The sequence below is a fragment of the Lithobates pipiens genome, unplaced genomic scaffold (genome assembly GCF_037356315.1).
Source record: "Lithobates pipiens isolate NorthernLeopardFrog02 unplaced genomic scaffold, aLitPip1_a1.2 Scaffold_28, whole genome shotgun sequence".
NCBI classification, from domain to species: domain Eukaryota; kingdom Metazoa; phylum Chordata; class Amphibia; order Anura; family Ranidae; genus Lithobates; species Lithobates pipiens.
The window spans coordinates 211,119,870-211,380,750 of NW_027507789.1; the positions used below are offsets into that span (position 1 = coordinate 211,119,870).

The window sequence follows — 260,881 nt, forward strand, 5'->3', positions numbered from 1 at the left end:
CACCCTAAAGAAACAGATGAGAATTCCCCCCATCAGAGGGACATCGCTCCATTGAACCTCAATAAATGAGCATTGCTCCCAGCAATCTGCAGCACTTTAAGCTGCCCATACATTATACAATTTTCTTATTCGATTTCCTTCAGATTTACCTTCAACTATGTAATGCAAAGGCCTGCCTGATTGCATTCAAATTGAAAGTGTTTAGGTGTGAGCTCATATTATATGGTTTTGGTAAACCTAAAAGGAAAATTGTATAATGTATGGCCAGCCTAACAATCAATCATGGAGACTTGTCCGGGTCTGGGCCATAATACATCATTGTAACATTACTGCTAAACAGATATATGTACTATGAGAAGTATTTATGAACATTTATATTATTGAAGAATAATAATAATAAGATCCTTGCAGGAATACCCCAAGTGACATAATCAAGTCTGGTCACGTGACCCCCAACAGCCAGCTCAGGGTCATGTGACTCGCTCGTACTCTATCTACAGCAGTAATGGCCGTCCCTGCACTCACACCCTATCTGATAAAGGTACAGAAGGTCCGCTCACCTTACCCTTGGACATGTCTCTGCTCCCGTGCTCCCCGCTTATAGAAACACAAGCCCGTACTCTAGCGTGGCTACCCGGCTGCCATGGAAACACAAGCCCAGCCCACCGCTCCTACGCGCCTCATGATTGGAGTTATGCCGGAAGTGCGTCTCTGCTGCGGAATTGTCGCCGGAAAAGTGCGCCATTTTGTTGGTTTGCCTACAGGCCGAGAAGGCTGGGCTGTTTTTTTTTTTTGTTTTTTTTTGGCAGCATTGTATTTTGATGAAATCGGTATGTAATCTATGGAATAGAACGTAATAATAACGGATATTATTACTATCATTATTATTGTTACAGTAATAACATTACTTATAATCATGGTATAAATTCATAATTAAACATGTAATTATAATAAAAGACTAATTATTTTCATATGGTAAAATAAATATTCATAGAATTAAACATGTTAATTTATTTATTTTAAGGAAATTATATTCAGATTTCCTTTTTGAAAAGGGGATACACACTCACAGCATCTCACAAACGTAAATACACCCCTCACATTTTTGTAAATCTTTTCTTCTATCTTTTCATGTGACAACACTGAAGAAATGACACTTGTCTACAATGTAAAGTAGTGAGTGTACAGCTTGTATAACAGTGTACATTTGCTGTCCCCTCAAAATAACTCAACACACAGCCATTAATGTCTAAACCGCTGGCAACAAAAGTGAGTACACTCCTAAGTGAAAAATGTCCAAATTGGGCCCAATTAGCCATTTTCCCTCCCCGGGGTCATGTGACTCGTTAGTGTTACAAGGTCTCAGGTGTGAATGGAGATCAGGTGTGTTAAATTTGGTATTATCGCTCTCACTCTCTCATACTGGTCACAGGAAGTTCAACATCTCATGGCAAAGAACTCTCTGAGATCTGAAAAAAAAGAATTGTTGCTCTACATAAAGATGACCTAGGCTATAAGATTTCCAAGACCCTGAAACTGAGCTGCAGCACGGTGGCCAAGACCATACAGCGGTTTAACAGGACAGGTTCTACTCAGAACAGGCCTCGCCATGGTTGACCAAAGAAGTTGAGTGCACGTGCTCAGCATCATATCCAGAGGTTGTCTTTAGGAAATAGAGGTGTGAGTGCTGCCAGCATCGCTGCAGAGGGTGAAGGGGTGGGGGGGGGGGTCAGCCTGTCAGTGCTCAGACCATACGCTGCACACGGCATCAATCTGGTCTGCATGGCTGTTGTCCCAGAAGGAAGCCTCTTCTAAAGATGATGCACAAGAAAGCCCGCAAACAGTTTGCTGAAGACAAGCAGACTAAGGACATGGATTACTGGAACCATGTCCTGTGGTCTGATGAGACCAAGATAAACCTATTTGGTTCAGATGGTGTGAAGCGTGTGTGGCGGCAACCAGGTGAGGAGTACAAAGAGTGTGTCTTGCCTACAGTCAGGCACGGTGGTGGGAGTGTCATGGTCTGGGGCTGCATGAGTGCTGCCGGCACTGGGGGGCTACAGTTCATTGAGGGAACCATGAATGTCAACATGTACTGTGACATACTGAGGCAGAGCATGATCCCCTCCCCTTGGAGACTGGGCCGCAGGGCAGTATTCCAACATGATAACGACCCCAAACACACCTCTAAGACGACCACTGCCTTGCTAAAGAAGCTGAGGGTAAAGGTGATGGACTGGCCAAGCATGTCTCCAGACCTAAACTCTATTGAGCATCTGTGGGACATCCTCAAATGGAAGGTGGAGGAGCGCAAGGTCTCTAACATCCATCAGCTCTGTGATGTCGTCATGGAGGTGTGGAAGAGGATTCCAGTGGCAACCTGTGAAGCTCTGGTGACCTCCATGCCCAAGAGGGTTAAGTCAGTGCTGGAAAATAATGGTGGCCACACAAAATATTGATACTTTGGGCCCAATTTGGACATTTTCACTTAGGGGTGTACTCACTTTTGTTTCCAACGGTTTAGACATTAATGGCTGTGTGTTGAGTTATTTTGAGGAGACAGCAAATTTACACTGTTATAAAAGCTGTACACTCACTACTTTACATTGTAGACAAGTGTAATTTCTTCAGTGTTGTCACATGAAAAGATAGAAGAAAATATTTACAAAAATATGAGAGGTGTTCTCACTTTTGTGAGATACTGTGTGTGTGTTTATATATATATATATATATATATTGTGAGGGGTTAGCTCGGCAGCGGGTGTGTGTGACCCCCTGGATGGGTTCACAACACAAAATCAGGCACAGCAGACAGCGTTGTAGGTGCAAAAAAACAAAAGATGCGGTTTATTTATGCTACATGCAGTGATACATATAACAGCCAAACAAAAATAAAACATAAAAATAAATCCTGGTCAGCTTGACCTCTAACTACACACTTAGATTCCCTGTCTAACAACTGAGTGCAGCCTTGTGCTGCACCAGTCCCTGTCTCTGTTGTAGAGGTTTGCCACACAGGCGTTAACTCACCGCACAGAACAAGTGTCACACTCCCCAGTCTATACAACACAAAACTGGTTCCAGGATGGAGCATCTCCCTAAGCATGCTGTTTTTTTTTTGTAGAGGTCTTAATGAGCCCACTTACTTCAGCTGGGCTCATTAACTCTTCCCCTCTAATTGTACAAGTCTGCATAAAGCCTGAATCTAGGGCACACATATTTCCCATCCTGGATACAACCAGGTGATTTTACCTGCGTGTTGCCACATACCCCCCCCCCCCTTGTTTCAACCTTGGGGTTGTAACACAAGCAGTCAGACATGCATGTATCCGAGACAAAGCATCCACATTCCCCATTTTAACACCAGGGCGATGCTTAACTGTAAAGTTAAATTCCTGTAGGGCCAGGAACCACCTATTTACCCTCCTATTGGTCTCCTTGTTCTGAGCCATCCACTTTAAAGGAGCGTGATCAGTCACCAGGTCAAAGTGCCTACCTAGCAGATAGTACCGAAGGGAATCTAGAGCCCACTTCACTGCTAAACATTCCTTCTCAATCGTGGAGTAATTTACCTCATGGGACTTCAACTTCCTGCTGAGGTAAATGACTGGGTGCTCTTCCCCGTTCCAGACCTGGGATAACACTGCTCCTAACCCAACGTCTGATGCATCAGTTTGTACAACAAAGTCCTTAGAGAAGTCTGGTGAGTACAACACTGGCTGGCTACATAAGGCTGTTTTTAAGGACTGAAATGCTTCTTCAGCCTCTGGGGACCATTTAACCATAACAGACTCTTTCCCTTTTGTCAGGTTGGTGAGGGGCACAGCCTGAGAAGCAAAATGGGGAATGAATCGTCGATAATAGCCAGCAATTCCCAGAAAGGCTCGTACCTGTTTCTTGCTGTTGGGACGTGGCCAACTCTGTATGGCCTCGACTTTATTGACTTGGGGTTTTATCACCCCCCTCCCAATAGTGTACCCAAGATATTTGGCCTCCTCCTGTCCAATGGTACACTTCTTTGGATTGGCCGTAAACCCAGCTTCCCGGATAGAGTCTAGGACTGCTTGTACTTTCGGCAAATGTGAGACCCAGTCTGTGCTATGGATAATCACATCATCCAGGTAAGCTGCAGCATATTTCTGATGGGGCCTCAGAATCTTATCCATTTTCCGCTGGAATGTTGCCGGTGCATTCTGTAACCCAAACGGCATTCTCTTATATTGGAATGCCCCATCTGGGGTTACAAACGCAGTTTTCTCCTTGGCCGACTCGGCCAGGGGAATTTGCCAATACCCTTTGGTGAGATCAAGAGTTGTCATATATCGGGCTGTTCCCAGCCAGTCAATCAACTCATCTATACGCGGCATGGGGTAGGTGTCAAATTTTGTAACTTTATTTAATTGTCGAAAATCGTTACAAAACCGCCAGCTCCCATCAGGTTTGGGCACTAGTACGATAGGACTGGACCAGTCACTCTGGGACTCCTCTATCACACCCAATTCCAACATCCTTTGAACCTCCCCACGTATTGCCTCCCGTCGGGCCTCTGGTATTCTATAAGGTTTTAGTTTTACCCTTTCTCCTGGCGGGGTGATAATGTCATGCTCTACGCCAGATGTTTGTCCCGGAAGCTCAGTGAAAATCTCTTTGTTACGAAGTACAAACTCTTTAACCTCCTGTTGTTGGGGTTTCGATAAGGTGTCTGCTATTCCAACCTCAGGAACTAAGCAATCAGGCTGTACTTGTGACAAAGTCTCTGCGACTAGGGATTCCCTATCCCTCCAGGCTTTCAGCAGATTGACGTGATAGATCTGCTCCGGCTTTCGCCTTCCTGGCTGTCTAACCCTGTAGTTCACCTCACTAATTTTTTCAATTACTTCATATGGACCTTGCCATTTGGCCAGAAATTTGCTTTCAACCGTTGGGACTAGCACCAAGACCCTATCCCCGGGGAAAAAGTACGGGTCTTGGCCCCACGGTTGTACACTCTCTGCTGTGCTAACTGCGCTTGGGTCAAATGTTCCTTTACGATTGGCATTACCTGTGCAATTCTATCTTGCATCAGGGCGACATGCTCAATCACGCTCCTGTGAGGAGAACTCTAATTTTCCCAAGTTTCCTTGGCGATATCCAGCAGCCCTCTTGGGTGTCTCCCATAGAGCAACTCGAAGGGTGAGAAACCCGTAGAGGATTGGGGTACCTCCCTAATGGCAAACATTAGATAGGGTATTAGACAGTCCCAATTCTTTCCATCTCTATCCACCACCTTCTTTAACATTTGTTTAAGGGTTTTGTTGAATCTTTCAACCAACCCATCTGTTTGGGGGTGATACACAGATGTACGCAATTGCGTCGCTTTGTACAACTTGCATAATTCTTTCATAACCCGGGACATAAAGGGTGTACCTTGGTCCGTAAGCAGTTCCTTACAAATACCCACGCGGCTAAAAACAAGAGATAGCTCTTTGGCTATGGTTTTGGCCGAGGTATTTCGGAGAGGAATTGCTTCTGGATAACGGGTGGCATAGTCCAATATAACCAAAATGTACTGATGCCCCCTGGCGGACTTCATTATCGGACCTACCAAATCCATTGCGATCCTTTCAAAGGGGACCTCAATGATAGGAAGAGGTACCAGCGGGCTACGGAAATGTGGCATAGGTGCCGACTTCTGACACACAGGGCAGGAGGAACAATAATTTTCTATTTCCTTCATGACCCCAGGCCAATAGAATCTCTGCAATACCCTCTCTCTGGTTTTCTCTGTCCCCAGATGACCTCCCAGAATGTGCCCATGGGCCAATTCTAACACCAACTTCCTGTAAGGTTTGGGCACTACAAGTTGCTCAATGGTTTCTTCTGCCCTTTGAGCCACTCGATACAGCAGGTCCCTTTCCATAGTGAAGTAAGGATAAGGGCAAGTCTTATCTGGGTTCACTAACTCGCCATCTATTTTCACCACATTTTCCCGTGCCTTTATTAGGGTGGGGTCTTTTAACTGTTCTGTGGCAAAATTTTCCCTGTGAACCTCAAGATCCGAAAACTCCACAGACGGCATGTTTTCATCTGAGGATGTTGGCTCCTCCCCAGTTTCTCGAGTTTCCCCCGCCAATACCGACAAGGGAAATTCAGGAGAGTCCTCACCACTCCCAGAGGAATTCTGGTCATCTTCCTGGTTTATAGGGGCACCAGTGGGGGGCTCAGGACAATCCCAGAGTTCCCAGAATTTTGGAAAATCCCTTCCCACAATAGCATCATGTGGTAAGTGAGACACTAACCCCACCTGATGAGAGAGGTTACCTTTGGGGGTCTCAAAAAACACTGAAGTTACAGGATACTCTCGGGTGTCCCCATGCACACAAATAACAGCCACCCTGTTCTTCCCAGAGACCTCTGTAGTAACTAATTCAGCTTTTATCAATGTTACCAGGCTACCTGAATCCAGCAACACATCAACATTTCTACTAGGGATGAGCCGAACACCCCCCTGTTCGGTTCGCACCAGAACCTGCGAACAGACCTAAACTTCGTGTGAACTTTAGAACCCTATTAAAGTCTATGGGACTCGAACGTTCACAATCTAAAGTGCTAATTTTAAAGGGTAATATGCAAGTTACTGTCCTAAAAAGTGTTTGGGGACCCGGGTCCTGCCCCAGGGGACATGGATCAATGCAAAAAAAAGTTTTAAAAACGGCCGTTTTTTCAGGAGCAGTGATTTTAATAATGATTAAAGTGAAACAATAAAAGTGTAATATTCCTTTAAATTTCGTAGCTGGGGGGTATCTATAGTATGCCTGTGAAGGGGCGCATGTTTCTGGTGCTTAGAACTGTCGCTGCACAAAGTGTCATTTGTGCAGGAAAAAAAGTATTTTAAAATCACTTGCGGCTAAATTGTCGGGTCTCCGTAATACAGAGAACACTCAATGAGTGTTCTCTGTATTAGCCGACAATTCATTCATTCATTGATTAAAAAAAAAAGCGGGGGGGTTCCCCTAAATTCAATTACCAGGCCCTTCAGGTCTGACATGGATATTAAGGGGAACCCCGTGTCAAATTAAAAAAAAAAATTGACGTGGGGGTCCCCCTAAAAATCCATATCAGACCCTTTATCCGAGCACGCAACCTGGCAGGCCGCAGGAAAAGAGAGGGGGACGAGAGAGCGGCCCCCCCTCCCTCCTGAACCGTACCAGGCCACATACCCTCAACATTGGGAGGATGCTTTGGGGGTCTGTGACCCCTCAAAGCACCTTGTCCCCATGTTGATAAGGACAAGGGCCTCATCCTCACAACCCTGGCCGTTGGTTGTGAGGATCTGCGGGCGGGGGGCTTATCAGAATCTGGAAGCCCCCTTTAACAAGGGGACCCCCAGATCCCGGCCCCCCCCCTGTTTGAAATGGTAAGGGGGTACAAAAGTACCCCTACCATTTCACAAAGAAAGTGTCAAAATGGTTAAATAAGACAAACACACTTTTGAAAAATTCCTTTATTAAAAATGAAAAAAAAAAAAAAAAGATTCCAGCGGTGCTAATCCACTCTTGCTATCCAGCGACGGATCTCCGGGGTCCAGCGATGGATGATCATATCCAGCGACGGGGGAATCTCTCAGTCCAGCGCTGTCCATACATCCTTCTTCTGTCTCCTCTCCGGAGACACTGCAGAGAGCACAGCGCTGACGTTTCTTATATTGGGAGGGCGGGGCCACCCGTCACCTGACCCCGCCCCTCTGACGCTGCAGAGGGAAGCCAGGGGTTCCCCAGTGACGTGTGGGTGACCCCACCCCCTCTGATGTAACGCAGGTTTCCGTTACATCAGAGGGGGCGGGGTCACCCACACGTCACTGGGGAACCCCTGGCTTCCCTCTGCAGCGTCAGAGGGGCGGGGTCAGGTGACGGGTGGCCTCGCCCTCCCAATATAAGAAACGTCAGCGCTGTGCTCTCTGCAGTGTCTCCGGAGAGGAGACAGAAGAAGCATGTATGGACAGCGCTGGACTGAGAGATTTCCCCGTCGCTGGATATGATCATCCATTGCTGGACCCCGGAGATCCGTCGCTGGATAGCAAGAGTGGATTAGCACCGCTGGAATCTTTTTTTTTTTTTTTTTTCATTTTTAATAAAGGAATTTTTCAAAAGTGTGTTTGTCTTATTTAACCATTTTGACACTTTCTTTGTGAAATGGTAGGGGTACTTTTGTACCCCCTTACCATTTCAAACAGGGGGGGGGCCGGGATCTGGGGGTCCCCTTGTTAAAGGGGGCTTCCAGATTCTGATAAGCCCCCCGCCCGCAGACCCTCACAACCAACGGCCAGGGTTGTGAGGATGAGGCCCTTGTCCTTATCAACATGGGGACAAGGTGCTTTGAGGGGTCACAGACCCCCAAAGCATCCTCCCAATGTTGAGGGTATGTGGCCTGGTACGGTTCAGGAGGGAGGGGGGCCGCTCTCTCGTCCCCCCCTCTTTTCCTGCGGCCTGCCAGGTTGCGTGCTCGGATAAAGGGTCTGATATGGATTTTTAGGGGGACCCCCCACGTCAATTTTTTTTTTTAAATTTGATGCGGGGTTCCCCTTAATATCCATATCAGACCTGAAGGGTCTGGTATGGATATTTGGGGGGACCCCCACGTCAATTTTTTTTTTTAATTTGACACGGGGTTCCCCTTTAATATCCATGTCAGACCTGAAGGGCCTGGTAATTGAATTTAGGGGAACCCCCACGCTTTTTTTTTTTTTTTTTTTTTTTAATCAATGAATGAATGAATTGTCGGCTAATACAGAGAACACTCATTGAGTGTTCTCTGTTCTGTATTACAGAGACCCAACAATTTAGCCGCAAGTGATTTTAAAGGACTTTTTTTCCTGCACAAATGACACTTTGTGCAGCGACAGTTCTAAGCACGGGAAACATGCGCCCCTTCACAGGCATACTATAGATACCCCCCAGCTACGAAATTTAAAGGAATATTACACTTTTATTGTTTCACTTTAATCATTATTAAAATCACTGCTCCTGAAAAAACGGCCGTTTTTAAAACTTTTTTTTGCATTGATCCATGTCCCCTGGGGCAGGACCCAGGTCCCCAAACACTTTTTAGGACAGTAACCTGCATATTACCCTTTAAAATGAGCACTTTAGATTTCTCCCATAGACTTGTATAGGGTGTTCCGGCTTTTCGAATTTGCTGCGAACAGCCCAAATTGTTCACTGTTCGCTGAACAGGCGAACAGGCAATGTTCGAGTCGAACATGAGTTCGACTCGAACTCGAAGCTCATCCCTAATTTCTACCATTAATACACATTTTACATAAATGTTTCTCAGGTCCCCGAATGGCAGTGCATGCAGCTGTCGCAAACAGCGACTGACGTCTCTCCCTTATAAAGTCACATTGCATAGGCTCATCCACAACGGGGCAATTGGCTGCAATATGTCCCTCTTGCCGGCAGCGGTAGCAAATAATCTTTTTCGCTGTCTCTTGCAGCATGGGCTTCCTGGGCGGCTCCCGCCAGACCTTAGGTAGAACTCCCACCCTCTCACTCTATCCACCCTCACCCCTTGGAGTCATCTTACCTGCCACTGGGGATGATCTGGTCTTAGGGTGGAAAGTCCGTGAGTCCCTGGAAGAGGTGGTCAGGTTCTCTGTAGCCAAGTACCTCTCAACCAGATCCACAAGTTTATCTGCATTTTCTGGGTCTCCATGGCTTACCCATTTTTGGATGGCAGTAGGAAGAGCTCTCAGGAAACGATCCATAACAACACGTTCCACAATGTTTGGTGCGGTCAAAGTCTCTGGCTGCAGCCACTTCCTGCTCAGGTGAATGAGATCATACATTTGAGACCTGGGGGGTTTTCCAACCTGAAAAGTCCAATTATGCACACGCTGAGCCCGGACGGCCAGGGTGACACCCAGCCGTGCCAATATTTCTGTTTTTAGCACCACATAGTCTTTTGCTTGGTCAGGCTCTAGGTCATAATAAGCTTTCTGCGATTCCCCAGTTAACAGAGGGGCCACCAGTCCAGCCCATTGCTCCTTAGGCCACTTTTCCCTTTCAGCAGTCCTTTCAAATGTGGTCAAAAACACCTCCGGATCATCCTCTCCAGTCATTTTTGTCAATAAACGGCTCACACCAAAGGATGCGGTATTATTGTAACCCCTTGCTTCATTGGTCTGCGGACGTTGCTGTATTAATGTCTCTATTTTCTGTTGAAAATTCTGCTCTTGCTTCTGCAACAGGTCTATAAAGCGGGCTTCAGATTGCTGCTGGGCTTGTTGCTGAGCTTCCAGACTCTGCAGGTGAGCTTTCTGCTGAGCTGCAAGGCTCTTTTGTAAAGCCGCATTTGTTTGCTGCTGATTTGCATTTGCTAGAGCCAGCTGTCTCAGTATCTCCTCCATGCTGGCCTTTAAAAAAATTGAAAAAAACCTGCCAAAATTCTCCACCAACTGTGAGGGGTTAGCTCGGCAGCGGGTGTGTGTGACCCCCTGGATGGGTTCACAACACAAAATCAGGCACAGCAGACAGCGTTGTAGGTGCAAAAAAAACAAAAGATGTGGTTTATTTATGCTACATGCAGTGATACATATAACAGCCAAACAAAAATAAAACATGAAAATAAATCCTGGTCAGCTTGACCTCTAACTACACACTTAGATTCCCTGTCTAACAACTGAGTGCAGCCTTGTGCTGCACCAGTCCCTGTCTTTGTTGTAGAGGTTTGCCACATAGGCGTTAACTCACCGCACAGAACAAGTGTCACACTCCCCAGTCTATACAACACAAAACTGGTTCCAGGATGGAGCATCTCCCTAAGCATGCTGTTTTTTTTTTGTAGAGGTCTTAATGAGCCCACTTACTTCAGCTGGGCTCATTAACTCTTCCCCTCTAATTGTACAAGTCTGCATAAAGCCTGAATCTAGGGCACACATATTTCCCATCCTGGATACAACCAGGTGATTTTACCTGCGTGTTGCCACAATATATATACAGTTGTATGGATATTTAATGGGATAATGTATACTAATATAATTAAAATGTGTTTTTTTTAAGGAAATTATATATATATACACACACATATATATATATATATATATATATATATATATATATATATATTATATATATTATAAATAAAAAAAATATATTTTTTATTTAAGGTAACTATATTCTGATCTCCTTTTAAAAAAAAGTGCAAAGTGATTTTGTATTTTCAATTAATAGTATTGGGGAAAACAGAAAATTATATAAAACACTTAGGCCGCGTACACACGCACGGACTGTTTGCCCAACCTTGTTCGTCAAACAGTTTCGGCAAACAGTCCGCTCAAAATTTGCATGAGCGGACTTGCCCACACACGAGCGGACTGTTTCTATGAACTGTTTGCCAAACAGTCCGCTCAACTTTTGAAATGAACGGACTCGCCCACGTAAGGCGGAGGCAAATCCGCCCATTTCGAGCGCGTGTACAGGTAGGCGGGCCCGCGAAGGAGACGTCGCGGGCTCCGCCGCCTGGAATGGGCTTAAAGGGGAACCCCAACGCCGAAAAAAATCGGCGTGGGGGTTCCCCCAAAGTCCACACCAGACCCTTGTCCGAGCACGCTACCCGGCCGGCCAGGAAAGGGGGGCGAGCGAGCGCGCCCCCCCTCCTGAGCCGTACCAGGCCGCGTGCCCTCAACATGGGGGGGTGCCTTGGGGAAGGGGGGGCCGCGCGGCCCCCCCACCCAAAGCACCTTGTCCCCATGTTGATGAGGACAAGGGCCTCTTCCCGACAACCCTGGCCGTTGGTTGTCGGGGTCTGCGGGCGGGGGGCTTATCGGAATCCGGGAGCCCCCTTTAAGAAGGGGGCCCCCGGATACCGGCCCCCCACCCTATGTGAATGAGTATGGGGTACAATGTACCCCTACCCATTCACCTGTGAAATAAAGTACAAAAAAAAACACAACACAGGGGAAAAAATATTTTATTGCACAGCTCCGGGGGTCTTCCGTCTTCGGGGGTCTTCTCGCCGGACTCCTCCGCTATGTGTGTGTAGCTCTTTTACTAGCGGAGGAGTCCGGCTTTCTTCCTCCCCGCCGCCGGCCTCTTCTCCCGACTTCGGGGGTCTTGTCCCCCTCTTCGGTTCTTCTGCCGGGCCACCGCGCCTTCTTGTAGCTCTTTTACAGGCGGTGGCCCGGTCTTCTGTCGCCGCTGCCTTCCGTTCTTCTGTCGCCGCCTTCGGTTCTTCTGCCGGGCCACCGCGCCTTCTTGTAGCTCTTTTACAGGCGGTGGCCCGGTCTTCTGTCGCCGCTGTCGCCGCCTTCCGTTCTTGTTCTTCTTCTTGTTCTTCTTCTTCTTCTCCAGGCGATGTTGACACGTCGCTCCCTCCGGCCGGAATGCCAGGGACAAGCTCCGCTGCCACTTATATAGTGACAATGGGGCGGTGTCACATGGTATATGTCACATGGGTTGGTCACATGGTGACCCCGCCCCCTTACGATGTCATAGTCCCCATGTGACATCAACCCATGTGACCAACCCATGTGACATATACCATGTGACCCCGCCCCATTGTCACTATATAAGTGGCAGCGGAGCTTGTCCCTGGCATTCCGGCCGGAGGGAGCGACGTGTCAACATCGCCTGGAGAAGAAGAAGAAGAACAAGAAGAAGAACAAGAACGGAAGGCGGCGACAGCGACAGCGGCGACAGAAGACCGGGCCACCGCCTGTAAAAGAGCTACAAGAAGGCGCGGTGGCCCGGCAGAAGAACCGAAGGTGGCGACAGAAGAACGGAAGGCAGCGGCGACAGAAGACCGGGCCACCGCCTGTAAAAGAGCTACAAGAAGGCGCGGTGGCCCGGCAGAAGAACCGAAGAGGGGGACAAGACCCCCGAAGTCGGGAGAAGAGGCCGGCGGCGGGGAGGAAGAAAGCCGGACTCCTCCGCTAGTAAAAGAGCTACACACACATAGCGGAGGAGTCCGGCGAGAAGACCCCCGAAGACGGAAGACCCCCGGAGCTGTGCAATAAAATATTTTTTCCCCTGTGTTGTGTTTTTTTTTGTACTTTATTTCACAGGTGAATGGGTAGGGGTACATTGTACCCCATACTCATTCACATAGGGTGGGGGGCCGGTATCCGGGGGCCCCCTTCTTAAAGGGGGCTCCCGGATTCCGATAAGCCCCCCGCCCGCAGACCCCGACAACCAACGGCCAGGGTTGTCGGGAAGAGGCCCTTGTCCTCATCAACATGGGGACAAGGTGCTTTGGGGTGGGGGGGCCGCGCGGCCCCCCTTCCCCAAGGCACCCCCCCATGTTGAGGGCACGCGGCCTGGTACGGCTCAGGAGGGGGGGCGCGCTCGCTCGCCCCCCTTTCCTGGCCGGCCGGGTAGCGTGCTCGGACAAGGGTCTGGTGTGGACTTTGGGGGAACCCCCACGCCGATTTTTTTCGGCGTTGGGGTTCCCCTTTAAGCCCATTCCAGGCGGCGGAGCCCGCGACGTCTCCTTCGCGGGCCCCGCCTACCTGTACACGTGCTCGAAATGGGCGGACTTTCCGAGCGGGAACAGTCCGCTCATTTCGAAAGTACAGCGGACAGGCCCACACACGGGCGGACTGTTCGCTCAAACACAGTTTCAGCGGACAGTTTTTCGGAATTTCCGAAAGACTTTGTCCGTCCAACTGTCCGCTGAAACTGTCCGCTGAAAGCCCACACACGAGCGGACCGTCCGCCCAAACACTGTTCAGCGGACAAGGTTGGGCGAACAGTCCGCCCGTGTGTACGCGGCCTTACCTTCATTTTTCATTCCTGGCGCCTATCCATGGCAGCATACTACCACATGTGATGTGTGCTGCCTTGTTGGCACCAGGAAAAGCATTTCTGACTTGAATAGAAGCCAATGAACATAGGCGTGCATACAATTAATATTAATATTATTGATATGTTACTATTATTAATATATTTTAGGTTAACTGGCCTTTAAACATAGATGTAGGGTGGCTTGCAATGAGTTGCCGTGTTTAATTTCTCCCTCTATGAGATGCGTTGGTGTGGATTTTCGGCCTGGTTCCGTTTCTGAATTCTCATATTCTGAAAGAGGACGTTGGCACACATGTTCTTCCACCAGATGTTGGAAAGTACCGGTACATATATTTTTGCTTATCTGACATCTGTGTGAAGCAGTGCCAGCAGCTGTTGTTTGCATGAAGACATGACAGAGATCTGTAGATAAAACACTCAAGGTAAGAAAAAAAAAAAAACTATACAGCTTTTTTTTTTTTTTTTTTACTGTATGGTCTACTACTGTAAAAAAAAACAAAACAAACAAAAAAAAAAGCAAAGAAACAGAATAAGAGCTTGAACAGATTTATTCTTTAGCACAGTGGCTAACACATCTAACTTGCAGTACTGTGGTCCTCCGATCAAGTCCTGGTCAGGATGCTGGAGATCTGCATGGAGTTTGCATGTTCCCCCCATGCCTGCGTGGGTTTCCTCCCACACTCCAAACACCTGCTTGGCAGGTTAACTGGCCCCTGTCCAAACCTGTCCCTATCATACTCAAACCTGTCATACTACTGAGCACACCCAAGAGGGCCGCCTCACCATCTGCTCCAACAGTAGGTAATTGTTGTAATCCTCAGACATGAGAAATGAACAAAGTATATCCCTCTGTAGTATGTACTTGTCTCAATTGACTCCAGACATTTTGCCTTGTCATGCACTGGAAAAACGGCACAGCGAAGTCCCACCACATCTGGCGTGAATTGAGCCTTATGCCCTGCACACACGGTCGGAAATTCTGATGGAAAAAGTTCGGATTGTGTTGTCGGAAAATCCGATCGTGTGTGGGCTCTATCGGACATTTTCTGTCGGATTGTTTTTTTATATATTTTTGGGGGATATTTATTGTAGCAAAAAGTAAAAAATATTGAATTTTTTTCAAAATTGACGCTTTTTTTTTTTGTTTACAGCGTAAAAAATAAAAACCGCAGAGGTGATCAAATACCACCAAAAGAAATCTCTATTTGTGGGGAAGAAAGGACAATAATTTTGTTTTGGTGCAACGTTCCACAAGCGCGCAATTGTCAGTTAAAGCGGCGCAGTGCCGTACCGCAAAAAAGTGCTCTGGTCAGGAGGGGGGTAAAATTTTCCGGGGCTGAAGAGGTTAATCTGCAGCTCTGTAAAATGCAATATGGCAACCTGGAGGCATTTTGTATACAGAACACCCCCCCAGAAATGTAATTTCCCGCTTGTGTGATTGGCTCACTGATTTTCCCAGAAGTCTGCACGAAGATACAAGTCCAATTTTTGGCATCCCCTGCAAAAAATATATAATTTTCTGTGAGATACTCCCAAAGAGGAATCACTTTTGAGGGATGCAGACCCTGCCACTCTCCCCATTAGAGCCCTGCAGGTGCAGCAGCTGTTTGATAACTATAAAATAACCCCCATACAGATTCACTCATGCGCATGGACACAGACCTATTCCAGGCTATTCCTTCAGAATAACAAAAGAGGTAGGAATATGCAACAAAGTTTTTTTTAAATCCTTGTACATAGATCACCCAGAGGGGAATGTTTTTTTTTCTCAACAAAAGTGGAGTTACTCTTTAACAACATTTTAAAAAGCAATGTTTTTTTTTTTTTTTGCTTAAATCTTTAATCTAACATTCTGATTTCCAGGTTCAGCTGACCGTTTAAGCCCTTCTACCAGCCCTTCTACCAGCTACTTGCATAGAGGCTACTGAGACTTCCCTGGCACTAAATTACCCGGTGATCCATTATATGATGAAAAACTAAAGCCTTTCCAACTTTATTTAACTTCTTAAGGACCGCCTCCTGCACATATACGTCGGCGGAATGGCACGGCTGGGCACAAGCACGTACCTGTACGTTGCTCTTTAAGTGCCCAGCCGTGGGTCGGGAGCGCGCCGCCGGCAGCGCACTCCCGACCCGGTCCTGAGCTCCGTGGCCGCGGGACCAGCGGACCCAATCGCCCCTGGTGTCCCACGATCGGGTCACAGAGCTGAAGAATGAGGAGAGATCTGTGTAAACAAACCTATCCCCGTGCTTCCTACTGTGGCTGTCACCGATCGTCTCTTCCCTTTTATAAGGAAAGACGATCAGTGACGTCACATGCCAGGCCACGCCCCCCTACAATAAAAAAAAAACACATAACGTCACACATAACCCCTCCTTGCCCCCTAGTGGTTAACTCCTTCACTTCCAGTCTCATTTACACAGGAATCAGTACATTTAAATAGCACTGATTGCTGTATAAATGACAATGGTCCCAAAAATGTGTCAAAAATGTCCGATGTGTCCGCCATAATGTCGCAGTCACAATAAAAATCGCTGATCGCATTACTAGTAAAAAAATATATATTAATAAAAATGCTATAAACTATCCCCTATTTTGTAAATGCTATAACTTTTGCGCAAACCAATCAATAATCGCTAATTGCGATTTTCTTTTTACCAAAAATATGTAGAAGAAAACGTATCGGCCTAAACTGAGGAAAAATTTTTTTTTTTTATATTTTTTTGAGGATATTTATTATAGCAAAAAGTAAAAAATATAAAAAAAAATTCAAAATTGACGCTCAATTTTTGTTTATAGCGCAAAAAAATAAAAACCGCAGAGGTGATCAAATACCACCAATACCTCTATTTGTGGAAAAAAAAAGGATGCCAATTTTGTTTGGGAGCCACGTCACACGACTGCACAATTGTCAGATAAAACAACGCAGTGCCGAATCGCAAAAAGGGGCCTGGTCCTTTGGCTGCAAATTGGTCCGGGGCTTAAGTGGTTAAATTGGTGAATTAGGTGGTGGATTAGGTTGACACAATGACTGACTTTTTACCTGGTAGTGCTGGGCGTAGGTATGTTTGCATTGGCATTATTTATAACGGCAAGAGTCCTCATAAGAAAATATTTTCCCGGGACTCCGCTAGTGTAAACTTCCTGGATGTTATCTACAACCCGCTATATAAAGCCACACCCCTGGATTAAAGAAGGGAGGGGCCATGATAGATTATTTGCACAGCAGTTCTCAATCAGATCATTGATACAATTTATTGATCATTGAAGCACATATTTACAACTTTCTGAGATAGGAATGAGGGACACTTATTAGCAAAAGAATGTAGACATAGAATGCACCCCCCTGTCATGTCCCCTTAAAGGAGAATTGTACGAAATAAAAATGGTTAACCACTTCCAGTCCAGGACTATTCTGACACTTCTCTCCTACATGTAAAAATCATCATTTTTTTGCTAGAAAATTAATCAGAACCCCCAAACATTATTATATATATCTCTATCTATCTATCTATCTATCTATATATATATATATATATATATATATATATATATATATATATATATTTATTTTTTAGCAGAGACCCTAGGGGAAAAAATTAATTTTTTTATGTCACACTGTATTTGTGCAGCGATTTTATAAATGCAATTTTTTTTAAATGAATTAGAGAAAAAAAACAAAACCCATAAGTTAGCCCAATTTTCTTGTATAATGTGATGATACACCGAGTAAATAGATACCTAACATGTCATGCTTTAAAATTGCGTAAACACATATGGAATGGCGCCAAACTTCGGTACTTAAAATTCTCCATAGGCGACATTTAAAAAAAAAAAATTACAGGTTACCAGTTTTGAGATACAGAAGAGGTCTTGGGCTAGCACTATTGCTCTTGCTCTGGCGATCGTGGTAATACCTCACATGTGTGACTTGAATTCCGTACATATGTGGGCATATGCGTTCGCTTCTGCAATGCAAGCACGAAGTGATGGGGGCGCTTTAACATTTTTATTGTTTTTTTTATTATTTATTTTATTTTATTTTTACACTTTTCCTTTAAATGTTTTTTATTTTTTACATTTTTATTCTAAGGAATGCGGATTATACATAAATGCAATGGATCAGACATGTCAATCAGCTTTGTCCATAAGTAGGCTTAATCAATCAGTTAAGTCTGTATTTTATTTTTTAAACACTTTTATTCCTATTACAAGGAAGGTAAGCATCCCTTGTAATAGGAATTGGGCATGACAGGTCTTCTTTATGGAGAGATCTGGGGTCTATAAGCACACCTCCCAACTTTTTGAGATGGGAATAAGGGACACCTACTAGCAAAAGTATGCAGGCATAGGACACAACCCCTGACACACCCCCTTAAAGGAGAATTAGCAAAAAAAAATAGATTAGTTAAACCCACAAGTGCTTTTTTTACCACTACTAGTCCATGGCATTGTCAGAAACCATGAAATCAGGCCGAGACAGAAGTACAGTGAAATCACACTTTTTTAATGATAAAAGTAAAAAGAATAAATGTAGTCAAAACATAGCCAAAGTTCAGTGACCAGAATGGATAGTCAGCTAAGCCAGAAGTCAGGGATCAATATAGTGGAACAGCAAGCAGGATCTGGAGCCAGAAGGGATGTCAGCAAAGCAAGTCTTGAACAGGATCACAGGAGAGTGTCTCAGTTTCTGTGATGTTGACCAAGGCGAAGGCAGAGATCCACTGGGCTGAACGGCTTAAGTAGGCAGGACTTGCAAGCAGGATATCATCAACAGCTGAGTAACTGTGGAGAGATAGGAGCTGGCAATTAGCCGACAGCTGATTGGCCAGCTCTGAGCCCCAGCCCTGACAGCCATTCCTTTAAAATTGGCTTTTGGAATTTACGAATGCAGACCGTTAGAATTAGGATGAAGGGTTTAGCACTGGGAAACACTTTCTGAAAGATAAATAGTGCAATATATATATAAATATATATATATATATATTATAGATCAGACCAAATTTAGGGACAAATAAGGAGGAAAGAGGGACAGAGGGACATTGTTCCAAATCAGGGACCATCATTCAAAATCAGGGACAGTTGGGAGGTATGCTGTGATTGGACAGTGAAGAAGCGCGCTGATGATGTAATTTCTCTGCTTTCACCTCTTGTCAGCTCCAGGGTTGCCAACCTCCCGCAGCATTTTTTACTGACAAAACATGGGAAATTTACTGGCGGAGAACATTTTTTACTGGCAACCTGGGAAATGACAGAACTCCTATTGAAAACGAACACAGTGAATATTTGAACAGTATAAATATGATGTGGAAACACTGTGACAATACCTACAGCAAAGTAATTTGCTTGATTTACGCTTAAAAAGTCAACACAGCATGAAATTATCGGCCCCCGATATTTACTGGCAGTTGTAAAAAAAAATCACAGATTTTTACAAATTGTCAGTAAATTTACTGGAAGTTGGCAACCCTGGCCAGCTCGTTCTTTGTCAGTCCATGTGCATGCAAGAGCCCCTCATTGGCCCCAATTACTGCCTCGCCCTCTCCTATTTTCTGCTGTAAGAGGCAGGAGGCAAGTCAATTTCGGGTAGTTTATGTTCGTTTATTTTAAGTTTAGGGTAAAAGTCAAATAGCAGAGGAGCCCGGAACTCAAAAAAGTTAAATATTTACCTACCTATATTTTTTTTTCTTTTCTTTTTTTTCACATTTATTTTATTTAGCGCGACACTTTAAAAAAAAGAGAGAGAGATCTCCGTCACCATGCTGCATACTGTATTTCTCTGACTGCTTTTTTTTTTTTCTGTGCAGAGAACTTGCCAATGCAAAGATGGAAACTGAAAGCAAATTGCAGACATAAGTATCAGTTTCACTCTTCGTCATAAGTGGGGGAGAAGACAGAAACTGATCGAGTACGTTAAAAAGGTAAGTAGCAAATTTTACAAGACTACAGAAATGAATATAGTGAGTAGTCAGTGAGGGGGGCTGAACACAAGGCGTTCGATTCAAGGTGGAGTATAAGGGGTGTGAATGGAGAGAAGTTGTGAGGTTCAAAAGAAGAGGAGGAGGAGGTCCTGTGCAAATATCACTCCTGATGAGACATGTGGAGACGAATTATTACATACAGGTAAGTCATGGGAGAATATTCGTAACCCTGATCTGAATTTAGTTATTTCCTCTAGAAATAAAAAAAACGTAGTTACGATATCTGTATAGGATACACTGATCCCCCCCCCCCCCATAAACCACACAGCATGGGGAGAGCAGAGTCACCCACGTGTCCTACATGCAAAGTTGAAGTTGGTGATGTCATAGCTTACAAATGTCCCTGATTTCAGGGAGCGCACAGGTATAGCTCCCAACTGTCCCTGATTTCGAGGGACTGTCCCTGATTTGGAGCAATGTCCCTCTGTCCCTCATTGCTCCTCATTTGTCCCTCACTTTGGTCTGATCCTCATAGTTGTATATAAAATGCACTTTTTAAGTGTTTCCCAGTGCTAAACCTTTCATCCAATTTCTAAATTGCTGCATTTGTAATTTTTTAAAGCCAGTATAAAAGGAATAGTAGTGGTTAAAAAAAAAAGATCTTGTGGATTTAATTAACCATTTTTTTTTGGTTATTTCTCCTTTAAAGGGGGTGTGGTAGGGGGCATGTCCTATGCCTACATACATCCCCTTTTTTTAATTATTTATTTATTTTATTTTTTATTTTTTTTAAAGGTACTGTTAACCTTTAAAATCTATATTTCTGATTTAATAATCAGAAGATATGATATGGGTTTAAAAGAGAATTCTAATGACCAGGATAAGAAAGGTTTACCATAACACCATTTATTAAAAGTAGTTGAAAGTCTAGCTAACACACAAATCTATCTATGATCTTACCTCAAGGAAGAAAATACTAGGTTGTAATATAATATTTACATGCAGGAATACAAAGTATATTCTCTAAGACAGTGTATTTAGTCACAAGCATACAAGCATATTTAGTTACAAGCATCACCTTAACCATAATTACCCATCCTTACAGAGTTCCACCCTTGACCACTGGTTTCCGAAAAAGCGCTGTCCCTCACCTTGGCTTTGGGTAATATGCCTTCATGCTGATTCCCCATTGGCTGCCTTAGCTTGGATCATGATTGGAGGGCTCACTACATAAGTCGGCCCCCTTTCATGCAAATCCTTGTGACTAGTCTTAAAGAGAAGACTTAATTGGATTTCCCCAGGAACTTAAGCAAGGTTTATGGTTGGACTCTCCTCATTGTCTACCCCAGCATGGGGTCCTTTGAAGTGAGTAGGTGTAGAACAATGGGAGTGGCTCTCCATGTGGTGTATACAAATCTCGGCCCCGCATTGTCTGCTCTTATCAAGCCCCTGGGGGGGGAGGCATGTTACCTGACATTCCTAGATGCCGGCCAAATGAGATCTATTTCTAATTACAATATTTTACAGATATTAATGAAGATTTCACATAAACTCATAAGGCAACAGATGGCCCCTTGTGGCCAGTTGAGAATATGAGACTCGGCCACACATAGAATAATGATTTAGGTGCAATCTTCTTTAATATTTGGAAAGTTTGGCTTTGCCCTCTGAAATGAAATAAAACTCTTTGAGAAGAAAAAAAAAAAAAAAACGTTTAAACTCTCCATCTCTACAGTTCACATTTCTGGATCCTAGTATCGGTAGTCCTCCCTTGTTCTGAATGTAATAAGTCCATAATAAAAATCATAGGATACAAAATACAATAAAAAAAAACAAGAGGGATAATAATAAAAAAAAAACATGAGGATCCTTGTTCTCAACCGTCCAATGATGATAGTGCGAAAGTCAATAATGTCAATCTGGTCATGTTGCCCTTGCTTCTGGGACAGCCTCCCATGGTGATTTCCGTTGGATGCTGCATACAGTAATGGCCTTTGGATCAGCTTTCCCGGCTAAGATTATACTTTGTTAATGTGGACAGAGGTAGAGAAAGAAAACCACAAGTACATTTGAGACACATGCATTCAAATTAATGCTTGTCTGGTAAGTCTGAGCAGTTAGGACCTTTTATTAGAATTACCATAGATATACTGCGACATACTGATGAGACCCCTCTCTCAGTGACATGTGTAACAATTTAAGTACGCCCTTCAGCCAGGTGTCTGATTTCCATCCCCCATCTTTCTTCCTCCATGGTCATATGCCTGCAAGTAACTCTGTTCTGCCTTCTGCGGTATGCCACTGTGTGTCTGTGTATGACCCTTCAAGTGTGCAGGGGGTTCTTGTTGCCATCGCAACTCACCACTAACTCCTGTTACTGAAGCTATGTTCAGTGCTGGTCCCAAACCTTGGGCACCGTCCTTGGCTACCATGTGTAGCTACTGCACGAGCCCTGCCTTTAGCAGGCTACGGAAGAGGTCATCACTTTAAGAGTTCTCATTGCAGATTAGGCAGTGTCGCCTACGCAGACAAACATGACTGGATTTCAGAATACAGATAGGTGTGATGTCACCAGTCACTAGTGGCTTCTGGAAAAATCTAAATAAAATACTCTTAAGTACAAATGTACTATACTCCCTGCTATTTGCCAATCACTATGAGTCTCACCAGTCCCAGTATATCTATATGATATTGACGCAATGCTCTTTGAACTTATTATGGCACAAAAAGAAAGAAATGAAAAAGAAAAATATATATCAATGACCACATCTGATGACTGCCCAACATTAGAACTGTAGAGAGGATTGTATGTCACATATACACAGAAAATAGTCACATGGCTGTTGCTAAAGCCTTATGTTACTATTGTCATGATAATAGCTACAATGACCTAAAATTATATAAAACAATTATCCAATGTCATAAGAGAAAAACAAAAACTGTTGGATACTCGCCCCATCCCCAAAATGCTAAAGGGAAACTTTTAATATTCTATATCAACATTTGTAATTGCTTTAAATGTTCTCCATATAATGTTCCCCATACTCCCCTCTTTTTTTTTTTTTTTTTATTTCACCCTAGGCAAGCCAAACTGAAGAATCACCAAAAAAATTAAAATAAGGTGATATAGGAAGTAAAGAAAAAAAAAAAATAGTTTTCTTTAAGAGAAAAAGTTGAAGGAGAAAAAAACAATAAAGAAAAAAAACTATTCAGATTGAATGCTGCCTCAACCTTTAATTTGTTAAAGAGCCTTGAATCTGTAATTGTGTTAAACAAAATGATTTGAATCTGCTTTCAAACATTGCGCAACACCCTCTCTCGGTGGTGATTAATATATTAATTGACTCTTAGTGCAAAACAATTTGCAAGTCAAGCAGGCCACAAAAATTTGTATTAGAGAGAGCAGGACCTCTGTTTATTGAAACAGACCGCCCTAAAGAAGTTAGAATTTAGTAAGGCCTGACTGTAATTAATTCCATTCAAGGCTTCTCCTTAAAACCAACATAAAATTGTTTTAAGGTCCTCATCTGTGTTTCACAATACTTTGCCGTCTGCGTCCGATCATCCATCCTTGTTTGGGCAATTACCCTAAAATACAAAACTTAAAAATCATTAATAACACCTCACTGTACCTCTCTGAGAGGTTCATAATGGTCTACAATAGTAGTGGATGCTTGGAACAGACTTCCAGCCAAGGTAATGGGTCCATTAACCGTAAGTACAGTCAATAATGTCCAGGACCCACCCCCATATCTATACTCGGACAGACCAAAATTATGGAAAAACTGGGAGGGTTTGTAAATACTTAAATTCTAAACGACAACATGTAGATCTATAACCTTCACACATATTAGCATCACATGAGTTAATTTGGAAGGCAGAACAAAACAAAACACAAGACCTACTGAATCCATAAGATGCCACAAGGTGCAAAGTAATGTATCGTGGTAGTTTCCGAGTGTCAGAGTGAAAGAACCTTCACTCTAAACCACAGGAAAGGAGAGTTCCTCATAGTTATAAGGATTGAGATTTAATATTTGTGCATAGGTTATTTATTCGCAAGTACATTTGAACTTGTAAAAAAAAAAATTATAACTTTAAACTGGTACCAGTATTGAGCTCATTTCCAATGAAAAAAAAAATTATAAAATAATCATAAACAGTACAACGCATGCGCATTAGTGTGATGTCACTTATTTATGGCCATAAAGCAATGTTGAGTACACCCCCTAAGAAAAAAAATAAATAAAATAAAATCTTTGTTTACACATGGACAGTTCATACCCATGCCTTCCATCACTCACACATACACATTCATTTCGATTGCATCCCATACATCCTGGATAGCACTTTGGTTTTTGCAAATGAATTGTTAGGCGTTTCTGGCCTCTGGGAGAATACAAAGGAAAGTGAGAGGAAGAGAGAAAAAACAAGAACAAAAACAATGGACTGTTATACCATACCTTTGTTAGGCGTGTATTTACGCATATGTACAGCCAATTTGTATGGACATATACTTTCCTGAATTCACTTAAGCCTGAAAACAGATTACTTTGTAGAAGACAGTTATTAATCTTTCCCCCTTTTTTATTTATTTAACCTATTTAAAGCAAAACAAAAAATTAAAAATACATCATTCTTATGTGTACATTGGTAAATGGACAATGCCATTCCCACTTTGATCTAATGAAACTAAAATGCCATAGACCTCTAAAACGAATTTATATGTTGTATTTCATCTCCGCTTTTAGTGTACTGTTTTGGTTTGCGGTGGACGAGTTACTCCCTCCATTTCTCAAATTCAGGGAGTCAATGACGTTTCTTTTAAAAGATTGGAATTCTTTCACAAATTCATCCCTTTCCTGTTTAATTTGCCTAATCTCCTGCTGTAAGGTCTCATTCTCAGCCTTAATAGTTGAGGAAGGGATGTATGATTTTGTATTTTCATATTTATTACTCCTGGTCCCTTCCCCCCAGCGTGGTGAGTACACTTCTATGTCCCGCCTCCTTGTTGTATATTGCTTCTGTTTAAATATCATTTCACCAGAAGACACACAAAATTGAGAAATGTGGCCTAATAACCCACAGGTATAGCACTTTATCTTTTGTAAAGTATTAAAGCGTCTCTTAACAACTGGTGTGGTTTTGGGCTGAGAATTTTCAATGGCTAAAACCTGATGAACTGCTTTTCCTGTCTTCCTAATAGATCTAGGGGTACTTACAAAAGAACTCTCACCTTTCAATGAGTTGTTGAAATTAACGCCTACTCTAGGCGGAGCTAGTTTTCTGTTGTCTGTAGGAATACTAAAAATGGTTGCATTACAATCTATGTTATGTGTAGATTGCCCCCACTGCCCTGGGCTGGGAGATGCCTTAACCTGATCACTATGCCATCTCACATCTGAGAGCTCCCCCCTCTGTTGCACATTGGTTGCGTGTGAAATAATGAGTTCATTATTTTTAATTTTGCCAATGTTGGGGAACTTATCTTGCTTCTCATTTGTGGATATCTGGTCCCCATTGTCTGGTGGGTATGTGACCATGGTGCATTCTCGATTTTCTTGTGGCTCTGCGATTTCTCCCATCGCCACAGGAAAAGTAGAATTAGGATTGATATCCTCCTTTCCCTTATACTTTTCATATTCTTTAATGTCCCCAATTTCATAGGCACAAGTAGGTGCCATAGTATTACCATGTTCGCATCTGCTGGCCATAACTGCCTGTCCTTTAAGGATAGAAATTGTTTGTAGCAACTGTGACATTGTAATATTGTTATTGTAGATTGTAGCTTCAAATTGCTGTATTTTAGCATTCATAGCCATGCCAGCTGCATACATGCCTGCCAAGGCTAGACCTTTGAGCTTTTTCTTGTTGTTTGTTTTAGCTTGTTCCTCAAATAACTCCTGGACATAAGTCCAAGGAGATGCTTTTAACTTAGCATCACAGGCAAATTTATTGCTCTTGTGTTTAAAAGTATAAGTTGCTACAAAATTTCCTAGACAAGACATGGCAGACATTATCAAGCTATACAATGCACAATTTGTAAGCTAAATTAAGTTAACTGTTGCCCTGTACTATACAATCACTTTGATATTACCGTAAAGAAGTAGGGAAAACAAACAGAAACTCCCATTGAATAAAATTCAGAAAATGCAGTAAAGTGGAGAGGATAGATAAAAAAAAAAAAAAAAAAAATATATATATATATATATTTTCAGCTCTCACTACAACAATCCTGTTAGATTACTGGAGACACCCCAAATCTACTCACAATAGTTTGTAGTTTTTTCCTTATCTGAGCCTACGCCCGCAGAACAATAGACCCGGGGAACAATAGGAACAATACTAAGCCCACAGGTATCAACTAGGGTGAATAACGCTTTCAGTTTACAATAGAAAGGTACACACAGCCGTGTTTACACCAAAGTTAAACCCAATTCAGTTTAAAATAAGAGAAAAAAAAATAAAAAAAAATGAATCTACCACAAACTCGGATTACCCAATTTGTGGTAAGGTTTCATCCTTAAAACAAAATTTCAAGGTATAATACAGTATGCTAGATGCATCTTATTTTACCCTATACTAATAATCTTTCTCAGATATTAGCTTCAGCATTCAGCAACAAGACTTCCACAGTTCTGTACTGTAACTGAAAAGCATTAGAATATTACTGCTTGTAAAATTCCACAGCTAAAATAAACAAACTACTCACTTGTAGCTAGTTTCACTGTCCTTATACACAAATATTATGCCTTTAGTGGACAGACCATTTAAAAAAAAAAAAAATAAATAAATAAAAATCTGTTGAACCTTTTCAACAAAACCAAGACCGCACTCCAATTGGCGTCTTTCCAATGAAACCCATGTGCTCCCCATGCAGCACACTCAAACAATTGTTAGAGAGCAATGAACCTCGATGAGCACCAAGGAATACAATAAATAAAAATAAAAAAAAAATAATAACAAAACTTTTCCCGCTAAGTTACTTCCTCCCCCTCACATGGACCGGTATGTAAAGGTACATCCAAAGAACTTTTTCAATTATAATTACGGGATATTAAGCAACACAAAATATGTGGTGTATCCTCCCTCCTTTTTAGAGTTAATCCAATACCCACTGATACAACAAAACATTTACCTGTATTTTTCCCTAGATAGATTTGCTGTGGCCTTCAAACTATAGGACAAACTGACTCAGTTTAAATTCCCCCAATAACTTTAATCTGCATTACACAAATCTTGGTATTATATTAAATACTTTCAGTCCTGTAATCAACTTCGTGGTCGCCACTGTTAACCTTTAAAATCTATATTTCTGATTTAATAATCAGAAGATATGATATGGGTTTAAAAGAGAATTCTAATGACCAGGATAAGAAAGGTTTACCATAACACCATTTATTAAAAGTAGTTGAAAGTCTAGCTAACACACAAATCTATCTATGATCTTACCTCAAGGAAGAAAATACTAGGTTGTAATATAATATTTACATGCAGGAATACAAAGTATATTCTCTAAGACAGTGTATTTAGTCACAAGCATACAAGCATATTTAGTTACAAGCATCACCTTAACCATAATTACCCATCCTTACAGAGTTCCACCCTTGACCACTGGTTTCCGAAAAAGCGCTGTCCCTCACCTTGGCTTTGGGTAATATGCCTTCATGCTGATTCCCCATTGGCTGCCTTAGCTTGGATCATGATTGGAGGGCTCACTACATAAGTCGGCCCCCTTTCATGCAAATCCTTGTGACTAGTCTTAAAGAGAAGACTTAATTGGATTTCCCCAGGAACTTAAGCAAGGTTTATGGTTGGACTCTCCTCATTGTCTACCCCAGCATGGGGTCCTTTGAAGTGAGTAGGTGTAGAACAATGGGAGTGGCTCTCCATGTGGTGTATACAAATCTCGGCCCCGCATTGTCTGCTCTTATCAAGCCCCTGGGGGGGGAGGCATGTTACCTGACATTCCTAGATGCCGGCCAAATGAGATCTATTTCTAATTACAATATTTTACAGATATTAATGAAGATTTCACATAAACTCATAAGGCAACAGTACATTTTTATTTATTTTCATTACAAAACAAACAATTATACATACACGTATATGGAGCGAACACCGCTCAATCCAATATAAAATATAGCAAACTGGTATACATTTAATGGATATATATCAACTCTGCAGTTGCATCTTTGCTCTGTTCGACTAAAATCCTTCAGTGATCAACAGTTTCTTATAGTCTTCACGTGGCAAGTGGGATGGTTCTCTCGATGTTAATCCACGAGTTCCCATATCTTTAAGAATTTTTTTTTGGGCATCCTCTGGCTTCATATGTCAGCTTGTATAACGGAATAGCATGATTAACGGTTGTAAGCCAGAAGGCTATGGTGGGTGAGGATTGCGATTTCCAATGGATGGTTATCGATTTTTTAGCATAGAAAAATACTATCCGCATAAAAGTTTGTACATTTTTAAATATGCCCTCGTCGTCAATATACCCTAGTAAACGCCTCAGGGGATTACAGATATTGGGTATTTGGGTCAGGGAGCTAAGAAAGGCTGTGACCTCTGACCAGAACTTCCTGGGACTGCACTCCCAAATCAAATGGAAGAACGTGCCATCAGCCATGCTGCCTCTGGAGCATAATACCGAGGGCAATCTATTGAGTTTAAACAATAAGGATGGCGTGAAGTAAGATCTATATAGCAGTTTGGTTTGTATGACCTTGTCTCGGGAAGAAATGACAGGGGGGACCTGGAAGGTAAGTACTTCCTGCCAGATGTCCTCCATCAATTCAGGGATGTCAGGTCTCCATTTGTTGGCCGTATTGCTAAGCCTATGAGTTGTAGTGTGTAATGGAGACCTATAATAGGTTGAGAATAGTTTAGTATGGGAAGGATCCGTCAATAGCGGAGAGAGTTGAACAGTTATGTTACGCAGGCCAAACTGCGTAGCTACTGTGTGGCGTATCGGTAAATAAAGGAAATGGGGTGTGCGTGATAGCTGATATATGTGATATTGTCACTGGACTGTGTTCACTTAGTTAAATGATACGCATATTTTAGTTTTGTGTCTACTGTATGCACTCAGCACTTTGTTCGTTTATTTTGTGTGCTTTAAAATATTTTTATGCGTTTTGTTGCACTTAGCACTTTTTGTCATAACACGGAATTATAAGGTGCACTTGGCACTTTAATAGTCAATGATTATGTATACACAATTCAATGTATATGAACACTTTTATTAGGTGATAGACTAACCCGTATACCCTTATACCGTGTATAGAGGCTTTCTATTAACTCTTATATTTTTTGTTTATGTGTTTGGGGTGATTATACACTATTAGATTACACTCCTTTTTGAAGGAATCAGCCCCCTGGGGTTCCTTTTTTTAAAGGCTCTTGGAAGCGCAACACCAATCTAATTTTAATTTTGTTCGAATACATGAGTGGGTGTCTCGTGAAAGTGTTTGCGGCATCCAGTGAATAAGAACAGTCCACTGTAATCCCATATAAAGCGCGGGAGCCCATTCAATATTTAACAAGTGATATTGGTCTATACGATTTGCAAAGTAGGTGGTCTTTATGGGGTTTGGGAATGAGGACAATCAGCGCCTCTGAGATAGAGGGCAGCAACTGTCCTGTTTTCATAGCAAAGGTGTATACTTTAAGTAGGTGAGGTATTAGTATGTCTCTGAATTGCATATACCATTCTATAGGGAATCCATCCAATCCTGGTGTTTTGTTCCTGGCAAAGGATTGTATGGCTTCCCCAATCTCCTTATCTGTCAGGGGATCGTCTAAGAGTGAGGCCTGTTCGTCCTGAAGCTTTGGTAATGAAATTTCAGCTAAATAGTCATCCAGTTCCACAATGGTATAATGAATTCTAGTAGCATATAATGAGGAATAAAAGGTGACAAATGCATCCATTATCTCCTTGTTTTGTTCCACCACTACTCCCTCTAAATTTGTAATTCTTGGGATGCTGCATGACCGATAATCAGGTCTAGATAGATAAGCCAGTGACCGACTATTTTTGCCACCAAACTCGAGGACCAGGTCCAGTTCTCTGGACTTATGTTTCCAGGTAGCATGTGTCACAGGGGTGGGGGCCACGGAATAGGCAGCCTCTGCCTTCCTAAGATCCCCTTCCGCGCCCATAAATTTGGACTGGGATGCCTTGCGAGCCTGCCCAATTGCGGCAGCAAAAGTGCTGCGTGTGGTGGCCTTAAAGGCATCCCAGGTCATCGGGACAGAGGCGCTTTGGCGATTGATTATCCAGTAAGACTTAATTTCGGCTACACTTTGGTCCACAACTGCCTGATCAGCCAGCCACAACAGGCTTAGTCGCCACATGCGATAGGAGGTGGGGGGGCCCAAGGCGAGGTCCACCATTAAAGGGGAATGATCAGACACCGCCCTAGGGAGGTATTTAGCCTCAGTCACCCTGTTTAGCAGGTCAGATGAGACCAGATACAGATCAATCCAGGACAAAGTACTGTGTGTTTCAGACTGACACAAGTACTCTCTCCCGTCCGCATGCTTCCACCTCCAGGCCTCCACCAGTTCAAATTGGGTCAGAAAGGAACACAGGGGCGTGGGGGATATCGCAGAACATTTGAACCTATCAGTGGAATTATCGAGTACCGTGTTAAAGTCACCCGCTATCAATAAAGGGCCCTCCGCTATCACCAGTATGGAGCTCATCCCCCGTTCAAAGAATAGTTTAGTGAAGGGTGGTGGGGCATATAAGCTAGTTACCGTGTATGGCTTGCCCAAGAGTTCAAGTACAACAATGACAAAGCAACCATTAGGGTCAAGTTTGATATGTTTAATGTTGATAGGTGCTGATTTAGCTATAAGGATTGATGTGCCCCTGGCATATGTGGAATATGTGGAGTGTATAGCGTAGGCAATTTTTGCTCTCTTTAGAGCCATGACTCTTTATCCCTGGAGGTGGGTTTCCTGGAGGAGGATAGCATGTGTGTGTTATGTCTTGCCAGATATTCAAACATCAGTGATCATTTCCCTTCGAGGTTAAGCCCCTGAACATTCCATGAGACTAAACGTAATCTAGATCATGTGTATGGATAAATTATAACTGGTGGAGCCCATTTCTCAGGGCCCGCTGGAAGCCTCCTCATCTTGGGGTCCAGCGCGCCATGAGAAATGCACCAGAATGTGATTACCATAGACATTTGAAACAGCAGCACATTAATCAGAGCTAGCGGTTGTGTGTCATTTAGGTCTGGGAGACCATTAGTCAAATGTATATATAATTGTGAATACCAGTATTGCATATGGAAAGCAGCAACAGTAAAAAAAAAAACATAACAAAAGGTCCCCCAACATTCCCACCCTCCCAGCTCCCACACCCCAACATATGAGACCTTTGTTCCCATAACCAAAATTGCGAGGCAGGAGGACCATGGCACAGACCCTCAACCAACAAACCCTAAGGAACGTGTAAATGTCTACAGCCCTGGGCCTCCATCCGCACATGTCTGCACAATATGAGTATGTGTGGTAACCCTGAGCCTGAAAAAATCACAACGCCAAAAGTAATAGGAGGCAGGAGAAGAAAAATTGATCAACAAGGAAAATAGCATGGTGATAACTGTCATCCAAGAACAGTAATGAGTGTACATTCTGCGACAAAGGATTTGAGGCTTAATATCCCATAGCAACTGTGAAGAGATGGAGGGGGGGGGGGAATGAAGGGATCAAAATAGCTAAAACATCTTTGTTTTCCTTCACCCCCGTTTGCCTTTTGTCAGGAGAGGTTTGGCACATAGCAGAGGTGTCCCAATTAGCCATAAAGAAATGGGAACATTAACGGGGAGGAGATCTCTCGTTTTGGTTCCTGTGATTTTTAATGCCCCAGGGTGTCCACCCAGTAAGATGCCTCCTTGGCATCCGCAAAAAATAGGCCTTGCCCTGGTAAATGATTCGTAAGCGTGCAGGATACAGCATGCCGTATGGTAGATGGAGCTTTCGCAGCCTGCGTCTGATGGCTAGAAAAGTGGCTCTTTGCTTTTGTGTTGCTACTGAGAAATCCAGGAAAATTAAAGGAGACTTTGCCCTTCTCCCGAACCGCTCTGAGAACAGCTTCCCTGTCCCTGAAATGGAGCAGTTTTATGATCATGGCACGTGGTGGGGCCCCAGGTGGTAGGGGTCACATGGGGATTCTATGAGCCCGTTCAATGGTGAATACTGGTGAGAAGGTAGCAGCACCAAACACATTGGTCAGCCATTTTTCCATGAATGCCTCCGGAGTTTTGCCCTCAGCCCCCTCTGGGAACCCCAGAAAACATAAATTATTTCTCCTTAAACGATCCTCCATGTCAGTAAGCTTATCAGTGGTATAATCATGGGCATGCCGCAGATCCCTGCAAGGGACGTGTCTCATCCTGTACCAATGCGTTGTTCAGCATTCATCACTGTGGCGGAGGTTATGGACATCATGCTTCAAGAAAGATAGCTCTGTCTTAATAGTGTCCATTTGTGAAGTGAGGGATGCATGGTTATGCTGGATGGCTTCCATGATCTGAGCCAGGGATGGCTTTGCAGGGCCTGCGTCAGCCCTGCTTGTTTCTGGGGGTGTCAGGACCAGTGTCCTTAGCAGCTCGCCTCTGCCTGATCCGCCGCCCGTCCCACAGGTCGCCTCTGCCTGACCCGCCGTCCGTCCCACAGCTCGCCTCTGTCTGACCCGGGGCCTGTCCCACAGCTCGCCTCTGCCTGGCCTACTACCCGTCCCACAGCTCGCCACTACCTGACCCACCACCCGTCCCCACTGCTCACCGCTGCCTGACCCGCCGCCTGTCCCACAGCTCGCCGCTGCTTGACCCGCCGCCTGTCCCACAGCTTGCCTCTGCCTGGCCTACCACCTGTCCCACAGCTCGCCACTGCCTGACCCACCACCCGTTCCACTGCTCGCTGCTCCCTGATCCGTCGCCCGTCCCACAGCTCGCCACTGCCTGTCCTACCACCTGTCCCACAGCTCGCCACTGCCTGACCCACCACCTGTCCCGCAGCTCGCCACTGCCTGACCCGCCGCATGTCCCACAGCTCGCCGCTGCCTGTCCCACAGCTTGCCGCTGTCTGACCCGCCTCCCATCCCACTGTTTGCCGCTGCCTGACCCGCCGACCATCCCACAGCTCGCCGCTGCCTGACCCGCTATCTGCCCCACAGCTCGCCACTGCCTGACCCGCTGCCTGTCCTGCAGCTCGCCGCTGTCACTCGCTCCCTGACCCGCTGCCTATCTCACAGCTCGCCGCTCCCTGACCCGTTGCCTGCTGCACAGCTCACCGCTGTCACTCGCCGCAGACAACGAGCAGGCAGGTGAGGGTGTTTAGGGTTGTGCTGGTTAAGTGCCGTGGGGGGGGGGGCTTGTGCTCGTTAGGTGACAGTTGAGTGCCACCGGGGGGTCATTGTGGCTGCAATTGATGGACACAATGTGGTTGCAATTGATGTGCATAGTGGCTGAAATTGATGGGCACAGTGAGGCTGCAATTGATGTTTTTTTTTCAGTATTTTTCGGAAATTTTTCAGTTTGTTTGCAACCCCCAAAAATTTTAAACAGCAGCTGCCACTTGCCATCTGCATCATTACAGAATGCTGAAAGGAACACAGAGTGCTATAGAAACGTTAGTTTTTCACAAATCACTGCGGTTTCTTTACTAAAGGCAAATAGACTGTGCACTTTGCACATACACTTGCACTCTGCAAGGGCATTTACTCCAGAGCTTAGTAAATGAGATAAAGATCTGCCGACTTTTGTCATCCAATCATGTGCAAGCAAAAATGCTGTTTTTTTTTCTTTGCTTGTGTATTCTTTGCAAAGTGAAGCTTAAAGCTTGTTTTTTTTTGCAACCTGCAAGGCAATGTCATAATGTGAAACTTACTTATTTTTCTGGATGGAGAAAATAATTTTTTTGTTTTTCTCCAGGTTTTGCGATTTCCAGATTAGGGTCTGGAGAGTAGAGGCTTCAAAGAGATTTGGGTGGGAGAACTCTCTACCCCTGTGCCCAGGTTATGACCAAGGCCCTAAAGCCTTGTACACTCGATCATATTTTACGATGGGAAATGTGTGATGACAGGCTGTTGGTGGAAAATCTGACTGTTTGTACGCTCCATTGCACAATTGTTGTCAGATTTTCCGTGGACGAATGTCGGATATAGCAGGTTTTAAAATTTTCTGCGGACAAATATTTGTTGTCGGATTTTCCGAGTGTATGTACACAAGTCCATCAAGCAAAAGTCCAAAGTACAAACACGCTTGCTCGGAAGCATTGACAAGCCAGAAGCAGTCGGTCTTGTAAATTAGCGTTCGTAATGGAGAATTACATTCGTGATGCGGCAAATTATGAAATCTGGAAATGCAGCGCACATTCTCTTCTTCTTTAATGGGATAATAATGAAGCTGTTTTACTGGTGATACTGAAGGAGTTATTGCACATTAATTTTCAAAGACTTTTTTTTGGGGGGTAAGTTACCACACCATTATCCCATAGTTTTTAAGATCAAAGATACAACTATGTTGGTGTCCCTTGTTAATTTTACATTGTATTTTTTTAAATGTTACTGCCTACTCCAAAACTGTCATTTGAAGTAAAACACATAGCCAAGTATTATTCTACACATTTTTTTATTGTGCATTAATTTAAAAAAAGAAAACAAATAAAATTAGACATGCTATCTGCCAATAGAACGTAACCAAAAAGTGCATTCTATGCATCCAAAAATACAGAAAATATAACAAATCAAATCATTATTATTCAACCAAAGAATAAAATAAAAGCCTCATGCATGTGTCCTGCTTCTTAATATAGGGGGTCAACAATGCCAAGAGTTGGTGAAAGCAGGGGTCCGTCATCCAGAGATAATTCAGAAAATCATCCATATTATTCTCCTGGAGGTCCCGCAGCAAAGGCATATGACATAATTGGTCACGATTAATAAAGCAACCAATTTTTTGGTCCAAAAACTCCTCCTCCTCCTGTTCCTAGACTGGACTTGGGTCAAAGCAATAACTCCAAGGCCAATAATAAATAACACGTTATCTCCTCCGATTGCGCAACATGTCTGGTTGACGAACGGCCGTTCAGAAACTAACTGAAAAGCACGAAATGAAAAGTGCAAATCAACACTCACCAAACTTCTAACACGAAATTAGCAGAAGGAGCCCCAAGGCTCCTTCTGCTAATTTTCTTCTGCTATGAAAAAAGTCCCACACATGTGATATCGCCATGCTCAGGAGAAGTAGCAGAATGTGTAGTTGCAGTAAGCATATGACATTTTGTGAGAAAAAAAATCTTAATCTTGCAAAGAATTGTGGGAAAAACTTCAAAAAACTCACCATGCCTCTTACAAAATACATTGGATAGTCGACTTTCCAAAAAAGGATAATTTGGAGGTTTTTGTACTTTCCCGACTTGTTAGTGTCTCAAGAAATGAGATAGGACATCAGTACACCAGTTGTGATTCATTTTCAATGATTGGCGCCATAGCTTGTAGACTCCATAACCTTCACAAAGACCAAATAATATACACCGATTTGGGTAATTTTTACCAAAAATATGTAGCAGTATACATTTTGGGCAAAATTTATGAAGAAAAATTAATAAATTTGCTAAATTTTATAACAGTATAAAATTTTTATTTATGGCGCACAAAATAAAGGTGGTGAAGAAATACCACCAAAAGAAAGCTCAATTTGTGTGGAAACAAAAGGACAACAATATCATATGGGTACGGTGTTACATGACTGAGTATTTGTCATTCAAATGCTGAAAATTGGTCTGGGCAGGAAGGGGGTAGTGGTTAAAAAAAACAATCTTAGAAAACAGTAATGACATCATTGGTAAGGAAGAATTGTCACCGTTGCTATGAAGATAGAATCCTGTAGTTTGGGAAGGGCTGTCCTGCAATCTAGTTGGGTAATGCAGGGCATGGGTAAGGTGCATATGTTGTTTGGGTCAGTTTCTTGGGCAAGAGCCAGGGAACATATATGGAAGATTCTCCTCCTAGGTGGACTATGCTGGGTGTCTGTGCATTGGGCTGTGAGTGAGCAGCTGTCCAGTTTCCAAATGTCATCGGTAACAGATAATTGCGTTATTAGGAAATCCCCTGTCATTTAAACATGTCTCTGTGTATGGGCACCTCCTATATGCTAGACCAGACTTCCTCTACCTTGTGAATACAGAGGAACCCTTGAAATAACTTTCTGATCTTAGGGAATGGAACCCCTGCTAAAAATGACTATATCTAAAATACATTATACACTAGTGTGATGGTCATTCGGAAGAATGCTCCTAACACCTGAGCACATTGGAATGAATTAGCACCTTACAGATAGCTGAAAAGATCAATGGTGTCAAAGGGAACTTATCTGAGAGTCAGAAGTCACTCAATGCTCAAAGAACCCCTAAAAACCTCTGGAGGAACCCAAGGGTTCCATGGAACCCTGGTTGAGGAACCCTGTTCTAGACAGTTAATAGTATTATTCCTAACAGGAGTTCTCTGACGTGAGAGAAGGAGCAATGAACAGCTTACAGCAACCTCTCTGTAAAAAGGAACTGTTAAATGGGGAAGTAAAAAGAGTCACTTTTGAGCACTCTCAAAATAACCATAGTAAGAAAAAAACCTACTCATACGAAAATAAAAAAAACTTCTTCTCCAGAGCTGGCCAGCTGACCACTGGTCCTCTTCTGGGTACCCAAAAGAGTATCCTCTCTTCATACTAAAAAAAAAAATCTCCATAGCTGGCCATCAAACCACATTTGGTTAAAGTGGTTGTAAACCCTTACAAACCACTTTGACCTACAGGTAAGCCTAGATTAAGGCTTACCTGTAGGTCCAAGAAATATCTCCTAAACCTATACGGTTTAGGATATATTTACCTGAAGACAGCCACCGCCGTAGACAGAGGCGCGCAGGTGCACTGGGCAAGCCGCAGATCGCGGCGATATGCCGCAAGCGTCGGCTCCCGTGCGCACACCGCTGCACACATCACCGCTGCTCCAGCGAATCATAGCGCCGGAGCAGCGAGACCCACCAAGAAGATGGACGCTCGGAACTACAGGGGACAGCGGTACATTCGCTGGCTCCTGTGTCAGGTAAGTGACACATAATGGACTACTATGCGATGCATAGTAGTCCATTATGCTTTACCTTTGCAGGGAATCAAAGAGGAAGTAAACTCATTAGGGTTTACTTCCTCTTTAAAATGATAGCCAACACCATTCAGACAATTTCCTGTGAGCCCAAGCTGTCAAGCTGTCATCAATGCAGCATTAACTCACAATACTCCTGTTCTGGTCGTAATGGTGTGTGACTGACACTCAATCTAGGAAGTTGGACCCACAATGTCATTGGACCAGCCAGTAGACTGCAAGAATAAATGTAGGGACACCCATGAACAGCTCCAGCAGGTTTGTCCTGCCCTTTTATTCAGCTAGGCAAGAAACACACACAGTTTTAAGTGTATTGCATACAACAAACAGAAAACATCTAAGCCACCAACTAAAATGATGTTGGTTCCTGACTAACGTGGTGCTTTCTAATAGATCCCCCCCCCCCCAAAAAAAAAGTATGTTTACATTTGCAGTGTTCTTCTGTCAGTATTCAGCCTTTTGCTCAGCAGCAGGCTATCAAAACGCAAAGAGAGAGCCGTAGAGCCTCCTGTCGCTAAAGACTTGTGCACAGCTAATTATTGAGTTCCAGCTGCCAGGTACGACAGAATAAAAATTTGGAAGTGATGTCATGTATTTTATTGTATTTGTATTGTATTGTCCAATGACAACTGTACTGATTAAACGAAAATTGGACGATCTGGTATCGTACAAATTTTTTTTCCCGTGCTTGTCTCATTGGATAATATCGAATAAATTTGCATGATCGGCTCTCGGAAGCTGTGTGCTAATGATCAGACTATCCCACGATCGCGTTGAAAGCGGTATTTTTTTTTGTACAATTTTCTGATCGTGTGTACGAGCCATTACATCTGGGACCGAAGGCTTTATCACAACCAAAGCTCTACAAAGCCTCCAGGATCCAACCCAAAACTTTTTAAAATATGAGATAAACAAAGTTTGTTTTCTTCATAAGAGATTATTATTATTATACAGGATTTATATAGCCCCAGCAATTTACGCAGCGCTTTACAATATAAAAAGGAGACAATACAGTTACAATACAATAAAATACAAAAGGCTTAAGAGGTTCCTGCTCAGAAGAGCTTACAATCTAATAGGGTGGGGCAGGTGGTACAAAAGGTTATAACTGTGGGGAATGAGCTGATGGAAGTGGTAGATGATTAGTTGGAGACGTGATAGGCTTCCCTGAAGAGATGAGTTTTCAGGGATCACCTGAAGGTAGAAAGAGTAGGGGATAGCCGGACAGGTGGAGGTAGCGAGTTCCAGAGGACGGGAGAGGCTCTGGAGAAATCCTGGAGACGAGCATGGGAGGAGGAGACGAGAGATCTTTGTATGTTGTGGTTAGTATTTTGAATTGAATTCGCTGGGTGATTGGGAGTCAGTGTAGGGACTGGAGGAGAGGGTTGGCAGACACTGAGCGGTTGGTAAGGTGGATAAGTTTGGCAGCAGCATTCATGATAGACTGAAGAGGAGATAGCCTATGGAGAGGCAGGCCAATGAGAAGAGAGTTGCAATAGTCAAGGCGAGAGATAACAAGGGAGTGAATGAGGAGCTTGGTGGTTTCATTTGTTAAAAAGGGGCAAATTTTATAGATGTTACGGAGGTGAAATCTACAAACTTTTGACAACGATTGGACTTTGGGCTGAAATGACAAGTCAGAGTCTAGGGTTACACCTAGTAGCCTGGTGTGAGGGGAGGGCCTGATGGTTGCATTGTTGATTTTGATGGAAAAGTCATGGAGGGGGCCATGTGCAGGGGGGAATATTAATAGCTCAGTTTTAGAGAGGTTTAGTTTAAGGAAATGGTGTGACATCCATGCTGAGATGTCAGTTAGCAGGTTAGTAATGCGAGAGGATACTGAAGGAGTGAGGTGAGGAGTAGACAGACAGATTTGGGTGTCATCAGCGTATAAGTGGTATTGGAAGCCGTGGGCGATTATCAAGTGACCAAGGGAGGAGGTGTAAATAGAGAAGAGAAGGGGTCCAAGAACAGAGCCTTGGGGGACCCCCACAGAAAGAGGCAATGGAGAGGAGGAGACAGAGTTGTAGGTGACACTGAAGGAGCGCTGTGATAGATATGCAGAGAACCAGGATAGAGCAGAATCTCGGAGGCCAAGGGAATGTAATTTATTGAGGAGGAGCGGGTGGTCAACAGTATCAAAGGCAGCAGAGAGGTCAAGTAGTAGGAGTATAGAGTACTGGCTGTTGGTTTTAGCAGTTAGTAGATCGTTAGTGAGTTTTAGTAAGGCAGTTTCCGTGGAGTGCTGAGAGCGAAAGCCAGACTGTAATGGGTCAGGAAGGTTATTTTCACTGAGGTAGGAGCCAAGACGGCTGTAGACTAAGCGTTCTAGAAGTATAGAGGTGAATGGGAGCAATGAGATAGGTCTTAAGTTGTTCAGGTTGGTGGGGTCCAGTGAGGGGTTTTAAGTATGGGGGTGATCTGCGCATGTTTTAGAGGGAAGGGGAAGGTGCCACTTGAGAGGGAGAGATTGAAGATGTGAGTGAGGGAGCATAGGATAGAATTAGAGGGTGACCTTAATAGTTGTGAGGGAACAGGGTCCAAGGGACAATCGGTTAGGTGAGCATCTGAGAAAAGTTTTGCAACCTCTTCAGTAGTAGCCAATTCAAAAGAGGAGAGTGTTGAATGTGCTATTAGGCCAAGTATGTTGGGTGCGGAAGATGTACGCACAGCGGAGGTGTCCTCACGAATTGCATCAATCTTGTCTTTGAAGTGATTGCCAATCTCTTGGGCAGTGAGTGAGTTAGTGGGTAGAGGGGGTGGGGGACGAAGCAGAGAATTAAAGGTTGAGAAGAGCCGATGGGGACTGGATGACAAAGTATTAATAAGAGAAACAAAGTAGGCTTGTTTGGCAGCATGGAAAACAAAATATAATACGACGCACTCTGAATATGACTAGTAAACAAACTCATATAGTGTTGAATGGGAATGAACATCGAGTATAAATAGTATATAAATAGTATTAAGGACCACAATGGGCTGTTACAGTCAGTAACGTCCATGAAGTGTAAGGAAAAATAATAAAAATAGTTAAAAGAATTAAAAAGAATTAAAAAGAAACTGTCCATAGGGGGCTGCCAGTTCTGAGTAGAAATGTAAAAAATGCTCTGAAAAAGACAAATGGAAGAGGAATGGAGCCTTCTAAGTGCAGTAAAATGGTAAATTTTAATAAAACTTTTTTTTAAATCAATACTCACAAAAGTGGTTCATAGATGGGCATTGTAATTATTTCAACATCCACTAGTCGCCGTCAGAGAGGAGAGGCCATCAGTAGTGATGGACGAACTTCCGACGGGACGTTTCGCGAACGCGAAATGCGAACGGACCCAAACGTTCGCGAAACCGAACGTTCGCCGCGGGCCCCATTGACTTCAATGGGAGGCGAACTTTGCAAACCTTCATGTCGAATTTGCGGCCACGTGGTAATTATTAGGGGGTAAAACGTAGTCCCACCATCTGGACAATGACATAATACATGTATGAGGTGAATTTGGGATCGATAACTACAAGCATTTTTATTTTATTTGGGAAATTGTTCTAACAATTCAGGACTATGGAGCTAATGAAGGCAATGGAGGAGAGGGAAGGTCAGGGACCAGGGTAGGCAAAGAAGAGGGTGCAGGAGATGATCACCAGCAGCGTGACATACCGGAATGACACATGCACCGTGATAGAGGCATCTGACAGCAGCACCGTAATACAGAGCGCTGACAGCAGCACCGTGACATACAGCGCTGACAGCAGCACCGTGACATACAGCGCTGACAGCAGCACCGTGACATACAGCGCTGACAGCAGCACCGTGACATACAGCGCTGACAGCAGCACCGTGACATACAGCGCTGACAGCAGCACCGTGACATACAGCGCTGACAGCAGCACCGTGACATACAGCGCTGACAGCAGCACCGTGACATACAGCGCTGACAGCAGCACCGTGACATACAGCGCTGACAGCAGCACCGTGACATACAGCGCTGACAGCAGCACCGTGACATACAGCGCTGACAGCAGCACCGTGACATACAGCGCTGACAGCAGCACCGTGACATACAGCGCTGACAGCAGCACCGTGACATACAGCACTGACAGCAGCACCGTAAGCAGCCCCAGGAGGAAGTCAGCACAGCACAGGGATGGTGTGATCCCCTCATAATAAGAACCCCCAGGAGGAAGTCAGCACAGCACAGGGATAGTGTGATCCCTTCATAATAAGAACCCCCAGGAGGAAGTCAGCACAGCACAGGGATATCATAAGCAGCCCCAGTAGAAATATGACACCGCTCAACCTCTTCAAAGAGGAGGGTAGGGGCATATAGTACGGTGTGCTTTTTTGGGTCAAGGAAGTGAGCCAAATGAATTAAGAAGGTCTGTGTGCTTGATTAAAAAAATAGTTTATAGACATATACATGGTCTACTGGTCACATGTGTTGAATTCCTCCGAGATCCATGCCTCATTCATTTTTAGAAATGTGAGGTAGTTAACACTGTGGTGAGCTAGGCGAGTACGCTTATCGGTCACAATCCCCCCTGCTGCGCTGAACGTCCTTTCGGACAGGACACTGGATGAGGGGCAAGCCAACAGTTCGATTGCAAATTGGGCAAGCTCTGGCCAGAGGTCAAGCCTGCCCACCCAGTAGTCTAGGGGTTCATCACTCCTCAGAGCGTCCACATCGGCCGTTAACCCAATGTAGTCGGACACCTGACGGTCTAGGCGTTCCCTGATGCTGGATCCGGATGACACCTGTCGATGGGTCGGCTGAAAGAATGACCTCATATCCGAAGTCACCAACACATCTTCAAACCGGCCTCTTCTTGCAGGCGCTGTTGGATTGGTACCCGCAAATCCTTCTCTGGGAGTGGGAATTGCTCCTCTGCCAGCGCACGCAAAAGCAGAATGCAGCATTTCTCGAAGCAAGGCCTGGAAGTGCTGCATTCTGACAGCCCTCTGCGACGGCGGTAACATTTCCGCCATTTTGTGTTTGTACCGGGGGTCTAAGTACGTTGCCACCCAGTACTGGTCCTTGACCCTCATGCTTTTTATACGGGGGTCCCTATTAAAACACTGGAGCATGAAGGCCCCCATTTGCACTAAAGTGGAAGCGGTGTGGTGGCCTGGCTCCTGCTCATCATCCAGGATAATGTCGTCCTCTTCATTCTCCTCTCCCCATCCTCGCACAACAGGGATCCCAGAAAGGTTTAAAGCATGCTCTTCTTGCTCCTGCTCATCCGCCCCGGCACCATCCTCCTCTGACTCCTCATCAGACTCCTGTTGTTGACTTGTCTCAGATAGAGTAGCCCCCCCTGGGAATTCATCCAGCATTGCGACTTCCTCATCTTCCCGCTCCTGCTCCTCCACAGCCTGATCAATGACACGACGCAATGCACGCTCCAGAAAGAAGGCATAAGGTACCATGTCACTGATGGCGCCATGGCTGCGACTGACCAGTTTGGTGATCTCCTCAAATGGCCGCAGAAGTCTGCATGTGTCGCGCATGAGCAGCCACTGGCGCGGTGAAAAAAAACCCAGCTCCCCAGAACCGTTTCTTTCGCAGAGTTCATACAGGTAGACGTTAACTGCACGTTTCTGCTGGAGCAGCCTATCAAGCATATAGAAGGTTGAGTTCCATCGCGTCGGGCAATCGCAAATAAGACGTCTGACCGGCAGATGGTGTCGCCGCTGAATGTCAGCAAGGCGAGCCATGGCCGTGTAAGATCTTCTGAAATGGGCCGAGATTTTCCTTGCCTGCCGCAAGATGTCCTGGACCCCAGGGTATTTGACAAGGAATCGCTGCACGACCAAGTTTAAGACGTGTGCCATGCACGGCACGTGCGTGATTTTGCCCTGTTTCAATGCGCTAAGCAGATTGGCACCGTTGTCACACACCACTTTACCAACTGTCAAATTGAGCGGTGTTAGCCACTCATCTGCCTGTGAACGCAAAGCTGAAAGGAGTGCCGGGCCAGTGTGGCTCTTTGCTTCCAGGCACAACAGACGCAGCACGGCATGGCAACGTCTCACCTGGCATGTGGAATAGGTTCTGGGGAGCTTGGGCGGTGCAGTGGAAGAGACGCTAGCAGCGGAAAAGGAGGAGGCAGCTGAGGAGGAGAGGGAGGAGGATGGAGTAGGAGGAGGAGAAGAAGAGTCAGGCCTGCATGCAATCCGTGGCGGTAAAACCAAATCTACACGGGTGCCACGGGTTACATGCTTGACGGCCGTCAGAAGGTTCACCCAGTGGGCAGTAAAACTGATATACCTTCCCTGCCCGTGTTTGCTAGACCACGTGTCTGTGGTCAGATGTATCTTGGCACCGACACTGTGTGCCAGAGATACATTCACTTGCCGCTGAACATGGCCATATAGCTCTGGGATGCCCTTCTCTGAGAAATACTTCCTTCCTGGGACCTTCCATTGTGGTGTTCCAATGGCCACAAATTTGCGAAAGGCCTCCGAGTCCACCAGTTTATATGGCAGTAGTTGGCGGGCTATGAGTTCTGACAAGCCAGCCGCCAACCGTTGGGCAAGAGGGTTATCCGGCGTCATCATTTTTTTACGCTCAAACATTAGGCCCACGGAAGCCTGCCTTTTTGCAGAAAAATGTGAGCTTGGCGTGATGGAAGGTGGAGTGGAGGACAATTGTGAGGAGAGAGGAGAAGGAGAAGTAGAAGACGAGGCTGGACGGTGAGAGCCTGCAGTGTGGCTTTGTGTGTTCCGTTGCTCCCACTGGGCTCGGTGATGGCTGCTCATGTGCCTTCTTAAGGCGGTCGTCCCTAGGTGAGTATTGGGCTTACCGCGACTAACGCGTTGACTGCAAAGATTGCAGATGGCAACGCTATTGTCAGCAGCGGACACGTTAAAAAAAGCCCACACTGCGGAGCCATGTGCCGGTGTCCTGGGAGCGCCAGATGTGACCGTACATGGTCGATGACTCGCTCCTGATACATTTGCAGTCTGCTTTGTCCCTGCTGTGCAATGTAAGTCATTGCTGCTTCTCCTCCCTATCTGCTGGTCCATATCTCCCTCTGAACTCCCCTCCTCTTCCTCTCTTGTGGGCACCCACGTGACATCACTAGACACGTCATCATCAACGTCACCTTCCCCACCGCTATAAGTAGAGATCTCGGAGTAGGCAGCAACACCGGGGACCAACCTCCTCCTTGGGCTGATCTGGGTACTGGCGTCAGACTGCTGAGTAGCGCTTGTTGCTACCTCCTCTTCCTGATCCAATACCAAGAGTGGCTGCGCATCAGAAATGTCCTCTTGATATGGATCGGAAAATAATTCCAGTGACTCAAGCGGAAGGTATGTGGTGGTGGTGGTGGTGGTCGTGTTGTTGGTGGTAGTGTCTTTGGGGGTGCACATAGCAGAGAGTGAAGAAGAGGGTGCAGATCGAGAGGATGAGGAGGGTGCAGAAGAGTAAGGCTGAGCGAGCCACTCAACCAAGTCTGGTGCATCCTTTAAAGTAATTGAACGCACCTTCTGCAACTTCCCACTTTGGCTCAAGCCTGTTGCTCCTGCCCTACCCCTACCACCCCTGCGGAAGGGCCTGCCTCTTCCTCTGCCTGTCATTTTTTAAATGACCCTGTGACAAAACTCTTAGTCCCTATACCGATGAAGGACTGCTGCAGTATAGGGCAGCGGTCAGCAGTGGTGCACGTCAACCCTATCTATTGTGGACCGATAGCGGTCCTTACAGAACAGCAGACTGTACCGCACTCAAGCCTATGTACCGTAGCACCCTATACCAAGTTACCAGTCCTTATAAGAACTTTTGTGGACCAAGCAGGTTGTGTATTAGTGTTTAGCAGACTGTACGTCAGTCCCTATACCGCTGAAGGACTGCTGCAGTATAGGGCAGCGGTCAGCAGTGGTGCACGTCAACCCTATCTATTGTGGACCGATAGCGGTCCTTACAGAACAGCAGACTGTACCGCACTCAAGCCTATGTACCGTAGCACCCTATACCAAGTTACCAGTCCTTATAAGAACTTTTGTGGAACAAGCAGGTTGTGTGTTAGTGATTAGCAGACTGTACGTCAGTCCCTATACCGCTGAAGGACTGCTGCAGTATAGGGCAGCGGTCAGCAGTGGTGCACGTCAACCCTATCTATTGTGGACCGATAGCGGTCCTTACAGAACAGCAGACTGTACCGCACTCAAGCCTATGTACCGTAGCACCCTATACCAAGTTACCAGTCCTTATAAGAACTTTTGTGGAACAAGCAGGTTGTGTGTTAGTGATTAGCAGACTGTACGTCAGTCCCTATACCGCTGAAGGACTGCTGCAGTATAGGGCAGCGGTCAGCAGTGGTGCACGTCAACCCTATCTATTGTGGACCGATAGCGGTCCTTACAGAACAGCAGACTGTACCGCACTCAAGCCTATGTACCGTAGCACCCTATACCAAGTTACCAGTCCTTATAAGAACTTTTGTGGAACAAGCAGGTTGTGTGTTAGTGATTAGCAGACTGTACGTCAGTCCCTATACCGCTGAAGGACTGCTGCAGTATAGGTGAGCGGTCAGCAGTGGTGCACGTCAACCCTATCTATTGTGGACCGATAGCGGTCCTTACAGAACAGCAGACTGTACCGCACTCAAGCCTATGTACCGTAGCACCCTATACCAAGTTACCAGTCCTTATAAGAACTTTTGTGGACCAAGCAGGTTGTGTATTAGTGTTTAGCAGACTGTACGTCAGTCCCTATACCGCTGAAGGACTGCTGCAGTATAGGGCAGCGGTCAGCAGTGGTGCACGTCAACCCTATCTATTGTGGACCGATAGCGGTCCTTACAGAACAGCAGACTGTACCGCACTCAAGCCTATGTACCGTAGCACCCTATACCAAGTTACCAGTCCTTATAAGAACTTTTGTGGAACAAGCAGGTTGTGTGTTAGTGATTAGCAGACTGTACGTCAGTCCCTATACCGCTGAAGGACTGCTGCAGTATAGGTGAGCGGTCAGCAGTGGTGCACGTCAACCCTATCTATTGTGGACCGATAGCGGTCCTTACAGAACAGCAGACTGTACCGCACTCAAGCCTATGTACCGTAGCACCCTATACCAAGTTACCAGTCCTTATAAGAACTTTTGTGGACCAAGCAGGTTGTGTATTAGTGTTTAGCAGACTGTACGTCAGTCCCTATACCGCTGAAGGACTGCTGCAGTATAGGGCAGCGGTCAGCAGTGGTGCACGTCAACCCTATCTATTGTGGACCGATAGCGGTCCTTACAGAACAGCAGACTGTACCGCACTCAAGCCTATGTACCGTAGCACCCTATACCAAGTTACCAGTCCTTATAAGAACTTTTGTGGAACAAGCAGGTTGTGTGTTAGTGATTAGCAGACTGTACGTCAGTCCCTATACCGCTGAAGGACTGCTGCAGTATAGGTGAGCGGTCAGCAGTGGTGCACGTCAACCCTATCTATTGTGGACCGATAGCGGTCCTTACAGAACAGCAGACTGTACCGCACTCAAGCCTATGTACCGTAGCACCCTATACCAAGTTACCAGTCCTTATAAGAACTTTTGTGGAACAAGTGAGTTGTGAATGTTTAGCAGACTGCAGCAGAAGGGCAGCAGTCAAGTATAATATCCTTTCTATATTTGGAAGAAAGAATATTATACATGTACAAGCCTATTACTGTACCACTGATACCAGTCCTGAAAAGAACCTTTGTGGAACTAATAATAACAGCAAGTCTTTAAAATTACCCTCACTGCCTGACAACACTGCTTCCTTCCTGTCCCTATACAAATTGGCAAAAAAAGAGAACGATTAGTGGTTACTGGAACAGCTCTTTTGTGGACCTTGATAGTAACAGCTAATGATGATGATGATGATGATGATGATGAAAGACTAATCTGGCTGTCCCTGTAGCATACACCGTCCTTTCCCTTTCTCTAAACTAACAAAAGACACTCAGGCTGCTGCAAGAATCAGCAGCACAGCAAACCTATCAACACCTAACACCTATACCAGTCCTGAAAAGAACTTTTGTGTACCAAATAGCTAGTGGTTTATCTCTCCCTACTCCACACAGGAACCTGTCCCTATCGTAACAGAAGAAAGAATGTAAAATGGCCACCGGATCGGGTGTATTTATAGGTTAGGGGGAATGTACAAGTGTCCATGTGCTGTCATGTCTCAATTGGCTGTCCTGTATCACATGATAAACGTGTCACCAAAGGTTAAAGTTCTTGTATACATTAAACACGTAAGTCCGCCGCGGCGAACGACGGAAAAAGGCGTTCGAACGTGCGGACCGCGAATGTCGAAAATTCGCCGCGAAACGACCGCCGGGCGAAACGTTCGTCCATCACTAGCCATCAGCTGTAAATCCGGCAGAGGGATAGATGATGTGGATGGTCCCAGGCCCTGAAACACCGCTGGATACGATGTTTCCGGTGGTTGTGGAGCCCAAACACTAGGCACCAGCACTGGCGGGGATCGGCATCACTTCTGGGTTAGCGGGGAGGAGCTTGCATTCGGGACATGCATGTCCCTTCTTTAGGCTTTATGGCGGCCATCTTAGATAAGGTCCCTTTATACCCCCTAGGTCACGTGATTGTTACCATAGCAGCATGAGAAACAGGAAGTAGCAGCATAAGAAACAGGAAGTAGATAAGGTCCTTTAATACCCCCTAGGTCACGTGATTGTTACCATAGCAGCATAAGAAACAGGAAGTAACAAGAAGGGCTCTATATATAAAACATGACAACGCTAATGGTAAATGATGAGTATAGAGCGATGGGGGGAAAAGTATACATACATGAGAATAAACATAGCTAAGATATGGATTGTTGGAATGGTAAAACAGAGAGGAATAGCGAGTGAGATAAAAATAATCATAATAATGTTTGGCAGCATGGAGGCAGGAATTGTATTTTAGAAGGGCAGATTTATATATGGTGAAGTCTTGCAGGCATTTGCTTTTATGCCACAGCTGTTCAAGAGCACGGCAATGTCTCTTGAGATTTCTAGTGTTGTCAGTTTGCCAGGGTTGTGACGGTCTGGGCCTGATTCTGCGTGTGGTTAGAGGAGCGAGTGTATCTAGTGATGATGAGAGTGAACTGTTGTAGACAGAGGTGGCAAGGTCAGGACAGGACAGGGGAGAGATTATGTCATAGAGGTGGTCAGTAGCAGAATAGAGAAGAGAAAGCTTAAGGTGGCGAAGGTTCCTACAAGTGATTGTTTGCTGCTTGGAAGGATGGGTGGTTGGAGGCAAGGATACAGTGAAACTAATGAGGTTGTGATCAGAGAGAGGAAAGGGGGTGTTTGTGAGGTTGCCAGGGTTGCAGAGATGGGAGAATACATGGAAAGAGATACAAATCCTGGAGCCCTTTACCATGTGTAGGTGAGAAACCTAGGTAACACTTACAGTGGGGGAAATAATTATTTGATCCCCTCAAATTTTGCAAGTTTGCCCACTGAAAGGTCTATCATTTTTATTTTAGGAGTATTTTAAATGATAGAGACAGAATATCATCTAAAAATCCAGAAAAACACATGATACAAATGTTATAAACCGAGTTGCAGTTCAAGGAGTAAAATAAGTATTTGATCCCCAAGCAAAACATGACTTAGTACTTGGTGGGGAAACCCTTGTTGGCAAGCACAGAGGTCAGACGTTTCTTGTAGTTGGTGATCAGGTCTGCACACATCTCAGGAGGGATTTTGATTCCCCTCTTCTTTACAGATCTTCTCTAAATCCTTAAGATTTCTTGTCTGTTGCTTAGCAACTCAAAGTTTCAGCTCCCTCCATAAATTTTCTATAGAAGTAAGGTCTGGAGACTGGATAGTCCACTCCATGACCTTAATGTGCCTTTTCTTGAGCCACTCCTTTGTTGCCTTGGCGGTATGTTTTGGGTCGTTGTCATGCTGGAAGACCCATCCACGTCTCATCTTCAGTGTTGTGGCTGAGGGAAGAAGGTTCTCATCCAAGATCTTACAATACATGGCCCCGTCCATTGGCCCATCAATGCGGCAAAGTCGGCCTGTACCTTTAGCAGCACAACAACCCCAAAGCATAATGTTTCCACCTCCATGATTGACTGTAGGGATGGTGTGCTTAAGGTCATAGTCAACATTTTTCTTCCTCCAAACACGGCGAGTCGAGTTAATGCCAAAGAGCTCAATTTTGGTCTCATCTGAACACAGCACGTTCTCCCAATCCTTCTCTGAATCTTATAGATGTTCATTGACTTTAGACGGGCCCTTACACGTGCCTTCTTGAGGAGGGGGACCTTGCGGGCACTGCAGGATTTCAGTCCATGGCGGCATATTGTGTTACCAATGGTTTGTTTGGTGACTGTGATCCCAACTACCTTGAGATCATTCACAAGCTCCTCCCGTGTCGTTCTGGGCTGATCCCTCACTTTTCTCATGATCCTCCTTACCACATGAGGCAAAATCTTGCATGGAGCTCCATACTGAGGGCGATTCATTGATGGTTATTTTGTATTTCTTCCATTTGTGAATAATCGCACCTACAGTTGTCTCCTCACCAAGCTTCTTGCCGATGGTCTTGTAGCCCATTCCAGCATCGTGCCGGAATACAATCGTGCCCCTGACGTCCTTTGGGAGCTCTTTGGTCTTACCCATGATGGTGAGGTTTGAATGGAGGAAAGAGATTCTGTGGACAGGTGTCTTTTATACACATAACGAGTTATCGTTAGGAGCGTCTTCTTACATTGACAGGACTAATCTGTGTACTACATGAGCACCTACTGTAGCCAGTCTGTGGAAGCCAGAATTATGGTTGGTAGGTAGGGGATCAAATACTTATTTTACTCACAGAACTGCAACTCAATTTATAACATTTATATTGTGTTTTTTTCTGGATTTTTGGTTAATATTCTGTCTCTATCATTTAAAATACACCTATGATAAAAGTTATAGACCCTTCATTTCTTTGTACGTGGGCAAACCTACAAAACCTGCAGGGGGTCAAATAATTATTTCCCCCATTGTATACACCAGCTACAACCTTGCCAGACAGTGCCTCACATTATATCTAAAGCAGTTTAGAAAAAAAGTGGTGGGGGCTTAGGGGAGGGCAGGTGGTGGTGGTAGTGGTGGTAGTGGTGGTGGTGGTGGGGGGGGGGGGGAGTTAAGCTGGAGTTCCACTGTAAATGGCTTGACTAACTCTGGTCATTGGTATACATAACAGCACTCTCGCCCAGCAGTAAAAAGGGTCGCTGGTTCAAATCCCTACCACGACACTACCTGCCTGGAGTTTGCATGTTCTCCCTGTGCCTGCGTGGGTTTCCTCCGGGTACTCTGGTTTCCTCCCACACTCCAAAGACATGCAGGTAGGTTAATTGTCTTCTGTCTAAATTGGCCCTAGTATGTGTATGTATGAATGGGAGTTAGGGACCTTAGATTGTAAGCTCCTTGAGGGTAGAGACTGATGTGAATGTACAATGTATATGTAAAGCGCTGCGTAAATTGACACACTATATAAAGTACCTTAAATAATAATAACAACAAAATTGCAATTGCATATGTGTTATACATTATTACTCACGATGGAAAGTTAATGGGTAGAGGAACTGTGTTAAAACAGAAATTAAGCAGGAAATGTTGAAGCATTTAGGGAAAGGAGAATCAGTAACGACAAAAGGTCCAACAACCGTTGGAATAATTGCTCAACACTTCCTTGAGAACGGTAAATAGTGCGTTTGTTTGAAATGTGCCTGTATGAGAGTGTTTGTGGATGAATGAAAACAAGTGTCCCTCAGTGCAGCTTAATGGAAGCCTCTCGTTCCATTAAAAATTGATAACGTACAAACTGCTATACAAAGCACTTAGTCGTTTAAAGCTCGCTTCCAGCCAAAAAAAAATGTATTTTTATTTTTTTATTGTTAGCAAAGTGATATCAAGAGTTATAAGCCCTGCCAGGTTTTTAATGCTGTCTGGGTCTCTGGTGGAAAGATTTTCCCTACCACTTCCTTCCCCGGTTATTAAAGTAGAACTATAGGCAGATTTTATTTTTTTCTATTTTGGATAGAGTAAGGGAGGATTATAACCTCCTGTCAGATTTTTTTTATTTTATTTTTTTTACCATCTGTGTCCCATTGCAAAGATTTCCCTTCACTTCCTGTCCCATAGCCAAACAGGAAGTGAGAGGAAATCCCTGCAAATTAAAGGAATTCCTTGGGGACCCCCCAGGTCACCAGAACTAGTGTCTCCATTGGAAGATTTCCCCTCTATTACTTTTCTGGGGACAACCCAAAATGTGGGATTTTCTTTTACTTTCACTGATAATGGTAAACAGAACAAATAGAGAGGGAAGGGTTGCCACTTTTTCTTCAAGCCAAACCAGAACACTTTAGCGCACAGTAAATTTGCTTTTGTTTTAGTATACACTATAGCAGTGACAGTGGCACCCCAGATGTTTTAGAGTTACATTTCCCATGATGCTCCACTACACTGCAGAGTGCATGAGCATCATGGGAAATGTAGTTCCAAAACATCTGTATATAGGAGTATAAAGAGGACCTGTCTTTTAAATGCACTGATTTCCCATTCCTCGCCACACCTCATATTGCACCAACCCCTCCTCCACATGCCTCTCCCGCCATTTTACCTTCACTGACACGGTTTCCGCAGGTACACACCTCCGGATCTCAGCGTGCAATATACACAGTTGCAGAGTGGTATTGCAGCAATCGGGGTGCAGGAGGAATTTGGTGGAGGGGGGATTATGGTGTGGGGGTTGTTTTTCAGGGGTTGGGAGTGGCCCCTTAGTTCTGGTGAAGGGAACTCTTAAGGCCTCAGCATACCAAGACATTTTGGAAAATTTCATGCTTCCAACTTCGTGGGAACTTGCAGAGCTGCCCGATTCACTTGAATGGGTCGCGCTCAGCGGGCGATATGTCAGGAAAAAGCAACAAGTGTGCAATCCCTCCTGTGCCGTGATCGCCGCACTACCACTCCACAACCGTGTACATTGCACGCAGCTGTAGAGGCACTTGCAGAGCGGGACCATTCACCTGAATGGGTCGCATCAGTGGGCGATATGCCTGCCAAAAGCGACAGGGTGTGCAATTCCTCCTGCCCCCTGATTGCTGCAATACCACTCTGCAACCATGTACATTGCACGCTGAGATCCGGAAGTGTGTACCCACCCAAAATCAGTGCATTTAAAAGACAGGTCCCCTTTATACTCCTATACACATATAGAGCCATAGCAGGTCCTTTTTATACTCCTATATAAATGTATACATGTATAGAGCCATGACAGGTCCTCTTTATACTCCTATATACATGTATACATGTATAGAGCCATGACAGGTCCTCTTTATACTCCTATATACATGTATAGAGCCATAACAGGTCCTCTTTATACTCCTATATACATGTATAGAGCCATGACAGGTCCTCTTTATACTCCTATATACATGTATAGAGCTATAACAGGTCCTCTTTATACTCCTATACACATATAGAGCCATAGCAGGTCCTCTTTATACTCCTATATAAATGTATACATGTATAGAGCCATGACAGGTCCTCTTTATACTCCTATATACATGTATAGAGCCATAACAGGTCCTCTTTATACTCCTATATACAAGTATAGAGCCATGACAGGTCCTCTTTATACTCCTATATACATGTATAGAGCCATGACAGGTCCTCTTTATTGCAGTTGTAGGGGCACTTGCAGAACGGCTCAATTCACTCGAATGGGTCGCACTCAGCGGGTGCTATGCCTGGCAAAAGCAACCGGTGTGTGATCCCTCCTGCATCCAGATCACTGCACTACCACTCTACTTTGCACGCAGTTGTATTGGCTCCTCTCTATATCATCCTAAAGGTGTTCTTTCAGGTTCAGGCCAATCAAGTTCCTCCACCCCAAACTCGCTCATCCATGTCTTTATGGACCTTGCTTTGTGCAGTGGTCCAAATCATTTAGTGGAGGGGGGATTATGGTGTGGGGTTGTTTTTCAGAGGTTGGGCTTGGCCCCTTAGTTCAAGTGAAGAGAACTCTTAAGGCGTCAGCATACCAAGACATTTTGGACAATTTCATGCTCCCAACTTTGTGGGAACAATTTGGGGATGGCCCCTTCCTGTTCCAACATGACTGCACACCGGTGCATAAAGCAAGGTGCATAAACACATGGATGAGCGAGTTTTGAGTGGAGGAACTTGACTTGTCCCTTCCTGTTCCAACATGACTGTGCACCAGTTCACAAAGCGCAGTCCATAAAGACATGGATGAGCGAGTCTTTATGTAGACACACTCCTAAACCTTGTGGGCGGCCTTCTCAGACGATTTGAAGCTCTTATAGCTGCAAAGGGTGAGCCAACTCAATATTGAACTCTATGGACTAAGACTGGAATGCTTTTAAAGTTCATGTGCGTGTATAGGCAGGCGCCCCAATACTTTTGACAATATAGTTTAGTTGTCATAGAGGTTATATATGCAGTAGAGAAGTACAGAGATCAGATCCAATCTGACTGTGCTCTATTCAAGAGAGTGACTGTACAGGTTTAGCGTGTTCATTACACGCGTTGTGGTGGAGTGTAGCCAACGGTCACAAACCTTATTATATTATATGTTGATTTCACAAATCCATTTGGGAAGTGTGGCCCTCATCCATTGTCTAGCTATCAATTTTCTAGCTATAAACAGTGTTTCATGTAAGAATATCTTGGTGAGTTTGTCTAGGTCTGGATTAGGAAATAATCCAAACAAGCATTGTTTAGAGTGCAAAGTTAATGGGGAACCCATAATGTCATGAAGGAATTTGGCAAACTGTGCCCAGAAACCCTGCATAGTCGGACAGGCCCATAACATGTGATTAAAGGTACCAGAGGTAAGGTTGCCCATGGTACAAGTAGTACTTTAGCATTCTTATAACGGACTAATGTAATTGGGGTGAGGTAGGAGCGGAGCATAATATATGACTGGGTAAGGAGATCGGACAACCTAGGGAAAGCCATCAACCCACTGCCGGGCTGTGGCCGGTTTGCAGCCGGGCCGCGAAGGCTGCACTGTCTGACGTGTGGCGGCAGAGTGTTCTGCCTTACTACCCCCTACTCTAAGCTTGCCTCAAATCGAATCCGCACACCTGTGCTGCCACCACTGCAGTGACAATCATCATGTGGTGGCAAGTGACAATCCACATTTGGTGGCAGGCGACGTGGAAAATAACAAGCTGCATCTGGTGGCAGGCGAAATGGCAAGTGACAATCCGAATCTGGTGGCAGGCGACATGGCAAGTGACAATCCGAATCTGGTGGTAGGCGACATGGCAAGTGACAATCCGAATCTGGTGGCAGATGACATGGCAAGGGACAAAATGCATCTGGTGGCAGGCGACATGGCAAGTGACAATCCACATCTGTTAGTGGGCGCACTGGCAAGGGACAAAACGCATCTGGTGGCAGGCGACATGGTAAGTGACAATCCGCATCTGGTGGTAGGCGACGTGGCAAGGGACAAAATGCATCTGGTGGCAGGCGATGTGGCAAGTGACAAGCCGCATTTGGTGGCAGGCGATGTGGCAAGGGACAAAATGCATCTGGTGACAAGCGACGTGGTAAGTGACAATCCGCATCTGGTGGCAGGTAACATGGCACATGGCAATCCGCATCTGGTGGCAGGGGACATGGCACATGACAATCTGCATCTGCTGGCAGGTGAAGTGCCAAGTGAAAATCCGCATCTGGTGGCAAGTGAAGTGGCAAGTAACACTCTGCATCTGGTGGCACATTCTGCATTATGGTGAGTTGAGCTATTTCATTGTATATTACAAATTGTAATAATAGAAGTAATGCGCTTCAATCATCCTGACACCATTTCAAGCATGATACCCGGGATGATTGAAGTGCCAACACCAGCCATTGCCCGATAAATTGCCCGCAAAAAGCTGCATATAAACGACCCCCCGGCCTTGGCACAATTTTCTTCCACAACGCCAGTCCCTGGTGCCAAAAAGGTTGGGGAGCACTGACCTAGGGGACACCACCTTGCAAGTGTCCAGGACTTCATCCCAGTCCTTGTCATCCATGTCTCCTACATCTGCCTCCCATGTGTTTTTTTAGTTTTAATACATTTTTATTACACTTTCATACAAACAAGAAAAAGAAAATATTTCCCACATTGGCTCAGCAACACACAGGGTGAATACAGTGGTGTGAAAAAGTGTTTGCCCCCTTCCTCATTTCCTGTTCCTTTGCATGTTTGTCACACTTAAGTGTTTCGGAACATCAAACCAATTTAATCACTTAACAACTGCCCATTGCCGATTAACGGCATCAGGGCGGTTGTTTAACTCTGAGAGGCCGTTAATTAACGGCCTCCCAGAATTCTGCTCTCGCGTGCCCCCTGGGGCGCGCACACGAGAGCATCCGTGACCGCTGGGTCCAGTGGACCCGGCGCATCACGAATCACGGTAAACGGCCGCTCATCGCGGCCGTTTACCACGTGATCGCTCCGTCAAATGACAGGGTGATCACTTGTAAACAAGCCGGCGTCATGTTATGACGCCGGTTCCTCCCTCCCCCTCTCTGTACCGATCGGTACAGCGGAGGGGGAGGAGATCGGTGTCAGAAGCGATGTGGGCTGCATCTGCAGTGCCCACATCGCTGCTCACCGAAAATTAACCCCTCGATTCCCTGCATTACTCTGCAATACCCTGCCATTACTCTGCATTACTCTGCAATACCCTGCCATTACTCTGAATTACTCTGCAATGCCCTGCCATTACCCTGCAACACTCTGCAATGCCCTGCAACACTCTGCAATGCCCTGCAACACTCTGCAATGCCCTGCAACACTCCGCAACGCCCTGCAACACTCCGCAACGCCCTGCAACACTCCTCAACGCCCTGCAACACTCTGCAACACCCTGCAACACTCTGCAACACCTTGCAACACTCTGCAACACCTTGCAACACTCTGCAACACCCTGCAACACTCTGCAACACCCTGCAACACTCCGCAACACTCCGCCAATACCCTGCAACACTCTGCAATGCTCTGCAACACCCGCCAATACCCTGCAACACTCCGCAACGCCCTGCAACACTCCGCAACGCCCTGCAACACTCCGCAACGCCCTGCAACACTCCGCAACGCCCTGCAACACTCTGCAACACCCTGCAACACTCTGCAACACCTTGCAACACTCTGCAACACCTTGCAACACACTGCAACACCCTGCAACACCCTGCAACACCCTGCAACACTCCGCAACACTCCGCCAATACCCTGCAACACTCTGCAATGCTCTGCAACACCCGCCAATACCCCGCAACACTCTGCAACACCCGCCAATACCCTGCAATGCTCTGCAACGCAGTACTCTGCAACGCCATACTCTGAGATACCCAGCCATACTCTGAGATACCCAGCCATAGTCGGTGATACCCTGCAATACCCAGCCATAGACATCCCCCCCCTCCCGCCGCCCTCCGCCCTCCGGTGCTTCTACCGAATCGCTAATACGATCAAAGCCAGAATCTTTTTTTTTTTTTCAGGCTTCCCAGCTTAGAGGTGAGATGTGGGTCTTATTGACCCCACATCTCACTGTAAAGAGGACCTGTCATGCCATATTCCTATTACAAGGGATGTTTACATTCCTTGTAATAGGAATAAAAGTGATCAAAAAAATTATTTTTGGGGAAAAAAAATGTCAAACTAAAATAAATAAAGTAAAATGAACAATAAAAAAAATGTTTTTTTTTAAAGCGCCCCTGTCCCCATGTGCTCGCATGCAGAAGCGAACGCATACGTAAGTCCCGCCCACATATGAAAACGGTGTTCAAACCACACATGTGAGGTATCGCTGCGAACGTTAGAGCGAGAGCAATAATTCTAGCCCTAGACCTCCTCTGTAACTCAAAACATGTAACCAGTAAAAAAAATTTAAATCGTCACCTATGGGGATTTTTAAGTAGCGACGTTTGGCGCCATTCCACGAGCGTGTGCAATTTTGAAGAGTGACATATTAGGTATCTATTTACTCAGCGTAACTTCATCTTTCACATTATGCAAAAATTGGGCTAACTTTACTGTGTTTTTTTTTTTTTTTTAAGCACAAAACTGTTTTTTTTCCAAAAAAAAGCATTCGAAAAATTACTGCGCAAATACCGTGCGAGATAAAAAGTTGCAACGACCACCATTGTATTCTCCAGGGTGTTTGCTAAAAAACATATATAATGTTTTGGGGTTCTGTGTAATTTTCTAGCAAATAAATGATGATTTTTACATGTAGGAGAGAAATGTCAGAATTGTCCTGGGTGCTCCAGAACGCCTGATGGCGCTCCCTGCATGTTGGGCCTCTGTATGTGGCCACACTGTGTAAAAGTCTCACACATGTGGTTTCGCCATACTCGGGAGTAATAGCAGAATGTGTTTTGAGGTGTAATTTGTGGTATGCATATGCTGTGTGTGAGAAATAACCTGATAATATGACAATTTTGTGAAAAAAAAAAAAAAGTAAAAAGAATCTTGATTTTGCAAAGAATTGTGGGAAAAAATTACAACTTCAAAAAACTCATCATGCCTCTTACTAAATACCTTGGAATGTCTTCTTTCCAAAAAGGGGTCATTTGGGGGGTATTTGTACTTTTCTGGCATGTTAGGGTCTCAAGAATTGAAATAGGCCGTCAGTACTTCAGGTGTGATCAATTTTCAGATATTGGCACCATAGCTTGTGGACTCTATAACTTTCACAAAGACCAAATAATATCCACCAATTTGTACTTATTTTTACCAAAGATATGTAGTGGTATAAATTTTGGCCAAAATTTATGAAGAAAAAATTACTAATCTGCTAAATTTTCTAACAGAAACAAAGAAAAATTCATTTTTTTACAGAATTTTCTGTATTTTTTCTTTTATAGCACAAAAAATAAAAAACCCAGTGGTGATTAAATACCACCAAAAGAAAGCTCAATTTGTGTGAAAAAAAGGACAAAAATTTCATATAGGTCCAGTGTTGCATGACTGAGTAATTGTCATTCAAAATGCGAGAGCACCGAAAGCTGAAAATTGGTCTGGTTATTAAGGGTGTTTAAGTGCCCAGTGGTCAAGTGGTTAAACAATAGTCAAGGACAACACAAGTAAACACAAAATGCAATTTGTAAATGAAGGTGTTTATTATTAAAGGTGAAAAAAAATCCAAACCATCATGGCCCTGTGTGAAAAAGTGATTGCCCCCCTTGTTAAAACATACTATAACTGTGGTTGTCCACACCTGAGTTCAATTTCTCTAGCCACACCCAGGCCTGATTATTGCCACACCTGTTCACAGGCATCACTTAAATAGGAGCTGCTTGACACAGTAAGGTCCACCAGAAGATCCTTAAAAGCTACACATCATGCCGAGACCCAAAGAAATTCAGGAACAATTGAGAAAGAAAGTAATTGAGATCTATCAGTCTGGAAAGGGTTATAAAGCCATTTCCAAAGCTTTGGGAATCCAGCGAACCACAGTGAGAGCCATTATCCACAAATGGCGAAGACATGGAACAGTGGTGAACCTTCCCAGGAGTGGCCGGCCGCCCAAAATTACCCCAAGAGCTCAGCGACGACTCATCCAAGAGGTCACAAAAGACCCCACACCAACGTCCAAGGAACTGCAGGCCTCACTTGCCTCAGTTAAGGTCAGCGTTCATGCCTCCACCATCAGGAAAAGACTGGCCAAAAATGGCCTGCATGGCAAAGTTCCAAGGAGAAAACCACTGCTGAGCAAAAAGAACATCAAAGCTCATCTCAATTTCTCCACAACACATCTTGATGATCCCCAAGACTTTTGGGACAACATTCTGTGGACCGATGAGACAAAAGTGGAACTCTTTGGAAGGTGTGTGTCCAAGTATATCTGGCGTAGAAGGAACACTGCATTTCATAAAAAGAACATTATACCAACAGTAAAATATGGTGGTGGTAGTGTGATGGTCTGGGGCTGTTTTGCTGCTTCAGGACCTGGAAGACTTGCCGTGATAAAAGGAACTATGAATTCTGCTGTCTACCAAGAGATCCTGAAGGAGAATGTCCGACCATCTGTTCGTGTACTCAAGCTGAAACGAACTTGGGTTCTGCAGCAGGACAATCATCCTAAACACACCAGCAAGTCCACCACCGAATGGCTGAAGAAAAACAAAATGAAGACTTTGGAGTGGCCTAGCCAAAGTCCTGACCTGAATCCTATTGAGATGTTGTGGTATGACCTTAAAAAGGCCGTTCATGCTCGAAAACCCTCTAATGTAACTGAATTAGGACAATTCTGCAAAGATGAGTGGGCCAAAATTCCTCCAGGACGCTGTAAAAGCCTCATTGCACGTTATCGCAAACGCTTGGTTGCAGTTGTTGCTGCTAAGGGTGGCCCAACCAGTTATTAGGTTTAGGGGGCAATCACTTTTTCACACAGGGCCATGATGGTTTGGATTTTTTTTCACCTTTAATAATAAACACCTTCATTTACAAATTGCATTTTGTGTTTACTTGTGTTGTCCCTGACTATTGTTTAAATCGGTTTGATGTTCCGAAACGCTTAAATGTGACAAACATGCAAAGGAACAGGAAATGAGGAAGGGGGCAAACACTTTTTCACACCACTGTATGTGCAATATTTAAGTTTCGTATCCAATTAATAGGTTTCATTGATCATAAATAACCAGGTCTATGGGAAAGAAAAACAAAAATAAATAAACAAATAGACTACAAAAAACGAACAGCTCTAAAGCAAATAACTAGGGAACAGGTGAGAGTCAGAAACCAGAAAGATGTCGTAGAAGTTAATAATTTTCTTTAGAGTTACCAAAATCATATAATATGAAGTCGAACCGAAAAACACGTTCAATGTGTATGCAACCAGGCAGGTCCTTGCACTACATAGTTGAAGTTTCTAAAGGAAATTGAATAAGAAAAGTGTATAATATATACGGCCAGCTTTTTACTGATCTTGATAAATAACATCATCTCTGTAAACAATCCTTATCGCTGGGTCATCGGCAGAGAATGTCAGGAGAATACCAACTCATCCATGGATGCCATTGTTTGGCTGTCACTCCATAGGCCCCCTTTGCTGGAAGTCCACATAAGCTTATAGGAACAATATGTGTGTGTACCAGCTCAAGGGTATGGAGAAAGCTAGGTGACATATTTGTTTCCCTATTCCTCAAAACCATCAGTCTTGTTGCCAAAAGAATGTGTATTACCATTGGATATTGGATGAAACTAATATGGAATTGCATCAATACTAAAATTTAACAATGCCATTCCAGGCCATGGTGGAATCTTGCATGTCACTTTTCGCTAAATACCCCCTTGCATGCCCCCCCCCCCCCAAAAAAAAAAAAATGGGTATTGAGACCCGTTTTCTGATTGGCCAAAAAGAGAAGAATCCCAATTGGCCGCCGAGGAGGGAGGAAACGGAAGCTGTCCGCCATGCCCGTGGAGAGCAGGAGAAGGGGAAGCCGCCCCCCTAAAAAAAAAAAAAGACCACCGGCCGCCACTGGTATTAAAGACACTGGCTGGGAAGGGGTTGACATCTAGGGCCAATTAAAGTGTTAACTAACTAACTAACAAGTGTAATATGTGCGGTTTTTACTGAACGATGTGGTTGTTGATGTGGTTGAGAAAAAAGACTGCCACATTGCTATTGTTTGTATAAAGCCCTGTGTTGTTAGTAAACACAGGGCTCTGTACTGTGATTGGCTAAGCCACTGATTTATGGCCGGGGCCCGCTGACCAACTTGTGCTGTACCGAATCACAGCACAGATGGGCCAGTGGGCACACACACACGAATCAGGTACATGTGCGTGATCCAGCGCAGAGCGGCTGCCCTGGTGCACTATTTTTGCAATGGGGCAGTCTGCATGTGGTTAAAGCCCTGGTGCTCAACCTGCAACCTTTTGGTATATGATATGCGGTCCTCGGACCTCAGCAGTCTGTAGTGGGAACAATGATAGCACTGCCCTCTACTAGCCTCATGTAACATGTTCCCTATTTCGTATTGTCTTCTGCAGCATGTCCCCCAGCCAACATTGTATCCTGTCCTCACTCTCTGACCCTCATCTCCTCTATTAGGTCTCCAGTCTCTGACAGTCCTCTCGGGCATTACATACAGTGCCTTTGCGAAAGTATTCGGCCCCCTTGAACTTTTCAACCTTTTGCCACATTTCAGGCTTCAAACATAAAGATATAAAATTTTTATTTTTTGTGAAGAATCACCAACAAGTGGGACACAATTGTGAAGTGGAACGAAATCTATTGGATTTTTGAAACTTTTTTAACTAATAAAAAAATGAAAAGTGGGGCGTGCAAAATTATTCGGCCCCCTTGCGTTAATACTTTGTAGAGCCACCTTTTGCTGCGATTACAGCTGCAAGTCGCTTGGGGTATGTCTCTATCAGTTTTGCACATCGAGAGACTGAAATTCTTGCCCATTCTTCCTTGCAAAACAGCTGGAGCTCAGTGAGGTTGGATGGAGAGCGTTTGAACAGCAGTTTTCAGCTCTTTCCACAGATTCTCGATTGGATTCAGGTCTGGACTTTGACTTGGCCATTCTAACACCTGGATACGTTTATTCGTGAACCATTCCTTTGTAGATTTTGCTGTATGTTTGGGATCATTGTCTTGTTGGAAGATAAATCTCCGTCCCAGTTTCAGGTCTTTTGCAGACTCCAACAGGTTTTCATCCAGAATGGTCCTCTATTTGGCTGCATCCATCTTCCCCTCAATTTTAACCATCTTCCTTGTCCCTGCTGAAGAAAAGCAGGCCCAAACCATGATGCTGCCACCACCATGTTTGACAATGGGGATGGTGTGTTGAGGGTGATGAGCTGTGTTGCTTTTACGCCAAACATATCATTTTGCATTGTGGGCAAAAAGTTGGATTTTGGTTTCATCTGACCAGAGCACCTTCTTCCACACGTTTGGTGTGTCTCCCAGGTGGCTTGTGGCAAACTTTAGACAAGACTTTTTATGGATATCTTTGAGAAATGGCTTTCTTCTTGCCACTCTTCCATAAAGGCCAGATTTGTGCAGTGTACAACTGATTGTTGTCCTATGGACAGACTCTCCCACCTCAGCTGTAGTTCTGTGCAGTTCATCCAGAGTGATCATGGGCCTCTTGGCTGCATCTCTGATCAGTCTTCTCCTTGTCTGAACTGAAAGTTTAGAGGGACGGCCAGGTCTTGGTAGATTTGCAGTGGTCTGATACTCCTTCCATTTCAAAATGATCGCTTGCACAGTGCTCCTTGGGATGTTTAAAGCTTGGGAAACATTTTTGTATCCAAATCCGGCTTTAAACTTCTCCACAACAGTACTACGGACCTGCCTGGTGTGTTCCTCGGTCTTCATGATGCTCTCTGCGCTTTCAACAGAATCCTGAGACTATCACAGAGCAGGTGCATTTATACAGAGACTTGATTACACACAGGTGGATTCTATTTATCACAATCAGTCATTTAGGACAACATTGGATCATTCAGAGATCATTCAGAGATCCTCGCTGAACTTCTGGAGTGAGTTTGCTGCACTGAAAGTAAAGGGGCTGAATAATTTTGCACGCACCACTTTTCAGTTTTTTATTTGCTAAAAAAGTTTAAATTATCCAATAGATTTCGTTCCACTTCACAATTGTGTCCCACTTGTTGGTGATTCTTCACAAAAAATTAAATTTTTATATCTTTATGTTTGAAGCCTGAAATGTGGCAAAAGGTTGAAAAGTTCAAGGGGGCCGAATACTTTTGCAAGGCACTGTATATTATGATTTATCTGCTTAAGAGGAAGGAACTTTGTTTGTTCCTTCCTCTTAAGCAGATAAATCACAATTTTTGTTATTTTTTTCATTGAATCTGTATGGAATGTGATATTTATTTATAACATTTCATAATTTTTTCAATTTTTTTGGGTAGTTAGTATATATGGTCTTTTTGGCGCAGCTTTTGAAATTTTACTATTGTTTTTGAGTGTGCGTATCTCACTTAGAGCTGCGGCCTTTATATTAGATTATTTTGTACTCAAATGCGGTTTATTTTCTTATATTACATATATTATACATTAGGTGTGGCCCTCTGGTGATGTCAGGGGTCGCATTTGAGGTCCCCTTTAGCTCATAAGTTGACAACCCCTGATTTAAAGGGTTGAAGCCAGAGGTTTGGCACAATGGCCAGGCAACTAGAGTTTTCAGGATCAGTTATTCAAGTCACCCATGTGTTTTTACTTGTCCATCAACATTTTTTATACTGAGGTTTACGATTTTACGTGCTAGGATGAAGGACTGCTGGGCAAAGGCCTCTAGAAACCTAGATTACCTCCTTGTTCTTTTTGTCATTTCAGTGTCCTAAATGAGTATAGCTGAAGAATTCAGACACTTTGTCCAGATGTATACGAAGCCTGCCCATCCTCTAAGACTAAAAGAGTGGCTGATACTTCAGATCGACAGCGGAAAGTACCCCGGCCTTCACTGGGAGGACGAGCAGAAGACAAGGTTCAGGATCCCATGGAAGCACGCTTCCAAACAGAACTATAGTGAGGAAGAAGATGCAGCTTTATTTAAGGTAGGCCAACCCCAGCACTTTAGAAGTACCAGATTTACACGGTCACCACAAAAATGAAAAGGTGAACCACATGATGTATGCCAATGACAGGATCAGAGAAAGATCATGTGATCAGTGCTCCAGCATTTTATCTTGAGTGTGAATATCAAAACTATTAATGATGGAACTGAGAGCTAAAATATTGCAGCCTTTTCAGCATATGGTATTTATTTTTATGTAGCTCTCAAAACATAAAAAAAAAGTCCTCAGACCACTGTAGTCATGTCTTTATTGCTTCTACAGGCCTGGGCGATGTATAAGGGGAAGTTCAGAGAAGGGTCTTCAAAGGCAGATCCTTCTGTATGGAAGACCAGACTCAGATGCGCACTCAACAAGAGCCCTGATTTCCAGGAGGTCCCGGAGAGCTGTCAGGATGCAGGAGAACCCTACAAAATCTACAGGATTGTGTCCGAGCCACAAGACAGTAGCAGTAAGCAATTTACTGTATATGGACAAGAGGAAGGTCCTGTGATCTCCTGTGACCAGCCTGGAGTATAGAGTCAGGCTGTAACATGCAGATAATGCTCAGATAATGCTGAACTACAACCAAATAGCTGCATACACAATATTGGCAATTCTGTTCAGCCAGTCCTGTGATTCCCTCAGCCCTGACACAGCAGATAACCATGAGAGTATCACCACTTGACTACTGTAATGCCACATACACAAGGTCTGATTCTCTGATGGAAAATGTGCGATCGGATTGTGTTGTCGGAAAATCCGACCGTGCGTGGGCTCCATCTGACTTTTTCCGTTGGATTTTCCGACGCACAAAGTTTGAGAGCAGGATCTAAAATTTTCCGACAACAAAATCCGATCGCATAAATTCCGATCGTGTGTAGACAATTCTGATGGACAAAGTGCCACGCATGCTCAGAATAAACTAAGAGACGAAAGCTATTGGCTACTGGCCCGTTTATAGTCCCGACGTACGTGTTTGACGTCACCTCGTGACCATGTGTATGCAACACAAGTTTTCGGCCATGTCCGACCGTGTGTATGGGGCATTAGTGTTAAATTCCAGTCTTTACTTTCGATATATAGTGGGTAAGAGTTACTACTGTCAGGATTTTCAGTATTGTTCATGACCTGGTTGGATAGATTACCTCTCACATTTTGTCTGACATCCATCACCTGGACAGGAAGTGAGGGGATATCTTGGTGGCAGGGGAGGGATTATCAGTGTGCTACACCTTCATTTTCCAAGTACAGGCTGCACCTAGAGCGCTAGAGAAGTCTACAAGGAGATCTACCTACCTCTATTGTCTTAGCAATGGTGTCTAGATCACAAGACTGGCTGAACAAAATTGCTAGTGCTTTGTCCCTAAAGCCCCATACACACTATCAGATTTTCTGCTGAGTTTTTCCTTCAGATTTACCAAAACCATGTAGTAGAAGGGCCTGCCTGATTGCATACACATTGAAACTCCTAAGGTTTGACCTCATATTATATGGTTTTGGTAAATCTGAAGGAAAAACTCAGCAGAAAAACTGATAGTGTGTATGGGGCTTAAAATTCAGCTTAGATATATTTTTTAAATGTTCTCTATTAACAAACCCATTAGAGTAGAGCGGTGTTGTGACGGCTCCTTGGTATTACAGATGATCCATACAAAGAAAGGTCTATGAGCCCGGCCAACGAATGCCCTCCAAGCTCTCCAGAAGACAAACTTCAGGTGATTTTCCTCTACAATTACATTCGTAATCTTCTGTACAATTTGGCATTTTCTTTAAGTTTCTTTCATTTTAATTTTCTTTTTACTTATCTTATAGATTGTGGAACCGAAGAGAGAAGGATTTTCAGACAGCGATACTCCACCAAAAATACTGAGGTTGGAAAGCCACCAGATCTCAACAGATACAGGTGTGTAGGGATTTGTAATCTTTTTTGGAGGGGGGGGGGCTAGCTCTCTCTAAGCTTTTTACGCAGTTGAGAACAGAGGGGATGTGATCACTTCTTAAAGGAGTTGTAAACCCTCACGTCATAGAATGGATTGAGGTGAAAAACCTCTTGTAGTTCACCAGCCACCCCCCAGAGCCCCCCTCCATGCTGCTGGAGAACGGAGCACAGAGCGGGACTGCAACAGCTGCTGGAGGGAGCATTCTACTCTTACCTCCCTCCAACAACAACCTGATGTGGGTGGGAGAAATTGGGCAGAACAGGCGCTGGCAGAGACAAAAAATGTACTCCCGCCAAGTAGAAGAGGTGAGGGTGAGCAGAACCAACTGGCGACCTCATCTGTGATCTCAGCAGTGGCGGCCCCTCCATAGAGGACGCACAGGCGCTGCCTCCCCTATCCGTGCGTCCGTCCGCCTGATCTACATATCAGTGGCGCCGGACCATGGATTCCAATGCAGGGGGTTGTTTTTTTTTTTTTTTAAGCACCCGATTAGAGCCCCAGGCTCTAATAGGCTTCAAAAAAGTGTGCGCCCCGAGCCCACCCAGTTGTCTGACCATAGCAAATGTATTTTTGCTATTATCACACTAAAGTTAATAACCGCCAATCAGGAGGCAGGTCTGTGAAGGTTTGAGGTCATGACTCTGTGCAGGTCAGTCAAGTTCCTCCACCCTAAACTCTCTCATCCACGTCTCTATGGACCTTGCTTTGTGCACTGGTTTGCAGTCATGTTGGAACAGGAAGGGGCCGTCCCCAAACCGTTCCCACAAAGTTGGGAGCATGAAATTGTCTTGATATGCTGACACCTTAAGAGTTCCCTTCACTGGAACTAAGGGGCCAAACCCAACCCCTGAAAAACAACCCCATGCCTTCTCGCCCAACATCAGTGCCTGACCTCACAAATGCTCTTCTGGAAGAATGACCAAACATTCCCATAGACACCCTCCTAAACCTTGTGGACAGCCTTCCCAGAAGAGTTGAAGCTGTTATAGCTGCAGAGGATGGGCCAACTCAATATTGGACCATACGGACTAAGACTGGGGTGCCATTAAAGTTCATGTGTGTGTAAAGGCAGGCGTCCCAATACTTTGTATATGCTATATTTCAATGGTGACGGCAGCCTTAGCCTCACTTACTTAATTCTTTATATTTCATGTATTATTAATAGAATGTTGGGGGGAGCAAGTTGTTGAACTCCAATAAGTTTTTTTTTTGTAGTTGGGTTACATATTGGTCTTTATCAGGAGCTCCTACCTCGCTATTGACCTGTGAACTCTGCATCACCTACTACTGATCTCTGCGTCACTTTCTACTGATCTGTGCATCACCTACAACTGAGTTCTGCATCACCTACTACTGATCTCTGCGTCACTTTCTACTGATCTGTGCATCACCTACAACTGATTTCTGCGTCACTTACAACTGATCTCTGCGTCACTTACAACTGATCTCTGCGTCACCTACTACTGATCTCTGTGTCACCTACAACTGATCTCTGCGTCACTTACTACTGATCTCTGCATCACCTACTACTGACCTCTGCATCACCTACAACTGATCTCTGCGTCACCTACAACTGACCTCTGCGTCACCTACAACTGATCTCTGCGTCACCTACAACTGATCTCTGCATTACCTACTACTGATCTCTGTGTCACCTACTACTGATCTCTGCGTCACCTACAACTGATCTCTGCGTCACCTACAACTGATCTCTGCGTCACCTACAACTGACCTCTGCGCCACCTACAACTGACCTCTGCGTCACCTACAACTGATCTGTGCGTCACCTACAACTGACCTCTGCGCCACCTACAACTGACCTCTGCGCCACCTACAACTGATCTGTGCGTTACCTACTACTGATCTCTGCGTCACTTAATACTGATCTCTGCGTCACTTACTACTGACATCTGAACTCTGCATTACCTACTACTGACCTGAGAACCCCCGCATCACTTACTACTGATCTCTGCGTCACTTACTACTGATCTCTGCAGCATCACCTACAAGTGATCTCTGCGTCACTTACTACTGACATCGGACTCTGCATTACCTACTACTGACCTGAGAACCCTGCATCACTTACTACTGATCTCTGCGTCACTTACTACTGATCTCTGCGTCACCTACAACTGATCTCTGCGTCACCTACAACTGATCTCTGCGTCACCTACAACTGATCTCTGCGTCACTTACTACTGATCTCTGCGTCACTTACAACTGATCTCTGCGTCACCTACTACTGATCTCTGTGTCACTTACAACTGATCTCTCTGCGTCACTTACTACTGATCTCTGCATCATCTACTACTGATCTCTGCGTCACCTACTACTGATCTCTGCGTCACCTACAACTGATCTCTGCGTCACCTACAACTGATCTCTGCGTCACCTACAACTGATCTCTGCGTCACCTACAACTGACCTCTGCGCCACCTACAACTGACCTCTGCGTCACCTACAACTTATCTCTGCGTCACCTACTACCGATCTCTGCGTCACTTAATACTGATCTCTGCGTCACTTACTACTGACATCTGAACTCTGCATTACCTACTACTGACCTGAGAACCCCCGCATTACTTACTACTGATCTCTGCGTCACTTACTACTGATCTCTGCATCACCTACAAGTGATCTCTGCGTCACTTACTACTGACATCGGACTCTGCATTACCTACTACTGACCTGAGAACCCCGCATCACTTACTACTGATCTCTGCGTCACTTACTACTGATCTCTGCGTCACCTACAACTGATCTCTGCGTCACCTACAACTGATCTCTGCGTCACCTACAACTGATCTCTGCGTCACTTACTACTGATCTCTGCGTCACCTACAACTGATCTGTGTGTCACCTACTACTGATCTCTGCGTCACTTAATACTGAGCTCTGCATCACTTAATACTACATCTGAACTCTGCATTACCTACTACTGACCTGAGAACCCTGCATCACTTACTACTGATCTCTGCGTCACTTACTACTGATCTCTGCATCACCTACAAGTGATCTCTGTGTCAGTTAATACTGATCTCTGCGTCACTTACTACTGACATCGGACTCTGCATTACCTACTACTGACCTGAGAACCCCGCATCACTTACTACTGATCTCTGCGTCACCTACAACTGATCTCTGTGTCACTTACTACTGACATCGGACTCTGCATTACCTACTACTTACCTGAGAACACCGCATCACTTACTACTGATCTCTGCGTCACCTACAACTGATCTCTGCATCACCTACAACTGATCTCTGCGTCACTTACTACTGAGTTCTGCGTCACTTACTACTGATCTCTGCATCACTTACTACTGATCTCTGCATCACTTACTACTAATCTCTGCGTCACCTACAACTGATCTGTGAGTCACCTACTACTGATCTCTGCGTCACCTACAACTGATCTCTGCATCACTTACTACTAATCTCTGCTTCACCTACAACTGATCTGTGCGTCACCTACTACTGATCTCTGCATCATTTAATACTGATCTCTGCGTCACTTACTACTGACATCTGAACTCTGCATTACCTACTACTGACCAGAGAACCCCCGCATCACTTACTACTGAACCCCTGCTTCTATTGTAACCACGACCAATATTCAGTGCAATAAAACCCACACCCAGAAATTGTCACACTTTCTTTTTCTTGCCCAGGAGGCCCCAACTTATGATCCTGGACACAGGCCTCGTTACTTTCTACATCCCTATATATTGCTGTGGGATAGAATGTTACATGTTTCAGGGCAGTGTGCTGCATCCTACATCCTTCTCCCCCTGGTTGGTGTAGGGTTGGGGGGATGCAGTTTGGCATCTTCGCGTTGGACACTGAATGCCCTTGTCCGGGCACTGCTCCCAGGTATGCATTTAGTTGGTTTGCCTAGAGATAAGCTTTACGTTTGATAGGTTGCCAATTCAGCCATTTCCCACCAGGAGGACTTGTCAGTTCTGGAACTGCTCCTTTTTTCTTTCATTAATTCAGTTACTTTTGTTCCCCCCGAGAAGGGGCATCAGGTGCACCCAATGTGAAGGACCCCCATAGTGACCATAAAGTGGCAGAAATATCAGAACAAGAAGCATTTGTGCAGCTGTCATCCTCGTCTTCAGGTCAGTACATCACCTTTGTTGTCATTGGCTGTGGGCATGCTAGCGAGCCTGTCCTGACATATCAGAATATTCACAACTGTTGTAGAGCAGCATCTTTATCTACGTTTTTTTCTTTTATGTTTATCTATGTTTTTATTAAATTTTTTTATCTTTATCTTTTTTTATTTTTTTAATCTTTATCTATTTTTTTTTTAACTTTATCTATTTTATTTTTTATTTTTATCTTTATCTATTTTTTTTTTTTTATATCTTTATCTATGTTTGAACAGGTACAGCAAAGTAGTCATTGCATTTCTGATTGGCTGAATGTGTCCGTAGTTTTGTTAGATGGAAAGCCCTCATAGGAGCCATTTCTCAACTACTGCTTGGATCGTTAGAGTGGTAGTAAAGTCCACTTTTTAACTTGAGCCTACAGGTAGGCCTATAATAAGGCTTACCTGTAGGTACAGGGAATATCTCTAACTTGCACCGTTTAGAAGACATTCACATAGGGTGCAGCCGGTGACGTCACCGGCACATGCGCTTTGAGGGGACGGCATACCCGTGCTGTACCTTCAGAGCTCCGTGCCCAGGGTCGAGTGAAGGTGGGAGCCATGAAGGCTCTGTGTGCAGGTTGGTCTGTTGTAATGTGCTAGTATGCAGTGCATACTAGCACATTATGGCATAACGCTGCAGGAGGCGGTTTACTACTGCTTTAAGTTTTATGTAAATCCAATCACTTAAAGTGGAGGTTCACACAAAAATGGAACCTCCGCTTTTCGGGAACCATCCCCCCCCCTTCTGGTGTCTGGTGCCACCTTTCAGGGGGAAGGGGGGTGCAGATACCTGTATAATAGATATTTACACCCACTTCCGGGCATAGATCCTGCTGGAGTCTACACCTCTTCCTCCCCGCAGTCTGCTGGAAAACACACGGGTCCCAGAGACAGCAGGGACCATCCGGATTGCGCAGTGCGACTCGCGCATGCGCAGTAGGGAACCGGCAAGTGAAGCTGCAAGACTTCAGTTCCTGATTCCCTTACCGAAGATGGCAGCGGCAGCAGCCGACAGCCAAGCAACATCACGGGTGCCCTGGACAGGTAAGTGTACATATTTTAAAAGTCAGAAGCTGCAGTATTTGTAGCGGCTGACTTTAAAAAAAAAAAAAAAAATTGTGCGGAACTCCGCTTTAAATCTTATATAAGCTTTAATATGTTTAAAGGAGAAGTACAGCCAAAGCTTGTTTGACTGTACCTGTCCTGTGGGTCACAGGAGGGCAGTTCGTTTTGCACTCCTGTGACCCGTTTTCACCAGAGAGCAGGCTGAAGTCCACTCTCTGCTGATGTCACAGAAGTCGGTCCAGGCACCGCGATATCCCGAAAATAAAGTCAGGATCCGCCAGATCCTTGGACTGACACCTGGCTCAGCCTTTTAGTGAGCCACTGAGAGCCTGAGCCAGCCGCCCCCTCCACAGCCCAGCGCTCCAGTGAGCGAGGAGGGGGCAGAGCGGAGAGCTGTTACTGACAGTCATCAGCTCTATGCTTAGGTAGCTCTGAGAACCGAGTGATCAGCGGTGTGCGATCGCTCAGGTTCTCGGTGTCAGAGCCGATGGGGGACCAATGCTGCATCCACCTAGGTAAGCATGAGTCTTAACCACTTCACCCCCTGGAAGATTTGGTTGCTCAATGACCAGAGCATTTTTTTCAATACGGCACTGCGTCGCTTTAACTGACAATTGTGCGGTCGTGCGACGCTGTATCCAAACAAAATTGACATCTTTTTTTCCCACGAATAGAGCTTGCTTTTGGTGGTATTTGATCATCTCTGCGGTTTATATATTTTTTGCGCTATAAACAAAAAAAGTGCGAGAATTAAAAAAAAAATGCAATATTTTGTACTTTTTGCTATTAAATCTTTTTTTTGTACTTTTTGCTATTAAAAAAACAAAATAAAAAAAAAAACTCTTAAGACATTTCAAGAGTTAAAAAGATCTAAATTGCCCCTAGTATGTGTATGTATGAATATGAGATTAGATTGTAAGCTCCTCAAGGGCAAGTGCTGATGTGAATGTAGAATATATGTGTAAAGTGCTGCTTAAATTGATAGTGCTAAATAAAGTACCTGTAGAAAAGACATTTCTAAATCCATAGCTTTCATTGTGGCTATATTCACAGTAGCCAGCATGGTAAAATACAGCGTTTACCATGTGGGCAACTGGCAATATGAGCCTTGGCAGGGAGTGGTGCAACACATCACTTTGTTTTTTTGTTTTTTTTACTTTAGAAAAATAGTATAGTACAGGATAGGGGATTTTAAAGGTACATATTTCAGATATACACTACAATGTGTTATTATAAAAAAACGTCTCTTTATTTATACACAACACTCCAATAAAATGGATACAGGCATATATTCAGAGTCATAGGTATATACACAGAATCCTTATTAGCGACACCGTTAAATGCTACAATTCCATACTTAAAATACTGTGTCCAAAAACTTCTACATGTTTCCCCAAAAACTGCTTCATCAGGAAAAATGGACGAAGTTGTTCAAAAGTAATTTTTAGATAAATTCTGATATAGATTCTCAACCTTTGGTGTATAGAAAAGAAAGAAAATACAAATCAATAAAATACATATAAACATAAACAGCATTAGATCAATCCGAAGTGGCCACATGAAACCCCACCGGTAGATTACAATGGGAGATTATGTCCATTATGGATGTCCCCAGTGGGGTTTCATGTGGCCACTTCGGATTGATCTAATGCTGTTTATGTTTATGTGTATTTTATTGATTTGTATTTTCTTTCTTTTCTATACACCAAAGGTTGAGAATCTATATCAGAATTTATCTAAAAATTACTTTTGAACAACTTCGTCCATTTTTCCTGATGAAGCCGTTTTGGCGAAACATGTAGAAGTTTTTGGACGCAGTATTTTAAGTATGGAATTGCAGCATTTAACGGTGTCGCTAATAGGGATTCTGTGTATATACAGTGGTGTGAAAAAGTGTTTGCCCCCTTCCTCATTTCCTGTTCCTTTGCATGTTTGTCACACTTAAGTGTTTCGGAACATCAAACCAATTTAAACAATAGTCAAGGACAACACAAGTAAACACAAAATGCAATTTGTAAATGAAGGTGTTTATTATTAAAGGTGAAAAAAAATCCAAACCATCATGGCCCTGTGTGAAAAAGTGATTGCCCCCTAAACCTAATAACTGGTTGGGCCACCCTTAGCAGCAACAACTGCAACCAAGCGTTTGCGATAACGTGCAATGAGGCTTTTACAGCGTCCTGGAGGAATTTTGGCCCACTCATCTTTGCAGAATTGTCCTAATTCAGTTACATTAGAGGGTTTTCGAGCATGAACGGCCTTTTTAAGGTCATACCACAACATCTCAATGGGATTTAGGTCAGGACTTTGGCTAGGCCACTCCAAAGTCTTCATTTTGTTTTTCTTCAGCCATTCGGTGGTGGACTTGCTGGTGTGTTTAGGATCATTGTCCTGCTGCAGAACCCAAGTTCGTTTCAGCTTGAGTACACGAACAGATGGTCGGACATTCTCCTTCAGGATCTCTTGGTAGACAGCAGAATTCATAGTTCCTTTTATCACGGCAAGTCTTCCAGGTCCTGAAGCAGCAAAACAGCCCCAGACCATCACACTACCACCACCATATTTTACTGTATGTATAATGTTCTTTTTATGAAATGCAGTGTTCCTTCTACGCCAGATATACTTGGACACACACCTTCCAAAGAGTTCCACTTTTGTCTCATCGGTCCACAGAATGTTGTCCCAAAAGTCTTGGGGATCATCAAGATGTGTTGTGGAGAAATTGAGATGAGCTTTGATGTTCTTTTTGCTCAGCAGTGGTTTTCTCCTTGGAACTCTGCCATGCAGGCCATTTTTGCCCAGTCTTTTCCTGATGGTGGAGGCATGAACGCTGACCTTAACTGAGGCAAGTGAGGCCTGCAGTTCCTTGGACGTTGTTGTGGGGTCTTTTGTGACCTCTTGGATGAGTCGTTGCTGAGCTCTTGGGGTAATTTTGGGCGGCCGGCCACTCCTGGGAAGGTTCACCACTGTTCCATGTCTTCGCCATTTGTGGATAATGGCTCTCACTGTGGTTCGCTGGATTCCCAAAGCTTTGGAAATGGCTTTATAACCCTTTCCAGACTGATAGATCTCAATTACTTTCTTTCTCAATTGTTCCTGAATTTCTTTGGGTCTCGGCATGATGTGTAGCTTTTAAGGATCTTCTGGTGGACCTTACTGTGTCAAGCAGCTCCTATTTAAGTGATGCCTTGATTGTGAACAGGTGTGGCAATAATCAGGCCTGGGTGTGGCTAGAGAAATTGAACTCAGGTGTGGACAGCCACAGTTATAGTATGTTTTAACAAGGGGGGCATTCACTTTTTCACACAGGGCCATGATGGTTTGGATTTTTTTTCACCTTTAATAATAAACACCTTCATTTACAAATTGCATTTTGTGTTTACTTGTGTTGTCCTTGACTATTGTTTAAATTGGTTTGATGTTCTGAAACACTTAAGTGTGACAAACATGCAAAGGAACAGGAAATGAGGAAGGGGGCAAACACTTTTTCACACCACTGTACCTATTACTCTGAATATATGTCTGTATCCTGTCATGGTTATGCAGTGATCTTCCTGTGTTTGCTTACCTCCCCTCATGTGTTCAGACTAAGAGGCCAGCCACTTCCACCTGGTGGTTTTTAAAACCTCTCCTCTAAGCATGGCTCCACCCCAGGCCCTATCAGGGAGCCCTATATTAACCTGTGCACTGCAGGCCATCAGTGCTGATCAACCATTGTGTATTCCTTTGTGTGTTAGCTTCCTGTTTCCTGCCGTGTGCTCTGCTACTGTTTTCCGTTACCGACTTTGGCGTGTCTTAACTATCCTTGTTTGCCTGTGATCCTGACCTTTTGGCGTGTACCCGACTATTCTTGTCTGCTTGTGGCCCCGACCTTGGCTTTGTCCCTCACCATCCCTATCCTCCTGTTGCCTACTGTGGGTGTGAGCTGGGGGACCCTGGGGGTCGCGACCTGGAGCCAGTTGCAGCCAAATCCATCCTCACCACCAGAGGCGCTGGTGAACACCTGCTGGCTCTTAGACTCCGCGCCCCAGGGAATGTTACGCTCTAACCCTAGTGGGACCTGTCTCCCGTCCGCAGCAGTCAGCTGTAGGGTCCACAACCTTGCGGTGCACTCCTTATCCCTACGGTGTGCATCTGTCACCTCGCCTCAAGGTGACCTGACATATCCATTTTATTGGAGTGTTGTGTATAAATGAAGAGACATTTTTTGTATTTTTATAATAACACGTTGTAGTGTATATATGAAATATGTACCTTTAAAATCCCCTATCCTGTACTATACTATTTTTCAAACGAAATGGGATGTCGGTACCTTTATGCATACAGAGTTTTTGGAAATTGATCTTTAGCCACATTTTGACTTTTTTTTTTACTTTATTTGAGTGACACTGAGATGTAACAAAAGGAGGAAAAGAGGGGAAAATAACAATTTTATTTGAAATAAAAAAATAAATAAAAATTGTCTATGTTACACAGTGATTTGGCAAACTAAATCTTGTTCATTAATGGTGTAAATGTACTTTAAACTTTGACTTTGTTATGGTTGGTATGTATTTTATTCTTTTTCTTTTTTTATGGCAGATTACTGGCTTCACATACGCCTGTACTACCAGGGCAAGCTGGTGACTGAGGTCACCACAAAAACTGCTGAAGGTTGCCGCATTGCCTCCCAGTCATCGTGCCAGTGGGATTACAGCCCGTATTCACCTATCCTGTTGGAGGAAATCCCCTTCCCTTCTCCCCAAGAAGTGATGGGTATCCTGAAACCCGGGGTCTACCAGGTGCTCAAAAAGCTGCTTCAGCACCTGGACAAAGGGGTGCTACTGTGGGTGGCCCCGGAAGGGGTGTTTATAAAGAGGCAGTGCCAAGTACGAGTATATTGGAGTAGCCCCTCAGCCCCGCACAAAGATCAACCCAACAAACTGGAGAGAGAGAAGACCTGCAAGGTGCTGGACACAGAACAATTCATGACAGGTGAGGAGCTGACCTAAAGGGGAGCTGTAATGGCTTAGGGTCGATTTTAGCCTTTTTTTTAACCCTTTCATGACTAAGCCTATTTTTGACATTTGGTGTTTACAAGTTAAAATCCATATTTTTTGCTAGAAAATTACTTGGAACCCCCAAACATTATATATATATATATATATTCTTTTAGCAGAGACTCTAGAGAATAAAACGGAGATTGTTGCAATATTTTATGTCACACGGTATTTGCGCAGCGGTGTTTTAAACGCCACTTTTTGGGAAAAGGGACATTTTCATGAATTTAAAAAAAATGAAACAGTAAAATTAGCCCAATTTTTTTGCATAATGTGAAAGATGATGTTACCCTGAGTAAATAGATACCAAACATGTCACGCTTTATAATTGCACGCACTCGTGGAATGACAACAAACTACGGTACCTAAAAATATCAATAGGTGACGCTTTAAATTTTTTTTTCCAGTTACCAGGTTAGAGTTACAGAGGAGGTCTAGTGCTGGAATTATTGCTCTCGTCCTGACGATCGTGGCGATACCTCACATGTGTGATTTGAACACCGTTTACATATGCGGGCGCGACTTCCGTATGCGTTTTCTTTGCTGCGCGAGCTCGCGGCGACGCTTTAAAAAAATGTTTTCTTATTTATTTTAAAATTAATAAATTAAAAAAAAAAAAAAAAAAAAAAAACTTTTGATCACTTTTATTGCTGTCACAAGGAATGTAAACATCCCTTGTGACAATAATAGGTGGTGACAGGTACTCTTTATGCAGGGATCAGGGGTCTAAAAGACCCCCAATCTCTCCTTTACACTTCAAAGTATTCAGATCGCTGTTTTCGGCGATTCTGAATAGTGTATATATTTTTAAATCCGGCGCCATTGGCAGCCGAGTAAACCGGGAGTGACGTCATGACTTCGCTTCCGTGTTTACAATTAGGAGACTAGAACGAAGCAGATAAAGTGGTGGATCGTGCATCGGTGCTCCTGATTGAACGGGAGCACCGGTAAGAGCGGCGGGAGGCGGTGGGACGTCCCCTCCCGCTCCTACGGCATAACAGCCGAGCAGCTTTTAGCCACATCGGTTGTTATGGCTCGAACCCAATCGCCAGCTCAGAAAAACGGTACCGGGATGATGCCTGCAGGTGCGGGCATCATCCCGGTATAACCCCCGGAAGCCGAGTACGCACATCTGCGTACGATCGGCAGCAAGGGGTTAAACTTGTTTTTAAATTCTGTGTAGATATATCTATATTACACACACACACACACACATACATATATATATATATATATATATATATACACACACACACACACTATATATCTTATGCCGAGTACACACGATCAGAATTTCAGCCAGCAAAAGACCGATGAGAGCTTTTCGGAAAATGCGACCGTGTGTATGCTCCATCGGAATTTAGCTGGCCGAATTCCCACCAGCAAAAAAATGATAGCATGTGGAAAAAACTTCCGATCGTTTGTATGTAATTCCGACGCGCAAAAATTCACGCATTCTCAGATTCAACTACGAGATGGAAGCTATTGGCTACTAGGTATTGAACTTCCTTTTTCTAGTCCTGTCGTACGTGTTGTACGTCACCGCGTTCTTGGCGGTCGGAATTTGGTGTGACCGTGTGTAGGTAAGACAGCTTCGGGATTCCCCCATCGGGATTCCGACGGGAAAACCATCAGAGCTTTTTCCGACCAAAATTCCGATCGTGTGTACGCAGCATTAGAGGTTTGCATGGCCTGGAAGAATTTGTGAAATTTTGATTCAGCCATAAAAACTGTCTTTTATTTAACCACTTCAGCCCCTGAAGGATTTACCCCCTTATTGACCAGGCCATTTTTTTTTGCAATATGGTCGTTTTAACTGCGACGCTGTACCCAAATAAAATTGGTGCTTTTTTTCCTCGGAAATAGAGCTTTCTTTTGGTGGTAAGACAGAAAAGGACTTTGTGGTGAACTAGCTCATGAAATGCTTACCTTAGAACGAAGCTTAGTGGCGCCCACACACCGCTGAGATGGCTGAAATTTTCCCTGGAGCTTCTTCCGGATTTGCAGGCTCCAGCGCGGTGATTTGCATGCTCCAGCGCGGTGATTGGCATGCGCCTGTGAGCCCCTGTTCACAGATCGGAAGGAACGGCACCCAGAGAGCATGTGCCAGTGATGTCACTGGCTGCATGCAATGTAAATATCTCTGAAAACGGTACACGTTTAGGAGATCTGTTCACTTATTATAGGCATACCTAGAGGTAAATGTCAGCAGAGGAAATTTACTTCCTCTTTAAACTGCTAAAATAAGCAGTAGTATGGGCTCGCCTCTCTACAACACAGACAATTTGTCAGGAATCAGCAGCAGGGATGGCCAGATCTGCGTGGCTACACACAGGAGATGGGGACCAGGCTGTGTATACCTTAAAGGAGTTGTAAAGGCAGAAGGTTTTTCATCTTAATGCATTCTATGCATTAAGATATAAAACCTTCTGTGTGCAGCAGCTCCCCCCAGCACCCCCTAATCACTTACCTGAGCCCCATCTCTCTGCAGCGATGTTCACAAGTGTCTTAGCTGTCCCAGACCCTCCTCCTGATAGAGACACACCAGCGGCGCCATTGGCTCCCGCGGCTGTCAATCAAAATCAGCCAGCCAGTCAGGGGAGAGAGGGGACAGGGCCGGGTCGGGGCTCTGTGTCATAATGGATACATGGAGCTCTGACTCGGCTTGGGTGCCCCCTGTAGCAAGCTGCTGGCTGAGGGGGCACTCACCACAGGGAGGGGCGAGGAGAGCAGAAGAGGGACCCAAGAAGAGGAGGATCTGGGCTGCTCTGTGCAAATCCAACTGCACAGAGGAGGGAAGTATTTTTATTTCAAAAAGAAAGGAAAAAGAGCCTTTACAATCACTTTAAGAGATTTACAGTGAAACAAAGACCACCCAAACACCAGCACACAGCAACATATAAAAATACAAGTGAACCAAGAACCCAGTGATCCAATACCTGACTACTAACTAACAAACAGAAAGCCTAACAACTAACTATATACACTGTACAACATATGGAGGTTCAGGGAGCAGATGGGAAAAGGGAACCAAAACTGAGATCAAGAACAAGGAAGAGCAGGTAAAAGCCAACAGGATACAGAGTACAGGGAGGGAGCAGGAACAGGATAACAGCTAGTAGTATCAGGCAGCGAGCAAAAGGGCACTAAAAGTGGAGGACCTAGATACCTTTCCAGCAGCCAGCATCAGATGGACACTGGTTACTGGAATCTGCTGGGAGACACCCGCTGGTGGACACTGAAATTACAACCCTCCGCCCAGGAAACCACACTGCCACCAGCAAGTGATCCAGGCCCTGACACAATTGTTATACAAATAAGCATTTAAATAATGGCATCGATTCCCAGATATATATGCATTAGCTTAAATGAAAGCACAGCAGACACAGCTTGCTTTGCAGCTTCATTGGTCTGACTGAAACCTGTCACTGCTAAGGCATTACAAAATTCTAAGCAGTGGCCTCTCAGCCTGTCACTGGGACCACTACTTCAAATTGTAGGACGTGGAGCTGTTGGACCTTTTGGTAAGGTGTGGAAGCAGGGGCATACGAACAGGGGTCGCATTGCGACCTGACCCTATGCACCAGGGGGCCCGTGCAGCCCCCATGTACTGGATAGGAGGGCGGCGGCATGTAGAGGAACAGCAATGTAGCCAATGAATGCCCGCTTCTCCTCCTCTTCTTCCCGCAAACATTAATCAACTGCAGGAGGAAAATGGAGGCATTGATTCCTCTGCATGCCTCTCCCGCTGCCTCCCTATCCCTGTCTGCTGCCCTTGCCCTCCCACTGGCTGCTGCTGGGGATCTGTCAGATTTGAGAGCAGGGCAGGGGTCGGTAAATGTGTCATTTACCAGCCCCTCCCTTGTTCTATTAAATAGTGTTAGTGATCGGTACCGCGTAGCTGTGTTTACTATGCTTCAGTTTATAAATGAACGGGAAGCTCTGTACAGAGCTATTCCTGTTTATTCATTCTTTGCAGCTGAGACTGCAGAGAAAGGGACTGATGAATCTGTCCTCAGACCCTTTCTCTGTCTCAAAAGTGAGACATCAGGGGTCTGTTTAGACCCCAGATATTTCACCAAAGCCCAAAAAATCCTGTAAGTTTTTTTCTTTCATTCCTCAACTTTAGGTTGAGCAACAAAAGGGATAAGATGATTGGTTGCTGCTATACTCATGTGTGCTATAATTAGTTTGTTGGAGTTGTCCAATGACTAAGGGCAGGCCTCTCTGAAGGGGAGACATGCTCTCTTAAAAAAGAATAAAAATAAATAAATTGTACAAAAAAAAACTTACACCAGGGTCGCAAAGGTCGCACTTGGCTCTCTGGCATTCCTCCTCTGCAGGTGTCTCAAAGGCGGCAAGAAGGTGGGGCGCTGCAGGACCATAATAAAAGGGTCCCACTGTGGCAGTAAAGGGCCCTGGGATCAGTGGGGAGGGCCCTGGTCAGGGATCGGGGGGCCCCTTCATGGTTTCTTGCCCTGGGGCCCTGAAGGCATCTGTGTGGAAGCTGAGATTTAAAGAGCATGTCTCCCCTTCAGAGAGGCCCCCTTTAGTCATTGGACAACTCCAGCAAACTAATTATAGCACACATGAGTATAGCAGCAACCAATCATCTTATCCCTTTTGTTGCTCAACCTAAAGTTGAGGAATCAAAGAAAAAAAAAACTTACAGGATTGCCAATAACAGAACTGTTTTTTTTGCAGAAACCTTGATCATTTAGGTCCACCGTCTTCTTCTTGAAAGGTGTTAGCTTACCGGTCTGCCTCTCTGTTCTAGAAATGGAAATGTTCATGACACACAAAGGTCCAGAACCCCAGTACCAGATCCAGCTGTGCTTTGGAGAGGAATACCCCGAGTCATCTGGCAACCCCAACAAACTGATAACAGCACACGTGAGTATGATGGCACCACCTGCAAGCTGTAGGGTTGTAGGAAAAAAACAAACAACAAACAAACACCATTTAGCAATGCGTACATATAAAAGAACAGCTGGAAAAACAGGATGAGGAAAAAAATAAATAAAAAATTGTGCTGGCTATAGCAACCGCCCAGCTTCCATATTTCTAGGTGGCCTGTGCTAGAAGGAAAAACGTCAACTGCCACGGCTGACATCCTTGTGAAAAATAGTAGTTGCCACAGCTTGAGTAGCAAAGCCTGCCCCCTTGCTGTGAAAATTTGTATTTTCTCTCTGTGTGGAAGTAGCGGTCTCTCTGCAGAGGCCCTATGTGTCTTCTGCAATGTCAAATCAATAGCAGGGACCACGACCTTTGCTAATTCCAGATCTCCAGCTGTGGCTCAGCAGGGGGCAAGATTTACCCCCCCCTCCCCTTCCTGACCAGGCCATTTTTTGCGGCACTGTGTAAAAATTGCGCTGTCCTGCGATGCTGCACCCAAATAAAATTGATGTCCTTTTTTTTCCCCACAAACAGAGCTTTCTTTGGTGGTATTTGATCGCCTGCAGTTATTTTTTGCGCTATAAAAAAAAAAAAAAAAACGACAATTTAAAAAAAATATATATTATATTTTTTACTTTTCTAATATTTTTTTTTAAAAAAACTCGAATTTGTTCATCAATTTAGGCCAATATGTATTCTGCTACATATTTTTGGTAAAAAAACCCCCCCAATAAACGTATTTTGATTGGTTTGCGCAAAAGTTATAGCGTCTACAAACTATGGGATAAAATTATGGAATTTTTATTTATCTTTTACTAATAATGGCAGCGATCAGCGACTTATAGCAAACAAACACATCTAATAAAAAAAATTTTTTTAATCAAATTTGTATGTATTATACTGTATATTTAAAAAAAAAAAAAATCCCAATAAACATATATTGATTGGTTTGCGCAAAAGTTATAGCGTCTACAAACTATGGGATAAAATTATGGAATTTTTATTTATTTTTTACTAGTAATGGCGGCGTTCAGCGACCTTATAGCGAACAAGCAAATCTAATAAAAAAAAAAAATGTAAAAATCTAATTTGTTCATCGATTTAGGCCAATATGTATTATGCTACATATTTTTGGTAAAAATAAATAAATAAACAATCCCAATAAACGTATATTGATTGGTTTGCGCAAAAGTTATAGCGTCTATAAACTATGGGATAAAATTATGGAATTTTTATTTATTTTTTACTAGTAATGGTGGCGTCCAGCAACTTATAGCAGGACTATGATATTGCGGTGGACAAATCAGACACTGACACTTTTGTGGGAGCCAGTGATCAGTGCTAAAAATGTTCACTGTCACTGTACTAGTGACACTGGCCAGGAAGCGGTTAACATCAGGAACAATCAAAGGGTTAAATGTGTGCCTGACCAGTGTTTTACTACTGGGGGGGGGGGTGCTTGTACTAATGGAACACAAGATTGATGCCTTCCATACGGACAGAATGGAAATCTGCCTTGTTTACATAGGCAGGCTACCGTTCTGCCTGTGTAATGAAAGATCAGTGGGCGCTGGAGGACATTGGGCCCATTGATCGGCTCCCGCATGTGCATCCTATACCCGGAAATGCAGGATGATGTATATAATATACACATACGTGACCCTGCTGCCACCTTGTAGCGGTAAGTCTGCTATGGGATGGTCGGCAAGTGGTTAAGCCCCCATCCACGCCGATGCAACTTGTCATGCGATTTGACAGTTCCAAATGGCCCGACAAGTCGCACCCCATTGCAGGCAATGGAACAGTTCACATTGCCACAACTCATGTTGCAGTGATTACAAAAAGGGTTCCCGTGTATTGTTTCCTAAAGCTGGTCATACACCGATCAAATTTCAGACTGTTCCTCAGGAAAGACGCTCAGTGGGTGGGCGTCAGCCACCCCCCTACTCATCGCTCAACTGAAAATTTGAAGGTGTCGGGCAGAAAACTGTCAGCCGAACAGCAGCTGCATCCAACCAGATGCAGCTGTTCAGGCATCCTAATACATTAGCCACAGCAGGAGATTTGTCTATCCGCATTGTGGCTAGCGAAATGCAGCTGAAGACATTTAATGGGGTTGGTGCACAGGAAAAATGTTGGCATTGCTCATGGCACTCATTCCCACTGCTGTTTCTTTGTGCACAAGAAATGCAAGCAAGCATCTGATTGGTTGTTACAGGCTACACCACACAATGACCTTACTGTTGCCTCATTCCGCCGGGACCTCATCTCTACTGATCTTCTCCCATCTCTTCTCAGGTCGAGCCGGTGTTCGCTCGGGAATTCCTTGAACAGGCAAAGATGAAACTGAGGAGTGAGCCTGCAAGTCCAAATCTACTTTCACCTAGTCCTGTATGAATAAATATGTCCTACAGCGGTTATCCCCAATGTGAATTGGTTTGCCTGGGCCTGCTGGGAGTTGTGGTTCTTCAACAGATCAGGCAGTTTATCAAACATCAGCCTAAACCGCCTTGGTTCTCTCATGATCTTTTCTGTATGGGACCCCTAAACTGGCCTTCCCAAATTACCTTCTAATACCCTTTGTTTACTTGAGCTTTGAAATTCTCTATCTAGATCAGTGGTCTCCAAACTGTGGCCTGGGGGCCAGATGCAGCGCGTTGCTTGCTTTTATCTAGCCCTGGGGGGTCCACAGACACCAACCAAGGGGCACAATTCCTCCCAATGACACCAGCGATGGTGCATGATTCCTATCATTGGCACCAACAATGGGGCACAATTCTTCCCAATGACACCAACGATTGGGCCCAATGACAAAAAATGATAGGGCACAATTCCTCCCAATGACACCAGCGATGGTGCACGATTCCTATCATTTCACCAACAATGGGGCACAATTCTTCCCAATGACACCAATGATTGGGTCCAATGACAAAAAATTATGGGGCACAATTCCTCCCAATGACACCAGCAATGGGGAACAATTCCTCCCAATTATACAAATGATGGGGCATAATTCCTCCCAGTCACACCAGCAATGGGGCATAATTCCTCCCAATGAAACCAATGACGGAGCCCAATACCTCCTAATGATGGTCATTTTCTACTCCCGATGGCCACAGTCTGCCCCCCCCTGCCCCCCCCCCCCCCCCCCCCTCCTGAAGTCTGAAGGGCAATAAACTGGCCCCTTGTTTAGAAAGTTTGGAGACACCTGATCTAGATGAATGGAATGCTTGTATTGGAGTGTAAAAAATCCTTATTAGATATTTATATCGCCGCCATAAATCCTGAAAAACTCTTTTGACGTTTAGTATGGGAAAATAAAAAAAAATGGTTCTATACTCAAAAAATAAACCTGAACTGTACAACCTACAATGAATGTTAAACTGACCCTTCAGCTTACCATACACGTTAGAATCTGACCACAAAGTCTGTGTACAGTCAACTTTATAACTATATAATATGAGAACCTACCTAAACTATCCAAACTGTGTCCAATCATGCATGCCCTTGCAGTAGGTTGATCTAATGGAGATTTTGTAGTCAGATTGTAATTTGTTGTAAACATCATAACATTATAATTAATAAGTAACCTTTATAATACAATGAACACTCAATCTGACCCTGAAACATCCTACAAAAAAACACCTATTCTGACTGATACACCCTACACTAAACAACCAGTATAAGCCATTTATACACCCTACCCTACACCAGTGGCGGCCCCTCCATACGGGGCACAGCCGCCCCCCCCCCACCCCCAATTAATGGGGATTATTATTATTTTTTGAAGAAGAACGATTAGAGCCTGGGGCTCTATTTGGCTTACAAAAAGGGTAGGCTTTGGAAGCAGGGCACTGCGCCCTGAGCCCATCCAGTTGTGAGACAATAGCGAATTAATATTCTCTATTGTCTTCCCGATTCTCCTCAACCGACCCATCGGGTCTCAGGACCCACTTCCTGTTCAGCCAGGAGAAGAAGCAATTGCCCCGGAGCAAAGAGTAGCTGGAACGAGGAGCAGCAGCCCTCCCCCGGATCCTCGTTATCTGCTTCCTATGGTAAGGGGACCTCAGTCTCCGGGGGGGGGGGGGGGGTTGCGGGCTTGCCATCCTCCTCAAATAATTGTGCACCAGCCGCCACTGCCCTACACGGACTCCCAGTCAGACCTTATGCACCTATCCTTAGAGTCCAATCTGACTACTACTTGTACATCACCCTGCAGTAAATGCCTTATTTGCCTATCACATAACCCATACTGAAGTTTTTACCTGACCTTGATTTGCCATATGACCTAATACTATGTGTGCAGTTCCTTGTCCCTATGCTGTGAATTTGCATATAACTGATTGTTGTAAATATAAAAGCCTTTTTTTTGCAATTAATACACTTGTTGTTGTCTTATTTGTAATAACTACCAAGATTCTGCACTGTCACTCTTTGCTGGTTGAGATTGGACATAACTGTGTCATGGACTTAAAGCGGAGCTCCACCCAAAAGGGTGTCTGCCTCACAGTATTTGTAGCTGCTGACTTTTTGGAAGGGGGGGGGGGGGGTTAAATTTCTCTTCAGTGTAGGATTGAGCTCAAAAAGTCAAGACTTGCTGCTTCCTTCTAGGGAAAATATAGAAATATAGAAATTGTGCCTAAAAAATACCCTGACTATCTACCCTTTGTCCTACACTCCTAAAAAAGACACACGTTCCATGCCTAAGCACACTTTTTCTGTAGCACTATAGCTCTGTATCTGCAGTGTGAGATTATCTAAGGCACTACTACCTCTCACAGCTTATTTCACCTGATTTGTAATGAGATTTAATAAAGTCAATACTGCTCTGCTTGCTGGAGAGAAAGCTGTACCTGGAGACCTGCAGTGCAAGGATATCCCTGTCTCTACTCATTCTGTGCATCTGTGCTACCTGTACCTCTCCTGCTGTAGCTTGTATATTCCCCACCATTCATGAGGGGGTCAGCTCTGACATAAGGAAGGCTCTGCTCCTCTACCAATACGGACACATATAGAAATAAGGGGGGAGATTTACTAACACTGGTGCACACAGAATCTGGTGCAGCTTTGCATACTAACCAATCAGCTTTTAGGTTTTATTGTCAAAGCTTAAAGCTCCATTCACACTTGTGTGACTTGTCATGCTACTTTGGACATCAAAGCCACATGACAAGTTGCAGCCCATTCTTTTCAATGGCACCCATTCAAATCGGTGCGACTTAAAGTTTCAGCCACTTGGAAGAGGTGGCGGCACTGATTCAGTGCGATTTTTGATGCAACATTGGTCCAAAGAATGTAAAGTCAGATCAAAGACGAGCTCCAAAGTCACACTGGGAACAGTGCGACTGTAGCAGTAATTTTTTGCCCTGAGTGCTGGATGACCTTGTCACAGCAGAGGGTCAAAGGTAAGACTGTTGACTAGTCCTTTATTCTCTTCCAATTTTTGGGAGAACAACTTTCACAAGTCTTTAAAATCTTATGCCGCGGGCGTGACCGGAAGTTGAGGCGAATGGACGCTTAAGCTGTTCGCTCTCCAACCAGCCTAGCTACAACGGCGCCTTGAGGGACCATCCGCCGCCATCCGATGGGTAGATCGAGGGCTACCCGCTCTGCCTCCTCCAGGGGACCCTCCGCGGCCCCTCCGGGTCCTGTGACAGGCCTCCGGGCGTTCTTCTCCTCCACGGATCTCCCAGCCGGCGGGCCTCTCAAGATGGCGCCGTCCGCGGCTGCGGAGACATCCCGGGCCTCATCCCCGGCACCCGACATGCAGAATACCCGCCCTACGGGTCCCGAGGAAGCCAGGACGCCACCCGGTTCCAGCGCTACTGTCCGCCCATCGGGGGGGTGAGTGCACGTTCGCCCCCGGCCCCGTCCCGTGCCGCCGGACTAGGCCTGAAGCCTGCCACGCCACCATCAGAGCCCAGCACCCGCATGTCCGGCCCCCCGCAGGCCTCGGGCAAGGCACAGCCACCAGGGACCAGGAGCCCCCCACACACTCTGCTGCGGGCTGGGACCTTGACAATGGGGGTGGATGGGGGGACGCAGGAGGCTGCATGGAGCCTGGAAGGCCCCAGACTCACTTGGGCAGCAGCTCCCCTCCCCCCCTGACCGGCACACAATGCTCACTGGCACTACCCCGGTTGCTCAGGGCGCTGTCAGATCCCCTCATCTCAACAAGCTCAGTGGGGTCCCCCCCCATCCCTGGATGACAAAGACTTTCCTGCCCTCCCTCCACCAGGGGAACCGCTGTCCCACTCAAGTCAGGGGCGTGGGGGAGTGGGGGGGCCCCGCTTAAGTCCGGAGACACGATCACCTCCACCCAAGACTCGCCATGGGCCCTCGGCCCGCAACGTCCCCGCAGGGGCTCCCCGACCCCCACTGACTGTGCCACGGGGCGTGGGGAGGAGGACCGGAGCTGTCTGGCCCCCTTGCCTGTCTGGGAGGGGGTGTGGGGCCTACATGCCGAACCTGACCCTTCTACGCGGGCGAGCGGGTCCGGGAGTCTCGGGCCTGCACCGCCGCCCCATCAGCAACCAGCCGGAGGCGACGTGGGAGACTCATCCCAGCCGCCCATACATCCGCAATGGCAACATTACCTGCAAGCAATTCCTACCAAAGAAGACTTTAAGCAATTGATAGAAGATGTCAAGTCTACCTGTAGAGCGGAAATACAAATGCTACACTCCGGTCTCAGGCACCTGGCCGACTGGGTGGAGATGGCTGAGGAGGAGATTCAAGAGACCAAGATAGCGATTCACAAGACCCAAACGCAGGGGGCCGACCACCGCGTGCTCCTGAGAGATATGCAACGACATGTGGAAGACTTAGATAACAGGAGGCGCAGGCACAACATAAGAGTGAGGGGGATACCGGAGGCGGAAGGCCCGGAAGATCTACAATTTATTTTGCAGGAAATATTTAATGAACTGCTTGGGGAACCCCCTACCAAGTTTATTGAGATGGACAGAGCGCACCGGGCCTTGCGCCCCAAAAACGCAACATCAAGTCCCAGGGATGTTATTTGCAGACTCACCTCGTTCCACATCAAGGAGGACATAATGAGACAGGCACGCCTGGCTCGGGTGGTGACCTTCCGGAACACGCCAGTCCAACTCTTTCCGGACCTCTCTTGGCTTACGCTACAGAAACGTAGAATTCTCCAGCCGCTCCTCCGCACCCTCCAAGAAGCTGCCATCCCTTACCGTTGGGGATTCCCATTTTCCCTCACGGCTAAACATCAAGGCAAGACGGCCTCCTTGCGGTGCCCTGAAGACCTCCACGCCTTCTGTGAAGATCTGGGCGTCCGCCCGCCCCAGCTGCCGGATTGGGACCTAGTGGCTACTCAGCCTGCCCCCCCGACATTGTGGCAGAAGGTCCCCTCCCGCCAACGACCTCGAAACCGGGAAGCACCGAAAAAATCTGCTCGTCAAGGACATGGCTGAAGGATGGTGCAGCAACTCTTTTTTCATACTTTTTTTCCCTTTTTTTTATTCCGTTTGCCCGTGTGGCGAAAGGGAATAAGGCCCGTTTTGTTTGTTGGTTGGCCTTTGGACCATTGTCTGGACAGTACGATCCTGCCCGTATGCACTGTCCCCTGAGTTCATTTCTTGTCCCTCTTGGTGCCCTCTTATTGAAGTGTCACAATTAGGCTGGTACGAATTGGAGACCCGAGTTAGTGGGTTCCCTGGTACTTTTGAGTCGCCCCCCCTCCCCCGGATGCGTGGGCAATGTATCCGGGACTCTAGGAGATGTCTGGCGATTGGTATCGCATTTGCATCTCCCCTGCTCCCCCCCGTTTTTACCCGTCCACTTCAATTCCAGAGTCAGACGGGGGGAGCTGGACTCCCAGGCGGCCGCCGGGCCCGGCCTTCGGGTTCGGGTTCTGGTGGCCCCCTGGGAATCCGACCAGACCTGAGCGCCATGCCTGTTCATGGTCTTAAATGGTTGTACGTTTGGTTGTATAACAGTTACCTGCTTAACATGTGTTCTTTTGTTTGTTGCTCTAACCTTTTTTTCTCTTCTCTTTCTCTATCTCTCTCCCTCCCCTCCCTACCCTTTCACCGTGTGGGAATCTGCGGCTGTCAAGCGGTATCCTGTCGGGCCCTTCTACTGGAACGAGTATGCTCCTGGCTCCTGGCGGTCGTCAAGAGCGGCGGTGACCGGGTAAGAACTAGCTTCCACATCCCCCCCCCTCCGACATGACTGATGGCTAAAATGTTATCCTTAAATGTTCATGGCTTAAACTCAAACAAGAAGCGGCATCTGGCACTGAGGGAATTTAGGCAGTCAGGTGCAGACATAGTCCTGGTTCAGGAAACACATTTCGATAAGGGAGGTTCTTTTGCTTTTGCCTCTAGATATTTCCCTCTTGCTTATCTATCTTCAGGGTCTCATAAGAGAGCGGGCGTGGCTATCCTGATCCATCAAGGGGCCCCATTTGCCTACCTTGATCACTACAGTGACCCTGGGGGTGGATTCTTGATACTTAAGGGCACATGGAGATCCCATCCGATCACCCTGTGTTCCCTTTATGCCCCGAATACTCATCAACACAGCTTTCTCTCTAAACTCTTGCTACGATTATTTAAATCGGACCACGGTTATCTAGTGGTGGGGGGTGACTTTAACCTGGCCCACTCAGCCACAGTGGACCGCTTGGCGGCGGTGCCCCGGCCGCCCTCGGCTAAAGCACTTAGAGACTCCAAACTCTTTCGCCAACTGACCCGGCGATACGCTCTTTTCGACGCCTGGCGTGCCCTCCATCCGGTAGACCGGCAATATACCTATTACTCGGCCCCTCACCAACTGCATACCCGTATAGATTATTTTTTCACTAACAATGTTACATTGAGGAAGGTCCGGAGTGCCCGGGTCCTGCCAATTTCTTGGTCGGATCATGCCCCGATACTAATAACACTGGACCTCGGTGCCCCGGTGATTAGGCCCTATAATTGGAAGCTGAACACTTTCCTCTTGCAACATCCTCCTTCCCAAGCAGAACTGGTCTCGACCTTGAAATATTATTTTGCTGAAAATGCAACGCCCGATGTTTCCCTCCCCACGTTGTGGGAGGCTCACAAAGCGGTCATCCGCAGTAAGTGTATGGCTCTCTCTTCTGCACTGAAGAAAGACGTTGAGGCCACTAAGCTGCGTACGGAAGGGGAGCTCGGGCAATTGGAACGGGCTATGCAAGCCTCCCCCTCATTGCGCATCCTCCGCAAGATAACGAAGCTCCGCATGGTGCTCCGGGATCTGGCACTCCGCCGGGTGGAGAAGACCCTCCTGAGGATTAGACAGACATTTTATGACAGGGGCAACAAAGCGCACTCTCTTTTAGCGAGGAAACTTAGAGATAAAAACCTCCAGTCCACCCCACATCAGATCAAGACTAAGGCCAATATTGTGGTCTCCCACCCTAAGGAGGTAGTTGACACATTTGCAAGCTTTTACGAGGAGCTGTACAACAGCCGCGACATCCCTAGTGATCCCTTGCCAGCTGAGCTCACCCAACGCATGCACCGCTATCTGACAGACAGCGGGATCCCCTGCCTTCGATCCCAGGACCTAGCCTCCTTGAACAAACCCATTTCAGAGGAGGAGATAGAATTGACCATCAAGTCGTTACCAGCTCATAAATCTCCGGGCCCAGATGGCCTGCCTTATGAATATTATAAATCGTTCCTGCCCCTATTGCTCCCGTACATGAGCAGACTGTTTAATGCGTTCCTGCAGCATACCCCGGTCCCTCCGGACATGCAGCGTTCCTTTCTTACTCTGATTCCTAAACCGGATAAGGACCCCATCCTATGTGCCAACTACAGGCCTATTGCGCTCTTGAATGCGGACCTAAAAATCTTTACAAAACTCCTGTCCCTGTGGCTCAATGAGGTCCTCCCTTCCCTCGTACATAAAGATCAGGTGGGGTTTGTCCCCCTTCGTCAGGCAGGTGATAACACCAGGAAGGTTATAGATTTGGTCGACTTGGCGAATAGGGGGGGCATCCCGTCTCTGCTCCTGAGTCTGGATGCGGAAAAAGCCTTTGATAGACTGGGGTGGCCCTTCCTGTTCGCCACGCTGACACACATGGGGATGAGGGGACCGTTCCTGCAGGCTATACGGCACCTTTACTCTACTCCGACCTCGCAAGTTAAGACCCCCTTTGCTACCTCCTCGACCTTCTCTGTTTCTAATGGCACACGCCAGGGATGCCCCCTCTCGCCCTTATTGTTTGCTTTATGCGTGGAACCCCTGGCGGCGTCCATTAGGCGGAACCAGGACATCAGGGGCATCCCGGTCAGAGATAGGGAATTCAAGGTTTCGCTGTTCGCGGACGATGTGATCCTTACCCTGACCCAGCCTCTGGTTTCCCTGCCCAACTTACACAAAGAGCTCGATCGCTACAGTGCCCTATCGGGCTATAAAATTAATGCCTCAAAATCAGAAGCCCTCCTAGTAAACATCTCACCCCTGGAGGTGGATCGTCTACGATCTGCTTTCCCATACCATTGGAAAACCTCCTCATTGAAATATCTGGGGATACATATTACCCCGACATTTCCTTCCCTATACCAGGCAAACTTCCCGCCCCTGTATGGCACCGTCAGGCAACTGCTTTCCCGGTGGCGGAAACATCAGCTTTCCCTTTTTGGTAGGATAGTGTCGGTGAAAATGACGATCCTTCCCGAAACTCCTTTACCTCTTCCAGACCCTTCCTATCCCCATACCTTACCATCATCTGAAAAAATTGCAGGCGGACCTCCTCAACTTTGTGTGGAACTACAAATGCCATAGAATCCCTCGTTCTGTCATGACAGCCTCCCGCTCAGCCGGGGGTCTGGCGTTTCCGGACCTCATTAAGTATTATCAAGCAGCCCAGCTCCGCGCAGTGGCCTCCTGGTTCACTCAGCGGTCGTACAATAGATGGACGGAAATTGAGAAACTCTGGTTGGCCCCGGCTCATCCTAATAGCATGCTCTGGAGCGCGGCAGCTTCGATCCCTCAGGCCCAACTATTGGGAACTATGTCACACCTGCAGGGCCTATGGCGTAAGCTCTCTAAAGTCCACGAGCTATTCTCGGCTGGGTCGCTCCTGACGTCCTTTCTATATCATCCTAAAGTGCCAGATAGCCTGACATATCCGATGTCGCACCCGTGGTCGTCCCGGAATCTTTTCCATCTGGGCACCCTGGTGGATCCTAGGTCGCGGAGGCTGTTGTCTTATGCCGACCTTCAATCTAAATTTGATCTCCCACGACAGAGTTTTTATAGTTATTTACAGATACGACATTACGCCCAGACCATATCTTCTGACCTGCGCTTTTCTCCACCCTCCGCATTTGAGACTGTGATCCTAGCGGGCTCGGCCCAAAGGGGATTGATATCAACCATCTATAAAATAATCAATGCTCCCCCTAAAGCTTTGAAAGGCAACCATACCTATATGCATAAGTGGGAGGAGGCGTTGGGTGAGGGGATTACGGAGGAGCAGTGGCAGTTGATATGGTCCCAGGCCTCGAAAAGCTCGATGTGCACATTGTACCGGGAGAATGCGTATAAAATTTTATTTTTTGGTATATGACCCCGGACGTTTTACATGCCATCTATCCCGCCTCCACCGACAGATGCTGGAGATGCCAGGCCCACAGGGGAACATTGTTCCACATTTACTGGCGGTGCCCCCTCGTGGTTCCCTTCTGGGAAGAGGTCCGGCGCATCTTGACTACTGTACTAGATCAGCAAGTGACATTAGACCCTAAGACTTTCCTGCTGGGCATCCCCTTTCCCAAATTGACAAAGTCCCGAAAGAAACTGTCGAGACATATCCTGACAGCGGCGAGGTGTCTCATTGCCCTGCATTGGAAAAAAGTACAGCCTCCCACCCTAGACGCGCTCCATACTAGAATTAGAGACGTGGAATTGATGGAGAGGATGACCGCCAGGATACAGGACCGGATAGAGGCTCATGACGTGGTTTGGAGCCCATGGAAACTTCGGGAGGACCAGCTGTGATTCGCTGCCGAGACCGCACACGGTGCCCACCCCCCCCCTCCCTCACCCACCCTCCCCCCTATCTCTCGTCCCCCTTCTTTTTCCTAAATGTCCTTTCTCCTTTTTCTTATCCCTTCTATCGTCTACCCCTTCGCTCTTGATCTCCCCCATGTCCTCTTCTTCACATAACTTCTATCTCCTTTTCCTTTCCTTCTTGACTCTTTAACCTCTTCTGTTCTCGTTTCCTTGTGCTCCATGGTTCCTTTAAGAAGATGCTTCGATAACAACAACTAAAGGGAGCAATCTGAAATATTTGTAGATCTAAGCATATAGATATTGGGATCTCTCGCTGGCTAATGTGACGGTTGGCGCTATACTCCTGTGTCCAGTGTTGGCCCGGTTGATCGGGGGGAGTCTATTTGGCCAGGTCTATGCCTGTTCCAGAGGGTTCCCTGTGGATCGAAGGGCGGAAGATCCCATAGTTTGCTCATTGTCTTTCTTGTGGAACTATTCTGATGTAATGCGACATGATGTGTAATGCATTGTTGGAAACAATAAAAAGTTAATTGATAAAAATCTTATGCCGCATACACACGAGTGTAATTTCCGACAGAAAAAGTACGACGGGAGCTTTTCATCATATATTCCGATCGTGTGTATGTCCCATCAGACTTTTTACGTAAAAAAACCTGACGGACCTAGAAAGAGAACATGTTCTAAATTTTTCAGATGGAACCAATTCCTATCGGGAAAACCACTCGTCTGTATGCTGTTCCGATGGACCAAAAACGGCGCATGCTTTGAAGCAAGTACGAGACGGAAGCTATTGGCTACTGGTTATTGAATTTCCTTTTTTAGTCCCGTCCTACGTGTTGTACATCACCGCGTTCTTGATGGTTGGACTTTGGTTCCGCTGGAATTCCGTCGAGAAAAACCTTCATAGTTTTATTCCGACGGGAAAACCGGCCGTGTGTACAGGGCATAAGTGTCTTGAACAGTATAAAAGTATATGCAAAGTATATGCACATAAAAAAAACATATAAATAAAAAAATTAAATAAAACACAGACCAGATCTCCTATACATACATGTCCATTTATTTAGTAAATTCTGTACAGGCTTCATGTTTTACAGTAATAAATTATTGGCAGTGAACTGGCATTTTTGGCAAACATCTCATATTTCAGATGCTACTCAATGTGCATTTCATATGCAATCCTTCAATCCATTCAAAATGTATAATGATGATTTAATCACAGATTAGTAATGAAATCATCCACTATGTAACATTTATCAGTCAGAGAAAAACAAAAACAAAAAAAAACACACAACATTATAAAAATGTACTAGTCACCCATTTACAAAGTCGGTTATTAGTGCAAATTCAGTATGACAAAATGTAAAGGCAAAACGGACTTTGGTACAGCAACTTGCAAAATAAGAACCTATAGCAATTATAAAATCAGGTTGGTTCTATATATCAAAATCGAGAGAGAGAGAGAGAGAGAGAGAGAGAGAGACACACCTTTTTGTTTTGGATGCCGTGAAGCAGGGTTTAGCCAATTCCATAACGCTTGAATTCCCGCACTTCTCTTCTACATGTAAAAATCATATTTTTTTTGCTAGAAAATTACTCAGAACCCCCAAACATTATATATATATATATATATATATATATATATATATATATATATATATATATATATATATATATATATTGTAAACACCCTAGGGAAGAAAATGTCATTGCAGCTTTTTATGTCACATGGTATTTACGCAGTAATTTTATTTTTATGTTTTTTAATTCATGAAAAACTGTAAAGGTAGCCCAATTTTTTTTATATAATGTGATAGATGATGTTACGCTGAGTAAATAGATACCTCACATGTCACGCTTTAAAATTGCACACACTTGTGGAACGGCTCCAAACTTCAGTACTTAAAAATCTCCATAGGCGACGCGTTAACATTTTTTTACAGGGTACATGTTAAGAGTTACAGAGGAGATCTTGGGTCGGAATTATTGATAACATTCGTGGCGATACCTCATGTGTGGTTTGAGCGTCATTTACATATGCAGACGTGACTTACGTATGCGTTTTCTTCTGCATACGAGCTTGTGGGGGAGCTTTAATTTTTTATTTATTTTCATTTAAATAATAATTTTTTTTTTTTACACTTTCCTTTTAAAAATGTACATTTTTTTGATCACTTTTATTCCCATTACAAGGAATGTAAACATCTCTTGTAATGGGAATAGGGCATGACTATGGGAATGGGAATATGGCAAGTCCTCTTTATGGAGAGATGTGGGGTCTGTAAGACCCTCCTCCAGGCTGGAAAGCATCAGATCAAAAAAAAAAATCAAAAAAATTATGGTCTGATGCTTTCTAGCTGAGATCTTAGCTTTCTCCAGCCGCCACCATTAAAAGTGATTTTGCAGCGAATCTGTCGCAGACACCACTTTTATCTTGTACCAGACCGCCGGCCGAACGCGGGGATACCGGGGTTATGGCAGCTAGCTGCTGCCATAACAACGATATCCGTCCCCCAAAATAGGGACGTACATCGGAGTGTGGCGATCTGGAAGTGGTTAGGAATGATCAATTGGCTGAGCTGCCGATATGATCATTCTCATGGTATATGGAATCGCGGGCTGAAAAAAAAATATCTGGATGATGCCTGCAGCTGCAGCCATTCGATTACACCACTGAAAGCCCAGGACGTCATATGATGTCCCGCGGTATGGAAGTGGTAAACCCCTTTCAGGTTTTTATTGCTGCCTGAAGAGTGATAGGAGAGATCCCCCCTCTCTTTATGTCTTGTGAAAACTATGGCAGATGGGACAAAGCAGAAGTAAAAACATAAGATAAAAACAAGAGTTATTTTGTAAAACTACAATTTAATCAAGCAAACCTTTGAAGCAAACCTATGAACCTTTTTGACCTCACGCACACATGACGTTATAAAAGCATTATAAAAACGCCAGTAGCATTAGCTGTAGAATGAGTTTTGCAGCATTTTTGCAGTGGCCTTTTTCAGCTTTTGCTTTTTAACCACTTAAGCCTCGGACCATTTGGTTGCCCAAAGACCAGAGCACTTTTTGCCATTCGGCACTGTGTCGCATTAACTGACAATTGCGCGGTCGTGCGACGTGGCTCCCCAACAAAATTGACGTCCTTTTTCCCCCACAAATAGAAATTTCTTTTGGTTGTATTTGATCACCTCTGTGGTTTTTATTATTTGCGCTATAAACAAAAAAAAGCGACAACTTTGAAAAAAAATAAACATAATTTTTTACTTTTTGCTATAATAAATATCTCCAAAAAATATATAAAACATATTTTTTCTCAGTTTAGGCTGATACGTATTCTTCTACATATTTTTGGTATAAAAAAAAAATAAAAAAAATCGCAATAAGCATTTGATTGGTTTGCGCAAAAGTTATAGGGTCTACAAAATAGGGGATAATTTTATGCCATTTTTATTTTTTTTACTAGTAATGGCGACGATCAGCGATTTTTATCGTGACTGTGACATTATGGCAGACACATCGGACACTTTTGGTGCTATTCTGGGATCATTCACATTTATACAGCAATCAGTGCAATTAAAAATGCATTGATTATGGTGTAAATGTGACTGGCAGTGAAGGGGTTAACCACTATGTGGCACTGTAGGGGTTAAGTGTGTCCTAGGGATGTGTTCTAACTGTGGGTAGGGAGGGGCTGTGTGTGATACGACATCTCCCGATTACAGGGAGCTGTGATCAGTGTCAGTGTCATTAGGCGAATAGGGAAATCCTTGTTTACATCAGCATTTCCTCATTCTTCCTCTCCGCGAGACGATTGCAGGTATTCCCACGGACATCGAGTCCGTGGGACCCAGGATCACACTCACGGAGCTTGCGGCGGGCAGGTGCGTGCGCGCCCACAAACCACTTCTTAAAGGGCAACATACAGGTACGTTATTATGTCTGTACGTGCCCTTCTGCCGACGTATATTGCCGTGAGCCGGTCGGCAAGCAATTAAACAAAACTAGACTCCCACAAAAGCTTATGGCTCCAAAACACTCATAAATGCAGAATAGCATCTTTTTCAGTTAGAGCGTTTTTACAGCTGAAAAACATCTCTTCAAATCCACTATTTCTGGGGGGGGGGGGGGGGGGTTCCAGCCAGAAAACACCCTTGCCAAAAAAGGCTGATAACAGCCTATGTGTGCATGGATACATAGGATAACATGCTGGAGTGTTTACTGGCTGCAGGAAAAAAATTGTATACTTACCTGACGGTAATTTTCCTTTCCTGGTACATAAGCATGACATAGCATACACGAATGGGATAGGCTCCGCCCCTCGCCCAATCCGGACTGTTTATACTATATATAAACAAGTCGTCTCTCCTCAAGCGGCATTCTCGTAACTATACTCAAATGCGAAACCCACAAGGGAGGGACCTGTATGCTCTCATGCTTATGTATCAGGAAAGGAAATTACCGTCAGGTAAGTATACAATTTTTAATTTTCCTGACCCAAACATGACAGCATACACGAATGGGATGTAGCACGCCAACAAAAACTATAAGAGAGGGCCATGCTGAAGCATTTGAATCAACATATCATTAGATTGATAGAACTGAAGTCAACCCCCTGCTTCCAATGTTGCTTGATTAACTTTGCAATAGGCAAAAAAAATGGTTTGTAGTATATGAACCTGGTTGGTATCCTGTAATATTCTGGACCTCTGAATTTTGCCCATGAGCACGTCACCCAATCTAATAGCTCTGCACTAGATTGATGAATTTATCTTCGTCCTATAAGCCCCTTAGGATACTCTGACCTGAGATAATGCCATTGTCCTAGTGCACAGCGAAACGTCTTCTGATACTGCCAGGCCTGAAGAGGCCACTGTCTGACCTTCTAGAGAAGGGCCACTTCCATGTATTTCCTCCACATAGAGCCCATTACTCCAGCTTGTGGTGACGCAGACATTTCAGTTTGGATATGCGGGAAGGGCGATGTCTTGACCCAGAAGCAAGGATGCAGACCCTCGTCTGGTGCTGGAGAAGAAGAAACCAGAGCTATTTTGTTTGATTATGGTAGCAATAAGGTAGTTTACCGCTTGACGTTTGGATCTCTGAAAGCCTTTTCCCAGATATGAAATCCTTAAGAAATACTGTTTTATAGTCACTGAGCCTATTGAGGTAGTCTTGTTCAGAAGAATGGAGGAGTGGGATAACCTTCCCAACACTAGTTGCACTGCAAGTTCTAAGGGGAAAGAATGATCTGTAGTGGCCTTTTCGGAATTGGTGCCCCCAGATGAAGACCTGACCACGACTTGACTACTGCTCAATCCCTTATCTTGGATTACTTGCAGACATCATAAGCTTTACCAGGAGCAGAGGATTATATCCTTAAATTCTGTGAGAATCTCCATGTTCCAGTATACCTGGAGTTTGCCGCAGGTTCCACCGGCTTCCACAAGGTTTCAAATAATGAAGTTGAGTCTCCTTGTTGAGCCTTCCTAACTTCTCCCAGTTGCTATATCTAACACGGCTGAATTTGGATACACTTGGTTCCATTGTGTAAGGTCTGAGATCTCAGGAAAAATGGAATAGGAGATTCGTGGGCCAAAGACTGTACTTTGAGGACACCATGGCCTGTAAGGCCACTGGATCACTATTACCCTTATCCCAGCTGTATGACTACGGATCCTGCTTGAACTAGATGGACTTAAACTAGATAGAGCTTGGAAAGCACTGAGTCTGGTGGCTATATAGGCTAACCTGTCGACCCAGCTGGATGTTAGTAGGTCCACTGCTTCCACTTCTGGGAAGCTCCTCTTGCAGGAATAACTTCCATTCCTGACCATTGAGTTTACTGCCAAGTTTACTGCTTGTTGGTATAGGGAATCACCCTTGACATCCAAGGCTTCGTATTTTACCATGTCTGACAGATAGTTCTGGGAAGCCAGAACACAAAGCGATGAAATGAGACCGGTTTTGCTGTTGGCAAACCTGAATGGGAGAAACCTCTGGCATGAGTTGAAAAATCTTGTATTCCTTCTTGCCATGATAGGAGATTACTTATTGCCATCTTTTCGGAGCATAACTGAGGCTTCCTAGGCTGTGTTGCCCAGACACTTTCTCCTCCATCGGCCTATGTCATTAACCTTGAGCTAGGAAGTCACTGAGGTGAATACCAAGAAAGCAAATAGACTTTGATGATTGGTATGCCTAGAAGTTGATGAAATTTGAGAAGATTAACTATCCTTAGCCACCATCAACGGGACTTGTCTCATATGTGGGCTAATCTTCCCTGGAATAGGAAGCAAATCTTCCATTACCTTAAAAGGCCAGATTATGTTCTCAATCTTCCAGTGCATCCAACCAACTGCATGGATTACTGTAAACTACTGCTTGACCATTTGAGACCATGGGATACAGCTAGGACTTGCCTCCACATAAGAACCTTATACTGTCACCCTCTATGAGGGCAACTCTACAGTATTCTCCTGAGTGTCTAAAATGTCATTATTACACTGAGATTAGTTGGCCTTCCCCAGTTGATGAAATGTTCAAATTTGACCTGAGTCTGAATCAGAATTTGCCAGGACCTGGAGGATTTTGAGCCACTCACAACTGCTGTCTAGCTAAGGAACCTGCAGCCCTTGCTTTCGCAAGATCGCCACTACTTGAAGCAATGTTCTGGAAAATGTCTTGAGTATGTGGAAAGGTCAAAGGTTGTTGAATGAACCCAGAAAGTGAAGCTCTCAGAAGCCTGGGTGTACCAAAGTGCGAACGTACACATCAGCTAGATCTAGAAAAACTGCAGCTGCTTTATCTGATTGTTTGAGTGATTGTTCTCAATGACTCCATATGAAGTTTTTGGATCTTGATCCTAAGTTCCATATCTTGCCTAAATATGCTTCCCAGCTAAGAACAATGGACCGATGGTTCCTGTTGGACAAGATTTGGTATCATTTGCTTAAAGCCTTGATTGCTCTAAACAACCATAGTGGGAATTAGAGGAATTGGAAGAGTAGAAAGAAATTACATTAACTTCTTTACTGCACAAAGTACATATTCGCCAGCACACCAGGAAATCTTCCATTGTTGTCCCAAGGTTTTGTTGCAGACAGATCACATCACAAAGACAAGTGCTGCACAGGTCCCACTGATCCTGAGCCTCCTGCCCAAATTTGCTTTAATTTCTACAATATAGCACCTACTGGGCACATTTGAGTAAAAAGGAACTTTGCTGCTTCTTGAGAGGAGCAGACTTGGGGCTTAGGCAATCAAAGACAATTATGGATCTTCCGATCTCTTCTATAGCGCTTCTCAGGCCCTCTCACAAACTCTTTGTTCTGGGCCTAGATGACTAACCTAAGGCAAGCCATACATGGGTAGAATTTCGAAAGAATTTTCTTTCAAAAATCTTATCTAAGAATTTTCGTTCATATTTCGCACCATTAGTGGGCTGCAGCAACAGCCGATTTTCATGCGGACATTGAATTTGAGTAATCGGACATGTTGGAAATTTTTAGAAAAATAAACAATTTTCTAATCAATGATGGGAGAATTGTGCAAGAAATGTAATCGAAAAAGAAATGCGCATGTGCGAGAAAAGAAAATTCCCAGAAAGAAAAGAGGATTCCCAGGCACAAAAATTATTTTCTGTAGCAACTTGAGGTGAAATTGAAGGCTTGGTTGGTCAAATTTCGAAATCAATGGTGGCACCATCAGTTCACAAAACACACACATTTTCTGATTTACAAAAGAAATTTCTTTCTAAATTCGACCATGTATGGCCAGTATAAGTGATTAGTCCCTGACATTACTGATTCCATCTTAAACCACATACAGCTTGACTTAGAAGAGGTATATGCAGTCAGTGGGTTAAGCCATAGGGTTGACTAGCCCTACAGAATAGTGGAGGAGCAGCCTACTGCCTCCATAGTGGTCATACTGCCTCGCTGGTCACTTTAATTTCACTCATGGATCAAACAGCACAGAGACCTCTTACTGGCCAAATTTGCCTTCCATTTGTCTGCTGAGAACCAAATAGCCTTGGCTACTGAAGGGAACTCCAACGCAGGCCACACAATACTCCCTAATGGTAGTAATAACCTTCATTTCCAACTTCATATTGCTGTTCCCATGCCTCTGTGAAGGCCATTGCATCATCCACTGGCAGACTTGCACTTCTGGCTAGTCTGAGGAAGATTACTTGGCTAATTGTCTCTGCAGTAAAAGTAGGGCTTTACAGAGGGGATCTTTCATTCTCTGCTAGCATGAAAACACATCTGGCCAATCTGATGAAGGCTCATTGGCCTGCTGCTTTTGAGGCAGAGGTACCCAAACTCAGCTGTTTGATTAGCTTAGTACCTGAGCGTTAGGGACTAGAGATCCACCCAGTCAGTTTGCACTTGAGTCAACACATCTGCCTTTATGTTTACTGCCCCCTGATATGCAACTTGGCATAGCATCTTGGCAGGCACATCAGCTAACCACACTTCCCATGCTGCCCAGGATGGTCCTTATGGTGATTTACTTTTAGTCTGCCCCTTCTGGCAGCACTTTTAATGTATAGCAGTTTTCTTCAGAGTCAAAAAGGACTTGTCACCGTTGGAGGAACAAGTTGCCACTTTTCCTTTGGGGAGTGGTGCTGGTATTTAATGGCTGGAGAGTTTTACCATTCATACTGCCCCTGCACTCTTTTTATTTTAGGACTGCATACCTACCGGACCCTCACCTTATTGATCATGGCTGGTCTCTGGGTAAGCTCATGGCTCAAGATGTGAGCTGCAGGTTTGTGGTCATAATAAATACCTGGAAGTAGTGGATAGGACATAGCTTTAATACGATATCAGTGGCCATCCACACATCCATTTGCAGACATTGAAGCCGCAAATGGACCCATCTGCTAGTGTGAGCAAGGGTTAAACCCTTAGATATGAGCAATTACAGATACAGCTCTAAATCAGGGAGCTATGCCCTAGCCTAGGCCACTGACCTGTAAAAGGTTAAAAACAACAAATCCAAGCATTAGAGCGTTAACACAGTGATCTCAAACCTGCAAAACCAGGCATTGCTGAGCTAATAGGAAAGACTCAACTTTGCAGCAAACACCTGATATTTCATTTCATGCATTAGTAGTCCTACAGACAAACAAAACCCGTGAGGCAAAATGAACCAGGCAGAACTATACACAGCCGCTTAACCTAATTGGGCAGCTTATATTTTAACAGCATAATGATTCAGGCACAGCATGACAGCCCATGGAAAGCTTACCTGCTTTGTGAAACACCCATCCCTGACTGGCTCTAAGGGGGGATGGGAGAGGCTCCATTCATGACAGGTGGCCACCAATCCATCCCCAGGCAGCCACCTGGAGCTCCCGGCCACTGCTGCAGTGGGCCAGAAGTTAGCCCAACATCATCTTGCTGCTCCCTGCCAACTGGAAGCCCATCAGGCACCCCATCCATTCATCAGGAAAGGGCAACCCACAGTCCAGCCACAGTAAGCAGATAAGGAGCCATCTTGGAAGGGAGCAGCCCTGACAACAATTCCAGCATTTTGCAAGGGAAATCAAACATACCCAAAGCCAGATTATTCAAATAGTGTGTGTGAGGCCACAACTTACCAGGGAGGAAAGACTGGATCAGTCCCAACCAACCACAAGGCAGAACTGTTTTACCTGCATCCAGAGACCAGTATCCCAGCCCCCCCCTCTTCTGGGTCTGGGGGGGGGGTCTCCCTCGTATGGAAGTTTTACAACTGAACGGATGGGCTTCGTCATAGGAAAGAGGCTGGACCTGTACGGCTGGCCAGATGAATCCAGCAAGGTGAGGGCAAAAATAAAATTTTCCTATGTTTCACAGTTATAACATGTTGAGCATTTGAGGAACAAAAGGAGAATACCGCCTGGGGGGGGGGCAATGACTGACCTGATTGGGCGAGTGGCGGAGCCTATCCCATTTGTCTTTGCTGTTCATGCTTGTGTCAGGAAATAGGAGCTGTAAAACGTCCAGTGTGCGTGAGGCCTTTATGTTTTTGGTGGCATGGGGTAGGGTTAAAACCCCTTTCGGGTTTTTGTTGCTGCCTGTATCCCCACTGGAGTGATTAATACTCTCTTTACGTCTCATGACCGTTGTCACCAAAAACTAAAAATGATGGGATTCCAAAATATTGTCCAGACCATACCAAGGGGTAAGGATAAATCTTCAATGGGGGACATCTTTTCCTGTGGTAACTATCTCAAAAGGTATTCCCTTCACCGTGGAGAGATTTCCTTGCACTTCCTGTTCTCCGTCCGGGAATAGGAAGTCAAGAAAAATGTTCCCAATAGGACCCAGACAGCAAAAAAAAACAAAAAACGAAAACCCAAAAAACAAGAAGAGTTAACCTTTCCCCAATCTACCCAAAACAAGCAAAAGGAAATAGGCTACACTGTAAAAAAAAAGGGGGGGTTGGGCTTGGTTAACTATCACATGTTGCAATTAACCTTACTATCCTTACAAATATTCACTGTAATCCTTCTAACGTATCCTAAATAACATCTCCATGAAGAGCAGATACCTTGTCACACACAGCCACAACCAAAGATAGAAAGACCCACCAACTAAGCAAGTCCCATAGATTACTCAGTAGGGAGTGCTTATAGAAAATGATGGTGGATGGGACAAAGTAGAAATATAAAACACAGAAAGATAAAAAACAAACAAGAGTTCTTTTTTTAAATTGAAATTTAACCAAGCAAAATGTTACAAAATTTGGATTATGGCTTATTCAAAGGGGTTCATCAATGATCTGCAGATCTCTGTTACTTAAAAGTAATCTCAAAAACACATACAAATTGTCTCTTGACAATCGGGTGAAGTAGTGGACTTGACTCCTATTCTCTTCACTGTTTTTGAGTTAGCTATCACAACTGACCAGCAACTGGGATTACCAAATACAAAACAGAAAAGTAAGCAGGTTTTAATTAGTGGGAGCCATAAAAAAATAAAATAAACCTGTGTAACATCTGTCAAGAGGCAACCTATAGCTACAGTGCCTTGCAAAAGTATTCACCCACCTTGGCTTTTTACCTATTTTTCTTACATTACAGCCTTTAGTTCAATGTTTTTTTTTTATTGGAGTTATATGTGATGGATCAGAACATGATAGTCTAAATTGGTGAAGTGAAATTAGAAAAATATATACATAAATCTATTTTTCAGAAAGAAAAAAACGGATAATTGGCATGTGCGTATGTATTCACCCCCTTTGTTATGAACCCAATAAAAAGCTCTGGTGCAACCAATTACCTTCAGAAGTCACATAATTAGTGATATGATGACCACCCGTGTGCAATCTAAGTGTCACATGATCTGTCATTATATATACACACCTTTTTGAAAGGCCCCAGAGGCTGCAACACCTAAGCAAGAGGCACCACTAACCAAACACTGCCATGAAGACCAAGGAACTCTCCAAACAAGTAAGGGACAATGTTGTTGAGAAGTACAAGTCAGGGTTAGATTATAAAAAAATATCCAAATCTCTGATGATCCCTAGGAGCACCATCAAATCTATCATAACCAAATGGAAAGAACATGGCACAATAGCAAACCTGCCAAGAGACGGCCGCACACCAAAACATGGACCGGGCAAGGAGGGCATTAATCAGAGAGGCAGCACAGAGACCTAAGGTAACCCTGGAGGAGCTGCAGAGTTCCACAGCAGAGACTGGAGTACATAGGACGACAATAAGCCGTACACTCCATAGAGTTGGGCTTTATGGCAGAGTGGCCAGAAGGAAGCCATCACTTTCAGCAAAAAACAAAATGTCACGTTTTGAGTTTGTGAAAAGGCATGTGGGAGACCCCCAAAATGTATGGCGGAAGGTGCTCTGGTCTGATGAGACTAAAATTGAACGTTTTGGCCATCAAAAAAAAATGCTATGTCTGGCACAAACCCAACACATCACATCACCCAAAGAACACCATTCCCACTGTGAAACATGGTGGTGGCAGCATCATGCTGTGGGGATGTTTTTCAGCAGTTGGGACTGATAAACTGGTGAGAGTTGAGGGAAAGATGGATGGTGCTAAATACAGGGATATTCTTGAGCAAAACCTGTAGCACTCTGTGTGTGATTTGAGGCTAGGATGGAGGTTCACCTTCCAGCAGGACAATGACCCCAAACACACTGCTAAAGCAACACTTGAGTGGTTTAAGGGGAAACATGTAAATGTGTTGGAATGGCCTAGTCAAAGCCCAGACCTCAATCCAATAGAAAATCTGTGGACAAACAAGATTGCTGTCGACAAGCACAAACCATCCAACTTGAAGGAGCTGGAGCAGTTTTGCTAGGAGGAATGGGCACAAATTCCAGTGGTAAAATGTGGCAACTTATAGCGACTTATCCAAAGTGAATTGGAGCTGTGATAGCCACAAAAGGAAGGTGGCTCTACAAAGTATTGACTTTAGGAGGGTGAATAGTTATGCACATTGACTTTTTCTGTTATCTTATTCTTCTACCTTCAAAAGTTGTGGGCATGTTCTGTAAATTAAATGATGCAAATCCTCAAACAATCCATGTAAATTCCAGGTTGTGAGGCAACAAAACATGGAAAATGCCAAAGGGGTGAATACTTTTGCAAGGCACTGTAGAGGTCAGAGAAAAGTACAGCTATGTGATGAAGCCCTTTAAGGGTGAGTCCCTTACATGATTCACCAAATAAAGACTGGGCCAATCCGCTTCAATTCACCATAAAGTTATATCTCCAGAAATATGAAACCACATTCACTTGCTAATACTTTTAGTTTTGACTGAGACTTAAGGTATCTGGTAACCAACAAAGAGAAAGGCAGTAGGTTTTCAGAGGTATTTTTTTTAAGAACAAATGTAATAATAATTCAGAATTTTGAAACTGCAAAACCTTTTGAGGCAAGTCCAAAATACTGCAAGTACAACAAGATAAAAGAAGGGTCATTATGCCTATAAAAAAAAAGATATATCAAAATTTCCTGGTTGCTTTTTATTTTGCTAGTAAGGCGAGACAGCTTGAGCTCCCAGTCTTCAGAAACCTGTTTGCTGCGGTCACCGCAAAGATGTTTTTCTGTTGGGGACAAATAAAAAGAAGAAGAGGATTGTCAATTGTTTGGTGAAGGCTGGAAGTGATATGATGATGCTGTGGGGCGAGGGGTGAAGACTGTAGAGGGGAGTGACTGCTAGAAAATTGAAAGCCGTATAACTGGAAGGCTGAGAGAAATATATAAATATGAAAATTAGTGCTACCGATATTAATAATAATGGCAAATATTTCATATCACTAAGGTTTGGCTGGGTAGCAGAAGACTGCCGAATGCAGTGGACAAATTAGTCTGACCAAAACTGATATTTTAATGCTTGGAGAACTAACTCCCATTGAATTTTTTTTCTGCATCTTAGATACTTTAAATTTGAGACCTCTGCACTGCGTTTCTGGTTCTGGACAGCTGCTTTGCCCATTATGTGAGAGTCTCACCATCCCTGTGCTGAGTTTCCAGGTCTGTACACCCGATGTGCCCATTATGAGGGGTTCCCACAATCCCTGTGCTGAGTTCCCAAGTCTGTACACCTGCTGTGCCCATTATGAGGAGTTCCCACCATCCTTGTGCTGAATTCCTGGGTCTGTACACCTGCTGTGCCCATTATGAGGGGCTCCCACCATCCCTGTGCTGAGTTTCTGGGTCTGTACACCTGCTGTGCCCATTATGAGGGGTTATCACCATCCCTAAACTGAGTTTCCAGGTCTGTATACCTGCTGTGCCCATTATGAGGAGTTCCCACCATCCTTGTGCTGAATTCCTGGGTCTGTACACCTGCTGTGCCCATTATGAGGGGTTCCCACCATCCTGTGCTGAGTTCCCAAGTCTGTACACCTGCTGTGCCCACTATGAGGGGTTCCCACCATCCCTGTGCTGAATTCCTGGGTCTGTACACCTGCTGTGCCCATTATGAGGGGCTCCCACCATCCCTGGGCCGAGTTCCCCAGGTCTGTACATCTGCTGTGCCCATTATGAGGGGTTCCCACCATTTTTTAGATTTTTTTAATCATTTCATATGACCGTGAATGTAACAGGAGGGCCCAAACACACAAAAGTGGGCAAGAACTTCCAAAACACTTAGGTTACATTGTACAGAGCACGTAAGTATGACATATCTGTTATTTAAAAACAAAATTGCCTTTAGTGGATGACTGACAGTCAGTGAGCTCTAGAGACAAGGTGGATCACTTGACCCTGCAGAGGGCTATAGCTGCCAATGCATGTGATGCAGGTCCACATTATGCGGTAAGAGTCTCCATTTACAGGGTGATTGTCACAGGAACATTTGCTTATTTACCTGGTGGTGGAACTCCTCGGGTCACAACATCTTGTTGAATTTCTATATTTTGGGAACTTTTTTTCTTATATAATTGTCCAGAACTCTATCTTCATTTCAATATTTTTTATCTTTATTTATTTTGATATCTTTTTCACTATATATATATATATATATATATATATATATATATATATATATATATATATATATATATATATATATATATATGTGTGGTTTGTATTTGATTAAGCGTGACTTTTTTGGTTTTATTTATGTTTACTATGATGATATTACATGGTTGTGCGGTTTATCACTTTATATTTAATGAAATTTTATTGCGTAAGAGACATAGGGGGTTATTTACGAAAGGCAAATCCACTTTGCACTGCAAGTGCACTCGCTCTAAATCTAAAGGGTAGATCTGAAATGAGGGGAAGCTCTACTGATTTTATCATCCAATTATGTGCAAGCTAAAATGCTGTTTTTTGTTTTTCTTGCATGTCCCCCTCGGAACTACAGCGACTTTACTTCCAAGTGCACTTTCAGTGCAAAGTCGATTTTCCTTTAGTAAATAATCCCCATAGTTACATAGTGAGTAAGGTTGAATAAAAACACCAGTCCATCCAGTTCAACCTTAGTGAGTGTGGGTGCGTGCCTACAATTGTCCCTATCCCTGTACATTGTGTCTCATTAAAGTGGTTGTAAACCCTTACAAACCACTTTGACTTACAGGTAAGCCTAGAGTAAGGCTTACCCGTAGGTCTAAGAAATATCTTCTAAACCTACACGTTTAGGAGATATTTTCAAAAAGACTGCAGGCGCACTGAGTATGCCGCTGCTAACGGCGATATGCCGTTAGTGGCGGCTCCCGTGTGCATGCGCGGGAGTGACATCATCACTGCTTCGGCGCTGTGAGTGACCGGAGCAGCGATACCCGGAAGATGATGGACTACAGGGGACAGCGGTGACAATACTGGCTCCTGTGTCAGGTAAGTGACACATAATGGGCTACTATGCGATGCATAGTAGCCCATTATGCTTTACCTTTGCAGGGAGACAAAGAGGAAGTAAATCCATCAGGGTTTACTTCCTCTTTAAGATGCTCATCTATTATATTATTATTTATTTAAGGTACCCATATAGCACCGTCAATTTTTACGCAGAGCTCCACACGTACATCGCACACTCACATCGGTCCCTACCCTCAAGGAGCCCACAATCCAAGATCCCCCAGCTCACATTCATATATTAGGGCCAATTTTTACACAGTAACCGTTTATGAATATCATATAGTATATCATTTTGCAGTATATAATATATTTGGTTAATTTTATCAGAAAAATTATAACCTGATAAACTGAAAAATGGTAAACTGCAAAGGAAAAATGTATTTATTTTATTTTTTGTAAATTTGTATGTTTGCAAAGCATATTGCATGAAAACAGACCTCTTGTTTTGATGCTGTTACCCATAGGCGTACACAGGGTGCGTGCTGGGTGTGCCTGGGCACACCCTAATCAACCCGTGCGGGTCAGATTCCCCCTCCTAATATTTCACCAATGTCCCCTCAATGGGGCTCCTAAAAAAATTGTAAAAATAATAATAAAAAAATAAATAAAAAATGACTGACACGTCCACCGCTCTACTGACACCATCCATGGATGGTCCTACTGTTTTTTACATTTATTCATAAGAGTGTATATATATGTGTGTGTGGAATAAATAAATCTTAATATATATATATATATATATATGTCAAGATTTATTTATTACACATACACAGACACGCACATTTGAGCTTTGGGGTGCACACCCTAATGCAATAGGATGCACACAGCTATGCTGTGACCCCAATGCATGCTCCCCAGAAGACAAGTATAATCCTCTGTAGTACCTTCCTCCAGGACCTTATAAATCCTACAAGCCCAAACATTAGTCTCTCACTTATTGGCATCTGACAATTGTTGTCAGCCCACAATGCTTGAATAATAATAAATATTTTAATAAATGCTATAGGTTTTTAAAAGGTTGCAAAGGACTTTTGAAATGACATTAAAATGTTGAAGATGTAGATCTGCTTTTAAAAAAAAGGAAGGTATGGAGATATTTCAGCTTGGGTTGGTGACCTGAAGAAGTCAAGTCAAGCTGGACAGGTGTGAGGACTGAATAAATAAGGCCTAAGCAGATGCAAAGCTTTGGTGAGGTTTGATCAAGATGGACAGGAGCAGGGGGATGGAGTTCCTATTAATCAAGATGGACAGGAGTTTGGGTTGGTGATAGGAATGTCCAGATGGGCAAGTGTGGAGGTTGAATAGATAAAAATGGGAGAGGGGTGGAGGTTTGGATAGATGAAGACGGACAGGTGTGAAGGGCTTTGTAATGGATATGTCCAGGTGGAGAGAGGTTGAAAAGGTTGGCTGGGTCGAGATGGAAAAAGTATTGAGGTCTTGTAGGTTATAATGAATGTGTGATAGATTCCAATGGCTTTGTATCAAGGCAGGGTTTATGAAGATGGATCACTGTAAGCAGAGGTCAGAGGTTAATCAGTATAAAAATTTAAGCAATTAAAACAGGCTGAAGACAGATGGTTATTTTTAAAAAGAGTTACTGGGGGGGGGGGGGGGATACAATATTTATTCCTTTAGTTCTTGTTACGTTGTTTTTTTGTTAATGAAACACATAAGTTCATGGATGACTTTTGAAGACAAAGCTTTATTAAAAAAAAAAACGTAATTCTCACCTTCCAGCGTCTCCTCATCATGTATTTGCGCAGTTCCATCTGTGACTTCAATAGTCGGTTACAAAGTTTGGCCTTCCTTGCAAGGTCATTGAGCCAGGGATGTTTCAGGCACTGACCTGCACCCATCCTCCCACTGACAGAAAAAAAAGAAGATCATTATGAACACTAAAAATAGCAGAGAGAAGAAAGTCATGGATGACATTGTGGACAAACTCAAAAAATCAGCCTGAGATGTTGGTGGATTGTTATATTAACCACTTGACCTCTAGGAAGATTTACCCCCCCCCCCCCCCTTCATGACCAGGCCATTTTTTGTGATATGGCACTGCATTAATTTACCCGCTACCGCGTTTCCCCGAAAATAAGACCTACCCCGATAATAAGACCTAGCAGGATTCTCAGGGAGGGCTGCAATATAAGCCCTACCCCAAAAATAAGCCCTAGTAAAGTTAGTTAAAAAAACATTTCAATCCACCTCGCAGAACGATTACACCAATATAAGGTGTGCGTGTCTCCCTTTGTAACTGCATTGTGCAAATACTTTATTTACAGACTCGCCGGAGGTCTTCTCCTCTCCTCCTGGCTGACGTCTGCAGCAGGGATATCGGCCCCTCTCTCTTCTGCTCTCCTCCCGGTGTTCTGGCAGATAGTGTCCTGCCATCATATAGCATGCGCAGTATGGGGCAGAAGACGCTTCGGAAAATCTCCGAAGCTGAACGGCGCCTCCAAGCGGACATAGGGTTGTGAAAATTAGACGGCCCCTTAGCGGGCGAGCTTCGCTTGCCACGCATCGGGTTCGGCCTCGCTGCGCTTGGCTCTTTTTTATTCCTACTCTATGTCCACTTGGATGGTGGGGCTAGAACCTGGACTCAGGTCCGCTGAGTGCCTTCAGTGCGTGGAGCGGGCTGATGTCAGCAGCCCCTCCCTCTTCAGTGCACTGAGCGGGCTGATGTCAGCGGCCCCTCCCTCTTCAGTGCACTGAGCGGGCTGATGTCAGCGGCCCCTCCCTCTTCAGTGCGCGGAGTGGGCTGATGTCAGCGGCCCCTCCCTCTTCAGTGCGCGGAGTGGGCTGATGTCAGCGGCCCCTCCCTCTTCAGTGCACTGAGCGGGCTGATGTCAGCGGCCCCTCCCTCTTCAGTGCGCGGAGTGGGCTGATGTCAGCGGCCCCTCCCTCTTCAGTGCGCGGAGTGGGCTGATGTCAGCGGCCCCTCCCTCTTCAGTGCGCGGAGCGGGCTGATGTCAGCGGGGATCTCGGAGCGGAGAAGAGCTCAGGCAGATCACGTGTCACCCAGGGGAGCTGTAACCCAGGGAGACACTCTGCACCCCATGCCTGCACAATTCCTACAAAATGGATTACATAATTCTATAAGTATTTTAAGATGTTTATCTCAAAATACTGACTCCTGACCTGACGGGGAGGGGGAGAAGACAGGGGGATGACACAGGACATGGATAAATGACACCGCACAAGCACCATGCAATCTATCATGCTTTAAAGGAACAGGAATTTTTTATTTTTTTTAAGGGCGACAACCACTTTAAGATCATTGTACATACCGTAAATAAATAAGACAAAATCAATGTAAGACCCGGGGCTTATTTTCGGGGAAACAAGGTAGCCGACCAGCCGCCGTCATTATACTGTAGCAGGTTGGCTCGTTCACGCAAATTGCCGTAGCTGTACGTCGACCCTTTAATCAGCTATAGCAGGCTCGTGCACGCGCTGCACGGTGGGGGTGATGTCCACCTGCGATCGTGGGCATGAGAGCCAAAACGGGGATTTATGTAAACAGGACAGGAGAGGAGAGGAGAGACAGATCACCTGTTCCTACTAATTAGGAACAACGATCTGTCTCCTCCTCTAGTCAGTCTCATCCCCCCACAGTTAGAAAAAAACATGAGGTAACACATTTAACCCCTTGATCGCCCCCTAGTATTAACCCCTTCCCTACCAGTGACATTTACACAGTAATCAGTGCATTTTTATGGCAACGGTCCCAAAAATGTGTCAAAAGTTTCAGATCTGTCCGTCGCAATCCCGCTAAAAATCGCAGATCGCCGCCATTACTAGTAAAAAAAAAAAAATAATAATAATAAAAATGCCATAAATCTATTCCCTATTTTGTAGATGCTATAACTTTTGCGCAAACCGATCAATATACGCTTATTTTTACCAAAAATATGTGTAAGGATATATATTGGTCTAAACTGATGAAGAATTTTTTTTTTACATTTTGTTTTTTGCATATTTATTATAGCAAAAAGTATAAAATATCGTTTTTTGTTTTTTTTTGTTTATAGCGCAAAAAAAAACAAAAAACGCAGAGGTGATCTAATACCACCAAAAGAAAGCTCTATTTGTGGGGATAAAAAAGATGTCAATCTTGTTTTGGTACAGCGTCGCACGACCACGCAATTGTCAGTTAAAGCGACGCAGTACCGTATCACAAAAATGGCCTGGTCATTAAGGGGGAAAAATCTTCCAGGGCTGAAGGGGTTAACTGACAATTGCACGGTCATGCGACACTGTACAGAAATAAAATGTATATCCTTTTTTTACCCACAAATAGTTTTCTTTTGGGGTATTTAATCACCTCTGTGTTTTTTATTTTTATAAACAAAAAATGACCGACAATTTAAAAAAAAAAATAACTATTTTTTTTTTACTTTCTGCTATAAAACATATAAAAAATATATATAATTTCTTCCTCAAGTTAGGCTAATATTTATTATGTTACATATTTTTGGTAAAAAAAATCCCAATAAGCATATATTGATTGGTTTGCGCAAAGGTTATAGCGTCTACAAACTATGGGATATATTTATGGCATTTTTATTTATACTAGTAATGGCGGCGATCAGAGACTTATAGTAGGACTGCGATATTGCGGCGGACAAATTGGACACCAACTGACACGTTTTGGGAACCAGTGACACTAATACAGTGATAAATGTTAAAAAAAAATGCAATGTCACTGTACTAATGACTATGCAGGGAAGGGGTTAACATCAGGGGCGATCAAAGGGTTAACTGTGTGCCTAGCCAGTGCTTGTGTACTGTGGGGGGGTGCTTTTACTAGGAGAAGGCATTGATCCTGCTTTGCAGGAACAAGGATCAATGCCTTCCCTACTGACAGAATGGTGATCTGCCTTGTTTACATAGGCAGATCGCTGTTCTGGCTCTCTGTCTAATGATCGGCGGGTGCCGGCAGACATCGAGCCCGCGGTACACGCAGATCAGCTCCCGCTGTGTATGATCACAGCGGGAGCGGCTCGCCCCAGACCTAGAAGTGCAGGATCACCTACTAGACGCAGTTCAAATCTGCAGAGGTGTCCCGGTTCCGCCGATGATGGCAAATCACGGGCGCTGGAGGTGCTCACGGGGCAGGCAGTGCAATTTGCGCCAATTTATTTTGTATTGACGCAAACTGCACTGCAAAGTATCGGTACTCGGTATCGTGTATCTACAGTATTTGAATGAAAGTATCAATACCTCCCCCGATAAACCCTAATAACCAGTAATCTGAAATATTTAAATAAAAAAGTATTGAAAGAGAAAACTGAATGTGAAAGGGTTCTGACCTCTTCTCTCTGACCAGCAGATTGGATATAAAATCTTTAGCTTCTTCTGAAACCTGTTCAAAAGGTTCTTCTTCAAATCCGGGGTCACCCACCAATATATTGTTCATGGTTTCTGCATCGTTCTCTCCGAGGAAAGGGGACAAACCGCTGACCCTGCAAAGATAGGAAGTGTCACTGACCGGAAACAAAGGCCACACCTACCACAATCATTTATCAGTCCTGTTGTCTTCATGCCACTGGGGTGCCACTAGATCCTAAGACCCCTTTCACACTGGAGCGTTTTGCAGGCGCTATAGCTTAAAAAATAGCGCCTGCAAAACGCCCTAATACAGCTGCTCCATTCACTCCAATGTGAAAGCCAGAGTGTCTGCGTGGCAAGTAATACTGGTGCAGCTGTGCATGGCAGCCAATCAGCTGCTAACTTCAGCTTGTTCAGTTAAGCTTTGACAATAAAACCTGGAGTCTGATTGGTTTCTGTGCAGAGCTGCGGCAGATTTTAAACTCTCCAGTTTTAGTAAATCGCCCCTTGTGTGTCTCCGGTCCCTCACTGTAAATTTGGTATCAGGGTTGCCAACCACCAGTAAATTTACTGACAGTTTGTAAAAATCTGCGTTTTAAAAAAAAAATTTTTTAACAACTGCCAGTAAATATCAGGGGCTGATAATTTCATGCTGTGTTGTAGAGCTGCACGATTAATCGTTAAGAACCGAAATCGCGTTCTTTTTCCCTTCCCGATCTTCAAAACAGCATGTCACAATCTTTCTAACAAGTGCAGAGAGTTCTCACAGCTGGAAAAAAAAAATCCAGGCGGCCTGCCAAGTTTTATTACAACACATGAATAAGTAGAAACAAGGTATCTTTTTGATCTTTTATCAAAGGAAAGAACTCCTGTAGATGAAGGAAGTTTAACCATTTAGACCAGGGATATGAAATCAGCGGACCTCCAGCTGTTGCAAAACTACAAGTCCCATCATGCCTCTGCCTCAGGATGGCATGTTTGTGGCTGTCAGAGTCTTGCTATGGCTTATGGGACTTGTAGTTCTGCAACAGCTGGAGGTCTAATTGCATCTCACTGATTTAGACCAAACCTTTTCAGACATTTGTTGCTTACAAGCAAAAATCATTATTTTCTGCTAGAAAATTACTTGGAGTACCCAAACATGATATATATATATATATATATATATATATATATATATATATTTTTTTTTTTTTAGCAGAGACCCTAGTGATGGAGAACATTGGCAGATGTTTTTGAACTACATTTCCCATGATGCTCTGGCACTCTGCAGTGTAGTGGAGCATCATGGGAAATGTAGTTCCAAAACATCTGCCAAGGTTTGCCATCACTGCCCTAACAACTTCTTTCACATTATGCAAAAGAATTGGGCTAACTTTACCCTTTCATTATTTTTTTTTATTTTTTTTATTAAAGTGTATTTATTTATTTTTTTAAATTGCTTTTAAAAAACCACTGTGCAAATACGGTGTGACATAAAATATTGCAACAACCACCATTTTATTCTGGTGGTTGTTGCAATATTTTATGTCACACTGTATTTGCACAGTGGTTTTTCAAACGCAATTTTTTTTTAATAAAAAATACACTTTAATAAAAAAAACAAAAAAACAAAACAGTAAAGTTAGCCTAATTATTTTGTATAATGTGAAAGAAGATGTTACACCGCGAGAATCGTGATCTTTTTTCTAAGCAAAAAAAAAACTTGATTCTCATTTTAGCCAGAATCGTGCAACTCTACTGTGTTGAATTTTTAGGTGTAAATCAAGCAAATTACTTTGTTATAGGTATTGTCAGTGTTTCCATATCATGTTCAACTATTCACTATGTTCGTTTTCAATAGGAGTTCTGTCATTTCTCAGGTTACCAGTAAAAAATGTGCTCCGTCAGTAAATTCTCCATGTTTTGTCAGTAAAAAAAATGCTGCGGGAGGTTGGCAACCCTGTTTGGTATATGCATTGTATGTGTCTTATGATCCACTACTAGACCTATCACTGTGATCCACCACTTCATTATTGAACCAAACAAATGTCTGTATTCTTGTTTATTGTGAAAACAAGAAAAATATTGCAAAAGAAAGAAAAAAAATTGAAAGCGAGTGTTAGCTCTCATTGTCTTCTGTTCTGACCTTTAAGACCCCTTTCACACTGAGGCATTTTTCAGGCGCTTTAGCGTTAAAAAAAGCGCCTGTAAAGCGCTTGAAAAAAGCCTCATCTGCAATCCTAATGTGAAAGCCCGAGTGCTTTAAGAGCCCTTTCACATTGCCAGCGCCCAAAAACCGCTCGTAAAGCGCCGCTTAAACTAGCGGGGCTTTACCAGTGTTTTTTCGAGCACTATTGGGGGGCTTTTAACCCCTGCTAATGGCCAAATAAAAGGTTAAAAGCGCCCCCACAAAGCACTACTGCCAAAAGCTCTTTGCAGGCGCCTTTCAGGCGTTTTGCAGGCGCTACCCATTGATTTCAATGGGAAGGGGCGCTTTGGGAGCGGTGTATTGACCTCTCCAAAAGCTCTGCAAAGAAGCTGATTGCAGGACATTTTTTTGACGCTTTGACAATTTTTGCCAGCGCAGTGCCTCAGTGTGAAAGTACTCGGGCTTTCACATTGGGATTGCAGTTGAGGCTTCTTTCAGGCGCTTTACAGTCACTTATTTTAACGCTAAAGCGCCTGAAAAACGCCGTAGTGTGAGGGGGGGGGGGGTCTCAGTGTGAAAGCACTTGGGCTTTCACATTGGGATTGCAGTTGAGGCTTCTTTCAGGCATTTTACATGCACTTTTTTTTAACACTAAAGCGCCTGAAAAACGCCCCAGTATGAAAGGGGTCTTACTAACAAGTTATTTTTGTTGTCCTAAAAGACACAGTCCAATAGGGGCGCAGCCTATTGTTCATCCTGATATGCCTAAAAACAAAGGAAGGCAATCGTCTTGATTTTGTTTGGTCATTTTGTTAAGCGATGTTTATACAAAATCACACCGTTCAATATTACATCATGTATGTGATGACGCCGACACTCCACATGTCTGTCGGGAAAGAGACATGATCGAAATTAATCACTTCAGGAGACAAGAATTCTGGCGTGCCGAAAGAGACTTTCAGCTTGTTCTTTGGCTTGTACCTGCATGAAAAACAAATGAATCAGAAAATAAACACAAAGCACTAAAGAGCAAACAATCAGATTTACCCCTTCCCGCTGATGTAACACATATATGCAGCCTCCCGGAGGTGGACTTTTCTTCTGTGAAGTCACGTATATGCGTATCTCCCTTTGTGCTTGGAGCGTGCCACAGAGCGGGCTCCTAGCATAGAGATCGTGCTCTCACTGAGAGCCCCAGTTCCCATACTAACGGGATCGGGCCTGTCGGTTCTGGATCACCTGATGTTGGTTGTTAAGCCACTCTAACATGTATGCACCATCAGCGCTGTCTCCTATTGCCGTGTCCCCCTCTGTGTGCGATTTATAAAAAAAAAAAATGCTGAAAATACCTAATTTCAGTGCGGCAATCCGTGATCACATGACCCATGACCTCACCCTCCTCTGACAGATGCAGTGGGAGGGGCCGAGATTCCACCGATGATGTCAGTCAGAAGGAGAGAGCCGGCCGGTCATGTGATCGCAAATCGCCACTCTTGAGACCCCTTTCACACCGAGGCGCTTTTACGCAAAAAAAAAGCACCTGAAAAGCTCACAAAAACCTATTTCCATTAAAATCAATGAATGCTTTCACACTGGGGCAATGCGCTGGCAGGGGGGTGAAAAAAACGTCCTTCACTATTGAAATGAATGGAAAGCTCTTCAAAAGCGCTCAGTGTTTTACTGGCAGTTAAGAAGCGCCTCTGTGTGAAAGGTGCCTTAATGAGGTATTTAAAGCATTTTTTTTTTTTTATAAATCACACACAGAGGTGGACACTACAAAAGGAGACAATAGGAGGCAGCACTGATATGTTACAGTTATGTGAGGGGGGAGGAGGACACATTAGCAGAGAGCACACAGATAGCAGGCTGAGGATGACGGAGGCACGTAAACTAACCACGGTGTCAGGGCTCAGCAGCCATGATACACCGCGGTCAGTTTACAAAGGGGAGGGCAGAAACTGGCAGGATCAGTCAGGTATTTTAGGTGTTACAGGGGGCCAAAATGACACAGGACAAGCACTGTGTCAAATGACATGCTTTGTTGGGGTTAACAAACTCTGTAGATTAGTATCAGTGTCAGTGTTTTTTTAGGCAGGATCAAAAAAAATGCAAAATGCGCACCATTGTTTCTGGGCTGTATTACGGGTTCAAACAACAACTAACATCGCTGCAATCGTCAGGAGCAGGAATATTTATTTTGGGTTGTTGTTTGGTGGTAAATTATAATAGCAAGAAATATACAGCTAAACTGAAAAAAATAAAAATAAAATTTATATCTATCTATATATATATATAGATATATCTATAGATATATTTTTTGGTACTATTTTGGGACCGTTTTTACCACCGAAAGCCCAATTTTTCCTGAAAAAACAAAATGTGGTATAATCCACCTGGATACACTTATGCCCCATACACAGGGTAAGACATTCCGACCACTAGTCTTGCATACACACGGTCGCACAAAGTTGTTGGAAAATCCGAGGTGACGTTCGGAACGTATGATGGTACTACGTAGATGCCAGTAGCCAATAGCTTTTGTCTCCAATTTTTTTCTGAGCATGCGTGGCACTTCTCTACACACGATCGGAAAAAGTCAGATCGGATTTTGTTGTCGGAAAATTTTAGATCCAGCTCACAAACTTTTTTTTCCGTCTGAAATTCCGACAGTAAACGATCGGATTTTCCGACAACATAATCCGATCAGTCTTTTTCCGTCTGAAATTTCCGAACCGTGTGTATGGGGCATTATTTGTTGTGATGATATGTACAGTTTTACTAACACACATCAAACTTGCAAAATTGTGCTTAGGCATTTAGATTTGTTTTACCCTTAGGAGTGAAAGGGGAATGCAGGCCAATTAGTAATACGCAAACATTATTTTAAATGGCTGCTAGGAACAACACAGTTCTGCGGCATTCAGCTGTATCAAATACAAAGATTCCCCAGATGCAGATCAATAATAGACACAGGAACAGTTTCTTTTTTTTTTATGTCTTCTGTATTTTGTTCCACAAAGTAAAAACTGTATTTTTTTTAGTTCTTTTTAATCTGTAAAATATTAAATATTGCATATGAATATTTGACGTTCGCCACTTGTAGCCAGCTAGTAAATAAATCATGCTCATCAAAGATTCCTTTTTACAGCCGTTGGGCTGAAATAGACCCAAAGAACTCATGTGAAGGAAACCCTCTGGCCATCTCGTAACAAGCAGGCAGCGCTAGTCTTTCTCATAAGGATGCTCAGCATGTACCTGGGCGTTCCATCATGCAAATACAAACCTCAGCTTGGAAATAATGCTCCTTTCACATGACTCACTATTGGTCTCTGATGTCCGTTTATAAAGCAGTGATCAGCAGTGATCCAGAGGATCGCCGCTGATCACAGTTCATAAACAGTTTATGAACCAGAGATAATCGGGGGAGAAGTGTTTGAACTTGTTCTCCCGCCGGTTATCTCCGCACACTGAGAATCCTCATTGAATGACACAGTAATGGCCAGTTTATGAAGCTGCGATCTCAGCGCTTCACTGGCGATCTGTGTCAGAATTCACACTCCCCGATTCACCAACTCAGAGGTGGAGAACCGGGGAGTGAAGAGAGAATCTGGGGGGATCTGAGGGGGAAAGAGGAAGATAATTAACTTCCTTATGCCTCGTTCAGACCCCCAACCGTATAACCATGCCCCCCCTGTCATTTTTATGTGTATATATGTGTATATATATATAACGTGTGTGTATATACATGTATATATAATGTGTGTGTATACATGTACAGTGGTGTGAAAAAGTGTTTGCCCCCTTCCTCATTTCCTGTTCCTTTGCATGTTTGTCACACTTAAGTGTTTCGGAACATCAAACCAATTTAAACAATAGTCAAGGACAACACAAGTAAACACAAAATGCAATTTGTAAATGAAGGTGTTTATTATTAAAGGTGAAAAAAAATCCAAACCATCATGGCCCTGTGTGAAAAAGTGATTGCCCCCCTTGTTAAAACATACTATAACTGTGGTTGTCCACACCTGAGTTCAATTTCTCTAGCCACACCCAGGCCTGATTATTGCCACACCTGTTCACAATCAAGGCATCACTTAAATAGGAGCTGCTTGACACAGTAAGGTCCACCAGAAGATCCTTAAGGCCGGGTTCACACCGCTGCGATGCGGGAACGCCGCGAATCCGCGGCGTTTTCCCGCATCGCATTACTCCCGCCGGCAGTTCACACTGCCCTATGCGGATGGCTGGGAGTGTCAATGATATGTTAATGACACCCCCAGATCCGTCCGCATATCGCAGTGCGATCTGCCGACTCGCACAGGAATCGGATCGCATGGTGTGAACCCCCATGCGATCCGATTCTGTTGTGGACCAAAAAAAGGGTCCCGTGCGAGTTTGCTGCGGGAGCGATGCGAATTCAGCCATACTATCTGTATGGCTGAACTCGCATCGCTACAGAGATCGGATGTGATTTGAGGTGCGAATCACATCCGGATCTCCCCCCGCAGCAGTGTGAACCCAGCCTAAAAGCTACACATCATGCCGAGACCCAAAGAAATTCAGGAACAATTGAGAAAGAAATTAATTGAGATCTATCAGTCTGGAAAGGGTTATAAAGCCATTTCCAAAGCTTTGGGAATCCAGCGAACCACAGTGAGAGCCATTATCCACAAATGGCGAAGACATGGAACAGTGGTGAACCTTCCCAGGAGTGGCCGGCCGCCCAAAATTACCCCAAGAGCGCAGCGACGACTCATCCAAGAGGTCACAAAAGACCCCACAACAACGTCCAAGGAACTGCAGGCCTCACTTGCCTCAGTTAAGGTCAGCGTTCATGCCTCCACCATCAGGAAAAGACTGGGCAAAAATGGCCTGCATGGCAGAGTTCCAAAGAGAAAACCACTGCTGAGCAAAAAGAACATCAAAGCTCGTCTCAATTTCTCCACAACACATCTTGATGATCCCCAAGACTTTTGGGACAACATTCTGTGGACCGATGAGACAAAAGTGGAGCTCTTTGGAAGGTGTGTGTCCAAGTATATCTGGCGTAGAAGGAACACTGCATTTCATAAAAAGAACATTATACCAACCGTAAAATATGGTGGTGGTAGTGTGATGGTCTGGGGCTGTTTTGCTGCTTCAGGACCTGGAAGACTTGCCGTGATAAAAGGAACTATGAATTCTGCTGTCTACCAAGAGATCCTGAAGGAGAATGTCCGACCATCTGTTCGTGTACTCAAGCTGAAACGAACTTGGGTTCTGCAGCAGGACAATGATCCTAAACACACCAGCAAGTCCACCACCGAATGGCTGAAGAAAAACAAAATGAAGACTTTGGAGTGGCCTAGCCAAAGTCCTGACCTGAATCCTATTGAGATGTTGTGGTATGACCTTAAAAAGGCCGTTCATGCTCGAAAACCCTCTAATGTAACTGAATTAGGACAATTCTGCAAAGATGAGTGGGCCAAAATTCCTCCAGGACGCTGTAAAAGCCTCATTGCACGTTATCGCAAACGCTTGGTTGCAGTTGTTGCTGCTAAGGGTGGCCCAACCAGTTATTAGGTTTAGGGGGCAATCACTTTTTCACACAGGGCCATGATGGTTTGGATTTTTTTTCACCTTTAATAATAAACACCTTCATTTACAAATTGCATTTTGTGTTTACTTGTGTTGTCCTTGACTATTGTTTAAATTGGTTTGATGTTCCGAAACACTTAAGTGTGACAAACATGCAAAGGAACAGGAAATGAGGAAGGGGGCAAACACTTTTTCACACCACTGTATATATTATGTAGGGGGACTCTTTATTTTACTAACATTAATCACACTGCACGTCTGTGTATTGAGCGGTGATAATTTATCCCTGCTTAACCACTTTTTGCGATTCGGCACTGCGTCGCTTTAACTGACAATTGCGCGGTCGTGCGACGTGGCTCCCAAACAAAATTGACGTCCTTTTTTTCCCCACAAATAGAGTTTTCTTTTGGTGGTATTTGATCACCTCTGCGGTTTTTATTTTTTGCGCTATAAACAAAAATAGAGCGACAATTTTGAAAAAAAAAACGCATTATTTTTTGCTTTTTGTTATAATAAATATCCCCCAAAATTATATAAAAAAACATTTTTTTCCCTCAGTTTAGGCTGATACGTATTCTTCTACATATTTTTGGTAAAAAAAACAAATCGCAATAAGCGATTATTGATTAGTTTGCGCAAAAGTTATAGCGTCTACAAAATAGGGGATAATTTTATGGCATTTTTATTAATATTTTTATTTTTTTTTACTAGTAATGGCGGCGATCAGTGATTTTTATTGTGACTACTACATTATGGCGGACACATCGGACATTTTTGACACATTTTTGGGACCATTGTCATTTATACAGCGATCACTGCTATACAAATGCAGTGATTCCTGTGTAAATGACACTGGCAGTGAAGGGGTTAACCAGTGGGTGGCAGTGTAGGGGTTAAGTGTCCCTAGGGGTGTGTTACTAACTGTTGGGGGCTGGGCTTTAATTTAGTGAACACTGATCTCTGCTCCAATCACATGGAGCAGAGATCAGCCTCACTAGTTGCTAGGCAGAACGGGGAAATGCTGTTTACAAAGGCATTTCCTCATTCAGCAGCCCTGTGAGACGATCGCGGGTATGCCCGCGGTGATCGAGTCCGCGGGACCCGCGACCGGACTCACGGGGTTCCGACCAGCACGCGAGCCCACCTCCGTCGCCGCCCTCACGATGGCAGGGCGGCATTAAAGATTGGACGTACCTGTACGCCAATATGCCTGCCCATGCCATTCTGCCGACGTACATCGGCGTGCGCTGGTCGGGAACCGGTTAATAAACTGACATCTCTGTGTATCGGAGAATTTCTAGTACTGTAATCTCGTAAAGTCTCACGAGATTGCAGTATCAGGGGCCGTTCTCCAGTGTTAGAAGCGTTTGTAGATCGCTTCACTCCTCCAAGGGTGAAGCGATCTAGTCCGCTTCATAAACTGGCACACACAGGAGAAAGATCTTCTCTGTGAATGCCGGAGAATGAAGCAGTGAATAGATTTCACTGCTTCATAAAAGGACACCTCTGTGGCTTGCCCACTACACTGAATGTCCAATAATGATGTGTGGAGGAGCGAGGAACCGCGCCAAAGGAACACTTTTTTTATGACAAGTTGGCATTTGCATAACAAAGCCCCCAGGAGATGATTAGAACTACACACGTACCTGCAATTACACTTTAAAACGTGCATGCGTGATTCAAGGATATAAAAAGCTATGCACAGCACAGACTGACAAACAATACACACGTAGATAACGTCGATAAAAACAAAACAGGCAGAGAGAGAGCAATGTACGCTGATCACACCTTCGAGCCAGGCCAAAGTCTATAATCTTCACCATGTGGCTGATGGGAGACACACATACAATGTTTTCTGGCTGTGAGGAGGACAAAAAAAAAAAAGATAAACAGAAGAAACGATTAAGGCTGCAGTTTCCAGAATTCCAATAAAAAGTAGATGTTCAGTAATAGATCAACCTATATTTATTATGTCCAGTGGGTTCAATGGCGGGTTCATCTCTAGGACTGCATAGCAAATTGTAAAAACGCATATAAGAGCCCCTTGTGTATTACAACCATAATCATTTATTGAAAAATGCTACAAAATTATACAGATACTCCTCACTTAATGACCAGGTTCCGTTCCAACGACCAGGTTGTTAAACGAGGAATCCCAAGTAATCAATATTTTAAGCATTCTTAACTACTGTACTGTATTGTGAAAAAAAAAAAAAGTCCAGCTCAATAACATTGTTATAAGAATGTAATAACACTCCAGCTCAATAACATTGTTTTAATTTGCATAAGTACAGAACAAAAAAATAATAATAATAATTCTGTAATGTACTGTACAATACAATAATGTATATGAGCGACGTTAGGGTGAGGAATACTGGTCGCAAGTCCGACTGGGCGTTAAACAGGTAAGTCGTTAAAACGAGGAGTATCTGTACTTTAGGCTTATCAAAAACACAGCTCCAACATATGGGACGGGGGATGTCATGCGACGTTGTACCCAAACAAAAGTTTTATACATTTTTCCCCCCAAATAGAGATTTCTTTAGGTGGTATTTGATCACCTTTGGGGTTTTTACTTTTTGCGCTAAAATAAAAAAAAGAACGACAATTTTGAAAAAAATAAAAACGTTTTTCTTTGCTTCTGTTACAAAACTTTGTAAATAAGTACGTTTTCTCCTTCCCCATGAGGCACTACTGATTGGCACTGATGAGGTGGCACTGATATGCAGCACTGATGGGCAATGATGAGCAGCACTGATAGACACTGATAGGTGGCACTCATAGGCAGCACTGACCAGAGGCGCTGGCAGGCATCACTGATGGGCACAAAGTGCCATCACTAATGGGCAATGATTACCATCCCTGGTGGGCTCAAGTGGGCTTACCTGGTGGTCATGGGTGGGCATCCCTGGTTGCCATCCTTGCTGGCCATGGATGGGCATCCCTGGTGGTCCTGGGTGGTGATAATCAATCAGTGCAGACCCCCCTGTCAGGAAAGCAGATGATCGGCTCTCCTCTACTCGTGTCTGTCCACGCGAGTGGAGGAAAAGCCAATACACAGCTTTTCCTGTGTACACTGTGATTGGACACTCCGGCAGTGGCTCTTTACCTAGATCAGAGATGCGGTGTGTCAGACTGACACACCACACCACCGATTGCCACGCTGCGTGCCCCCCCCGCGGGCATGCGATCGCTGCTTATCCTGCTGGACGTCATATGACGCAAAGTTAGCATAACTGAAGCACCGCCCGGCCATCATTCTGCTATAGGCCAGGCCAGTGGTTAACATTATCATTGAAAGTGAAAGTAAAAGAAAATCCCAAATTTTGGGTTGTCCCCAGAAAAGTAATAGAGGGGAAACCTTCCAATGGTGACACTAGTTCTGGTGGCCTGGGAGTCCCCAAGAGATTTCATTAAAGGAGAGCTCCAGACTCCTTCACAAAAAAAAATTAAGAGGCAGCAGCTACAAATACTGTAGGTGCTGACTTAAGGACACTTACCTGTCCAGGGATCCGACAATGTCCTCACCCGAGCCGGTTTCTTCAATATCGGGTGCTGGCGCCGGCATCTGTAGTAAGGGAAACCAGAAGTTTGTGAATGGTCCCTTAGTCTTCTGGAACCCGGGGTTTGGACTTCGGCTCAGTCCGCCGTGGCGATCGGAGTCTGTGTGGGAGCGGGTACTGGTCAAAGCCAAGTACCCCCCCCCCCAAATAAAGTGGCAAGTGGCAGTAGAGGGGGGGGAGAGGAGAGAAGGGTGCAAACAAGCGCAGCTTCCCTTTGAGCTCCACTTTAATTTGCAGGAATTTCCTCTCACTTCCTGTTTTGGCTATGGAACAGGAAGTGAAGGTAAATCTCCCCATTGGGACAAAGAGAACAGAAATAAACCTTACAGGGGTTATAATTCTCCCTTATTGTATCCAAAATAAAAAAAATAAAGTTTTGCCTATAGTTCTACTTTGAGGTCCCTTTCACATAAGGCGGACTTCATTCCAATCAGCAGAGGATTTGTTTACAGATCTCTTGCTGATTGGAGCAGAACGGGCGGATGGCACATCTGTGTCTACTCAGTTATTGAAGAGTTGACACGTGCAGCTGGGAGTAAAACAGACTCCACTGTCCACTCCACCCAACTACCCTCCAATCAGCCTAAACAGAAGAGGACGGATCGCTTTGTTTTGTTTTTTCAGCAGACTGGATCGGACCCGGAGGTAGGCACCCGTCTGTCCATAGGAATGCACTGACCTTCTGATCAGAAAAACTGACAGGCGGACCATGATCGGATTGCCCGTGTGAAAGGGGCCTTAAAGCTGATTGCCCTCACATGTATATAAATTAGAAACATTTTAAAAAGACTATCAGGGGCGTACCAAGCAGGGGGCGGGGGGGCGTTCCGCCCCAGGTGCCACACATTGAGGGGGGTTTAAGTGTCTGGGTGGCATTGCTATGGGGTTCACTCTGCACTCAGACAGTCTGACAGAATCCTGAAGGGAATCCCTGGCTCTGGCTGCTCTGTTTTTTGTGAGCTGGAACACCCCCAGCACTGCGGCCGAAATAGTATGGTCTAGTTTCTGTTTTCCCCTGCTAGCTCCACCCACCACTGCTGAGCAGCCGAGCTGAGTGTGTCATCATTCAGCGCAGGGGTGGTTGCTGTTACACACTGTGTCCACACCATCTTCCAGAGTCTAAACCTCCCTAGCTGAAACTGAGAGCCGAGGTGAGCTGGTGATAGGGGGTGTGTGAGCTGTGAGAAGACGTTGGAGGAGTGTGTCTGTCCTGCCATCCTTACTGTGCTGGTCTGTCATAGAAGGGGGGGGGTTGCTGTGTAGTAGGTATACTGTAGCTGACCTGATGGGGGGGGGGTTGCAGAATACAGGCGTGTGCCATGTACAGGTTGTAGACTCCAGATTTGTGCTGTATACAGGTAGCAGAATACAGGTGTGGGCTATGTACAGGTTGCAGAATCCAGGCGTGTGCTATGTACAGGTTGAAGAATGCAGGCGTGTGCTATGTACAGGTTGCAGAATGCAGGCGTGGGCTATGTACAGGTTGCAGAATACAGGCGTGGGCTATGTACAGGTTGCAGAATGCAGGCATGTGCTATGTATAGGTTGCAGAATGCAGGAGTGTGCTGTATACAGGTTGCAGAATCCAGGTGTGTGCTGTATACAGGTTGCAGAATCCAGGTGTGTGCTGTATACAGGTTGCAGAATCCAGGCGTGTGCTGTATACAGGTTGCAGAATCCAGATTTGTGCTATATACAGTTAGCAGAATACAGGCGTGTGCTATGTACAGGTTGCAGAATGCAGGCGTGTGCTATGTACAGGTTGCAGAATGCAGGCTTGTGCTATGTACAGGTTGCAGAATGCAGGCGTGTGCTATGTACAGGTTGCAGAATCCAGGCGTGTGCTGTATACAGGTTGCAGAATGCAGGTCGTGTGCTATGTACAGGTTGCAGAATGCAGGCGTGTGCTATGTACAGGTTGCAGAATCCAGGCGTGTGCTGTATACAGGTTGCAGAATCCAGATTTGTGCTATATACAGGTAGCAGAATACAGGCGTGTGCTATGTACAGGTTGCAGAATGCAGGCGTGTGCTATGTACAGGTTGCAGACTGCAGGCTTGTGCTATGTACAGGTTGCAGAATGCAGGCGTGTGCTATGTACAGGTTGCAGAATCCAGGCGTGTGCTGTATACAGGTTGCAGAATGCAGGCGTGTGCTATGTACAGGTTGCAGAATGCAGGCGTGTGCTATGTACAGGTTGCAGAATGCAGGCGTGTGCTATGTACAGGTTGCAGAATCCAGGCGTGTGCTGTATACAGGTTGCAGAATGCGTGTGTGTGCTGTATATTGCTGTGCGACCACCACCCACCTATAGTAGCTGAGCTGTGAGCTTACCTGGTAAGGGGGGGGGGGGTGGTGTTGCTGTGTTCACAAACCAGGTATAGAGTAGATGAGCTGGTCTGATAAAGGGGGGGACTTACACCCACATCTTGCAGCCATCAGATCCATCCAGCAAGCAGCAGGTCACAGCGGCATCTTGCCATCTTCCCTGCGGCCATCAGATCCCATCCACGGTCCAGCAAGCAACACGCCTTGTCAGCAGGTCAGTTCCCAAATCTGAATCAAATCATCAATGCCAATGAATGCTGTCCCCAGGGACAGATCCGATCCAGAGATCGCCATACAGTGGGATATCTGGATCAGATCTGTCCCTGAGGACAGTAGACATGGGCCATACTTTGTATTGTCAGCTGTATCACTCTGATGTCTCCCTCATAGCAGCTCCAGTCCAGCTCTCCACTTTCCTGACCTTGGCACAATCTGTCCAAAAATGTGGCATCTGCTCACACCTGAGTGACTGACACCTCTGTCCTTTCCCATCTATTGTCACTGGCTACCATGGATGAACAGCATCGGCTGTTATTACAAGGAGCGGGAGGGGACGTCCCCATCCCCCCACAGCTCCGCCCAGGTCACCCATCCCACCCGCAGACTTGAGCCACCAGCCAGCTGGCCAGAGACCCGAACAAAGCCGAATTTGCCTTTGATCAGGTCTCCGATGTAGAAAACTGGAAGCGACAGCACAGTGTCACTTCCGGTTTACTCGGTAGCCAACAGCGCCATTTAAAAAAGAAAGCAGAATTAAAAAACACTGGTCTTGGCAGAGGAGGGTGTTTTTTTGTGGGTGTTTTTACAGTTGGGGGGGTGCCAGATATAGGATGGGCCCTGGGTGCCAAATGCTCTAGGTACGCCCCCGTAGATTATCATTATTTTAAGACCCCTTTCACACTGCAACCCGCCCCGCGGTAAATCGTCGCTTGTTTTACCGGCGCTGTAGGGACCAGGGCGCTTTTAACACCAAAGAAGGGGGTTAACAAAGGGTTAAAAGCACCCAACAAAGTGCAGCTGCCGAATCGCTTTGCAAGCGCTTCATCAGCGCTGCCCATTCATTTCAATGGTAGGGGTGGTTTAGGAGCGGTGTATACAGCGCTCCCACACCGTCCCAAAGATGCTGCTTGCAGGACTTTTTTTTCCCGTCCTGCAAGTGCACCCCCCCAGTGTGAAAGCACTCGGGCTTTCACACTGGGGAGGCATGAGAGGCCCTTTTCAGGTGCTTTACAGGCACTATTTTCAGCGCTAAAATGCCTTGAAAAAAACTTTCAGCGTGAAAGTGGCCTAAAGGACTTAAAGCGGGAGTAAACCTGCACCCTTTTTTTTTTTTAAACAAAACAAAAAAACCTGCAAGGCAAAGGCATAATGAGCTAGTATGCGCTGCATACTAGCTCATTATGAAATACCTTAGAAGGAGGTGCCGGTATCTCGCCTGATCCACGCCAAGGGAGCCGACATGTTGTCTCGGCGTGTCTTCTGGGACTGGAAGGAGTGACGTGTCGCCACTCCGGCCACTCACAGCGCCGAAGCCGCGACACGTCACTCCTTCCAGTCTTTTTTCCCGGAAGGGTCTGGCAGTTCTGCCGGACCTTCGGCTGGCTCTTAAATGTGCATGCGCCGCATGACTGCATTAAACGTAACTATCTCCTAAATCGTACAGGTTTAGGAGATATTAATTTTACCTACAGGTAAGCCTTATTATAGGCTTACCTGTAGGTAAAAGTAAAAAAAAAAAAACCTATACAACCGCTTTATTAGTGCAAACAGTTTGCACAGCGCTTTACAAAATGGAGACAGTACAATACAAGAGGGTTGGGGGGGGGGGGGGGGGGCTGTTTCTTAGAGCTTTATAGATCAAATTAAACACAGTGGTAGGCTTGAGACTGCACTCATAACATAGTGTAAAGTTTTCCTATGCGAAACCACTGCAAAGAGTGCCAAGGCATCCACCGCTGGCATCTTTTGTGTACCGGCCTGAGCCAATTTGGAAAGGGCAGGGACGTCATCCCGGATTTGTGACAGCACCAGTCGCCTCATTGGCAGGCAGCAGCTGAGGCCCCCTGACCACTGGAGGAGCGCCAGGATGCAGGACCTGGGCAACCAGACAGAAAAGCTCCCTAACCTGATACTGTACCAGTGCCGAGTGTTATTCGATCCGCCCGACTACTGTTTTAGACTTGGGGGTGCTCTGATAACAAGAGCTGTCCCAGCACAACGTGTGCGATTAAAAATATGTCCTCTCTTCTGAACCAAATCTCTACCCGTTCCTTAGTTACCGAGCGCAGGAACTTTCTGCGAGGCTTTCAAAGGTTACAGGTCAGGGTTTCTGTAAAGCAGACTGGTCTGAACTCTCCACCTAAGCCTTGGGGATTTAGACACTCAAATTCTCATAGGCTCCTATTAATATGACACGGTGGAAAGTTGCACAAACAGAGATGAAACAATATATCAATATGTATCTGACAGGGAGGAACTGGATGGGAGAGGAGACCTGCTCCGATAAACACCGCTGAGGTTATTAAAAGCAAAAAGCAATCTTGCTTTTTCCGCCTGTTTACTGCGGTTCGGGGGTCTTCTGGATTAAAGTGACACCTTTTGAAGTGGGGTAATATGGGGGGGCCCCCGGATCGCCAGCCAGCTGCGTGTAAAAGTAAACAGTCTTTATTGATCTCTCAAAAACAAGGAAACACAAGTAGCTTTCTTCAGAAAAGTGGTAATAACAGAGTTTAATAATAAAAAAAAAAAAAAAAAAAGAAAGACACCTGTAAGACAATGGCATAATGTGCTAGTATGCATCATATACTAGCACATTATGAAATACCTTAATAGCGTTGCCATCGCTGAGAGGGCTGACATTTTCCCCCTGGTCTTTCTTCTGGTTTGTGAGTGGCTGGAGCAGCGATGATGTCACTGCGTGCGGAAGCACTAAGCTCTAAAAGGTCTGTCGCGGCTATGCCGGACCTTCAGAGGGCATGTGGCAGTGAGGGCATCGGCTGTATTCATTGTGAATACCTCCTAAACGGTGCATATTTATGAGATATTAATTTTACCTACGGGTAAGCCCTATTATAGACTTACCTGTAGATAAAAAATAAAAAAAATCACAAAGCGAGCTCTATTACAGCTTTACAGGCAAACCAGTCCTTAGACTCGGTATAATTAAGAGCAAAACAAAATGGCTCGCCGCCAGTATACCGATCCCACGCTTGGGTTTAGGGTTCCTGTCTGTTTTAGGGTACAAATCAAGTCGCAGGATTTCAGCAAGCCGAGTCTCAGACACCACACAATCTCACAGCTGTGGACTATGTCACTCCACCCTGTGCCATCTTAATGGCATCATGGGCCCCTGGGCAGAGTAATGCACTGGGGCCCCTACCAGCCTGCATCAGGTGTCCACATGACAGTGCGCCATACATCAGGTTCCCCTATCATAGTTCCCATATACATTAGGTATCTCTATCACAGTAACCCAATACTTTACATCCGGTGCCTCCATACATCAGTTTCCCCAATTGTGGTGTCCCTTACATCAGGTGTCCCCATCACAGTGTCCATACACAACAGGTGTCTACAACTGTGGTCCCTTACATCAGGTATCCCCATCACAGTGCCCCCATACCTCAGGTGTCCCCATCACAGTGCCCATGCACAACAGGTGTCCACAACTGTGGACCCTTACATCAGGTGTCCCCATCACAGTGCCCATAAACAACAGGTGTTCACAAACGTGGCCCCTTACATCAGGTGTCCCCATCACAGTGCCCCCATACCTCAGGTATCCTCATCACAGTGCCCATACACAACAGGTGTCCACAACCGTGGCCCCTTACATCAGGTATCCCCATCACAGTGCCCCCATACCTCAGGTGTCCCCATCACAGTGCCCATGCACAACAGGTGTCCACAACCGTGGACCCTTACATCAGGTATCCCCATCAGAGTGCCCCCATACCTCAGGTATCCTCATCACAGTGCCCATACACAACAGGTGTCCTCATTATTGTGTCCATACCCATCAGGTGTCCTCATCACAGTGCCCATAAACAACAGGTGTTCACAAACGTGGCCCCTTACATCAGGTATCCTCATCACAGTGCCCCCATACCTCAGGTGTCCTCATCACTGTGCCCATACACATTGGGTGTCCCTATCACAGTGCCCCCATACCTCAGGTGTCCTCATCACTGTGCCCATACAAAACAGGTGTCCACAACCGTGGCCCCTTACATCAGGTATCCCCATCACAGTGCCCCCATACCTCAGGTGTTCTCATCACAGTGCCCATACACATCAGGTATCCCCATCACAGTGCCCCCATACCTCAGGTGCCTCATCACTGTGCCCATACCCATCAGGTGTCCCCTTACATCATGTGACCCCATCACAGTGCCCCCTTGTCCCCATACATCAGGCTCCCCAGCACTGTTTCCCCTTACATCAGTCGCCCTTCCCCCCTGTATTCACAGATCACAAATGCTCTTCCCACCTGCAATGAAGGCAGCTCCTCCTTCCTCTGCTATGCTGAGATTGAGGTGAGCTCTCAGTCTCAGTTCTGACTCTCTTCCGCTCCCTGCAGGTGGTAAGAGAAAGCCCCTCTCTTGCCCTCTCCTGCAGAAGCTAGCCACTGCTTCATCTAACAGGTGAAGACACTGTAGTTACTCCTGTCAAAAAAGAGGGACAGAAGTGGCCAAATTGTTGGTTCATCCCCCCCATGTCCTAGCCATGATCATGGGGCCCCTGGGCAGTGCCCAGGTGTGCCCACTCATTAAGATGGCACTGACTCCACCTCATAGACACATGCCGACTCCTTGCTGCTGCTTTTCAAGCTTCACTTGCAGGTGAGTTAACCCCTTTAGAGACCCAAGTTCCTGTAATCAGGATTTGGAGGCTCTTTCCCACCCAAAGTCCCTCTGAGCCTTGGAATTCCGAGTCCCAAATGAGAATTTACCAATCAAGAGAGGACTGATATCAGTCCTCTCTTGTTCAATTGGACAACCCCAGAATCCCTCAACCCCTACCCCATGAGCAGTAAAAATGTCTCTTGCACTTTCCCTTAAAATACACTCACCGGCCACTTTATTAGGTACACCTTGCTAGTACCGGGTTGACCCCCCTGTTTGCCTTCAGAAATGCCTTCATTCTTCGTGGCATAGATTCAACACAGTGTTGGAAACATTCCTCAGCAATTTTGGTCCATAGTGACATGATAGCATCACGCAGTTGTCGGCTGCACATTCATGATGCAAATTTCCCGTTCCACCACATCCCAAAGATGCTCCATTGGATTGAGATCTGGTAACTGTGGAGACCATTGGAGTACAGTGACCTTTTTGTCATGTTCAAGAAACCAGTGATGAGATGATTGGAGCTTTGTGACATGGAGCATTATCCTGCTGGAAGGAGCCATCAGAAGATGGGGACACTGTAGTCATAAAGGGATGGACAAGGTCAGCAACAATACTCAGGTAGGTACTATACTAGGTAGGTTGTGGCGTTTAAAAGATGCTCAATTGGTACTAAGGGGCCCAAAGTGTGCCAAGAAAATATCCCCCCCACACCATTACACCACCACCACCAGCCTGAACCGGTGATACAAGGCAGGATGGATCCATGCTTTCATGTTGTTTACACCAAATTCTGACCCCACCATCTGAATGTCCCTGATGAAATTGAGACTCATCAGACCAGGCAACGTTTTTCCAATCTTCTTTTGTCCAATTTTGGTGATCCTGTGCAAATTGTAGCCTCAGTTTCCTGTTCTTAGCTGACAGGAGTGGTATCCGGTGTGGTCTTCTGCTGCTGTAGCCCATCTGCTCCAAGGTTCATTGTGTTCTGCATTTAGAGATGGTATTCTACATACCTTGGATGTAACGAGTGGTTATTTGAGTTACTGTTGCCTTTCTATCATCTCCAACCAGCCTGCCCATTCTCCTCTGTCATCAAAAAGGCATTTTCCTCCACACAACTGCCACTGGACATTTTTTCCCCACCATTCTCTGTAAAGCCGAGAGATGGTTGTGTGTGAAAATCCCAGGAGATCAGCAGTTTTTGAAATACTTAGACCAGCCCGTCTGGCACCAACAACCAGACCACGTTCAAAGTCACTTAAATCCCTTTCTTCCCCATTCTGATTCTTCACCACATATAGATGCCTAAATGCATTGAGTTCCTGCCATGTGATTGGCTGATTAGCAATTTGTGTTACCAAGGAATTGAACAGGTGTACCTAATAAATTGGACGGTGAGTGTATATTCCCTGTTCTTCTATTCCTACTTCTGGTATGTTATAGGTCCATGTTCCTTGTAACTTTTGAACTGTCTGTCACCTCTCAAGCTGAACCCAGTATGTATGTCCACACACACACACATATATACAGTATCTCACAAAAGTGAGTACACCCCTCACATTTTTGTAAATATTTTCTTCTATCTTTTCATGTGACAACACTGAAGAAATGACACTTGTCTACAATGTAAAGTAGTGAGTGTACAGCTTGTATAACAGTGTAAATTTGCTGTCCCCTCAAAATAACTCAACACACAGCCATTAATGTCTAAACCTCTGGCCACAAAAGTGAGTACACAAACACTTTTGTTGTTTGAAAAATTGAGATCCAGATCTGAAATGTTGTGTGTCGGAAATTCCGATGCAAAATGTCCGAGGGAGCCTAAACATGGTTGGAATTTCCGACAAAAAGCTCACATCGAATATTTTCCGTCGGAAAATCCGACCGCGTGTACAGGGCATTATTGTGCCACAAGGTTCTGCCTGAGGAAACACAAGGTTCTGCCTGAGGAAACACAAGGTTCTGCCTGAGGAAACACAAGGTTCTGCCTGAGGAAACACAAGGTTCTGCCTGAGGAAACACAAGGTTCTGCCTGAGGAAACACAAGGTTCTGCCTGAGGTTCCTGTGTGGGGACGAGTCCCTGCCTGGCCCAGTTTATAGGACTTGGGAAAGGTGGACAAAAAATGGTGAACAGATTCCTCCTGCCACACAAGAGAGGTGGACGGAGAAGTCTCAGTATCAGAATACAATGTCCTGGTGGAGGTGGAGGTTATTTCTCCATCAACTTCTCTTGTGTGGGTGAAGGAATCTATTATTTTTTTATTTTATTTTTTGTTCAGCCTCTTGGCTGAACGAATAAAATGTATAAGATATGGCCAGCTTTAGCAGTCAGTTTGTCATGACATGAATACCGGGAGAAACACTGGTAGAGTAAAGGGTTCAAGTAGACTGCCATTGTTTTATCTATGGAAAACCTTTTGAACTGATGTCTCTTATGCCGCGTACACACGATCGGAATTCTGGCCATAAAAAGACCAATGAGAGCTTTTCATCGGAAAATGCGACCGTGTGTATGCTCCATCGGAATTTAGCTATCCGAATTTCCATCAGCCAAAAATTGATAGCATGTTCTCAATTTTCCAGACGGAAAAACTTTCTATCGGTAATTCCAATCGTGTGTGTGCAATTCCGACACGCCAAAAATCACGCATGCTCAGATTCAACTACGAGACGGAAGCTATTGGCTACTGGCTATTGAACTTCCTTTTTCTAGTCCCGTCATACGTGTTGTACGTCACCGCGTTATAAACGATCGGAATTTGATGTGACCGTGTGTAGGCAAGACAGCTTGAGCGGAATTCCGTCGGGAAAACCATCAGAGCTTTTTACGACGAGAATTCCGATCGTGTGTACGCAGCATTAGAACTCATTTTACATGAAGCTAAAGTAAAACTTTTGGAAGTGGATATGATTGCTCATGCATTGTGGATGTGTGTCTGAATTGGCATGCCCAATATATCAGCGTTTCCCTACCCATGTGGTCAGCCAACATCTCCATCCATGCCATACGAGAACACAGAATTACCTTTAAGTCTAGGTGGAGCACATACATCTGATGCATGTAGAAGATGCCCTCACATATTTGGCGCGCATACACCATAGCGTCCACCTCCATCAGCTGATAACTGTCATCGATGATCCTCTCAAACAGCTCCCCTCCGCCCACACTGTGCCCGAGGTAGAGTTACACATTTCCAATGGATCCAGGGAGGTAACCCAAAAAAAAGAGTTGGGGGAAAAAAAAAAAAAAAAAAAAAAAAAAGAACAAAAGGCATAATTAGAATAACATCATAACCATCACTTCATGTAATGACGATATAGTTCCCCAATAGGGATAGAGATAGCAACAATAACCTAAGTGACGCCCTAAGCCTTCGCTTTTGTTCAGGATCTTTGTCCTGGTGACACCCGTTTCCCCTCATTCTTGTCATGGTGTCACCACAGAAATCAACAGCAATAAATAAACAACAGGTTATAACCCTTCCCCGCCTTTATCAAAATAAAATGTTTTTTTTTTTTTTTTTTTTTTGCTGGAGTTAGGCTTTAAAGGTGATCTGCAGGCAAAACAGACTATGTACATATATATGAGATATTTTACCTGCCAAAAAGATTTGTACTTCTGTACATCCACTACTGAGATTTACACAGCTCTGTCACTCAGCGCAGCCAGGATGACACCACTTTCAGTTAAAGTGATATTAAAGGCAGATTATTATGTGGTCAGGGACCAGTATCAGAGTCTACATAAGATATGGCACCAACATCCCGTTTTAGATAGCAGAAAACCTTTGGGAGATATGGAGACTTTATAGGTGCAAAGCATTGAAACAACAATATGTAAAAATGCAAAGCCACTGCACAGAGCAGGTAAGTATAACATGTTTATTATTTTTTTGTAAAAATGCCTTTAAAGAGGAGCTGCACCTAAAAAAAAAAATATTAAAAGCCAGCAGCTACAAATATTGCAGCTGCTGACTTTTAATAAAATCACACTTACCTGTCCAGATTCCAGCGATGTCGGTGGCAGGTGACGAGCGATCGCTCGTCTCGCTGCTGCCCCCGCCGCCATCCTCTGTCAGGGAATCAGGAAGTGAAGCATGACGGCTTCACTGCCCGGTTCCCTACTGCGCATGCGCGAGTCGCGCTGCGCGTCTCTTATGGTCCTCCGCTGTGTCTCTGGGAACTGTGTGTTTCCCAGAACACAACGGGGGGGGGGGGGCGGAGCGTCTGCGGGGGTCTGCGGCAGTCTGGCCGGAAGTGGGTGCAGATACCTGGATTATCCAGGTAACTGCACCCCCTCCCCCCTGAAAGGTGCCGATTGTGGCACCGGAGGGGGGGAGGGATAAGATTAGTGGAATTTCCCCTTTAGGGTGAAGAACCGCTTTAATATCAGAAAACATTTGGGAGATTTGGGAACTTTATATAAACAACAATATGTAAAAAATATATACAAAGTTTATTAAATGACTATATGATGTCATAAAAACAATACATACAATATAAATCATGGCCATAGGTGTGTGTAAAGCATCCTACTGATGACAATGATTTACTGTAGTCACGTTCATGTTTTCTACATGTTTCGGCGCTGAACCCATGGCATGGCAGATGTGCCGCCTCAAAGACCGTTATACACTCAGTTCTCTGTCTTTAATAAGTAAAGAGCCTGTGACTGTCAGTCACTGGCTCTCTGCTCTACTGCTCACTGCAAGATCGGCTGACTCAGGCTCTCAGTAGCGTGCTGAGAGGCTGAGCCAGGTGCCGCTCAGGCATCTGGGTGGATCCTAAAAATAAAGTCGATCTCTCCAGAGCCTGGACCAGCTGAATGATGTCAGCTGACAGCAGATTTTAGCCCGCTGTCGGCTGAATACAGGTCACTGGAGTTCAGAACTAAGTGCACTCCTGTGACCCACAGGAGAAATAGTACCAAAAAGCTTTGGCTTTACTTCTCCTTTAAAGTGGTTGTAAAGGCGTAAGGTTTTTTACAGGAGCGAGCCTGCTTGGTTGCCCTGCATAGCAAGCTGCTTGCTCTGGGGGTATTTGGCAGAAAGGGAGGCAGGAACGTCGGCAGGGGACTCAAGAAGAGCAGGATCGGGGCTGCTCTGTGCAAAGCCACTGCACAGAGCAGGTAAGTATAACATGTTTATTATTTTAAAAAAATGCCTTTAACATCAGAAAACATTTGGGAGATTTGGGAACTTTATAGGTGCAAAGCATTGAAACAACAATATGTAAAAAATATATACAAAGTTTATTAAATGAGCAATGTGATAAAAACAATACATACAATATAATCATGGCCATAGGTGCGTGCAAAGCATCCTATTGATGACAATGATTTACTGTAGTCACGTACAAGTTTTCTACATGTTTCGCCATATGGCTTCTTCAGGAAAGAACGTGGGGGTTCGTTTATTTTAGATATAAGAACCTATAATTCGACAGCTCATGATATGAGTGTGGGGGCCTATAGAGTGTTAAAAGTTAGATGAAGAATGAGGTCCGGCCATGTACTACATCCACATAACCATAAACCACCGAGTATTGCCAGATATGAGGCTATGTTGGGTTTACTAAAAAGTAAACTTCTGAACCTACTTTAAAGAAAAAAAAAAAAACTGACTAAAGACAGAACAAGCCAAAGGTTTGTTTTAAAATAGGAGAGGGCTAGAGTCTGCACTCGAGGCTTCTTTTACTTACGTGTTTATGTACATACCTGTACAAAGGAAGAAATGATTGCACCAAGAACAGCATGCCACTGACCTCTAGCAGTCCAAGGAGGCTACATTTAGTGAGACAGACAAGGAAATAAGGAAAAAAAGAAGCAGAACTCACTATTCTAGCAGTAAGACGATCTCATTAGGGGTTTCGATAGCATCAAACATCTGGATGAGATTGAGGTGATCCAACTGGTTCATTACATTTATCTCATTCAGAGCCATTTCCTGCAGAGAGAGAAGGGAAGGAGGGGGTGGAATGAGGTGTTAATAAAGAGAAAAGGGGGGGGGGCATCACTAAACAGAGAGTAAGAAAAGAGAAGAGAAGACATGACATGTTAAGAGGAGATGATAGGGAAGAGAAGAGAAGACATGACATGACATGACATGACATGTCAAGTGGAGATGATAGGGAAGAGAAGAGAGACATGTTAAAAGGAGATGATAGGGAAGAGAAGAGGAGAGGAGAGAAGAGAAGAGAGACATGTTAAGAGGAGATGATAGGGAAGATAAGAGAAGACATGACATGACATGTCAAGTGGAGATGATAGGGAAGAGAAGAGAGACATGTTAAGAGGAGATGATAGGGAAGAGAAGAGAAAAGAAGAGAAGAGAAGACAAGACATGTTAAGTGGAGATGATAGGGAAGAGAAGTGAAGAGAAGAGAAGAGAGACGTGTTAAGAGGAGATGATAGGGAAGAGAAGAGAAGAAAGATGTGTTAAGAGGAGATGATAGGGAAGAGAAGAGAAGAAAGATGTGTTAAGAGGAGATGATAGGGAAGAGAAGAGAAGAGATGTGTTAAGAGGAGATGATAGGGAAGAGAAGAGAAGAGATGTGTTAAGAGGAGATGGTAGGGAAGAAAAGAGAAGAGAGACATGTTAAGAGGAGATAAGGAAGAGAAGAGAGACATGTTAAGAGGAGATGATAGGGAAGAGAAGAGAAGAGAGATGTGTTAAGAGGAGATGATAGGGAAGAGAAGAGAAGAGATGTGTTAAGAGGAGATGGTAGGGAAGAGAAGAGAAGAGAGACATGTTAAGAGGAGATAAGGAAGAGAAGAGAGACGTGTTAAGAGGAGATTATAGAGAAGAGAAGAGAAGATAGGGAAGAAAAGAGGCATGTTAAGAGGAGATGATAGGGAAGAGTGAGAAGAGAAGGAATGTGAGGAAAGAAGAGGAGAGAAAGGAAGGGAAGGAATTTGAGGAAAGAAGAGGAGAGAAAGGAAGGGAAGGAATTTGGGGAAAGAAGAGGAGAGAAAGGAAGTGAATGAATTTGAGGAAAGAAGAGAAGAGATATGTTAAGAGGAATTGATAGGGAAGAGAAGAGAAGACATGACATATTAAGAGGAGATAATAGGGAAGCGACGAGAACAGAGACATGTTAAGAGGAGATGATACTGAAGAGAAGAGAGACATGTTAAGAGGAGATGATACTGAAGAGAAGAGAGACATGTTAAGAGGAGATGATAGGGAAGAGAAGAGACATGTTAAGAGGAGATGATAGGGAAGAGAAGAGACATGTTAGGGGGAGATGATAGGGAAGCAACGAGAACAGAGACATGTTAAGAGGAGATGATACTGAAGAGAAGAGAGATATGTTAAGAGGAGATGATAGGGAAGAGAAGAGACATGTTAAGAGGAGATGATAGGGAAGAGAAGAGACATGTTAAGAGGAGATGATAGGGAAGAGAAGAGAAGAGAAGGAATGTGAGGAAAGAAGAAGAGGAGAGAAGGGAAGGGAAGGAATTTGAGGATAAGAAGAAAGGAGACATGTTAAGAGGAGATGATAGGGAAGAGGAGAGAAGACGAGTGAGAGGTGATGGGAGAGGGGACAGGAAAGGCGAAAACAATAGGAAGAGAGATGGAAAGGGAAAGGAAGACAAACAGATGGCAGCCCTTGCAGGGAACATAGCTGCATACAGAAGGATGACATTTTTGAGACATGAACATTTTGGGCCTCCCACAATTACCCTGTCTTGTTCATTCTGGCCTTTCAGAACTTTAGCTACAAGTTGCATACCGGTTGCCTTCTCTATGCAGACGTGGACCTCTCCAAAACGGCCCCTAAATGCAGAATAGACACCATGACATATGTGACACATCTTGTACCAGTAACAGCCTCTGTACTTCTGCTTAGGTGCTTCCAAAACCCGGTTGTATTTCACATAACAGTATTTGCCACATAAGAATCAACTACAAATTGAGTCAATAGATCGTAGCAAATTGGCCCTGTTAATTCTCATCTTTTATCATCTGGTCCTATTGATCTACACTTGTGTGTTTTTCACATTACCAAAAGATGCATTTTGCTGAAAATAAATATGAAACACGTAGCATTTTTTTTTTTGTTTATGCAACATTCTTCCATTGCACAAAAACACAGAGGTATGCTTGTAGCCTTAGGGAGTGCAGGGGAAGCAGCCTAAGCAGGTAAATCCAGACATACTTTTACCTGGCTAGAAACTGCAGCTGTTCTTGGGGTATTCATTCCAAGGTGTTTCCAGACCAGCTGGGGAATATATTCCTCTTAGCCCTTGTACACACGGTCGGAGATTCCAATGGAATGTGTCCGATCGGACCGTTTTGTCAGATAATCCGACTGTGTGTGGCCTTCATCGGACTGTTTCCATCGGAGTATCCGACGGACCAAGTTTTCCAACTTGCCGGTAAAATTTTCCGACAACATGATCTGATCGGACCTTGTCCGATCATGTGTAAAGAATTCCGATCGGACAAAGTGCCACGCATGCTCAGATCAAATTCCTACACCAAAGCTATTGGCTACTAGCCTGAACGTAGTCCCGTCGTAACGAAATAACGCCATCACGTTCTGAACGATCGGATTTTCAGACAACTTTGTCCGACGGATATGGTTGTCGGAATGTCCGACCGTGTGTACAAGGGCTTAGATCTCTCTCCACCTGGATGTATCTGAAAAAGCTCCAGAATTGGTCTCGTAGTAAAAGGTTTGAGTCATATCAACTAACTGTGGCTCTAATCTGAAGTTTTTTTTTTAAATAACTTAAACTAAACTAACTAAAAGTCCCATATGCTCCATTGGAAGCTTAGGAGAATGTATGTGCCCCACTAAGGGAATTTCCTTGTCTTGCAGCCCCCTTTTTACTGCTTGTGAACATGATCCTGAAGTTCCTGTGCTACTTTGCAGAAGGCACCATTTCACCTAAACTTGAAATGGACTGCCCACTAACTTGCAATTTACGTCAAATATTGGACATCTAAAAGTCAGACCTTCAGACCACTATAACCGTGTTCAATCTGAGTTAGAACGTGATGCAAGTGTAGTAAGAGTAGACAGTACCTGACTTTTACCACCATATCACCTTAGCTCTGGAACTAGTTTCGTTTTGTAAAACGTTGAGAAGGTTTAGACCTTTTGTCAAGTTTTTTTTTATAACTTTACTCCTCCCACTTTTTGTCCCAATGATAACGCTGTCCAAAAGGTTCTTTTCTTTAAATATTTTATATACTTGTTCAAAATTTCCAACTCAGCCTCCAAAACACACAAGTATAACTACATACTCTCTTACCCGCCAAGAATGTCACCCATGTTTAGGTCATACAGATCTGACATGTTTTCAGTCCGAAGTGACACAAAGCGATGAGCAAAAGGGGCTGGGGGAGGGGGACAGTCATCTGTTGAAAAATAAGAAGCATGTGATCTTAACGCAGATAGAAAACACTCACAGGATTAAATATGCTACCCAGCAGGATCACGTTCTGGATGTTTATGGGTCAGGGCTATCTCAGGAATTGATAAGCTAATGATGGAATTGGGTCAGGAAGAGGTAAGTGTGGGTGGAGCTTTGGTGAAATAAGGAGGAGCTAACTTTGGTAATAACCACAACCTCTGCTGCATCCAGCAGTGGCTCTTCTTGCTGAGCCACCTGAGATACTGGACTACCTGTCTGATTCTTTGGATTACCTTGGATTACCTTGTCTCGTGTTTCTGCTGAACCTTGACATTTTTACTCCTCTCATGAACTTCTTCATTTAAGCCATGACTTTGCACTTCCTGTTTGCCAGATTATTGTGCTCTCTCCAGCAGATATTTTGCTCCTTTGTGTACCCGCAGCTGTCCTTATCTCCACTACCACTCGTTTTTTCTTCCCCTTAATCCCAACCTGCAACCACGCATTATCGGCCTTTGGCTTGTTTACTGACTACACCACCCTACCTGCTATATCTGCTGCTGAGCCCCGGCATACTCTTCTCCTGGTGGGGCAATCCTGAGGATCATGACCTGATACTAACACGCAGCAAAACTCATCTCCACCATCAGGAGCTCTGGTGAATACCAGTTAGTGCTTAGACCCGACACTTCGGGTGAGCAGCCTGTGTCATCCATCAGAATGACCTGCTTGTTTACTTATTCTGTTGGTCGGTAGGAGCCTATCCACTGGTGTAGCTTCTGGTCTCAGAGGCTGATCCCTGACCTTGACATAACCTATATTACGGTTAATGAAATGAAGCATCTAGTGGCCACCAAGAGGGGCCTTAGAAAAAAAAATCCTCAAAAAGTGGTTCCACTGGCACGACATTACTTTTCCTGCTGAGTACCCATCCCTGTTGGGCTGAATTGACATCCTGTGGCAATTGGAGGTTGCCTTGCTGGTTTGCCGTGCCGGGAGAGATGGACGTTGATCCTTTCCCTTTCTGTACTCCTCCCTTTTCCTTTTGCTTCCCCCCATTCTGTCTTATTCATTCTCTTCTCTCTACTTGACCTTAATTTTAAAAACACAGGGTACAGAGACGACCGCCCCGCGTAGGCCCCTGGGGTTACTTTACATGTACTATCTGTTCAATGCCTTTAAGGGACATTGCGTTGAAGCACACTGTGCAAATCTGGTAACATGGTTCCTTGTTGCTGAACCCTTGTACTGACATGATGCCATAAAAAAATAACCTATGTTAGGGTATGGTAAAGTGAGCTATATGCCTGTCTGTAAAACCTTTTCATTTGCTTCTATCAGTATCGCCCAATAGTTACCTTACCTTGAGAACTGAGACTTTATTTTCTGAGCCTGCCTAGTGCCTACCTTTTGCCACATGCTTGCACTGTTAACCGATAAAACATGTCACCCACTGCTTGAAACATAAGACTGCCAGATACATTAATAATGGAATGATCTTGCTCAGCCATAACAGCTCCTGTACATGTATTTCAGCTGTTTATGTGCTATTTCCCTGAACTTGCCTTTACCTTTCCGGGACCCACCTATAATCTGGAAGACATCTTCACCAATGATGACAACAGGGCTCTGTAGGTCAAACACCCCAGGGCTTGGTGGGACACCAAACTTGACTCCAGGGCTTGGTGCTGATATATTCAGAGTTCCAGAGTCTAGTGATGCTTTGTCCATTTCTTTCTCCACTTTGCAGGTCTCCAGTTTCAGATTTATCTTGGGACGCTGTACTTCAGAGGGACGTGATTTGACTTTTTCTTCATTGTTTGTACTGGATTTTTTTCCTGACCTAAAAGAAGATGAAGACATGCCAATACCCAATTTTAACTAACTAAGGGGGTGCAGTTACAAAGCAGAGGTATAGCTGTACAATGGCCTTAATGCTGCTTTAAATAACAAAAAATGTTCTTTACGAAGCCAATGGAGCGCAATAGAAATGAATTGAAGGTAAAATAAAACAGGAGGAAAGTCAGGTTATGTGACCCATCAAAGTTACATGGCCAACTTTACATTAATTACAGAGCTCTTTCACCAATCACTGAGCTCTTTCGGCCATTTTAAGCAAAGGGAACTCTGTGGGGCAATGCACGCTACACACCATGAACCGTATATTATGAATGTGCCATAAAATGAAGACGCAACCCAATGGAATATAACAGTCGATAGTGGCATATGTTCCTCAACATAAACTAGCCTCAAAGTGTTTTTTACTGAATGAACTACAGTAGTACAAGATTCCCCATATTGATTGCAAAATTATTATATCAGTATACTAGAGTCTTAATTGAAGATGTAACCATGTTATGAATAAAGGGAGCACCGCTTACAAGCTCATTACTTCAGTTTTTCATCCAGGCATTGATATAGTGCATCAGTCCACCCCACTACTATTTGTCAGTAGTCTGGTAACTTCAGGCTTGTAATTGTCAGGAAAAAAATGTAAGCTTCTCCCTATAAGCATATAATTTTTTTGGGCTTAAAAGCACTAATACAGCTCTCTCATATACTGTAATGCCGGGAAAGCGCGCTTTGTATTTCTCCAAGTAACACAGACAGATGCTGGTATCACCTTGAGCTTAGCAGAATCCTGCCTTGAATGCTTTCACTCCTTTTATTTATACTGTCAACATGAATCAACAAAGGAGGTTGGTGGCTTCAGAATTAGCCAATCAGATACTTGTATTCTTTCAAAAGAACCAATCACACACACATGTAAATATTCAAATAGAAATACAGTAGTGACGTGTGCAGACGCTCATGTTCAGGGCTATGCGGCAATTCCTTTGTGAGACACAAAGGACACACAATTTGAACATTACCGTATATACTCGAGTATAGGCCGACCCGAATATAAGCCGAGGCCCCCAATTTACCCCCAAAAAAACTGGCAAACTTATTGACTCGTGTATAAGCCGAGGGTGAGACATGCCTGTCCATCCCTGTGTGTGTGTCCGTCCATCCCTGTGTGTCCGTCCATCCCTGTGTGTCCGTCCATCCATCCCTGTGTGTGTGTGTGTCCATCCATCCATCCATCCCTGTGTGTGTGTCTCCATCCATCCATCCATCCATCCCTGTGTGTGTGTGTCTCCATCCATCCATCCATCCATCCCTGTGTGTGTGTGTCTCCATCCATCCATCCCTGTGTGTGTGTGTATCCATCCATCCCTGTGTGTGTGTGTGTCTCCATCCATCCATCCATCCGTGTGTGTGTGTCTCCATCCGTGTGTGTGTGTGTGTGTGTGTGTGTGTGTGTGTGTGTGTGTGTGTGTGTGTGTCCAGCCTACCTGCACCTACACCCGCAGCAGATCGCAAAACGCAGTGCGGAAATGAATAGGGTTTGCAGTGTTAGCTGCATGGCAATATAGTGTGAACCAGGGCTGAGGACCCATTCACTTTGGCAGGGAAAAGGGAATAGTTGAGTCGCAGATTTATTCCCGCTGGCCACCCACACAGAGAAGACCATCCAGCAGCCACTTTGCGTCATAGCCACGACAAAAATCCCATCATGTTTAGTGGGCAGTACAGGTGTGTGTGTGTGTGTGTGTGTGTGTGTGTGTGTGTGTGTGTGTGTGTGTGTGTGTGTGTGTGTGTGTGTGTGTGTGTGTGTGTGTGTGTGTGTGTGTGTGTGTGTGTGTGTGTGTGTCCAGCCTACCTGTGTCCCGAGCCTTTGTCCCGAGCCTCCGTCCCGTGTCGTGCCTTGCCTTCGTCCCGTCCCGTCCCGTCCCGTGCCTTGCCTCCGTCCCGTGCCCTCTTCGTCGGCGGCCATTGTAAAATTTAAAAGCCGCGCCTCCTCCTTCGCCTGTGATAGGCGGAACACTGAATTTCCCAGCAGCCTGTGTTCCGCCTATCACGGACGTCGTATCATCCTCGTCCGTAGTACGAGGATGAGACGATGCCCGTGATAGGCGGAACACAGGCTGCTGGGAAATTCAGTGTTCCGCCTATCACAGGCGAAGGCGGAGCCGGAGGCGCGGCTTTTGAATCATAGAATGGCCGCTGTCTGTCTGCTCGACACGCTGATCGAGCGGGCAGACAGCGATGACTCGAGTATAAGCCGAGGGGGGCACTTTCAGCCTCAAAAAAGAGGCTGAAAATCTCGGCTTATACTCGAGTATATACGGTACTTACATGGCTCTGGACATGATTGTGCGCACATTCCCACTGCTACCAATGACGCGACCCATACTCTATCATGGCTCAGTGAGCCAGGATTTTGTATGGTTATACTATGGTTCCCATGTACGTAGATCTGCTTACTTAGGAGTTTAGATGCGGTCGCCATGGAGTGGCCAGTCCCTTGGTGAGAAATAAACAAACATCCTTAACCACTTGCCGCCCGCCCTATTACAAATTGACGGTGGCAAAGTAGTTTCATAATCCTGACCGGACGTCATATGACGTCCTCAGGATTATGAGCCGCTGCGCGCCCCCGGGGGTGCGCATCGCGGCGATCGTTGGTGCGGGGTGTCAGTCTGACACCCGGCAACTACGATCTCGGTAAAGAGTCTCCGACGGAGACTCTTTACCACGTGATCAGCCGTGTCCAATCACGGCGGATCACAGTGTAAATGGGAAGAGCCGGTGATCGGCTTTTCCTCACTCGCGTCTGTCAGACGCGAGTAGAGGAGAGCCGATCGGCTGCTCCTCTGACAGGGGGGGGTCTGTGCTGATCGATTATCAGCACAGCCCCCCCGAGGATGCCCACACTGGACCACCAGACCACCAGGGAAAAGGTAATCCTCCCTAGACCACCAGGGATGCCAGTCAGCACAATGGATGCCAATCAGTGCCCATAATGGATGCCAATCAGTGCCCACAATGGGCATCACTGATTGGAATGCATTATTGTTTGGCACTGATTGGCATCCATTAGTACAGTATAACACCAATGCCGCCTATGAGTGCCCACCTGTGCCGCCTATGAGTGCCCACCTGTGCTGCCTATCAGTGCCCACCCATGCCCATCTGTGCCACCTATCCATGCCCATCTGTGCCGCCTATCCATGCCCATCTGTGCCGCCTATCCATGCCCATCTCTGCCGCCCATCCATGCCAATCCGTGCCAGCTATCAGTGCCAATTTGTGCCACCTATCAGTGTCCATCCGTGTCGCCCATCCGAGGCGCCCATCCGTGTCGCCTATCAGTGCCGCCTATCAGTGTCCATCAATGCCACCTCATCAGTGCCACTTCATTGGTGCCCATCAGTGCCGCCTTATCAGTGCCCATCGGTGTAGCCCCATCAGTGAAGGAGAAAACGTACTTATTTACAAAGTTTTGAAACTGAAACAAAAAAAAACATTTTTTTTTTCAAAATTTTCGGTATTTTTTTATTTGTAGCGCAAAAAATAAAAACCGTAGAGGTGATCAAATACCACCAAAAGAAAGCTCTATTTGTGGGAAAAAAATGATAGAATTTCATTTGGGTACAGTGTAGCATGACCGCGCAATTGTCATTCAAAGTGCGACAGCGCTGAAAGCTCAAAATTGGTCTGGGCAGGAAGGTGTTTAAGTGCCCTGTATTGAAGTGGTTAAAAGAGCAAACAGAGCTGCCGTGTCCACGGGAAGGTTTCCGCAGTCAGCCAATGGTCTTCCACCAACGTCTGTATGTGCGAATACCCTCACATTTGCGTATTACAGCAAAACTAACACTAGGGGACACCTGACAACATACATTCATTTCCACAACATAATGCAGAAGAATAATTCTTTAACCACTTGAGATCCGCGCTATAGCCAAATGACGGCTACAGCGCGGATCTCCTTTTCCCGGGACTACGTCTATTGACATAGTCCCGTGTACGAGCGGCCTGCGCGCCCCCTGAGGGGCGCGCGCGGCGCGCTCTGTGATCGGCGGGTCCATGAGACTCGCCTGATCACCGATCCGTGCAAGGGGTCGATCCCGACCCCTTATCACGTGATCAGCTGTCAGCCAATGACAGCTGATCAGGTGATGTAACGGAGCCGGTAATCGGCTAGTATTCCTCCTTGCGCTGACAGCGCGAGGAGAAAAAAAAAAAGCCGATCACCGGCGGCCGTGATCGGGACATCAGTCCCGTTCACGGCCAGCAATGCAAGCGCCCACCTGCCCCCTGCCAGTGCCCACCTGCCCCCTGCAGTGCCACCCTAATAAAAAGTAAGTGCCCCCCGTCAGTGCCACCCAGCAGTGCCCATAGTGCCACCCAGCAGTGCCCCCAGTGTCACCCAGCAGTGCCACCCACAGTGCCCACAATCTGCCTCAAAGGTGCTGCACCCCAGTGCCGCCCATCAGTGCCGCCCATCAGTGCCCAGCAGTGCCACCTATCAGAGCCACCTATCAGTGCCCATCAGTCCCATCTATCAGTGGTACCTATCAGTGCCCATCCGTGCCACCCATCCGTGCCACCTTATCTGTGCCCATCTTTGCCCATCAGTGCCGCCTTATCTGTGCCCATTGGTGCCGCCTTATCTGTGCCTATTAGTGCCGCCTTAACTATGCCTATCAGTGCCCACCAGTGCAGCCTACCAGTGCCCACCAATGCAGCCTATCAGTGCCCACCAATGCAGCCCATCAGTGCCCACCAATGCAGCCTATCAGTGCCGCCTAATCAGCGCACTTCAATGAAGGAGAAAAATGACCCGTTTGCAAAATTTTATAACAAACTATTAAAACATGATTTATTTATTTATTTTTTTTGCATCTTTTTTTGTTTGTTTAGCAAAAAATAAAACTCCGAGCTGTAACTAAATACCACCAAAAGAAAGCTCTATTTGTGGGGAAAAAATGATAAAAATTTCATTTGGGTACAGTGTTGTATGCCCGCACAATTGTCATTCAAAGTGCATCAGCGCTGAAAGCTGAAAATTGGTCTGGGACTGAGGGGGGTTTAAGTGCCCAGTAAGCAAGTGGTTAAACTCCATTACAGGCTCCTTGCAGAAATGTAAAACTAATTGGCAATCCATAAGACAGAGAGACATTAAATGCAATGCACAGTTTTGAGAAAGGAGACCCTCCCCAACCAACATATTAGGAGCTCTCTAAAAATGTTGTATTTTTTACTCCAAAATGGAAATTTTTTTTAGGCTTTTTTAAGTTTTGCTATTCAAGAATAAAAAACAAAGTACAATAAAGTACAAAATAGAACCACATAACTAGTGGCACATAACAGTACAGTACACAACTGGCCAAGAAGGCAGCATAAAAGGTGGTGTGTGGAGAGGTTAATACAGGAGCATACATACACAGATGGAGCATCCCGGAGAGACAAGACCACAATAAAGGTGTCCATCCAGGATAACGTAACATACCAGCAAGAATAACATCGGATAGCAAGAATCTCATAAGGAAGAATGGCTGAAATTCCACATATAAGATGGAAATCATATACAGGTATCAAATGATTGGCAACAAACGGTCCCATATCTTATTGTATTTAATGGGACATCTTCTGTTTACATACACTGATCAGCCATAACATTATGACCACTGGCAGGCAAAGGAAATATCTTGTTACAATGGCATCTGAAAGTTGGTGGGATATATTAGGCACCAAGTAAACATGTTGTCCATGAAGCTGCTGTGGTGAAAGCAGAAAAAAAATGGCCATCGCAGTTTGTTGTGTATGGGTCTGTGAAGCCCATGGTGACCCATGTCCACAGCCAAAAGCTTCTACAATGGTCACATGAACATCAGAACTGGACCACCAAAGCAATGGAAGAAAGTGGCCTGGTCTGATGAATCACGCTTTCTTTTAGATCATGTGGATGGGTGGGTGCATGTGCGTCACTTACCTGGGGAAGAGGACAGGGTGCGGTATAAGAAGGAAAGTCGGCAGATGCAGTGTGATGCTTTGGGCAATGTTCTGCTGGGAAACCATGGGTCCTGCCATTTATGTTGATGTTACTTTTGGTGTCCATGCCTCAATGGGTCAGGGCTGTTTTAGCAAAATGGAGCCATACTCAATATTAGGTGGGTGATCATAATTTTATGGCTGATCGGCGTATATCAACTTCTTAAAAGATCAAGCACCCATCCAAGCTGGAAGCATTGGAGGGAGGGTTTCATCTAACTATGAACTATAACTTCTACGGTCAAAGAGTGGGTGGTTGCGAATGGAAAAGCGTATTTACCAGCATAGGGTGTGTTCATGCAAATATGAGAAACTTTGGGATCCATGCTTGGATGTGCCTGGGCTTGTCCCAGCGGATCTGACCATGGATAGGCTTCTGGGACTTAATGCGGGCTGATTGTATAATTTGAACTCCGTATGGGCGTGGTGTTAACAAGGTTCGGTATTTTCGCTATGGCAGTTGTCTTATGCTCATGTTGACTGCTTTTTGATGTATACATTTTTTAGGCCCTGTTGGCACAATTCAGGCTTATTTTTGGATAATGTACAATTTATGTGGCTGGCTATGTTCTTTTTAGCTGTATGTAACCAATAAAGTTTTTGTTTTTTTCTTGGATAAAAAACCACTATGAACTATAAGCTTTCTAACTCCAAATAAGGTCTTGTGCATAAATGTGGTCATAAACTTATCAATGTCAAGATCAGAGTAAAATCCTAGCATACGTTGTTTAAGGTTGAGAGATAGCGGTGATCCCATTTTGTCATGTAGGAATTGCACAACCTGAAACCAAAACCCCTGAATCTTAGGGCAGGCCCATAAAAGGTAGCTAAATGTACTGGATGCAATTAAACCCTTTGGATATAGTGGACTATGCAAAGGGCAGAATTTCGCCATTCCTATTGAAGGCATATACACCCTACGCAGAATATAAAGTTGTGTGAGGTGGTTGGATAACTTAGGGCAGGGGGTAGGCAACCTGGGGCCCTCCAGCTGTTGTGGAACTACATTTCCCATGAGGCATTGCAAGACTGGCAGTTACAATTACTCCCAGAGGCATGATGGGACTTGTAGTTCTGCAACAGCTGCAGGGCCCCAGGTTGCCTACTCCTGACTTAGGGGATACCAAATTACAGTTATCTAGCACTTTGCTTTGTTCCCCATCATCTAGACCATCTGCATCGGGGTCCCAATAGGGCTTGGGGGAGCAGGCAATTTTGGAGTCCAGTAGAGTAAATAGTATATTGTAGAATAGGGAAGTACATTTTTGCGAATTCCCTCTGTGACAGACCCAATCGGGACAGAGGCTTTTAGAGAGGACTGTAGGGTAGCCTCTTGCCTACTAACTATGGGCCCTGGCATTGGAGGGAACACTACGCTTTGGGAGGTGTGTGCCTGGGGGAACCTTGGAGTGGTCTTGCTTCGGATGTGGGTCCATGTCTCCCCAAAACACACAGATTTGGGTCCTTTGTGCCCAAACCAGCAATGACTGCTTTAGACTGTGAGACTCAGAGAAGATGGTAATATGATCAGCTCAAAGCAACCTGATACTGAGGTCTCCTGCTATAATCTATTAAGGTGTTAAAGCGGAGTTCCATGGTCCAGCGATGCAGGCACACGAAACCTCGCTCCTCTCTCCCTCCTCTCCGTGGTGCCGGCATTCTAACTGTGGGCACCCAGCTGTGGCTTCACAGCCAGGTGCACACTGTGCATGCGTGAGCCGCACTGCACGCTGTGAATGCCCGGGCAATCTTCTGGGACCTGTGATGTTGTTCAGAAGATTGCAGGGAGGGAGGGGGGAGAGGTGATCTTTCTTCCAGCACTGCGGTGCCAGGGGAGGAAGTGGGAGCTGGGTGCCTGTAAAAACCGAGTACCCGCTTCCCCCCCCCCCCACCCAAAAAAATAAATGACATACCAAATGTGGCATGTCAAGGGGTCACCAGCACTTAAAGCAGAAGTTCCATTTTTGGGTGAAACTCTGCTTTAAGTGTTTATTGTTAAGTATGTCTCTTTCATTGTGTGCCTCCTAGGTGTGCATTCCCATTGTTAACTGAGGCCCCTATTGTTTCTGTCTGTCTAATCATCTCTTGGAGATGTGGTTAATATTTTTGACCATTTATTTATTTTTTCACAAAAATGTTTTATTAGGTTTTACACAGAACAGCTTATACAGCAAAAACAGAAAACAAAAAACATTGCCTGCGGAATTCCAGGGCATCTGTATGAATCATAATGAGAATGTGGTTATTAAGCCCACTGGAGATCCCGCTTAACAGTTCGGAACCAGTAAGATGTAGCGGCATAATCAATTGGGATAGGTGAGGGAGGGGGTTTACATTGTTATATGTGGAAGGAAGGAAGGTAGGAAAGTAGTTGTTATCGAACCATTGTGAGATGTTTATGCTTATGATAATGTGTAATGTACTTTGAATCCAGGGTTATGGGCTTGGTGGGCACTGAGTCCCTAGATGGCTAGTTGTTTAATTAGCTTAATGTTTATGTTGGTCATTCCTTAGCTATGTTAATTATATTCCTGTTTACAGTTTGCATTGTTAGGGTAAAATAATGAGGTTCTACCTGATCTCCTGTGCTAGATATTCTGTGTGAATTTTCAATAAAGTGAGTTCCAGTTTGCATCTAAGCTAGTGTTGTTTAGTCTCAGCTATATAATATCTGGTTCCTGGGTCCAGACTGCAGGAAGCTATATCTTGACAGAGGCACCCAAGCTGGGTGCTAGATGGTTCCGTCTCAGTGACCTTCAGTATAGGTATGGGAGTAGTAGATTGGATATACATATCCGGAAACTGGGCTTGCAGGGCATGGAGTAACTGGAGGTAACAGAATAGCATCAAGTTTTGAAGTGCAAATTCATCCTTTATGCTTACAACAATTTAATCCCTCCACTATCGATTACATGTGAAATATAATATATACCTCTGAAAGCCCAAGGCACAGAATCAGGCACCGTCAGTGGCTCTGGTAGATATTTGTTGTACCATAGAGGAGAAAAACTATGAATTGTTAGATTTTTCCTCATAGCTAGGTCCCAAATCAGTTGATAATGATAGCGGAAGCTAACACGTGCATCAACTACATAGGATCCCGAATTTCTCAAAGTATGACACAGAACAGGTGGGGGGAAAGCATTTGTAGACGGTCAACTAAAACAGAAACAAGTAGTGGAGCCAATTAGATTTATCAATATGGTACAAGTGGGAAAATTGTGGAGCCAAATAATAAATGCTAAAATCTGGAAGTGCAGCACCTCCCACAGTGGTCACGTTTTTTAGGCTATGCCATGACAGCTTATGCCTACTAGCTCTCTAGACCTTAGCTGCAGTGGATTACACAGAACTGATTGATTTTCTACCTGTACAACAGCTGAGTATTAGCAAATGTATTGATTAGTTTCACTAGAAAACCCCCATAACGCTAAAATCATATGAACGTTAACCAGTTATGTCAAAATTATTTTTAAAAATATTTTTAAATCTGTAGCTTTCATTAAAATAATACCTGGTGATCCTGCCATGAAGATGCTTGCGCAGATATTTCCTTTTATAGGGAGACAAGGCTCTGTACCTATCACCCTGTAAGATGGGCTTCTACAGTACATGGAGATTATAGGTGGCCGTTTCAATACACATTATTTAATCATAGTCCACTTATAAGGAAAACCAACCTAAGAAGTGGCATGCAGCAATTTTCTGGAGTTCATGCCTGCAAAGAGGTACAACACAGGGTGAAAACTCTTTTTTAGTTTTACTGGGATTACTGGAAAGGAAGTCAGGTGTGTGCTGAAAAATATTTCTTCCTACTGTGCCCCTATGTATAAAAAATATATCTTCTGTCCTGATAATCTCTTGAAGCCATTACACATTTATCCGTGAACAGTAATAAAAATTCTCTCAGTTAAAGTAAACCTATATTTAGAAGCTTTCAAGCTGAGCTAAACATTCACTGAGAAGTGATTGTACATTTTGTGTTTTCCTTTGCACCCTGGGAGCTCCTGAACTCTGGGCTCTCCGTTTGCTTTTGGCATCCCCCAGTTACAAAGTTGGAGCTCTGCCGCAACTCATCCTTAAGTGCAAAGCTCTGAGTCTCTCTGACCAAAAGAGCAGACGTACATGCCATGGAAAAGGTACCGAGATGGAAATGAGTATCTGCATACAGCATCTCGGCGGTGCTCAGGAAGATAACGGTATGCGAGAGCTAGAAGATTTGGTTACAATACAACTGGGACCTGGAGGTTGTAATTTTGGTACCAACTAATTTATTGCACTTAAATAAGCCTTAGAGCTGAGGAAGCAGATATAAAAGACACATATTGATTCAGCTCTGTAATCGTTACTACATCCTTATATGTATTTTTTTAAATGCAGAGCAAGGAGCATGCTGATAGGAGGAGAGTGCATAGTGACAGAGTGAAGAGCTCATCAGGCTGCTGCTTCACCTTTAGGCCCCTTTCACATGGGTGCCTCCATCTGACGGACGCCGCTTGCTCTGCGGGGATTGCTCTGCCAATCCCTGCTGAGCAGGCGGATGACAGGTCCCTCTCCGACACAGTCCCGCTGTCCTCTATGGGTTGATTGAGTGAAAACGGACCGCCTGTCCATTTTCATCCGATCATATCCAATCTGATCCGCCAGACAAGATGGGAGAACTAGAGATACTGTTGTACTATTGTTCACAGGTCAGATGGTTAGACGCGACAACTAGAAACAAATCGTTACTAGACCTACTGATTACCAACAATACGGACCTGATCACAGATATGGAAATACGGGCCAATTTAGGAAACAGCAATCATAGGTCAATTAGCTTCAGTATAAATCACAAAAATAGGAAACATAAGGGGAATACAAAGACACTGAATTTCAAGAGCCAACTTCCCTAAACTACGATCCTTGCTAGAAGATATTAATTGGGATAAAATCTTAGGAACAAAGAACACGGAGGAGAGATGGGTTTGCTTTAAGAGCATATTAAATAAGGGCATTAGCCACTGCATCCCATTGGGATTTTTTTTTTTTTTAAAGTGAAAAAAAGTCCTGGGTGGCTTAACTCCAATGTAAAACTGCATATAAAAGCAAAGGAGAAGGCCTTCAAAGAATACAAGACTGAGGGATCATCATCAGAATTCAAACTTTACAAAGAATGCAACAAGAAATGTAAGGGTGCTAGGGTGGCTAAGATAGAACACGAAAGACACATAGCGAAGGAAAGCAAAAGAAAATCCCAAGAAATTCTTTAAGTATATAAACAGTAAAATAGGGAGGACAGACCATATTGGCCCCATAAAGAATGAGGAAGGACATCTGGTTACAAAGGATGGTGAGATGGCGAAGGTATTGAATTTATTCTTCTCCTCAGTCTTTACGAGGGAATCGGGGGGCTTCAGTAACCAAAACTGCAGTGTTAATCCTCATGACACATCACAGGAGGTGGCTAACAGAGGACAGAATTAGAAATAGACTTGGAAAACATAACATTAATAAAGTCACCGGGACCAGATGGCTTGCTCCCGAGGGTCCTTAGGGAATTCAGTCAAGTAATTGCCAGACCATTGTTCCTAATTTTTACTGACAGTCTACTGACTGGAATGGTACCAGCGGATTGGAGAAAAGCCAATGTAGCACCAATATTTAAAAAAGGGCCAAAATACATCCCTGGGAATTACAGACCAGTTAGCCTAACATCAATAGTATGCAAGCTCTTGGAGGGGATGATAATGGACTATATACAAGATTTTAGTAATGAAAACGTTATCATTAGCAGTAATCAGCATGGATTCATGAAGAATCGTTCTTGCCAAACCAACCAATCTATGAACCTTCCATGAGGAGGTGAGTTGCCATCTAGATAAAGGAATCCCTGTAGAGGTGATGTATCTGGATTTTGCAAAAGCATTTGACACAGTTCTCCATAAACGTTTCCTGTACAAAGTAAGGTCCGTTGGCATGGACAATAGGGTGAGTACATGGACTGAAAACTGGCTACAAGGGCAAGTTCAGAGGGTAGTGATAAATGGGTACTCAGAATGGTCAGGGGTGGGTAGTGGGGTCCCTCAGGGTTCTGTCCCAGGACCAATCTTATTTAATTTGTTCATAAATGATCTGAAGGATGGGGTAAACAGGAAACCTTGCAAGTAGATCTGAACAAATGAATGGGGTGGGCAACTACATGGCAAATGAGGTTTGGGGGGGGGGGGCCTCTGGGGGAACACTACTTACTCCAGAAGATTGAGCCTGTAGTAGTAACAGAACATTTACTTTGACTTCCTACAGCTGTTCTGTTAGGAAGGCTGTGTAATGCCGTGTACACACGATCGGACTTTCCAGCAGAAAAAGTCAAACGGAATCTTTTCATTGGAAATTCCAATAGCGTGTGGACCTCATCTGACTTTTTTTTTTTTTAAATTCTGACGGACGTAGAAATAGAACATGTTTTAAATATTTCTGACGGAATCAATTCCTATCGGGAAAACTGCTCATCTGTACGCTGTTCCGACGGGCCAAATCAACGCATGCTCTGAAGCAAGTACGAGACGACGGCTATTGGCTACTGGCTATTGAACTTCCTTTTTCTAATCCCGTTGTACATGTTGTATGTCCCCGCGTGCTAGGCGGTCGGACTTTGGTGTGATCGTGTGTAGGCAAGACAGTTTCAGCGGAACTCTTTCGGAAAAACCGTCAAGAGTTTATCCCGACGGAAAAAACGGTTGTGTGTATGCGGCATTAGAGATGCAATGGTGTTTTTAACACACACAGAGTACTGAACCTAAACATATCCACTCAGGCATAGGGGACAGAGACATAGCAAGACGTGAACCCACATATACAGGCCATATTCCTGCCCATTAGTGCTGCAAGGAAAGCATCACAAGAAGGAGCTGTCTGCATCTGCACCAAAATGGCCGTTACACCACCAGCTATACAAGATCATACTGCTGTATAAATCCTACACCGTAGGAACGATTATAGTGACCACACAACCCCAATTAAAGTGATGCAATCGATACATATTCAACTACAATGTCAAAGTGAATGTAAACCCAATTTGTGAAATTTGAGCTGGGCACATATATCTGCAGTGTTTTATCATCGCTCTTTAAAGCACTAAGTCCCGTAGCTGTCTCCAGCTCCTTTCTTCTGTTATCATCCTCATAACTTCTGACAAGTTCTTTGTCAACTGAGATAAAAGCAGCTGGGAGTATTGTGTTGGGGTGGATGCTATAAATAAATTAGCAGAGTGCCGAACTATTCAACGAATAGCTCTGAAAGTCTCTACCTATGAGGAGAGGGGGTGTATGTCTTACCTCCAATCAGCTGTCTTGGCTGCATGCCCAGACTACACTTCCAGTGCTGAACAGGAAGAGAAAATCTTTCTAAAGAATATATAAAGCTGAAGACAGCAGATATGCAAGTAAAGCCCATGCAGGGAGATCTGCCCCATCCCCATGCACCATCCGAGGCCATTCACCCCACTGGGCACATGCCCACATCCACTCCAAATCCTTCCTGGAGGAAGAACACCAAAAATACAATATAAGATGAGGGAACCTCCTAAGTTATTCAAATTATTGACTTGCAAAGTAGATTTTTCTACTTCTCTGTCCTTCCACTGGTAGATGGCTGGAACCCTGTTCGATCCAGGCATGGAGAGAGCATATGGTACTGCATGCTGAACGTAAGGGATTCGATCCTCTGCTGAATGAAGGCTCAACAGCAAAAAAAAAAAAAAAAAATTAGCCTTCGCTGTACATATGCAATAGACAAAATACCTTGGTAAGGTCTCAGCGACCAGAGATTTTCTCTCTAAGCCATTTACACACCTGTCTATGAACAATAATGCATTAAGACAACCTATTGGAGATTGTACGACACAAGGTCAGGTAAAAGCCTCCCAATTCATACAGCCACATATACAAATGAGGGCTAAACGTCAAGCAGGTCATTAGAAACATTAGTGCGACACGCCAGGACACAAAGCCACGGCCCATTGAGTTCAATGGCACCCGTTCCAATTTATGCGACTCAAAGTTGCAACGACCTAGAAAAGGTCCCAGCACTACCTCGATGCGACCTCTGATGCAACCCCCGATCCAGAGGCTGTAAAGTTGGATCAAAGCTGCACTCCAAAGTCGCAACGGCGGAAACGTAACCTCAGTCCATACATTAGATCACATATGAGGCCTGAACCATAATGGTACCAAAAGAATATAACCCAATTAACACAAACATAAGCTCCAATGTTGTGTATTTAAATACATCGGTTTATAACATAGTTGGAGAAATGTGAGGTCAGAGACATAGTGTATTCGTCTCAACACACACACACACACACACACACACACACACACACACACACACACACACACACACACACACACACACACACACATGTCATAGATATAGCCTAATCTCTGGCTAGCAATCTATTATACATCTATTCAGTGGATGAACCCAGGGAGCTCCAGGTGATAGAAGTCTAGGCACACAAAGTGGAGTGCATAGCAGATACTGTCACACCATAATAGGTACAGCTTCAGCTCCTAGACATAACCAGATATTTTATTTGGAACCAAAGTAAAAAGTGAGTCTCCTTAAACTACATATTTAAACAATGTATGTTAACAGAGATTGCTGTACACTTAACTTGCTTTACATAGCCCACACTAAGGTGGGAGACATACATGTCCAAATTCAGGATAAGCTACGGCGTGTTCTCATACTCCACGTGCAGAGCCCATCAGGAAGTCGGAGCGGTGCAGCACTGCGCTAATCACAGGCAGTGAGACATTGCCCCGGTGCGCAGCTGCAGAGATCGGGAAATGTCTCACTGCCTGTGAGTAGCGCAGCTCTGCGCTGATGTCCTGGTGGGCTCTGTGCGTGGATTGTGTGTAGTGTGCGAGTGTGCGAACACGCCTGAGCTCATCCCTAGTCCAAATCTAGTGATAAATGAAAGCTTCTGACACCTTTTGGATAAGCCCTGAAGTGCGCAACAGGAGCAATCAGAAGGCCAACACCTGCAGGTATTAACGAGCAATCATTAACCACTTCAGCCCCGAAAGATTTGGCTTCTCAATGACCAGGCCATTTTTTGCAATATGCCACTGCGTCGCTTTAAAGAGGAAGTAAACCCTGATGAGTTTACTTCCTCTTTCATTCCCTGCAAAGGTAAAGCATAATGGACCACTATGCATCGCATAGTAGTCCATTATGTGTCACTTACCTGACACAGGAGCCAGCGATGTCACCGCTGTCCTCTGTAGTCCGGCGCATCCATCTTCTTGGTGGGGTCTCGCAACTCCGCCGCTGTCATTTAGCGAAGCCGCGATGACGTCACTATTTTCTAGCGCTGTAACGCCTGCAAAGCGCCCCAGTGTGAAAGGGGCCTAACATCCACAGAGTTCCCTTTTACATCTGAATACACAGAGTTCCCCTTTTACATCTGAATTCACAGAGTTCCCTTTCACTGTAAGGGGGGACTCTGCAGACTCTGATGTAAGGGAGAACTCTGGGGCCTCTAACATAAGCAATTCTCTGTGAACCCTGATTTATGGGGGATCACTCAGAACTCTGATGTATGGAGAGGACTCTGATGTAAGGGGGAACACTGTGGCCTCTGGTGTAAAGGGAAACTCTGATGTAAGGGGTTCTCTGAGAACCCAGATTTACCTTAGTGTACTTAATCAGAGGCAGGAAAGAGAAGGGGGAGACTTCAGTCACAGACAGGGATGGATGGTGAGCTCACTCACCCCTTGGCAGTCAGTACCTCTCATCCAGATGTATCTGAGGCTGCTGGACACCAACTTTCCTTTTCTGAGGCACAGTGGCGGAGATTAGAGTGTGGGCAGACACAGAGGGGTAGGGTTGGGGGGAAGAGGTGCAGATTTAGTCCTCTCTCCTCTTCCGTCTGTGTGTGTGTTTGGGGGGGGGGGTTGTTAGTGCTGGCTTCCTGCTGGGAAGAAGGTCTCAATAACGTGACCGGGTTTCACATGATTCCAAACCCGAACTGTCTGGGTGAATCCTGGACAGGTGGCAACCCTAATGCCCCTCCGCCCATATGGAGGTAGTCAGGAACTCTGGATGCCTCTGCTCCAGCCATGCAGTATTCCCTTCAAAAGATTTGGGGAAACCAGCAGCCGTGATCCATCCATATTAATCAGCAGCAAACATGAGGATTTCAGCCAGCAGCAGAGGATATGGTGTTTGTCCAAATGTGAGTAAGGAAGGGCTCCGCTTGAGCGTCAGCGCCACGAGGATAGCTGCTTCTCCTCCTCTGTGAAAATCAAGAAAAAAGGTTTGTCATTTCTTTTTCCAATGCTCTTTAGGAATCCCTTTAATCTGGACTCTATTTCAAAGAGCGTTGCAGCACTGGAGCTGGCGTCCAGGCAGTAGATAGGTAACTTGTACTAACAGGCTATGCAGTCTGTCCCTTAGGTGGTTCCCCTTTTTGCTCCCATACTCTGTCCTAGAGGGAGAGGACACAAAGCGAATTGAAAATTTTACAAAGAGAGACAAGGTGCAGAAGATCACCCTGTGACCAGCACCCATCCACCTAGGGAGACCCAAATGAAGCCCCACCACTAGTAGGGAAAAAAGGGGATACACGCACAGCAAGACCAGCCCTGTTAGTCTGTGGGTAGTACAGAGAATCATCTCAAAACCCCTGGTGCCCCCTTCACCAGGGAGCAAAAAAAGAGGAACCCCCATTTGCCTCTTTCTTACCTTAGGGTCAAAGTCTGCAGATGTCCCAGACCGGCTTCCCTGCTGACTTATCAGCGCAGGACAAAATGGCTTCCACCTTCTTCTCTGTAGCCCTAAAAAAGGTCGAGCAGTGAGAATCCCGGTCTGGTGCTGTGGATCGGACGCCTCCCCTGGAACCGTGCATGGAGCATGTAGCCCCGACCACCAGGTTGGTGTTGCTACCAAAAACATGGCTGCCAAGCCACTTCCTCTGCTCTGCTTTCAAGGTAGGAGCACAGACCACTAAGCTATTGAGCTGAGCACCAAACTTCAGGACACCATAAGTCTGCACTGCCAGTGTACCTGAATCTACAGGCATGCTGCCGACCAGACTCCTGTGGAGAGAGGGGGTCCCCTGCAGTAAAAATTCAAGACTCCCTTTCCAGGGCAGCCCGAGAAAGCTTGAGCTACCTGCCTCTCCAGGTTCCCTGCCCCTGTTCTGGGATGCTGTAGCCGGGAGGCCCCTGCCACCTAGCATGAAGGCCAGAGAAAAATAACAAATTTCTTCAGAGTTCCTGTCTGGCCAGAGGAAACACAAATACTGAGGGTCTATTGCCTGTGGGCTGTCTTTTATAATGTGGATCATGTGTTTCCTGTGCTAGGTGGGAGGAGCCTATCTCTCTGTAAGCCGTCCTGGAAATGACTTGGGAAAAGGACCCGGGGGTCCTAGTAGATGATAGGCTCAGCAATGCCAAGCTGCTGCTAACAAAGCAGACAGCATATTGGCATTAAAAAGGAGATCAATTCCAGAGATAAAACGAGAATTCTCCCGCTCTACAAGACCCTGGTCCGGCCGCACATGTAGTATGCTGTCCAGTTCTGGGCACCAGTCCTCAGGAAGGATGTACTGGAAATGGAGCGAGTACAGAGAAGGGCAACAAAACTAATAAAGGGTCTGGAGGATATTAATTATGAGGAAATGTTGCGAGCACTGAACTTATTCTCTCTGGAGAAGAGACGCTTGAAAGGGGATATGATTTCAGTTTACAAATACCATACTGGTGACCCCACAATATGGATACAACTTCTCAGTGGAAGGGGGTTTAACAAGACTCATGGCCACTCATTAAAATAATAAGAAAAGAGGTTTAACCTTAAACTACGTAGAGGGTTCTTTACTGTAAGAGCGGCAAGGATGTGTAATTCCCTTCCACAGGCGGTGGTCTCAGCGAGGGGCATCAATAGTTTCAAAAAACGATTAGATAAGCACCTGAACGACCGCAACATATAGGGATATACAATGTAATACTGACATATAATCACACACATGGGTTGGACTTTATGGACTTGTGTATTTTTTCAACCTCACCTATTATGTAACTATGAAAATAGAACCACCAACTGTCTGGATTTTGTACACAGGATCGGATCGGATAGTGGCAGATGTCAGCTGACATGTTACCGTTGACATCCGCCACTCCATATGAATGAATGGGGGGCCCCGATCAGGTCAGCCTGAAAAACTAACAGGCAGACGTGATCGGACAGCCGTGTGAGAGGGCCCTAACTGTCCAGTCAGTAGCTGGTAGACATGTGCGCCGTCAATAAATTTGTTTCGTTACGTTTCGTATTAGCTGTTAATTCATATTTGGTAATTCGTGTACGAAATTCAATTTGGATTCGTACGAAATATAAATTTTCGTTAGGTTCGTTAACTTTTCGTAACAATTACGAACGTTCGTTATGATGAACCATCCCTGTGCTGACTTCCTGGGTTTCATCATAACGAATAATCGTAATTAACGAAAATTCTTACTTTGTCCGATTCTGAATCTCCCATCGACTACCAGTACCAGTCTCCCACTCCCATATTAAAAAAGGTCATTTTCCCAACCCCCACTCAGCAGCAGAAGAAAACCTCTGATTGGTCAACAACACCAGTCACATTTCCGTTCCAAGTGTACGAATTTTACGGAAATTCGTACGAATTTTCGATTCATACGAAACTAATCGTACATGTCTACTAGCAGGGCGGATGTGCAAGACCTGGAAGGGCCAATTCACACCCTAACGCTGCATATGAATGTCAACAGACATCAAAATGTTCGTCAATAAATATCGAAATATACTGTCAACAGACGTCAGCATGCGTGAAAACACAACTAAAATGGGTAGAAATGTACAGGCATTTTCCATACATTTTAGCGCATGTCAGTGTGAATTGACCCGAAGTCTTGTCCTCTGGAGTCCAGTGTCCCGACGCTGCAACCACTCGCATCTTTGTTAAGTGGTGGGGTGCTTCGGGGAAACTCCTGTCCCCGCCTGCCACATATCAGTCCCATGTAGCTTAGAGCCGAGTGTTCTGAAACTCCTCCTTGGCACCATGCTACACAAGTCTAATAGGCGGAACTGTCCAGGCAAAAAGGGTGGTAAAGGTGTAGCAGTGTCTGAACTGCTATAAAGCATTCATGAAGTGAGGTGAGAGCTGTGTATGGAAAGTGGGGGAGCGGGGCGGTTTTGCAAAGAGGCAGCTGTGGGAAGGTTGGGGGTGTTGTACAGATGTGAGAGCTGGGAAAGGAGGGGGGATTTGTGTAGAGGTGAAAACTGTGGAGGTAGCTGTGCAAAGTGATCTTGAGGGGGTTGTGCAGATTAAGAGATCTGGGGGTGCAGAGGTGAAAGATGGGGGATTGCAGAGGTAAGGGCTGTAGATGGGGGTACAGAAGTCAAATGTAGAAGGGGGCAGAGATAAGCTGTGGATAATGGGGGTGAAAACATAAGCTGTAGTTGGGCATGCAGAGGTAAGTTGTGGACTGGGAGGATAAGCTGTGGATGGTGGGAGTGCAGAGGTAGCATGTTGACAGGGGGTACAAAGAGGAGTGAAAGAGGTGAATAGGTGAGCTGTGGATGGTGGGATCCATAGGTGAGCTGTGGATGGGGAAAAAAAGAGGTGAGCTGTGGATGGTGGGATCCAGAGGTGAGCTGTGGATGGGGAAAAAAGAGGTGAGCTGTGGATGGTGGGATCCATAGGTGAGCTGTGAACGGGGGGGAAGAAGAGGTGAGCTGTGGATGGTGGGATCCATAGGTGAGCTGTAGACGGGGGAAAAAGAGATGAGCTGTGGATGGTGGGATCCATAGGTGAGCTGTGGACGGGGAAGAAGAGGTGAGCTGTGGATGATGGGATCCATGGGTGAGCTGTGGACGGGGGAAGAAAAGGTGAGCTGTGGATGGTGGGATCCATAGGTGAGCTGTGGACGGGGGAAGAAGAGGTGAGCTGTGGATGGTGGGATCCATAGGTGAGCTGTGGATGGGGGGGAAAAAAGAGGTGAGCTGTGGATGGTGGGATCCATAGGTGAGCTGTAGACGGGGGAAAAAGAGGTGAGCTGTGAATGGTGGGATCCATGGGTGAGCTGTGGACGGGGGAAGAAGAGGTGAGCTGTGGATGGTGGGATCCATAGGTGAGCTGTGGACGGGGGAAGAAGAGGTGAGCTCTGGATGGTGGGATCCATATGTGAGCTGTGGACAGGGGAAGAAGAGGTGAGCTGTGGGTGGTGGGATCCATAGGTGAGCTGTGGACGGGGGAAGAAGAGGTGAGCCGTGGATGGGGGGGATCCACAGGTGAGCTGTGGATGGTGGGATCCATGGGTGAGCTGTGGACGGGGAAGAAGAGGTGAGCTGTTGATGGTGGGATCCATAGGTGAGCTGTAGAGGGGGGAAAAAGAGGTGAGCTGTGGATGGTGGGATCCATAGGTGAGCTGTGGATGGGGGGGGGGGGAATAGGTGAGCTGTGGATGGGGGGGGGGGAAAAGGTGAGCTGTGGATGGTGGGATCCATAGGTGAGCTGTGAACGGGGGAAGAAGAGGTGAGCTGTGGATGGTGGGATCCACAGGTGAGCTGTAGACGGGGAAAAGAGGTGAGCTGTGGATGGTGGGATCCATGGGTGAGCTGTGGACGAGGGAAGAAAAGGTGAGCCGTGGATGGTGGGATCCATAGGTGATCTGTGGATGGTGGGATACATAGGTGAGCTGTAGACGGGGGAAAAAGAGGTGAGCTGTGGATGGTGGGATCCATAGATGAGCTGTGGACAGGGGAAGAAGAGGTGAGCTTTGGATGGTGGGATCCATAGGCGAGCTGTGGATGGGGGAAGAAGAGGTGATCTGTGGATGATGGGATGCACCATGTTTTCTAAGCATTCCCGAGTCCCGTAATCTGTGTCACACATCCGTAAAGCTTATGCCTTGTTTGATACACAATTCTGAGCCTTTTCCACGCCCATTATTTGGTGCTGCTTTACTTCTTTCCCACAAGGAAGAGTGGGGCTGGGGGTGGAAACTTGGCCAGAGAAAGGCTTTGAGTTTTGGGGTGCACACCCTAATGCAATAGGCTGTGCACACTTATGACCCCAGATATGAACATTTTAATCTAAATATATTCCTGAAAAGCCACAAAGAAGATAAATCCACTTAGCATTGCACCAAATGCCCTTGCAACCCCTCTTATTACCTTGATGTTAGCAGTGACATTATCAATGCACTGCACAATAGTCAATTCAAAGAGCACGGCTGTGGGAGGGACCCAGCAGGCTTCATCCACTGCAGGCTGCCTTCAAAAAAACTAGAAGAGGTGGTGGAAACAAGACCAGTCACCCTGAGAGAATGAGGCGCAGTGGCCAGTCTTTATTACAGAAAGCTCCTACACACTAGAATACTGCACAGATCTGGAAGAAATACACAAAGCACACCAAGATCCAAGTAAAAACACATGCCTCTTGTCTATAGACAATATTTGCTTATCCTGGAGTTCAGCTTTAAGGCCATAAATAGAAAATGGACACCTGTTCCAGAAACAACTGTCTAAAGAGGGATTTCTACTCAATTCTGAACGATTACAACTAATTTCCAAAATCTATGTGACTAGAGATAAACTTTTAGAAAAGAATTGCAACAATGAATTTGCACTTGTAAATCATCCATAAAAGAGTACACAAACTATAAAAAAAAATTCCCCTGCACCATGCTGCAGAAAAAAAGTAGCCCCCACCTTTTGTCAGACTGCAGCTTCATATTAGAAGATCTTCCTGTAATAATAGCTCTCTGCTCATGGAAATCCCCTACATGTGCACTTTGTCTCAAAATCTCTTATAGACTACAACTCCACCAGGGCCTGCTGATGCTGGTCTCTCAGTCAGCTCCAGCAACTTCTAGCAGAATGGACCCCCCAGCTAGCCTAACTGGGACCTCGATGAACAGCAAACAAAGCCTGCCCAGGAGGACAGTAGCTCTCCAGGCTGAGATCTCCTCTTCTAGGACAAGGACCCCTCTGTTCCAAGTGTTAGAGTATTTATACACTCTCCCAGCCACCATCTAGGCACCTCTCCACAGGGATTGGCAAGGGCTGCATAAATATTCAGCTGCTAATTTGACTCCCCCAGCCACTATCTTCCAGAACCTTTCCAGACAGACATGAAGAAGCAGTCAACCTTGCAGCTAGTGAAACGCAGACCAGTCTAAAACAATCACATGCAGCTCAACTGATTACAGTGAGCCAGTAGCTACATTTACCTAACCCAGCACCTACCTAGGAAGTTGCTACATAAGCAGAGTGAATGCTCCAATAACAAGAGCGCCTTAATGGGACCTGCTTGCAGGTTGTTTTTCTTTCACAGAAAAAAAGAAGATACAACTTTATAATCAAAACTGAGTAACTTCGAGAAATAGGATATTTTAAGGAAACGTGTATTTGTCTTGAAAGTATATCTTAAATTCAGCTGTTAGACAATTGTCAAATTGAGGGATAGAGAGAAATGGACTTTGGAGGCACATATAAAATATGTTGGTCTGCAGCAGTGTTCCACGAGCGGGGTTGAAATTAAGATTCAGCAAACACCAAATGTGATACAGAATCTCCTGAAGAAGCGATGTTTCTAAATCGCGAAACATGCTGAGCAAATTTTTAAATCTTCAAAGACCTATGAACAGCCTATTAGTAAATGCCACAACCCAGTGGAGGCCTTATTGACAGTTAGCAACACAAGCCCCACAGGACGCACACAAGTGGCACCCCCTTTATGGGTTGATCAATGGGTCCTTTTTACCGCTTTGGATTTTCCAAATTAATGTGTTTTATTCAATGTGCATTGTATATGTAGTTAATATATGTGAACTATTAAAAATGTGTTATAATATGCGCCTCCAAAGTCTATTTCTCTCTATCCCTCAATTTATCATTATTAGGATGTGGCACTTTTTATCTATTGTGTTTTGATTGCCACCCCAGGGCAAAGCAATCAATCTCTTTTCTGTTAGACAATTGTCATCTGAACAAGTGTCCCTATTGGTGGAATTCCCTTAAACTCCCATATTTTAGATTAGGCCTCGCCTAACTGGGGTTCTAACTCTTTCTAAATCTTCCCAAAATAAAAGAAATGGCTTTGAATGCACTTCAATGTTTCTCCTTAAATGCATGAAACCAGCCGTAGCACTGCCTGGCTTGCATGGTGCCTTTTTCTTCAGGTGCTTGGCCCATTCTGACAAGATGTGATGCACTGAAGGCCACTAGTCCTATCCCAGTCCAAGTTATCTCTGAGTTGTACATTTAATGCATAGAGCACTTTCTTTAAAATTTCAGAATAGCACCATAGAATTAATCTAAAGACATGTTCATGCTAACTTCAAACACCATGAGCACCTCTGCGTTACCTGTCTGAAGTTCCTGTCTGTGTCTTAATTTGGCTGATCTTCTCTCCCTTCTTCTTAGTGCCGGAGGAAGGATCCATAGCCACTCCAGAAGTGGCCTTTGTCTCCTGTTCTGTGGTTGCACGCCTCTTCTTAATGATCGTATCTAGTATTGGTTGTGTCTTCTCTTATGGCTGGATCTGCGGGGGTCCCCGGAGCCCCTCTCTAATCCTCAGCTGTTCTGGTGGAAGCTGTTGGATTATTTTGTTGTCCACTCTACTCCCTGAAAGAAAAACATCCTAGTGTTAGATCTTCATGTTACAATGAACCTCGCTGCATATACCATTACACGTGATTATGAAGACAGAGAAGGGGACAGATAAAGGCTCATCTGATCAGCTTGTTTCCAGTATAATCCTGTATGTACACTTCCTCTGCTTATATTAGGAGGAAGCCTTTCATTTGGCCTCTAAGATTCTTTAAAGCCAAACTTCAGCAATATATAAAAGACACAAATGAATGTAGCTTCGGAATAATTAATACATAATAAATGTATTATTTTAAAGACAAGCATTATGTGTACCTAAATATGACCTGGTATCAGCCACCTACAGTTCCTGTACAGCAGGGCTTGAGTGTGAGAGGACAGAGCAGCACAAAGAGCCAATCAGTTCATGTGCTCACAAGGTGCATGCTGGTAGGAAGAGAAAGCAGAGTGACAGAGTGATGAGCTCATCACTGTTCTGCATCTTCTTTCACTGGCCAGTGTTTGGCTGAAGTAGGTCTAGAAGAGTCTGAGCTCAGAGGAAGTGAGTTTAACTACCTTCCGCCTGTCGTATTGTAAATATGGAAGTGCTGTTTATTGGCTCTCCTCACCTCACACTGACAGAGTGTGAGGCGAGGAAAGCCAATCAGCAGCATCTCCTCGCAGGGGAGACCTGTTGTCACGGTCGTTCCACTATCCCGGTCGTTCAAGGAAGACTTACCCGCAGGTTCCCTGTACAAGGGGATCGTCGGTGCCTTCGGACGCGGGTTGGCGCTAACGAACGCACGCGAGTGCATGTAGTCCCCAACAGGCGCACGCGGGTGCGCGTTGACACGAGCGGGCGCACGACGAGCCGAACGGGCGTACGCGGGGTCACGAACGGGAGCACGGTTACCCGCGGGGGTACGCAAACGTACCGTGCGACCGTTCTTGGCGCCCAATTGCCTATTTAAGGGACCTGCTCCTGCTCCTCAGTGCTGTCCTGTCTACAGCGTTCCCGAGACTCCTGCTATCCGTTCCTGTGTGTGTGTTCCTGATTCTGTACCCGGCCTGTTCCTGGACCTTGCCTGTTTGCCGCCTGCCTCCGACCCTTTGCCTGATTGACCTCGCTTCTGCCTTCTGCTCTGTACCTCTGCTGCCCGATTGTTGCCGACCCAGCTCGTCCCTGACCACGCCTGCCTGTCTACCTGAAGTCCAGCACCGACTACTTCTGCGGTTCCTGCCTGTTCACCTGTGCCAGCTGTCCAGCAGTTCCAGTCCAGCACCCAGCGCTGGTTTCACCTGCCGTTCCAGTCTACCACCTGTTCCGGCTGTGCCTACTACCTTACCTGCCGTTCCAGTCTACCACCTGTTCCGGCTTGCCTACTACCAGCTATCAAGCCTGGCACTTGTGTCCTCCGGACTCCTGAATCCCTGTTCCCACCTCCAGGGGCTCTCGAGCCGGAGGCTTACGAGGCGCCGCTCCCTGCACGCTTGGGCTCTCCAACCAGGTACGTGACACCTGTACAGATAATTAGGGCACTGTCACGGTTGGACTCAGCCCTTCCTTCTCTGAGATGGCCGCTCAGCTGTCGGCTAATTGCCAGCTCCTACAGTTACTCAGATGTTGATGATATCCTGCTCGTCAGTCCTGCCTACTTAAGCCATCCAGCCCAGAGGATCTCAGCCTTCGCCTTGGTCAACATCACAAGAGACAATCTCCTGCGTTCCTGTTTAAAGACTTGCTTGGCTGACATCCTTTCTGGCTCCAGATCCTGTTTGCTGTTTTACTGCGCTCATCTGACTATCCATTCCGGTTCCTGAAATCTGGCTATGTTTTGACTAAGTTTGTTCTATTTACTTTTATTATTAAACAAAAGTTTGATTTAACTGTACTTCTGTCTTGGGCCTCTTTCACACGGGGCGGATCAGTAATGATCCGCCCCGTGAAGATCCGCTCGCTCAGCGGGGATCGCTCCGTTGTCCCCGCTGAGCCGGCGGCGAACAGGGCGGTCTCCGCACACTGTGCAGGGACCGCCCTGTCAGCTCTCCGCTTTCCTCTATGGGGATCGGATGAGCACGGATCGTCTGTGTTCATCCGATCCGCTCTGCAGACGGACAGAAAAAAAGGATTTTCCTCCGTCTGCAGAATCGGACAGTTGCGGAGGCGGACAATAGCGGGTGTCTGCAGAAGCTCATCCGCAGACACCCGCTATCCCATAGGGATGAATGTATGCCCGTATTTCATCCGCAAACGGATGGATGAAATACGGACATACCATCCGCATGTGTGAAAGGGGCCTTGGTCTGATTTCATGATTTCTGACAGGCACTGATCATCAGTGCCCTGATTATCACACTGCAGCCCCAGCAGTGCCCATCAGTGACACCAGTCATTTCCCAACAGTGACACCAGTCAGTGCAACCTATTAGTGCCCATCAGTGTGGCATATTAGTGCCTCCTTATCAGTGCCACCTCATCAGCGCACATCAGTGAAGGAAAAAAAAATACTTATTTACAAAACGCCCCTTCCCATTGAAAACAATGGGGCAGCGCTCCAAACCCGCCTGCAAAGCGCCGCTGCAGCGGGCGGTTTTAACCCTTTTTAAAACTGCCCCGCTAGCGGCCGAAAAGCGCTGCTAAAACGACGGCAAAGCGCCGCTAAATATAGCGCTGCTTTACCGCCAGCACGCCCAGCGCCTCAGTGTGAAAGTAGCCTTAAAGCACTTGGGCTTTCACATTGGGATTGCAGATGAGGCTTCTTTCAAGCGCTTCACAGGCGCTTTTTTTTAACGCTAAAGCGCTTGAAAAACGCCTGAAAAACGCCGCAGTGTGAAAGGGGTCTTATTGTGATTTTTTATTTTTTACCAAAAATATGTAGCAAAATACATACTGGCCTAAACTAAAGAAAACAATTGTTTTTGTTTTTTTATTTTATTTTTTGGATATGTATTACAGCAGCAAGTAAAAAAAAATATATTTTTTCAATCTTGTCACTCTTTTTGTTTAAGGCGCAAAAAGTAAAAAACGCAAAGAGGTGATCAAATACCACCAAAAGAAAGCTCTATTTGTGGGGGGAAAAAAAAGGACATTAATTTTGTTTGGGTACAATGTCGCACGACCGCGCAATTGCCAGTTAAATCGACGCAGTGCCGTATCGCAAAAAATGGCCTGGTCATTAAGGGGGTAAAACCTTTCCGGGGGCTGAAGTGGTTAAAGTGATTTCTCTCTACCTGTTAAAAAAAAAAAAAAGTTTGTTTTCTCTTCACTGCATCAAATAAAATAGTTCAGCCATGTGAATATCAATGTTCTCTATGTATAGCAACCATATTACATTACATCCTCGCCGCACACTCAGCCTATTGTGCAATGTGGCACCCTACGACCCATGCCTCCCAGGGCACTCCAACTCAACATAGCCATGCAACCACCCCGGTCTACACACTGTTTACTTAAGCAGAGATCTTCCTGATGGTATGCCAGGCACACAGACAAAACCATGTTCCCAATCTATGTATAGAACATCAGGATTTTCACCCCTCTGGGGCCTGGGCACCGGGCCAGGGATTCCGCCTCATCCTTGGCTCAGGTGGAACGAGTCTCGCACAGCCAAGAGATGGGACTCCCTCCACCCTGAGAACATGACAGAGAGGAAGACAGGGCTCCGAGCATCGGTGCAGAAGATAGCCGGAATGCCACGGGGGTTTCCTGGTGGACAACTGCAGAAACAATTAGACAGGGGCGGCGGCACTCATTCTTAATTAATTGCCAGTTTGTAGACTCGTTACAGCAAAGCTTCACACATTTGGACATAGAAGACACTTTCAAATTAGAAGTGGATTAAAAATTTTTTTTTTTTAAAAATGGAACGTCTTGGACCTCATTGGAAAAAAAATAATTACTATAATTACCAAGAAGGCTGGAATTTGCTAAATGTTTTATATTTAAAGCAGAATTTCACTGTCTCAATCAACATTGACTTTTTTTTTGTATAATCTTTATTTGCTCAGACGTGTCTATAGCATATAAAAACAAGAGAAGCAAAATGATACCCCAGCTCCACTGCCAATATAGTGATCTAAGAACTGTGGACCGGTGCTCTAGCCAGGACGTTCAGGCCCCAAAATGCAGTACTTGAATCATAAAAGGGCTGGCGACTGGGATGCTCTTGAATAAAGTCCTTTATTTGGTTATATGGGTACAGGCCAGGCTGACGCGTTTCGGCTAAGAAGCCTTCCTCACAGCCGAAACGCGTCAGTTTGGCCTGTACCCGTGTACCTATGTAACCAAATAAAGGACTTTTATTCGAGTCGCCAGCCCTTTTCTGATTCATATAAAAATAAGGTGATCATGAACATCCACCGTTCGTCATATGTCAAAGCATATAGTTACATAGCTCCCAACTGTCCCTGATTTCGTGGGACTGTCCCTCATCTGGAGCAATGTCCATCTTTCCTCCTCATTTGTCCCTCATTTTGGTCTGATCTATGTAGATGCATATAAAATGCACTCTTTATCTTTCAAAAAGTGTTTCCCAGGGCTAAAACATTCATCCAAATTCTAAATTGCTGCATTTGTAAACCTTAAGGCTGGGTTCACACCTATGGCATTTTTAGTGCTTTTTGCATTTTGCACTGCAGTCCATTTAACATGGTTTCCCATGGAACATATTCTGTAGTGCAAATTTGTAAAATGCAAAAAGCACTAAAAAATGCCATAGGTGTGAATCCAGCCTAAAAGCCAATATAAAGGAATACTAGTGGTAAAAAAAAAAGCCCTTGTGGATTTAATTAACCTTTTTTCAGTTAAGTCTCCTTTAAGGGGGCGTGGCAGGGGGGCGTGTCCTATGCCTACATATGTTTGCTAGAAGGGGTCCCTCATTCCCATCTCAAAATGTTGGGAGGTATGTACATATAACATACATCACAAATCACCTCGAAGGAGCACAATAAAGAAGAATGAAGTAGAAAATAACATAACATAATAAGGATAAAAAAAACTCTAAAGTGCTGTGTAACCTGCACTGGGATTTTAACCAGAGATCAGCAATATCTTAAGTAACAATGGTGGTCTAAGGCAGACCCAGCAGGAAGGGGGGCCTTGATGACCAAAATAGTGATTGGTGGACCATAGGATGTGAACACCACACGGGGGGGGGGTTTCCTGGTGTCCATCGGATGTCAGGGACCATAATAACAGTTTAAGATTTGTCTTCTACAGATTTTCGTATCGTGTGTACACAAGTCCGCTTCTCAACTTATGGTGGTCATGGAGCTCTTTTCCCTCCCCGGCTATTGCTTCTCCTTGCTCCCGGTCCAGGACTACCCATGCCAACTGGCTCAAGGGGCAGCTGTTTTGGGCCCCTCAATAATAACAGGGCCCTGGGCAGCTGCCCCTTTTTCCCAGAGTTAAAGACAGCCCCCTCTCTCATCCCCAGTCTCCTCTCTCTCATCCCCAATCCCCCCCTCTCCATTTCACCCACCCCCTCATTCTCTCACACCCTCTCTTTCACTCACCCCCTCTCTCTGAAAGACAAAACCAGAGAAAATCCCCAGCTCAACTCAGAAACTCTATCTCTTCCATCTCTCTCTCCCACACCCCTCTCTATCACTCCCTCTCTCACCCCCTCTCTCACACCACACTCTCTCTCACCCCCTCTCTCTACTTCTCTCTCTCACCACCCTAGCTCACCCTCTCTTTTTCTCTCTCTCTCTCTAACCCTCCATTTACACTGATCACCCCCTCCAATCCCCCATGCCACTGATACCAATTCACACCTCACCACCACCACTGCCCACACTCCCCCTAGCCCCAGCAACCAATGGGTGAGCGGTAATAATGTGCAGTAACCTCTAGCAACCAAAACCAATCAGCAAGCCGAAATGATGTGCTGTAACCTCTAGCAACTAATTAGTGAGCAGTAATGTTATGCTTTAACCTCTGGCAACCAATCACAATAGCTGCCTGATCTGCTGCACTAAACTGATTTGGAGTTTAGCTGCTAATTACTGTATGTTTCAAAGCAGGTGGAGAGCAAAACTGCATGGGGGGGGGGGGGAGGGGGGCAAAGAAAATGTTTGCCCAGGGTCCAATCAATATTAAAGACAGCCCTGGGCAGCTGCTTTGGGCCCCTCAACAATGACAGGGACCAGGGCAGCTGCCCCTTTTGCCCCGCATTAAAGACGGCCCTGGGACGAACGAGTGACTGTGATCCTGTTGCTGGTGAGTTGCCACCAGTGATAGGTCTGCCAATGTGAGATGCCCGTTATATAATAGTTTTGTGGAAGCGGCCCTGGGCTTTATTTGTAGGGCAGGAAGTATGTACTACAAGTTGTTTATCCTTAGCTGACTTTATTGCTTCAGCTGTTTCCTTTTGTGCTTGCGAAACCTAATCCAATTAATACTGAACTCCAGGCAGATATTAAAAAAATATATATATAATTAAATTCAGTTAAGAATTTATTAAAAATAATTAAATGTATTTTTTTTTTTTAAACGTAGCTGGCGTAACGACCTAAAATTAAACTCTATATTAGCTTTCTAATTTCCTCGGCATGTCTCAGATTGGTAGAAGGAGGATCAGCACGGTGAACAAATCAAGGCTTTTTTTTTTTCTCTTTGTACAATGATGTCAGTCTAACGTTGTGAAGATGCTTACAGGGTGGGAGAGCCCTGGAGGTTGGGGGACCTCTCTGGCAAAGCTGCCCAGATCAAGACTAGGTGTTAATATTAGTTAATAGACAGCAAGGTGATTGTATCCTTTTTAAATTTATATTATATTTTTGTGTAAAAAAAAAAAAAAAACACACATCTACTTAAAGCACAGGTTTACTTTAAGCAAAGTTTGGATAAAGTGAAGGATGATTTTTACTTCCTTTTTTTTTACTTTCTAACTTGGAAAGTGGCAGCTACGACCCCCTGTCCCCCCATAATGACAAAAGGAAAGTGTGGGCACCTCAAAGCAAAGAAGGAAATCTCACAGGTGGTGAGATAACAAGGTGATTTAAAGAATAGAATCACTATTATCCATTAAACCATAACATGTTTAACGTGATTGTAAAAATTGTATATTAAATAACAAACAGGTTTATACTTATCTGCTCTGTGCAATAGAATTGCATAGAGTGGCCCGGGAATCCTCTTCCTGCCTCCTCCCCCTCCAGCAAGTACCCATATAGAAAGCGGTTTTGTATGGCGGCACTCATTCAGGCTCGCTCATGAGCCTCGCTGTCTTCCTCTATAGACACAGACAGCGGGAGCACCCCCCCTCCCACTCCTTCGTCACTGGCTTTGATTGACAGCAGTGGGTGATATTGGCTCCCACTGCCTCAACAAAGCCTTTGAGACCAGGAGGTGAGGGGAGAGAAGAACTGCAGGCATGCACAGAGCCGGATGGGATGAGGGCTCAGGTCCGTAAAAAAAAAAAAAAGGGGGGGGGATGCTGATGTCTAAACATTTTTGACCTTAACCGCTTCAGCCCCGGAAGATTTTACCCCCTTTCCTGACCAGAGCACTTTTTGCAATTCAGCACTGCGTCGTTTTAACTGACAATTGCGCGGTTGTGCGACGTGAGGACAAAATTTATGTCCTTTTTTTCTCACAAATAGAGCTTTCTTTTGGTGGAATTTGATCACCCCTGCGGTTTTTATTTTCTGCTCTATAAACAAAAAAGAGCGACAAGTTTGAAAAAAAAACGCATTATTTTTTACTTTTTGCTATAATAAATATCCCCCAAAAATATATAAAAAAACATTTTTTTTCCCCTTAGTTTAGGCCGATATGTATTCTTCTACATATTTTTGAAAAAAATCACAATAAGCGATTATTGATTGGTTTGCACAAAAGTTATAGCGTTTACAAAATAGGGGATAGTTTTATGGCATTTTTATTAATAATAATTTTTTTTCATAGTAATAGCGGCGATCGGCGATTTTTATTGTGACTGCGACATTATGGCGGACACATCGGACATTTTTGTTTGATTGTCACCATGTCACACAGGCTTCTAAATGGAGTTGCAGGCATCGGTGGAGTGTTTGTAGGCAAGATGTGGCTGCAAAGAGACTGCAACAGATCTACAGATCTGCAGCACTAAGAAGTGCTAAAAGCAGGGAAAGCGGTATTTTATTAACCACTTGAGATCCGCGCTATAGCCAAATGACGGCTACAGCGCGGATCTCCTTTTCCGGGACTACGTCTATTGACGTCGTCCCGTGCACGAGCGGCCTGTGCGCCCCCTGAGGGGCGCGCACGGTGCGCTCTGTGATTGGCGAGTCCATGAGACTCGCCTGATCACCGATCCGTGCAAGGGGTCGATCCTGACCCCTTATCACGTGATCATTGGCTGACAGCTGATCATGTGATATAACGGAGCCGCCAATCGGCTATTATTCCTCCTCGCGCTGTCAGCGCGAGGAGAAAAAAAAAAGCCGATCACCGGCAGCCGTGATCGGGACATCAGTCCCGATCACGGCCAGCCCTGCTAGTGCCCACCTGCCCCCTGCAGTGCCACATGTATTAAAAGTAAGTGCCCCCCGTCAGTGCCACCCAGCAGTGCCCACAGTGCCACCCAGCAGTGCCCACAGTGCCACCCAGCAGTGCCACTCACAGTGCCACCCAGCAGTGCCCACAATCTGCCTCAAAGGTGCTGCACCCCAGTACCTCATATCCGTGCCCATCAGTGTCATCTACCAGTGCCCAGCAGTCTTGCCCATCAGTGCCCAGCAGTGCCACCTATCAGAGCCACCTATCAGTGCCCATCAGTCCCATCTATCAGTGGTACCCATCAGTGCCCATCCATGCCATCTTATCTGTGCCCATCTTTGCCCATCAGTGCCGCCTTATCTGTGCCTATTAGTGCCGCCTTAACTATGCCTATCAGTGCCCACCAGTGCAGCCTATCAGTGCCCACCAATGCAGCCTATCAGTGCCCACCAATGCAGCGCATCAGTGCCCACCAGTGCAGCCTATCAGTGCCGCCTAATCAGCGCACTTCAATGAAGGAGAAAAATTACCCGTTTGCAAAATTTTATAACAAACTATTAAACATGATTTTTTATTTTTATTTTTTTTGCATCTTTTTTTGTTTGTTTAGCAAAAAATAAAACTCCGAGCTGTGATTAAATACCACCAAAAGAAAGCTCTATTTGTGGGAAAAAAATGATACAAATTTCATTTGGGTACAGTGTTGTATGACCGCGCAATTGTCATTCAAAGTGTATCAGCGCTGAAAGCTGAAAATTGGTCTGGGACTGAGGGGGGTTTAAGTGCCCAGTAAGCAAGTGGTTAAAATAAAACATTAAAACAACAATCGATTAGGTGCCTTGGCAAATCGAGTGTTCTTCTGTTAAGGTTTACATTGACTTTAAAGAGATTTTCAACTTACAAAACAAAAAAGTGGAAAACCTCCTGACATGCTAACTCATACTGCTGATTGTCAGGAATGTTTTTGATAAATCCTGCACTAATCAGCTGTTTTTACAAGGCCGCCACATGGGGTATCACAGGGAGCAAAATCTAAGGGCCAGCTGGCGTTTCACCAGGCGTTGACCCCATGTCACAACTCCTAGGTTCACCCTGCTCTGATATGTGGTTGAGTGCAAGAGAGCTCTTAGTGGCAGCAGTGTAAATGGGCACGGTGCTATGAGGAGGGACTAGGACTGCAGAGCACACTGGAGCAGGTTGGAACTCCGATCTGGAGCACACCGGAAAACGAAAGATGCACAGCTCTGGGTAAGATCACTTGGCAGAGCCAGCACCAGGACACCATGGATCTTTTTGTCTGTAAGGGTCACATAGTGAACAGGACTGTAAGGGTTACATCGTTTCCATTGACCTCCAATATAAGGGTCATTCTTCCCAAAGACCACCACTCATAAAGCATTCTTTCCACTAACCACCAATGTAAGGAGAATTCTTCCCAAAAACCACCCCGTAAGAGGCATTTCTCCCACTAATTATCAATGTAAGGGTTATTCTTCCCAAAGACCACCACTCATAAAGCATTCTTTCCACCAACCACCAATGTAAGGAGCATTCTTCCCAAAAAAACACCACATAAGAGGCATTTCTCCCACTAATCATCAATGTAAGGGTTATTCTTCCCAAAATCCACCACATAAGAAGCATTCTTCCTACTGACCATTAATGTGAAGGGCATTCTTCCCACTGGCCACCGATGTAAAGGGCCTTCTTTCCAATGACCACCAATGTAAGGAGCATTCTTCCCAAATACCACCATATAAGAAGCATTTTTCCAACTGAGCGCCAATGTAAGTGCATTCTTCCCACTGACCATCAATGCAAGAGGCATTCTTCCCACTGACCACCAATGTAAGGAACATTCTTCCCACTGACCATCAATGCAAGAGTTATTCTTCCCACTGACCACCAATGCAAGAGTTATTCTTCCCACTGACCACCAATGTAAGGGGCATTCTTCCCACTGCCCATCAATTTAAGGGACATTCTTCCCACTGACCACCAATGTAAGGGACATTCTTCGAACTGACCACTAATGTAAGAGGCATTCTTCCCACTGACCGCCAATGAAAGGGGCAGTCTTCCCACTGACCATCAATGTAAGGAACGTTCTTCCCACTGACCCCCAATGTAAGGGACATTCTTCCCACTGACCACTAATGTAAGAGGCATTCTTCCCACTGACCACTAATGTAAGAGGCATTCTTTCCACTGACCGCTAATGAAAGGGGTAGTCTTCCCACGGACCATCAATGTAAGGAACGTTCTTCCCACTGACCCCCAATAAACTGGTTTAAGCAGGGGTTCCTCAAGACCTGAAAATTATTTTAGGGTTCCCGTCGGGGGTAAAATGTAGAGAAAGGCTGCGATAGACCATGCCTGCATAATGTATGCTGATATGGACACTTGTAGTCTTTTATCAATATCCCATCTGACAGCATGAAAACGCAGGACCACAATCGGGAGACCTAGACCAAGCATTGGAACCCTATAGCAGGAAGGGTCTAAACAAGGACCTTTATGGCAGGACAACCAAATATTCTTTAATGAAAGCAGCAGTCTTAAAGAGACCGAAAAATGACTTTTAAAATGGAATTACCATGGCAAATCTTATATGAGATTTCAGGGATTGGGCTTACATCCATTCACATTTCTAAAATACGTAAAGAGAAGTAAAACATCTTAAGATTTCCCGTTAAATGACTACCGCCAAGCTCACACGTTGCTGTCCAAGTATTTAATGGCGGGGGCCAAATCCTATTAAAACACAATGATGTCATGCAGCAAGCAATGGTGGTTATGAGGGAAGATTAAGCCACAAGAAAGCTGTTAGTTGACGGCCTTCATTTAGTGTGACAATATGCCAAAACTCGCGCTGCATGAACAAGGGGCGACCAATAAACCAAGACATCCAGAAGATCATTCAGCCAGGATAACTCACAAAGACAATGGAGACCAGCTGCGTGGGTTGTGGATAAGTAAGTATTAAGAATAGATAACGAGGAAAGATGGACTTTAACGGCACGTATAGAAAAATAGCAAAATTTTAATAGTTCATATAAATTCAAGACATATACAGTATACATTTATAAAAACACATGGTTTATACATAGAAAAAGAGCCATTGACTGACTCATGGAGAATACCACTTGTATACTTCCTGTGGGGCTATAGTGGTTGTATCGAAAAGGCCCACACTGTGATACGGCATTGATTGTTGGGTTTTCAAAGGTCCTTAGTAAATTAAAATTTGCTCAACATGTTTCGCGACTGTAGTTGTCGCTTCTTCAGGAGCTTCTGTATTTCTAGTTAAAGGAATAAACTTCAATCAGACCAGTGTTTCTCAATTCCAGTCCTCATGGCCCACTAACAGGTCATGTTTTCAGGCTTTACATTATTTTGCACAGGTGATTTGATCAGTTTCACTGCCTTAGTAATTACCCCAGCTGTTTCATCTGAGGGAAATCCTGAAAACATGACCTGTTAGTGGGCCATGAGGACTGGAATTGAGAAACACTGAATTAGACTAAGAAATCGATAGTAGAATGTGCAATTGTTGTGATACATACACATATGCATGACCATATACACATATATACATCAAATATATGAACTCACTACAAATGGTCTCCTGCTGTTTCGGCACCTGGTCCCTTCTGTGGTCTCCTTCTCCCTTTTGGAGAGGTGGTGGGTCTGCTGCTATGTCCTACCAGCATGGGCTGGCGTTGAAACCCTCTTTAGCACCATTCGTGGTGAGTTCATATACTCGATGTATTTATGGGTATATGGTCATGCATATGTGTATGTATCAAAACAATTGTACATCCTACTATCAATATCTTACTAATTGAAGTTTATTCCTTTAAGTAGAAATACAGAAGCTCCTGAAGAAGCGACAACTACAGTCGCGAAACATGTTGAGCAAATTTTAATTTACTAAAGAAGTATACAAGCGGTATTCCCCATGGGTCAATCAATGGGTCTTCTTCTATGTATAAGCCATTTGTTTTTTTAAATGTATACTGTACATGTCTGGAATTTATATGAACTATTAACCACTTCAGCCCTGGAAGAATTTACCTCCTTCCTGACCAGATCACTTTTTGTGATTCGGCACTGTGTCGCTTTAACTGACAATTGCGCGGTCATGAGACGTGGCTCCCAAACAAAATTGACGTCCTTTTTTTCCCCACAAATAGAGCTTTCTCTTGGTTGTATTTGATCACTTCTGTGGTTTTTATTTTGTGTGCTATAAACAAAAAAATAGCGACAATTTTGAAAAAAAACGCATTATTTTTTACATTTTGCTATAATAAATATCACCCAAAAATATATATAAAAAATTTTTTTTTTCCTCAGTTTAGGCCGATACATATTCTTCTACATATTTTTCGTAAAAAAATAAAAATAAAATCCCAATAAGCGTTTATTGATTGGTTTGCACAAAAGTTATAGCATTTACAAAATAGGGGATAGTTTTATGGCATTTTTATTTTTTTTACTAGTAATGGCGGCGATCAGCAATTTTTATCATGACTGCGACATTATGGCGGACACCTCGGACAATTTTGACACATTTTTGGGACCACTGCCATTTATACAAATGCACTGATTCCTCTGTAAATGACACTGGCAGTGAAGTGGTTAACCAATAGGGGGCAGTGTATGGGTTAAGTGTGCCCTGGGGAGTGTGTCTAACTGTGGGGGGGGGGCGTGGCTACGTGTGACACATCACTGATCTCTGCTCACGATGACAAGGAGCAGAGATCAGTGACACCGTCACCAGGCAGAACGGGGGAAATTATTGTTTAAATTAGCATCTCCCCGTTCTTTCTCCCCGTGAGACGATCGTGGGTATCCCCGCCGCGATTGAGTCCACGCGACCCGACTCACGGAGCTTGTCGCACGCACGCAGGTCTCCTCTTAAAGGGCAACGTATGGGTATGTGATTCTGCCTGTATGAGCCCTTCTGCCGACGTTTATCGGGGTGAGGCGGTCGGCAAGTGGTTAAAAGTTTGATATTTTTCTATACGTGCCGTTATTCCCATTTTTCCTCATTATCTATTCTTTCAATTGTTTAGGATGTGGCACATGTATATTTGGGGTGTTTGATTGCCACCCCAGGGCATAGCAATCAATTTTTTTTCCTAAGTATTAACCCATTTTCTTTTAAAATAGTGGAAGATTCACTTTAAAGGCAAACTATCACAATGGAAGCATTGGGGTGGGGGGGGGGGGGGACTGCCATTACTGTGTTGTACTTCGGAAATTGCTAGTTGCCTGACCCTCTTAGTTCAATTATAATGCAGATAAAGGCTTCTGACTTTTCACTAAGTTCAGCTTGTTTTTTTTGAGTCAGCGACTCATTAAATATTAAAACCAGTGGATCAGAACGAAAGCCAGTCAGCTAGCAGTTTCAAGAGGTCAGCAATGGCATCCAATGTTTCCTGCATGACCTTTAATTTTAGTACGATCTTACCATGAGTGTTAACAAATTTATACTGAGTTTGGAAACACATGCAAGTAAATGGGGAATGCCACGTTTGCTCATCCTTCCTGGTAGTAGTCCACAATCGCTGTGCTTCACTTCTTCTCCATCTGACTTCAAGTCTATGGGTCAGGCGTGGCCTGGCTGACAACAGTCTATAAGGCATGTTCAGGGTATTGCAACTCCCATTCAGGGCCGTCTTTAATATTGATTGGACCCCGGGCAAAACTTTTCTTGGGCCCCCCCCCCATGCAGTTTTGCTCTCCACCTGCTCTGACACATACAATAAATAGTAGTTAGACTCAAAATCAGTTTACTGAATCAGATCAGGCAGCTATTGCGATTGGTTGCCAGAGGTTACAGTATATCATTACCGCTCACTGACTGGTTGCTAGAGGTTACAGAGTATCATTACCACTCACTGACTGGTTGCTAGAGGTTACAGCACATGATTTCTGCTTGTTGATTGGTTGCTAGAGATTGCTGTGGATATGACCTCGTGGGGGGGCATGATATCCCCTATTTACATATAAATGTCGGTAATTTACTTGTAAACACAGGTGAGTCATCTGTATACAACAATAGGGCAGAACTGGGAAGCATTAGTAGCAGCACTTCACACTGAGATATCGGGACACAGCACAGGACTAAAACTTCAAGGGACAAGGGAATTTAAACTGGGATATTTGCCAAGTATGAGGCAGCTGCTTTGGGCCCCACAACAATGACAGGGCCCAGGGCAGCTGCCCCTTTTGCCCTGCCTTAAAAACGGCCCTGCTCCCATTGGGTGCGAATTCCATTCCTAGATATACTGGTAACCCCTAGAGGGAGCATGTATACTCCTGCATAGGACATGATAATTACAGCCAGGTAAAATGAAGACTCTTAAAGTACCATGCCAAGTACCATGCCAGGGTACCGTAAAAGTGATCAGGCAGCTTTAGAGTGTCACTTTTACATGAAAGCCAGAATCGTGTTGAAAAAATAAAAAAATAAACATGGCTGTAGCAGCTTACCAATCTTTAGATGTTGAGGCTGCATTTAGTATTTTTTTTTTTCCTAGGGTTTTTTTTTCCCCCTTTAATTTCACCTGGTGATCCTGTCAGTTACATGCTTCCTATCTTAGGGTGGATACATTTAGTTCTCCACTCTATTTATGGAGGAGTAACACCCTTGAACAGATGCATTATCAACCTGTTGAGAGGGTGGTGCTAGACTGAATAGTAGATGTGTATGGATTTTACTTAAGGCTGGGTTCACATATGTCCGGCTGCAGTCCGGAATCCAGTGCGTTTCTGTTCACCGGATCAGGTGCGATTCATGGGGCAAATTTCCCCCCTGAATTCACACCTGAACCAGACCCCAAAAAAACACACACAGGACCCCCTTTTCCAAACCGCAACGAGGGCCGCCCCGGACATGTTTGAACCAGCTCCACTGAAAGCCGGTCACATCCGCATGTTATGCGAACTGGATGCAGTTAAAACGCATTCCAATTCGCATATATGTGAACCCCGCCTAAGTGACTAACAAATGAGATCCTAACTCCAGCTAACACTTTTTAAGCACTTCCAGCGTTTTACCTTTTGGGATAAAAGATTTCACTAAATGATTAAAAGTTGACGGTTGTAAACAATGTTACATTTTATTTTATTTTTTTTTAATTTCTTTATTTTTATTTTAACAAAGGAAAATTAACAGCCTCTTCTCTAATTGACATACATCACCTGTATATAAGCAACTATATATATATATATATATATACACACACACATACATACATACATATGCAGGTTAAATGCTTTTTTATCATACCTCTAATTGCCACTTTGGCTGGACAGCTTGGCCCGTTAAAGGAATTTGAAAAAATAACAGACCTACTGGCTGGATCAACAACTATGTGACATAGGGGACTCAGAATAACAGATGTTGCTGTGTTACTGTTACTGACAGACTGCATCATATATGGCATTTTTATATTTTGCCCAGAGGAACACTTTAACAATTCCATACATTGTCTAAAATAAAATAAAAAGTTTTGACTTTAGATACATATTACAGTTATTCTTCATTCTCATTGACTTTTATTTTTTTAAACTGATTTTTATTTAGAAAACGCGTAAATCACATCTGTGACAGATATAACATAGCTTTTTTTTTTTTTCTCCCATCAGTTCATCCCTCACAGTTATTACCTTTTGTTCCACCAGTACCTCCCTACTAGATTGTAAGCTCACAGGAACAGGGCCCTCCTTAAGCCCCATACACACTATCAGATTTTCTGCTGATATTTTTCTTTCAGATTTACCAAAACCATATAATATGGAGGTCAAACCTTAGGAGTTTAAATGTGTGTGCAATCAGGCAGGCAATTGCACTACATAGTTTTGGTAAATCTGAAGACAAAAATCTGCAGAAAATCTGATAGTGTGTATGGGGCTTTGTGCCTTCGCACACACGATCAGATAATCGTACGACTTATCGTTTGCATTTAGTTGGATATATATTAAGGGCGGCACAGTGGTGTAGTGGTTAGGACGGCACAGTGGTGTAGTGGTTAGGGCGGCACAGTGGTGTAGTGGTTAGGGCGGCACAGTGGTGTAGTGGTTAGGGCGGCACAGTGGTGTAGTGGTTAGGACGGCACAGTGGTGTAGTGGTTAGGACGGCACAGTGGTGTAGTGGTTAGGACGGCACAGTGGTGTAGTGGTTAGAACTCTCACCTAGCAGTAAGAAGGGTTGCTGGTTCAAATCCCAACCACGACACTACCTGCCTTGAGTTTGCATGTTCTCCCTGTGCCTGCGTGGGTTTCCTCCGGGTACTCCAGTTTCCTCCCACATTCCAAAGACATGCAGGTAGGTAAATTGGCTTCTGTTCAAAATTGGCCCTAGGTTATGAATGGGGGCCTTGGATTGTGGGCTCCTTGAGGGTAGGGACCAACATGAGTGTGCGATGTACAGGGATGGGGACAGTTGTAGACACTCACTCAGGATGGACTGGTGTCTTTATTCAACCTAACTAACTATGAAACTATGAATATCTAGTTCAACAGTGCATTTTGCGCTCTACAAAATGTAAGATTTATTTTTTTCATACGATTCTGGAAGACCTTCCCGTTTGCATAGCTACGTATCAGAAATGATGTCAAATACATGTGACCCCCCCTGTGTCTCCCACGCCTTTTTGGCTGCTTCCGTTCGTATTGTAGAGGCATATTCGTGTATTGCTCTCTGCACGTTTCATTTGCGTGCATTTTTTTACGCGCATTCTCTTAACGAACGGAGAACTGTACAAAGGAACGATTTTCTGTTGGTACCTTGGAGCATTTTCGCGGTACATGTTTCACGAACATGGTTTAGGTTCTCCCATCTCCTTCCGGCCTTATTTTCCTTTTTTCCGATCACGTGTGGTGTTTATCTATGCATTTCTTAGCGGACTGATTAAACGATTGTCGATCGATGGGCTATCGTCCGAGCAAAGTTTTCGTATTTGTCCCTTCGGATATTGTGGGACGAACAGTGGTGATCAGGCTGTCGAAGGCTGTATACTAACGATCAGACTATGGTTGCGATCAATCCGAAAGCGATTTTTATCATCCGATCCCATGTACGAGGGCATAACCCTCTTGTATTGAATTGTGTTGTTGGTGTATTGTCTCTCTTTATATTGTAAAGCGCTGCTAAAGACCAGACTCATCCTGGTTGTCATTTCTTTGAATTATTGCCATCTGGGAGGCGTTTTAGGGCGATTAAAACAAGGACAAATAGATTTAAAGAAAGCTTCTTTCCCAGGGCTGTTAAGGCTATCAATGCAGCAATGAAATTAAAGCGGGTACATAGCGGGTTATTTACTAAAAGGAAAATATTTTGCACTGAAAGTGCACTTGAAAGTAAAGTAAAGATCCAAGGGGGACGTGCAAGGAACATAAAAAAACAGCATTTTAGCTTGCACATGATTGGATGATAAAATCAGCAGAGCTTCCCCTGATTTCAGATCTTCCCCTCAGATTTACAGCGACTGCACTTCCAAGTGCACTTGCAGTGCAAAGTGGATTTGCTTTTCGTAAATAACCCCTATAGTTTTATTTTATTGTCTTGTTTAGTTTAGTTTTTTGTTTTTTTTAATATGAGGGCACTTTTTATACTTTTATAGTAATATGGGGACACTTTTATATATTTATATAGATTATACACTTTTTGGTTTAATTAAATCCTATGTGGTAAATGCATGGTTAAAAATTGTGATGTATGAATAATGTGTGGCGCTATATAAATCCTGCATAATATAAAACTTTCTATATAAGAAAGAAGAAATACATAAATAAAAAATAAAAATAAAAAAATAAAAAATAAAATCGCTTTGAAAGGGCCTAAACCTCCAATATGTTCCCTCTAAACCAGGAAAGGAACGACAGCGTGCTGCTGGACCTTTTATTTTTTATGTTGGAAAAACAAAATGAAAAACTAAAAAGGGGCTGTATTAATACCATTGGGATCTTTAAAAATCCTGTGTAATATAAAACTGTCTATATAAGAAAGAAGAAAGAAAGAAAAAAGAAAAAACATTGTTTTAAATGGCCTGAACCTCCAATATTTTTCTTCTAAATCAGGAAAGGAACGACAGCGTACTGCGGGACCTTTTATTTTTTGTTTTATGTTGGAAAAACAAAATTAAAAACTAAAAAGGGGCTGTATTAATACCATTGGGATCTATAGAAATCCTGTGTAATATAACATTTTCTATATAAGAAAGAAGAAAGAAAGAAAAAAGAAAAAAAGAAAAAAACATAGCTTTAAAGGGCCTAAACCTCCAATATTTTCTTCTAAACCAGGAAAGGAACGAAAGCGTACTGCGGGACCTTTTATTTTTTGTTTTATGTTGGAAAAACAAAATTAAAAATGACAAAGGGGCATTACTAATACCGTTGGGATCTATAGAAATCCTGTGTAATATAAAATTTTCTATATAAGAAAGAATAAAGAAAAAAGAAAAGAAAAAAAAAAGAAAAAACATTGCTTTAAAGGAACATTTTAGTGGTTCAACATCAAAAAAACACCTAAAGGGTAAGGTACCACATCCATGTGAATTGAAACATAAATCAGAGACAAGAAAGGGAAATAAAACTTTCTACATAAGAAAGAAGAAATACATAAATAAAAAATAAAATAAGAAAAATAAAAAATAAAATCGCTTTGAAAGGGCCTAAACCTCCAATATGTTCCCTCTAAACCAGGAAAGGAACGACAGCGTGCTTCTGGACCTTTTATTTTTTATGTTGGAAAAACTAACTGAAAAACTAAAAAGGGGCTGTATTAATACCATTGGGATCTATAAAAACTCTGTGTAATATAAAACTGTCTATATAAGAAAGAAAAAAGAAAAGAAAAAACATCGCTTTAAAAGGGCCTAAACCTCCAATTTACACCAGGAAAGGAACGACAGCGTACTGCGGGACCTTTTATTTTTTATGTTGGAAAAACTAAAAGGGGCTGTATTAATACCATTGGGATCTATAGAAACCCTGTGTAATATAAAACTGTCTATATAAGAAAGAAGAAATGAAGAAAAAAGAAAAGAAAAAAACATAGCTTTAAAAGGGCCTAAACCTCCAATATTTTTCTTCTAAATCAGGAAAGGAACAACAGCGTACTGCGGGACCTTTTATTTTTTGTTTTATGTTGGAAAAACAAAATTAAAAACTAAAAAGGGGCTGTATTAATACCATTGGGATCTATAGAAATCCTGTGTAATATAAAACTTTCTATATAAGAAAGAAATAAATATATAAAGAAAAAAAAGAAAAGAAAGAAAAGGCATTGCTTTAAAAGGGCTTAAACCTCCAATATTTTCCTTCTAAACCAGGAAAGGAACGACAGCGCACTGCAGGACCTTTTATTTTTTGTTTTATTTTGGAAAAACAAAATAAAAAAAATAAAAAGGGGGCTGTATTAATACCATTGGGATTGAGAACTGATTTAAAAAAAGAAAGCTATTGTGAAATAGCTTGTATGTTTTCAAAGTATTAGTCCTGCTTCATTTGTTAATGGTAATTTACAGACTACTCAGTACATTATACGTCGGAGCAATATAAGTAAATAACATAAGAAGGAAATGGTGCAGTTACCTGGAGTGATGTTTTCGGAGCCTCGGTAAGATGCAGTGCCCTGGTCCTTGGTGTTGTTGATCTGATATAGAGAGGGGACATAGCTGTGCTCAGTACACAATGCTGTGGGAGGAGAGAGTATCCTTTACAGACCGGGGTTGCGTTATTGCCACCAGACACACCTGTCACTGTTGGATCTGACTCCTCGGATACGTCCCATTCTTAAAGCTGAAGAATTTAAAGAAACACAGCAACGTCCATATGGCCCTTCTGCCGAACTCCCTACCGTCCCTCCTGTCCCTGGCTCCTATCAGGCTGTCTACTGGCATCTCTTCTTAGAACCCTCTACTTTCTATGCCCACAGAGCGTGCCCAAGTAGGGCACCAAGAGTTAATGCCACGAGCTGGGACACGGAATCCTATCTCCCCCACCTCCCTCCATCCCTCCCCCCCCTGGCTTGCGCCCCTGCACTGGGATTACTGGGACAAATTTCAGCAGCTGGGTTGGGTCATTAGCAGCCATCAGTCACAGGAGTTCCCTGCCCAGGTTGGGCTTTGACAGGCAGGGATGTGAGGATGATCCGACTCCTTGTTTTTGATCGGGATCGATGAGGCTGCTAATCCAGGATCGGACCAGTTGCTGCTCTTAAGAAATTATAAGTCATACCCTTTGGCGGAGAGTTCATCAACAAAATAAAGAATTTGGGCACCAAAAGGTCTGACTTTTTTGTTTTTTAATGTAGAGCTGATGATCATAGCTACCGTGTCTTTATTTTTCCGGTACAGGTTACAGAATGAAAAGTGAAAATTTATCAGTAGCTACTTGTAAAAACAAAAATGCACAATTCCTCGGAGCTTAGAGAATATTATACTGGAATTGTACTCCAGCAATAGTACTCCAGCAAAGCACAGCGCTCGCCATTGAGGCAAGTGGAAAAAAAATAAAAAAACTCTTTCAATCAACATTAACCACTTTCAGACCGGACCAATTTGCTGGTCAAAGACCAGACCACTTTTTGCGATTCGGCACTGCGTCGCTTTAACTGACAATTGCGCAGTCGTGCAACGTGGTTCCTAAACAAAATTGACGTCCTTTTTTTCCCACAAATAGAGCTTTCTTTTGGTGGTATTTGATCACCCCTGCGGTTTTTATTTTTTGCGCTATAAACAAAAATAGAGCGACAATTTTGAAAAAACGCATTATTTTTTACTTTTTGTTATAATAAATATCCCCCAAAAATATATAAAAAAACATTTTTTTCCCTCAGTTTAGGCCGATACGTATTCTTCTACATATTTTTGATAAAAAAAATCGCAATAAGCGATTATTGATTGGTTTGCGCAAAAGTTATAGCGTTTACAAAATAGGGATAGTTTTATAGTATTTTTATTAATAATTTTTTATTATTTTTTTTTTACTAGTAATGGCGGCGATCAGCGATTTTTATTGTGACTGCGACATTGCGGCGGACACATCGGACATTTTTGACACATTTTTGGGACCATTGTCATTTATACAGTAATCACTGCTATATAAATGCAGTGATTCCTGTGTAAATGACACTGGCAGTGAAGGGGTTAACCAGTGGGTGGCAGTGTAGGGGTTAAGTGTTCCTAGGGGCGTGTTACTAACTGTGGGGGGGTTGGGCTTTCATTTAGTGAACACTGATCTCTGCTCCAATCACATGGAGCAGAGATCAGCGTCACTAGTTGCTAGGCAGAATAGAGAAATGTTGTTTACAACGGCACTTCTCCATTTGGCCGCTCCGTGAGACGATCGCGGGGATGCCCGCGGCGATCGAGTCCGCGGGTCCCGCGACCGGACTCACGGGGGTCCCGACCAGCGTGGCAGAGCGCCGCCGGCGGCGCGCTCCCGATGGCAGGGCGGCAAATTTAAAGGGACGTACATGTACGCCCATTTGCCTGCCCGTGCCATTCTGTCGACGTACATCGTCGTGCGCTGGTCGGCAAGTGGTTAAAGCGCTTCTAAACAAAAATTTTAATTAAAATAATTAACATGTTATCCTCACCTGCTCTGTGCAAGGGACTCGCACAGAGTGGCCCCCCTTCCTCCTCTTCTGGGGTTCCACGAAGGTGCTCTCTCTGCTCCTCTTCTTCTGTGCCTGCCCCCCATAGCATGAGGCCATTCGCACACAGAGCTATGGCTCTGCCCCACCCCCTCGCTCTTGTGATTAGCTCAGTGGCTGTGACTGACAGCAGCGGTAGCCAATGGCTTCCATTTTTGTCTCAGTCATTGAGGCGGCAGAGTCTCCCAAAGAGCCAAGGCACTCGTGCACATTGCTGGATCGAGAGGGAGCTCAGGCAAGTATTAGAGGAGCTGCTGCACAGAGAAGGTTTTCTTACTTTCATGCATAGAATGCATGAAGGGAAAAAAAAAAAAAAAAAACCTTGAGCATTTAGAACCACTTTAACGTGATTGTAAACCTTAACCCCTTCCCGCCGAGCGTACGCAGATCTGCGTACTCGGCTTCCGGGGGGTATACCGGGATGATGCCCGCACCTGCAGGCATCATCCCGGTACCGTTTTCTTCAGCGGGCGATTGGCTATCCAGCCATAACAACCGAAGCAGCTAAAAGCCGCTTGGCTGTTATGCCGGAGGAGCGGGAGGGGACGTCCCCCCCTCCCGCCGCTGTTACCGGTGCTCCTGCTCGATCGGCAGCAACGATTCAAGATCCGACGCCTCCGGCTGCTGGGGAGGAACTGGAACCAAGCCGTAATCAGCTTCGTTCCAGTTTCCTAATAGTAAACACGGAAGCGACGTCATAACGTCACTTCCCGTTTACTCGGCTGCCAATGGCGCTGGTTTTAAAAAAAAATATACGATATTCAGAATAGCCATTTTCGGCGATCTGAATACATTGAAGTGTAAAGGAGGGATGGGGGGTCTTTTAGATCCCCGATCCCTCCATAAAGAGTACCTGTCACCACCTATTACTGTCACAAGGGATGTTTACATTCCTTGTGACAGCAATAAAAGTGATCAAATTATTATTATTTTTTTTAAAACAATTTAGTCATTTTAATATAAATAAATAAATAAAAACTAAAAAAAATTTAAAGCGCGTCCCCGCGAAGCAAAGAAAACGCATACGGAAGTCGCGCCCGCATATGTAAACGGTGTTCAAATCACACATGTGAGGTATCGCGGCGATCGTCAGAGCGAGAGCAATAATTCTAGCACTAGACCTCCTCTGTAACGCTAACCTGGTAACCGTAAAAAAATTTTTAAAGCGTCGCCTATTGAGATTTTTAGGTACCGTAGTTTGTTGTCAATCCACGAGTGCGTGCAATTATAAAGTGTGACATGTTTGGTATCTATTTACTCGGCCTAAAATCATCTTTCACATTATGCAAAAAAAATTGGGCTAATTTTACTGTTTCGTTTTTTTTTTTATTCATGAAAGTCTCCCTTTTCCCAAAAAGTTGCACTTAAAACACCGCTGCGCAAATACTGTGTGACATAAAATATTGCAACAATCGCCGTTTTATTCTCTAGAGTCTCTGCTAAAAAAAATATATATATAATGTTTGGGGGTTCCAAGTAATTTTCTAGCAAAAAATATGGATTTTAACTTGTAAACACCAAATGTCAAAAATAGGCTTAGTCATGAAAGGGTTAAAGTGATTGTATAGGTTCATTTTCATCTTAGAAGACTTTAACACTTTGCTAATGACATATTGCCATATCAACAAGTCTGCAAAATGTCATCCTGTTTTAAATTACGAGAGCACCAGCATTAGGATATATATTACAGTAAATAAGTTGTCAACCTGTACCATACCTATTCACCTTCCCCTGCAGGAACCGAAGAGAAGTCCTGAGTCCGTTTCAGGGTCAAAATTGAATGAAGCTTACATAGGGCTGAAGCCCACCCCTACAAAGCCGCATTTGGGTTATGCTCTTGGCCAGTCTGTTTATCTGTGGGGGTTAGAAGATGAAGCCATGTGTAAATCTTAACCACCTCAATACCAGGCACTTAAACACCTTCCTGCCCAGACCAATTTTGAGCTTTCAGCGCTGTCGTAATTTGAATGACAATTGCGCGGTCATGCTACACTGTACCCAAATGAAATTTTTATCATTTTTTTCACACAAATAGAGCTTTTTGGTGGTATTTGATCACCTCTACGGTTTTTATTTTTTGCTAAACAAATAAAAAAAGACAGAAAATTTTGAAAAAAACGTTTTTTTGTTTCAGTTTCAAAGCTTTGTAAATAAGTACGTTTTCTCCTTCACTGATAAGGCGGCACTGATGAGGTGGCACCAATGAAGCGGCACTGATGAGGTGGCATTGTTGGGCACTGATAGGCAGCACTGATAGATGACACTGATAGGTGGCACAAATTGGCACTGATAGCTGGCATGGATAGGTGGCACAGATGGGCACTGATAGTTGGCATGGATGGGCACTGATAGTTGGCACGGATGGGCACTGATAGGCGGCATTGTATTGTACTGATGGATGCCAATCAGTGCCAAACAATAATGCATGCCAATCAGTGATGCCCATCGTGGGCACTGATTGACATCCATTGCGGGCACTGATTGGCATCCATTGCGGGCACTGACTGGCATCTATTGCGGGCACTGACTGGCATACCTGGTGCTGGGCATCCCTGGTGGTCCAGTGTGGGCATCCTCGGGGGGGCTACACTGATAATCGATCAGCACAGCCGATCGGCTCTCCTCTACTCACGTCCGACAGACACGAGTGAGGAAAAGCCGATTACCGGCTCTTCCTATTTACACTGTGATCCACTGTGATTGGACACGGCTGATCTCGCGGTAAAGAGTCTCAGTTGGAGACTCTTTACCGAGATCATAGTTGTGGGGTGTCAGACTGAAACACCACAACAATGATCGCCGCGGTGACATATATATGTCATATGACGCCCAGTCAGGATTTTGAAACCACTTTGCAGCCGTCATTTGCCTATAGGGCGGGCGGCAAGTTGTTAAAGCTACATAGTTGCAAAAATGGGAAGGGTAAGTGGGATTTTAAATGAGGTACATGTGACCACGTGTCTCCATCCCTAAATCAAATATTCTTCCAATAGTTACATACCGTATGTATCGGCGTAAAACATGCACTTTTTTCCCCTTAAAATCAGGGGAAAATCATGGGTGTGTGTTATATGCTGATCACCTGCCGATTGTGAGCTTCTTGGCGACTTTCGGCCATTCTCGGTGGCTTTCGGAAAGACAAAAGCCACCAAGAACGGCCGAAAGCCGCCAAAAATATCTGAAAGCCGTCGAGAACGGCCGAGAGCTACCGAGCGCGGACAAGATACACAGGACATCCGCTCTGTATCTCAGCTGCACCATTTTTAAACGGCAAGCCTGCAACGACACTGACAAGGCTGCAAATGACTGACAAGGCTGCAATGCAAGGCTGCAAATGACACTGATAAGGCTGCATTGATGGGCATTTAAATGTAAGTTTTTCTCCTTAAACTCCCCTCCTAAAAGTTTTTTTCCTTACAATTCCCTCCTAAACTTGGGGTGCGTGTTATACACCGGCGTGTGTTATACGCCGATAAATATGGTCAGGTTGAAAAAAAGACACAAGTCCATCTAGTTCAACCATAAAAATAAATAGAATACATAGAAAACTGCGGGACAGGTGTCAGATAAAGGAAAGATTGCTTTATATTAAAAATATGCTTTATTAATAACAATAAAATGATTTTTGTAAAAAATTCCTTGTTGCATTTCATGTACAAAAATACAGACCCTACCGCTCGACATGTTTCGCTTCGAATGAGCTTCTTCAGGAGATTCCAGAGTGCTGTATGAATTGATTGCTAAGGAAAGATAGTGAAAGGAACAACAAAATAGAAATAATTACATTTAAAAAAAATGTCATACATACCTGCTCTGTGCAATGGTTTTGCACAGAGCAGGCCCAGTCCTTCTCCTCTTGGGTCCCCTGGTAGCGCTCTTGGCTCCTCCCCCCGGTGAGTGCCCCCATAGCAAGCCACTCCCGAGCCCCCGTGTGTCCATCATACAGAAGAGAGCAGAGAGCCTATGCTCTTGTGCACATCACTGGATCAAGATTAGGCTTTGCATTAAAGTCAATGTTTTTTTTTTGTTTTTTAGTTTAAAATAACAAACATGTCTATACTTACCTGCTCTGTGCAATGATTTTGCACAGAGCAGCCGAGATCCTCCTCTTCTCGGGTCTCTCTTCGGTGCTCCTGGCCCCTCCCTCCTGTTGAGTGGCCCCACAGCAAGTAGCTTACTATGAGGGCACCCAAACCACGCCATAGCTCCCTGTGTCCATGTCCGGCCCCCCTCCCTTTCTCTCCTCATTGACTGAATGACTTTGATCGGCAGCAGCGGGAGCCAATGGCGCCTCACTGCTGTCTCAGCCAATAAGGAGGGGAGTCTTGGCCAGCCGAGTGTCTTGTGCAACATCACTGGATCTAGATGGATCTCAGGTAAGTATTTGGGGGGCTGCTGCACACAGAAGGCTTTTTATGCATAGATAAAAGCTAAAAAGAAGATAAAAAACGTCTGCCTTTACAATCACATTAAGATAAAAAAATGTTTTAGCTTTAGAACAACTTTAACAATTTTTAATCCTTATTCTGCTAGCATTAGTAAATAGATAGGTCGGCATATCATATTTACTTGTTTTTAACTTTCTTTCTACATTTCTTCAGTTGCATCCTGGCTTCTGTCCTAGGCAAAAATGATACATCTCAGGAATCTTCAGGAGGGGAGGAGCGAGTTTCTCAGATAAACACACCCTCCTGCCCGCATGCTTGAGCTAAAGGCAGATAGATTCCAGGAAGTAAATACTACACAAATCATCTGCTGTTACTCAAGATGGCCACAACTTGAAATGCTGGAGGGGTGTTTTTTAATGTGATTTCTCAACAAAATAAAGCATGGAGACATGGATGGATGGGGGACTTTGCTTTGAGACTTAGCGTTTTTCAGCTTGTGGTGCTCCAACACACCAATGCTTTAACCCACCTGATTTTAGTAACTAGCGGCAACAGTCTTGCTTCTCCATGCTCTGGTTATGAACCATGCCTGGAATTCCTCTTAACGACGCATGATTAATATCACTATAAGTGCCCTGTAAGAGACTGGTAAGTGCCCAAGATGCAGCCTACTTTCCCTCTGCATGGGGAAAACTGTCATGCTTGTGCAAGTGCTGACAAATTAGAATTTCTTCTAATGCCGCGTACACACGATCAGACTGTCCGGCAGACTTAGAAGCGGAGGTCCGCTGGACTTTCCGAACGAGCGGACCTGCCCACACACAAGTGGACTTTTCCGGTGGACTAGGTCCGCCGGACCATGGCGGGAGTCCGCCGTACTTTTGAAAATGAACGGACTTGCCCACACACGAAGGAAAGTCCATTCATTTTGAACGCGACGCCAGGTAACCGGGACTAGCGAAGGAAGTCAATGTCGCCGCCTTCGGGCCACCGCCAGTAAAAGAGCTGGAAGAAGGAGCGGAGGCCCGGCAAGAAGAACCGAAGAGGGGGACAAGACCGCCAAAGTCGGAAGAAGAGGCGGCGACAGAAGACCGGGCCACCGCTAGTAAAAGAGCTAAAGGAAGAAAGCGGAGGCCCAGCAAGAAGAACCGAAGAGGGGGACAAGACCCCTGAAGTCGGAAGAAGACCCCCGGGCGGCGATGAAGAAGAAAGGCGGGCTCCTCCGCTAGTAAAATAGCTAGCAAAAGAGCAGAAGATAGGAGGAGTCTGGGAAGAAGACCCCCCAAGATGGAAGAAGACCCCCGGAGCTGTGCAATAAATGATTTTGAAACCTTGTGTTGTGTTTTATTGACATTTTTTTCACAGGTAAATGGGTAGGGGTACATTGTACCCCATACTCATTTACACAGGGTGGGGGGCCGGTTTCTGGGGGCCCCCTTATTAAAGGGGGCTCCCAGATTCCGATAAGCCCCCCGCCCGCAGACCCCAACAACCAGCGGCCAGGGTTGTCGGGAAGAGGCCCTTGTCCTCATGAACATGAGGACAAGGTGCTTTGGGGTGGGGGGGGGGGCGCACGGCCCCCCCTTCCCCATCCCCCCATGTTGAGGGCCGGGCTGCGTGCTCGGATAAGGGTCTTATATGGACCTTGGGAGGACCCCCACGCCTTTTTTCGGCGTAGGGCTTCCCCTTTAAGTCCATACCAGGTAACGGGGCCAGCGACGTGTCAATCTCGACTGCCGACGGCGGTGACATTGACTTCCTTTGCCATTCCCGCTACCTGGAGCCACGTTCAAAATGAACAGACTTTTCTCCGTGTGCGGGAAAGTCCGTTCATTTCAAAAGTCAAGCGGACTAGCACACACACGTCCGGATTGTCCGCCGGACTAGCAGTCCGGCAGACAATTTTTGAGTTAAAATGACTTTCTAAGTCCGTCGGACTTTTGGGGGGAAAAAAGTCCGCCGGAGCCCACACACGGGCGGATTGTCCGGCAGACCCACCGGACCAAGTCTGCCGAATAGTTTGATCGGGTGTACGCGGCATTAGAAGACTTTAACACTTGCTCATGACATATCACCATATCAACAAGTCTGCAAAATGTCACCCTGTTTCAAATTACGAGAGCACCAGCATTGGGCTATATATTACAGTAAATAAGTTGTCAACCTGTACCATACCTATTCACCTTCCCTGCACCCCTGCAGGAACCGAAGAGAAGTCCTGAGTCAGTTTCAGGGTCAAAATTGGATGGGGCTTACATAGGGCTGAAGCCCACCCCTACAAAGCAGCATTTGGGTTATGCTCTTGACCATTCTGTTTATCTGTGGGGGTTAGAAGATGAAGTCATATGTAAATCTTAAAGTTACATAGTTGTAAAAATGGGAAGGATAATGACACGTACACATGACCATACTTTCCGGAAGACTAGATCCGACGGGATCAGCCTGTCGGATAATCCGATCGTGTGTGGGCTAATCGGATCATTTTTCGTTATAAAAAAATCAGATGGACCTAGAAATAGAACATGTTTCAAATCTGTCCGATGGACTCAATACCTATCGGGAAAACCTCTTGTCTGTATGCAGGTCCGACGGACCAAATACGACGCAAGGGCAGCTATTGAGCTTCCTTTTTTAGTCCCTTCTTACGTCATCACGTTCAAAACTAACGGAATTTCGACAGACTTAGTCCTTTTGTGTGTGGCCAAGTCCGTTCGTTCGGAGGTCTGTCGGAACTCCACTAAAAAGTCAGTCGGGAAGACCGTCGGACCTAGTCTGCCAGAAAGTCCGGTCGTGTGTACCCGGCATTAGTGGGACTTTAAATGAGGCACATGTGTCCACATGTCTCCATCCCATAATCAAGTATTCTTCCAATAGTTACATAGTTAGGTTGAAAAAAAGACACAAGTCCATCTAATTCATTCATAAAAATAAAATAAAAATAATATCATACAATCCCGTATACACAATCCTATACCCAAAGTTGATCAAGAGGAAGGCAAAAAAAAACAGCAAAGCATAATCCAATTTGCTACAGCAGGGGAAATAAAATCCTTCCTAATCCCCCGAGAGGCAATCTGATTTTCCCCGGATCAACTTTACCTATAAATGTCAGTACTCAATTTTATTCCAGGCCTTTCTTAAAGCAATCTACTGAGCTGGCCAGAACCACCTCAGCAGGGAGTCTATTCCACATTTTCACTTCTCTTACTGTGAAGAGACCTTTCCCTATTTGGAGATGAAATCTCTTTTCCTCTAGACGTAGAGTGCCCCCTTGGCCTCTATGATAACCGTAAAGTGAATAACTCAACACCAAGATCACTATATGGACCCCTTATATAATTATACATGGTGGTGATCATATCCCCCCCCTTAAGCACCTCTTCTCAAGAGAGAATAAATTCAGTTACTCTAATCTTTCCTCATAGCCGAGTTCCTCCATGCCTCTTTTCAGTTTGGTTGCTCTTCTCTGCACTTTCTCCAGTTCCCTGATATCCTTTTGGAGAACTGGTGCCCAAAACTGAACTGCAAATTAATAATACAAGAAAGGACTTTGCTCGCTTTGGAAACCGCAGCGTGGCATTGCATGCTGTTATTGAACTTATTATCTACTAAAACCCCCAGATCCTTCTCCACCATTGATTCCCCCAGTTGTACTCCCTTTAGTATGCAAGATGCATGCATATTCTTAGCCCCCAAGTGCATAACTTTACATTTATCAACATTAAACCTCATCTGCCACATAGTCACCCAATTAGACAGAGCATTGAGGTCGGCCTGTAAACTGGAGACATCCTGAAAGGACGTTATTCCACTGCATAGCTTGTTATCACCTGCAAAGACTGAAATGGTGCTTCTCAATATAATTTATAAAGATATTAAAAAGTAAGGATCCCAGCACTGAACCTTGGGGTACACCACTGATACCCTTAGACCATTCAGAGTAAGCCCTTGTACACACGGTCGGAAATTCTGACGGAAAATGTCCGATCGGACCGTGTTATCGGATAATCCGACCGTGTGTGGGCTCCATCTGACTTTTTCAGTCGGAATGTCCGACCAACAAAGTTTGAGAGCTGGATATAAAACTTTCCGACAACATGATCCGATCAGACTTTGTCCGATCGTTTGTAGAGAATTCCAATCGGACAAAGTGCCACGCATGCTCAGATCAAATTACGAGACCAAAGCTATTGGCTACTGGCTACTAGCCTGCACGTAGTCCCGTTGCAACAAACTTAAATCACGATCGGATTTTCCGACAACTTTGTCCGACCGTGTGTATGCAACACCAGTTTCGGACAAAAACCGTCAGAAAAAATCCGACGGATTTTGTTGTCGGAATGTCCGACCGTGTGTACAAGGGCTAAGAATCATTAACCACTACTCGTTTTTCTATCCTTTTACAAACTGATCTTTCCAAGCCAAGTAAACTTTAACATACACATTGGCCGTGTGTGCGGAACTGTATCGAACGCCTCATAAAAATAAATCAGATTTGTCTGACAACTTCTGTCTTTCATGAATCCATGCTGTGTGTTGCTTAAAATATTTTTTTACAGCAAGAACTCCTCTATGTGGTCTTTTATTACACTCTCCAGTATCTTCTCGACTATAGAAGTTAAACTAACAGGTCTATTTACTTGGTAAAGACTTTAATCCCTTTTTAACTGCTTGCCGACCATCCACCCCACAGTTGTACTTCTGCAGAATGGCACAGGCAGGCGAATCGGCGTTATGTTACATCGCTCCCTCTGGTGGCCACTAGGTGCGCGTGCAGCTCGCCCCGGGAGCCGATGCGAGTGCCCGGCAGTCTCGATGACCGCCGGTCTCCCGCAATTGCTCGTATTAATGTTAATGGTCCCAAAAATGTGTCCAAACTGTCCAACGTGTCTGCCATAATGTCGCAGTCACAATAAAAAAATAAAAAAATCGCAGATCACCGCCCTCACTAGTAAAAATAAAAAGAATAATAAAAATGCCATATATCTATCCCCTATTTTGTAGACATAAAAACTTTTGCGCAAACCAATCAATATACACTTCTTGCGATTTTTATTACCAAAAATACGGTATGTAGAAGAATACATCTCGGTCTAAACCGAGAAAAAAAATTTGCTTTTTTTAAAAAAAAGTTGGGGATATTTTTTTATAAGCAAACAGTACAAAATAATGTGTTTTGCTTTTTTGTTTACAGTGCAAAAAAAATAAAAACCGCAGAGGTGATCAAATACCACCAAAAGAAAGCTCTATTTGTGAGGAAAAAAGGACGTTAAATTTTGGGTACAACGTCACACGACCGCGCAATTGTCAGCTAAAGCGACGCAGTGCCGAATCACAAAAAGCGCTCTGGTCAGGAAGGGGGTAAAATCTTAAGGGCTGAAGCGGTTAAATCTAGGCACAACATTGGACCTACACTAATACCATTCCAGCCATTAATGAGTCTCTAAAAATGAGAAACAATGGCTTTGAAATGACAGAGCTCACTTATTTTAGGATCCGTGGGTGGGTGTCACCTGGTCCAGGTGCTTTATCCACCTTTATTATGTCTAAATAGTTCTGTACATATCACTTTTGAACCACTGTGGATCATACCACCTCCAAAGTGGAGCTAACCCCATCGATTTAATGGTTTCAAAAAGCAGATGCATTCCCAGCATGCCACATTTGCTTGTGCTCTCAATCAGCCTGTCAAACCATCAAATGTCTGGTGTGATGACTGATCACATGTGCAGCACTAGGGCAGTTTAACGTCAAATGGAGGCTAAGATTGCAGCTTTCATGGCTGTAAAGGATAGGAGGGTTTACTTCCGCTTTAAACTTTAGACAGAAAATGAAGACCTGCTAGATCACTTCAGGCTGGCCCCTTTTGCAGGTATAAAAAGTAAAAAATAAGCGCCAAAACTGTTTAACCACTTGCCAACCACAATAACTGTCATGTCAGTGGTAGCACCCCCCCCCCCTTAACACAGTTAGAATCACTCCCTAGGACACATTTAACCCCTTGATCACCCCCTAGTGTCTAACCCCTTCCCTGCCAGTGTCATAAAGTAATTAGTGCATTTTTCCTGATCTTCTTCCCCCTCTTTTTCCTTCACCTTAAATGAGGACATGTGTGTTCCAGTGTGTTTTTGATTTGATCTCTTTTATCGAGTATTCATAAAAAAAACATTTCTAATACAAATTCAGGTTGTAACTGCACAGGTGTGCCTGGATTCGGACATCCATCCATCTTTAACATTGATTGGACCCTGGGCAAAATTCTTCTTGCAACTACCCCCCCCCCCACCCCCCCATTTAATTTCGCTCTCCACCTGCTCTGAGACATACAATAAATAGCAGCTAGACATAAAATCAGTCAGCAATTGGTTGCCATCGGTTACAGCATATCATTACTGCTTACTGACTGGTTGCTAGAGGTTACAGCACACATTACAGCTCACGGATTAGTTGCTAGAGGTTACAGCAAATGATTTCTGCTTGTTAATTGGTTGCTAGAGATTACTGTACAGTATTACTGCTCACTGATTGGTTGCTATAGGTTACAGCACATCATCTCCTCACTGCAGGGGGGCATGACATACATATGAATGCCACTGGCCGCAGCTATTTACTTATAATTGCCGCCTATATTTACATATGAATGCCGGTTATTTACATGTAAACACAGGATCTGCAGGTGAGTCATCTGTACACAATAGGGCAGAGCTTTAGTACCAGCACTTCACACTGAGATATTGGTACACAGCACGGGACTAAAACTTCAAAGGACAGGGGAATTTAAACTGGGATAGTTGGCAAGTATGAGGCAGCTGCTTTGGGCCCCACAACAATGACAGGGCCCAGGGCAGCTGCCCCTTTTGCCCTGCCTTAAAGACGGCCCTGTGGTAAGCTACAAGCAATATAGAACAGAATAAAAAAATAAAAAAAAGTTTTCAATCGTAACCAGTGTTTGCAAAAAAAAAAAAAAGATGCCCAGAGTAGGATTTATGCCTAAAGGTTAACACAAGCCTTTGAGCTATAATAGTTTCATAGTTAGTAAGGTTGAATAAAGACACCAGTCCATCCAGTTCAACCTGAGTGAGTGTCTACCCCTATCCCTGTACATGGCACACTCACATTGGTCCCTACCCTCAAGGAGCCCACAATCCAAGGTCCCCATTCATATACTAGGGACAATTTTGGACAGAAGCCAATTAGCCTACCTGCATGTCTTTGGAGTGTGGGAGGAAACTGGGGTACCTGGAGGAAACCCATGCAGGCACAGGGAGAACATGCAAACTCCAGGCAGGTAGTGCCGTGGTTGGGATTTGAACCAGTGACCCTTTTTACTGCCAGGTGAGAGTGCTAACCACTACACCACTGTGTAAGACCCCTTTCACACCAGGGTCTAAGGGAAAATGATGATGGAATTCAAACAGTAATAACTGTTTTAGCAAGAGAGATGCAATATTTGGGTTATCAGGACACACTGGTGTTAGCTTGTAATGAACTGGTAAAAAGTCAATGGTGTAACTTAAAATGTAAAAGAAGGAAGGAAGGAAGGAAGGAAAGAGATGGAGGGGTGGAAGAAAGGGGGAGTCAAAATCAGAGGAATATTTGAAATCGGACCACACTGTTTTCCAGTGCGTTTTTGATGCGTTTTACTGTGTTCCAGTACAGTTCAGTGCAGAAACAAATACAGACTGGAACTGACCCCCCCCCCCCCCCCCCCCACACACACACACGTGTGAACTATGCCATTGAGAACCATATAACCTACTATTCACGTGTTTTCGATGCATAACAAAAAAAAAAGTGCTCTGGGCTGCATGTGGTGTGAAGTGGCCCCTAAGGGTGTGTCTATGAAAATCAACTGTTATCTTACCTTAAAGAGGAAGTAAACCCTGATGAGTTTACTTCCTCTTTCATTCCCTGCAAAGGCAAAGCATAATGGACTACTATGCATCGCATAGTAGCCCATTATGTGTCACTTACCTGACACAGGAGCCAGCGAAGTCGCCGATGTCCCCTGTAGTCCGCCGCATCCATCTTGCTGGTGGCGTCTCGCAGCTCCGCCGCTGTCATTCGGCGGAGCCGTGATGACGTCACTCCCGCGCATGCGCACGGGAGCCGACACGCACGGCAGATCCATTGTTGGAAATGCCGCGCTCAGTGCGCCTGCGCGTCGCTGTCTACGGCGCATACGCCGTAGACAGCGATGCCTGTCTTCAGGAAAATATCTCCTAAACCGTATAGGTTTAGGAGTTATTTCTTGGACCTACAGGTAAGCCTTAATCTAGGCTTACCTGTAGGTCAAAGTGGTTTGTAAGGGTTTACAACCACTTTAAAGCAGCATGTTTTTAGGGACTAGAACACTGAGAATTTTTATTTTCAGCAGCTCTTAGTCTCCCTCTAGAGTGTATTTTAAGAAAAACAGTTACATTCACATCAACCCAGCATAAACCCGATATTATCACCGTATTTATAAAACCTATAACCTGCATTCACACCTGAGCATTTTGTCGGGTGAACCCTGGGGCACGATAATGCTCAAAATAAATAATATCATTATTCTCAATGGGCCCGTTCACACCTGAGCTTGCCAGCTGAAGCTTACAAAAATACGTAAAGTGGTTGTTAACCCACTTTCACATTTTAATACGTATGCGTTTTGTTTGCTTATACTGTGCCCTTCCGTCTGTTTTTTTTTTTTTTAATCCTCCTTTACCGTATTTCTCGGCGGCTTCCGGTGTTCTATCGGATAGTCCCCGCACAGTATGGAAGGGCACACCAGCTGATTTGCTGATCAGCTGGCCTGACGTAACCATGGCACATGCGCACATCGTAGGAGGTATCTCTCGATGAGAGATACCATTTCACGGGCACAATTTAAACCCATACATATAGCAGAGGGAGACTGTAGTTCTCAGATTGTGCCTCGTTGTTGCGGGCGTCTTTTCAGTGTGCTGATGGTCCAATTTTGTCTGAGTTGCAGGGCGGATTTGGTGTGTTGAACGGCCGGTTTTGCCTGTGTGAAAAGACGGGTTGCAACACAGACAATACCATTTTTGGCTGAATTCAGACCTGAAATGGATCAGAAGATGCACAGGGCTCCTGTGCAATTCGCACTGTAGATGCTCCGGAGATGTGTGAACCGGCTCCACTGAGAGCCGGTCACAATCTCTGGACATGTAAATTTGATGCGGGGAATCCCACATCCAATTCGGAATAGTGTGAACCCAGCCTGAATAAAACAAAGGTTCCCTTTCCATTCGTTTCTCTATTTCAGTCTGTGCTCAATTTCTGACAGTTTTACAAAATCATCCCTCAAGTATTCCAAGGCTGCCACTGCAGCTTATCTAATAATCTATATACAGCACAATCAGGTGACCAAGCCAGACATGTCATCATGGGCAATGACAGACACATAACCCAGAATGGCCTTGTATAAGTACACATTACAGCAGAATGGCCTCACTTGTGAAGGGTCACAATGCAAGGTATATGGATCCATCCAGAACAAGATAAACCACAATACAGCCAACCATACACTGATTGCTCCTTTTGTTTACCCCCCTAAAGGTTTTAAAGAGATATATATATATATATATATATATATATATATATAACACACACAGTATCTCACTAAAGTGAGTACACCCCTCACATTTCTGTAAATATTTTATTCTATCTTTTCATGTGACAGCACTGAAGAAACGACACTTTGCTCCAATGTGAAGTGGTGAGTGTACAGTTTGTATAACAGTGTAAATTTGCTGTCCCCTCAAAATAACTCAACACACAGCCATTAATGTCTAAACCCCTGGCAGCAAAAGTGATCCCCCAAGTGAAAATGTCCAAATTGGGGCCAATAAGCCATTTTCCCTCCCCGGTGTCATGTGACTCGTTAGCGTTACAAGGTCTCAGGTCCGCGTTAAATTTAGTGTTATTGCTCTCACGGCAAAGAACTTTCTGAGGCTCTGAACAAAAGAATTGTTGCTCTACATAAAGATGACCTAGGCTATAAGAAGATTGCCAAGACCCTGAAACTGAGCTGCAGCACGTTGGCCAAGACCATACAGCGGTTTACCAGGACAGGTTCCACTCAGAACAGGCCTCGCCATGGTCGACCGAAGAAGTTGAGGGCACGTGCTCAGCGTCATATCCAGAGGTTGTCTATGGGAAATAGATGTATGAGTGCTGCCAGCATTGCTGCAGAGGTTGAAGGGGCGGGGGTCAGCCTGTCAGTGCTCAGACCATATGCCGCACACTGCATCAAATTGGTCTGCATGGCTGTCCTCCCAGAAGGAAGCCTCTTCTAAAAATGATGCACAAGAAAGCCTGCAAACAGTCTGCTGAAGACAAGCAGACTAAGGACATGGATTAAATGAACCATGTCCCGTGGTCTAATGAGACCAAGATAAACTTATTTGGTTCAGATGGTGACAAGCGTGTGTGGTGACAACCAGGTGAGGAGTACAAAGACAAGTGTGTCTTGCCTACAGTCAAACATGGTGGTGGGAGTGTCATGGTCTGGGGCTGCATGAGTGCTGCCGACACTGGGGAGCTACAGTTCATTGAGGGAACCATGAATGCCAACAAGTACTGTGACATACTGAAACAGAGCATGATCCCCTTTCTTCGGAGACTGGACCGCAGAGCAGTATTCCAACATAACAACCCCAAACACACCTCTGAGACCACCGCTGCCTTGCTAAAAAAAGCTGAGGGTAAAGGTGATGGACTGGCCAAGCATGTCTCCAGAACTAAACCCTATTGAGCATCTGTGGGGCATCCTCAAATGGTAGGTGGAGGAGCGCAAGGTCTCTAACATCCACCAGCTCCGTGATGTCATCATGGAGGAGGGGAAGAGGACTCCAGTGGTAATCTGTGAAGATCTGGTGAATTCCATGTCCAAGGGTTAAGGCAGAGCTGGAAAATAATGGTGGCCACACAAAATATTGACACTTCGGGCCCAATTTGGACATTTTCACTTAGGGGTGTACTCACGTTTAGACATCAACTACTTACGGAACGCCCCCCCGTCATTATACGTCGGTAGATAGGAGAAGCCGCGCTAGTATAGTCCAATTAATGCAAAATATTTGATTGTAGAAATAAATCTTCGAGTTCGCATGTAGAAGCGAGCGCATATGAAAACAGTGTTCAAACCACACATGTGAGGTATTACAGCGATTGGTAGAGCGAGAGCAATAATTCCAGCCCTAGACCTCTGTAACTCAAAACATGCAACCTGTAGAATTTTTTAAATGTTGCCTATAGAGATTAAGGGTATAAGTTTGTTGCCATTCCACGAGCAGGCAAAATTTTAAAGCGCGAGATGCTGGGTATCAATTTACTCGGCGTAACATTATCTTTCACAATATTGAAAAAAAAGAAAAAAATATTGGGCCAACTTTACTGTTGTCTTATTTAATTCAAAAAAGTGTATTTATAAAAAAAAAAAAAAAAAGTGCGCTTGTAAGACCGCTGCACAAATACGGTAACAGAAAGTATTGCAACAACTGCCATTTTTGGGGGGTTCTAAAGAATTTTCTAGCAAAAAAAACAACTTACCTGTAAAATCCTTTTCTTGGAGTACATCATAGGACACTGAGGTCCCGCCCCTTTTCTTTTATGGGGTTTAAGTATATTGCTTATATTGATTGTCTACAAAACCTGAGGTACTCCTGAAAGGAGGAGGGGCTATATAAGGGAGTCAACTTCCTGTATTGGGTGTGCCAGTGTCAACACCTGAAGGTAGCTATAACCCACTAAATAAATACTTAAGGCTCTGTGTCCTACGATGTACTCCAAGAAAAGGATTTTACAGGTAAGTTGTTATAGAAATCCTATTTTTTGCTAGAAAATTATTTATGACGTCCCAATAAGTAAACACTTAAGGCTATCAAAATCCTATTTTCTTTATCGTACATCATAGGACACAGAGCCTTAAGTATTTACTTATTGGGACGTCCCATAGCAATGCTACTTGAGGGGAGGGAGACAACCCATATGGCACCCCCAGATCTTGAAAACTTATACTGCTGCCTGCAGAACACTGCGCCCAAAGGCGATATCCTCATTCCTTCTTACATCCACTTGGTAAAATTTTGTGAATGTATGGACCGAAGACCAAGTTGCGGCCTTGCAGATCTAAGCAAAGGAGGCCTGGTGACGCACTGCCCATGAAGCACTAACTGCTCTGGTAGAGTGCGGCTTCACTTGAATGGGGGGAATCTTACCCCTTAAATCATAAGTTTGAATTATAACTTGTCGAATCCACTTAGCGACAGTGGATTTTGACGCTGCCTGTCCTTTTTTAGAACCCTCTGGCAGACAATATAAGACATCGGTCTTACGAATCTCACCAGTTTTCTTTAACCACTTGCCGTCCACCATATAGCAAAATGACGGTGGCAAAGTGGTTGTAATATCCTGACCGGACGTCATATAACATGATCAGGATATTAAGTCGCTGCGCGGCCCAGGGGGCGCGCATCGCAGCGATCGTTGTTGCGGGGTGTCAGTCTGACTCCCTGCAACTACGATCTCGGTAAAGAGTCTCCGACGGAGACTCTTTACCACGTGATCAGCTGTGTCCAATCACGGCTGATCATAGTGTAAATAGGAAGAGCCGGTGATCGGCTTTTACTCACTCACGTCTGTCAGACCTGAGTAGAGGAGAGCCGATCGGCTGCTCCTCTGACAGGGGGGGGTCTGTGCTGATTGATTATCAGCACAGCCCCCCCCCCCCCCCCCCCGAGGATGCCCACACTGGACCACCAGGGATGCCACCAGACCACCAGGAGATGCCCCGCACCAGGTATGCCCCCTAGACCACCAGGGATGCCAGCCAGTGCCCATAATGAATGCCAATCAGTGCCCATAATGGATGCCAATCAGTGCCCACAATGGGCATCACTGATTGGCATGCATTATTGTTTGGCACTGATTGGCATCCATCCCTACAAAACTTTAAATTACAATGCCGCCTATCAGTGCCCATCCTAGCTGCCTATCAGTGCCCACCCTAGCCGCCTATCAGTACCCATCCATGCCGCCTATCCATGCCCATCCGTGCCTCCTATCCATGCCAATCCGTGCCACCTATTAGTGCCTATTTGTGCCACCTATCAGTGTCTGTGTCGCATATCAGTGCCATCTATCAGTGCCGCCTATCAGTGCTACTTCATTGGTGCCACCTCATCGGTGCCCATCAGTGCCGCCTTATCAGTGCCCGTCACTGCAGCCCCGTCAGTGTCCATCAGTGAAGGAGAAAACTTACTTATTTACAAAGTTTTGTAACTGAAACAAAAAAAATATTCTTTTTTTTTTTTTCAAGATTTTCAGTCTTTTTTTTATTTGTTTAGTAGAAAATAAAAATTCCAGAGGCGAAAGAAAGCTCTATTTGTGGGAACAAAATTATAAAAATTTAGTTTGGGTACAGTGTAGCATGACCGCGCAATTGTCATTCAAAGTGCGACAGAGCCGAAAGCTCAAAATTGGTCTGGGCAGGAAGGTGTATAAGTGCCCTGTATTGAAGTGGTTAAATAGATTATCACTGCTCTCACTACATCAAGACAATGTAGTGACTTTTCTTCCCTGGAACATGGTTTTGGGAAAAACAATGGCAGGACAATATCTTCATTCAGATGAAAGCCTGAAACCACTTTGCCAAGAAGCCTGGACGAGGGTGTAACACCACTCTGTACTCATGAATAATCAAATATGGCTCTTTACAAGAAAGTGGCCAATTCTGAAACCCTCCTTGCTGAGGATATAGCAACCAAAAATATCAGCTTCCTAGTCAGGACTAATTGAACATGCTGTAATGGTTCAAATGGTGGTTTTGTAACACTGACAGAACGAAATTCAAGTCCCAAGGGGTTAAATCACCCCTTGCATAAAACCCGAAGAATGCGTAGCAAGCATTATTTGAAATAAAATCGATAAGGCTGAGACTTGGCCCTTAATAGTACTTAGGGCCAACTTCATCTCTATGCCCAATTGTAGAAAAGACAAGGATTCTACCTATAATATATCTCCGAGGGTGCCAATCCTTGGATTCACACCAGGAAACGTAAGCTTTCCAAACTCTATAATATACAGCTCTGGAAACTGGCTTCCTTGCATTGATTAAAGTTGAGATAACAGACCTGGAAAGCCCACGCTTCTTCAGAATGTGGGTTTCAATAGCCTAGTCGTTAAATATAGCGTTCATAAAGTAGGATGGAATATTGCCCCTGCGATAGCAGGTCTGGCCTTAGTGGGGGAGGCCAAGGACCCTCCACTGCCATCTTTACAATCTCTGTATACCATGACCTTTTGGGCCATGCTGATGCTACCAGAATTACTGACTTTCTTTCCAGCTTGATCCTGCAAAGAAGTCGAGGCAGCAACTGAATCGGGGAAAAACGTAGATCAGTGAAAACTGATCCCACGGGGTTACATGCGCATCTGTTCCGTATGCGAGTGGATCCCTTGTCCTGGACAAAAAGTTGACGAACTTCACGTTGAATCTGGACGCTAGAAAATCCATGTCCGGAGCCCCCAATCTTTGACAAACAGCCCGAAACACTTTGGGGTGAAGAGACCATTCCCCTGGGAATAACTGCTGGCGACTTAGACCTGCCAATTTTCTACTCCCGGAATGAAAACTGCCGATAGGGATGGGAGTTTCCTTTCTGCCCAAGTTAGGATATGGTTCACCTCTCTCTGAGCTGAGAGACTCTTGGTTCCCCCTTGGTGATTGATATAGGCCACAGCCGTGTCATTTTCGGATTGAATACAGACTGGACAATTCTTTAACCTGGAGGTCCAGGTTATCAGAGCCAGATACACTGCCCGAATCTCTAGGATGTTGATGGGCAGGGCTCTTTCAAGTTTTGACCACTGTCCCTGGACAGTCGTCTCCTCTAGTACTGCTCCCCAGCCTGGGGAGGCTGGCATCTGTCATTACTACTTTTCAGATTATTGGTTTGATGGATTTTCCCTTCAGCAAATTCTGGCTTCGTAAACCACCAACTGAGGCTTTGAGACACTCCTGAGGAGAGCCGCATTGGCAAGTCCAAAGCTTGGATCGTCTTGTTAAAAGCAGAGAGGATTCTGTTTTGCAACAGTCTTGAATGGAACTGGGCATAGGGGACTCCTTCGAATGAAGCTACCATCTTTGCCAACAACCTCATCCAAAAAGGCGAATTGAAGGATTTACTTTTGACCTGACCATCCGTACCAGCTCTTGTATGGAGCTTATCTTTGCTGGAGGCAAGAACACCCTTTCTTGGGCTGTATCTATGATCAGGCCTAAGTAATCCAGCCTTCTTACTGGTTTTAAGGAAGACTTCTCTAGGTTGAGGATCCAACGAAGACTTTCCAAGTAACTGGTTGTAATGCGTACGCTTTGCCTTAAGCGAGTCACTGACTGGTCTATTAACAATAGATTGTTTAGGTATGCCAACACTGTTATGCCCTGTGCCCTCAATCTGGCTAGAGGTGGGGGCCAGTATTTTTGTGAATACCCATGGTGCTGTGGCTAGCCCGAAGGGTAAGGCCGCAAACTGAAAGTGCCGTTGTTCCACTTCGAATCACAGAAACCTTTAGTGAGTGGGAAATATAGGGACATGCAGATACACGTACCTGATGTCAATGGACGCCAGACGTTCTCTGCCTTGTAGGATGGAGACCACTAACCTGATCGATGCCATTCGACATGAATGAATTTTTAGGAACCGATTTAGATTAGATTAAACCTTGTTCTTTTGTGGGGATCTGTATGATTACCCCTTGAATCAATAATTGGTCTAATGCTTGAAACAGGGATTGTATTTTCCCTGGATCGTTAGGAACGTTTGATCTCAGAAAGTGAGATGGTGGAAACTCCCGAAACTCTAGTTTGTATCCTAGAGTCACTGTGGAGAGAGCCCATCTGCCCTGGGTTTCCCTCTGCCAGACTTCTGCGAAATGCTGAAGTCCCCCCACACACCTTTTTCATGAAGAGGTCTTAGTATTCTGCTTTGTAGTCTTGCGGCTCCAGGTCTTCCTTTGAGCCTGACCCTGCTATTTTCCACTACTTTCCACTGGAAATTGTTTTGATGTATTTATCCAAATCATCGACAAATAGTTGTTCCCCATGAAATGGGAAGCTAGACAGTAGGTTTTTGCAGGGTGCTTGGGCAGACCAACCCTTTAGCCAAAGGGTCCTACGCATGTGTACTAGCACAAGTGCAAGGCGAGACGCCTGGTGAATAGGATCCTTCATAGCATCTACGGCAAAACATAATTCTTTTGGCAAATCGGCCAACTCACTGGCCTGTTGGGCAGGGAGCTCATTACAGACCTCTGAACAGGTCTTTTAACCCTTTCATGACTAAGCCTATTTTTGACATTTGGCATTTGGCATTTACAAGTTAAAATCTGTATTTTTTTGCTAGAAAATTACATAGAACCCAAACATTTTATATATATATATATATATATATATATATATATATATATAATATTAGTTTTTTTAGCAGAGAATCTAGAGAATAAAATGGCGATTATTGCAATATTTTATGTCTCGGTATTTGTGCAGCAGTGTTTTAAACGCAACTTTTTGGGAAAGGGACACTTTCATGAATTTAAAAAAAAAAACTAAACAGTAGTTTGCGCAATTTTTTTGTGTAATGGGAAAGATGATGTTATGCTGAGTAAATAAATACCAAACATGTCACACTTTATATTTGCACGCACTCGTGGAATGATGACAAACTACGTTACCGAAAAATCTCCATAGGCGACGCTTTAAATTTTTTATTTATTTTTTTTACATTTTTTTTTTATCACTTTTATTGCTGTCACAAGGAATGTAAACATCCCTTGTGACAGGTACTCTTTATAGAGGGATCGGGGGTCTAAAAAAAAGACTCCCGATCCCTTCTTTGCACGTCAAAGTATTCAGATCGCCATGTTAGATTTCGTTCTTAGATTCTGAATACTGTATATATTTATTTATTTTTTAAACCGGCGCCATTGGCAGCTGAGTAAACGGGAAGTGACGTCAAGATATCGCTTCCATGTTTACAATTAGGAGGCTGTAATGAAGCGGCTTACAGCTTCACTCCAGTCTGTCCCTAGCCGCCAGAAGCGGCGGTTTGTTGATCGGTACTCCCGATGGAACGGGAGCCCCGGTAACATCGGTTGTTATATCTGGAAAGCTGATCGCCAGCTCTAAAAAAAAAAAAAAAAAAAAAAAAAAACAGTACCGGGATGATGCCTGCAGCTGCGGGCATCATCCCGGTATAACCCCCCCGAAAGCCCAGTATGCACATCTGCGTACGCTCGGCGGCAAGGGGTTAAGGACTGTCAGATGCCTATAGCTGCAATTGCAGGCTGAGCAACAGTACCTGCTAAAGAAAAAGAGGATTTTAACAGGAATTCTAACTTTTTATCTGTTAGATCCTTTAGCATTTGTGCATTGGCCACTGGACAAATTAAACTTTTATTCGCACTGGAAATCGCAGCATCTACTGCTGGAAATTTCAATTTGGTGAATTTTTCCTCCATGGGATAGAGCACTGAGAATCTCTTTGGACGGAGAAAATGCTTACCGGATGATCCCATTCGGTATAAATAAAGCTTCTCTAGTAATGCGTGGACTGGAAACGCATTCACTGGTTGTGAAGGTTTTAAAGGAACCCAAGAAGAAACCAGATTTTCAGCTGACTGTTAGAGGTAGCATGAAAGTGGAGCGAACCATGTCCATAAGGATTTGTACCTCAGATTGTGAAGCTGAAACTTCAACTGTTGTTTCCTCCAAAGAGGAGTAATCGATTTGTTTTTCCCGATCGTTTGAGGGCAATACCTCATCCTGTTCCCCTGGTAAGGGGTTTGGAGTGGGAGAGGGATCTAGCATGCTTCTTATCCCCTTTAATTGAGGATGTGATTAAAGCCACCAATCTTCCTTCTAAGCCCTGTAGGGCAGAGGAAAATGCATCCTCAGTCACATATACAGGGGCTGAAGTGTGAGAAGCAGTTGCACCACCAATTGCTTCCAATGACTCATCCTGGCTTGCCATGTCAGGTATCTCCGGAGAGGATGACAATGTCGACACATGTCTGGAGTTCCCAGCGCCTGGGGGGCGATTTTGGTGCCTTAGTAGTAAGCCTTGAAGCCATAGTGCAAAACACAAAAAGCAAAACGGTACTCTAAGAACTGTTCTATTGATTTGAACAATAGTAGGAAAAACAGTGGTAGCATCGAATGATCTAATGCTAAACAATACGTTTTTTCCTGTACTGCAAAATGCCTGTGTAAACCCCTCACGAGCACCAGCGCTTGTGTGTCCTGTGGCAGCCTTGCTTCAGCTGCTCTGATAGACACTGTCTGTTTCCCAGAGTATCAGCTTTAAGCTTTTTCGGGTGTGAGCCGGATTGTCTATGCGCCACGCCCTTTCCTGTGCTTTAGCCAGATTCACCTCAGAGGGGAGGCGGGAAGGGGATTTACACAGCCTTTTTAGCATCTTTTCAGATTTATGCTTGTTTGTTTAAACATAACATGTATCCATATCCACTCAGTTTCCCCGTTTAGAGGCAAAGGAGAGCCCCCCCCCCCCCCCTCCCTCCAGCTGCTGAGGCACATGCTGTATTAGCACAGATTTAAACAGGGTCTATACACTATTACTCCCTCTAGAGGCGTTTTTAAGGAATTTTGCAATGTAATTGAAAGAAAAGTAGAAAAGTCATAGTTGGCCTTTGCAGTTCCTCTTACCTTTTCCTCGGTGCAGGATACTGCTGTAAACAGACAGATCCAAACTTAACCCATCACGGCGGGCATGATGAGTTCAAAGACTGGGGCCCTTTTAATAGGGGGTTCCACTCCTTTTGACCATGTATAGCGCCCCTCAGGACAGCTTTAGGTAATGTAGCAAGACCAAAAACAGTCCTGGTTCCTAGGGTCCAGCCCTCAAAGAGGAACGTTACAGGCAAAACCTCATTCTTCTATGAAAGGCCCGGGTACCATAATGGAGCCGCACTGGCGGGATGGATCCGTTTGTGGAGGCTTTTTAAATCCAGCATGGATCCCTCCTGGAGCTCCACAGAACACATCTTCACTTGTGCCAACACCTTTAGACACTGGCAAAAAAAAAAAAAAAAAACTGGAGGTACTCCTGGAAGGAGGAGGGGTTATATAGGGGAGTCAACTTCCTGTATTGGGTGTGCCATTGTCAACACCTGAAGGTAGCTATAACCCAATAAGTAAATACTTAAGGCTCTGTGTCCTATGATGTACGATAAAGAAAAACCTGTTTTTAACTTGTAAACAACAAATCTCAGAAAGAGGCTCGGTCCTTAAGTGGTTAACCAGGAATTAAACCTTCTCCAGATCTTGGTGAAAATAGCCCTGGTCCCTGGCTTGCAGCATTCTAGAAGGGTCTAGAATGCTGTCAGTCTGAGGGTGCCGAATAGGTCCCTGTGCGACAAGAGCTTCCTTCACTGGGAGAGGAATCAGGGGATATATGGCCAGCCTCCTTAGGACGGCGAACCAGGCCCTTCTCAGCCAAAACTGAGCTATCGGAATGAGACCAGTCTTCTCGCTCAAAAACGTCTGGAGAACAGTCACTGAGTCTTACTGGGGAGAAAAGGCATAACAAAAAGGATGAAGTACCATGTATCCATCCCCCCTGGATTGATCCTGCGGATGCAGGGAAAAGAACTGTTCAACCTTCTTGCTGCTTTCTGAGGCAAAAAGGATCCACCTACCAACCAAGAGAGCACACAAAATCATGCGCTTCCTGTAGATACCTCACTTCCTGCGTTCGGAGCGCAGTAGCACCGGCTCCTCTGCATGTACTTCCTCCCTGAACCCAGAAGCCTCGGGACCAGCGTTACCGGCTGTTCTGCGGCTTAAGGATGAGAAGCTCCACCCGCCTGAAATGCTATGCAGCATGATTCTGGGATCCTGGCCAGTTAGGCATCCAGTTTGGCTGCTAGCCTGCACTAGAGCGGTCCAGGTGCATGCAGCCAGCGGGGCACGTGACAAGGATCCGGGTCCCCGTTCTCCCTGAGCTTAGGCAGCGGTAGGACGCGCAGCCCTCTTCCTGCCTGACTGGTCGGAGGGGTGCACAGGCAAGGAGAAGGTACACCAGGGGCTCCTCCAGGATAGTCCTGAGAAATGGAGCTCCCCTAAGGTTCCTACATGCACCCTTGCCATCTGGCAGGAAACACAAAAAACACACACCTGAAGGGGGGAAGGCCTGGGAGGACCACCTTTAAACAATTTGGGTGTACACGTTTCCTGTCTCGGGGGGAGGAGCCCCATGTCTCAGCGGCTGTCCTGGAAGACCAAAAGAGAAATTTCCCTCCATTGTCTGTATGGAACTAAAGCTGCAAAAAGCCAGCCATAGATGGATTGAATCTTGGGCACCTTAGCAGGGACCAAGAATCAATCTATGGGCAGCAGGGTGGATTTGATTTAAAGCACTAGTAAAAAGACTTGATTTAAATCATTTTCAAAGAGCAACTGTCTGACCCACTGTTGACTTACCAACTGTCCCATTCACTTTAATGGGGCGGCTGGTGATACGGCAGTGAGACAAGGTGAGAGATGTGTCAGCAGCATGTAACTGGATGCCCGCTAACAGGCGCTGCCATGATGTATCTGAAATGACAGGTGCTCTTTAAATGTTAGGACTCATTCTTGCTGGTAGTTAGAATCCTTAATATCTGCAAAAAATAATTATCCACGCTGATGGGCAGGCTGGTTTTGAAGTCAATCGAGCCTGTTGGATTTTTTGCATGGATAACTGCTGGCAGCTAGAGACACTAGCTGAAATCATATGCCGGCAGAAGGGCAGGCTCCCTGCTGGCAGAAGACAATAGCACTGTGGGAGGCATTACCCCTTCCAAAAACGGTTGATAGTGGAAAAGCAAATCTATGGGTTGCCCAAGTTTATCTCTCAGCCTAAAACACTAAACATTTTTGTTAGCCTGCATAGGCCCAGGAAGGGTGCTCTGGCTTCTTGTTTTACCATCTCAGTGACTCATGTAGACCATTGTTCAGACCTATGGCCAGGCGGACAGTGACTTGGTCAAGTGTGATTAGGGCCTAAGAGGGAAACAGGCACCTGCTACCACTTCCGCTCTGACCTAGGTGATTGGAAGCAGAAGTTCTGTTCTCCTCCCACTAATCTTCTCAAACACGGCAGGCTCCAGAAGAATGCTTGACCACTCGATGTGTAGCGCTGCTCGTGCAAGAACAGTGGTAAAGCAAGCTGCAAGCAGGGTGCCCACAGTAAAGATGGCAGCACAGAGGATAGACAGCAGGTGAAACTGGCTAGGGTGAGCACACCGCTGGATTTTGGGACAGGTGAGTGGCCTTTTATTTTAAAGTTAGCAACTACAGATTTTGCAGCCACTTTCATGCACATCACTGGATCACGCTCTGGCAAGTATTGGGGGGAAAATACAGATATTAGCAAAATTCTGATACACCCTTTGTTTCCTTCTTAAGCAGGGGTCTCCAAACTTGATGAACAAAAGGCCAGTTTACAGTCCTTCAGACTTTGAGGAGGCCAGGCTGTGGCCAGTGGGAGTAGAAAAATCTCCTGGTTTTCTGTGGGAGTAAAGAATATCCCATCATTGGTATTAGTGGGAGTAATATTGCCCCACTACTGGTATTATGGAAAGAAATAGTGTGTCTTTGGGAAGCATAGGACCCTGCAAATGGAGTCTGCGAAAGAAAGTGTCCCATAGTTAGTTAGTGGTAGGAATAGAGCCCTATTGCTGGTACGTGACAGGAATTATGCCAAATTGTTGGTGTAGCATGAACACTATAATGTATCAGTGGAAAGACACGTGTCCCAAGGGCCCAATACAAGCAAGGGGCCACATCCAGCTCCCTGGGGGGGGGCAGTTTGGAGATCACAGCTTTAATGCATGGACATCGCTTCCTCTGGGTCACAGTAGTGCAATTTGTTTTGCACTACTGTGACCGGGTTTCAGCAGTGCAGTCTAAAGTCCACTCTCCGCTGACATCACTGCCATCAGGTTGCGGTAGTACGTCATCCCGCCTGTCAAGTTTAGATCTGCCTTGATTGATGGCAGCCTCAGCAAACCGCTGACACGTCCTCTCCCGGCCCCTCCACATCTCAGCGCTCCAGCAAGCGGAGAAGCAGAAAGGAGAGACACTGACTGATAGTCAGCAGCTTACCTCTCAAGGATCTTTGAGAACTTTGAAGTTTCACATGTTTGGTATCAATTCACTCTGCACAACATTATCTCACACACACACACTTATTAGTGAAAGATAAAATATTGAATGTAGATTTGTAGAAATTGTGCTCTGTGTTATTCCCCCCCCCCCCCCAAAAAAAAATTGTGCTTGCAAGACCGCTGCGCAAATACAGTATGACAAAGTATTGCAACGACAGTTTTATTCTCCAAGGTGTCTGAAATAAAATTTGGGGGTTTCAAGTATTTTTTGAAGCTAAAAAAAAGGGGCATCCACCACCCCCCCCCCCCCCCCAAAAAAGGACATGCCAACATGTGGGATGTCAGGGGGTCACCTGCACTCAAAGCAGAAATTAAATTTTTGGGTGGAACTCACTTGAAGTAGTTAAACTCCAGGTAGATATACCTAAACTGCTTGTTTATGTCTATGTCTTTATATTGGTCACTAGTCGTCCCCTTTAACTGCTTAAGGACCGCCTCAAGCCGATATACGTCAGCAGAATGGCACGGCTGGGCACAATCACGTACCTGTATGTGATTCTTCAAGTGCTCAGCTGTAGGTCAGGTGTGCGGCGCACTTCCGACCCGGTCCTGAGCTCCGTGATCGTGGGACCAGCAGACCTGATAGCCGCTGGTGTCCCGCGATCGGGTCACAGCTGAACGAGGAGAGGTTTGTGTAAACAAACACTTCCCTGTGTGGCTGTCACTGATAGTCTGTTCCCTTTTATAGGGAAGGAAGATCAGTGATGTCACATGCCAGGCCACGCCCCCCTCCGATAAAAACTGTCACAACACCTACACTGGCCCCTAGTGGTTAACTCCTTCACTGCCATTTACACAGGAATCAGTGCATTTAAATAGCACTGATTGCTGTATGTCAATGGTCCCAAAAATGTCCGATGTGTCCACCATAATGTCGCAGTCACAAAAAAAAAAACCCACCCCCCCCCTCCCCCCCCCAACCACTGATCGCCACCATTACTAGTAAAAAAAAAAAAATTATATATATATATATATATATATATATATATATATATATATTTTTTTTTGGGGGGGATATTTATTATAGCAAAAATATTCTCAAAATGGTCTTTGTTTATAGCGCAGAACATGAAAAACCGCAGAGGTGATCAAATACCACCAAAAGAAAGCTCCATTTGTGGGAGAAAAAATAAATAAATAAAAAACACGTTTTGTTTAGGAGCCACGTCACACGACCGCATAATTGTCAGTTAAAGCGATTGGCTTTGGTTGGCTGCAAATTGGTCCAGGGCTTAAGTTAAAGCAGAGCTTAGATTGGAAAAAGGAAAGACACACCACATTTTATGGTCTGCACCTCAAATTTGTGCATCTGTTGACATGAACTGTTAGAAAAGAATTCAAGACCAGTGTGCAAGGAGCTGAAAATTAGGTGACCATTCACAGAAAACACTAGGTTAGAAAATAAAAGGCCTACATTGGGAATTTTATATAGGTTTATTAACAGAAAAAATAAAAGTTACTGTACACTAAAACAAAATGTTTAAAAAAAAATTAAAAATGTTATAGCTAGTATTTACAGAGACTTTACATGAAACTCTTTAGTATTTGCACATTTCCCAAAAATACTTAAAAATGCAAATCTTAACACTACATTTTTTTTCCCCCCTCTACCCCATAAAGGTTTTTCTTCTTTATCCTTTTGAGAGGGTTCTCTTGACATATGATATACCTCAAACATCTTTACAAACTTGCATTACCAGATGCAATTTTCAGATCTTAAATCGCTCAGAAAAGTTGGGGGATTTGGGAACAGTGAGTGGAAGATCGCTTGTTTTGACTTCCAGGGGTTTGAACTTCCTGATAGGCTGAGCCTTGTGGACCTAAAAAATAAAATAAAAATAAAAAATTAGACATAAAGCTGAGTGTTATAGTCCAAACGTTTACCCATTTTGGATGGCGTAGTGACTAGTTAGCATCTAGCAGGGTTTCTCTTTGCCCCAGTGGGAAGAGTTTCCTTCAACTGTAGTCCGCTCACATAATTTGTAATAAAATCTTTGCCATTCTGAAACTTTCCTCCAATCACTTTGCGTATTTTATATATACAGTGATCTGCAGAAATATCCCTCCACCAAGTCTGACTGCAGCCATTTTAAATCGTGGGCAGCTGAAGCTGCTGCCTGTTCACTTCCTGGATTTACAGACAGATGTGCACACCTCCAGCTCTGCAGCTCTAATTGGCCCTAGTACGACTTGCACCACAAAAAAAAAAAAAAAAAAAAAAAAAAAAAAAAACCCCACTTACTTTGCGAAGAGATCCACACATTTACTACTTTGAATTCTGCAGCAGTCACTATGCTCCAAAATTTTCTTGAAGTCAAGTACCAGGACACAGTCAGATTTAGAGATGACTGGGTTATAGGCAACAACCTTCATGTGATTGTGGATACTAGCAAAAACAGCTGTAAGGATCCCCATATAACCCCAAAACCCCATACCCACTTTAAGTTCAGCAATTCTCCATCAAGCAATGAAGATCACAGAAAGGGAGGGTGCTCTATACAGAAGACCAAAAAAAAAAAATATAAAGTGTACATGATCTTGTGCAGAAGGGCCGATCTGCCACAATATGTGCATGGGGAGCGGTCCAGAAGTGGTTAACCACTTACGGTTCACCCGCCGCTTGGGAGGATATAGTTATAGCAGCAGCTAGTTACCATAATCCCAGTATCCTCTCCTTCAGTGGACGGTCCGCTACAAGATAAGTGTGGTCTCTGCAGTGGATTCGCCGCAAGATCACTTATCGGCAGCGGGTCACCCCGTGCCTTTTCTTCAGAACCCTGACCGGGGCTCTCGTGCAATAGCAACTTCACATGGCTCTGGCCAGTCACACAGCCGGAGTCCACTATCCAGAAAGAAGATGGGACAAGATGGATGGGGCCTCCACTTTCACATAATGTGCTAGTTTGCAGTGTATACTAGCACATTATGCTTTCACTTTCTTGGAGCACAAGAAAGAATCAGATGGCTTAATTGAAGCAGTGGCTGCGAGGTAGACAGCTTGAATCACATACCAAGAGCAGAGCGTCACCTCCCTAGTATTTTGGTCCTGCTTAAAAAAAAAAAAATGTATATACAACTAATTAATTAAGCACAACGTCACCCAATTGCACAGGGGAATGATTTCCCTGCTTGCAGCATTGGAATGCTTATGCACCACACCAGGGAGTGTCTGCCAACAGGGTCATGGGGTGGCCCAGACTTTGGTTTAAAGTGAGTTTAGGCATACAGCACCACTTCAAACAAAGGCCACCATCAGCCACAGGACCCTCATGTAAAACCTTGCCTGCGTTCTCTGACTGAATTTTTTGCTGTCCGTAGAAAAATAAATAAATAAATAAATACAACACACAGGAAAAACATTGCTAGGAGCAGGAGGGGGTTACGTTGGGTTCTCGCAGATTTTGCTAGCTTCTTGGCACCAAGAGGAATCTGCCTATAAACCAATAGGCTTAACCTGTCTGTGCTCTGTACTGCAAGCTCAAGAAATATGCACTGCTGTGTCACATCTAACAGAGCCTGCCTTCTGAACTGCTAAGGAGTTTCAGCAAGAAAGAAATGTCAGATCAGATTGAAATGGTGTGCATTTTCCTGTTATGTGCATTTAGTTAGGGATTTCCCCATAATTTCTATTCTGGGGACAAAATTTTACTTGACAGAATGGGAAACCGCTACAACAGAGTAATAAATAGCTGACAGGAGTTCTAAGCGGGAGGGGGGAGAAGGGAAAAACAAAAAACCCAAACCCATATACCACCACAACAAATTTGCACTGCAAGGGTTGTTCTGCATGACAAAAACAAAATCAATTGGCAAGTACAAGTCCTCATCTGCATTTGTGTTTAAATGAAAATCATTTTTCAATGCTACACATGCAAGATACCTACCACTTCTTGTCTCAACCGGTTGATTTCCTCCTTTTCCTCTTCTTCCTGCCTCCTACGATCCTCTTCTTCCATAAGCCTTTTCTGGGTCTCCAGCTCTGCTAGACGCCTCTCAAACTCCTGCCGCTCTTTAGCACGCTTCTCTGTTGCCAACTCAAAACCTTCCTGCACTATGGAACCAGAAAGGCTCTCTAAGTTTAGAGACAAAAAGGACAAAATTGGTGCAACAAGGAGAAAGGCCGACACTGCTCATGGGCATTTGCCTTTTTCATAGATTGTACCTAAAATGTAGGTTGTTGAAATGACGTAAAAAAAAACAAAAAAAAACAAAGCATGGCCCATTAGCATTGTCAAAAATAAATATATAAAAGTTCTTTAAGTACCAGGAAACCCATACCAGAAACTGGTGCAGTAACGTGCGACAGACAATTGTGCCAGTCAAGAGAAGTGATGGAAAGTAATATCAGAAGGCGAAACGTACCCGTCATGATCCGACTTTCCTTCTTAGGCACAAACGGCTCTTGGTGGGTCACAGTATTAGGCCGTGCTTTGAACATGGACATTTCCTTTTGTTGTTTAAGTTCTTCTTCAATCTGGTTAGGGAGGAGAAAAAAAATAAAAAATAAAAAAAAAAAAAGTTTGGATCATCTTTGACGGTAAACTGTTACACAATACCACAAAAACATCAGTGTGAAACTAAAAGTCACACACACACACACACACACACGGCTTGAGCTGTCGGCTCCTCCTCTGGGGTGTTCACACAGCTTGCTATGGGGCATACGTTCAAGTGCACCCTCTAGATATACACACTTAACTCTGCTATACACACCTGACGCTTCCAAATTTGATGCCTGGTCTCTCCTCGTTTATCAAGTTCCAGGTTAAATGGTTCTGGTTGCGTTTTCTCCTTCACCTTTTTCTCAGGAAGACTGATGTGGTCAAAATCAGGCAGAGGCTGAGCCTTAAACTTGGGAGGCTAGAAGGGAGAGAAAAAAAAAAAAAAAAAAAAAAAAAAACACCATTTAGCATCTATAAAAAGAGTACATATCAGTTCAATGTTCAACAATCCAATAGCTTACCTCTGCATTCCGGAGCTCTTCCAGTTTTCTTGACTTCTCTTCCATCCTTTGTTGGTCACGGTCATTAAATGAAAAGGGACAGACTTCTACTTGTTTCTGCTCCACTAATTTTGGCTTGAAGGGGACGCCAAAATAAGGCATTGGATTGGCTTTGATAACAGGAACCGGCTCCTCCTGTAACAGAAGAACATGTGGACTTTTTTTTCCATATGAAGAGGAAAGTTCTTGCGTTGAACAACCAGATTCCTGTGATTATATTTGAGGCATATTAAGGACTTCAAGTGAACCAGTCCTGGTCTAAAATACACCTAAAATGTAATACCACTGAACTACAGACACCTTGTGCCTGTGTTATACTTCTAAAATGATACCCCCCACTGGACTTCCAGTGGAGCCCCTTAGATCCTAGGCCAGTGGTGGCAAACCTTGGCACCCCAGATGTTTTGGAACTACATTTCCCATGATGCTTATGCACTCTATGTACAAATGTAGTTCAAAAACATCTGGGGTGCCAAGGTTGGCCATCACTGTCCTAGGCCATGGCTTGCACTTACCTTCTGTTCCTCTGACTGCATACGAACTCTGTTCTTTAGTGCAAAAGCTGGAGATTGTGGCATAGTTACAGGAAGCATTTTCTTTTCCGGAACCCCCTATAAAAAGGAATGGAAGAAAAAAAAAAAAAAAAAAAAAAAATGTAAGGCTTGTGCAACAAAGAACGTAAAACACCCCACACCTTTGAAATCCCTACCATAATGAACTAACCCTTTCAAGCAGAGATTTCCATACATTTTTAATTCCGCTTAGGTTGTGCAATCACCCTCAAATGCATGGACCTTCGTCACTGGATCGTGTTAAAGCGTTTGTGCAGGCTCAGCGTTTACCTTCAACCATCACAATCCAGTGATGTGCATGAGAGCCAAGTCAGAGGACTGTCCCTTATTGACCGACAGAAGCAGGAGCCATTGGCTGTCAATCACAGCCAGTAAGGAGAGTGAGGGGCCATGGTCGAGCCACGGCTGTGTGTGAATGGACACAGCAGCAGCTCAGGAGCAAGCCTGCTTGGGTGCCAACCCCAGAGAAAGCTGCTTTCTCTGGGGGGCACCTAGTGGGGGGGGGGGGTGTTAGGAGTGCTAGCGAAGGACCAGAGAAAGTTCAAGGCTGCTATGTGAAAAACACCAAACATGTTTGTAATGCGTTTTTTTTTTGCCTTTAAATATCACTTTATGCTAAAACAAGGGTCCAATACAAACTTGGAAACTACAAATGAATATACAGATTTTTGTATAAGCCCTGAAGTTTACCGACTCCATAAACTGAATGGACTGCCAAAAACATCATTATCCAATGAACCATTTGGAGTTAACTGAGGGATAAAATGAAGTCTTACAGCAGTTGTAAACAGTGGCTGTTAAAGAAAAAAACCTGCAAGGCAATGGAATAATGTGCTAGTATGTATCGCATGCTAGTACTCTGTTCCAAGGTGAGCTTTTCATAAAGCCCTCCAGCACTGTACTGTCACCGCTGACATCTTTCTCTGGTCTTTCCAGGAAAAAAAAATAAATAAAAAAAAAAAAAAAAAAAAAAAAAATCGCAATGTAGTCACCCCCATGCATGCGCGTGGGAGCCCTCAGTTCTGGCACAAAGCTCTTAAAGCGGTAGTAAACCCGCACATTATTTTTTTTTAAACCTGCAAAGAAAAAGGCATAATGAGCTAGTATGCACCGCATACTAGCTCATTATGAAATACTTACCTTAGAACAAGGCCCGGACATCTGGCCCAATCCACACCGAGGGAGCCGACATGCTCCCTCGGCGTTTCTTCCGGGTATCGCGGCTCCGGCGCTGTGAGTGGCCGGAGCCGCGATATCGTCACTCCCGCGCATGCGCGCGGGAGATTTCAGTCTGGCCGCTCGGACGCTGCCGGATTTTGACGGCGAGAAACCCCTTGTGCGCATGCGCCGCGGCAGTCAGCGGCGCATACCGAGGGGAATATCTCCTAAACCGTACAGGTTTAGGAGATTTTTTTTACCTACAGGTAAGCCTTATTATAGGCTTTCCTGTAGGTAAAAGTAAAAAATGTGGGTATACAACCACTTTAAGGACCGGCAAGGTATGCCAGACCTTCAGAGCACATGCGCCATTGATTTCACTGGTTGCATTCAGGGTGAATATCTCCTAAACAGTGCCCATTAAGGAGATATTCATTTTACCTAGACCTAATTTAGGCTAATAAGTAAACAGAATGGATGCACTAATCCAATAGGTGAACAAAATTATAAATAGAGTGCTTTACTTAGTCAATTTTGTGTGTTTTTTTTTAAACTAAATTCCTCACCGGAGTGTTAAATTGCTTAAAAAGTGAAACCACCATTGAATGGTTGCAGCTGATCCTCTCACACACTATTTTAGATAGCAGCACTTACCTGTAGTAAAAAAATAAAATAAAAAAAACCACACACACACAAAATCTATTAAGTAGAGTACGAAAATCCTATTTTCCATCGCACCCATTGAGAGAGAAAGGTAGTCTTAAGCTGGCCATACACTGGTCAAATTTCAGCCACATTACTGCTGAATCTATTGAATAAATCTGCCGCCAATTGTCTAGGCGTGGAATGTAGACAAGGATTGAACAGTTTTTGCCAGGACAGGATTTGCTCTACCTCTTACTACAGTGAGACTTCTGGCTCCAACCTAATGGTTGTGTACGACCGCCGTGGCATTGTTTTGACTGGATTTGGATCAGATGGCCCTCCAACAAATTGGTCGAACACTGAGAAACGCCAAAAATTGCTTGAAGCTCCAGAAACTAGATTCCCCCATGTTGACATGACACTCAAGACTGCCCTCCTGCCAACAGGCTGGTGGCCATTGGGATAATCATCCAAAAGACATAAGTATGTACCCTCCCTCCAGCCTAATAGAGTACTTACCACCACATCATGTAAAATCTTTGTTGGACATGGCCTGGAATGGAAGATGAACATCTCCTCCTCTTCATCTTTCTTCTCACGCTGTTGAATTCGCTTTTCTATTTCCAAATTAAAGCCAACTATCTTGGTGGGCTCTTTAACGGGAGGTCTTTTTGGTAGGATGGGTCCACCCTCCAAAATCTTCGGATTAAGCTCTTGGGCTTTGAACTTGTATCTAGAATATGGAACATTTGAGTTACCATGGTTAGGCGGGAATAGCAGTGTTTCAGAACGGTAGTATCAAAACTTCATTAATATTTTTCTACTCCTCTCCCCTGGCTGCTCCATAAAAAGGAACGGACTGAATAAATATGTGCAGTGCTTTTATTATGTAGGACTGTAATAGACAGTCAGCTGTAATTTAGTAAAATTGTTACGTGGGGGCTGGAAGGAAGGAAGGAAGGAAGGAGCCCAGGGCTCCAAAGTGGCACAGCAGTGGGGACTGCAGGGGACATTAAAGAATCCGAGTAAAACTCCTAAGCCAACCCTCCCTCCCCCAGAATACTAGTGGGGACTATACAGACTACAATGTATAGTACCAGACATTACAGGCTCTTCCCTGCCTATTCAGATCTTTGCTAGCTCATTGCCATTGGAAACGGGGGGGGGGGTGTCACCACACAACAGAATATGCCAGATGGTAGAATGATGTTTAACCACTTCAGCCCCAGAAGAATGTACCCCCTCCTGACCAGAGCACTTTTTGCGATTCGGCACTGCATTGCTTTAACTGTCAATTGCACGGTTGTCCTCCCCCCCCCCCCACAAAGAAAGCTCTTTTGGTGGTATTTGGTCACCCCTGCGGTTTATTTTTTGCTCTATAAAATAAGGACATTTTTTTTTTTTCTTTTTCAAAAAAATATCCCACAAAAACGTATAAAAATAAAATTCTCCTCAGTTCAGGCTGATACGTTTGACTTTTTTTTTTTTTTTTTTTTTTAACAAAAAATATCACAAGCAGCATTTGATAGGTTTGCGCAAAAGTTACAATGTTTACAAAATAGGGGATGTTTTATGGCATTTTTAGTCAACAATTTGTGTATTTTTTTTACTGGTAATGGCCGTGATCAGTGATTTTTAACCGTGACTGCGACATTATGGCGGGCAGTGGACATTGCTGTATAAATGACAATGGTCCCAAAAATGTGTCAATCAGTGCTATACAAATGCACCGATTCCTGTGTAAATGACACTGGCAGTGAAGGGATTAACCACTAGGGGGCATGGTTATGCGTGACACATCACTGATCTCTGCTCCCGATCACAGGGAGCAGAGATCTGTGTCCTGTCACCAAGCAGAATGGGGAGATGCTTGTTTGGGACCTGAAGCCTGTGGCACATCTGTGCACTACTGGTTGAGAAATGTGGACGTGATGCTTTTCACGCACAGAAATCTATTAAAAATTAAAAAGTTTATGAATATCCGGAAGGGGGGGGGGGGGGTTTCATGGAAGGGCAAAACAAAAAAAAAAAAAAAAAGTTTGCTTTAAGGTGAAGGTCCACTAAGTAGCCATGGTGCACGCTCTATGGGGAAAATGATAAAAAATTAAGTCTTAACCAGGCAGGCAACTTGGTTTTGTATATTTGGTTAGGCAACAAGTTGCTTTGTCTCTACCCCTTAAGGGCCGGTTCACACAGCGGGCGATGCGAGGCGACACGCCTCGCCCCCGCAAGTCGCCCCCGTTCTGTACAATGGAACCGTTCTGAGAGGAGCGACTCGAGTCGCTCCGACTCAGAAAAAAGGTTCCTGTACTACTTTCGGGCGACCTCGGGGCGACTTGCATTGACTTCTATACAGAAGTCATTTGCAAGTCGCCGCCGAGGCCGATGCAGGTCGCGGCGAGGCAAGTCGGAGTCGCCTCGCCTGCAGTGCGAACCGGCCCTAAGACACTCACTTCAGCATTCCTTCATCTTTTAAAAAATAATAAATCTTTATCCAGGAGGACCATGGAGACCTGGAGAGCCTTGTGTTTTGTTTTTGTTTTCTTAACTAAACACACCCCACAAGCCCAGTAATGGCAATCAAACTCCCAACTACTCACTGCTGTAGCTTGTCGAGTTCTTCGGATTCAATCTCAGCAGAACTCTTGCAGGTTGTTGGTCGGTGTCGCTGCTTTGTCTGAAGCTGTGGGGTCTTTGGAAGAGTCACCCTGGCCTTCAATTGTTTCACTGGTGATGGTCCTAGGAAGCAAAAAGCAATGCAAAAATGAAGTCAAACAGAGCAGCCCCCCTTATACCCGACTACAAAATGCAAGAATGCTGTGTATTTTTATGTATACACATGGTGGGGAGAATAAACCACCCCACAACCAAAACAGAGCAGCTTCATGGAAACAAACTCCGGAAGCAACGTTCCCCATAGGCAGAAATACACATCGCCATCAAGCATCAAAACTGTACTATCCATTTACCTTCCATCTCCTTCAACCGGCTGCGCAAGTGAAATCGTTGCGGGGTTCTCTTTTGGAAGGCCATGACTTGCTCGGCAGTGGACGTGTACTCTGTGGTGGTTTCCTCGAGTTTCCTTTTGTTACTTTTGGAGAGGTTGAAGGGTTTGGGCACAGTACGACCCAATTTGCCAGCCTATCAGATAAAACAAAAATTAGCATCGAAGAAAAAAGAAAAGTTTATAAACAAAAAAAAATAAATAAATTCTATCTACATATTCTTGAAGGACTCACTGGAGATGGTGGATGCTTTCTAAGTTCGGCAGTAAAGTCGACTTGTTTGTATTCTGTTGCCTGTTCGTTTGGATGCCGCTTGAGACGGTCATCAGTGTGGAAGTGGAAGTCTACAGGCTTTGTAGCCTGAATGGGCACCTTCTTTAATGGTTGATCTAAGAATAAGGCAAAAGGGTGAGTTTCAAGTATAGATGGAGGTCACATCTTTATTAACCACCCCACAAAAAAAAAAAAAAAAAAAAAAATTTACCTCCTGCCAAAGCAGATTTAAAGGACTCTTCATTCTTTCTCAGCACCTCAGTCAGTTCCTGCTGAAGCTGCTGCACCTTCTCAAGCTCTTGCTCCTCCGTGTTCTTACCCTTTTGAGCAAAAGGTTTGCGTCTGGGGGAACAATAACCATTTCAGGCAACATCTCAATGCAAAACATTACAAAATCCCAGTAAGCAGGCACCTTTCTATAGTCTACACTACAGAAAGGTTTCTCCAAACCTTTTAACCTTGCAGGGAACCCTTGGCAAAAACTGTTTGAGATCTCGGGGAACCCCTGAAATAATATATACATCTACAGCTCACAGAACACTGGTGTGCTCAGCTAGTTAACATAACATTAAGATTGATGGATATTAAAACATACCTATTTTAAGTTAAACCTGTGCATGCTTTTTCTGTACAGATGCTCAATTCTGGGTCCAACTTGAGATAAACCGTGTATAGGTGGCATATTACATTAGCAGTGGCGCCTTCACATGCAGAGCAATGCAGGGAAGCTGCTGCGATCAGTCTTCTTGCAGCGCACCATTCTCAGGCAGCCCCTCCTCCCCTGCTGTCTATCCCAAATGTCACATAAGCACCTGGGATGGACAGAAGGGGGCCGGCAGGGAAGGGAACACAAGAGCCAATGCTATCAGTTCCCTGCCTAGCCCTGTATGTGATCTACCCATCAGCTGGCTGCTACCGACTAATAGATCATAGCAGAACCTCTAGTGCAGGGGTGTCAAACTGGCGGCCCTCCAGCTGTTGCGGAACTACTAGCCCCAGCATGCTTGTAACTGTCAGCCTTGCAGTTTCACAACAGCTGAAGGGCCACCAGTTTGACAGCTGTGCTCTAGTGGAACCCTTGTCTACAGGAAGTGGTTATAGAACTATAGGCAAACTTTTTTACCCACATTTTGGATAGAGTAAAGGAGGGTTATAACCCGTCAGATTTTTTGCCATCTGCGTCCCATTGCAGATATTTTACTTCACTTCTTGTCCCATAGGAAAACAGGAAGTGAGAGAATCCTTGCAAATTAAAGTGGTCATAAACACTTAGCTGAACCCGAACGTTCCAGCACAGCAGCTCCAGCCTCTGTCACAGGTCCTCATTGGATGGATAGATTGATAGCAGGAGCAATTGGCTCACGCTGCTGTCAAAGCCGGTGACATGGCTTTGAGGATCGTCAGCCGTGGATAAAACTACCAGGGTTATGGCAGCCATAACTGTATTTATCAAATTAGCGACTTAAATCCACGGTGGGTGGTCCGGAAGTATATGTTGCTGAGGTTGCATGGACTGAGCTAAGGTTCACAGTAAAAATGATAAACGTTAGCACCCTGGTGCCTTACTTAAGAACTGTGGGAGTGGAGGGCAAAGGAATTTTGGCCCTCGGCTTCGGAAACACTTCAGCAACGCTTGTCGATAGACTTTTGTTTATTGTAGTGTCTGTGGATTTGCACCTAGCTGACCTGCAAAATTAATACATAGATATAAGTAAATATGAAATATACATAACACCCAATCTTCCTAGCCAAGCTTTGTTTCCTAAAATACATACAGCTTTGGTTTCTTCATAGGTGGTTGCTCATGCTTCAAGGGTACTTTCTTTCGCTCAGCTCTCATTTTTGCCATTTGACGGTTCCTCTGTTGGGCTGATAAACGTTTGGAAGACCTTAATAAAGTAGATACATAAATTAGTAAAGGAAGTCTTTAAGTTAAAGCAGACTTTCACACAAGGAAAAAAAAAATAAAAATTTGATATGATCATTGAATTATCAAAGTGTTATGTCTTCATTAAACTCCAGTTCAAACATTTTTTATTTTTTTCTGTTAGTGTTGCAACAGTTAGAATGACAAGTTTTATTGCGGTTTGCCATGCTCCTCATGATGGTCAGGTCTTTGCTGACCTAGTGATAGATGCAACACAGAATGCTAAAAATTTACAGCAGGCCCTTTAACCACTTGCCAATCGGAAAGGCCATCATATGACTGCCTCAACTTTGCAATGGTATATCTGAAGATGTCTGTAGCCTCAGGCATCATTCAGATATCAGCATTTTCAGCCGGCAATTCCCTACATCATAAGAACGATCATAAAGGCTGTTCCGCCGCTTAATAGTTCTTACAGGCGGTGAAGGGGGAATCGGCATTTCTAGCAGGACTGAGCTATAGCAGTGGAAAAAATAAAATAAGGACACCAGCTTTTTGGGGGACCAGTGCCATCAGGGGCAATCAAAGGGTTAAATTTGTTCCTAGGGAGTGCTTCCTGTGTGATGGCAGAGATCCACATTTCTGCTTAGCAGGGACACAGGATCACTACCTTCCAGTGCCTCGAACGATCGGCAGGTCCAGGCAGACACTGTGTCCACCACCAGACCCGCTGATTGGCTCCCACTGTGTCCAATCACACCAGGAGTGGGTCACCGGCGGCATGCCCCAACCTGCATTAAATGGCTGTGGGGGGCTCCGCATCAGTTTAAAGTGGTTGTAAACCCTTACAAACCACTTTGACCTACAGGTAAGCCTAGATTAAGGCTTACCTGTAGCTCCAAGAAATATTTCCTAAACCTACACTGTTTAGGAGACATTTACTAAAAGACAGGGACCCCTGTCTATGGCGCATGCACAGTAGACAGCAGCGCACTATAGCCATTAGCAGCATGCCGCTGCTAATGGCGATATGAAGTTACTGGCGGCTCCCGTGCGCATGAGTGACACCATCGCTACTCCGCACTGAGTGGCCGGAGCAGCGATAACCGAAAGATGGACGCTGAGTAATACAGGGGACAGCGGTGACTTCGCTGGCTCCTGTGTCAGGTGACATAATGGGCTACTATGCGATGCATAGTAGCCCATTATGCTTTACCTTTGCAGGGAGACAACGAAGTAAACCCATCAGGGTTTACTTCCCCTTTATGTCTTAAGTCTAACACGTAACCTAAAAAAAAAAATAAAAAAAATAAAAAAAAAAATAAAAAAATGGTTGGGTAGAAAGATTTAAAGCGTTACTAAACCCTCTTTTTAAAACACATATCATACTTGCCTCCACTATGCAGTTTGTTTTGCACAGTGGCCCTTGATCCTCTTCTTCTGGGGTGCCTCAGCAGCACTCCTGGCTCCTCTTTGAGTGCTGCCCTTCAGGAGTTCTGCTGCATCCATTGGACAGCAGGCCCTGCCACCATGTCATTGGATTTGATTGACAGCAGTGAGAGCCAATGGCTGCGCTGCCATCAGTCTATCCAATCAGGACACGAGACATCGGCCGGAGCTGGTGTGCTTGTTTCCATCGTGGGCATTACGGGGCTCAGGCAAGTAAAAAAGGGGGGCTCCCCCCCTTTAAGAGGAAAGCACAGCGTTTGATTAAAGGCATGCAGCAGATTTCCCTCTAAACACCTTGCTTGGTTTACCAAAAAAATAAATATAAAAAAGTCTTTGGAGGAGCTCTCCCGATACACTTGTTATATGGATAAAAGATTTTACAGAAAAATTTCTACAACGGGTAAAAGTATACTTCACAATTTGGAATAAACCACCCACCACCCCCCCACAGGTTTCAAACAATTAAATGCTTTATAAACAAAACTTGTTAATCTATGCCGTAACAAAAAGAAATAAATAAAAAAAGTATGAAGAATGCATCCCACCTTCTGGCCTTTATCTTTGGAGACTGCTGCTTATTGGGGACCACGATTTCTGTGAAAAGGACATAAAAAGTTATGCTTAATTTTATGAAATTACACAAACCCCCCCCCCCCCCCACTAGTCAGGTGACAGACTGAATTCCTACCTGCTTGCACAATGTTCCCACTTTCAGGATTCTCTGTGGTTAGAGCAGTCTCTGGCGGGACATTTTCTACATCTGCAACCTGATCTGTTTGACATAGAACATGACAATAAGCACATTGTACCTTTTACTTACCATAGGCATTAGAAATATTTTCTCATGTTGCAAGATGCTCCACTTTAAAGTAAAACTAGAGGCAAAACTCCCAACACCCCCCCCCCCCCCCCCCTCCAATCAGGAGCCAAGACACTTGTGCACATCACTGGAGAGGGGACTCAAGTATTATTGAGTGCCTGCTACACAGAAGGCTTTTTATCTCAAGCCATTTTTTACACCAAGAGGCGGCAGTGCTAAAGAGCCATGGTCGCTTTTAACCCCTTTGGAAGCACTGCCCATGTATTTCAATGTGTAGGGCATTTTGGGAGCGCCGTATACAGCAGTCCAAAGCTGCCCCAAAGATGTCGCTTGCAAAACCTTTCCCAAGGTCCTGCAAGCGCAACGCGCCAGTGTGAAAAGTAGCTGAAATAAATGGGAGGGGGGTTTTCAGGCATTTAGAGGCCACTTCTAGCACTAAAGGCCTAAAAACTGCCTCAGTGTGAAAAGGGGGCCTTAAAAGTGGATGTAAAATATATACACACACTCTGTTTAGAAAGTGCACACGACGTTAGATTTTCTCTTCCAGGTTAACACTGCAGTGAAGCCTGGGCATACAGCCAAGGCAGCTGACTGGAAGAAAGGCACACACCGCCTCTCCTCTTAGGTAAACTTTTAGAGCCGATCATTAAATAGTTCAGGGCTCTGTCGATTAATAGCATCTTCCCCAACACATAAAACTGGCTGCTTTTATCATGTGATGGAGAACTTGTCAGGAGTTCTCAGGCTGATAACAGAACAGTGCAGAAGACAGCTATGGGAATTAGTGCTTTGAAGAAAGATAAAAACACTGCAGATATATGGGCCCAGCTCAAACTGCATGAATTGGGTTTACATCCACTTTATTGCTTAGCCTGCATCAAGATAAACATCTTAAATCCTTTAGAGTGGTTGTAAAAGGTAACACCACTTACACTACAACAAGGCTTACCTGCAGCTACTGTGAATATCTCCTAAACTAGCAGTTTAGAAGATATTCAGAGGGCATGCAGCCGATAACATCGGCATGAAGCTCCAGCTTACAGTGCTGGACCTTAAAGTGCTGTAAAGTCTTGCCACCCCCCCCCCCCCCCCCCATAAACATAAGTATAACATGTTATCTGCTCTGTTGCAGTGGTTTTGCACAGAGCAGGCCCGATCCTCTTCTTGGGTCCCTCTTCAGTGCTCCTGGCCCCTCCCTCCTGTTGAGTGCCCCCCCCCCCCCCCCACAGCAAGCAGATTGCTGTGGGGGCACCTGAGCTGCAGCTCCATCTAGCCATTCAGAAACAGCTGTGGTTTAGCCCCACCCCCTCTCTTCCAATTGGCTAGCCGACTTTGACATTTGCTAAATGTAAATAAATGCCTATTCCAAGAGGAGTACAGCGATTGTCTGTTCCTAGTGATCAGGAGCAACGATCTGTATTCCCAGTCAGTCTGGAATTATTTGGGCATAGGACTGCACGCCAGCGCAATTGTTAGTTAAAGCGACGCAGTACCTCATCGCAAAAAAATGGCCTGGTCACTAAGGGGCAAATTCTTAACTAGTTAAAGAGTAACTGTAGTCTGCTCACATAATTTGTTATAAAAACATCTTTGCCATTCTGAAGCTTCCCTCCAATACACATACTGCGGAAATCTCCCTCCACCAAGTCTGGCTGCATCCATTTTAACTGTGGGCTGCTGCCGCCTGTTCATTTCCTGGATTTACACAGACACCTTCAGCTCTGATTGGCCCTTTTATGACTCATTCCTCTGCCCCTGCCCCCCCCCCCCAAACTCATGAGAGCTCTGCATGGTGTCATAAGCCTAGGATAATTACCAGACAAACAGGAAGTGGGCTGTATAAGAAAAGTATTTATTGGTAAAAAACAAAAAAACAAACACGTTTACTATCCAATGTTAAAAACAAGGGCTGGGGATTTAACAGATGGAAATCTGGAATAAATATAAAATAAATAAATACTGAAGGTCCGCTTAAGCTTTTAAAAACCTGGAAGCCGATTGGTTTCTATGCAGAGCTGTACCAGATTTTGCACTCCAGTTTTGGTAAATTAAGCCAATAGTGTCAGGTGGCCAAGTCCTTGCAGAACCTGGAAGCAGATTTTGCAATCCCAGATTTAGTAAGTCAACCCCATTGTGTAGATCACAAAAGTATGTATGTAACCCCACTTCACACCGGCTGCAGCTTTGAAGTCGTGCTACTTCAGTGCAATTTCAGAGCTGCCGATAAATAAGCGAGACTTCATACACAGATATCAAACCAAGTTGCACATTAAATCACAAAAAAAAGCGCAGGAATCTTTTTTCAAAGTCGCACTGAATTGACTGGCTCCATAACAGTAAATAGGGTGCTAGTTGTCATGCGACTGATCTGTAAAGTTGCACCCGGTGTGATCAAACCTAAAAGTTCAATCTCAATTTGTGGGGGGGATTTCTAACAAGGAAACGAGCAGAAGTTGTACAGAAATACACTGCGGTGATTTTATGGAGGTGCAATTTACATTTTTTTGCTGTGTTCAGTGTAAAAGTGAATTTTCTTAAAGGCCTTACCGAACCAGGAGTCTACATTATTATCATCGTCACCAAAGTCGCACATAGGAACATCATATGTATAGCTTCCCTGCAGGTCGGACATGGCTGCCTTGCCTCAAAGACGACCAATGTGAATCAATTGTTCTGTGCTCGCCTCACAAGCCTGTTATTACAAAGAAAAAAAAAAGAAAAAAATGCATGTCAACACAAGCACATTGCAAAGACTAAGAATACGTTTTTGGTTACACTAAAGCTAGCATAGATCCAGGACATAAAGCAATTTAATAAAAGTTTACAGAGCAGGAAAAAAAAAAAAAAAAAAAAAGAAGACAAACCCCTTTATATGCACTATTAGGCCTCATGCACACTGATGTTTTTACAGCCGCTTTTGAGCGTTTTTTGCAGCTTAAAAACGCCTGTCCATGTTAGTCTATGGCTTCATGCCCACCTAGGCATTTTTTTGAGCTGCAAATGGCATAGGCGTTTTTAAGCTAGAGCTGTAAAAAACGCGAATCGCGGAAAAACATGCAAACGCACAACATATTTTGTTTTCCGAGTGCTATAGCCAAGAGATGTGTTTCTTTAAAAAAACGCCAATGCAAAACGTGGTAAAAAAATAAATAAAAAAAAACCGAGTTAACGCCGATTTTTCCAGGTGTCGGAGCTAGCTTTGCAGCCAGTTTTTTTAAAACGTCCGTGTGCATGAGCACTTCCTTTAAATGGCATCCCAGTCTTAGTCCGTAGGGTTCAATATTGAGTTGGCTCCGCCCTTTGCAGCTATAACAGCTTCAACTCTTCTGGGAAGGCCGTCCACAAGGTTTAGGAGTGTGTCTATGGGAATGTGTGACCATTCTTCCAGAAGAGCATTTGTGAGGTCAGACACTGATGTTAGATGAGAAGGTCTGGCTCACAGTCTCCATTCCAAAAGGTGTTCTGTCAGGTTGAGGTCAGGACTCTGCAGGCCAGTCAAGTTCCTCCACCCCAAACTCGCTCATCCATGTCTTTATAGACCTTGCTTTGTGCATAGTCATGTTGCAGCAGGAGGAGGAGGCCATTCCCAAAAAGTTGGGAGCATGAAGTTGTCTGAAACGTCTTGGTATGCTGACGCCTTAAGTGTTCCCCTCACTGGAACAAGCCCAACCCCTGGGAAACCCCACACCATAATCCCCCCTCCACCAAGTGATTTGGACCAGTGCACAAAGGTCCATAAAGACATGGATGAGCACGTTTGGGGTGGAGGAACGTGACTGGCCTGCACAGTCTTGACCACAACCAAAGAAAATATCCAGTGAACGACAGTTGCGTGTGTGGGGGGGGGGGGCGAATGAAGTTAGACTAAAGCCCCATACACACTGAGATTTTCTGCCGATTTGTTTCTTCAGATTTATCAAAACCATGTAGTGCAAGGGCCTGCCTGATACAAATTGAAACTAAGGTTTGACCTCATACGGTTTTGGTAAATCTGAAGAGGAAAAAAAAAAAAATCCAGTAGAAGATCTGATTAGTGTGTGTGGAGCTTTACTGGCAACGCTTTTTCTGGGAGTCTTCCAGAACAGCCCCAGACACAGGGCTCCTCCCTCCAGGACAGAAAACACCCAAATTGCTTAAAGGTGGTCCTCCAGGCCTTACCCTTCAGTTTCCAAAAAAAAAACGCCGGATTTCTGTCAAAAACTGTCCGGCCATCGGATAGTGTCCTCCGTACTGCGCACGGAGGAGACTCCAGAAAGTCTCCAAAGAAGATCAGCGCCTGCACACCGAGTCCAGGTGCAAGCCCCACCATCCAAGTGGATATATGGTTGTTCATAGTAACAGGGACCCTTGCAGGCTCGCCGCGCTTCGGGCACAGCCTCACTTGGCCATTTTTTTGTTCCAACCATGTCCAGTTGGATGGTGGGGCTTGGGACTCACTGCGCTGTTCATCTTCTGACACTTTCGGAATCTTTGTCCTCCTTACTGCGCAAGCGCTGTACAGGGCTGACACTAGTCGACACATCACCGGAAGGCTCTGAAAGATCAGTGTACATACCCTCTGCACCAGCTATAAAACACCAGGTGGGAAATCAGGCTGTCCTGGAAGACGCCTAGAAAAGGTTACTGGCAAGTCCAACTCTGGTTTTCTCCTATCGTCTTCCAGGACAGCCTCTGAGATGAGCAAGAAACTTACTGTTTGGACAGGACCACTGCCTGGAGGACCTTTCCCCCAAACGCCTGTTCTTTATCAGAAAACAGGTCCAAGCAGTAATGCTTTGTGAACATGGAGTCGCTGGACCATGTTGCTGCTCTGCAGATATCCTCCAGAGTGGCACTGGCCCTCTCTGCCCATGAAGCCGACACTGCCCTGGTTGAATGGGCCTCAACTAGGGGCGCTTGCTCCCCTGTCAACCTGCTATGCCTCAAATTGTAATTTTTATCATCTGGCAATAGTGGCCTTTGACACTTTACATCCCTTGCGTGGTCCTGCCAAGATCACAAATAGACTCAGACTTCCTGAAGTCTCTGCTGACCTCTAAATGAGGTAAAAAAGGCTTCACCTGACATCTACTAAACCTTCCTCATTAACATCTGAAGAGGAATAAAAAGGCGACAGGATAATGTCCTGCATTCTATGAAACGTAGAGGATACTAGGATCTGTTTTGAGCACAACCCCATCTTCCAAAATGAACAAAAACTGCTCTTCAATGGAGAGCGCCTGCAACTCACTGTTCTGGCTGATTGCAATCAAAAAAGCTACCTTAAGAACCACCCACTTCAGATTTTTCCAGAGGTTCAAAAGGGATTCCCTGTAAGAGCCCTAAGGACCAAGGATAGATCCCAGGAGGGACAGGCTCTGATCTTCACTGGCCTGGACATGGAGGGCCTCGAAGTTCTTTACAAACTGATCTTGCTCCAGGGAGACCTGAACAAACACTCGAGGCCTGCACCTTTAAAGTGCTGATAGAGAGGCCCAATTACACTCCTGCCTGGAAAGAGTCCAGGATCGCTGGAATTGCTGGTTCTTCCTGCCCCTGCTCTGCCAACCAGGAATTGACTCCTCTCCAGACATGAGTTAACGGCCCTGGTTTACGGCATTCTAAAAAAGGGTCTTGATGACTGAGAGCCCTTAACAGCTGTTTCTCAGATACCACACTGAGTCTGAGGGTCTTGAATAGGTCCCTGTGTGACCAGATCCTCCCTCACCAGAAGAGGAATCTGGAGGATATATTGTCAGCCTCTTTAGGACAGCAAACCAGGCCCCTTTTGGCCAAAATGGAGCAATCAGAATGAGATCAGTTTCCTCGCTCAAGAACTTCTGGAGAACCGCCGCAACTAGTCTTACTGGGAGAAATGCATAGCAAAAGGTTTAAGTGCAACACATCGGCGAAGGCATACATCTCTGTCTCGATCTAGTGGATGCAGGGAGAAGAACTGGGCAACCTTCTTGTTGCTTTCTGAAGCGAAAAGATCCACCTCCGGCCAGCCCCAGGACTTCACAACCTGTTCGAACACTTCCTGGTTGAGTGGCCATTCATCTCATTTTACTCTGACAGCTAAGAAAGTCCAGAGAGTTCGAGTCCCCTTTAAGTGGACTGCTGTCAATGAAGCCAGGTTTAATTCGGCCCAACAGAACATTTTGCCTGCCATCAACTAAGGCAGCCGCTCCTGGTCCTCCCTACTTGCTTCTTTATGCGACTACTGCTGCGTTGTCCGTCCTTACTTGTAGATGCTGCCCCCTTATCCTTTGCTGGAAAGACTCTAAAGCCCTCTGCACTGCCAGTAGCTCCCTCCGATTTGAGGTCCACTGGCTTCCTCAAGACCAAGCTCCTTGAGATCTGGTGTCCCCACCAGGGCTGTTGATCTGGACCACAACAGACCCCTGTCTAGATTGCAACTGGTCTGCTACTACTATAGCAGCATTTTGACTTTGGCTGAAAACGGATAGGCTTACTGCAAACTGTTGACTGCCATCCCAGAAGTGTAGTAGGAGAGCCTGCAATGGGCACTGGTGGAGACTGCTGGGAAACAATGTCATTAAGCCCATCACTTTCATGACGTTTGATATGGGCTCCCTGATTGCTCTGAAGCTACGCCACCACTAGACCCACTTTAGCTGCTGTAACGGGAGAAAGACTTTCCTCTGTTGAAGATATCTTGTATCCCAGGTACTGTACTTCCTGGGTTGGGATCAGCTGGGACTTGTCGCAATTGTTCAGCCAACCAAGGGAGCGGAGGAAATCCTGTGCTTCCTGTAAGGTCTCTTCCAGCTGCTAAGAAACAGGCCACAAAGCAGAAGATCAACCAAACAGGGGATCACGGTAATGGCCCTGACACCCAGCGGGGCTAAGGCTTGTTAGGATTTTCGTGAAAATCCTCAGAGGATGTTAGTCGGAATGGCAGTGCCCTGAATTGGAAGTGAAGAATTTCTAAACTCACTCCGACAGCTATTCTGAGGAATTCCTGATGTATCAGCTCAGCACATGACACAGGAGATTCGTTACTGTGAAACTAGACTTCATCCTGAAATGCTTGTATCTGATAAACTTGTTCAGAGGATGGAGATTGAGGATTAACTTGAACTTGCCCGATGCTCCCCACCCCCCCCCCCCCCCCCCGACAGTTTTGGCTGATGACTGGTTAATCCATCAGCTCCCCCAACAGCAAACTCAGAACCCCCGCTTTCTCCCAGTCTCTGGGTAACCAGAAAAGTGAGGGGAAATGGCATTGAATTCCAACTTGTAGCAGTTTTTTTATTTCCAATATAAACGGCCTTGAAGTTGCATTGGTCCATTTTGAGAAGAAGTCCACCCTAGCTTCCTTCCACCGGGACACAGGAGTCACTGGAGCTTAGAGGTGGTCTGAGTATTGACTAATCCTCCTCTTCAACGTCCCTTCTGACCCGTCCATTTTTTTTTTTTTTTTTTTTTTTTAACTAGCATTCTAAATTTCTGGCAACAAGTAGCAAGGGATGGCTTAAGCCCAATAGAAGCATCCTAAGCTCTTAGCAGCATGTCACCCCTTTTATCCATGAGGGATCCCAGGTCATCCAAGACCAAATCAGTCTTTTTTGGAAGCCTTCACCAGCAGTGCATACAACTTTGTGATTTGGTCTCAAGGATGGGCCGCGTCCTTTTCAAAAAGTTAAACCTGCGTTTAAGACTGCCTGAAGAGATTAGTCTTTCAGGGTGCGCCAACTCCCAGAAAGATCAATGCCACTGCAAATGGGGAATAACATGGATTCCTGTGCACTGACCCCCGATACACAAGGTTGTGCTTAGAAAGCTGTACCGACTCCTCTCCGATCTCCAAGGCCTTCAGCAAGTCCCCCACATCGTCCAGCCTTAATCTGTACATGGACCCTCGGGGTCGGATTCAGAGGAAGATTCCTCCAAAGTCTGCCGGAGAGGAGGCAAGCAACCTGGTTTCCCTTTCCCTATCCTCCTGACTAGGTTCTGATAGGACAGGCATACGTGCTGCTCTGGATAGGGGCATAGAGGGACCCTGCATCCTATCCATCATTCTTTTAAAAGATTAGAACATGGATGCAATCGCATCTTTAACGGACGAAAGGATCTTATGACAAGCCATCAAAAATTGTCCTTAGCCCAACCTGCTGACATTCAGGGCAAATCGTTTTTTCCCCAATTGGAACCTAGCTTTGACCTGCAAACAGCACAACTTCTCCTGGGGGGCTGCATCTGGGCCTTGTCCTGGGCTTTACCCTAAAAGCCAGAAGAAAAAAAAAAAAGAAAGCAGGGAGGCGGCCCACGAATGCCTGCCCCAGACCTTCACCACCACTGTCATGGGTTCAAACGGAGGAAGTGCCCAGCCCCTCACCTGTGGCACCGCCTCCAACACACATACTTCCTCATACCTGGAACTACTGAGTGAACAGGCATTGCTCTTATCCACCAGACATGCACCCTGCAGCTGCACTGGACGCTGCCCATACGACCAGGGTCACTGGTGGCACCGGAGGAATAGGTAACCAGAGTAATGGGGGTGGAGTCTCCCCACATTGTCAGGGATCCTGACTGAGTCTTACAGCAGCAGGACCTGCAGCCCTCTTCCCTGGTTAGAGAAAGGGGAGCTGAGGCAGAGGAGAAGGTAACTTCAGGTGTTCACACAATACAGTCCTGAGTATGGAGCTCCCCAGGTTCCCAACATGCCTCCTTCCCGGCCAGCAGGAAACAAAAACCTGAAGGGGAAAGCCTGGAAGACCGCCTTTAAACAATTGGGGTGAGCGCGTTTCCTGTCCCGGAGGGAGGAGCCCCATGTCTTAGAGGATGTCCTGGAAGATGATAGGAGAAAATGCTTTGTTGATGTCAGAGGTCAGATTAGAAGGGCAGCCTGGTTCCAGATGATAGAAAGGAAACAGTAACTCAAATAACTCATTACAGCCGAGGTATGCAGAATACCACCTCTGAATGCACAACACATCGAATCTTGAAGCAGAAAACCACTTTCGAGAGTTATGATTTCTCTTTTTTTTAATCAAGTTACATTTTAAATATACAAGATTGAGACTAGTTTCACACTACTGCAATGCACTGCAAATTTGATCCATCTTTTTGTGAGGGGTGCAAATTTGCCTGCGTTTTGAGATGGACAGGTGCAAATTTCAGGAGGCAGACAGTAAACAATTTGCAGAGATGTTAACTGTGTGCTGCTTGTTTACTGCAAGTTCAATGCAAGTGCAAGTGAAGCCTATGACAATAAAATACACACTGCACCCAACACAGAGGAACACCGCCCCCCTCCCCCCCAAAATTAGCAACGCAAAGATGTGTACCAAAGCTATGGAATACTATGCTTTTTACATGACCTGCGAATCTGTGTTCCTAAACTCAAACCCACATAAGTGTGAAACCATTGTAAAGCTTTGTTTCCCTGTGCAAGAGTTTTGCACAGAGTGGCCCCAATCCTGCTCTTCTGGGGTCCTCCCCCTGGTGCTACTGGCTTCTTCTCGAGTGCCCCCATGGGGCCCCTTTACATGGGGGCACTGGTGCGGGTGTGCTACTGAGTCCTGCTGCTGCGTCCGTTGACAGCAGCCCCCCCCGGTCACTGAATCGGATTGACATGGCTCCTGCTGCTATCAATCTAGCCAATGCGGACCTAAGGCAAGTGGCTGGAAAAAAGCGGGTTCAGGTAAGATAGGAGGTGCTGCACCATAAAAAGGTTCATCACCTTTGCATTAAGGTGGAAAACTGGAGAGTTTACAACTTCTGTAACAGAGCAGACAGCCGATGACTGGCTGTCAACAGCTCTCTGCTCATGGAGCTGTAAGAACTGTTCAGTCGGTGGCGTACATCGTCTACTGTAGAAGCTGCCGGTGTTATGTCAAAACACAGAAATATCTGCAATTATCGCTGCTAAAGAAAATTTACAATTTGGACATTTTCACTTAGGGGTGTACTCACTTTTGTTGCCAGCGGTTTACACATTAATGGCCGTGTGTTGAATTATTTTGAGGGGACAGAAAATTTACACTGTTATACAAGCTGTACACTCACTACTTTACATTGTAGACACGTGTCATTTCTTCAGTGTTGTCACATGAAAAGGTAGAAGAAAATATCTACAAAAATGTGAGGGGTGTACTGACTTTTGTGAGATAGTTTTTCACCACAATAGGGGTTTGGTTTTTAGTAACTTAAAGAGGAAGTAAACCCTGATGGGTTTACTTCCTCTTTCATTCCCTGCAAAGGTAAAGCATAATGGACTACTGTGCATCGCATAGTAGTCCATTATGTGTCACTTACCTGACACAGGAGCCAGCGAAGTCACCGCTGTCCCCTGTAGTCCAGAGCATCCATCCTCTTGGTGGAGTCTCGCAGCTCCGCCGCTGTCATTCGGTGAATCCGCGATGACGTCACTCCCACGCATGCGCACGGGAGCCGACAAGCGCGGCAGCTCCGTCGTTGAGAATGCCGCGATCAGTGCGCCGCTGTCTACGGCGCATGCGCCGTAGACAGTGGTGCCTGTTTTCGGGCAAATGTCTCCTAAACCGTATAGGTTTAGGAGATGTTTCTTGGACCTACAGGTAAGCCTTAATCTAGGCTTACCTGTAGGTCAAAGTGGTTTGTAAGGGTTTACAACCACTTTAACAGCTAAGAGTGGTGATGGCGAACCTTGGCACCACAGATGTTTTGGAACTACATTTCCCATGATGCTCATGCACTCTGCAGTGTAGTTTAGCATCATGGGAAATGTAGTTCCAAAACATCTGGGGTGCCAAGGTTCCCCCTCACTGGCTTAGAGTGACCCGCTGTGGAACACACAGAAATCAGTGTCCACAAACCCGAAAGGTGGGGTGCCAAGGTTCCCCCTCACTGGCTTAGAGTGACCCGCTGTGGAACACACAGAAATCAGTGTCCACAAACCCGAAAGGTGGCCAGTCACATATGTGACATGGCTGTACTTGCCACCCACTCACAGTACATTTGCTAGGAGTGGTTAGCAGATTGTTAAAGAGGAACTGCAGTCATTTTCTATACAAGTTAAAAAAAAAAAAAAAAAAAAAAAAAAAAAAGTCAGCCGATCCAGGTCCAGGGTCTCCGACTTGTATGTGGGATGCTGTCTGACCTCCTTGCGTTTTACAGCCGACTCCTTTCTGCACAGACTGGTCAAACAGCCTCCTGGGACCTATTTAAAGCAGAGTGCCACCCAAAAATGGAACTTCTGCTGTCCGGATAACACCCCCCCCCCCTCCAGTGTCCCATTTGGCACCTTGCGGGGGGGCAGATACTTGTCTAACTCAGGTATTTGCTTCTACTTCCAGGAAAAGATCGCCAAAGTACCCGCAGTGATCTACGCCATGTCCGGCCCCTCCTCCGCCCCCCACGCTGTCTTCTGGGAGACAGTTCCCAGAAGACAGCAGGGACCACTGAGAATGTGCAGCACAACTTGCGCATGCGCAGTAAGGAACCAGGCTGTGAAGCTGCAAGGCTTCACTTCCCGATTCCCTTACTGAAGATGCTGGCGCCTCCACCTGGGAGCCGAGGGACATTGCGGGCAACCTGCTAAGTGCCAGGGGAGAATGTAATAGTCAGGTTCTGCCTCTCTGATGCGGAGCAGGTTATGAGTGCGTTTTAACCCGCCCTTAGACACAGCCAAAATCTGCTGTGCAACATACAGAAAACACGCCGTTCAATACAGGCAAAACCGCAACAGCCGGGCAGAATCTGACAGGTAGGACACTGCCTCCGACAGTCTGCACATGCGCTGTGTTGACGTCACGGCAGCTGATCAATAAAAGGATGGGCTCGGGTGTGTTCACAAGCCCCACGTGCCCGAGCCCGCCAGGAGGCAGACACTGATCAGCTGGCGCGACGTCACCATAGCGAATGCGCACATCGTAGGAATGTATCCACCATCAAAAAAATAAAATAAATAATCTCCTACGATGTGTGCATGCGCTATGGTGACATCACACCAGCTGATCGAGAAATCAGCTGGAGTGTTCAATTCTGCGTGGGCAAAAATCAACAAAACACTGGCTTCCAGGCGGGCTCGGGCATGTGGGGTTGCAAACACACCCGAGCCCATCCTTACTGACAAACATATCAGCTGGAGGGACACTTGGTACTGCGCACTCGATAAAAACACTGGTAAGTTACTGGTGTGCTCCGTATTTACCAGTTAGGCCCATGTTCATCCAATCCCCCCCCCCCCCCCCCCCCAATAGGGGAGAACTGAGATCTGACAGGACGGTCCCTGCAAGGTGTGCAGGAACCGCTCTGCTGGCTCAGCGGGTGGTGTCCTATAGCACGTGTAAATCACCTGAAAATTGCCTCCCAAATTTGAAAACCTGGGTGCTTTCATACTGGGGCGGGAATTTAAAGAGGGAGTTCAGCCGTTTTTTTTTTTTGTTTTTGTTTTTTTAAAGCCAGCAGCTACAAATACTGCAGCTGCTGACTTAAAATAAGGACACTCACCCGCCCAGCGCGCCCGCGATGTCAGCACCCAAAGCCGATCTCTCGATCATCTCTCGGGTGCTGCCGCCGCCATCTTGGGTATGGGAATCAGGAAGTGGAGCCTTGCGGCTTCATTTCCCGGTTCCCTACTGCGACTCGCGCAATAAGGATGGTCCCCGCTGTCTCTGGGATCCGTGTGATTCCCAGCAGACAGTGGGGGACCTGCGGAAAGGGGCGTAGATTCTGTAGAAAGGGGGCGTAGATTCTGCAGATACCTGTACTTACAGGTACCTGCACCCCCTCCCCCCTGAAAGGTGCCAGTTGTGGCACCAGAGGGGGTGGGGGGTGGGTTCCAATGAGCGGAAGCTCCACTTTAGGGTGGAGCTCCGCTTTAAGAAAAGTCCTGCAGGCAGCATCTTTGGGGCAGTTTGGGACGGCTGTATAAACCACCCCCCAAAAACACCCCACCCATTGAAATTAATGGGCAGCACTGCAGACGTGCCACAACACAGGCACTTTTGACCCCCTCTTTGGGGTTAAAAAGCCCCCCCACTAACACCCAAAACAATCACTAAAGCAGTCTCAATGTGAATATATATCCCCTTATTAAATTTGTGGCGTTTTCATATTTTATAAATCAAAAATATATTTTTATAAGGTTTTTAATAATTTATAAAAATATGAAAAACCAAACATTACAAATAAAATCTACACACAGCCTACATCTATGTCAGAATGGTATAGATCCCATATAAATATATAGGAGTGTCTCATCATTCTCTCCATAGAACTGGCCGCCATGTCTTGTCTTCCCCTCTATCCTTCCAGTCATAGACAAACCGCAAACCCAACCGCCCATTGCCGTCCTATCACCCCTCCACAGCCTGCTGCACCCCACCGTGCACCACCTCCGGTCTCCCCCTCATCCGTCCCCGTTTTCCCACCTTCCCCTCCCGGAGCTCCTTACCGACACCCAGCCGCCAGCTCCGCCGCTTCCCGCACGTTACTAGTTTAAATCTACACTTACTTTCCAAACAGGCCAATCGCTATCTCCGGACGTCACGACGATTGCCTATTGGTCAGAAGCCTGGAGGGGCGGGGGCAGTGAATTCTGGGAAATATAGTCCCTTTGAGGGGCCGGGCCACGTCCTGAGGGTCGCAACGGACTCACATTCCCAAGATCCCTTGCGGCGCTTCTGCGCAAATCGAAATTTCCCGCCTTCCCTGAGGAGAAGGAATGTTAGTTATTCTATAATACACACAGGGCCATCCTCAGCCCTCACAGATACAGTATGTTCATTTATGAGGTGAACTGCTGACGGGTATTCATTAAAATGTAAAAACAGATCAGGGTGTTATGTGAGCGATGTCAAATATACAATAAATGTGCCCATTCAGCGTGTACTAGTTTATGAAGCTGGTACTATTGAAGAACATAATGTATATGAACCTTCAGGCTGGGTTCACGCTATTGCGAATTGGATGCAGATTGCTCGCAAAAAACAAAATGTACATATATATTGGCAGCAATGTTGTGCTGTGGTAGGCCTCATTCACACAGTGTGTATCGATGTGTACCTCGTGTGAGGGCCGTGTTTATCCATACCGGGTCAGATGTTTTGTTCATCCCCATGAAGGCAATCCCATTCATGCCAATGAGGACGCAGCGGCCGCATAGACACAGTCGCTGCTCCTAATATGATATCCATGCGGGTGCAAGTCCCCTCCTTTACAGGGAAATAAAATCCATCCCACTGTCAGAACAAAGATCCGCCTTGTTTACATAGGCAGAGCTCCGTTCTCTGTTTTCCCGACGATCGCCGGGTGTCGGCAGACATCCATAAACCCTGCCCTGCCCCCTGGCATCTGAAACCCTTTAAAGTGGTTGTAAACCCTTACAAACCACTTTGACCTACAGGTAAGCCTAGATTAAGGCTTACCTGTAGGTCCAAGAAATATCTCCTAAACCTACACGGTTTAGGAGATATTTGCCGAAAGACAGGCACCGCTGTCTACGGCGCACTGAGCGCGCCACAGTTAACGACGATATGCCACGAGTCGCGGCTCCCGTGCGCATGCTCGGGAGTGACGTCATTGCGGCTCCAACGAATGACAGCGCCGGAGCAGCGAGACCCACCAAGAAGATGGAGGCTCCGGACTACAGGGGACAGCGGTGACTTTGCTGGCTCCTGTTTCAGGTAAGTGACACATAATGGACTACTATGCGATGCATAGTAGTCCATTGAGCTATACCTTTGCAGGGAATCAAAGAGGAAGTAAACCCATCAGGGCTGTGAGGCACCAGCGCCAAGGGGTTAATAACTTCAGACCAGGCAAGGATCAACGTTACAATACTTTACTTGGCAAAAGTGCAGAAATAAACATTTTGCAGCCCAACAGGCAAGACAGGGTTCTTCCCTACTCCTAACTATAACTACAGTCTAAGTGCTGCCCTAGCATGCCTGAAGAAGTGTAATCCAGCAATTTTAGGGATCATGTACACACAGAATAGGTTGATGGCCGTAAACGAAAAACGGCGGTCAAAGCGTTCCTTTCCTTAACACGATTCTTCCGCGTTCAGGTGAGGGAGGTTGAGAGAGGTTGAACCTTCCCTAACCGCAGCAGCTTCTAAACTTGTATACTAGCTCATTATGAAATACTTACCTTAGAACGAGGCATCAGTAACTCACCTGGTCCATGCCGAAGGAGCTGACATGTTGCCTCGGCGTGTCTTCTGGGTAGCGCGGCTCCAGCGTTGTGAGTGGCTGGAGCTGCGATGTCGTCACTCCGGTGCATGCGCGTGGGAGACTTCTTTCCGGCAAAGTCCGGCATCTGCCGGGCTTTCAGCCGAGAATCCCCTGTGCGCATGTTTATTGCGAGGGGAATATCTCCTAAACCATACAGGTTTAGGAGATATTCTTTTTACCTACAGGTAAGCCTTATTATAGGCTTACCTGTAGGTAAAAGTTGTAAAATTTACCATACAACCTCTTTAAATAGATGCAATGATAATTGGCAGGCTCCGAGACTTCTATAGGCAGAAAATCAACAATGAGAGAGAGAAAATCCACTGCTCCAGGCTGATCCACCGAAAAACCGGCCACTCTTCCTCCAAAAAGATAGGGGTCCCAGGTGCAGGCTAATTGCACTAGCCAAATGTAAAGGAACAGAAAAACTCTTGATAGCTGCACTCCTGATCAGGTAAAATAAGTAATGCCTTTATTGTTCCCACTCAAAAAATCTTCACATACAGATCACAACAGCAAAGGGATAAAGAAAATAAAGCAAAAAATGCTGACGCGTTTCACGCTAAAATTAGCGCTTATTCATAGCTAGCTAGCCGGAGTGCGGCTATCCAGAGTTTTTCTGTTCCTTTACATTTTACTTCTATAGGCAGACAGCTATACAGTTGAAGGCCTCCATCCGGACACCACTTCTGTATAGGTAGGACCGCTGTCTCCTATGGCAACAATCTTGTAACAGTTACTAACGTTAGTTGTATTCAACTATTGGCAGCATAAACAGTTCTCCGCTTACTCCACAGTCTTTCACTAGACTTCTGATTCAATAGCCACTGGATCCCCTGAGCTCTTCCACTTTTAGCACTCAGTATCACCCTCAAGCGTCACCCCTGCTTCCCTGCTGGGTCCCTGGCTTGGCACTCACAGATACTCTTCAAGCATCACCCCCGCTGACCCACTAGGGCCCTGGCTTGGCACCCACTGATGCTCCACAAGCGTCACCTCTGCTGTCCCGCTGGGTCCCTGGCCTGGCACTCACTGAAGTTTTCCCACTTCTTCACTGCCCCCAGCTGTTGAGAAGACCGCTCTGGTACTTGCTTTATCTTACTCACAGTGGTCTCCGGTAACAAGGCGGATGGTCCCTTAGTGGCGATAGCTTCCCCTTCTACCTCTGACCACAGCTGGTTCCCTGGCTGGCTGAACCGCTACTTCTGGTTGGACTACAAGCCTGCAACCCTACGCTGCTTCTCCTGCTCTTGGATAGGCCCTCAGACAGCCTAGCACCCAGGTGTCCCCAGGATAGGCCTCAGGCTTACAACCTAGCAGCCCCGGAGCAGCATAACACACGTCCACCCAGACAGCCGTCCACGTGGCACAGAACCCCAATCACCTGACTCCACCCAAATAAATAGGCTCTCCCAGAAGACCAAGGGACCCAAGAAAATCCATGCCCATTGGCTGAGACACCCATCCATTCACGTCTGAGCATGCAAAGTCCCTGTCTTATCTAATATCACTAGCATAGTGTGACCCAGTGACAGAAGAGAAAGGGTGCAACAAGTGCAGATTTCGAGAGGAATCAATTTATCTCCTAAAAATTGGCCAAGGCAACTATCACCTGGCAACTAAATTTGATAGCAACCCTGCCTAAACATCAGGGTGCTACACTTGTAAAAGCCTATGTGTGCATTTACATGTAGGCTTTTAGGCAGTTGAGTTTAGGAGCTTAGACAAAAGAACGTCAAAAGCTCAGAAACTCAAGTTTAGAAGCTGTAGTGTACATGAGCCCTTAGTCCTTCAGAGGCATTTCTCCAGTACTGATATCTTCAGGATGAACCCCAAGTTAAAAGTCTCTGTTGCAGGCAATGACAAGTGTCATTCTCCCACTCCTATGGATCTCTCCATCCATCTCCATCCCTTTACGGGTCTCACAACCCACCATTATGCTAGAACTCCTTGACTTCTTTCTTGACTCTAGCTTACAGGGGCAACAACGGCTCCACAGACCACTGTCCCATTTTTATGTCACACAGGACAAGTGGGCCAGACCCATACAGGAACCCCCTAAAAAGAATAAAAGACCAGACAAAGCATTAACCTCAGCCAGGACAGCATGCGCTGACTGCTTTAGCCTGATTACAGGAAGGGCAGCACATAGTGTGAGCAGGAGAGGAGTGTGGAGGGTATGACATTGTGTAGTATGTGTGGGAGAGGAGTGTGGACGTTATGACAGGCGGCTGTCTGCGTAATAGAGGGGTGGAGAGGGTATGACAAAGGACAGTATGTGTAGAAGCAGAGTAGAGAGGGTATGACAGAGGGCATTATGTGTAGGAGAGGAGTGGAGAGGGTATGACAGAGGGCAGTATGTGTAGGAGAGAAGTGGAGAGGGTATGGCAGAGGACAGTATGTGTAGGAGAGAAGTGGAGAGGGTATGACAGAGGACAGTATGTGTAGTAGAGGCGTGGAGAGGTTATGACAGAGGGTAGTATGTGTAGGAGAGGAGAGTGGAGAAGGTATTGCAGAGGGCAGTATGTATAGGAGAGAAGTGGAGAGGGTATGACAGAGAGCAGTATGTGTAGGAGAGGAGTGGAGAGGGTATGCAAGAGGGCAGTATGTATAGGAGAGGAGTGGAGAGGGTATGACAGAGGGCAGTATGTGAAGAAGAAGAGGAGTGGAGAGGGTATGACAGAGGGCAGTATGTGTAGGGGAGAAGTGGAGAGGGTATGACAGAGGGCAGTATGTGAAGAAGGAGAGTGGAGAGGGTATAACAGAGGGCAGTATTTGTTGTAGGAGAGTGGAGAGGGTATGACAGAGGGCAGCATGTGTTGGAGGAAAGTGAAGAGGGTATGACAGAGCGCAGTATGTATAACAGAGGCGTGGAGAGGGTATGGCAGAAGGCAGTATGTGTAGGAGGGGAGTGGAAAGGGTATGATAGAGGGCAATATGTGAAGGAGTGTAGGCAGTTTGATGGTGGGCAGTATGTGCAGTGCAATAGATGCCAGAAGGTATAAGAGGGGGCAGAAGGTGTTGAATGGGAGAAAGAAGGCCATTCACATTGTTACTCAGTGGGTACAATATATTTGCACCTACAAGAATATCTAAATAGGATTTTATAGGTACCAAACCAGTATTTAAACAAGTATAACAAACTTTTTATTCCAACATATAGTTATTAAAATTTCATAAAGTGGTTGCATATTTTGCTCAGCCATACACATAAAATGTTAAACATAGCTTGCCCTAAGAATGCAGACATACATTGAGTCAACAGCCCCTAATTAGCTTTTCCAGACGGGGTTATCTTGCTTGCTCAACAAGTTTCACAAGTCAAAGCCTGCTTCTTCAGGAAGATCCACACTTTATGAGTATCTGCATAGGAGAACACAAAATGTGCAACTAATTAAGAACATACAAAAAGGAAAACACTCCATGAGTAGAAGGCTCTGCCCCCAAGAGAAGATGAAAAACATACAGACTCCACAGCTAGGCAGGATGCATCCACTGACTCTAGTGGTCCTTCACTGCTTTATAGTGCTCCATAGTCTCAAGATGGCTACCATCCTCCCCCGTTCAGCACTGAGGGTGAAATGTTTCTATGTAGTATTTACTTCCTAGAATCCATCTGCTTTTAGCTCAGGCATGCATGCAGGAGGGTGTGCTTAGCTAGGAAAACACCCTCCTCCCCTCCTAAAGACTCATAGGATGTATGACATAATTTCCTAGGCCAGAAACCAGGAAGTAACTGAAAAAAATGTCAATTAAAAAAGTTTAAGGCTATACTCACACTTTAACAGACAGCCCTGTCCTTGCTGGCTGCGGCAGGGGGCAGTGTGGTGCGAAATTCAACACATCACACGGTTCCATTTTTTTTTTTTTCATTTGTACAAACTTTATTTGAAGTGTACAAAAGGTACACTTCATTCATGGCACTGAACAGCAGCGCGATGCACTGCCCTGCCATACGGTGCTAGGCGATTCTGTATGGCGCATTGCACAAAAATGCAGCATCTAAGCATTTTATCGCAGCATATTGCAGTGCAGCCCTAGTCTGCGTTGCAGTGTGAATGGGACACATAGGAAACAATTGTTACCTGTGTGTTACAATGTAAAACATTTGTCACCGCACACTGTGTGACATCAATTACAAGAAAAAATAATATACCTTCCTATATATTTATTAATGCTAGCAGCATAAGGATTAAAAATAGTCAATGATGGTTACGAGTGAAAAATTCTGTTTAACCACTTGCCGACCGCCGCACGACGATATACGTCGGCAGAATGGCACGGGCAGGCATATGGGCGTATATATAAGTCCCTGCCTGCCCGCGGGTGGGGGGCCCGATCGGGCCCCCCCCCGGTGCCTGCGGCGGTCGGCATCCCTTCGAGAGCGATCCGGAATGAGGGGGCGGCCATTCATTCATGGCCACCCCCTCGCGATCGCTCTCGACGAATGGAAATCCCCGGTGACATCACTTCCTCTCCTGTAATGTAAACACAGGAGAGGAAGTGATGTATTCTCTCCTCCGTGTCGGTATTTTTCGTTCCGACACGGAGGAGAGCGGATCGGTGAGTTGCACCAACACTCTACACACACAGTAGAACATGCCAGGCACACTCACACCCCCCCTTTACCCCCCGATCACCCCCCCAATTACCCCTGCCCCCCAGTCACAGTGACACCAATGTCATTTTTTTTTTTTTTGTTTTTTTTTTTTTGCATTGGTGTCATTTGTGACTGTAATAACTGTTAGGGCAGTTAGAGTTAGCCCCCTTTAGTTATAATGTGCCCCCCTAACCCCCCCCAATAAAGGTTTAACCCCGTGATCACCCCCCGTCGCCAGTGTCACTAAGGCTGGGTTCACATTGCAGCGGTTTATGAGAACGAATGTGATTCGCACCGCACTGCAGTGCAAATCACATCCGATCTCTGTGCGATTCGAGTTCAGCCATTCGCCGCACCCGCCGCCCCCGCCGCACCCGCCGCAAATTCGCACGGGACCCTTTTTTTGGCCCGCAGCAGAATCGGATCGCATGGGTGTTCACACCATGCGATCCGAGTTTGCAGATCGCACTGCGATATGCGAACTGATCTGGGGGTGTCAGTAACATTTCACTGACACTCCCAGCAGTTCGCATAGGGCAGTGTGAACTGCCGCCGGGAGGCATGCGATGCGGGAACCCGCCGCGGATTCGCGGCGTTTCCGCATCGCTCCAGTGTGAACCCAGCCTAATAAGCGATCATTTTTCTGATCGCCGTATTAGTGTCACAGATGACGCTAGTTAGGCAGGTAGGTATTTAGGTTCGCCGCAGCTTTTTATAGCGCCAGGGACCCCCATATACTACCGCATAAAGCCCCCTGATTGCCCCCTAGTTAACCCTTTCACCTGTGATCACCATATAACTGTTACAGGTGACGCTGGTTGGTTAGTTATTTTTTTATAGTTTCAGGGCACCCGCCATTTATTACCTAATAAAGGTTTAACCCCCTGATCACCCGGCGGGTGTCATTTGTGACTAATAACTGTTAGGGCAGTTAGGGTTAGCCCCCTTTAGTTCTAAGGTACCCCCCTAACCCCCCCAATAAAGGTTTAACCCCGTGATCACCCCCCGTCGCCAGTGTCACTAAGGCTGGGTTCACATTGCAGCGGTTTGAGAACGGATGTGATTCGCACCGCACTGCAGTGCAAATCACATCCGATCTCTGTGCGATTCGAGTTCAGCCATTCGCCGCACCCGCCGCACCCGCCGCAAATTCGCACGGGACCCTTTTTTTGGCCCGCAGCAGAATCGGATCGCATGGGTGTTCACACCATGCGATCCGAGTTTGCAGATCGCACTGCGATATGCGAACTGATCTGGGGGTGTCAGTAACATTTCACTGACACTCCCAGCAGTTCGCATAGGGCAGTGTGAACTGCCGCCGGGAGGCATGCGATGCGGGAACCCGCCGCGCATTCGTGGCGTTCCCGCATCGCTCCAGTGTGAACCCAGCCTAATAAGCGATCGTTTTTCTGATCGCTGTATTAGTGTCACAGGTGACGCTAGTTAGGCAGGTAGGTATTTAGGTTCGCCGCAGCTTTTTATAGCGCCAGGGACCCCCATATACTACCGCATAAAGCCCCCTGATTGCCCCCTAGTTAACCCTTTCACCAGTGATCACCATATAACTGTTACAGGTGACGCTGGTTGGTTAGTTATTTTTTTATAGTTTCAGGGCACCCGCCATTTATTACCTAGTCTCACTAGTGTACCCCTAAATTTAGGGGTGTCTACTTTCCAAAATGGGGTCATTTGGGGGGGGTTTGTGCCATCTTGGCATTTTATGGCCTTCAAAACTGTAACGCCCTTAGAAAGCCTGAAGGCGGTGCTTGGTTTTCGGGGCCCCGTACGCGGCTAGGCTCCCAAAAAGTCCCACATATGTGGTATCCCCGTACTCAGGAGAAGCAGCAGAATTTATTTTGGGGTGTCATTTCACATATGCCCATGGCATGTGTGAGCAATATATCATTTAGTGACAACTTTGTGAAAAAAAAAAAAAAAAAAAAAAAGTTTGTAATTTTCCCGCAACTTGTGGCAAAATATAAAATATTCCATGAACTCAACATGCCTCTCAGCAAATAGCTTGGGGTGTCTACTTTCTAAAATTGGGTCATTTGTGGGGGTTTTGTGCCATCTTGGCATTTTATGGCCTTCAAAACTGTAATAGGTAGTGAGAAGTGAACTCAAAAATTTACGCCCTTAGAAAGCCTGAAGGCGGTGCTTGGTTTTCGGGGCCCCGTACGCGGCTAGGCTCCCAAAAAGTCCCACATATGTGGTATCCCCGTACTCAGGAGAAGCAGCAGAATTTATTTTGGGGTGTCATTTCACATACGCCCATAGCATGTGTGAGCAATATATCATTTAGTGACAACTTTGTGTAAAAAAAAATAAAAAATTTTTTTTTTGTCATTATTCAATCGCTTGAGGCAAAAAAATAAAATATTCAATGGGCTCAACATGCCTCTTATCAATTTCCTTAGGGGGTCTACTTTCCAAAATGGGGTCATTTGGGGGGGTTTTGTACTGCCCTGCCATTTTAGCACCTCAAGAAATGAGATAGGCAGTCGTAAACTAAAAGCTGCGTAAATTCCAGAAAACGTACCTTAGTTTGTAGATGTGACAACTTTTGCGCAAACCAATAAATATACAATTATTGACTTTTTTTTTACCAAAGACATGTGGCTGAATACATTTTGGCCTAAATGTATGACTAAAATTGAGTTTATTGGATTTTTCTAATAACAAAAAGTAGAAAATATCATTTTTTTTCAAAATTTGCGGTCTTTTTACGTTTATATCGCAAAAAATAAAAATCGCAGAGGCAATCAAATACCATCAAAAGAAAGCTCTATTTGTGGGAAGAAAAGGACGCAAATTTTGTTTGGGTACAACATTGCATGACCGCGCAATTACCAGTTAAAGCAGCGCAGTGCCAAAGTGTAAAAAGACCTCTGGTCATTTACCAGCAAAATGGTCCGGTCTGAAAGTGGTTAAAAATTGCTTAATTTAGACACTCTTTTATAACTCCAGCACTGAAAAATACTTTTTAATTATTTTTGTGTCGGGCTTGGGGAGTTGTGTTTGCTATAATTAACCCTGTGTGTACTGTGCTGGCAGATCTCATTATACAGGTTTAGACAATGCCTGTGCTAACAAAGAGTTTATGATTCATAAGCTCACCTTCTACATTAAGATAATAATAAGAGGAATTTTATTTTTTATATATGTATTCATATATGTATACACACAGACAATATATTATCAAAAGTATTGGGACACCTGCCTTTACATGCACATGAACTTTACTGACATTCCAGTCTTAGTCTGGAGGGTTCAATATTGAGTTGTCCCACCCTTTGCAGCTATAACAGATTCACCTCTTCTGGGAAGGCTGTACACAAGGTTTAGGAGTGTGTCTATGGGGATGTTTGACCATTCTCCCAGAAGCACATTTGTGAGGTCAAGCACTGATGTTGAATGAGAAAGCCGGGCTTGCAGTCTCCACTCTAATTCATCACTCAACATTGAACCCTACGGACTAATGCCCCATGCACACAGTCGGAAAGTCTGACGGAAAAAGTCAGATCGGATTATGTTGTCGGAAAATCCAATCGCGTGTGGGCTCTATCGGACTTTTTCCGTTAAAAAGTTTGAGAGCTGGATCTAAAATTTTCCAAAACAAAATCCAATCTGACTTTTTCCGATCTTGCGTAGAGAATTCCGACGCACAAAGTGCCACACATGCTCAGAAAAAATGTAAAGCTATTGGCTAGTGGCCTCTACGTAGTCCCGTCGTACGTTTTGTACATCACCTCGTTCCGAACGATTGGATTTTCCAACAACTTTGTGCGACCGTGTGTATGCAAGACCATTTTCGCCCAAAATCCGTCTAAAAAAATCAGAAGGATTTTGTGGTCGGAACGTCCGGCCGTGTGTATGGGGCATAAGACTGGGGTGCCATTAAAGTTCATGTGGTGTAAAGGCTGGTGTCCCAATACTTTTGAACTGCGTGCTTTATTTAAAGTCCCACCTCCCCTTTTTTTCTTTTTCGTATAGATGGAGACATACGACCTTACCAGGTCACTGCTTCATAAGGAAAACAAAAGCGTTATTTTTAATGCCAATACTTTTGGCAATATGGTGTATATTCATTGAAGGTATGCTACCTAAAAATAGGTTGATTTTATCACTACAATTCTACATAGATTTCATGGACATCTGAACTGTTCAAAACCATAAAAGAAAAAAATTGTATACCCGCTTCTGAATTGGGTTAAATTTGGCTACACATGACTTAGGTGTGGCCTTTGCGTTTTTTTCGACATGCTTGTCAGATAAGTGACTCAGCTAATCTTTGACGTCTGTGGGTCCGTCTCTCACCTCTTTATCTATTTGGAGAATATCATTGGAGGAGTCGCTATAAATAATCTACTAGATGACAGATATAGAATATGCTATGGTGTATAATCTGTATTGGGCACCGTTGTGAATATGACTTACGTGTATACCATGAATGCATTTCTATAGGGGTTGCATCCCGAATAATGTCTTCATTTTTATTTATTTTTGAAATGCCTTTTTTTACTCTCAAATTTTTGCGTTTGTATGGAAAAAAAAAAATTGTGTTTGTATTAAAAAAATAAAAATAAATTGCGTTTGCAGAAAAAAAAAATGCATTTGTATGAAAAAAAAATTGCATTGTATAAAAAAAGAAATAAAAATAATTGCGTTTGTATAAAAAAAAAAAAAAAAAAAAAAAAGAAAGCTTTAAAGCAGGGGTGTCCAACCTACGGCCAAAGGCAGCTACAAATGCGGGCCAAGAGAAAATTGTAAACCTACTTTAGCCACTTAAGGGCCAGGCCATTTTTTGCAATTATTATTATTTAAGGTACTTATATAGCACTGTCAATATATGCAGTGCTTTACATATACATTGTATATTCACATTGGTCCCTACCCTCAAGGAGCTTACAGTTTAAGGTCCCTAACTCACATTCATATGCTAGGACTAATTTGGACAGCCCAGCGTGCCTTTGGGGTGTGGGGGGAGGCTGGGGTGCCTGGAGGGGGGGGGGGGGCCCATGCCGGCACGGGGAGAGCATGCGCGCTCCAGGCGGGTAGTGTTGTGGTTGGGATTTGAATCAGCAGCCCTTTATTTTTAGGCGAGAGTGTTGCCCACTACACCACTGTGCTGCCCACGGCACTGTGTCGCTTTAACTGACAATTGCGCGGTCGTGCGACTTTGTACACAAAAAAATTGATGTCCTTTTTTTTCCCCACAAATAGAACTTTCTTTCGGTGGTAGCTGATCACCTCTGCTGTTTTTATTTTTTGCGCTATAAACAAAAAAAGAGCAACAATTTTGAAAAAAAAAAAATACAATATTTTTAACTTTTTGCTATAATAAATATTCCCCAAAAAAACAACATATTTCTTCATCAGTTTAGGCCAATAGGTATTCTTACTTATATTTTTGGTAACTAGTAATGACAGCGATCTGCGATTTTTAGCGGGACTGTGAAATTGCGGCAGACAGATCGGACACTTTTGACACTTTTTTTTGGGCCAATTGACATTTATACAGCGATCAGAGCTAAAAAATAGCCACTGATTACTGTATAAATGTCACTGGCAGAGAAGGTGTTAACACTAGGGGGCTATCAAGGAGTTAAAGGGGTTGTAAAGCTCAGTGACTGGCCCCCAGCCCCCTCCCCTCTCCATTTTACTTACCTGAACCATCGAACTTGTCCCACGGGAACGCGCATTCTCTCTGCTAGGGGGTTCTCGGCTGTTGATTGGATATATTGATAAAAGAGCAGCCATTGCCTCCCACTGCTGTCAATCAAATCCAATGAAGCGGCTGTCGGGGGACGGGTCCGAGTACTGCATTCGTGTCTATGAACGCTGAATGCTGGACTCAGGAGCACACCCGCAAGGTAACCCCCCGCGAGAGCGCTTCTCCTAGGGGGTTATCTGATGCGGGGAGAAGCCTAGTTAGCCGCTGAGGGACCCCAGAAGACCAGGATCGGGGCCACTCTGTGCAAAACGAGCTGCACAGTGGGGGTAAGTATGATATGTTTGTTATTTAAAAAAAAAAAAAAAAAAAAAGACCTTTAGGCTGGGTTCACACTGCTGCGGGGGGAGATCCGGATGTGATTCGCACCGCAAATCACATCCGATCTCCGTAGCGATGCGAGTACAGCCATACAGATAGTATGGCTGAATTCGCATCGCTCCCGCAGCAAACTCGCACGGGACCCTTTTTTTGGTCCGCAACAGAATCGGATCGCATGGGGGTTCACACCATGCGATCCGATTCCTGTGCGAGTCGGCAGATCGCACTGCGATATGCGGACGGATCTGGGGGTGTCATTAACATATCATTGACACTCCCAGCCGTCCGCATAGGGCAGTGTGAACTGCTGGCGGGAGTAATGCGATGCGGGAAAACGCCGCGGATTTGCGGCGTTCCCGCATCGCAGCGGTGTGAACCCGGCCTTAGTGTCTCTTTAAGTTTTCCCTAGGGAAGAGCTTCTAACTGTGGGGGGAGGGGACTGAGAGGGAGTAGAGAGAGATCGCTGTTCCTGATAGCTTGGAACAGCAGATCTCTCTCTACTCCCCTGTCAGAATGGGGATCTGTTTGTTTACATACACAGATCCCCGTTCTGGCTCTCTGAGGCGCGATCGTGGGTCGCCGGCGGCCGTGCATGGGCTCTGGCAGGGCGCCGCGGGCACGTGCCCCCTAAAGCTCTTAAAGCGGTCAACGTACACCTACAGCGATTCGCGCAGCCATGCCAAGTACAATGATGCCGGCTGTTTGGAAAGCGGTTAAAATGTTGAGGTTTTGGGGGAATGTTTTGTAAAGATGCATTTACACTTAGCGAAAACATGCGGCCAAAGAAAAATTTGACAGTGCCTCTGTACTGGATTTTTATACGTTTTATCTTCCCAAAGAGAAATCTCCAACTTCTTTTTGGCGGCAACTGTATTTTTCAGCAGCTATTTTCAAGGATGAAGCATACAAAGATAAAAATTAGAACCAAAATATCTGCACTTTGAGGATTCTTTGAAAATTGCTACTACATCAATCAAAAAATATATTTTTTGCCAGTAAATCCCTTATACAGCCCACTTCCTGTTTCTTGTCTGGTCATTAGCCTAGGCTTATGACATCATGCACAGCTCTCTCTCACGCTCATGGGAGTTTGCCAGGAAGGGAGGAGGGGGAAGAGTCATAAGAGGGCCAATGAGAGCTACAGAGCTGGGGATGTGCCTCTGTGTAAATCCAGGAAGTGAACAGGCAGCAGCTTCAGCTGCCCACAGTTATAATGGCTGCAGCCAGACTCAGTGGAGGGAGATTTCTGCAGCATATTTGGCAAGTACAGAATCACAGTATATATAAAATAATATGCAAAGGGGTTGGAAGGAAGCTTCAGAATGGCAAAGCTGTTTTTATTACAGATTATATGAGCAGACTGCAGTTCCTGTTTAACCACTTGACCTCCGGAAGATTTTCCCCCTTAAAGCGGAGTTAAATTAAAAGTCAGCAGCTACAAATACTGTAGCTGCTTACTTTTAATATTAGGACACTTACCTGTACAGGGCACCCGCGATGTCCTCACCCTAAGCCGATGTGTCCCTGGGCTCTCAGGTGGAGGCACCGGCATCTTCGATAAGGGAATCAGGAAGTGAAGCCTTGCGGCTTCACAGCCTGGTTCCCTACTGGGCTTGCGCGAGACGATCTGTGCGATCTCACTGGTCCCTGCTGTCTTCTGGGACCTGTGTGTCTCCCAGAAGACAGCAGGGGGAACGGAGGAGGGGCCAGACATGGCAGATACTGTGGCGATCTATGCCCGGAAATGGAAGCAAATACCTGGATTAGACAATTATCTGCTCCCCCCTCCCCCCTGAAAGGTGCCAAATGTGACACCGGAGGAGGGAAGGGTGGAATCCGGACAGCGGAAGTTCCATTTTTGGGTGTAACTCCGCATTTAAAAAAAAATCGAATGTCTTTATCAATTTAGGCCAATATGTATTCTGCTACATATCTTTGGTAAAAATACCAGCCATCCCTCTGAAGACTTTACAGTGGTCTACAACAAAATGGCGACCATGCTTGTGTACAGGAGCTGGTCAAACTCTAGCTGTCCAGTCAGAGGCAGATTTGAGATCTCTTGCACAGGATCACAATTTTGAAATCTTGCAAAAGTCATACTTCAGGGTATATTGATTGGTTTTCACAAAAGTTATAGGGGGTTATTTATGAAAGGCAAATCCACTTTGCACTGCAAGTGCACTTGGAAGTGCAGCCGCTGCAGATCTGAGGTGTAGATCTGAAATGAGTGGAAGCTCTGCTGATTTTATCATCCAATCATGTGCAAGCTTAAATGCTGTTTTTTATTTTCCTTGTATGTCCCCCTCAGATCTACAGCGACTACACTTCCAAGTGCACTTTCAGTGCAAAGTAGAGTTTCCTTTAGTAAATAACCCCCATTGTGTCTACAAACTATGGAATATTTTATATAACTATAATTTTTTTTTCCTTACTAGTAATTGCTGAAATCAGCACCTTATAGCGGGGACTGCGATATTCCTGGGGACAGTTGGGACACTTATGCCGTGTGCACACAACCGGACTTTCCGGCAGACTAGCTCGGATGGTCTTCCCAACGGACTTTCAGCGGAGTTCTGACGGACTTTTCCGAAGGCCCCACACAATCACACCAAAGACTGACGGATTCGAACGTGATGACGTACGACCGGACTAGAATAAGGAAGTTCATAGCCAGTAGCCAATAGCTGCCCTAGCTTCGGTTTTCGTCCCTTCGGACTAGCATACAGACGAACGGATTTTTCAACCAGACTCAAGTCCGTCGGAAAGATTTCAAACAATGTTTTGTTTCTAGATCCATCAGACTTTTGGGGGGGGGGGGAAAGGTCAGCTGGAGACCATACATGGATACGCTGGATCGTAATATCCGATGGATTCATTCCCCCGGACCTAGTCCAAAAGTCTGGTTGTGTGTACGCGGCATAACTGACACTTTTTGGGGACCAGTGACACAATGCAGGGGCGGCACAGTGGTGTAGTGGTTAGCACTCTCACCTAGCAGTAAAAAGGGTCGCTGGTTCAAATCCCAACCACAACACTACCTGCCTGGAGTTTGCATGTTCTCCCTGTGCCTGCGTGGGGTTTCCTCTGGGTACTCCGGTTTCCTCCCACACTCCAAAGACATGCAGGTAGGTTAATTGGCTTCTGTCCAAAAAAATTGGCCCTAGTATATGAATGGAGACTTTAGATTGTGGACTCTTTGAGGGTAGAGACCAATGTGAGTGTGAAATGTACAGGGATAGGGGTAGACACTCACTCAGGATGGACTGGTGTCTTTATTCAACCAAACTAACTATGAAACTATGAATGCAGTTATCAGTGCTATACAATATGTAGTGTCAATGTACTAATGACACTGGCTGAGCAGGAGTTAACATCAGGGGCGCTCAAAGGGTTAATTGTGCCTGACCAGTGTTTTACTATACTGTGGGGGAGGTGCTTGTTCTGGGAGAAGGCATGGATTGGTGCCCCTGCTTAGCAGAGACACTGGATCCATGTCTTCTGTAATGACAGAACGGTGATCTGCCTTGTGTACTGAAGCAACGGTGGGTGCGGAGGACATGGTGTCCACGGTACTCGCCGATCAGCTCCTGCTGTGACTGATCGCAGTGGAGGCGGGTTTGCTGGCGATGCACGCGCTCTCCAGACATGGAAGTGCAGGATCACATACTAGGCCGCTGCCATATACATATATTTATATATTTATGCATACTCCCAACTTGTTGAAATGGGAATGAGGGACACCTATCAGCAGAACTATGCAGGCATAGGAACACACCCCTAAAAGAGGAATTGTACAAAAAACAAGATTGGTTAAACCCACAAGCCAGTCCTTTTTTTAACCACCATTATTCCTTTATATTGGCTTTTGGAATTTACAAATGCAGCAATTTAGAAATCAGATGAAAGGTTTAGGGCTGGGAAACACTTTTTGATAGATAAAAAGTGCATATTATATACATCTATATAGATCAGACCAAAATGAGGGACAAATGAGGAGGAATGAGGGACAATCAGGGACAATTGGGAGCTATATATATATATATATATATATATATATATATATATATATATGACATTTGGGCCCCTTTCACCCGATCAGATCCACCTATCAGTTATTACCAGATTGGACCATCCATTACACTCTATGGTGAAGGAAGAGCTCGATAGACCACTGAGAGCCCACTGAATCTGTCATCACCCCAAATAGCAACTACAAAGAAATGTATTTAACCCAAACATGGACTTTGTGGACAGATGGGGGGGGGGGGGGAGGGTGTGAGTAAGAAAAAGAACCGTAATAATTTTAAAAAGACTTGACTTTTGCAAGATTGCAAAATTGTGATCCGGTGCAAGAGATCTCAAATCTGCCACTGACTGGACAACTAGCTTTTGCCCAGCTCCTGTACAGAATCATGGTCGCCATTTTGTTGTAGACCACTAAAGTCTTCAGAGTGATGGCTGCATTTTTATTTATTTTTTTAATTCCTGACGTACAGCGTGCGTGGCTTTGTGACGCACAACGCTAGGCATGCTGGGAACTGTAGTCCCCCCAGCTGCTGACCGCTGAGTGCGTGACAGATGCGTGCGCAGGTCTCTCTAGGTAGCTGCCCGGGCACCGGTCGCTGTCGCCGTCGTTTGCCCCTGATAGGCGGGACGTTCCATCAAGGAAGGGGGCGGGACTTGGAGGGGAGGTGGAGGAGAAGAGAATCTCTGGGGGAAGGCAGAGAGGAAATATTCTCAAGAGTGACGGGCGGGGACCCCCATAGGGGCGCCATGTAGGTGAGTGTGTCCGGGGACCCCCAGTGTGTGTACTCGTCACGTGACTATGTAATATGTACCGTGTGTTCTATGGAGGGGGTGTGATAACTGCATTACATGGGCGGGGGGATATATATACACTACACAGTGTATATATATATAATGTAGGAAAATATACTGAATATATAATATGGGTGTGTAATATATATATAATATATATATATATATACGCAGTTAGAAG

The 260,881-nt window shown here is 44.9% G+C and overlaps 5 protein-coding genes across 14 annotated transcripts in view; 2 read left to right on the top strand and 3 right to left on the bottom strand.

The window, feature by feature from the left end:
• TTLL9 (tubulin tyrosine ligase like 9) overlaps positions 1-688 on the bottom strand; it is a 45,257-nt gene extending 44,569 nt beyond the window's left edge. For 2 of the 5 annotated variants that reach the window (XM_077460462.1, XM_077460464.1), the window contains exon 1: positions 566-687. Coding sequence is in view for 3 of the 5 variants with exons in the window: in XM_077460460.1 (XP_077316586.1) it covers positions 561-575 (15 nt within the window). In the remaining 2 variants the exon portion in view is untranslated. Of the gene's footprint in view, positions 1-560 lie in introns of all 5 variants that reach the window. The other 3 variants (XM_077460460.1, XM_077460461.1, XM_077460459.1) reach the window with 3 other exon arrangements.
• Positions 689-19,584: 18,896 nt separating this feature from the next.
• LOC143936116 (interferon regulatory factor 4-like) lies at positions 19,585-83,597 on the top strand. Of its 4 annotated transcripts, none has more exons than XM_077460466.1 (9): positions 19,585-19,700; positions 63,194-63,414; positions 63,697-63,883; positions 65,056-65,129; positions 65,227-65,317; positions 69,374-69,475; positions 75,157-75,549; positions 80,392-80,507; positions 82,809-83,597. In XM_077460466.1, the coding sequence occupies exons 2-9, from the start codon at positions 63,202-63,204 to the stop codon at positions 82,905-82,907; spliced, it is 1,275 nt and encodes a 424-aa protein (XP_077316592.1). In that variant the 5' UTR covers positions 19,585-19,700; positions 63,194-63,201; the 3' UTR covers positions 82,908-83,597. The 4 variants fall into 4 exon arrangements, with proteins under 4 accessions (XP_077316592.1, XP_077316594.1, XP_077316595.1 ...); XM_077460468.1 differs by having other exon boundaries at positions 69,383-69,475; XM_077460467.1 differs by lacking the exon at positions 19,585-19,700 and adding an exon at positions 19,711-19,902.
• Positions 83,598-94,229: 10,632 nt separating this feature from the next.
• Positions 94,230-186,890, bottom strand: MYLK2 (myosin light chain kinase 2). The gene is made up of 12 exons (XM_077460470.1): positions 186,587-186,890; positions 166,275-166,533; positions 142,596-142,852; positions 140,908-141,013; positions 139,330-139,423; positions 137,481-137,590; positions 134,671-134,812; positions 122,692-122,762; positions 116,179-116,307; positions 113,177-113,329; positions 109,595-109,727; positions 94,230-105,604 (listed from the first exon to the last, which is right to left on the bottom strand). The coding sequence occupies exons 2-12, from the start codon at positions 166,349-166,351 to the stop codon at positions 105,524-105,526; spliced, it is 1,353 nt and encodes a 450-aa protein (XP_077316596.1). The 5' UTR covers positions 166,352-166,533; positions 186,587-186,890; the 3' UTR covers positions 94,230-105,523.
• Positions 186,891-216,687: 29,797 nt separating this feature from the next.
• On the bottom strand, positions 216,688-243,529 carry TPX2 (TPX2 microtubule nucleation factor). Of its 3 annotated transcripts, none has more exons than XM_077460473.1 (17): positions 243,511-243,529; positions 232,611-232,755; positions 229,932-230,015; positions 229,789-229,837; positions 227,703-227,816; positions 227,494-227,613; positions 226,139-226,269; positions 225,889-226,043; positions 225,619-225,790; positions 225,250-225,388; positions 223,169-223,382; positions 220,790-220,885; positions 220,236-220,409; positions 219,986-220,132; positions 219,635-219,746; positions 219,157-219,344; positions 216,688-217,092 (listed from the first exon to the last, which is right to left on the bottom strand). In XM_077460473.1, exons 2-17 carry the CDS (start codon positions 232,693-232,695, stop codon positions 216,982-216,984), a joined length of 2,091 nt encoding a protein of 696 aa, XP_077316599.1. In that variant the 5' UTR covers positions 232,696-232,755; positions 243,511-243,529; the 3' UTR covers positions 216,688-216,981. The 3 variants fall into 3 exon arrangements, with proteins under 3 accessions (XP_077316599.1, XP_077316600.1, XP_077316597.1); XM_077460474.1 differs by lacking the exon at positions 243,511-243,529 and adding an exon at positions 243,451-243,510 and having other exon boundaries at positions 219,157-219,323; XM_077460471.1 differs by lacking the exon at positions 243,511-243,529 and adding an exon at positions 243,451-243,510.
• A 16,950-nt stretch (positions 243,530-260,479) lies between these two features.
• BCL2L1 (BCL2 like 1) overlaps positions 260,480-260,881 on the top strand; it is a 30,250-nt gene continuing 29,848 nt past the window's right edge. The window contains exon 1 of the mRNA XM_077460475.1: positions 260,480-260,661. The gene's annotated coding sequence lies outside the window, so the exon portion shown is untranslated. The remainder of the gene's footprint in view (positions 260,662-260,881) is intronic.

What these genes read in the sequence shown, in the direction of transcription:
- MYLK2 (XM_077460470.1), bottom strand. Translation starts at nt 166,351, where the DNA reads ATGGATCCTTCCTCCGGCACTAAGAAGAAGGGAGAGAAGATCAGCCAA. An exon ending in GACTTTGGCCTGGCTCGAAG is followed by an intron (nt 116,308 to 122,691) that starts GTGTGATCAGCG and finishes TTTTTCATGCAG; the next exon opens with GTACAAGCCAAAGAACAAGC. An exon ending in GGCGTCATCACATACATGAT is followed by an intron (nt 113,330 to 116,178) that starts GTAATATTGAAC and finishes CTATCTTTGCAG; the next exon opens with GGTCAGCGGTTTGTCCCCTT.
- LOC143936116 (XM_077460466.1), top strand. Translation starts at nt 63,202, where the DNA reads ATGAGTATAGCTGAAGAATTCAGACACTTTGTCCAGATGTATACGAAG. An exon ending in AAGATGCAGCTTTATTTAAG is followed by an intron (nt 63,415 to 63,696) that starts GTAGGCCAACCC and finishes TTGCTTCTACAG; the next exon opens with GCCTGGGCGATGTATAAGGG. An exon ending in ACAAACTGATAACAGCACAC is followed by an intron (nt 80,508 to 82,808) that starts GTGAGTATGATG and finishes ATCTCTTCTCAG; the next exon opens with GTCGAGCCGGTGTTCGCTCG.
- TPX2 (XM_077460473.1), bottom strand. Translation starts at nt 232,695, where the DNA reads ATGTCCGACCTGCAGGGAAGCTATACATATGATGTTCCTATGTGCGAC. An exon ending in TAAATCTGCTTTGGCAGGAG is followed by an intron (nt 226,044 to 226,138) that starts GTAAATTTTTTT and finishes CCTTATTCTTAG; the next exon opens with ATCAACCATTAAAGAAGGTG. An exon ending in AGATTTTACATGATGTGGTG is followed by an intron (nt 220,886 to 223,168) that starts GTAAGTACTCTA and finishes TCCTTTTTATAG; the next exon opens with GGGGTTCCGGAAAAGAAAAT.